Below are 275,171 nucleotides of genomic sequence, written 5' to 3'. Positions count from 1 at the left end.
TATATGAGATATTTTCTGTTCATTTGGGTGTGTGTGCCCCTGTTGCTGTAGTGTGTGCCTGATGTGTGCATCATTCTATTTAGAAATTGAGATTTTTGGACATATAAATAGCTTTAATTAAATAATGATAAAGGGATTTTATTTAATCTAAAACATACAAATTATATTAAAAATTTAAAAATTAAATTAATTGGAAAAAAATCATAAAAATAATTTTATTCTCGAATTGAATTGATTCCAAATTTAATTTTAAAATGTATCTAACTTAAATAAAATTTTTATGCAATTAAGAAAAATAAAATTTCACTTCTATAGCCATATAGTTATGAATTTATAATATTTAATCATTTTTTATGAAAATTTTATCAGAATACATCTTAATATTATTTTATTCTTTTTAGATTAATTTAAATTTTTTATATTTAATTTCTTATCGTATGAATTTTATACTTGAATAGCAAAATAAAATTTTATCAAAAATAAAGTGAAATGGATAGTGAAATAAGGTTTATTATGCATTACTTTTTAAGTCTACTAAAAACAAATTTTAAATCATTTAATTTTTTCTTTTTTAGTTAAATTTAATTAAAACATATTTATTTCTCATTAGAATCAATTAAATAAAATCACAGTATATTTGTATATTTTTTTAATGGATGTGTTTTTATAATTAAATTATATGACTTTATCTGAAATTCGGTAAATTGAACCGAACGTTCTCTGACACAAACTCTCTCCGCCATGCAACGTGACTCTCGTTTTTTTTTTTTACCTCCATGCAGTTGGTATTTTTTAGTTTATTTTTCAATTTAATTCCATATAATTTAGGAGTAAAAATTTTATACTCTTATTGTACCAATTTTCTCACAGTTGATATTTTCATTTCAATTTAAAAAATTGACAAATGAAAAACAGTCATGGAGGTGTACCACTAGTAAATGTAGACCTTAAGGCTGGCAAACAAAAGTGTTTATTAAAATTGATTAATTTTAATTAAAATAAATATTTTATTATTTTTAGTTTAATTATTTTATGTAAAACATGAAAAATTATTAATGATTAATTATAAATAGTTTATTTTATTAAAAAAATTAAATTTTTAGTTTTAACAATATTTAATAATATTTTTATTAGTTAAAATATTAAACTGTGTATCATTTCATATAATGATATAAAAATAAAAATTTATTTGTACTTAATTGTATTTTATTTAATAGATAAATAAAAAAATTTAATTTGCCTATTTTAATTTTTTATTTAATCAAACAATTCAAAATTCGATTTTCTTTACTTTTAATTTGATTTTTTTTCACATTCAAATCTTCCTATGAAAGAGTGTCAGAGTTAAAGTCTTGATTGAAATGCCATAAGATATGTGTTAGACCAATCATGGCTCAGTCCAATAGAAAATCAAATGCAATTTACTCTGGCCACTTTTGGACAAACATGCAAGCACAAACTATAATATTTTCACAATGGCCGAATGCAAGTTTATCTTGACCCTAAACGCATTATTTTTCTAATAAAAATGAAGATGACCCTTAAGATTAATATCTCAATTTTTTAGTAATATATTTTTTAACTTAACTTTTTAATATATTATTTATTATCACTTAAAATTTATAAAAATTATGTAATTTTTACTCATTCATATTTTTAAATTAGTGTTTCTCTCTTAATTTTTTAATTTTTAATGAATTATAATAAAAAAATAAAAAGTTTGGTAGATGATAGTTCTTATCATTTTTTTTAACTGAACTTTATTATTTTTATGTCAAAATAATAATGTATTTTTATCATTTATTAACAACTTTTTTATTTTTAATTATTCATAATATTATTTTTTATATAGTACAAGTAATATATATATATATATATATATATTTAAATGGTTCTCGAAATTTATGTTGATGTAAAAATTATTATTTTTTCATTAAATCTACTTAACTTCGTCACAAATGTTTATAAAGTTATATTAAAAAATAATATTTTTTAATTTTAAATTAAAAATATATTATTTATAATAATAAATATTTTAAATTTATATTAATATATATATTTTATCATAAAAAATATTAATTTTAAATATATTAATTTAAATACAAAATTTGCTTTTTCTTCCATCTTCTTTCAAAACTCGTCCCAAATAATTCATAAGATGCTTTCTTAATTAGCTTGCAAACTATCAGTTTATTTAAATGTGCTTTTTTATGTTTTTATTTGTAGAAAGCGCCAAAGTTACCATTTTATCATGGATTACAGAGATCTATATACATTATGAGTCGATTGCGATGACAGAGGATAAATTGACATTGCCAGTTACAAGTGAATAGACAATATTGTAGTAAACAAGATTGTTCAAGGAGGTTAATGAATCTAATTTCTTACTGATGTAGATTAGTAAAGAAATTTTTTAATTCAAGCTAAGTTTAGGCTACATTGAATAAGATTGTTTTAGTTTGATGGAGTTGGTGATGAAGTGTGTTAGAGCTTTGATTGATTTATCTGAGTGTGATTATTGATATTTTAACAAAGGTGCTTTACGAAGGTAGGTGGAAACATCACATTGTTTTGGATTTTATAAGAGTTTTAGCATGTTGAATTGAATGTTTGGACATTTGGAATGGAAAATTTAGAAAGTGGACATTATGATGATCACTGCAATAATATTTATGGAAAGATGTTTGTTTAATTGGGATTTGACTTTTAAAAGTAAAAAAGTTATGTAAAATAAGAAAATAAAAAATATTTAATATTATTTTAAAATTATATATAAATTAATTTAATTTAAGTTAACAATAAATTAATTATTTATTTTTACATTCTACACATTTTTTACTGGAAGAACTAAATCCCATCTAAACTAAAGGCAGAGGTTCAATCAAGTTGAACACAAAAGGCCATTTAGGTCACACCATGGAAAAGCATGTTGCAATTTTATTGGAAGGGGCACTCGAAGGCAAAGAAGATAGAAACAGTTATGAAAAGATAGCCACGAGAGAGGAGGAAAGAGGGGCACGTTGAGGGAAAAAAACAAGGATGAGCTAAATGTTGAGGCTTTCATTCTTTCTTTCTCTTTTTTCATGAGAATTTGTTCTAACAATATGAAGGCAAATAGAAAAAAAGTTAGTATCATAATTATCATTGTTAACTAAGTTGAATGAAGATAATAGCAACGACTAATTAGTTAGACGATACAAAGTTAAAAGATAAAAATGCAGAAAAAAGCAAATAAAAAATAAATTTATTAATTTTGCATAAAAAATATAAAGAATAATAAAGTTCAAATTTTAAGTTAAAACAATATCTATTTAACATCTTAAAAAATATTCAACGTTAAAAAATTTACTATAGAAGATTATTTAATGTTAATTTAGAAAAAAAAGTTAAAAAAATTAAATACTAAATAGATAGCAAATTTATTATTACATAATATATATATATATATATATATATATATAATTGACTACACCTACTTTATTACTGAGTGTATTAAATTTTGAAACGTAACTTCATCTACTTATTACTTTATACATTAAAATTCAGAACATATAAAATCGTTCCCATTGACTTCACTTAATTACTTTGTATATTAAAATTTAAAACATATAATTGATGAATTAAAATAATATTTTATTCACACTTATTATGTTTGAATTGTATTTAAATAATATTTATTAGTATTGATGGTTATATTACGTTACAAACGTCATCATTTTACATACATACTATTTATTAGTATAAATAGTTTGAATTGTATTTAAAGAATATTTATTAGTATTGATGGTTATATTATGTTACAAACGGCAACATAAATATTTATACTATAAATTAGCTTAAATTATAGTTATTAAAATTAATTATAATATTTTTCATAATTTACAAATTAAAATTATTATTATATTTCAATATAATCTATATTTCATTATGTATTTCAAACACTAAAATATATTTTAAATTAAAAAAATTAAACTTACAAAATTATTAGTTTATAATAGATGTTATTAAATTAAATTTATAATAAAAGGCAAATTTACATATTTAAATTATTTTATTAATTAGTTTAATATAATTTTTTATTGTAATAGAAAATACTCAATTAGCTAAAAAATGAACGAATGCTTAAAAAAAATTATTAAGTAATGTCACAAGAATTAGTTTTTTTAATTATTAATTTATAATATATATTGTTAAATTAAATTTATAATAAAAGACAAGTATGAGTTGAATTAAATAAAAAAAGATCATAATACTAAAGTTTCAAATAATTTACAATTGTCTTTTTCATAATTATAATAATAGAAAATTATTATTTTTTAAATAATTATAATATTTTTCATAATTTATGATTTAAAATTATATCTGATTCGTAAGTTTGAAATAATTTATAATTTAATATATACTTCAAACACTAAAGTATGAGTTGAATTAAAAAAATACACTTATAAGATTATTACTTTTATTATAAATTGTTAAATTAAATTTATAATAAAAGATAAATTTACATATTAAATTATTTTATTAATTAGTTTATCATAATCTATATTTTAACATGTATTTCAAATATTAAAATATAATTTAAATAAAAAACATATTTATAAAAGTATTTATTTATATTATATATTGTTAAATTAAATTTCTAATCAAAATACAATTTTACATATTTAAATTATTTTATTAGATATTTCAATATAATCTATTTTTTAATATTTATTAACAATACTAAATTGTAATTTCAATTAAAAATACTACATTTATCAAATTATTAGTTTATAATATATATTGTTAAATTAAATTTCTAATAAAAAGACAAGTTTACAAATTTAAATTATTCTATTAATTGTGTTAATATAATATATAGTTTAATATATATTTAAAAAATTAAAACTTACTTTAAAATAAAAAAAATTATACTTACATAATTATTAGTTTATATTAGATCATACAACTTTTGAAAACTGCTCACATTTTTTTCTATTGTCATCTTTTTTTTTTGTATTTTACAATAATGTTACCTGTAAAAAATTATCTACCCATGTAAGTACATGTATTTTTGAGTTTGATATTTTTAGTTTGTTTCACTAAATTGTGTTATATATTTTAATTTAATTTTTTGAGCAAGCATAAAGCTGTATTTTTTTTAAATAATATTATGTATTGAATTTTATTTTTAACAGATTAATTTGTATCAAATCTGTTACTATTATTCATGCTTTTGTAAGAGAACAACAAGTTGCAATAAAGATAAATAAACTTTTCTTAACGATTTAAATTCAACAACAAATAATTATATCAAATCTATATCTCCAATTGTGGAAACACCAAACTAAAAAGAAGGAGAAAATTAATGTATAAATTATAAATTTGTAATGTATTGTTTAAATTTTTTAGATCATACAATAATTTATATTTGATATTTTCTTTTAGGTCGTAACTTGATGAAGATGAAGCATAAAATGGTGAATAAAAGACAATAACAAAAGATTTAGAAGATTAAATTATTTTTATTGTAATATTATATAAATACTTTTAACATCATGCAGACTTTAAAAAGTAAAATATAATCAAACATTTAAGTTTTTTATAAAATAATTTTGTTATCTTATTATATATATATATATATATATATCTTATTTTATTATTATATATATTATGTATTAACTTTGTTCTTAACATAAAATTTGTTTAAATTTTATATGTGACTCATAAATTTTATATTATATCAACATCTGTAATTTTAATTGATATAAAGATTAATTTGTATATTAAATAAAATTATTATTTTCTTTTAGTTTCTACCTAAATCTTAAATAATTTTTTTTTAACTACTATTTTTTTCTCTACTGCTATTATTTTATTTTTTTAAATAATTTAGTAGGAATTGACTTATCATAATTATATATAACTTATTAATGTAGATAATATTTTATTTATATTTTATATTATAATCATTACAATAACAAATTTATTTTTTTTAAATTATAAAATTAACAATATTTTTACTTAATAATTTTGTTGTAATTTTTTTTATAAAATGTTATAATGATGATAATGTTATATTGTAATTTTTTTAGTGTTATAATATATAGATAACCATGTTTTTTAATGGAAAAATTCTGTCAGTTTGTGGATTTAAAGTTAGTTTTCAGGATATAAATCAAAATACAGATATTATACGTAAAAATATTAATTTAATACAAATATTTTTTATTAATATAATTATTTATTATGTTATATTTTTAAAATTGTTATTTTTATTTTTAAAAAATATTTAAATTAAGTTTACTAAATATTAATTTTTTTATAAAATTATATGATATATCAAATATTAAATTACAAAGATAGACATATAAATATCACAAAAAAAATTATATTTAAAAGTAATTATCAAATCTTAAATATACTATATTTATATAAAAAATATATAAAAAATATTATATATAAAAAAGTATTTTATAATTTTCTTTAAGATAATTATATTTAATATAATAATTTTTTTATTATATTTATATTTTTTATATTTTAAAATAAATAAATTTAATAAAAATAAAATAAACCCGTGAAATGCATAAACATATTTACTAGTATTAGTAATACTAAATTACTTACACAGTCAAAGAATTTAATAGACAATATTAAATATTCAAACGAATAACTTCACTATAGTTGTTAAACTATTTTAATATTATAATTTATGTCCGTGGTGGCTTGAGTTGTCATGGTTGTTTAAATTAAGAAAATGAAGCAGAATTCACGCGCGAGGCACGTGGAGTGAGGCAGAAAAGGAATAAAAGGAGAGAGTAGCGACCAATTGTTTTCACTTAACTAATACACTTCCTCCTCCTCAGTCCTAACTAGTTTAACCCCACTGAGAGTGAAGCGCTTCTCAATGGACTCACTCTCTCTTCTCTGCACCGGAGCCCTACTAGCCGGCGGCCTCTACTGGTTTGTCTGCGTCCTCGGCCCCGCCGAGCAAAAGGGCAAACGGGCCACCGATCTGTCCGGCGGTTCAATCTCCGCCGAGAAAGTCCGCGACAACTACAAGCAGTACTGGTCCTTCTTCCGCCGCCCAAAGGAGATCGAAACCGCAGAGAAAGTCCCAGACTTTGTCGACACCTTCTACAATTTGGTAACTGACATTTACGAGTGGGGTTGGGGCCAGTCCTTCCATTTTTCACCCTCCATCCCAGGGAAATCCCACCGTGACGCCACGCGCCTCCACGAGGAGATGGCCGTCGATCTCATCGAAGTGAAACCCGGCGACAGAATCCTGGACGTGGGTTGTGGCGTGGGTGGGCCAATGCGTGCCATCGCGGCCCACTCGCGCGCCAACGTTGTTGGCATCACAATCAACGAGTACCAGGTGAACCGTGCGAGGTTGCACAACAGGAAAGCGGGTCTGGATTCGCTCTGCGAGGTCGTGTGCGGCAATTTCCTCCAGATGCCCTTCCCCGCTAACAGCTTCGACGGTGCGTACTCCATCGAGGCCACGTGTCACGCGCCAAAGCTCGAGGAAGTGTATGCGGAAATCTTTCGTGTTCTCAAGCCTGGGGCTCTCTACGTTTCCTACGAGTGGGTCACGACGGAAAAATATAGGCCCGAAAACCCTGAACACGTGGAGATTATTCAGGGGATTGAGAGAGGGGATGCGTTGCCTGGGCTCAGGAGCTACGCTGACATAGCCCAGACGGCTCGGAAGGTGGGCTTTGAGGTCGTTAAGGAGCGGGATCTGGCTAAGCCGCCGGCTCAGCCGTGGTGGAGCCGCTTGAAGATGGGTAGGATCGCCTACTGGCGGAACCACGTTGTTGTCACTGTTCTCGCCGCTTTAGGAATAGCGCCCAAAGGTACCGTCGATGTTCATGAGATGCTATTCAAGACCGCTGACTATTTGACTAGAGGGGGTGACACCGGCATTTTCACTCCGATGCATATGATCCTCTGCAGAAAACCCTATGACACTTGAGGTCGAGGAGCTTCGGGTACCATTGCAATAACCTAGCACCCTGTTTCCAGTATCTCTCTCTTTTTTTTTTTTTTATAATTTTTATTTTCTCTTGGATTTAACTTATTGTTATTACTATGAACTTGAAGTAATTTGGTTTTTGATATTTCTAATTTAGTTTTCTTTTTTAAAATTTTAATTCCTCTGCTGGGACGGTGGCCGTATTGATTGAACACTGAGAATGTCTCCTGATATATTTTGTTTCAATGGCATTTATTGAGTAGTAGCATAGAGTGAGCTTTTGATTGGAATGAATTGTCTGGTATAAGTATTTATTATGGTTATGGTGGGGGAATGAGATATGAATGAGGGTTTCTGGTGGTTGCATTAAAACCGAGAAAGAACGAAAGTACCTGACCTCCTTTATTTTTGGCGAATTGATTGATCCGCGAATCTCACGGATCAAAGTATCTGAAAATTTTCCGATTTATGGTGCTGGTTGTTAAGGACATTTTATTTTATTAGTGAATGAAATTATTAATTTAATTAATTTATGAATGGGTGTTGTCGTGGAACTGGACGAAGATCCGGACTCTGTAAAGTTGAAAAGGAGATGTTGAAAGTTTGCATACAAAGAGCACATGTTAGATGGATACATTAGCGTGTGATTAGGTGGCGACCACTAATGCTAGCTTTAGCCTGGTTGTACCGTAACGTGGTTATGTTCGAGCTTTCAGAGTCTGAATCTGGCTGGCCTTGAGGTGTGCTTCGCTGCTTTATTGGTTTTACTCTTGTCACTTTGTGCGTGGATTTTTACTCCAGAAGGCGACGGGCCACACGTACCGCGACATCTGTCCCCACTTGCTTTAGATCTGGCTATCGTTTTTAGTCACTCGTATCCTCTTCCCGTGACGCCAACAAACCACCCCCCTTCTCTTTTTCCTCTCCAGAATTGACTGGCACAACTTGTTAACATTGTGAATGGTCATAGTTCCTGGACCGCCCAAACGCAATCCTCTTTCGCAGCTTCAAAGCTTCGGTTTTAGCCGGTCGATTTATTTTTATAAAATAAAAATTATTTATGGTTAACTTTTTTATTTTAAAAGTGATTTAATACTACCCTTTTGTGGTACTTTTTGTTTCAAAAATTATTCTTTTATCCAGTGTAAGATAGAGTAGTCTTTCATACGATCAGTATTATCAAACTCATTTTAGTGGTTTTTTATTTAAAATGTCTTCTTTTCTCTTAATATAGTAAGAATATTTTATATATTATTTAAAATAGAAATAATAATAGACATACAAGAGTCACAATATATATTCTTCCAGTTAACCTTTTAAACCAGTATAGCATTAGAAGTGAACAAATTTTTATTGAACATTGTGTTTATCTGCATAAAAAAAATGATACATTTATTATATTTATTTTTTAAAAAATAATAATTCTTTAACCGGTCAGCTTCTTTCATTCCAATTAATACATGTTGGTTTTACACTTTGGAATCCTAAACATGGCTTTGCGGCTCCCAAAACACCATTTCAAACAAAACAATCAGCCACAGTTACTGTGGGCGGAATATGTAAGAAAGTATAGTTTTTCACACTCTTTTTACCAGTTACGTGTTGCTTTCCAGGTTTTAACCATGTAAGACTGAAAGACATTATTTATCATTAATTATAATCGTTTATACTTCTCCTATGCGTAAAACAGGACGATATAAAAACTTAAAATCTCAATGCATATAGATCATATTCAACTCATTAGTCTAGATTTATATGAAATAATTAGTTTAAAACTCTTCATTCGTAAGATTTATATTTACCCAGCCAATTATTCTATTATAAATTTTTTTTTTGAAATATTTAATTAAATTTAATTCATAAATTGTTAAATTAATTTATACATGATACGTATAAAATTTAATATTAGAGGCCACGGCTTTTCAAGTATAATAATACGCCATAACAAAAATATATACTTGCTATTATTTATTTGTTTTAAATTAAACTAAAATAAAAATAGTAATTACTTCCCTTTTTGATGGATTTTACAGAAAAAAATATGTAATTGCATAAAAATACTTATTTTAAATAGAAATTTAACCTTAAAGTAGTCATAAACTGCCTTTTATGTTTCTATATAATAAATAAACTTTGCCTTAGAAATAGTAACCTTTTAAATATAGTAACATATATTCACAATTAATTATTTGATTTTTTAATTATATTAAAAATATCACATTAAATTAATATACAGTTTTATTTAAATGTTCAATCGACTACAATAAAATAAATGTAAATCACAAACATTTCCCTTTTTTTTTGTCATGCACATATTAGACTTCAAAATATTCTGAGCCATGCCCCGAGATGGGCCGATTGCGTTTCACAGCGGCAAGTCATACAAGCCCATTTAAATGAAACAAACTTTTTTTATGACAAAAAAAAAAACTTTTTCTTTTCAATGTATTGTTGAAGTGGTGAAACAATATAATTATTAAAAATGAAATACAAGCAGTTTACTTGTTCCTTTTGGTGAAACGGGTCGCCGGAAAGAGCTTAATTCATCACGACAAAAAAACAAAAACAAAAAAAAAGCTTCATTCGGTGGTTTTTATAATTTAATTTCTAAAAAATATATATTTGACAATAAAAAACGATTATATTTTGAAAAACAATCTTTCACAAATGTGTACCAAACCTTTGCTTGGTGCTTTAAGACTCAAGAAAAATACCATTTTTATTAGCATTGAATATTATAGGGAATCTTTCATTTTCGAGTTTCACAGGTAGATGTCCGGTCTAGTTAATTAAAGTGTTAGAAATGCATGTTTTAACGCACTTTTAAATCCACGATTACGCTATAATATATATGTGTGCGTGTGAATCCTGTTTTAATAGGAGTTAATTTTTATAGAAAAATTAATCATAGCTTAAATTTAATACTTAAGTATAACATAAAAAATAAAATTATCTCTTAAAAATTGTTAAAAATAATTTTTTAAATATATTATGAACCCATCATAAGTCTATTTTATATAAAAATGTTTTTTTTAATCTACTTCACAATTTTTTTAATTATTTAATTTAGTTTATAAAAAAAATAATCTTATTTTAGCATTTTTGGAGATACTATTTTAAATAACATTTAAAAGCTGAAATTATCGACCACTTGCTTAAGTTTTAAGAAACTGATTTAAAAAATGTATAAAAAAATTTCTTTTGTTTGTCTATAATTATATGAAACACTTTTATTTTAAAAAGTAATTGTGATTTTAATTTTTCTAAAATCTATTCAAAATAACTTTTCAAAATAATCATAATTTTTTTTTCAAAAGCTTAAGCAAACTAACTGAAAAATTTTAAAAGTAAAGCAAATTTTCTTTTAAAAAGATTAAAATAAAAGGGTTTTTTTTTTTTTATAAGAAAGGGTTAAAAAACCCAAAACAAATAAACAAATCACAAGCTGTTAGCATCCATACTTGAAAAAGGGACAAGAAGATGGAAGAGTATCAAAATGAGATATAGGAGATAAATTAAGTCCTATCTTAGCTAGGCAATCAACACAATGATTAGCCTCTTTGTATACATGAATAAATTTAATAGACTTTAAAACTTTTATAATATTCCAAATTAAATGAAACAAAAGGTGAGAAAGTTGTTAGACATTCAAGATAAGGCTAATAGCCTTTTTAGAATCACTTTCTATTCAAATGATTGCCACCTTATGATTAATCACCAGCTGAATACCTTGAAGAATGCCCCATAGCTCAGTTGCATTAGGAGAACAAAACTCCATGCTACTATAAAAACTTGAAATGAATCTATCACAATTATCACGAAGCAAGCCCCCACAAGCAATAGCCCTATTGCCTTTAGATACAACTCCATCAACATTTAATTTCAGTTAGTCTAAAGGAGGATGAACCCATATCACTTTACCATAATCAAAGGCTAACTTAGATAAAGATTTGGCTTCGTCATTGCAGCAACAAAAGAAAAAATCAGTATCGTAAATATTTTTTTAAGCTAAATTGTTAAGAGGAACAACGAAGTTCTAGAATATAAATTCATTTCTATCATTCCAGAAGTTTGGACAGTGACAGCGAACAACATATTCTAGTTCTGAAAATTCATAATAGAAATACATGAAAAAATTGACAAAATCCAATCATACAAATCTTTACTAAGAAATTAAACCCATTGATTAGATAAAATAAAATAATACCAAAGTTTTTGAGCATAGAAGCAATCTCTCAAGATATGCATAATAGTTTCAAGACCTTCCCCACACCTAGAGCAAGTTAGAAAACCAGTCATACCACATCTAAATCTCTTATAATTAGTGAGTAATTTTTTATAGGCAAAGTTTCCAATGCAGAAAAGCAATTTTAAAAGAATCTTTTCATGTCCACACATTTTAAAACAAAATATGACCTTTCCAGGCCCATAGAGTTGTAAACAAAACAAAATAAACGGGCTTTGTACGTGTCAATGTAGACCAACCACATATCCTTGTTGCATCTAAATCAGTTACCTAATTCGACCAAATCTGCAACTGTTGATGGCACGTTGGATCTTCCAAGTTCAAAGAAGGGAGAGAGAGATAATTTCCTGAATGTCATTTATACATCAACTTTTGTTTGAACTTGGATACAGATCGTAATTTTGATGCCATATATTTTACACATAACATAACGTACATGCCTATCACGCCATGTGGCCAATTACATTTGTTTGCCGTACCTAATTAAAATGTAGCTGTAGTTCTGCACAGAACATGTTTCAAAACCAAGACAAAACCATTAAAAAAAATCTAACGAACAAATTTTCATTGCAATGAACAAATAATCAATTTGCTCAAACAATTATTGGATCCAATTGAAGAGGCCTTGGTGGAGCCATGGTTCTTCTCTTCCATAGATTAATCTCTTTTCGTGGCTTCAAATTAACCACACCCCCATGACAAACATCACCACCACCACCAACCAAAATTGGTGCAGAGAAAGGGATCATAACCTCTTCCTCTTCAGTATCACTCTCCACTCTATCTTCATCCGAATAGTAATCATTTTCCTCTTTTTCTGGCGCCACCTTCCAATCAAAATTAGCAAAAGCTTCACGTCCACTTGAAAACCGCCTCATCTGACTCACGTGCGGTGCATCCTTACTATACTGATGAGGCGCAGAAGTATCAGATTTTCTCCCCTCAGATTTCGGCTTCGCTCCATGGAACAACATCCTTTGAAACGTGGACACGCGCTTCTTTACCTCTCTGTCTTTGGTATTGTTGGCAACCTTCTTCGTCTCTTTTGGGATGGACATGCTCATGGCCCTTGCTTTTTTCATATGTTTCTTCTTGTGCTTGATCTGACCCATGCAGGAGATTTTTGGTGAAGTGGGTTCTTGATAATAAATTTCATCAATGCCATTGGTTCCTCTATCATGAGACTTTCTTCTAGCTTCGTCAGGAATCATGGATACAATAGGGCCTGAAAATCCCTTGCCGCCATGTGGTCTGAGCCACTTGATTGTGTTCTCTGGTCGTGATTTGTTATCCCTGCCAGGGCTGAATGGAGGGTTTTGAAACGTCACAGTGACTGCTGCCACTGCTTTTGGTAGTGCCTTCAAGAGTTTGTTCTTCAGCTTATGCTGTTTCTCCATGACGCAAGCGAGTTGTGAAAGATAAAGGGTTGGAATTTGGATATTATGTAGTTATAATGGGGTGGACTCGCTATATATATCTTGGATTGTTGAGGAAGGTTTAAGGGTGGAACTAGTACCTCTTATGAAAGGTTATGCTATTGGTGTTATTAAATGATTGATTTTGTCAAGAAAGGTGGGAAACGGAGAAAGGGTTTGGTCAAATAAAAACGTTGCGTGCCTTGGCCTTAAAAAGAAAAGGTTACTGGCTTCGGCCAATAAACGTAAGTCACATAGTAATAACTACCATTATTATTAATATTTTTAAGGTGCAAGATAACTACAATTATTTATTGTGAATGCGAAACAGCTTGTGGAATTCTTTTGGGTCATAATTGGAAAAAAACAGGTTGCAGTTAATGTAGCAGGGGGTCGTTTTGTCGTCAATTTGAGAGTAAGAAATAGGCTTTTATGGTTTAACAAAAATGTTTTTTTAATTTATTTATGAATGAGAAATTTTTATCTAATTATATAAAAATTGTAAGAACGCCAACATGGTTTTATATTTCTTACGTTTTAAAATAATTGTTCATTTTAAGATAATGTACAAGGTTAAGAAGTTTTTGAATACTCTTAATTTTAAAAATGTAACTGTAGTTTACTAAAATATTTTTGCTTCATTAATCTTTTAATTTTTTTTTCACTTAGTGGAGATATAGAGAAGTGTACAACAAAATGAAATTTTATAGATCTGTTCCAATTTGCGGAGTAAATTTTGTGGTGTCGTTTGGGCAATTGATTTCGCCTATTTCTGACTTGTTAAGTTTTGATCTAATCACTGAACGCGGCGTGTGGTTTTTAAATTATAAAATAAGATAGAAGAAGACAATGTTCAAGTAAAATAGGACAACTAGAGTCACTACATAAACGTGGATTTTATTATAAAATTGTTCGAAATCAGATTTCAAATTATTGGTTGTTGAAACTTGAAACGCGTTTAAACTTTTTATGCATAGTTTAAAATATGTAGTTAAAGTTAAAAAATATATTGTTAAAAAATTTATTATAATAACTTTTTATGCATACTTTAAAATATATTATAATAAAAAAATTTAAATGCTTATGAAATAAATATATCGATAAAAACAACAAACTAATAATTAATGTTATATGCGAAATTATCTTCTACTGTTTTACTACGACCTTTTTGGTGATTTAAATTATGGTTAGAATGGCATTATGTGTTTTGAGATTATTTCGCACCAGAATAATTACTCTAAGTGATACTTAATGTTGAACGTGGTGTGTTTTTAATGAATTTTCAATTCTTACGTCGTACGAAAAGTCAAATTAAAACAGACTCATTCAACTAGGGCATTATTTCGTTTTTCAGCCAATATTATTTTAACTGCTGCACTAGAGTTTTGTCACACACTAAACTCAGTCGCACTTCAGCTACATGTCCAAGATTGAAGAAAAGAACATTTGTACCAAGTACACATACATTGTATGTCTGGCTGTCAAATATCACGTTCACCGTACTTGAATCACAGGCTGTCACTTGGTATATAAAATGCATAACCTAAGTAAGCTAATTAATCAATAAATGATGCATTATCATTTTTAGAATATAATTACAAAAATCTTTGTCATACAATTTTTTATTTTAAAATAATGATATATCAGTTATTATTTAGTTTAGTTTAAACAACCGATATAAATAAGGTCAGAACAAATCTCTTGGCAAAAGGTAGGCTTTATCTTCAACTTCATTTATTTGGGGTTCATCTGAGAACTTATTTTGTATCGATTCTGAATTGCGTTAATAAATACATTTTTCTAATGTAGCTAAACAACACTTCAATACCACAAAAATAGTATTGTAGCTTGGCGCTCTAGTAGGAACAATGAAGTCACATTTTTTCAAAACAAAAAGAAAGGAATAATCCTGTTTTAATAAGGGTGACTTGTAGCGAAATTGTATTATTTTAATGTGAGGAGATATGCTTTTATTCATTTAGAATTTTCTTTATTGATATTCCTTAATGTAATACACGTAGACTTTATATGTACTAAAATCTGATTTACTGAGTGCATAGTTCAATTGACGGAGATTTTTTTAATTTTAATTTTTTTAGTCAAGGAATTCTTTTTAATTTAACTGGGCATTTCAATTCCGAATAAATTTCTGGCTGGGGTTTGTTACATGTAGTGATCCTATCCCAGCTCAACCCAAATTAATCGGAGGTTTAACGAGTAAATGACAACAGTGGTCGTAGAAAAAAAAAATAAAAATCCCAAATCAAAATGAGTTACAGATTTCCTTGTCTTGTTCGCGTCCACCTACAGGCTTTGAGTTCTCATTTTCTCTACTGTGATAAGATTTTACACTTTATACAATGACAGCTAATTGAGCACGTGCATATCCTTGTAAATCAGCAAATCATATAAGGTGAATTTGAACATTCTTATCTCCACGTGTGAATAATTGATATCCACGTCGTTCGTGGAACTTTATCCTGGAACAGTGTGAATAACGAGTCTGTGACAAGTAACTGCAAAATCATATTTTCAACGAAAAAGAAAAAGAATCTGCCAATAATATAAATATTTGATTGCTGCCTGATGGGTTTCTGAGTTTTGTGTTGTTGACTCTTATGGCAAATGTTGTTCGCTAACTCGATCTAGATTGCTTTATGTAGATAAAAAAAAAAGGTGGTTCCCTCTTCTTTCTAAACAAACCAAAATCTTTCGGCTGCACGAACCCAAACTCTGCTGAGAAGAAACAAGACACTAAACGAATTGACAGGACCCTAATCATAACTTACTCAAAATAATGATCAGGTGATGCATAATGCATTATTATGGCACAGAACTTATCCAATTTGGCATCAGATAACGTGCATACCATACCATGTACTGTTTCTTTTAGCCGAACCAGTCCATGACTTCTAAAGCAAAATTTAGCGGTTGAGAAAAAATAAATGGCCTCAGTAGTTTTAGTTATAATGATGAGTCAAGAAAGAAATTTGAAACCTTCAGACTCTGTCTCAGTCTCAGTTATGAATGCCCAAGATTGACCTTTTTTTTTTTATACAACCCCATATTGACTTCACACCTTACAAGTGTGACAAACTTGCAATTAGATAATAAGTACTCAATTGAATACCCTGTCCAGTAACATGAACAGGACCTATGCGCCTTTTCATTAATGAACATAAAATGTCTCCCATAAACTAAATTAACCATCATAGGATTCATGTTAATCAAATTGAAAAGAACTCCATCCAAGATCTTAACCCACTAAACCAAACATTCTACACCAGGACATAAATATGAATTAGAGCCTCTAAATTTAAAAAAAAATGACACGTGAATGATGTAAATGACACATTGGAAGTTGTCTTATTTAGCCCACACATTTGAATGATGAAGGTATTTCTACAAAGGGCGAGTGATAAATCCCCTGGCAACCATCTTATCCACCAATTCTTCGTGCTTTTTCAACTGTCCAGCCTTCCTCAGCTGCTCTAAGACCATTTCATAAACCGATAGATTTGGTTTTAGGCATTTTTCCTCAATCATCTCCTTCATTAGCTTGTAGGCGTTGTTCCAGTGTTTCATTTCACAAAACATCAAAATCAAAATCCGGTAAGTATTCACATTAGGTTCAACTTGATTCTCATCCATTTCCTTCTTCATTTTCAGAACCATATCTGTAGATTTTGAGGCAGCAAACATTCTCATCAATATATTATAAGTCAACGTGTTGGGCTGACACTTCAGTTCCTTCATTTTAGCATACATCCGATGCGCACCATTTACATCGTGTAACTTAGCAATGCACCCAAAAATCGAATTGAAAGTGGACGCATTAGGGGAAACCCCTTTCTTAACCATTAAATTGAGAGCCTTCACAGCTTCATCAAGATTTTCATCTCTACAATGACTCTCTATTATGAAATTATAGCTAATTGTATCAGCAGGACAACCGAGCCTCTTCATTTGATTGTAAACCTGCAAGACCTTCTCAGTCCGTCCAGCCTTGACATGAACCCGCATCAAACTATTAAAAGTAACAGCATTAGGATCACAACCTGCATCAATCATCTCTGAGAAAACATCATGCGCACGAGTGATTTGTCCGCACCGGCACAACGAGTCAATTACAATGCTATAAGAATAAACATTAGGCTTGATTCCAGCCATCTTCATGTCCCTGAACACCTCCTCAGCCTTCGATATATCACCGGCGCGGCACCACCCATGAACTAAGCTAGTGTACACCACAACATCAGGCTCAAACCTATTCTTAAGACTATCAAAAAACGATTGTGCTTCACTTGCTCTTCTCTTCCTACATAAACTACTAATCACAATTGAAAATGCAACCTTATCAGGCGTGCAACCATAGTCCTCCATACGATTAAAAGCGTGCACCGCCTCCGCAGCCAATCCGGCCCTCACGTATCTTCGGATGAGAACAGAGAACGTCTCAACGGTTATTTCAACGCCGCGAGCTTTCATCGAATCGATCAAGTGCCACGCTAAGTCGAAATGCCTAAGTTTTCCGGCGAGGTCGAGCATTTCGTTGTAGGGTTCAGGAGAAGAGGGGAAACCGTCGAGGGCTGTGGCCCAGTTGAAGAACGCCAGCGATTGGAGGAAAGGGATGCCGTGACGGACACCGCCGCATTTCTCGATGACTCGACGCGCGATGGAAGGAGAAAGCGCGTGGGTGGCGGAGATTCTAGAAAGATCGAAGGAGAGATCGGGTATAGTTAGGTTGGGAGAGGGGGGAGGGGCGTTAGGGTTAGAAATGGGGTTTCTGCAGTAGTGGTCTTTAATCGCGGCATGGAATTCGTCGACTATGAGGGTTTCTTCGGGAGTGGGATTATTAATGCTTTCACTGGTTTGGGAAGTCTCGCTTGTATCGTGTTGAAGAGGAGGTTCGGGAACTGAGGCTGAAGAAGAACAATATGGTCTGCAAGTACGGGGTAAGAGGGGTGAGAGAGTGCGGCGCAAGCGTGCTCTTGATATGCTGAAGGCCATGGATGGTGCTGTTCGGTAATGCAAGGTTCAAGGGAATCACTCGGGCTTCAGTTCAGCAACGCCGTGGTGCAGAGCTCACTTCGTGTCTGAACGTGACTTTGGTTATTGACAACGGCGGCGAATCAGAATGCCAATACACTGGCCCCGCCGGATTACTGATGTACCGCTCGTTTTTTTGTTAACGCGGGCCGTTTGTTAACTTAGGGAGAAGAATGTAATTGTGGACCAGGGCCGATACAAATGCATATTGGGCTTCCATAAAGAACGGAAGTTACTTTATGAAAACGAAAGGGAAGCTTGTCCACCAAAAAGAAAGTAAGAAAGAAAAACTTTTGCAATATTTTAAAAATATATATTTTCTTAATAAATAAATATTCAGGTAATTTTTAGTATACTCTTTTTTCAATGTTCGTAAAATTATTATGAATAAATTTATAAAAAAATATAAAATATATTTTGTTATTCACGTTTACTGAAAATAATTTATTTATTATCATGGTCTTGAAAAAAAATTATAAATTTTTCAATTAGTCACTCTAAAAGTTTTATAAAGATGTAATTTTTTTTATTTATGCATAAATTAATATTTCGAAACTTTATTTATTTTATTAATCATTAGAATTTATTCTTTTTAGCCTCAGGCTGCATACCATGGGCGTGGTCTGTGTCAGGAAGGTCAAAGTCAAAAGCAAAGGCAGGTGTCTTACAAGATACGAGCTCTACCTCTAAGAATAATGCTATGTATTTCTACCTTTTATTTTTTAATGAAAATATTTTTAAAATAATAAATATATGTATTTTAATTGAATTAAGAAAATATATAGGAACATATAGAAAACTAAAGTACATAACGTTCCAGCACATTCTTCAACACCCACAAATCTCCTTACTCTTTTCTATTGTTTTTTGGGACAGCTGAAAGAAAAGAACACCGTAACATTCCACTTTTTAAATTAAAGTAAAAAATGTTACTGTACTTTTATTAGAAAAGCACGTTACTGGTACTACAGTATGCACAACCACGAGGCGACAACGGCACAGCGCTACTGCATCCTGATTTTATATTTTAAATTTATTTACAAAACAAATAAAACAGAAGGTGCCGTGATATTAGCCCCGGGAAATATTTTATTAAGTAGAAGTAGGCACTGGAGTCAATGAAGTCGTGACAACATGATTCTGAGGACTTGTTTGTTTAACTTAACTCCGACTGGGTAAATCGTTGGTTAATCGTTTAGGGTTTTGGAGCGAATTCAATTCATCGATCTTTCAAGCAACAAGCATATGGCGAAAGGAAAGCATTCGCACGCACGGGCACAGGGGAAGAGATGGTCGATGTTCACGCTGGTTTTGTGGATGCTTCTCTTGCTCACACTTATCCTCGTCGTGCTCCTTGCTCTCGGGATCATTTATCTTCCAACTACCGATGACGATTCTCCAACCACGGATCTCAGTGCCTTCAGGCGCAAGACCTCTCAAAGGTGCTATGATATACATTTACTCTGTTCTGTTTGATTTCGATTTGCGTGCAAATTTGTTTAATCTTTCATGATTATTGCTTTGGGAAGTGGTGAGAGTTTGGTAGAAAAGCAGGAACAGTGGACGGAAATTCTCTCCTGGGAGCCGAGAGCTTTCGTCTATCACAATTTCCTGGTCAGTTTTCGTCATCTGCTTATGGATCTGCTTCTCCTCGTTTATTTATTCATTTATTATTTTTTTTACAAATTTTGTTGGAGATTGTTAGAAGTTAGTTTCTGCGAGTATTTTAAACTTTTGTTTGATGCGACACGGTGTTCTTGGCTCGTGAAATTTTGTTGAACCGTTGAGATCGGGCATATTTTGTTCCATTAATGTATGATTAAGTTGTTCAAGTATAGAATAGAGTTATGCATCTCTAATGCTGCGTCTGTGGCAAGGAAAATCGTAGAATTGCACTCGAAACTTCTGTAAGCAAGAGACTAGGCTCCGGGAAGACTCAATTATATTAAGATAGAGGTTCTTGTGGATAATTTATGATAACAGAAAATTCATGTGTTCATAGGTGGAACAAACTTTGCTATATCCTCCTCCTACTCTTTCTAATAATCCTCCTATTAATTTATAAAGTAAGTATTAAATGAAAAAATACATGTATTTATTATCTTGAAGACAAAATATATTTAATATTTTCTTTATTTAGTAATTAGGAGGATTTGTATGAAATATTGATTCTGCCTATTTTTGGAACAGTCCAAAGAAGAATGTGAATACTTGATTGAACTTGCCAAGCCTTATATGGTAAAATCAAGTGTTGTTGATAGCAAGACTGGAAAGAGTACAGAAAGCAGGTTTGACTTTGTATTATTTTGTTGTAAAGGATTCAATAATTGTTGATTGCATTTTTGTTCATATACTTTTTATGAGAATATTGGCAATGCATTATTCTAGATATCTCCTTCTTGTAGGGTTCGAACTAGTTCAGGAATGTTTCTGAAGAGAGGAAGGGACAAAATTGTCCAAAATATAGAAAAAAGAATTGCTGACTTTACCTTCATACCTGTAGGTATGAACTGTATCTCTTTCCTTTTATCTGATATTTTAATTAGTTTGATATGTTCAACAGTGCCACAAAAGGTATATATATGAATCGCTTGCATTTAACATTAAGCAGAACCATAATTTTTTATTAAATTACTTCAAAAGATTTGCATATAACATAATACCTAAAAATCATACTTAAGACGAACTTTCATGTTAACTGACGTGTTGGCCCATGGACCTATTGCCTGCATTTCCCTATTCAGAATGAGGGTTAAGGTTGGGAGGATGGATTTTGATAGGACTCGTGAAGTCAGGAAGTTATAGAGTTAGTTACAAACAGTTATAGAATTAATTAGATATAATTGGAGGGAGACGGACTTTCCTTAAAAAGTAAACGAGTAAGTGACCTGTGATAGGAGGAAATGTATTCAGATTTGTTAGCATTTTGGAACTAAGTTGTAGAAAGGGGAAACCCTTAGAGGAGAATTCTCTCCTCTTTGTTGTAATCTTCATCTCTCTCTCCAGATTCTTATACTCGATTTCTAGCTTCATAACAGATTATAACTGTTTTCAGCTCCATATATTATTATAGGCTATAGCAATAAAATAAAATTTTAAAGAATAGCATGATGATATTGTACCAGAAGGCAATTGATCAGTTCATAGGAGATAGAGAGAAACAGAGTACTTTAAAATGTTAGAAATTGCTGGTATTCTTCTTACATGGTCATGAGCCAGTTCATAATAAAATTTATTATTTAAATTAATGCAAGTGCTCTGAGAAACTGATTCCTGGCCTGTATTAGCACATTTATTTTTGGCTACAATCAGAGATCTATGACTTGTGGGAGGTCCTTGAAGGGAATGGAAAATGCAAGTGGTCCTGTTGGGGTTAGAACACAGGATTCTGCAGAACCCCATGGCTAGTTTTTATGGATACATTATGCTTCAATTCCTAAGTTGCTTTCAATACTTTGTATTTGTCAACATATTCTCTGTTTTCTAATAGCACTTCCTATCCATGGGTATGCTTGAGTGCTCAAAATTTGTACTCATTTACTTTCAATTAACTTAAAAATATTCAGAGAATGGAGAAGGACTTCAGATTCTTCACTATGAAGTAGGGCAAAAATATGAGCCTCACTATGATTACTTCCTTGATGAGTTCAACACTAAGAATGGAGGCCAACGTATTGCTACAGTTCTTATGTACCTGTAAGCTCTCATTCTCTTTCCAAATTATGGTCTTGCATTGTGCTTTCCAACGTTTTTTGGGTAGAAACCTTATGTTTCCCTTCATTTTTTTTTCTGCTACTTATGCAGTTCAGATGTTGAAGAAGGTGGTGAGACTATATTTCCTGCTGCCAAGGCAAATTTTAGTTCTGTGTCATGGTGGAATGATTTATCTGAATGTGGAAGAAAGGGTCTATCTGTGAAACCAAAAAGGGGTGATGCGCTGCTATTTTGGAGCATGAGGCCAGATGCTACTCTTGATCCATCTAGTTTACATGGTTAGAAACGGTTCAAAATTGTTACCGGATGTAATTGCAGACTTTGTCACTATAACATGTCAAGTTCACATTTATCCTTTTTTACCGCATTTAATCAAGAGCCATCTTTCTACATTTAGTCCATATATTTACTGCTTCTGTTATCCGCTGCATGCTTGCTCTATTTAGCCCTCTGGGAAAATTATAATAAGTATGGAGTGTGGACCATATGTTGAGAATATTCTTGCCAGGTCATTCCATCCTTTTTCCTTACCGCTGGAAATTAAAAGCCTCCTGACATTTTATTTTATATTCAATTTCGTTTGGTTCCAAGAAATCCTTGATTACTAAAGTTAATTAATTTATCTTTGCTTGCAGGTGGTTGCCCAGTAATTAGAGGAAATAAATGGTCTTCAACAAAGTGGATGCATCTTCATGAGTACAAGGTTTAGGCCATCAACTTTGCAGGTACTTTTAGAGACTAAGGACAAACCTCTTGTTCTGTTAAAATAGGGGTAAATAATTTAAAGATGAAAAATTCAAAGAGAAATTCATTTGTAAAATTTCCATTGCCAGCTAAGTTTGAATTCATGTCAAATATCTTAGTACGCATTTCTGTTATTAATGAAATTTTCTTTTGTTATCCAAAATTAAAATTTCAATGTATTAGTTTGAAAAATAATATTTTGAAGTGACCATTTTATTGGTTTTCTGTTGCTGTGATTAATCTGAAGTGCCCTGTTTTGTTTCACTAAAAACTTTACTATCCTTTTATTGTAAGCATATGCCTCACATCATCATATATACGAATGTGTCACACACTAGCCACGGGAGCACCTTACTGTGATTGGTGGACCATTGAACCTACTCAGTTAACATATTTACGTCAGATATATTGAGCACCTGATGGTTTTATATTTACAGGATTAATGTGGTACATGGTTTGTATTTCATTGCATCTTGAATTGAAGAAACACAGGTTCCATGCATTCCTATTCACACCTTATGCTACTTAGTGATGTTTTCCATTGCTCAGGTATGCCAGCATTTTCTTCATATGTTGAATAAACACATCGGCTTCCCTTGCTAATGGATAGTTAATTTGGCATTGCCATGGGAAAAAGGAGTACCTTCAGGTAATGATCCGAATTGATATATCTGTTGGTCTTATAGAGTTTTTATGTCTTTAGGAAAGAGGCTTACTCGGAAAAGATGTGTTAGAGTACAGGTAGAGATACATTTGTAATTTAACATACTGAAAGGCTAGTATATTGATCATAATTAACTTTTTGAGAATGCGCTATGTTTCACAAAAGAAAGTAAAACACATTTGGAGAAGTAATCAAATTTAGTTTGTGCAAAATCCTCTTTTTTCCTACGTTCTTGGTGTATTTTTTTTTTATCATAAATCATGTGTTGTTTCTTCCTTTGAAAAGTGTCTTTCAGTCATTATTATTATTGTTGTAAATGCCATTTGCTAATAAGACCGTGTGATTTATAACAATGATTAAAATTAAATTTATGATGTTTTAAAGTTATAGCATTTATTTAAGCATATTCCCTTACTTTCATTTTTATTATGGAATTTATTTTTTAAAGTTGATATTATTTTAAGTATGATTAAATCGTAGGGTGTCTTGCTGTTATCAATCCTTTTCTGTTTTTTATGCCCTTTGGTTCCCTGGATTTCACTTTTGGTTTATTTGCATGAGAAAATAAAGGTAGGGTTAGGCTTAAGGCAACGGGTTAGATAATGAGCTTCAGCCATTCCATTTTGATTCTTATCAGTCTCAGCAACTGAAAATAAGTGTAAAGAGGGCAACCTGGAAAGATATCATCTCAAAAATTGAGGGATTATAAAGGAGATATTGTACAAATTCGTTTCGGTTTTGATAAGCAATCACCCAATATCATGGGCTGATAGTAGGAGACTTCAACCATTGGACAGACCAAAAATTTTTTTCTCTAGTGGATAATCTTCATTTATCCCCTGATAAACTTGATTAGTCATTGATCGATATTACAAATGCCAATTTTTTTAGGGGCATAGCAAAAAAAAAATAAAAAAATAAAAAAAAATAAATAAATAAATATATATATATATATAATTTTTATTAAAAATCACGTTGAAATGCGTTGAAAATCATCAAGAGGTGCATAAATAACATTTGTTTTAAATTATTCTATTTTTAATACTTTAACTAGTGTCTTAATGGCTATTATTGTGATTAAATGTATACATGCATGATATTTATAGTAAATTTCTTATTTTAGAAGAATTAAATCTAAAATTTTTGGCCAGGACGAAACATGAGGGAAATGAAATGATATTGTTTTGTTGTTAAAAAATTCGAGAAAAAAAATGGAATAAAATGAAATTAATGAAGAAAAGGAAAAAATTTATTTTATTTATATTTTATAGAATTTCTAATAAATGAAATGAAATTGATTGTTTATTCAAACTATTGCGATAGTTTTGCTACACTATTTTATATTTACGTAACATTCCATCCGCTTAGCATTTCTAATCCTGGAACATGTTTATTTTTAATAAAAGTGATACAGTTTTAAAAGGCGTGGAAATAGAAGTTTCAGAAAATTTGTTCATAGATTAAATAGGGACAGTTGGACGTAGCATCAACAATTTTATTCTTGAATTTAATTATAAAGCCTCAAAATTAATCATATATTTTAAGGATTAATTCGAATAGGTAAACGGTAACCTAAACTGGGTGTAAATATTTTTAAAAGTAAGTTGCTTATTTACTTACTTTTAAAAAGTAAATATGATGTCAAAAATTCAAAATATGATGGCAACTACGTATCTTAAGGATTTCAAAATCAATATTTTGAAATCCTTAAGTATACAATGTAAACACCCTCAGACCAAAGTATACTCTTCTACGCGCCATATCATTACTTGTATAGAGAGCCATTACTGAATTAATTTTAGCTTGTCTCTTTTAAAGTATCCGATTATGCTACAAAATGGAAATTGGTAGTTCAAACAATTTTCAATCGAAATGAATGTGCAGTTATGTCAACTAAAAATTTTACAGTAAAACTCCATAGTAAAATATTAATATTTGGACCAAATGATGGAATGGCTAACCAAGGGTTTTATAATGTGAAATGGTCGACACGGCAAGCAAACTTTTCTTTTATTTTTTCACCCGAGCTGCGAACCAAAATTTGTAAAACGATTAAGACAGGAGCGGGGTAACAGAACAGCCATTACTTTGATTGGTGTTTTTCAGGCTTTTATATTCCTAATGCTCAATATTGATAAAAATTTGTCTTTTGGTCTAAAGGTTGCCCTTTTTTTCATTTCAAAAGGCTATGACCCAAAATTAGATTATATTGCTTACACCTGAAAAGTATGAAGTTCTTTTCTGGACCTTGTTAGAATAGTATAGAATGTTTTAATATAACATCTATAAATAATATTAAAAATACACCAAACTGAAGAAAGTTTTCTTTGTATAGTTAGACTAGCTAGTTCAACCGATTACACTGAAAATTGATTTGGTCATCGGTCTAGACTACCCATGAAATTGGGACAGTAAAACCCCGGTCAAGAACCAGCTTAAATTGGTCGTTTTAGAAGAGAAAAAAAAAAAACCACTTTTCTCTCTTTTATTTTTTAAAATATTTTAATTTTGAAACAATTTTTAAAAAATAAATAAAGATTTGTATATGAGATCTATTTATAGATTATTATTATTATTATTATATTTTTTATCTTATAGGACATATAATATAACTCTGTTAATTTGAAATTTAATTAAATTTTATATAACTTTATATTAATTTATTACTGTTATATTATATTAAAAATATATAATTAATTATCACCCGTTCATCCTTGGTTTAACTATAAATCAATGAAATATGAACTAATGCTTTTACTGATTGAATCCGCAATCTAATTTTAAAAACAATACTCCGATTGTATTGATCAAAATTGTAATCAACATAAAAGTTATTATTATTATTTTATTTTTTCTACATATGTCATTGTTTTTAAAAAATAATGCGAAAAAGAAAAATCAGATAAAATGCAAATTAAGAAATTGTATAGATGAACAATGGCAGCACAGTGCTACAGGTAGTCCCGTGGAACTTCCATATTTGTAAAATGTATAGATGAATAGATATAGATTTTTATTTAAACAAATTGGCAAGGAATAATATTATATATCTAAAAATAGTAAGATTTTATTAAAAAAAAGTATTTATTGTATTAATAATAAATACTTTTATAATTAAAATCAACCCTCAAATGTTAACATTTTACTTTATTTGATAATAGGTATGGAAAAAAGATGCATAGCGAATTAATTTGAAAAGAAATCGAAACCTGCTAACTAAATATGAATATCACTCCCTCGTCATAAATTCGAACGGTTGGAAAAAGAAACCTTCTCACTACCAATTTCCCGTAGCTGGCTCAAAATTTCGTCGAAGTCTGCAGGGGGTTCGCATGAAAAGTGAACCTGCTCCCCTGTATGGGGATGCTGAAACCTATCAAACAATAGGCAAAACCTTATCAAGTTTCATGAATTATGCATTTAGAAGAGAACCAAGGTTTAACAAGTAGGCTGTTATCCTCTCACCCAAGAGTCAAAGCATGAAGGCAAGGCCTATCTAGCCTAGAAATCATTTTCACAATTTTGCTATGCGAACTCAGGGTTGTTCGAGGTCGTAGCAGTGACAAGACCATGCTTTTCGTCCCTCCGTACACCTCATCACCAAGCAGAGGAACCCCCAAATACCTAGCATGCGCACGGATCTGCAGAACAAGAAATATTGATTTTTTTGGGAGGTAATTATTACCAAAATCTAGTGGAATATTCTTCAAAAATTACACGTGATGAGGTTTTCTTTCTTAAAATTATTGGCAACTATCCCATCCATCTAAAAATGGTGTATAATTTTAAATTTTTTGGGGTGATACCTCCCAGATCTCCCCAAGCTGCCACTTATTGGCAAATCACTTTTTGGGATGATTTGTGCTCGGAGTAAAATTCTCAATTTGTTGAAAGTGTATTTCACCTATTTTAATCAGAAAACAAAAGGTTAAAAATGTATGATTATGGCTTTGTTTATAGCTCAAACGTGTATTTCGACTCAAATCTTGTAATAATGACCTTGGTAAGGTTTTCTCACTTTTTGAGAAGTTTTATGAAAAAGTGATGACCAAAAGAAACATTGATTTTTAGTTGAAAATAAAGTGACTTTTTTGATAATTTTTTTTTATTAAATTAGTGCCAAGGAAAAAACATGACTTTTTATCGAAATATTTCTATATTTCAAAATAAGGTGACACTTCAATGAATTTTCAAAACATGACTTTTGAAAAAGATGATTGTTCACAAAAGGTACAAGAAATAAAACATTGGTGGAAGATCACTTTGATAAAAGAACTCGATCAAGTTATTAAAACGTTGATTTTTGCTTTACTTTAAGGATTACAATTCTTTTGGCACTCTTTCTATTTTTATTTTGCTCTTTGCACAATGTTAGTTGAACCATTTCATTAAGAACACATTATAAAAAGCTTATAAAGAAGATCTAAAATTCAATCTTAAATTATTCTTAAATTTTTTTATTTGCTAAAAAATTCATCATAAACAATACTATATGCATAATATATCTAGTTTACTATCTTTAGTATATATAAAAAACATAAAATAAGAATTTATTACACTTTTATTGTTTCTTATTTTTATTCAAATATCATGTTCTATTATTTCTTATTTCATCAAATGAATTCTTGAAAATAGAAAGTTTTAATAAAAAAAATATTTATTCTATTTTTATATTTTTAACATAATAAATTTTTTTTTATAAAACTTTACTAGTTATAGTTATTTAAAATCAGTTTTAAGGACTGGTATTATAATTTTTTACATAATAAATTCAAATTACAAACCCTACCTCCAAATTTTCAATTGCAGTATAACCTAATATAAGAATCATATTTATCGTCTCCTCATACTGCATTAAGAGCACACGAGACTTACCCCCACTCCTCTGTTTTCTCCAATTTACCTCACACAGCCTCTCCCAGTAATATGTTCTGTCCACTTTACCCACAAAACAAACTTTCCTTTTCGTTTTCTTCAGCTTAAAAGACAGTTAATTATAAGTTCACTGACAGTTGTCTGGCCAACCATAAGGTTTCAAACAAGGTAAATTAATGTTGAATTTATGAGACCATCCGAGAAATAAAATGTAATTCTCTCATAATCTTTTTAAAAGAAAAAATGCATAAGGAAGTAGATCAGCAAATAAATCTTCAGATGCTTGTATCCAAACAGGGAAAAGCTATCATTTCAATTGCTCCAAAAATCTGATTCACACATTAGTGAGATATGAAATCGTAACATGTATGTACCATTTCTCCAAAGTTATGTATCATGAAGTACCTGATGTGTGCGTCCAGTTTCCAACTTCCACTCAACCAATGAACAACTGCCCCCAGCAAGTATCTCAATTACTTTGTACCTGACAGATGGTAAGAAATCAAATTTTAGATGAATACATGCCCCTAGTGTGGTACTTGTTATGAAACCTTAAATATACCTCATGGGCATTCTGCCATATGGAAGAAAGTAAAACTACCGTAATGTGATGTAAGGGGTTCATATTATGTGTACATAAACCCGTTTAAAATTATCCAGTTATTTATATCAATATTTTAATTGATACATTCCAATTTTCACAATAGTCAAATATGACCAGAAGCATATAATATAATTCACATTATTTAGTAAACAACTAAATATAAATGAAGTGTAGAAGGACCAAAAATCACCTACTAGCAGCATGGCGGGCCTTTCTAGAATTAACTGGTCCAGCTACAGCAGTCATGCGAATCCGGTTATTAAGATCACGGCCAACTGGAACCTCTACACGCCCAGCGACAGGAGTGGGTACCCCAGCAGTAAGACTAACATAGACCCTCTTGATGGTACGCTGCTTGAATTGTTCTGACAATTTCATATGTGAATGTTCATCCTGACATCAAAGCATACAAATAAGAGGTATGAAATCAGATGTCAATCTTTTCAAGTATGAATTCCCATTCATTGCTGTAGTTGGGCACTAGTGGTAGGGTAGAAGATGCAAGAAATACCTTTGCAACAACGAGTAACCCGCTAGTGCCTTTGTCCAATCTGTGTACAATTCCTGGGCGAACTGATGCCACAGAAAGTCTAGAATGTAACTGTTCACTAGAACTTGCCTCAGAGCAGTGGCCAACAAAATCATCATCAGAATCTTCTCTATCTGAAAGAGCTTCCTCTTTAGAAAGTTCAAAATTTGGAAGGTTGCAATGGTGAAGAATGCCATTGACAAGCGTCCCAGATGTATTGCCAGGTGCTGGATGCACAACCTAGGTAAGAGGCCAAATAATGAAAATGTCAATGTCAGTATTAGCTATTCCATTAACAAAGCCTTGTGAACATTTCTCGCATGATCGGAACACTCGAGTTAAAAAGATAGATGAGTTTTACAATTCAAGCTCAAAATTACCATGTGTGCAGGTTTATTTATGACTAGCACGTGATCATCTTCATAAACTATATCCAAAGGGATATTTTCTGGCACTGCCCTCAACTTCTGCAACTCTGCGATTGTGCACTTGATCTCATCCCCAACTTTGACATTGAAAGAAACCTGCTCAACCGTCACCAATTAAAAGATGTCACTGATCCATGCAGCTCAAACACAAACTAATAGAGGAAGAGTGGACACTGTTAAAAGCTACCAAAAGATAAAACAGATCAAAGTTACTTCAAATCAGTATAAAAGTCATGATTACTTATTCAAGAATTAATATCCTCACAACAGTTCACCAAAATTAATAATCATCCCTCCCCATACCTACACATATCGTTTAATAATAACAACAACAACCAAGTCTTTTCTCCCTAAGTGAATATCGTTTAATATATTAAACTAAAATTAAAAAATATTATACAATAAGACAATTAAGTTGATGACATATCACAATTGTTAGAGAGTGTATGCTTCTCATTTTAAAACACTTAATCCTGTTGTACTAATTGTTTTGTCTAATGTCATTGTGATTTCACCTTCACTAGTTTCAAGGGCAGTCGATCATTCTTTAATCCAACACGTTGTAACATTTTTAATTAATGATATTTGTTTTGTTGACCTTTCACAGTTTATTTTAGTATTAAATGGCATTTTGTTTTATTAGTTTGTCAAAAATCTGGTACAATAAAAGAAAAGCACATTTCATTTAAATAAAAGGCAGGTAATGAATGCAAGTATGGATACATGTATTCATAGGATAGAAGGATAAACTCTAAAGTTGCTACCCGTGCGAATATGACTTTGAGAACGAGTATTATTTTTTGTTTATTCATGTAATACCACCCGGTCGTGTATTATATATGATACAATACTCAAATATTACTCGTTGTCATCCTTATTTAGGTCAGTATTACAGACTTAGTTTCACGAAACTACACGTTGTCATGTTAAAGAAAGGCAGAAAGCCAGTATTACAAACGTAGTTTCAAGGTCAACAAGGAAACACCTCCAATTTGTGAGCATTATCTATATAATAGAAATATTTTCTAAATTATAAACACAAAGCACATTTCACATTCATCAATAAACGAAGCATAAGCAGGGGATCTTCCAGGACTGAAAGAAGCAAGTTCATAGCAGCGTTCAAATAGTTAAATGCAAATTAACTTGGAAATTCCTTTTAGGAGAAACCACACATACTTGCACACACAAACCGATATAGTCGCATAAACATAATCGCAATTTCTCGCAGTACTATATTAATGCAGCTTCAGAATCTAATGCATGAACTCGCCCTTGAGATTACCTTATCAACCACACGGCCATTGACATGAACGAGTCCCGCTTTGATACTTGATTGCACACGCGCCCTACTGATGCCGTTGATGCGAGAAGAGATCCAATTATCGAGTCTAACTTTTCCAGATCCGATTCTACTATCGACAGTCTCCTCCAATCGCACACCGGAGAAATTCAATTTTTGCTCTTCATCGGAGTCTGAGTCGCCAGCGAAACCAGAACAAGCGTTCGCGGTGCCAAAACGAGATTTATAGTTTGTAGGAGCAGAGAGAAAGAGTGAAGGAGAAGGTGAGGTTTGTAATCGGAATGCTATCGATGTTAAAACACGGCAACATCCGCAAGAGTGAAGGGAAAGCATTTCTTTTCTTTCTATTTGACTACTACTTGTTCGCTTTTCATTTAACAGATGGATAAATTAACGACTTCTTAATTGGGTTGGGTCAAGTCCAAAGAAAAGATTAAAAAGACAGTACAGTCCTTGCCATTGTCAATGAGCGCGAAAAATGGCCCATTAACCCCCTAGAATCGTGACACAAAAACTCTCTCTATCCTTGGGGAGCTATACTCGAAATTCACATGGCAATAAAAAATAAAAGAAAAAGAACTTACCGCCTTAGCGACAATGAAAAAAGGTATGTTAATGGCAACAAATAAAACTTGGCAATAAAAGGTGTATGGTTGGCTCAATATATTTTAAGGAAATAATCTCTTATTTTTATTAACTTTTTGAGAGAGTCTTAAAAACACATGAATTATTTCTAAAGTATAATTTGTTACTAAACATTTAAGTCAAATAAATTTATTTGTTTGAAAACAAATGCATAGCAAAATTTACCGCAATATTTTTGGTATAATAATACTTCGGTGAAATTTTCTCAAGATGCTCAAGGTCACAATCCTTAGCAACCTGAATATCACAACGAACCAGAAGAAAAAAAAGTAAATAAAAAAGACAAAATAAAAAATATGAAATTAGTCAATGTTTTGTAAAGTGATAAAGTTAATGAGATGAAGGGTTATATGACAAAAGAAAAAAGGGTGTGACCATAGCCAAGTCATGACATACCTCAAAAATCAATTCATTGTTCAGGCCAAAGAACATTACTTTGAAATCAATTGCTATTACCGCAAAGATAGCAAGGTATTATTAAGAAAACGATATTCATCCCTTGATTTGATGGAAAGCCACGACTGGTTACATTTACATTCTTTGAGGAAACTGCAACTGTGCATAAGTTGTCTGTTAACAATAATCTATACCTACGGTGTCCAATCAACTAAAATCTGTTGGGACAATTAAAACTTCCAACAAAAAAAAATCTTTCAAGTAAAGAATTTTTGTTTATTCTGTTCATTATTGGATCCGGATTATCTCGAGATTGCATGGGACGTCTTCAGCGAACACTCACGATGGCTTGAAGGAAAGTCTCAGCATGCAAAACCCAAAAACTGTCCCTTTAATGCAAACCACAAACTTCTCTTTCCATTGTTGTAGTTAGGTTTGTTCACACGATGGAAAATAGCTTTGGGCTAAAGACATCGCTCTACCTAGAATTTAAGCCACATCATATTGTGGCAGGTGCCATTTGCCTTGCTACAAAGTTCTTGAAAGTGAAGCTTTCATCAGATGGTGAGAAGGTTTGGTGGCAAGGGATTAATGTCACACCACGCCAATTGGAGGGTTGGTGTCATCCCCTCAATTCATTTGCATGCTAAGAAAATTTATTTGATTGGATTGCCTTGTGTTTGCTTTGTTTAATGCTTTAAGATAATTTCTGCCATTGTTGCTAATCTAGATATTTTTTCCCTGTTTCCTAATCAAGTTGGGCATTTTCTTGGATCTCTTGTTGAGCATCAAATGTACTGTCACCTTCTCTGTGGCCTTAGGAATCGTGACTATATAAATGGAATTACAACCCCTTATGCCATAGATTTTATCAAAGCATTTGGTCCTCTGAAGTCCAAGTGGGAGCAGCTATGCGATGATCTTGGACGTGGATTTTTGAGTGATGAAATCTCAGAGGTGCCAATTAGGGAAGCTGTATCTAAGTTACTTGGTGGACCTCATCCAGAATTGGCTGATAAAATAAGGTTAATCTACGAAGGTGAACTGAGGTGGAATTGTGTATAGATTGTGGCCAAATATTCGTTATATAAAGTGTGTTACCACCACTGGAAGCATGAAGCAGTACTACCAAAAGCTCAAGCATTATACAGGAGAGGTGCCTATTTTAGGAGGAGATTACTTTGCTTCAGAGTTGTGTGGATATAAATTTAGATACAAATTTCAAATTTGTATTATATTTTATTTTTAAAAATAGAAAACTATTTTTAAAAGACAAATTAAACATGCTCTTAATTTCAGCTTGCACTTAATGGTGCTACGAGAATTGAGATGGTTGAGTTTGAAAGTTTCTTGGACCATGAGTCAAGGCCAAAGCAGTTGAAGGTATATGTAGAATTTCGTGAGGAATCTAGTTTTTTGGAGGATAAACTGGAGGAATCATTTATAACTTTTAGAAATTGAATTTCATCTCTCAAGAGTGGCATGGGAGCTTTGTACAGGTGAACTCTGGAGTTACTAATATTCATCCTAAGGCATTTGAACTTCAAGAACACCAGCAAATGTTTGCATCATCTTGAAAAAGATTCATATTTTAGACCCAAAAATCAAGAAACATTGTTATTTAAAAATTCATTATAAATAAAAGAAACTCACAATTTATTTAACAATTTCAATTCCCTCTCACCATCGCAAAGTGATTTCAACACATGCATTTGAGCACAATGCGAATTCGAAATTGCTCAACCAACGTCAACCCGATTCGGTCAAGGCTCATTTGATCCATTTCTTCTGTATCCCAGAACCAAAACAGAGAATAGGCGAGATATCTCCAAAACAATTTATATGGTATTTCTCGGAAGTGAAAATGCAAGATCAATCGCATCAATGGTGAAACCATACGTCAGAAATCAAGAAGCCAGTTATAGGAGGGAATACTTTAGAAGTCGAGTAAAGGTGAGAGCTAAATATATAGCCAAATAATAATCTCCCTTGTACCAATTCAAATTGCCTCACCGACTTATTTCATACCGACTTTCTTCTTTCTTTTTATTTTATTATTTTTATTGTATGTCATTAAATATATAATAAAAATTAATAGAAAAACTATACATAATAAAATTTTCTATATACTATTATTTTAAAAAATATAGAATTTAATATAACCATATTAAATATTATAACATTTAAAAATACTATTTATTATTTATTAATATATCTATAAATATATTAAAAAATAAGTTTTATTTTTATCGACACCAATATTTATGATTAATGATTATTTATAATTAATAAAGAGAAGCGACCAACTTACGGCTGCATGGGTTATATTATTCTTACACTGTTTAATATTTTTTATTGAATATTATTCTATATTAAAACTAATTATTGAATTAAAATTTAAAAATTATTAGATAATTTAAATACATTAAAATTAACAAGATATAAAATTTAAAAAATAGAAAAAATAAAATTTACTTATATTTTCATAATTATTTAATTTTAACAAAATTTAATATCAATAATTTATATAATATTTAAATACAATTCAATAATTGAATAGATAATAATTATATTTTATATAAAATGATTTATAATATAAAAGTTAACGTAACTCCTAACAATGAAAATTAATCTCAACATTTTTTAAAATACAATGTTATGATTCAATTTTATTGTGTATGAATGATATTTTATCAGAAAATACTATTTTAACACTTGATTTGAGTGTTTATACTAAATATTTTATATAAATTAAAAAATAGATATATTATAATTATATAGAGTGTCTGCTATAAATATTAATCCAAATATTAAAATAAAATTACTTACTTTAGTATTAAACGTCTCTTTATAAAAATTTACAATAAAAAATATTAAATAAAATGTACAATATCTAATGAACTTTTTTGCTTTAAAATAATTAAATAATTAAAGTTTCTTTTAATTAATCATTTAAAGACAATTCTTAGCTAGCAACATTTTATTCCTTTTTCAAACGTGATAGTAAATAAATAGCATATTCTTCTTCAAATCCAGGGAAGTATAAAACTCCGGTTGTTGTGTCTAAAATTGAAATTTCCTTAACGACAGAAAAACATATTACCTTTGCCATATTGTTGGATAACCTTTTTCTCCAACAAATAGTAATGTTAGTTTAATTTTAAGTTAAATTGAAATAAATTTAGATTATTAAATACAATTAAACACAAGTATAAACTAATTTAAATTTCATATTTTTAATAGATACTATACTTTTCGTTAATAAAACCTTAATAGACAACCAATGACTCACTCTTAAACAAAATTAATTCTAAATTAAAATCTCTTTCTTTACTGTGTTTATCAAATTTCCACACATCAATGACATCATAAAGGAGCTCACAAGTAATTTCCGTGTCTCCTTTCCCTTTATCACTGTCCTTTTCTTTCAGTCACATAATAGCAACAAGAAGATATTCAACCACAAAGTTATGTAATTAATCTAATTAATTCCAAACAGCATTCCAGCCCCCGCCGAGTCTTAGATTAGGATAAACAACTCAAGGGCTACTAACATTCAATTAATTGGCATAGGAAGCTAATCCCCATAAGTAGAGTTTAACGGGAAAAGCCAGAAACGTCATCACCTAGCCACCGAGATATTGTCACGTTCCACAGTTCTGACACACTTTGGGTGCACTTCATAGCCACACTGGAGACACTGGTAGGCCCAACTGGACCCTTGTTCATCACAAACACAACATATAAAGGGACCTCCTCCGTTGCCATCTGACACCAAATTAAGATGATGGCGATGCCCTTCATGATACACCAATGTAGGAAGGCCCTTAGCCTCCTCTTCTAGTTGTTTCTCTAATTGCTCCACTTTGGCATCGGTAAAAGGGTAGGCATTTTCTTGGTACAGGTTTATTAAGTTCCTACCATGTATGGTTATTGTTTTACCATCAGGGCCTATAATTACCAGGCAAGGAATTCCTTGTACATTAAAGTGTCTAGCAAGGTTTTTGATCTCTGGGTCACCAAAAGGCAATGCTAACCAAGGCATGCTATTGTAGTAGGAGTCAAAAGAAGCTTGGTCCCGGTCACTGGATATCAACACAATCTCAAAGTCCTCCTCTCCTTTTTCAGCTAGCTCTTGCCTTATCTTTTGATAAACGGAAATCAGTTTGGGAGTGAACTTGCCGCATGGGCCACACCATTCGGCTGAGAAGTAGAGTCCAATAGTTTTACCCACTAGGGAAGCAACAGGCACCTGTAACGGAGCAACACCGGTCACTACAAGAAAACTTGTTGATTATGAAGATAATGATCAATTATCGCAATAACTATCATAAGATGCATTGTGACATTTCTGTAACGAAATTTTAAACTTTGACATCTTGTCATTATAACTCAAGTCCTATTATATTAATGACCGGTGACTCATCTTGCTAAAAAACACTTAATAATGACAAAATAAATCATCGTTAAACCAATCAATAAAGATTATTCATTCCTCTCTTTTATAGCTTCTAAACATAAAAAAAAAACTTCATTTTTTAGTATAAATTGATTTATTTGTTTTATAGCATCTCATTAATGACACAGTTAAACTGATTATCTTAATTAATCAACATATTCTACGTAGTCATTCACTTATTCTACGAATAGTACTTTCTAAATTATTTACGGTGTGTATGAAATAGTTTATAAAAATAACAGAGGTTATGAAAATAACAATTTTTAAGTTTTTTATACTTATATTAATAAATATTATGATCAAATTTATAGCATAAATTCCTTCTGCAAATAGAATAAGCATTAAACTAGATTACCATCCAAATAAACCCTTGTTAAATTATATTTACATAAATATAATGACGTCCATAAAGAATTTTTTTTATGTTATCTATGTTAAAAAAAATTAGACTGTCAATTAATTAAAATAATTTCTAAAAATAACTTTTAAAGTAATTATTATAAAAATAAAATATTTTCAACTGCAAAACAATTTGTGATTATACGACATATAATACAAAAATTTAATTACAATAGCATTCTATTTCAATTAATTTATATAAAATACATTAAGTAACACAACAATTTACTTTTCCGCAATTGTATATATATTAAAAAAAAATTTGCACAAAAATATTATAATGACTTTTGCATTTGATTAATTATTTGTATGTATTGAATGATTCAAATATTTAATTTTTATTTATTAATAATTTTTCATATTCATGAAGAAATGCTTATGAAAAAAAATATGTATTTTGCATAAGGATGCATATATTAAAATTTATTTAATATTTAGCAATAATTAATAAAGATATTAATTATTGAATATTATTTAATGAGAATTATTTTTAAAATATTTAATGATGATATATAGTAAATGTGGAATATAAATCGATAAAAATGTTTCGCTCGAAAGAATTTATGAAAATAAATTGTGATTTTTATAAATTCTATAATTTATTCTTATAAATTTATATATTAAATGTATCATATAAATTATCTGAAAAAAAAAATACTAAACAAGCATTTTAAATCATATATCCAAACTCATCATTAATCAATAATCACTACCATCTTTATTTTACAAAACGCATTCTCTTAAATTTAATAATATTTTACCGCTGAATAACAAATCATTGCTGTAACAATTAGCAAACGTGGAAAACAGTAGCATGCAAGCGAATGAGACAAAGGTCGAGCGATTTACCTGTTTGAGTGGCGCGTGACTTAAAACATAATCACGGTCGCGGTTTGCTAATAAATTAGTGAGGTTCTGATTTTCAAGCTTTGCTTTGTCTTCCTTTTGCAGCTGCTCCAACCTCTCTTTACTGAATGGATAGGCTTGGATTCCATAGCGATAAATAAGTTCGACCCCATCACGAACTGTTCCGTCCTCTTTATTGTCGTCAGGTTGCAAAAAAATTAAGCACGGAATGCCTTCCACGTCATACTTTCTGTTCAATGCTTTCTTTGTTTCCAAATCAGAGAACGGAATTGCAAGCCACGGCATGTTTCCATAGAAGCTATTAAAGGCATTTAAGTCCTCATCCGAAGACACATAGACAATCTCAATTTGAGGGACACTGTTTCTGAGCTCCTCGTAGATTCCAACTAATAGTTGGGTGAATCCACGGCATGGGGGGTACCAGTTAGCAGCGAATAAGAGACCAACTACTTTCCCTCGAAGATCAGAAACATGAACCTGCATCCCCGAATTACAACTACTACTCAATAGCATAGCAATTATCACAATAAGAAGCTTAACTTTTACCGCTATTATTATCCCATAGAATCCTGTTTTTTTCTACTCTCGTCTATATCTGTATTTGTCATTGCAAACTAATTGTTTTGAATATTTTATCAAGCCAAGCTGCCATTCAGCAGAGTAAAATATTAACTATCTGTCAAAATGATATTCTTAAAAAAATCTTAAATGTCTAATTTTGATAACCTTCGAACAATTAAATTCCTAAAAATTAATATCTTTGGTCAATTTAACTTATACATTTATTTTATAAAATAATAAGAAAATAATTAAAAAGATGCATAATAAGAAGACATAACAAAGTTCAAGTAAAGAAACTATTTTTTTTTTATAAACTTGATAATCAAATTAATTGATAATGTCAATTTCAAAAAAGAAATTAATATTTCACGCTACAAAATATTGTATTTATGAGCAAAATAGAGTTATCAATACGAAGAAAAACACGGACACAACACACAAGATATAGATATATTATTTATGAGCAATTTTAATTTAAGTCTAAGTCGATATTATGAAAAATCTCACTTTTGATCGGCAAAATTTTAAAAAAATTAATATTAATCCTTATTACTGATAACAATATGTTAAAGCATGTGTCCAACAAGGTAAAATAATTTCCACCAGTCTCTAATATATTAGAAAGACCAAAAACTAAACAAAAAAATGAGAATCAATATCAAAAGAAAATCGATGGACCAAATCTTAAACTTACAAAATTATAATGATAAAAATCAAAACTATAAATTTGTAATTCTTTAAATAATATTATCCACTTTTGCAATATCGTCTGCGAAAAATTTCACCTCTACCATTTGATTAACAAAAGCAGCAAAATATCTCGAGGCATTTCTGCACAGGCAATACCCGCATCGCAGTCCCGAGCGTGGTTCAAGTTGCTCTTGTAGCTAGATGTGGCACACAGTTAGGGTAAAAATGGGTCGTACCATGTTAAAGTTCACAAATTTGTCCTATTTACTTAAATATTTTTAAGACATTTATTGAATATTTCACCTAAATTTTGTTAAAAAAAAATATTCTGTATTATAAAATCTTTTAAACAAGACTCATCTCATCTTTATATAGATTCATGAACCTAAACTTTATATATGTGAACGGACCTAAAACCTTAAATAAGATAACAAATATACAATTTTAAGATATCACAGTAAAAATCCAACAATAATAATGTATTGACTTGAACTACCATGTAAAATCCAAAGGTGTTTTTAAGTAGCGCTTATATCACTGAACATTTCTCTGAAAAACTTGAGTCAAACACACTAAATTTTATATTAAATACGCCTAAACCCCGCCATATGCCTCGGACGAAAATTCTTTGAAAGAACAAACAAATAAGGACATCACGTGGATACGAATTCGTACGTGTCACTGGCATACCAGAGTCATAACCGTGCCAAACACCGGTAAGGTGCCTTTCCAGCAGATGTCCATGCTTCTCAAGGGTCAAATTACAAAATTGCAAATAATAATGATGGCTTCATACGGGGGAAAAACGTCAAGACCCATAGAGTAAAGGTGACATGCGGGTTGGGGGAGAGGGGGGATGATATATATATATATATAGAGAGAGAGAGAGAGACAGAGACAGAGAGACAGAGAGAGAGAGACTCGTTTCTCCCTTAAAAATGAGATACATTTAAGTTCAAGATTCAGTACTACTTAGAAGAAGGTTCGTAACACATTTCCCTTGACTCATTCATCAAAACACCTTTAATTATTGATAAAATTTAGGCGAATTTTACTAAATAATTTGAAATTGATCTTAGTCAAATCCACATAAAATTTATCCAATAATAAAATATATATTAAAAATTGTGTTACCTCCTCTTATTCAGAATTCAGGCATACTCAAAAGAAGTTGGACGAGTTGAATCACACAGACAAAGAAGCACATAATGATATAAAAGTAGGGGTACTAAGAACAGAAGAGAATCCAGTGCTATCCGAAATCGTGAAAGTGATGGGCCACCGAAATGGCCCACTGGTTTTTTTTGTGGGAAATAATGGGCCACCTGTACAACTCAAAGCGTCATAGCTAGGACTAAGCTATAGGAAATTGTTTAGGTGACACTTGTCCTTCGATTAGAATGCTTGGTCCTCCACGACACACTGAATGGGACTACAAAAATTGGGCATGTGTAGCTCGTGAATGCTCGGCATCTATGATCTTACTAATCAAGTAACTACATGGCTAACAATAATATCATCACCCTTCATCTTCATCCTCAATCCAGTATTCACTTTTAAAATAAGCGAAATGGTTTTGTACAATCATGTAGGTGTCTAAAGAGTATAGACCAGTACATTATCTTAAATGCTGGGCAATTAACCACCTTTCTTCATCAACAAAATTAATGAAGGCAATTATGTTCAGTACATGGGGTGGTTCACTAATTAGTCTAAACGTTTGTTTCGATAAAAACTTAAAAATATATATATATTTTTTGCAATAAAAATACATATTTCAGATTAATTTATATAGTAATTTTAATTATATTTAATTACACAACTATTTTATTAAAATGATTTTTATTCGACTTTAGATCAAATAATAAATGACTAATCAAAATCGTAAGCTTAGTTTGTCCGGAATGGTTTCACAAAACTAAAGAGTAAAGGAATATATCACTGCCTAAAAAGCATGTAGAGGACAAGCCCCCATTAGACAGCACAGCATAACCTTGCTTCTCTCACAGTTTACTTATACCCTACCTTGCTAGCTAGTAGCTCCCCCGTTTATTTGGGTGATAAAGGATTCAGACGGGTCGGATTCTCATCTGCTGTTAGGTAATTTTATCCATCCAATTAAGATACGAAAGCATAAAATATATACATATTTTACATGCACGTTTGCTGTTGACTAGAGATCATAACCAGAGCTAGTTTTTCTGAAATTGGGGAGTCGAATTCTTTAAATAAGTTTAAACTGATGGTTTTTAAACCCTAGAATATAATTTTTAAGGTGGAAGATAGGCTGCGCTAGAGTTAGCTTCAATCCTCATCATAAATTTTGGCGTTGCAAATGCTTCTAATACATATAACGGATAAATTCATAAATCTAGAAATTTGGTACCCAAAATCTCTCCGGGAAACCCAACTGACAAAATTATGGGTATTCACTCCGACCAAGATTGGCTCAACAAAACATCTGCCTAAAGATATATGAAAATGATGAAAAATTGAGGACAAGAACAATTAATAATGACATTCTCTTTTTTTTTTGGAATTTACCAAACGCGATTGAACATGATAAGGTCACCTGCTACCGGCTACTGCACAGCAACCAACCAAACAAGGTTTTTTCTTTTTCTTTTTCTTTTTAAAGAAAAATAATAATTCCAAACAAAAAAAACTGCAAGACGTTACCGAACCAAAACTACACCAGAAGCCACAGCAAAGAGCTTCAAACAAAGGAGAGCTGAAGGGTAATTAAACAAACTAAGATTCATATCAATCATACATCATCTGCAAATTGTTTCCTGGTCATCATCGCTTACTTTCTAAGGAAGCTATTGTTGTTTTTCCGGCTAAATACAAAAAATTTGGACGGCCATAAGCAAGTCTGACCAAGATATACCAAGCACAAAAATTTGGAATCATATAAAGATCAAAATAATATATATAGGATGAAAGAGGGGTCGGACCAGTGACCACAATCTAAGACAAAACACGAACTAAACAATAGAAATAGAACCGTAGGAGCATACTTCATACTTTTTGTTTTCAGCTACTAATTAACCAAAGATAGATGAGACAGTAGGGAGAGAGAGATAAGGAACCTGAACCCCCGTGGGAGAGAGTAGGTAATCACGATCTTTGGAAGCTAAAAGGTGTGAGAACTTAGAGATTGAGACTTCCCCAGAATTACCATTACCCCTCACCATAACACGAGTACTTCCATCCTTCATCTCCGTCCTCATCACTCACTCTCTCTCTCTCTCTCCCTCTCTCTCTCTCCCTCCTTTGTACCAGTCTATTGATGAAAGCACCGCGAGGAGAGTGGAAACTCCCCATACACAAACACCCGACACTTATATTCATGAGAAGTCGAATCGTATTCTTTCCACATCATTACATCCTATGCATCCACAAATCACACATCAACACCTTCGCACGTAGCATTCATCCGCACCCCAAGATAATGCTAACCTACACCGCATATACATGGAGAATGATGATGCAGCCTTTCTGATTGCCACGATCTCATTCATGTGCGGCTTGACTTACTTAAATTGAGTCAAGCTGAAGCGCCACGTGTATGGTGGTGATTCCCGAAAGGAGTGTTATTATTATTAGTGGCTATCTAGCAGCGGTGATATAGAAGGTCCGTGCTGTCATAAAAGACTTTTGAATTTGAATTTATTGATGATGCTTGATACGGCAAAATCCTTCTTCCAACACCTGTCACTACTTTAATTTCTTTTCCTTACTTTTCTATCGCCTCCCATCTTTCTGCCAAAGCCTTCATAGCTTAGCCGTTGCCGTACTAAGCAGTTTCTAATGTCCAAACAACTTCATACTATATCTCAGTATACAATTTTATTAATATTTTTCAGAATGAGTATGAAAAATTATCCAATCTAAACTGAAACAACTCCATCTAAAATTAATTTATTTCATTTAGAAAATTTTAAAGTAATTTTTATCCCTATTTTCATTTCTAATTTTAATTTTAACTTTTTTCTTTTTTTCTTCAATTATTGCTAAATTATCATAAATGTAACTATAAAAATTATTATAAAATTACACTGTAGTTATAACATTATAAAATAAATTAATAAAATAATTATTATGATATAAAAATGTTTTATTAAGTCAATAATCAAAATAATATTTCATTATATATATAATGATAATAATAATAATTATTATTATATTATAGAATATAAAAATTTAATAATTTATTTTTAAAAATTTCTCTATAACCAATTAATAATTATATGTTGGTATGGATTTATAATATGTAAAATAATTTAATTATTAGCAATACCAACTATATATTCTTTTAATATGATATATGTATATTAAAAATTTATATTACTTTGATCTTAAATTATAAAATTGGTTCATAATTTTGGTCATAATTTTATTTTCATCATCACATCCTTCTCTCTTCAACTACTATATACATAAATATAATCAAAATAATATAGGTATATGTATGGGGTATAATGTAATAAAATATTATAATTATTTTATGTAACTTTTGATAACATTTAATTATCATAATCGTAATAATTGTTTACATTATGTAAGTATAGTTATATCCTTATTTTATAATTACAAACTTGAATTTTATTTTATTTTTACTGTTATAGTGATTTGTGAGTAGATGATAATCTTAAAAATTATTTTATCATTATATTTTAATTAAATTTACAATTAAATAAATATTTTTAAATGACTATATATATATACATATATATATATATATATATTGAAAAGTATGTTATTAATTTTTATAAATATAATTATTTTTTTCTGCACGATAATTAAATATTGTATTTTTAAAAAAGAACAGACGTTTAGATCCACTAGTTCAAATAATCATCCACTTAAACAAAATAATGTTGTATTGTATATAAGAACGAGATAGACAGAGAGAGTTTCGGATTGATTAGTTTGAAAACCGGTAAACTTAAACTTATAGATGTACGAATCAAAATTAATCAAATTTAATAACTTAATTAAATCTTCTTGATCATGTTTAATTACTAAATTTTTCTTAACTTGTTTGGTGACAATTTTAAAGGATTGTAATTATAACGCGCAAATGCATCAAATGAATACTGGTTTATCACTGCTTAAATATAAGCAAACTTTTTCGCTGACGTGTTTTTGCCAGGGAGTGTTTGACTATTTTTCAAAATTATTTTTCATAACACGATTGCTTGGTTTAATTGTTACTTATGGATGACAATAGGTAAAGTACTCGATGTGCACCCGTAAAATTTACCTACAATGGGTAGTGTATTTACCTGCTATACGGGTACGGTATGAGTGTGGGTAAAAACTCACAAATTTTAATGGGGATAGATGCAGGTATGGGTATCTAAGTATCCACCCGGCTCCATACCTGCATACATATATATATATATATATGTTTGAATTTTATTCTACAATTATGAATTGAATTTTTGTATTATTATATTACTTATGTGAAGTTATATAAGATTAATATAAAAATATATTTAACAATAAAGTAAACCAAAAAATTTATTTTGGTTTATATTTTTAATAGAAAAATTTATTTACTATTTTATATCATTTAATTAGGTTAACACAATTTAATTATTACATAGTTAATATGAGATTGACTTTTTTTAAAATATTATTTATATATGACACACATAAAATATTTTTTACATAAATATTTTTGTTAATAAAATCATATTGATGTTTAAATCATAAAGTGAATGATAAATAATAAATACATTATAAATATTTTATAAATTTTACAATCACCTACTATTACCGTAAACTTATTATTTATTAATAATATTTAAATTTTATTTTTATATTTTAATTTAAAATAATATTTTTCTATGCAACATATGTATTACAAGCACAACTATAATCTATTGAATCTAAATAATATTATTCTTACTATTTATTCACATTCAAATAAGTTTTTGAAAAGATATAAATATAATAAATTATTGTTAATTTTTATTTGTTAATTTTTTAAGATAAAAAAGTATATTTTTTTAATATACACGTATATTTCTTTATTATAAAATTTTATTGTAACTATTTATCTTTTATTTAAATTCTTTTTTTTTAATTTATATACATTATAAATATTTAATTCACTAAAATAATTTTTCAAAAATTTATATTTTTGATAAAATACTTTCGTATAGTATATGAGTTAAAAAATATTAGTATTAATTTATATATATATATATATATATATTATGTTATTTTAATTAAATCTATTATTTTTCTTACAATTTCAAATTCAAAAGTTAAAAAAAATATTTTATGTATCAACTTTCTATTGTTAGTATTGACTTCTCTACTTTAACTTTATTCTCATTCTTAATGTTTGTCTCACTAAAACTTAATAACTATGAAATGTTATTCATTAGAGTTAGTTATTAATGCCGTCACAAAATGTTACTAAGTAATCCTACACGAAGGGACAACCATTGTACAGATCTATTTCGTTGTCGTTCTGACATTACCAATCAATCAAATCTCACACAAAATAGGATTATCACTGACAAATAACTTGTGTGTTTAATTTTGCTTATTGTTTCTAAGAATTTTAGTTTAGAAAATTATCATATTGAGATACATTTAACATTTATGATCTTTGAATATTTAGTTTTTATCTATATTTGTACCTTATTCGACAACTACATATTAAATTTTTGTATTATTATGCTACTTATGTGAAATTATATAAACATATTTTTCTTTATAAATATTTTTTTCTCAAACAAACGCGAGTAATGGGTACAAGACGGGTATGCGGGTACCCAGAGGGTACGAGTACGGGGATTAATGTTCATACCCACTCAGGTATGGGGCCGGGTACGGGTATTTTTTTAAAACGTGGGTATGGGAATGGGTACTGTAGTACCCTACCCACTGCCATCCCTAATGTTACTTAGTAATATACATGTGCTACTAACAAATAATTTTTACGTAAAAAATGTAGAGGAGAAAATACTTAATTTACTTGCATTACAATGGAATGCAATAAAATAAGAGGCAATTTAATTAAATTTCACTAACTTGATTAGAATTCCGTCTGTAATTTTAAGGTCTTGAAAGATATTTGTCCCGGAAAAGTTGGAAAACATTCTTATGTGTTTAACGAGAAATGATAAAATTGTTGTTTAGCAATAAAAACTATTTTTAAAATATTCATCACAGTAAACTTATGTTTTTTCAGCTTGTTTGTTGAAATAAATTAATATATTTTATACATTTCAAATATTTTAATTCTATTCTATTTATATATGAGTCGAGATTTAAAAATTGAATTATCTTATTATACTTAGCCATTACCTGTCTGAAAAGTGTAAAAAATTAAATAAATTTAGTAACGTAGAGATTCCAAGGCATGTTAGATTATTATGATTTTCGTTTAACTAATATTTATAATATTTCATTTATACATGTGTGTATATATATATAATAATCTAAATATATTTATACACTAACATTATTTAATATATTGTATATAATACAAAACTGATAAATCTATTCCTATTTCATTTTATATAATATTTATAATTATACATATATTAAATTTTATATAATTTACATATTTATAATTATGTGATCTTAAATTTGATAAAATATAAAATAACCCATTTATTAAAATAAAATAGAATAATAAACTACTTATTAACTTTATTTTTTATAAAGTATTATAAAACTAACTTACACAATAAAAATGTTCAAATCGACAATTCAATTGATTAATTTTGCATTTACAAAAACTATTAAATAGAGTCAAGTATGCAAAGCTATTACCATATCCTAACTTATTATTAAAAAGCGGGTAAACATTTGTCTATTTATATATGTTTTCAAGCGTTTAACTTTTATGAATCTTATACTGACTGACCAGTGATGATGAATATTCAATTCTATATATAGACCTTGAAAACTATATATATATATATAACGTATCTGAATAAATACATGTAATATAAAAATAAATATAAATGAAAATATACGATTTTAAGTTTAATTTAGATAATGTTTTATCATTATATTTTTAAAAAATTAAAATAAAAATTTTTGAATATAAAATATAAACGACTGTAAAATATTACATTTTAAATATATTTAAATTAAATTGTAATACAAAACGGAAGCAATAATAAATTAAAATTATATAATTATATTTCAAATAAAATAAAATAATCATACTGAAGTGATAAAGACAGTTTATCAAACAAGAACAGAGTTTATTAATTTAATTTAATAAAATCATATTTTTCAGCTTAATATGACATTATCATATTACTCATTATCATTAAAAAAAAACTTAATAAATATATGAATGTTGCTAATCAGTGTCGCAAGAACTCTGGTTAAAGATTAAAAGCGTTTTTAATTAAAAATAACAAAAGTAACACATTAATATTGTTTTTTAATATATTTTATTTTTTATTAAGATCGTCTTAAAATTGCGAATCGATGTTTATTAAAAATCACAATTAAATAACAGTAAAATGAAATTCTTATTTAATAAACTCTTTTTGTATAAAAAAATTTATATAATAAATCGCATCTTGGATCCTTTTTGCTGATGTATATACTTTTCTGGACTTGTATTTACGCTCTGTAACATTTGGGTTGAAGTGTTCCTTGCATTTTGTTTTTAATATTATTATTTTGCGCATAAGAAATTAGATTTGACAGAAAAATTATTGACGTAAATTAAAAAACATATTTTAATAAAATATATAAAAAAATTACTAAAATTATTGAGAATATATAAAATTATGAACTATTTTATTATTATTTTAATTCCAAGAGCATTATATATATATTTAAAATTTTCCAATTCTCAGTCCGCACGTCAAACTAACGGTATTGGCTGGTTAAAGAGTGCTACATCCGCAAGGAGGCATGGAATGTAAAGAAACTAAGGTCTGATTCTTCAACAATGAAACCATGGAAAGTTATACTTGTAAAATAAGGAAATTTAGAGCAATAGGGGAAAGGGGATATGCGTACGGACGATAACACGTATCATAGCAGTGGGACAAGTGTCACATGCTGCTCAGTGGAAGTTCTTGTCTTTCCCCAATAATTCGGATGATGGGACCCACACCATAATAGTTGAAGCTCACGTGTCCTTCGAAACCCGAAAAAGCCGAACCCATTTTTTGCTAGATGTCCGTAAACTGCAATGCAAGTCACAAGAGGAAGACTCGTGTAAGTTGTTTGCGGCACGGAAGGCCTCGGGTATGTATGATTGGGCAAGAAATTCGGTTCGGTTCCCAACTTCCAATATTAGTTAAGCTGTCACGCATTATCTATTTGGTTTCGCTTCATCCATGCTTAAAGCCAAACTATTCTAATTAATTATACTACACAAAAACGTCTGAATATCAACTTTCAAGACTAGTTTTAAATTTTTTTAAATATCCATTGAATAAAAAATAGTAAATAACGATTCTTTTTCAATAATAAACATGAGAAAAAGTTATTCTATATACCGATTATTCAATTAATTAGTTGATAATAAATTATTTGTTTAATTGATTGAAACAAAAAATATAAACATTTAATTACTTAGTTAAATAGTTGGTAACAAATAAAAAGTATAAAACAAGGAAAACTTAACTTAATATTCTACTAATGTAAAATTACTTATTTTAGTTATTTAATATATCTCAACTAAAATTTTATCAAATATATCTTATTCAATCAATTAATTTTGTAACTATAAAAACTTTCAGTTACAAATTATAATTTTTTAACTAAATTCATAATTACAATTTTAAAACATTTAAACTAATTTTATCAAATTATTTTAGATTTAACTAAGGACATAAATACATTATTTTCTTTTACTACATGTATTAATCTGCGCAATAAAATTATTTAGAACTATCAAATAATTCATATATAGCATCCGTAGTCATGCTTTTATATACATTCACCAGTTTCATATCGTGCTTTATACCTGAAAGCCCAGCTAGCTTATTGTTAAAAAAAAAAACTAGCTAGCTACAGGGATTAGAACACACAAAGGACAACCGCAAAAATGCGTATACTTCCAGCTGTTCAGCAAATTCAAAATCGAAAAAGTTGGTCCCCCAACAAAACTTTAAATTGTATCTTACTACCGAAAAATGGTAACTCTTACTATGCCAATCAACTTTTAGTCCATCGTTGTTAACCTGTCACTTCCCTAAGATAGTGGACCTTCCATTTCTGGTACTCAATATGTACTAGTTTTTACTGGTATAAGCATAGGTAAAACACTCTAGTTGAAATGTTGGTAAATTGGAGTTGAAGTTCAGTATTTTGCCTATGAAGAGAATTGCGTTTGCTTGTCGAACTTAAGCAGGTAATCCTGGTGAGGAAATCAAACACGCACATAAAGACACAAAGTTTGACTTAACAAACTTTAGTTTAGTTGAAAAATACGAATATATCATAAAATTTATATAACATGATAAATCTTTAAAATTATTACTTGATTGTAATATAACATGAAAAATTAATTTTAAAATTAGTATAAATTAAACAAATTAAGTCAAGAGGACACATTTTAAAATTTTAGTCATTGTAGATATAATAAAATGCTAAAACTTACTTAATTATTTTGACATTCTAATTTGTATTAATTAGTGTAAGAGTTTAAAACAATATTTGGAAATGCTAAAAATACCGCTTTAATGTGTTTTTGAGGTGTCATTCTTTACATTTTCGCTCTTGTAGCAATGTTGGAGCATGATGTATAATATCCAGCTTGTTTGCAGGTTAAAATTTCATATTTTATTAACTCTAGCTCTCAATTTATTAAATATATTCTTTCAATTAATATCATTTGAACAACTTTTTAAGAGTTCAAGAATAATCTTTACTAGTTTGTGACTACTTTGAAAAATAAAATAAATTATTTGTACAGGTGAGATTTAAATACAATCCCTCTTATTAATTGATCAACTTTATACATATGGACTTAATAAAATCTTACACTATTGTCATATTTTTGAATTAATATTTTTAAATAATTATAGTATCAATTAAATTACCGGTGATACTGTTTGTTAAAATAAACGATATGCCGACATATATATTTACATAATATAAAATAAAATATTTTTGGATTTTATTAATATATACCTTAAAAAAGTTGATTAGTGAATGATTAATAAATATTTTTTTATAAAAAAAATGTGATAATATATATTGTAGATTATGAAAAAGTGTATTAGTATAATTTTTTTTAGTTTTTATTTTTCTAATCAGTATTTTAAAGTTGTTATCAACATTGATAAAAAAAAAAAAGGTACTTGTCGACACCCTAAACATTTTTATGGTAACATTGTATCTAAATTAAACTCTTGACACATCTTATACATGTGTCAGCATGACATATTCAAAACATATACTCCGTAAGGTTAATTTAGCTGAAAGCCCAATCCAGAACCAATATATTCAAGTTGTCTAGAGTCACGTCCAATAAGTAATTTCAATCTATAGGCAAGATGATTCTCTAAGATTGTTAGTAATGACAAATTATAATCATAAAAAATAATTACAGAGATCTCAATATCCAAAGGTTTAAAGTTACGAAAAAACCAAGCTTCAATCTGGTATGGTAGACTTAAATGTATGTTTGTTGCAATTACAAGAATCGAAAACCGAACGAATTGCAGTTTGTAAATAAAAGCATACAGCACTGTTGCTTATTACACTTAATCTAATGCAAAAGTTACAATTTATCATATTAATTTTAAAGTAAAATTAATTTTAATAAAAATAAACTAATATTATCTTTTAAAATATAGCCTGCTATTATATATTACACCATTTTTTATATACGTTAAAACTAACGTGATATATATTTTTTAAAATATATTAAAATAGTTTATTATATTTTATAATTTTGAAAAAATTTAATACAAATAATTAATGTAATAGTAATTATAATTAAATCTTTTTATATTGCATGAATATTATTAAATTAAATTAAATTAAAATTTAAGAAAATAGTTTAAAATATATTACTTGACTATTTTATATTTAATAAAAATTCAAAATAAATATATAATTATTAATAATAAAGTTTTATTTTATTAAATAAAATTAAAAATAAATTATGAAAGTTTTAAATTTAAATTAATATTGATTTTTAAAATAAACACATATTTTAAATAAAATACTTAGTGTGATAAATAAAATAATCCTTCAAAATGCTCTCATTTGATAATACTGCTGCTAAAGATATTCCTATTTAAAATTCTCTGAGAAATATTTTTGTTCAATGATTAAATTGTCATACATAAAATTATTAATATAATTATTGATGTGTATTTTTGTTAACCTGAATCTTTAAGACTGGGTTTAAATATTTATAAATAAAAAAATTATAAAAAATACACATTTATTATATTGAAGTTATAAAAATATAATAAATATTTTTTTATTATTAATTTTTAATCTCTACTGTTGGTATAAATATATATAACTAAGGAGCTGCAATCTCTTCCGTCTGTTTAAAAACAGGGCCGGGGTGCACAAAAAGTCCTAATTCATGCATACTTCTTACGCATCCTAATAAGATGTTGTTTATAAAAAGTAAAATTAATCAATTAATTCACTTAGAAGTTAGAATAGTTTAAACAAATTTCATTAAATATTATAATTTTTAATAAAAATGTTATTTATTATTTTCTGATTGTGTATTCTTAAATTATGAAAAAATTATTTATTATTCTTATTTTTCATATTTATTTTATTTTACATCTATTTTTTTTTAAATCTTATTCTCCTTTTTATCTTTCTATCTTCATTTTATTTTATCACATCAACCATCACATTTTTTTCCCTTTCCATCCGACTCTCTCTCTACACATCTAACATCCAAATCAGCGTCAAACAATATTTTTGTCCTATTTTGCTGTGTTAGTTGAATTTTTATTTATAAATTTTATTAACCCTAATGTTTAAGATTAAGTTTAAATATTTATAAATAATTTTTTTTATAAAAAATATACAATTATTATGTTAGAATTATAAAAATATAATAAATAATTTTGTAATAAAATTTTATTATTATTAATTGTTTATCCTTAATTTTTAGAGTTGAATTTAATAAAAAATTTATTTATTTATAAAATATAAATAGTAGACAACGGGACAGAATTGTTTCTTATATTGAAAAATAATTTTGTTAAAAATGGAATTTGAAGTAACATATCAAAAGCATGTAATAAATACTGATACTTAATTTGGATACAGCAGAAACCTCGTGTAGTCAAAATGACATGAAGTAACAGAATTTAATACAAAGCCAGACGGGAGTAAAGTCTGTAGATATTTATTTCAAATACCATGGCCTTTGACTGTTATTAGTAGGTTCAAAAGGTTTTTTTTTTCTTCGGTCCAAGATCGTGTCTGAAAGAAGTTGAAGAAGAAAACCGCAATTAGAACTGATACGAAAGTGTTTATTAAAATATGTGATGAATTGGCACGAGTTATTAGAATCCATTTGTGAATCGTGAATACTATTGAATCAAGGATAGCTAACCAGTGGCCTAAGTGAAGTATAAAAAATCATTAGCTCTCCTGAAAAGTACCAGAGGCTAATATCGGATTTCGACCGATTTTAGCTTGAAGATGCATAAGTTGGTGCCAAGCATTTTGTCTTATCAGAATATAAATGGGTCGTTAGTAATGGTTCAATAATTGAACTTCATAATAATGGTTACCTGCTAACCCTTGTTTCAAAGGATGGTTCCCCTAAAAATTATAGCTTATAATGCTACAGGGGATGCGCTTATAGATGTTGACCTTAAAGCATGGGAACATGGCCTGATAGAAGAAACGCGATGCAAAAGTATTGTTAATCTCACATAAATGTCCTCTATGTAGCTCTCGGAAGAAGAACCTTTGGAGCCTCTATTTTTAAGTTTTTTTCTTGTGCTCAAATGGATAGATAGAGATTTTCCATTGTTTAACATTATGGGTTTGGCGAATTGGAGAGGAAAGATGAGGTAATGTTCAAATATCTTCCCTCCTGTGCAGAGTATATAGTTGCACTCTGTAATGACACAATTTAAACAATTTCATGAGCGCTCAAGACAACTTACTAATCTCACGAAATAGCGTATTAGTAGAGCCCTGGTTACCCTCTTAACAAGGTCATTTAAAACGTGATATTTTTAAACAACACATTTATCCAACAAATTTTATATATGATTAATTTCAGATATTTTTCTTTATAATATTTTTATATATTATTTATTTATTATTTTTTGTATTTATTATTTTATGTTTTTTAATGTAATTTCAGCATTTTATGAACAATTAATTATTTTCTTAATATTTTGGATGAATTTGTTTATTTTATTTTATTTTGTGTACAATGATGAATTGTATTCATCAAACAAATTGAAATATGTCCAGGAATAGAAAATAAGTATTCAAGTTTTTTATTTTGAAATTAGAGAAAAGTGATTTTAATGATATTAAATGTTTAGACAAATATTGAAATCTGGCGTCCCAGTTATGTTATTGAAACGCATAGATAAATCTATTAGTTTATGTAATAAAAGTAAGGGCGCTAGTTAATGAGTTAGTATAACAACAATTATAGGAATAAACGTTGAAGACAATATTTACATTCTAAAAATAATATGATTTTATCGTATCTAAGATTTTTATTTATATTTTAAATATTAATTTCCTATATTGTTGTGCTTTGCAACAACTATTGACAAAAAAAAAACTGACAAACGTTGTATTTTGTTGGCCTCTTCCTTCTAAGATTAATTTTTATTCGTAAACAACTTTATTTTACACTTCTCAACGATAAGTTTTAAAAAATGTCTAAAATTATTGATTTTGAAAAATTATTCAAATAAATCTAAAATAAACTTTGATATACTTTTATGATCAAATAAGATATTTTTTATGTAAATATTATTTCAAAACAAACTGTACATACCCCTGATTTCATGCCTATTAAGTTACCAGCGGGAATTGAAGAAAGAAATGACAAAATTCAAATCTTGGTTTCATCTTTAAATATTTCAATATTATTTTCTAATTAAAATTAAAATTAAAATTTAATTTCAACAATCAACGTTCCTCATTAACGTTAATTTTCGTTTTATGAATTACGAAAACAAATTGTAATTTTTACTAAAAATATACAAAATATTGAGATTATTATACCTAAATTTTACCTCTGACTAAAATGTTGCAACTTCTAAGCAAACTTCGCAAAATCCATATCTAATCAATTTAACTTTGCCAAGTTGAAATGAAAACCCACGTACACTTACATGCATCCCTTAATCGTTAAAAAGTAAAAGTTAATTGACCAAACATACCTTTTAAAAATTTATATATATAACCCATTAAAGAATTAAGACGATATTAACCGTTTCAAATAATTTTAAGTATTTATAAACAATTTTTTATTAAAATATATTTATTTATAATTATATTTGTATGAAATAAATACTTTTTAATTTTTTTAAATAAATACTTTTAGTGACTTACCTTAAAGACTGACGTTGTATGATAAAAATTAGTTTTTTTATCTCAAATTATTTGAATATTTCTTCTATTTTGTACTTTTTACATATATAAATTTATTCTATTTTTAAAACTTACACAAGAATACCTTATATTTTAAAAATATATGGTTCTTTTATCTAATTTTTTTCCAAAAAATTTAAATGTAATTATAAATTTTGATTCACCATACAATCTTTTTACATATATTATATTTAAAGTTTATAATTCTATGATAATAAAAAAATTATTAAATATTAAAATAATAAAAAATAATAATAATTACAAAAATTATGTCTTATCCCGTTAAATGAAGTAAATTATATGAATCACATTATTAAACTACATTAAAATTAACTTTTTTGTGATATTAATAAAATAATTAAAAATAAAATAAATTGTAAATCTATGCAAAATGAAATGAATAAATATTTTTTTGTTGTTCGTTATTTAATTCAGAAAATATTTTAAATTAAATTCTATCAACAATTCATGTATTATTTTTTGTATTGAATATATTATTTTAAATTTTATTTTAATGAAAATTAATATAGAATTTTTAAAAAATACATGTTATCTAAATTCATAAGAATAATAATATTTTTATATTTCGTAAGAAATAAAAATTAAGAATCATATTTAAAAAGAATTGACAGGATTTTATGTGAGTTTTAAATGTAGAATTAATTTGCTACTTTATTCAATCCTTTAAAGATACAGGCTTCATTTAATGAAAAAAAAAAACTAGGCAGTCAAAACCCACAAATTACACATGAAATGGTTGATTAAAATTAATTTAAAGAACTTTTTTTTGACATTTTAATATAAAATAAAATATATTTTAATAAAATGTATCATGTATATATATATATTACAATTTAAATTTATTTTTATTATTTTTAAATCGAATGATCACATAAACGACTTTATAAAAATTAAGAACCAGGCTAGTTGACCCACTGACTCAAATTCATTTTATCAATTTTCGTGAGAACATATTTTTTTTAATCATAACAAGGAACATATTTCAATGAAGTGAATCTCCTATTTTGTCATTTTCTGTTTGCTTTTGTTTATTGCTGGACGTCATCATGCTTATCCACATAAAGTAATAACCACTAATCCTTTGGTAGCACATAAAATGGAAGCTAATTGCCTCACTTTGCATTGTGGGGGTCACTGATTAATGATTTTTCTTTTAAAGACAAAATATTTTTTAAATAACACCATCATTGATGGGACCGACAAATAAATAAATAAATAATATACCACTTTTTCTTAGCCAATAAAATCCCAAAAAGACAAATCTTCGGTACTCAATTGAGATAACCTCATAAAACATTTTAGGAGAGCGTGGCAAGTATATTACATTATTACTTTTTCCCTGAATTACAAGTTTTTTTATACATTTTTTTTAATTAAGAACATTTATAATATAATAAAATTAGTTGCTCAAATAAAAAAAATATTATATACAAAATTTGATATATAAAAAATAAACACGCATTACTTAAAATGGCCTTCATTGATTAGTTAAAAAATATACGTTAACATTTTATTGATAACAATTCATAAATTTATGAAAAACAAGTATAAATGTAAATATTATATACATTTTAAATTTAATGTTTATTTATTAATTCTTTAACCTTTTTGCCCAAGAGTGTTGAAAAAGATATTTATTACTCATTGTTAAGGTTTTATAATGTACCTCTTTGGAATCTTGTCAAACCATACACAGCTTTAGGGGGTCATGTTATCGTGAATTATTTTTATAATAGCTTTTTTTAAATTTAAATAAGGATATGTGCACCAAAGGATAATTTTGTTCTATTCGTAGTTTCTTTCCACCTGTCCCATATATAGGGGAGGGGATTACTGAAAATAAAATATAAGAAGGCCAGACTTTTTAAGTAATAAAAATTAGAAAGCAACCTTAATAGTGATGTGAGATATTTGCAAATGTTCATTTAGTCATACCAAATAAAATCTTTTAGTTATGGCAAGTCATAAGTGTGCAGGATTTTTATTTAATTTTTTTTTTTGGTCAGTTAATCTAGCGTGCCTGAATGTAAGTATTGGCTAAGAATTATTAAACATATTAAATTAAATATTTATAAATTATTATTAAAAATGAATATTAATGAAAATCTATTTTTAGATATCAAGTATTTTTAACATATTTAATCAACACGTATGTATTTTTTTTATCATATGATGGGAAAATTTTTTTAGTACTCCCATTTTAAATATCTACTTAAATTCCAAACTCAAGTACTTAGAGAAAAAAATCCCCATTTTTGTGCAAAAAATAAAATAAAGATAATTCTTCACTAGAAATTACCTTAACATGCATTTGCACATATTTAGATTGGAAATTATGTACCAACAAGCCTGGAAAATTTGGGAGATAATTACTTTGCAAAAAAAAAAAAGGTATCCTTTCATTTTCTTAATTATGATTTTGATTCTCAATTGTGTGCGTATAGAAATATTTTATTAAAATAATTAAATCTATTTTGATAATTTTTATACTTCAAATCTGCATATTTAAATAGATCGGATATTTACTAATGTCACAGTGGAGTACATATCAGCTTGGACTAAGTAACTACTATCTATTTAGTTGCTGTGACAATTAATTTTTATTTTTACTTTCGTTGAAAAGAAAATGAAGAATGATGAATTTTTTAAAACAAAGAATGATAATAAAAAAATTAAAAGCATTTGAAATTCATTTCAATTAAAGAAGACAAAGTATTAAAAAGTTCACCTGTTCTGTCCTTAAATGAAGAAAATACAATTTTTTATTCACATTTTTAATAGTAGTAATTTATTAAATATTTAAGACTAGAGTGAAAAATCCCATAAAACCTCGGCTTCATACAAATTAAGGCAGTCTGATTTGACAATTTAGTTAGTTTTTATATAAAAGATAAATCACTTTTTTCTTTCTTTATTTAAAGATTTATGAAGAAAGATAAAAATATTATTTTATCTTTTTTATTATTTCCTGTGCCATTTTAACATAATGAAATAGTTATTTTCCTCCAGTAGAGTTATTATTGATAAATAAGTGAAAATTGAATTTATGTATTTCCAGTTGGAAATGAATCATAACTGGGTAAATTGGAAGATATTTTTTAGTGGAAAAATTAAAGATCTTTAAAACGTGAATGACTGGCAGGTTGGTAACGAGCTTATGATTCTAAAACCACAGGTGGAAGTGCAGCAACATTACAACATCTTCACCAATGAATCAACCAACCATCCACTCTTCGTCCGTGGGGCTCCTTATGATACATCTACCAAGCTTACCATATGACAACGATGGGCTTTCAAAACCTAAAAGTCAAAAAGTCGATGTGCCACCGATGCATCTTAGGAAGGGAGGGACCCATTTGGTCATTTCTCACACAAGTCACAACCTATTAACTCATTAAATAAACCGCTCGCGCCCATTAATTCTCGTTGGGACATACCATGCAAATAATGCAACTAGAAAAATTATTTTGTAAATATTCATTGATGTCCTTACACTATTGAAAAAGGAAATAAAAAATATATCATCAATTTAACAATTAATATACTACGATAAAAATTTAAAATAAAATAATGTTAAACAAAAGCTATCGATATTTAGGTGTTTGTAAGTTGTAGATCATGATCTAGAACTTAATCAACCATTCCCATGACCAACAACAACTATAGTACTCCTGTTTTATTTGAAATGTTATTTTCTTGTTTTGCTGTGGTTCTAATTCTAGTTTTTAACAGCGTCGTAACCAAATTGTGCAAAGAAGAGATGTAAAAATCATATCACACAGACCTAGCTGGCATTTAGCTGTAGTCGTATGGGTGGGATAAGATCAAAATCAAATTCGCCCTGCGTATTCTCTGTGACTGCAATGGATAAAAGCACAAGAAAACCGTTCAGTTCACGGTCCGTTCATCTACGTGTCTTGGATTTAGTGATAGCGTGAGTTGGCCGCTCTTTTGTCTTCCCTCGGCTCTCCATTAGTGTCGTTTACGCCTTATTTACGTGCAGCAATACTTTTTGGGAAACAAAACCATCAAAGTAGAAAAATTCTAAAATGCTTCACAAACACATGTCCTCCAAACCACAGCAACATCGCCAACCACAAGTCCCTCTTATTAGCAACTACTAATAGTAACTAACAATTAAACAAGAAAACATCTAAATTCAACCAGTCCATGACACATGAGACATACATTTAAGTACTAAGCTAACAAAGAAAACATTACTATAATAATAAAGCTAATTAATTAAGAAATTAAAAATATTTGACTTCCCTAATTCTTTCATTTGATTTATCTTGATTGATTTCAGCATGGGCTTTGGGAAATGAAAATTTGAGGGTCGAGCTTGGTTCTACAAACGGGACAAAGGGGGTGCTTGGAGAGCCAGGTGTCAGCGCAATGGACATGGAAGCCGTGGTTGCAACCAGGGACCAGTCGAGCTGGTTGGTCGTTCTCGATCTCGTCGAGGCAGACGGCGCATTCGGTGCCCAAAATAAGTTCTTTGCCGGTGATTGTGGGGAGTTTTTCCAACTCCAATGAGGATAAACCCTTGTCAGAGACGGGTTTGACCGGTTGCCCGAGGCTGGGGTGGTGATGCGTAGTGGCGTACCAGAGAAGGCACATGTAGACGATGAAAACAGCACTCATGCCAAGGCAGGGCAAGAAAAGTGCCAGAAGAACCGAATCGAGCATTTGGGTTCACACCTTTGTTCGATTCAGAGGGAAATTAATGGAGGGGGTGGTTGGTAAAGGAGTACCCAAGGGATTGGGTAAGTGCACCAGCAACCCACCATATCGCACAATAACACACAGGGACAAGCTTTGTTCAGTGTTGTGAAAGGGAACCCGAAAAATTGTGGTTAAATAGCCAAACCTGATAGAATGAAAAGGGATATCTATGGGTAATGGGGGGACTGGGTAGGTTGAGAAATGGAGTGAGAGAGAATTGTGTAGCTTCCTCTTATGTGAATCAGTGAATATTTGTGGGTGGGGAGGGAGAGAGACTAGCACTGCTTTATCACAGAACGCTAGTTTATACTGAAGATTTTATTTTATAGCCCGATGCACAGCTAGATATCTTTGAGTGAATATTTAAACCTAGGTTTATTATATGTTAAAAATATCTATTTTTATAATTTTTAAATGAAAACTTTCATGTTAATTTTTTAATTATTTTCTCTTTCTGATATCAATTTTTTTTGTACTTTAAATTAATTATTTCTAAATTTGTATATTGAATTAGAGTATATTCTTTCAATAATAATTTAATATGTACTTTCATCTACAATGACACATTTCAGCCTTGATTTTATTTTAACTTTATATACTCACACATGTTTTTATAATTTTAATCTTTCTATTTCAATTTAATTTCTTTAAAATTTTCATTAAAATGTTATATATATATATATATATATATATATATATATGTATATTATTCAATAGTTTTTAAAAGCAATGTTTTTTTTTATTCTACAGTTACTACTTCATTTATTAATTGTCTTTATATTCAATTGGATTAAATGGAAATTTTATATAACCTTAGTGTATTATTATTATTCACTCAAAAGTTTATCATCACAGTTACTATGTGTAAAAAATATAATAAATGATTATTATACAAAATAACTTCACATTTTAATCAAAATTAAACATAATGGCTATCAAGGGTTGCGGTGGAAATAGTCCATAGTTTTCAGTTAGTTTGCATAGTCTTTGGGTTCAATTGTAAGATCAATCACTTGACAGAGAACATGGCATAAAAAAATGAGTTCCAATATTTTAATGACAAATTTTTATTATAAATAAATAAATTATTTATAATATTAAATTTTATTATAAATCACATATCATTCTAAATTGTAGATTATAACTTCAAATAATATAAAGTCCTTAAAAAAGAAAATACATCGAATCAAATAAGCTTTAGGTGAATAGTACAAAACAAAAAACAATTATTACAAACATTTTGTGTCTTTGTGATGCATGATTAAAAATAAAATTGTTTTTATTAAATATTATTAATTACAACTATTTATATGTATCTATTTATATATAATATTTTTTTATTAAAGTTGTGAATTTTTTTTTTATATTTGGATTTATACATATCTATGCATGTTTGTGCATAACAAAAACAGGAGTTTTAATAACTTATTTAAAATTATATTTTTAATCAATATTGATTTATTATTTTTTTAAATGGATATAAAAAATTAGAATTAAAAGGTTAATAATAAATCATGAGTAAAAAAATTAGATTAAGAAGATTTAAAAAGTAAAAATTATGTAAAAATTTATTAAAAATTTCAATATAGGATTATAAAAAAATTTAAATATTAGAAATATAAAAGGTTAAAAAGTATAATGAAATAAATAAAATAAAACTAAATAATTAACTATATATATACATATATAAAAAATTAATGACAAATTTGTTGATTTTTTTTATAATTTTATATAGGTAATAACCAAAATATATTTTAATTATTATAGATACGGTTGTTTTCTGTGTCTTATTATTTAATTTGATAATTAATAATACTAATCATTTAAAAAAAATATTTTATTTTTAATTTATTTATTAAATGTATCTAATTATGTTATATTTTGTCCTTAACAAATTTTTACTCGACACGTGTTAATAACATAATTGATGCATTAAAAAATTAATGTGTTATTTCTTTGAGCATCTAGATAAACATGTAATTGATAAATTACGATGCAAAATTAGATATATTATGATAACAATAAATATTTAAAAATATATTTTGTTAAAAAAAGTCAAACAAAAACTTAGAGAATAAAAACTAAATTTAATTATATCTTATATCTACTAAAAACATATTTTACCGTGCCCACACTGCTCTAGGATGGTGAGTCGGGATAGCCATGTACGGAAAAATGCAACCATTGGTCTGCGGGCAACGATGGATTTGTCGAAACAGTGGAGTGGGGGTTGTTTTGTTTACCCCTTACACACACAATAGGGTAAAGAAAGATCTGCATATGATATTTCCTTTTATTAAAATTGAAATGAAGAGGAAGCTTAAAGTGGGGTCACCAAAGAAACAGTTTGGTCCCTCCTGAAAAGCAAAGGTCCTTTCATTTGTATCTCTACCACGACCACCATCGGTGCTTCGGACCCTGCTTGTCCCATTTAATTCCTTTTCCAGTTAAGATAGGTTAATGGCTCAACCTATCCACCAAAGACAATCAAAAGATAACTTAGGGCCCTTCAACTTGACCAAAATAGGAGAGGTTGCGTATTTGAAGTTTGTTCATTTATTGGTTGTACAACTAGAGTAAATATACAAAACATATTAAAACCTTATCATATGATTTTAGTCTTTGTATTTTAGTGAAAAATTTCTTTCTGTTTCTATTTAGTAATAATTTTTTTACAAGTTTTTTGCTTTTAATCTTTATTGTCAACTTAGTCTATTAAAAAGACGACACTTAATAATCTTTAATAAACAAATATTAAAATAAAAAAAGATAAATAAAATATTAAAAAAAGTAAAATAAACAAATTGTTTAAATGTAGAGATAAAAAATATATATTTAACCGTATAAGACGTGATTTAAGTTTTTAATCTTATAAATATGACAAAATTTATTAAAATAAGTTATTTTTTGTTTTTTTCCTAGAATTTTTTTTACATGTTTAGGTAAATTTATACGTATATTTTTATTGTTACTATCTGAAAAAGCTTTTAAAAATAAATGATTATTTGGTAAAAACAATTTCATTCAATCATGCTATAAGAATGAAAAATATTATAGATAAATAAAAGAGATGTGATTCCTTAAAAGCATGCTTAACGCCAGGGGGAAATCGCAGACGATGACAAGGAAACCCAACAACAGCAATTGTCTGTTTGAAAATTGAAACACTGCGACTTGAAGCATTGGGTAGAGTGGAGAATAATAAAGTCGCGACTTTACGGGGAAGAGACTATCATTCCTTGAGCATCTGAACCTGAAGGTATGCGGTGTGAGTCAGCATGGAGTGTCATAGTTCTTGACTTTGCTTTCACTTTTTTTTATCTATTTCTATTACGATAACATCCTCCAAAGTAAATTCATTTATAAAATAAAAAGAGATTATTTATTTTTAAATTTTATGAATTAATATAATCATGAATTTTAAATTAAATAAAAATAAATAATTATGTACTTTCTTATTTAGAAACAAATTCATTTTTAAGGATTTTTATTCATACAAATTATTTAGGTGAGCAGTTAATAGTACTAAATGCCTTTTTCACTCGCTCAATATTATATTCTTATCAAATGAAATAAATCATTTATATAACTGTGTCTTTATTTAAAGAAACTAAATCTAACAGATGATGAAATTTTATAAAATTATGATTTTTTATCAGATATTTATTATACAATGGTTTAAAAGAATGTTTAAAAGAATAGACCTATTTCGTTGTGAGCTCCATGTTTGAATCATTGACAAAACATGACCCATGCTAGAACACGTCTCGCTTACAGAAAAATAGGAAGAAAAGGGGGAACCAGCAGCTATATTGTCAACTAAATCCGCAATGCAAGCAAATACAAATGTGGGGACAAAATACAATTGGCTTTGAGTGGGTGCATATCATTTGGTAACTAAACCAAAGCAAATCCAGCTAATGTACTTGCCATTGTGAACCAGAAACACTTGATATGACACTTTCGTGGCGGCTTTTACCCTTTCTGAAAATTAGATATTTTATTGGTTACGCGATTCTCAATTCATGCCTCTGAGGTAAATGGCATACTTGCAGCGTGGCTGTACAAGCTAAAAATAGATACTCAAATTGATTAATTTGGCCATTCTTAATTTTCAAATCATAAAGATTGACTGCTTAATAGCATCTCAATTCCCAAATTCTAAGATGGGTGATAAATCTGTCCCGCGTTTTTTTCTTTTAATCTTAAATTAGAGAGTTGTAATCACGCGGCTTGACTTACTTTATAGTGAGAGAGGAGCAGCTAAACAAAAAAAAAAATCATTTTCCACAACACTCTTCATTTACACCTTCTTATTATTATTATTAAACTTGAGAAAAATTGGAGACAATAGGATCAAAGTGAAAGGTACCTAAACAAATTAAGGTTTTGATAAAAAAAAAATTTTTAAATTAGTCAATAAATATAAAGTGACGTAAAAACATGTTTATATTATTCCTTGTATAATGTTTTACAGTGTGAAAAAATATTTTAGATGATTATATATAAATTTTAAGATTAAAATAATAGCTGCAACACATAGTCCCTGGTATCTTTGTACAGTAGCTTATTCAATATTGTATGCATCCTGCGTTAACGATGGCGCGTGAGTGATAACAATGTCTCTATTTCAACTTCAAACTCGTACTTTACACATTGTGGAATAAGAAAGCAATTCATATTCCTTAATTTCTTATGATGTTTCTTGAATAAGACATTAAACATGGGGCTGTGTTTTCTTTAAAGTTTTGGTATATTATTCTCCAGCCGTTAAATTGTCCTCAATTCACTTTTCTGTCAACTTTCAATGGGTGTTAGACATTGATGCTTAAGCCTTTCCCACTAGCAAGGCAACACAAGATTCAGATCATTTTTACAAGTTGTAAGAGTCACTAACCCACTGTCTTAAGATATTATGCTTTTTGAAAACCATCTTTATTATGTTCACGTATTAGTACATTTTAACCAATTGCAACAGAATAAGTAATGGCTTAGGTACACAGTCGTAATTTTAACTACTGACAATTATCATTTACCATCGGTTTGGTTTTCCATTAACATCTGTCAATATATTTTTTTTTATAAAAAAATATTGGTCTAAATAATATGAATTTATACACCTTTTAAAAATGAATTTATACTAATAATATATGACATATAATATTTAATAAATATTTTTATTGTTATAAAATATTAATATATGTCATCGTTATCAATATAACAAATATAATGTTCAATATTTAAACTAAAAAATTATTTTTCTAAATTGAAGTTTATATTAACAAAAACAATTATGGTAATATCGGGGTACTTTCACCTTTTTTTTTGGGTCATGAAAGAGTACAATTTTCAAACAACCCATTATAATCAGCTCCATGATTAATGTCTCAGTCCCCGTTTACTCCTTGTCTTGGGTTGAGTGGGCCTTTGTAAAAAGGTGATCCTTTCAACGCAGATGCAGGGAACAGTATTAGACCTAACTGTTATTTAATGATGTTCTGATCATTTCATATAAGTTGAAAAAAAAATATCATTTCATATATAAATATTATAATAAAAAACTATATTGTTTCCACATGAAAGCAACAGAATAATTAAATAGTAGATTTCATTTATATATATTTTTTTCACTCCACTTGTAATTAGATACGCAATATGAAACATTTCCCTTGCCAACAGTAGATAAAAAAATAATTTAAACCACTCACACATAATAACACATTATCTTCTTACTGAGTTAATTTTTCGTCTATTTCGGTGGTTATTTAAAATATTCTTTAGTTCTTGATTGATGGCAGGGATAAAGCATGTTTACGAAAATTTATATATTAAGGATAGATTACACATTTTATAATTTGAGAGAGCTACTTTTGCTATGTTATGAATATTTTTAATTTAAAGAGAATTGTCATCTATATATAAAATATGAATGGTAATTGCGGTTTAAATAACAAAATTAATGTTTCATTAAAAAGTTTCATAACTAAATGAGATTAATTTTTTAAAATATATGTTCATCTAAAAATAAAATTTTAAATTTATAATAGAAAAATAGAGATATATTGTAATTATTAGTCCAAAATATCCCGAGCGATAGTACCAATGCAGACGTGTCACTGCCCAGTATATTGCCTTTCGCATTCTGTTCATTAAATCCCATTAATGAAGTGCCAAGAACTGGCCAGGTTCAATGTACCTCCAGTTCATTAAATCCAATGTACTTACCTTGAATACTGATTATTTTAAACTATAAAACGAAATATTTTTCGCGTGCAACATGTAACTTTTGCAAACACCTCGTATAGATCATTTCGACTCTAAGCAAATGCTGTATTAAATATTCCGATGGAAAATATATTGGTAACATAAGCTACTGAAAATATTATTAAAATAATTTTTTCCTCTATAATTTTATTCCTAAATATATTATTGAAAAATATATTTTCATCTGAAAATAATATTCAAATAAAATCGATAATGACAGAATCGTTTAAAAACACTTTTTTATATAAATAATTTCTTATTTTTGAAATACTTGTTTAAAAATAACAAAAGAAGCATATTAAATGTTTAGTGTAGAAGTCAACTTGTAAAATTCATTAGAATTGGAGTTTTATTTTATTTTATTGTCTTATAAGGACATGTAATTACGTAAAAGAGGGAAATAAAAAATTCATCACGAACAAAATAATTTAATTAAATGAGATATGTGGCTTTCTCCCCCTAATACGGATTGGCTCATAGGTTTGCGGAGACTGAGAGTGAAGATGTTGCGACCAGCGATACTGCAGTTGGTTGCGTTACTGGTTTTGGTTGTCTTCTTCAGTGCGAGTGGCGATTACATACCGCCTTCAAAATTGGATGGTTTCGTCTACGAGAATCACTCTTTCGATTTCGATTCCATTTTGATCGAAGCGTTTTACGATCCCGTTTGCCCAGACAGCAGGGATTCATGGCCCCCACTCAAACAAGCTCTTCACCACTACGGTTCTCGAGTTTCGCTTGTCGTTCACCTCCTCCCGTTACCGTTAGTCCTTACTTTCTCATATTTTTATTTTATGTAATACCTCGGGTTTAAATTTTATCATTAATCATAAATTCATTTTCAAATCTGAAATTCGGCAAAGATAAAAGACTCTGCTACATTGCGTTTTTAACATTATTTGTACCATTGCTTCAATTTCTTTTCCTTGCCTGCGGGGTGTTGAGATTTTGTTTTTCTTGACATCGCAGTTACCATGACAATGCTTTTGTTGCGTCTCGTGCTTTGCACATTGTGAACACCTTGAATGCATCTGCGACTTTTCCCTTTTTGGAGTGGCTCTTCAAGCATCAGGTTGATTTGTACTGTTCCGTAATCGATTTTGGTTGTGGTGTATTGATTGAATATGTGATACGTGTTGACTTGAAGCTTTAACTGTTGTGAATTTGGATGTTGAATTTGTTTCAGATAGATTGAGAGAAAAATGTGTTTTCCATTTTTATTTTAGTGATTCGTATTTAAAATGGACTTCGAAGGTTATTTGGCAGAGAAGTTTCAGCTTTTCTCAGTTTTTTTTAGCTTCTTTTGTTTCATATGTGGCTTTGCTCAACAATCGTACACGGCAGCAAGGCATGTATGTTGTTAGTATTAGCCATAACTGTTACTGTATAAGTAATTTAGAAAGAGCCACATGGCTACTTGTAAAATCATATTTCTGTGACTTAAAATTGTTTAGGTTAATGGCACTGTGATTTGTATCTTCTGTATTGTGATTAAGAAAGGGATCTAGGATGCAATCTTTCTAAATGAAAAGTTATTTAAGTATCTTGCTCACCATACCTGGTGCATACCATTTAACAGGAGAAATTCTATGGGGCTCAAACGCGGAACTTAACTAGGGTTTCTATTGTAGAGGAGATAGTGAAGTCTGCAGCAAAAGTACTTGGGAGCTCTTATTATAATTCCATACAGAATGGCTTCAATGACACAAAAACTGATTATCTGACCAGGGTTTCTTTTAAGGTAAGACTAAATGTTTGCGTTCAGGTTAATTACTAAGGTTATTAGAAGATATTTTGATTTGAAATTTTGTATTCAAAATTAATGTCTGGCTCACTTCTCTATCAAAACCAATTATCATGTTTGATTAATTGAGTTTCTTTGAAAATGCAGTATGCTGCTTCGAGAGGGGTGTATGGAACACCCTTTTTCTATGTCAATGGATTCTTGTTGCCCGATACTGGAGCTGCCGTTGACTATAACACCTGGAGGAAGGTCATTGACCCATTGGTTGGTGCGAAGAAGAGTTCAAAAAGTGAAGAATCCCTTCATTTCTTCCTGTGAGGATTGTAAGTATCTTTAGTTATTAGCACTTGACCAGTGAGGAAATGTAAAGAATGTATTTGCTGAATGATAGTGCTAATGCCAAGAATGCAATAAAGGAAATTAAACGTTATAAATATTCCTTAGTCCTTAGATATACATATGTAGCGTGGGTGGGGAATACGAGACACAGGGTACGGTGGCATTCAAGGCCGGCTTCGAAGTCTGCCTTAGATCTATGTTTATTTGATTTTCAACGTTTCTGGGAATATTGGATACATTTCCAAGGAATCTGGTAGTATTTTTATTTTATGTTTGGTTGGTTGACAATGACAATATTCCCAGAAATGAACAAAAATATAAATTATAAATAATAATCAATTTAGATTATAAATATCAGACTATTTAAGGTCTGTTTGGTTAAGTAGGCTAATGGAATCTAAGCATTAATTGAGATAAACAACCATGTTTCAGCGACATTTTTCTTAAAAGGGATTTTTTTTTCAATTCCAACGAAATATCCTTTGACAATACACAAACAAGCACTTAGTCTTTCAATCCATTAAAAAATCTTGCATTTATAATATTGAGGAATTATTTTATATATCTTTTTCAAAACCAAAACTGGATCGACTGGGTTTTTCAGGGGGGATTTGGGTGTTTAATAAAATAGAGAAATCATGGTCAATCGGGGATGAATTGCAGAGTGGAGAATCACAATCGGACTATGGTACACTTCCTGAACAATAATTTTTGGGTCTTGTGATTGATGCGAAGCATTGGTTTGTCACAACTCATCGAGTGTTTATTTTTTCATGGCACAAAAGACCAATAAGATGGAAAGAAATCTAGTAAGTGATTATTTCTATAAAATGCCATTGGGTTTGATTTTATTTTTTTAAACATTTTTCCTTCCAAAAGAACAAAGTTGGATCAAATAAAAGGTAACTTGTTTTATCGGCCATTAGTGCCCGTCGAAATAGATTAGATGGTCCATAGTTTCGAACATGGAAGTTAGTGTGTATTGATTTTTTAATTATATCATTGGATCAAGTACAGATTTATTTGAAAGAGGTCGCTTATTTTATCCTCCATAAGTCTGAGTCGAAATAGGTTAGGATTGTACACAGTCTCGTAACTTGGAAATTAATGTACATTGAATTCTAAATTGTATTCACTTCAATTTTTTTTTTCACTTTAACGTAGATCCCACGATGCAGGGTGGAACTTTTGTTTTTGGATGTCCTATGTATACCAAACATGAAATGTTTCGTCCCCATCCTAACATCCCAAGGAATGTAAAATTAACTCCTGCTTTAAACTATCCTTTTATTACCAAAAGCCGTCGGCCGATCATGAAAGTCTTATTAAAGGTGGTAATAATGGATGAACATTATAATTAGCGAGAGACATGGTATACTATTGTATTTACCATTTAAGAAGTATTTAATATATATTTTTGTAATGTTTTCATAGAAATTAAAAAGAGAATATCTTATACTTGTTGAATTTACAATACTATAAGAGCTTTCTTAGATTGGCTAGGCTAATACATAGAACAACAATATAACGAAGTTGCGTATCAATCCAAGTTATGGTCTTCATCTTTGATATATGCTCTGTCTGATCTTATTTTTATTCTTTCAGCATTTAATGGGAGACAACTATAGTGTCGAAGTTTTATTACAGAAAAATAACTCAGTTTATTTTTAAATTTCTATAGAAAAAAAATCTCTCTGTTTATCTTTTCTTTCCTCTAAGGGACGTGGACAACAACATTTGTCATTGATTTATTCGGCGAGGAGGAGTGTGATATAGTTAACTCAATGGACAATGCTAAAAAATGGTAATATTATTATCGTAAGCGCAATAAATAAAAAGTAAAAATTGCTTCATGAAGAAAAAAATTCTATCTTCTATATTCTATATTTATATGTAAAATTGACTATCACTATTTATTACTGTATATATTTACAACAAAATTTATGATTATTAAACTTTAAAATGCTTATAATTATTTATAATATTGATAATTACAATTACTTATTATTACTTTGTATATTTATATTAGATTTTATGATTATAAAAATTTAAAATATTTAGTATCAGTTACATTATTAGTGATACGAATGTTGCATTATTAGAAATAAAATATTAGCTATCATCTACTTATTACTATACATATTTATAACAAAAATTATAATTGTTAATATTTAAAATATTTAAATTTATTCACATGATTAATGATATGGATTGTCAAAAATAAATGTTGGTAATGTCAGGAACAAAAATAACATATTGACTATAAATTATATTTAATAACTATTTATTAAAATTAATTATAATATTTTGCATCTTATGAATTAAAATTATCATTGATTCATAATTATTATCTTTAAATTGTATTTAAAGAAGTTATATTAGAATTAATTTTATATAAATTATATTTAATAAAATATTATTAAAATTAATTACAATATTTCACATATCTTAATAATTTAAATTATAATTGATTCATAATTATTATATTTAAATTGTATTTTAAAAAAATTTATTGCAATTAATTATATATAAAAAATTTACATTAATAGTTATACAGTCTTAAGAATAAAAATAATATATTACTGTAATATATAAATTTGTAATTAAAATCTTACTATAATTGCTAGATTTGTAAATTTAATATTTTTATACTATAATAAATAAATATATATATATTATAATATTTTAAATATAAATTAAGTTTAAATATTATATTTATTTTTATATATATAATTTATTTTAACAGTAAATCGGAGGTTTAAATATTTTTTTTACAATTATGAAAAAAATTTACAATCAAGTAAAGACATGAATTAATATTTAAAATGTTATAAAAATATTTGTTAATATTTTTAGTATTAACATTTCAAACTATATTTATTTATTAATATTTTATATTCTAATTATGTAATTGTTGAAATCTTTTTAGATTAAAATTAAATTTTTAATACTTTTAATTTTTTTTTAAGTATTTAATCATGTAATGGACTTACAATTTATTCTTTAATTATAAATTAAATTATATGTAGAATATAAAGTACGATAAATATATTTTTTTGTATTGGTATAATTATTTATGATATTATATTCTTTAAATTAATACTAATTTAAAAGTTAAAAAATATTTTAAATTAAAATAATTAATCATTAGTATATATTTACTTATTATAAGTTAAATTTAAATATTTTATTTTAAAATCATAAATTAATAATTTTACACATAATTTATCAACTAAAGTTATGTTAATATTTATTTCAAATATTAAAAAATAAAAATTAAACTTCATTCAAATAGATCTTACTTAATAATTAAGTATAATACTAAACCTTATTGTTTATTATTTTTTTTTTTATATTTCTACTCATTAGTATATACATTTTTATGTATTTTTATTTTCATTTTTATGTTTTTTGAATTTATTTTTAAATAATTATTTTTTATGTTTACATCAACTCAAGAAAATAATAATTTTTATTATTGAAAAGGATGAAAAATATATAAAATATACAAAATAATTTATATATAAAAATATATTTATTATATTTTTTAATATAATTGTATTTGATATTATTTAATATAATAAAATTTTGTTATTAGATATTTTTACATTTAAATTATAATTTTTTGTTTATTTTAAAATAAGATAATTTAATAAAAATATAAATAAATTTGTATAACACACAAATATATTTTTATTAATTCATAATTAAATTATTATTAATAAAATTTATAATGTTTAACATTACATAGAAATTAAATTTAACTTTTATAATTATTTTTTATAAATCATTTTTTTTAAAATAATTAAAATTTTATTTTTATTTTTCAAACACATTAAAAATAATTATTATTTAAATTAAATTAACTAATAAAAAATATGAATATATTTATACAAATTTGTGCACTGCACGGATATATATTCTAGTTATACTGATATATTAATTTTGAATCAGTCAATTTCTTAATTTTGTTAAAAAAGTCTATTGGTCTTAATACATTGTTTTATTTTCCTCGGTAGAGGCTTCTTTCCCATTTTTTGGGTCATGTATATCTTTTATATATATATATATATATATTTATTTATTTATTTATTTTTGGGGTCAATATCATGTATTTCTCTTAATCACCACGATTTCTTGTTGGTCAACAATAAACACAGTTTAAAAAGCGGAACTATTTGTTGGATTGTAAATAGGCCTATACTTTTAGTTGGCCCATCACCAAGGCCCATTTTGGTTTGCTAGCTTGGGTAACAAGTGTAGTGTAGCGAGTGTGCAGAGGACATATGCCAGCTGTGCGACCAATACCATATTGCTTCTCCTTTGGTTTTCTTCATCACTTGTTCATCGTGTTAGGGTTTGCACCAGATTCTCCCAATTCCTTAATCGATTGCGCGGTTTCAGTAGATTCTTTTCACGATGACTCAAGATCTTGAGATGAAGGATCGCTCAACACCTTCTAACTCTGTTTCTTTACCTGCTCCATCTACTTTGCAGCGTAACTATATTTCTCTAACTCTTCTACTGTCATGATTTCGCACTTCTATTAAACCTTCCAATGTTTTTTTTTTTTTTTTGTGCTTTTGAAATTCGGATTCACAGATTTGAAGGAGATAGCTTCTCTTATCGAGACCGGTTCGTACTCGAAGGAAGTTCGTAGAATTGCTCGCGCTGTTCGCCTTACAATTGCACTGAGGCGTAAATTAACAGCATCCGTTATCTCATCCTTTCTCGATTATGTTCTTACCCCTGGTGCTGAAGCTCACACCAAATTGTCTGCTTATCTTCCCAAGGTAAACTTCTATGGTAGATTCAGGGTTTGATCCAAGTAAAAAAGGGTTTGTATTTTAAATTTTATTTTATTTTTATCATACTTTTGAATTATGATGTGGACGAAGATAGGTAGTTGTCTAGGGCCTATTTAATTCTAAATCATAATTATGAAGTGAATGAATTTTAGTAAATTGATGATCCCTCTAATAAACTTAGTTCTGTTTAGTTACTCGTGGAAAATTTGCATAGTTTTACTGCTGTTTAAGGCTTAATATTAATAGTGTGAGCTGGATGAGCGCCAATTAATGCATTAATTTGGTGTTCTCTCTCTCTGCTTTGTCTTCCCCGGGAAATATTGGGGTGATTCCTTCCTATGTTTTTATGGTGCAATGGTCATTCAAGTCATAATTTTGTTACTGTTACTGATTCTATAGGAGGATGATCATGAGATGGAAGTGGATGCAGCAACATCTGCTAGTCAAACCCCAGTTAAACACTTGTTACCTGAGCTAGAAATCTATTGTTACCTGCTGGTACTACTTTTTCTGATTGATCAAAAGAAATACAATGAGGTCAGTTTCCCTCTTGCTTACATTTTTTTGACCATGCAAGCTCATAAGTAACAACTGGTACAATGCCAATGTTGCTTTTACCTTTTAGGCCAAAGCTTGTTCCTCAGCTAGCATTGTTTGGCTGAAGAACACAAACAGAAGAACTGTTGATGTTATTGCATCCAGACTGTATTTTTACTACTCATATAGCTATGAGCTTACAGGAGATCTTGCTGAAATTCGGGGGTGAGTTAGGTGCTTATCTATGTAATACATCAATTTAGGAGGTTCAAAACTAAATTATATTTAAGTAGCTTATTTTAAACTAATTTTGCAAATTTTGTTTTCAGCAACCTCCTTGCGTTGCACCGGATTGCCACCCTGCGCCATGATGAGTTGGGTCAGGTTTGTTTCAACTCTCAACTGACTTAGAGGTTTTTTGCACAAGGGCTTTTGATCTTTGCTAGAATTCAGCACGTTGTTAGAACCAAGTGCATGTTTGCTAGCTGTTAACAGATTCTCAATTATTTAGCATTACTGATTTAAAAGTAATTAGGGCTTTGATTAAGGATCACATTTCTACTGTGTTCAATTATTCAAATAGTATAAATATACACTGTGGAGACTGGCTAGTCACTCAATTCATACAAACTCGTAATTTTGAACTTATCTGTTGATGCAATGCAGGAAACGCTTCTTAATCTTTTACTTCGTAACTACCTTCACTACAACCTATATGATCAGGCGGAGAAGTTGAGGTCTAAGGCTCCTCGATTTGAAGCACATTCAAACCAGCAGGTATGGTAGTACTGTTATCCTGAGTGCCAAAGTTCTGTTTTTTACTGTGGGTAGATCATCTGTACCTTTTATTCCAGTGGTCAGAGATATTGAGTTAAAGCCTCTGTGTTGAACTTTTTAATGTTTGTGTTAAAAGTAGTTTATCTAGTGTAGTTTATTGTTGTTAAAATTATCATATTTTGATTCTTTTTCCTCTCACGTCCACATTTGTTGCGTTTATTTTTCAGTTTTGTCGTTATCTCTTCTACCTTGGGAAAATCCGTACAATTCAGTTGGAGTATACAGATGCAAAAGAGTCTCTGCTGCAAGCTGCTCGGAAAGCTCCAATTGCTGCGCGAGGCTTTCGAATTCAATGTAACAAGTGGGCTGTGATAGTGCGTTTACTGTTGGGAGAAATACCAGAGCGAACTGTCTTTATGCAGAAAGGAATGGAGAAAGCTTTAAGACCTTACTTTGAGCTTACAAACGTAAGTCAACATTATGATCCAAAGTATCAAAGCTAGTTCTGATATCATTATGCTTATTTCAGTCTCTCTCTATCTCTGTTAATCATGCCTAGTAGACTTTCCCTTCTTGGTTTAATTATACATTCACTACCTATGTGCTTTGTGTCAGATGTACAATTTGAAATTTTTAAAAAAGTTTTCCTTTTCATCAGTATGTGAACTTTTTTTACTATTTGTTTCAACATTCAATGCTTCATACCACACAGCTCTGAAGAATTATTTCCTACAAGAGGTACACATAAGAGACACTATTAAAATTTGTTAACTATATATGAATTTGACATTTTCTATGGATCTCTGTGTTGAGTAGTAAAAAGGAAACACCAAAATAAACTCAACCAAGCTGAGGTGAGAATGTTACATTGGATGTGTTGATATACTATAGACAAGATATGATTAGGAATAAATGCATTAAAAAGAAAGATAACTCCCATTGCTGAAAGAATGGTAGAATCTTGCCTTAGGTTGTTTGGCATGTTTGAACTGTGGTGAGGACTTGTAGAGACCCTTGTAAGGAGAGTAAATTAGATGGAGAGTAATCCATCTCTAGAGGTAGAGAGAGACTGAGGAAAACTATAGGCAAAATCATTATGAAGGATTTAGAGGTTAATGATTTGCCTATAGACATGATTGAATTCACAATAGAACTTTATGACATTAATTAATCCATGTTGCTAACCAATCTAATAGGAAAAGACTTGGTTATTGTTGTTGTATAGAAAAACATTAAAACCTAGGCAGTTCTGGAATCGGGTACCTAGATTAGGAACATATGACCACTTTACTAGTAAACAGTGTTCAAAATGATGTTTAATAAGTAACCACTGGAGCGATCATTGTTTCTCAACCAAAAAATGTTTTCGGCAAATTTCCGTTGTATTCCGTGATTTTTTCACTTTTGCTCAAGGCAATGGCTTAGTGATCAACTGTCAACACCTCCTGCAAAACTGATGTCCTGAGTTAGTTATCATCATATCTAAACACAATTTATGTATCTATTGGGCCATTTTCCATCTTTAATGCTATCTTGGAAGTTTTTTTTTATTTCCTTTTACATCTAAATCATAGACCACTACATAGACATTTTGACATTCATAGAAATGCTTTATTACTATGTACTTCTTTATGGTAGTGTTAGCTGATGATGTGGAAATTTCAGGCTGTTCGGATTGGAGACTTGGAACTTTTTAGGAATATTGCAGACAAGTTTTCCACTGTCTTCCATGCAGATAGAACTCATAATTTGATTGTTCGTCTGCGGCATAATGTCATCAGGACTGGTTTACGCAACATCAGCATCTCTTATTCTCGCATCTCTCTAGCTGATGTTGCCAAAAAACTGAGGCTGAACTCTGCAAATCCTGTTGCTGATGCTGAGAGCATTGTAGCAAAGGCTATTCGTGATGGTGCAATTGATGCTACATTGGATCATGCCAATGGGTGGATGGTGTCTAAGGAAACTGGAGATATTTATTCCACAAATGAGCCTCAGTTGGCCTTCAATTCTCGGATTGCCTTCTGTCTTAACATGCATAACGAGGCAGTTCGAGCTCTTCGTTTTCCACCAAACACGCACAAAGAAAAGGAAAGTGCTGAAAAAAGAAGAGAGAGACAACAGCAAGAGCAAGAACTGGCTAAGCATATTGCTGAGGAGGATGATGATGATTTCTGATATTTTCACCGTACCAGTTGCAGTCAGGATATCTTCATTTCCAATCTTTGCTCATATTTACCTTTTGAAGAACTTCCATTATCATTTTCTTTTCACAAGGTGAATTTTTCATTCTAAGTGGAAGATCTCTGAAAGTCAGTTTACCACATTAAAATATTTACTGTTTTTCATCCTTGATGACTGCTATGGTTTGTTGACTTGTTCGGAGATTATGTTAGGATCTGAGAAGAAAAAGTTAAATATCTAGGACCGTACTAATTCTGTTCAAAAAGTTCTATTATTAGATGCTGTTGCTCTGAAGGATTTATTGAATTATAGTGTGATAATCAATTTTTCTATCGTGAATGATTCATTTTCTGAGTCCCCGGATGAAATCCTTACTTTCACATTTGGTTGGAGATTGGATTAAGACCACAGCTTGCAGCATGATTCAGTTTGTTTACCATGTTGGTTTTATGAAAATAGGGTTTTTTGGGTGTTACAAGGGAGGTCTAAAATCTGGTGTGGAAGAGGGGAAGGGTAGAAACAGGTAATGTGGTTTAGACACAGTTGTTCAAGTGCTGACATTAAGCACCCATTGTAGGGCTGCCTTTCGAACTGAGTCTTGTTTTATTTGTGAACATGTCTCTGAAGGTTCTCTCCCTCCCGTTGACGTTCCCAATCAATTGGGCTTATTTGTGAAGATGCATTTTCCCATCACTGATGAGGTCGTGGGATTTATTTGTAGTTGAGAAAATAAGTAAACGTGCCGCGGTTTACATCCCGCGGTTATTAAAGCTTAATTAGAAATGCTTTGGTTTTTCTTTTTACTTAATTTGTGACAAGTTCTATATGCGTATGAAAATAATGATAATTGAATTATGATTTATACACACTGCATAAAATGGATCCTCACGTTGAACCTGAACATGAAAATTGAAAGGTCGTGTTTCATCCTCACGTATAACACATTTTATAATTTTTTAAATTCTGTTTATACTTAAATAGGTCTCTTTCATTGAAAGAATATCGCTTAGATAATTTAATAAAATATTCTAATTTTTCTCGAAATGCTTTTATTATTAAAGAAGAAAATCTGAACGTTAGGGTATTTTACACAAACTTAGCTTTATAGTATTTTATTGTATTTCAAATAACTGATCATCACAAAAAGTATAATAGTTAATATTATCAGATATACTTTTATCATACTTTTTATAAATTATTTATTAATTCCTAAACTATTATAACAATATTCATCTAAGAGCAACGATTAGCAAAAATCAATTTATCAATATTCACCTAACCGGTCCAAGAAAAAGAGTTCAAGATTTATAAGTTTTTCTTACAAAATCAATTTGCTACTTTTAAGCGTCTTTTTACTTTTATTTCTTATAAGCATATTGGAATCGAATAATTCAATTTTTGCGACATACTCTCACATTTACTTTCGCAATAAGGAAAGAGATGAGAAGAAAAATATCAAATAAATAAATAACGTGGCAAATTTTTTCAAAAACATAAAATAAAGATAACATACTCTTTAAATTAGCAAGGAAGATTCAGAAATAAACAGGAAAAAGGTAAAAGAGGGAGAAAATTTGGTACAACAGGTGAATATGTCGACATGGGGAAATGTAGAATCTTGATTGCAGTTGGGTACGGGTCCCATCTTGAACTTAATCGTCGCTTTGCTTGCCGGTGTTGGCCTGTCACAACTCACAACTCACAACTCACAACTCACAACTAGACGAGATCAAGTATAGATCAGTCCAATAGGTTTCCAATATTTTATTTCACAATTATCCAACCCCCATTTGCCTCTGATTTTGTACTCTATTCCCATCATTTTAGTCTCCACATGGGCCATTCTCTGATTGAATCGACGGTGATATTGTAGAGGTGCTTGCCAACACTCCCTATGCCTCGTAGCACCATATCACCGCCGTGATTATCTGTTTTAGTCAAAATGGGACATGTGGATATAGCTCCCTAATTATGACATTGTCAAGCATTTGCATGTGACCATCGGTGACATTTGCTTCCATTGCATAAAAATATTGCCTGTCATTTTATCCACAAATACTACAAACCAAGGTATCAGTTGTGACAATAAAACCAAAAATTGGGGAAAAAGTACAGAATGGAAAAAGAAAAGACACGATCAACTGGGGTTGTGTAATTAATCTTGGGTTTTTTCGATACATTCACGACTCCCTGTGTTGAGAGCGCATGTGAGTGAGAAGGGAAGTGTAAGATAAGAGAACGTGGGAATAATTGAATGACATTAAGAACACTGCCGATTTGCACAAAAAAAGTTAGTCAATAAATAATATTCTTTTGCTAAAAAAAATATTTTTCCTAACAAATTACATAATAAGAAATTATATTTAATAAATTTTAATTAAAAATTTTAGAATTTAATATATTAATACTATAAATGCTTCAGTTTTGAATAAAAATCTTACTCAAATAACTTCTTATCTGGCCAACAATTCAGATTAAAAAAATAATAATAAAATAATAATAGTTCTTTCTTTGTTGCAGCCCAAGCATGTGCCATGGTTGCCTTAGAGACTCTGGTCCTTTATTTAAAGACTATCTTGGTGCTTAGAAATGTCGATATAAGTTAATACGATTCTATTATTGCATCCTTCATTTTCAGTTCAGTGCGTAAAGCTAGATACTAATGGCCAAAATCATGCTTATTTTGGTCAGCTTCCTCGTATTATGCTGTTTCACTATAATTACTTGCGCCTTCTCACCCTCTGGATGGACCAGTGCTCATGCCACTTTTTATGGTGGTAGCGATGCCTCGGGGACAATGGGTGAGTCGTTCTACTTTTTCACATATCCAAGAATGTTTTTTTTTAGAATTGAAGTGTTGTAAGAACATTGGTTAGAATAAATAAAAAAGTAATGGTAAAATTATATTAAAGATCACAATTAGAGTATTGGGAACTTTTCTTTTATAAAAATATTTTCACTTCTAATTGGAGTGTGCGAGTAATTGCAGGAGGAGCTTGTGGGTATGGGAATCTGTATTCAACAGGGTATGGGACTAGTACTGCAGCATTAAGTACTGCGTTATTTAATGATGGAGCTTCGTGTGGAGAATGCTACAAAATCATGTGTGATTATCAAGCAGACTCCAAATGGTGCTTAAAAGGAACATCCATAACCATAACTGCCACAAACTTCTGCCCTCCTAATTTTGCTCTACCCAACAACAATGGTGGATGGTGCAACCCACCTCTCAAACATTTTGACATGGCTCAACCCGCTTGGGAAAAGATAGGTATCTATAGAGGAGGGATCCGTGTTGTTCCAAAGGTTTGAACTTTATTCTATATCTTTTGTGTAGCAATATTACCCTTTAAAATTAGATATCGGCATCAATATGAGATGAGCATATTTGTTTCGAGGCCAATTAAGGAAATTGTTGTGTACAACTTTTGGGGACAATTTTAATTGTCTCTTTGTATTTTAATTGTATTTGTGGGATGTACGTATTACAGAAAAAGATAAAAATAAGTAAACATAAAAATAGTTATATGCAGTATGCATATACATAGCCAATGTTTATTCTAATAATAGATATAGATATGATTATTTAACATTGCAGGGTTCCATGTATGAAGAAGGGAGGGGTTAGGTTCAGTGTGAATGGGAGAGACTACTTTGAACTTGTGTTGATCAGCAATGTGGGAGGGGCTGGATCTATTCAATCCGTGTCTATTAAAGGCTCAAAAACTGGATGGCTGATTATGTCAAGAAACTGGGGTGCTAATTGGCAATCCAATGCATATTTAAATGGTCAATCTTTGTCCTTCAAGGTCACAACAACAGATGGAGTAACTAAACTTTTCCAAGATGTTGTTCCCGAAAATTGGGCCTTTGGCCAGACTTTGTCTACCAATTTCCAGTTCTAAGGCAACAACCACAGGCTATAGAGTTCTTGGTCTAATTTGGAGTTTCTCATAAACTAAATGGCAGAGGCGTGCTTATTATTTTACTGGAGCAGCCCGCCACCCTTCTCATAGTTTTTGGATTTGGTAATAAAGTGGACCGAACCCATGAACTCGAAGACCTTGATGAAGAGCCCATGCATTTGTTCTATGAAGAATTATATGTCAGCTGTAAACCATGCAGAAATAAGAACCTTCAAAGTTTATATCATTCTGTAAGTTTTTGTTATGGTTGTATTGCGGGTATTGGAAACACTAATTCACTGAAATTCTATATATGAGTTATTGCAAGTCTAAAACTAGAGTTCTGTTTTTTGCCTATTACTTTCATCAGCTGAATCACACGCTTTAGAAAGTGGAAGAATACACTCGATTCAGATCGTCTACAGTACATGTTATAGTTCTGTCAAAGAAAAATAAAATTATGAAAATTTTATTTTCTATTTAATTAAATATTTAAGTGTTACAAGAGACATGTCAAAGAATATAGTGTAAGAAATAAAGCTTACAACGAATCGAGCAAATCTTTGTTTTTTTATATAAAATTATGTATTTTTCTCTGGGAGATAATCATATGTTGACCAATGAAATTTTTTTTAAAAATTGTCAAATTCATAACGCACACCTGTCTCGCATCATTCTAAAACAGAAGAACAATTTTTCACATGCTTTCAATATTTTTTTAATTATTTGTAAATCACTTAGACTTATCTTTTATTTAAGAGGATTCCCATTACCATGTTTTAAATTTTCTCTCTGACGTGTTTCACGTAAGTTGCACACATCCAAACAGGGAAACACGTGTTTTCGTTCACCCGTTTGGGAGGAATGCTTGTATTTTCTTCTTTTTCTTTTGGTAAATACAGGTTATTTTCATTCTATGGCAATTTTTATCGTCATCATCGACAAGGGATTAATTGGTTTAGGATTTTTAAAAAAAAAATTAAGTAAAAAAATCTATTAATATTTAATCAAGATTTTATATTACTTAAAAAAAATGCAATAGTATTTAATATGAATTTTCAAAATTTTTTAAAGAGTCCATTAAAATCTATTGATATTCATCCGAGATGTTTATCAACTTAAAAAGAATTCATCGGTATTAAAAAATTTAATAATTTTAAAGAATTGTTGTATTAAAGGGATTCTGAAAAAATTTTTAGTAGTATTTATAAATATCAAATTCATAAAATAATCTCATCCAAAATTAGATTTTGGACAATTGTTTGAAGTGACTTTTCAAGTGTTTCAAAAATTTTTAAGCAAGTTTTTTATTTTTTTTTCTATGCTCCTGCCTTTTTTTTTTTTCTGCTAATAATGTTGTACTGTTGTTCATATATAATATTGTACTATTATTTCAATTCCATTCTTCTATTTAGTGAAAATGTAAATGACAATGCCATTGACTGTTCCTCAAATATATAACACAAAAAAACTTAAAGTTTTAACTTTTAAGTAATAAATTTTTTATAACACGCGCTAAGAAAAGAAAAAAGTAAATATTAAAATTGATATCATGATCTCTACAATCAACTATAAATTTTCAAATAGTTAATAAAAATCATAATTTTGAGCCTATTATTCAAACTTAAGAGCAAACTAATGTTTGGAGGATTAGTATAACTATGAATATGTGAGTGAATGCTATTTAAAAAGATATAATATTATAAAAAATTATTATTATTATTTGTTCAGACATTATTATTTTTTTATTATTTTTGTCTTTAACTTTTTTTAAATTTAAATGTATAAAAAAAATCTTGAACTTTATATGAAAAATCTATTAAATTATGCAAAATCCACGAAGTTTCACATAATTTATTAAAATTCTAATTTAAAAGTCTTGCAAAATTCACTAAATCTTAATTTTAAAGTCTTATAGAATCCTGCAAAGTCTTTTAAAATCTGTAGGAATTGCTTCAACTAAAAAAATCTATTAAATCTTAATCCAATACACCTTCCTAAGAGTCAATCTATTTTTACTCTCTAAAACGAGCGTGAATAAGAAAAGTATATAAAAAAATGTAAAATAATCAAAGTTATTTTCCTTTTACTTAAAATTTTTTAAAATAAGAAGAATAAATGAAATATTGTATTTACACTCATTTTTTTTTTCATAAATAAATTTTTTGGTCCATGTTTTGTTTTTGGGGCCGGAGATGGGCTATTTGATTTAAGCCAATGGATAAGTAGAAACATGGAGCCCGTGGAGTGAAGCTAGTTAGTTGGACTTGGTAAAGCCCAATTAGATATACCAGAACAAAAACACAGAGAAAGAGAATCCTTCATTGCAGTCACTCCTGGTCCTAAGCACTAACTGAACTAATTAGGTGGTTCTCTTATGTGACATGCGAGTGTTACCCTATTTGAAGAAGACCGTTTGTTGCAGTTTCTTTCTGATTAAGAATAGAATGTCGACCATAAACAAGGACGAGACCGTCAATGAATCGAACTGTTCAGAAAGCAAACAACATGAAGAGGAAGAGTTACAGAAGCTTCTAATCCCTGATGTACAGAATCTTCCCCTCACTCCTCCTTCCGCGGTTGAATCCAACTTTGCCATTTACTTCGCTCTAGGTTATTTCATTCACGCTCATTTAACTCCAATTCAATTGACAACCTTTTTTTTATAAACCCTAAACCTCAATTCCAGTTTGTTAAGTATTGATGAAAATAATTGATTAAATATTTTGATGTCCAGATTTTATGAAGCCGGCTCATGATCAGTACGTTTACCGCCATGCCAATGGGTATACTATTGTATAGTCGATGCAGCTTTTTCTTTCTTTTGATGTTTTCCTTTAAACTAAGTTGTGTAGGTAACTATTATTATTTGTTTTTAATTCTCTGTAACTGTTTTTGTGACCTTTAAGCTTGTGCGTGATTGGCTTGGCTCCTTCTCACGTTGCTTTCAAGGATGAAGGTGGAATCACAGCAGTTGATTTCAATGTTGGAAAGTCTGATCGCAGCGGGGTGAAGGTCACTGGAAAGCGCAAGAAGGTGTGTTTTCTCAATTTAAGACTAGAATGGATGGCTTTGTTGTTGTGCAATGGACTTAGAGGTGAATGATATTGTACAATGTTTTTGCAAGTGGATTGAATTGCGAGCTTTTATCTTGTATATAGGGTGTGTTCATGAAAGTGCAGAGCTTGCAATATCTGTTTATGATCTCATTGAGGCGTGTGTCATAATGGTATTTTTTGGTGAATCTTTGTGCGTTTTAAAATGTTATACTATCTGAAAATAGCATCTTCTCCTCATTATTACTAAAATAGGATGTGGTTTTGTGCAGAATGCCCAGCACTTTGAGTCCAACACGGCTTTGTGTAAAGTTTCTACCAAAAATGATACTTATATTGTGAGGTAAGTTCTCTATTGTAATACATCAATATGATTGTCTAAGGCTTATTTATGTGTTTGTCTGTGTTTGTGTACTTTGTCAACCTCTCTTCTTCCTGGATGTCCTTTTAAACTCTGATAGCTTAATTTGTGACTTTTCATAGATGTTGTGTCAAGGGCTCCCTTTTGGAAGTGAATCAACAATTAATCAAGCAGCCAGATCTGCTTAATGTTTCGGTAAGAATAACTAAATTCTTTATCCATCTTTATTTTTTCATGCTGGGATAACATACATAACCCTTTCTTATTACAATAATAATCGTGATGTTCATGATATTTGCAGCGATTGCCGGGGTATATGGTTGGTGTAGAAGTCCATTCGTCAGGGTGAATGTGTTTGACCCTTAGTATGTGCTAGAAGAGGAAAATGAGGGAGTAGTAGGTCTCTATGGTGGCCCACTCCTAATGGTTAAAATGTGGTTTAAGATTTTTTTAATGAGAGTCTGTTAGTTGGTAAACTGTTAGTTGCAGTTGGGGTAATTGAGAATATGATAGATTGGAATGGGACACTGTATATAAAAGGGAGTTGGGTAGAGTTGTGGTGCAGATTGGGAGTAATCAGGAAATATGAGGGAGAGTTCATCTTCATTCTGATCCATTCCCATCAAAATGATTGCTGCAACTGCTAAATACTTGATGTTTACTTGAGATAATCCATGAGTTTTCTGTACCTGTCTTCATCCTAATGCCGTGCATTTATGCTATGTAGTATCTCTAACTTTTTTCTATCTCCTTTTGTTTACTCCTTACAAATTTCTTTTCATCAACCCTTCAGGCTGACAGAGAAGGGTACATTGCTATTATCATGCCAAAACCTGCTGATTGGCTCAAGGTCAAAGCTTCCTTTGTTAGTCATCAGGAGTACAAGAAATTGAGGGAAGTCAGTTGAATCAGTAGCGTCCGGTGCCCTATGATGGCATCATAGAGATTCTGTAAGAAGAATGGTACCATGTTGAAAGTGCTTACACGATTTCCGCGGATGATGCTTCATTTTGTGAGGTCCCAAACGCATCAAGATGGATGAAATTGATAATTTTTAGGTGCAGCAGATGGTGAGAAACTTCATACTCCGTGAGATTGCTGCTTGCCAAGTGACGGGTCATGTTAGATTAAGATAAATCTAGCTCCATAAGCAACCATGAATCTCATGATGAGCTAGTGGGCGACCATTCTTTAGGATTCTCTCTTTTTTTGTGCTATTTTATTTATTACTGTTGTTATCATTATTCAAAACTTGAATCATTTGAACGATTTAAGTTAATAAGAAATGATGATGATGAGTTTTGGCCACTTTCATCACCTTTTAAGATAATTACTGACTAGATTCTTGGAAACAATATTCTAAATAGCCATTTTATGCTTCATCTCATCGCCAACAAAAAACAATGTGATATGTTTGCTTTGTTGTGTACATTCATTTTTTAAAAAGAAATATAAAATAAAATCAGGTTGGACGCTTTTCCATTCTAATTTGTATGACGGGCATACCTGTAAAAGAAGCATGACTTATTAATAATTTATATAAAAAGAATAAAAGTACAGTACAGGAGGACTTACGATTGTGTGTGTTAGAAACGTTGCACCTACAAACAACGATTCTAATGCGAAAGCATGAGTCTCATCACACTTTTAATTATTTTTTCATATAATAATTTATTGAATGAAATACGCAACTATTTTTATTTTATGAAACTCTAACAATTGCCTGATACAGTAAATTCAAAGAATTACACAGACCTTTGGAAAATTGAAACCATGGGCACTCGCCAAGCCACTAGCGGAACTTTCCTCTCCGAACGGTGGATGTGACCGCGCAGAAGTTTCTCATTGCTGAAAGGAAAAGATCATGGGGTGCCGATTTTATTTATTTTTTCTTTTAACATTGTGTCTCCGTAATTTCTTGCATAAGTAGCCTTCTAGATCTGTTCACAGTAAGAAAACACAAGTAAACATGCTCTTCAAGCTCTTCCAACATATCCAAAAAGTTATATTGATTATCATCAAACTCCTTGACGACCCTCTTCAATGTTTCACACTTGCCATTGGTCTTCAAACATATATCAGCAACCTCTCTCCAGTGTTCAACCTCATCGTCTAATCTCTTAACCATACGGCTCATAGTATCCAAGTCATTGATCAATATATAAACCCCTTTGGCTGCAACATCAAGTTGCTCACACAATCTTCTAGAAGAGCTTGTGTTATTGTTAAGCCTCTCATGAATCCCCTTAAATCTCTTCCTTACCAAACCAAATAGGCTTAGACTACCCACTACACAAGGTGCAACCGCTAACCCAATTGTGCTATGAAACGCAAACACCAATAAAGCCACCACAAGAGCGCTTTGTGCAATCACTAATCCAATTCCTCCAACCTTCATGCAAACTCGCTTTATTGCCAACATTCTTCGAATTTTCGTTCTCTTTGACATTAATCTACGAAGGAGGATCATGTATCTATCGTGAATGTCACGGAACATAATAATGGACAAAGGGTTACTTTGTATTACGAAGGAAGAAAGTCCGGTGCAATTGGCCTTTTGGGATTGGTCCTTGACAAAAGTGGCGACTCTTGCATAAGAACATCGAGTTTGATGGATGGCTTGAAGGATTGTGTCGCAACAACGGCATGCTTCTAAGCTGGCCTCAAAGTAGTCCACCAGAAGAGGGTGCAACTTCATGTTAGTTATAATTTCTTGCCGAGGTTCTAGCAAATATTCAGTGAGGTGCATGAAAGAAGGTGTGGGAGAGAGTGGTCTTGTGCTTGGATTTCTTAGCTGCCCGTGTGCTTTGTTGCATATTTCAACGTATGATTTCGTTCTGAATGCTTCAAGGTATTCTCCATTCACGTTTGGCGTGCCACATAAGCTACCTTCTTCGCGTTCTTTCCTTGATCTACCTGGTTATTTTGCATCAAATGAATTTCATTATTTAGTTAAATAGCTAATTATTGGACCATGAAGAAGAAGAAATAATTAAACTCACCCGTTCTTCGCAAGGGCGTTAGCCACCTAGAGTTTGTCATCTCCTAAATAAAATGTGTTTATTAGAGATCGATTAATTTTATTATGATGATTTTATATATATATAAATCTGTGTATTTGTACATACACGAAGAGGAAGAGATATATAGAGATCAAGAAATGTTGTGGGTTTCTGACTTGCGGAGAAATTAAGAAGAAACCATTTGGCAATAGGCACCACCACAAAATGTGTGTTATGTTGTGTTATGGCTTTGAGTACAAGTAATTAGCTTACTTCACACGGTGTGTTTTCCTACGTGGACAGACATGGACAACTCTCCCATTTCAATTCATCTACGGTAAACTAGACGACTTCTTTGGTATCATAGTCACTATTTAAGTCAAATAAAGAAAAGTTTACTAATTAAGCTTTAACATCAATTTTTTTTTTCAATAAAAATTTGTTAACTTCAATCCTTAATGTTAAAGATAAATAACTAATAATAGTAAAATTTTATTAAAAAAATATTTATTATATTTTTATATCTTTAATATAATAACTATGTTTTTTATAAAAAAAAATATATTTATAAATATTTAAATTCAGCTTTAAGAGTTAAAAAAAAAAAAAACCTTTACAATATGTTGATATTGGACATGGATATGTCCTACTTCATGATGGTTCGGCCAATTAAGTTGTAGAAGTGATATGACTTGAAGGATCTTGCTGGTACCACCGTCTCCATCCTTGTGTGTTCTCTTATGCGCGTTCTGAATTGGAGGATTAAATCTCTCTGCCTCATCTCAAATTTTTGAATGATTAATTAAGTCTTAATTATTAGTTGATGAGATGTATAGATTGATTAATGTGTTTTGAATCTTAGACGACACGGAGGATTAACTTTTGTATATTAAACTATTACTTGGTTAAGTAATCTGTGCACAATTTATTAACAAAGTTAATTATAGCACAGATAATAGAAATTACGTAAATATAAAATCACACATATGAAATGATCTTCATTCCAATTAAGTCTGCAAAAATTTGCCCATAGAGGCTCTGTATTTTTCCATAAAGTTATGAATGATTTTGGAAAATTAAAGTTTGTTTCCGAAATCCTGACCTGAGATAACTATTGATAACGAAGGCGTAGTGAGTAAGATAGGAAGCACATATGGCATTATAGAAACATATTAACGTGGGGTCTTGCAACTCTCGTTCAATCTTTATCTGTTTGCCACGTTATTTGAGAATATCCCTACGGACTTTGCAATGTCATTATTTCAACATTTTTAGAACTAAGAAAGTAAGGATTACAGGTTATCTCTTCACCTATTCAGAAATTCGTTTCTTGCAGAAGCAACAGATGATATTTGAGTGATTAATTACGTCAGCTCGTCCCTCGAGTAGCAAGATTGAAATTAGGGAACACAAAATACTCCTATCAGGACATATTTGCAAATAACAATTTGTTTTATATGAGTAAAATTACTTTCATAGACTTAATTAAACAATATTTTTTTACTTGTTTATTAATGTGACAGGTGAAAATATTATTATTATGAGCTTTTTATATTTTAAAAAATCAATTTTCAAAATCACGTGTTTACATTCTCATAAACTAAATTTTAGAACTGTTAACATTTTTAAAAATAAATTTTTAGAACTATAATTCTATAATTTTAAAAATTAATTTTTAAAATTAAAATTCTACACTTACTTTTGAAAGTTAATATTTAAAAGTATAACATACTAATTCTAAAAAATTATTTTTGAAATGGTTAATAATTTCAAAAGATAATTTTGAAATTATACAACTCTAATTCTAAAAATTAATTTATAAAAATTTAGAATCTTGATATTAAAAATTCAGTTCTAAAAGTGGAATTTTTTTTATAAATAGTTAGTTATTTAAAAAAATTCAAAAGATCATCGACATTAAAAGGATAATATGAACACTAATTTATTGAAAAAAATTAAAAAACAGTAACAATGGTTGGAATACATTTAAAGAAAGTGACAATAAAAAATGGTTAAATTTTTTTTTAATAATTTAAATTACAGTTATAAATATTTAAAATATAATTTTTACACAAATTATTAATGAGAGTGTGAAAAAGAAAAAAAATCCCCTTTTTTGAAATGCGAATGTGTCTTAGTTGCTAACGACAGATTTGTGATTATTTGTCTTTTAGTTCATGTAAAATAAATTAAAAAACAAATTTTTTTTAACTATTAATTTAAATAAAATAGTTTATAAATATATTTACTTTTAAATTAATGATAATACTTTTTTTAACATGTTTCTTTCACTTTAAAAAAGTAATCGGAATGTTTATTCAACAATATTGCTTAGATGAAATATTATATGTGTTTTTTTAATAGAATTTTACTTTAACGTGGATGTGTAATGTTAACTTTTATTATATAAATTACTAAAATAAATATTCAATTTACTTAACGAATAATACTAAACATCTATAATATTGTCTAAATTTTCCTCTTTTTTTTTTTATTAGAATTATTCCTTTGTATCAGCTTATTACTAAAGTGCATAGTGCTATTCGTGAGCTCTGTTGAAGTTGTTTGGGACTTGCGTTTTTCTCATGCTTTTTTTTAATCCTTTATTGATTTATTTTTTTATAATAATTATAATATTGCTTATTATTGTTATTATTATTATATTTTTAAATATGATATTATTGAGTATTATTTGTATCTTTTATGATATTGTTTTATCAACATGTTTGTTTTACAATAATAATATAGCATAGACATAATAATATTTTTGCATTATCTTTATCATGTGATGCAAATATTTTAGTATTGAATATTTGATTGTTTAAGATATTATTTTTTAAAATTTTAAATCTTGATATATCACATAAAATTGAAGATACTTTTTAAATAAACTAAAATTCAATATTATTATAATCTTAATCAATCTTAATTTAAATTTTAAAATTTTTATAGTTTTTCTTAATTTCAATTCCTTTAATATTAAACAAAATAATAAAATATATTATTAATTATTAATTATGTAGATTAGACTGCTTGCATTGGAAAAAGGCCCAGGCTTGTGCAAGGCAGAGGGTAACAGAGTAAACGAATTACTTTTATTATTAAAGTGGGCTTAACAATAAAAGTAGAAGAGGGGAAAAAAAAAATAAAAAGGCCCCGAAGAAGACGTGCAAATTTAGGTTTGATAACAGGTAGGCAATAGCTGCTACAACACTGTTTCTGTTTGAGTCGTAAAACAGAACGAGGAGAGGAGAGAGAGAGGAGAAGAGAAGAGAAGAGAAGAGAAAAGGGGAAGAACAGATCGCAGGTTTCGAGAGGACAGTGAGAGTGAGAGCAAAGCGCAATAGCCAGAGGAAGAGGGAGAGGGTTGTGCCACTGCAATCTCTCTTTGTCACAGTTTTCTTCGTTGCCCCCTTCTACCATCACAAACCCTAACTCATTCTTTCTTCTTCTTCTTCTTCTTCTTCTTCTTCTTTCATTTATTTATTTATTTTTTGAAACAATTTTCATCGGTTACCATCATCGATTCGTTAATTTGTCCATCGATTTATTTATCCATGTTTTGGTTCATACACTGATCAATCAAAAACCCATCCATCAATCTTTCTGCGCGGAACCAGAAACCCTAATTGGCAATGGTTACCACCACAGTTGATTCTTCTTCTAACCATCACTCGCCCACTAGTGCCGCTGCTAGCCCTAAGTTCCCGCGAAAAAACCTACCCTCTCCCTGGGCTCAGGTCGTTCGCGGCCCAGACACCGAGCCCAACCGTCAATCGCCGCCGTCTTCTTCTTCCTCTTCATCATCCCTTGATTCCGTTAATTCTAACGGTGCCGTCATAGATATCCCTACGAAACCTGCTTGGAAGAGACCCTCCAATGTCAACGCCGAGGTTGGTCCCGTAATGGGTGCTGTCTCATGGCCCCCTTTATCTGAATCCACCAAGCCTTCGGCTAAATCGACACCTGATTCTACTTCTCCCAAGACTCCCACTGATGATGGGTCACTCTCCACTCCTCAGGTTCCGTTTGTTATCTCGAAATTCTGTTAATTCGACAAAAGAACGAATTTAATTTATTAATCTGAGGGGTCTATAGGTTCGTAATGTGGTAATGTAGTTTTTTAATGATGGCATATGTTCGCATTATCAAAGAGTTGAGTGGGTGTATTAGATTGTGTGTTTACAGAAAATAGTGGTGGTGAGTGGTGACCTTTCTGTTGTTTTGTAGGTGCCTGTTATTTCAGACTCCTCTCAGAAACAAGCTAGTAGTAACGTGAAACCTAATCCTGTGATGAACTATAATAGACAAAGATCGATGAAGCGGGGAGGTGCCAATGGCAATGGCGTTGGGCCTGGTCCTGCACAGAACATCTACTCCAACCCTTCCCCAAATCTTCCACCGCCGTCACCACCCTTTCCTGTGCTTCAGATCCCGCCAAGTACGTTTGCGAATGGGGTACCTGTGGTTCCAGTTCCTTCTCCGAGAGATCCTTACAGGAATAACTGGGATGCAAGACCTCCGGTTGGGGGTTTTACGCCACCCATGAATGGACAACGGAGTCCCTCTCGCAGGGGTAATGTTGGGCATCATCCACGTGGGGATGGTACCTATCATAACAGTTATGGCAACAGGCGTGATCAGGATCGTGGAGGTTATACAAATTCTCGAGATGCTCATGTACATCAGCAGAGGATGCCACCAAGGGGATTAATGAGGCCTCCACCACCTAATCCTGCTTCGTTTATGGGGCCTCAGCCTTTGCGACCCTTTGCAAATCCTGCTGGGTTTCCTGGTCAGTTTAGTTATTCTTTTATTTGATTGGTTGCTACATCAAAACAAAACTAATGCCCCCGTCTCCTTCTTTTTAGAATTCTATTATTTTCCAACACTACAGTTTGAACCCTTTGGGGGCATGCCATTCTTCACACATGCACCTCCTCCTGCAATGTTCTTCCCTGTTGCAGAAACTCCCCTGACCAATACGATTGCCAACCAAATTGACTATTACTTTAGGTAATTTTGTTTGTTCTCTGTTATTTAGTTTGCTGTCAAATCCTTGGCTGTTGAATTTTCTATTCATTATTGATTTGTTTTTGACAGTGATGTTAATTTAGTGAAAGATGAGTTTTTAAGGTCCAACATGGATGAACAGGGTTGGGTTCCAATTTCTTTGATTGCAAGCTTCCCACGTGTAAGTTAATTGTGCTTGATTAAGCAATACTTTCAACACTTTCTCTGCTAAGCACTTGAATTATGATGCGTGTGTGGCATGTTGGAGACTTGGAGCCAAAATTTTGCAGCTAGAATTTATGTATATTGGTGATATTTGATACACTTCCTGATATTATGGTTGGTTGATTTTAAGCTTGTAATAGTCATTTGTTCGTTGTGGACAGCTAAACAATAGATTCTTGTTCACCTTATAAGAAGCAGATAATGAATTTTATTAGATTTCATTTCGTTCATCCTATTGTAAATGATACAAACAATGACAGCTAATATCATTCCTTTCTATGCCTCTCCATTTGATCCAAACGTAGCCTGGGACATCTCTTAAACTCCTCAAGCAGCACAACAATTGCATTGGGCTTGTGTTTTGAGGGGTTTAAACTTTAGAAAAGACATTGATCCTAGTATTGTAAGAAAATTTCTGAAAGTGGAAAGTGTATATCGCTGGTCAAATTTTCTCCTGAATATTTCTTTTTGAAGCATTAATTTTCTTTTAAAAGTTCAGATGTTTGATACTTATTTTTCATAGAAAAATAAGTTAAAATTATTTTTTAGAATGCAAACAATTTGGAGACGTAAGAAAGACTTACATGCAGATATGAAAAGGTTGAACAAAGAAATTAATGGTTATAAGTAAACATTAGTATGTGGAAATTCAATGTAATATTGGTATAGCTTTTGAATTTGCTTGAGATATTATTTACTGAAATAAGTGGTCATTGAAGTTTGCATTTTGAATTGAGTGTATCCAGTGCAAAAGTCAAGTTGCGACATTAAACTTTCATAATGCGAAGTATTTTTGCTCTAAAGAAAATTCCATTTTTTGCAGGTTAGAAGTTTGACAAGCAACATTAAATTGATATTGGATTCATTGAGAACTTCCACTGTTGTGGAAGTGCAGGTAAGTTCTTATTTTTATATTATTTGGTGTCATTCTACTTTCACTGCACACTTCAGTTCATCGCCATGTTAGTGATGTAATAGAGGTGTTTGAAGTATATTTAATAGTCCTGAAGCGATTCAATTTATTATATTTTCTAATTAGTTAATTGTCCCTCTACTTTGCCACAGGGTGACAAGTTGAGGAGGCGTAATGAGTGGATGAAGTGGCTGCCCTCTACTCAGCTTCGGGCCAATTCTGATTCAATGTCTCCTGGCGAATCAAGTGGCAATAACCTAGCAGCTGATTTTGAAAAGATCACAGTGCACGAAGAAACTACAGATAAAGTTAATTCTGAACCTACCACCAACGGTGATGCTGCAGGAGAGTCCTCCACTCAGTCTAAACTCCCCAATGGTGATGCTACAGGGAGCAGGAGTTAAAACAACTCATTGTGTCTACTCCATCCCAAAATACCTGGGCCATTCTAGTCTGGCCCCGATTGCAAAAGTATTTGCTTTGGAAGGGATGGTCGGTAGGTTGTTTGGAAGTTTGATTCCTTTCTACAGTGACTGAGGTCGATTTTGGTAGCAATTTTGAGTCAAATAGGGAAAGAAATAAGAATTCTTCGGAATTATTATGGTCTAAAGAAAGAAAAGATTAACGAGACATAGAAGAAATTTAGAATTTTGATTGAGGCAAATTTAATGAGTTTTTGGTTTTGTATAGCTTTATATTTGCCACAGCTGATTTATTCTTTATTTTCGGGTGGTTTATGGTGGTATGTGTGGGTAAAGTATTATTTATCAATGGAACTGAGTTGGGATCGTGCTAAGTTGCCTTGCTATTTTGATGATTTAGGCTCTTGATGATTGTTCTGTGTGAGCGCATAACTAGGTACATATTAATAGATAGTTTTCCTATTTTATGCTTCTGGCTTAATTATACTTTGTGATTTCTTGTTTCAATTTTTTTTCTCCAAATTTTTCCATCACCATTTTTTCCACCATTTTGATGTAGATATTTCATTTGCCCGAGTTGTTTTCCTGATAGGGACTTGAGGCTCATTGCTAGTAGTTTTGACTAGATTATGCTTGGTTTTTCTGATTATTTTATTAAAAATAGCAGTAAAAATGTATTATGGAAGCTTTTTTCATTCACCGATAGGCTTAGTTTATTTTGGGGTAAATTATTCGTAGAAGTCAATCGAGACGACTGTATGAGTATCTGTATTTGTTTATACGTTTTAAAATATATAAAATTAAAATTATTTTAATTAGTTTGGTGCTACAAATAAATGAGTATTTAATCAAATATTATAGCTAGCAAAAGCTGGTCCAGTTGATAAGAATTTGATTCGGATCAAGATTTTTTCCGTTTTGGTGCGGCGCAAATAGGATAGTACAGTAAAGCAAAATTTTTTATTTTCGCTTAAGTAGAAAATAAAATCAATGTACCAGGAGAGAATCCGAATTCAATTTGATTCATGTTCTACAAGAATGTAAATTTAAATCTTACTGCCTGTATGCCATAACCCACCTAAAATTTTTGTAAAAAAAATAAATAATAATATATGAAATTTTGACAGATTTTGAAGAGGATAAACTTTAAAAGTGTTTTGAGAATGTAAGTCACCAAAATAGTTATTTCTTAAAATTTGTTATATTATATTTAAACATTTTAAAATTACTTTAGTTGTTTCAATAACATGATGTACATTCTGTAATTCTGTTATGTAATTGAATTGTTTAATTGTGCTTGAAGTTTGATTTAAAAATAATTAAATAATTTGTTTTGTACAGTTTATAATTAAGATATGAAGTAGTATTTTTATTTAACTCAATAGCAGTTAATGAATTCAGATGAGTATCGAAGTACTTGCAAAGTACTTAAACATAAAAAAATTTTAAAAAATAAATATCACAGTATCCCCACCCAAATGTGTGCAGGTACGATCCCTGCATAGAATCGTCATCGTAGGGAATAAGAAAAAGGTTTGATAGGCCTAAACTACGAAAAGCCTAAGACTTGTTCTAAATTAAATGCTAGTGCCAATTGGTCACGTTCTCGGATTATTAATAATTTTAAAATCAAAATAATTTATAAATAACTTTAATAGAAAAATTTAAATAAAATAATTTCCTAGAATTTGTTGTTTCTACTCTACGAAATATGAGATGTATTTTCAAAGCCAAAATCTCATGTTAGACGGGCTTCTGTGGCAAGGTGACAATTGATTGTTAAGAGAATTCCCAGGGGTGACAATTAGTAATTAAAATAAAAATGATATTTTTAGCAATAGAAAATATAATTAATCCATCCATATATATATATATATATATCTGAATATAATTCTTATGTTTTAGAAGACATATGTTAATAAGTTATAATCTTGAATTTGTTAACATATTTTTAAGAATGTAACATACAAAATCCCTCTAAAAAAATTAAATAAAAGTATATTAAAAATTGAGGATGTTAATATAGCCTCACCTGTCCTTTAGGAATATTCATAAATTACAAATTAAATTCGATAAAATACTCGTAAAAGTGTAACTTATTAATACAATTTAAAAAAAGAAGTAAATATGAGTGTATTATTAACCTTATATATATATATATATATATTTTTGGAAGTTCAAAATAACGTTTTGATTAAAGGTACATTTAAAGGATAAAAAGTATGACTAAGCATACACTAATTCATACTACAATAGAGATTTACAGTTCCAATAAAAGGGGGAAAAAAGAGAGATAGTAGTACTTTGATTAGTTTAATTGTGGGGGTTGGGGGAGATGGGACCCTCTTGCCTACCCCAAATGTAGCAATACCACTCTTGTTACCAAAGACAGTAAAAAAGGTACACGAGTATGTATCCATGGCCTCATCACCCATCTGAATCTTCAGCCACTCTGTGATGTCTAACTCAGAGACAGCGATGGCCTCACTCTTCCCCACTTCTCCATCTCCTTCTTCACTTCGACAAACACCTTCAACCAACGCTAAATCCATTGAACATGTCTGGAACGACATTAAACTTTCCTCTCTCTCTAACTGCTCCTTAGACCTCAACCTCAACAATCCCACATCGCTTGCTGCTGATTCTTCTTTTCTTAAACGACATACTCCACCCACCTTTCTTTCCGCTCCTAACCCTTCCTTTGATGCTAATTGCGACCCCAATATCAACAAAATGGTTCAACGAGATATCTATGATAAACGACATAAACGCATGATCAAGAATCGAGAATCTGCAGTTCGCTCTAGAGCCAGAAAACAGGAAACTCTCTTTCTTCACTCTCTACTTAATTAATGCTAATAACTGAATTATTAAACCCCTTTTAATTTTTTCCCTCCTTTCTTAATTATTTTTTTTATAACTCCTAGAAATCAATTTGTGCAGGCTTATAGAAAAGAGTTGGAAATTAAAATTGCCCGTTTAACGGAAGAGAATTCCAGACTAAGAAAACAACTGGAAGAGGTCAGCTTCAGTTATTTTTAATGTTTACTTTGTAAGTTTGAACTGAACGGGAATTAATTAAGGAAAGCACTTCTTGATCCTTATTCAGTACTGAGAGTGAAAGAAAATGAAGAGTTTTTGTGGCGTTTGTTTTGTTACAGTTGCAGATTCGCGTGGCTATGCCTCCCAGAATGGGAACACTGTATAGAACCTCAACATCTCCATTTTGAGAAGGAAACATGGAACTCTTTTTCTTGTATGTTTTCACGTTCCAAAAGTTTGAGATAAGAAAGATAATGAGGCTTTCGGGTGTAAAGGGCATGCTAAAAAGTGAGTTTTGGTACTTTCTGTGATATTTCTTCGTCCTGCAGATTGCAGATCCTTGTAAGCACATTGCTGTTTGACCAGAATTAGGGTTGTTCCTACTTGTAAGTTGCAATTTTATTTTTTCTAATTGCTGTAGATTATTGGAAGCTACTTTCTAACGATGCTTAATGTATAATTAAAATACGTTTTCTTGGATTAAAGTAACATATTATAAGATAGTGAAGATGTATTAATTATTTGTACCACTAAATGATGTAAGTTACTTTCTTTAGATGCCTAAGAGTGTTTTGAATGTATTTATTAAAAAAGAATTACGGTTCAGTTTGTACTAATTTTTGTTTTTTTGGTAATTTAGATTGAAACGGTTATGTTAAAATTTATTTTTCTTAAGAAATGATATTTTTTAGTTAATAAAAAATTAAATTTTATTAATTAAGCTAATAATATAATCTTTTATATATATATATATATATATATATGTGTGTGTGTGTGTTCAGGTCAGGGTTTATTTGAAAATAAAATATAAAAATAATATAGATTAGTCATTTATAATTTAATTTAATTTTTAAATGAAAATTAAAAATTGAATTGAACTAAGTAAAAAATAAAATTAAGTTCTAGGTTTTTAAAATTTTTAATTAACATTTTGTTTTTTTTTTCATAATTAAGTTAGTTTGGAGGTTTAGAATGGTTTAGGATGATTCTTCAACACTCATTTATCTGTCTACAAGTAAAATAAAGCAAAATTACATAAGATCAAATAGAATAGTTTTAATATTTTATAATGGGTTCATTCTGCTACATTTCACTTCATTTTAAACAAATAATACAGAGAATCCAACTAATGATTTACACTGTTCCTTCAGTTGCATTCATATATTTATTTTCCTACTATCAGTCTCTGTCTCTCGACAAGCGCCAAGATATCAACATAAAGACAAAATTTGTGGTTGTATATTTTTTACATTTTTTAATAACAATTAGGAGAGAAATATATATAAATTAAGTGAAATAAAATGAAAAATTCGATTGAAAAGTATATTAAAAAATGTTACAAAAAGTGAAGTAATGCCCACACATATTTAAGGAAATAGTTTATGTATCTTTGTGGGATTGTCCTATATTTAACACGCTTAGTGGATTTCTTGGGGTCGCTATCACTTTCCTAGATTTTTCTCAACGTTAACTTTGATACTTAATTGGTTGTCGTCTTGCGAATTAGAAGATATCTCATTGGGATATTGCCTATGTACGTTTATAAAAATAGTTGGCAGATATTCTTTGGCTGTCTTCTAATTAGAAAGAAAAAAGAAATAAAAAGGATGTAATAGATAAGGTGAATGATGTGCTAAGATATGAAAAGATAAAAAGACATACCTTTAATTATTGTAAATATGATTAGTTTTTTTTTTATTTAACTTTTTACATTAATTTTAGTTTTTATAAATTTTAAATTGTTTTTATTATTGTTTATTGATAATGGGACACACATTTTAGATATATTATCTCGCTTATTAACACGAAAGGATTGTTTACATGACATCAATCACATCATAACATACATAACACCGCATATAATGGGATAATATGAATTATTTAAAAATAAATGTAGTCATATTTGTTGAGAATAAACACACATTCTATTGTTTGTTTTGAGGTTAAACTGAATTTATATTAATTTTAAATTAGTAAATATAATTAAAACGAAAACTTTTAGTGGTTTTAATAATAGTTTTTATGATGAACAATATGTCATGGTGGGAGAATTGATTTTAGAAATTTGTCAAAATGGGTTTAAAAAGAATCGTGTATATTTAAAAGTTTACTATAACATTACAATTTTTGTACTGGTCGTTTTATTTATATAAAAAAATCTAATAGAATAAATAAAAATAGAAGTGTTATTATGAAATTATGAATAAATTTGATGTAAGTAAAGATAGTAACTAAAACAATAGTATTTATAATTTGTTTTCGTCCTGCAGTATGGGTTTGACTGGTGTGGTTGAATCTAAACCACAAACAGAAAAGGTAATGCCGCCATGTTGGTTCATCCTTTTCCTGCTTCAGTCAATATTAATGAAGCAAGTTGGGAGCATTTTTGGTAATTCTGTAGTTGGGTTTCCATTTGCCGAGATGGACAAGTATTGTCTTACTCTATTGTGTAGTCGCCCTTAGGGTGCCATTTTCTGGTATGTAGTTGAGCAAAGATTCTCTGTAGCCACATTCTGTCACTTTTACCAAAATCTTAAAAGAAGGAAACAGCGTGCTGTGCAGACACACTTGCTCCTTTTCTGGTAGCCTTCTCTCACCCCTCTCATCACCACTTAAATTTGCTTATACTTCAATATTATCGGTTAAGATTTTTATATTAGATCTATAAATTATAATTTTAAAGATGTTTTTAAATTACAGTATTTATTTAAAATGATTTATCAAATTAATATAATTTTAAAAATATATTACCAAATTATGGGAATGCAATGTGACGCCTGTTCTGTATATCTGAGTGATGTCATTGGATATATATAACACCTACAAAATTTTGCGTAATTTTAATTGTCGCTTATATGATATTTATATATTTAAATAATACGATGTTGTTTCTATATGTTGACTTTGTGTTATAATAATATTATACGTATTATAGTAGTGTAGTATATTTGAACACAGTACTATATTTAAAACTTGAAGTTTCATTCTAATATGAAGTAGTTATTTTTAGTGTATAACAATAGTGTTTTAAGAAATCATTGTCTTTAATTAATGATAGGGTGACTTTTCAAGAAAGTATTTTTTCAAATGATAAAATTTATTTTTAATTAACTATTTTCAAATGACAAAATTTTTCGCTTACTTATCAATGAAAATGTTTAACAAAATTGGCAAATAAAAATAATTGCACATTAAAAAACTAGTTAAAAGTAAAAAAAAAATTAAAAATTTACAAGTTAACTTGTTAAATTAAAAGTATTTAGAAAAATTATTATTAAATTAATTGTTAAATATGAAATGATATAAAAGACATACTTAATAACTTAGTCACCATATGATTTTTAATTATATATTTCTCAAATAATTATACCTTTTTATTTTATTCTCTTTTAAATTTATTACGAAATAAAACAAAATAATATTATAATTTTGGTAATTTAATATGTTAGAAAAATGATGTAGAAATTAAACATAAAGTATTTAATATTAAAAAATTATAAATCTTGAACAAAAGAACTAATGAGGGTTAATCTCATTAAGATAGAACAATATTTAAGGAGAGCTTGAAATTTACTGTGAATGCGAAGACTTGGTTAATAATTTACAGATGAAGATGAAGGAAGCGCCCATCTTGTCCTGCGATTAATGAGGTGGACCTGTTTGTCAACCCCAAAGCTGGTGAGACTAATGCGATCCAAACACAGTAATGGCATAGTCACCCCATGGCATCATCAGCAGGTAACAGTAATCGCAAGATCCATGTCCCAAATTCACCGTCATCCATTCCCCAAACCCAAACACAAACACAAACACAAACACCCTTTCGCAACCTCATCCTTCACCAGTTCTTGCCCCTATCCACTGCCTCTGCCTCTAATCCCACATCGCCCTCTCAACCCACTTTCACTTCTAACTCTCTCTCTCATCACTCTTTTTTGAAATCTTCCACCATGTGTCACTCCGAAAGGGAAACCTGCGACTCCTCTGATTCTGAACAAAGGTTTAAGCGCCTCATTAGGAACCGAGAATCTGGTGCTCGCTCCAGAGCCAGAAAACAGGAAACTCATCTCTTTCTCAATTTCTTCATATTCTCAACTCTCAGAAAAAAAATCCCTTCTCTCTCTCTCTCTCATTTTTTCAATTTTTAACGCCGACAACAACATTTTCTGCAGGCTTATAAAGACGAGTTGGAAACTAAACTTGCCCTTTTAATCGAAGAGAATTCCAGACTCAGAAAACAAATAGAAGAGGTCAGTCATTTATTTCTCTTTATAATTTTTTTTATGGGATCTTAATCAGTTTTATTGTTGAGGATCCAAGCACCAACCTTTTATGTTTTTTTTGGTTCAATTTTCATGTTATTGCAAATTGAACAGGATTAATTATGGATTCCTTAGTGCTTGCTCAGTACTCAGTGGAAGTAAATGTAAAGAATAATTCTTACAAATTCTCTTATTTATTAAATAAAAAATAAATATATTTTAGATTTTAAAGATATTAAATACATTAACTTTCATTTAATATTTAGTTAAGATAAGAGGATATAACATTACTCAATTGTGAATAGTTTCTGCGGCTTTAATTTCTGGGTTAATTTTGTTACAGTTGCAGTTGCGGCTGATGTCCCCGGGTAGTTCTAATGCTAAACCTTCCAAAATGCGCACTCTGTGTAGAACCTTAACATCTCCATTTTGAGAAGGAAGCAGAAGCACCACTTGCAACCTGCAAAAGGGGTAAAAGAATTGGTCTTGGTACTCTCTATAACAAGGGCCTTTCCCTGTGTTTTCTGTAAAGAGGGTATAGTGTTTGTCTGTGTCCTATCAGGGCTAATACCACGCGTTTCTATTTCCTTTTCACAATTTATTTTCTCCCTTTTATGGAAAGACAATCCAATCCTCCAATCTCCCATTTTTCTTCATATTACCCTCAGTTAAAAGACAATGCTTCAAAAATTGAATGGGCAGTTAAATTAGTTTAATCATAAGTTGGATTTGTTTTCTTTTATTTATTCAGTTTAATTGTAACTTGATTATAAATTCAATCACTCGAACGTATTAGAGTATGCTTTAGAAATTTTTAATTTGCTTTTTAAGGCACTTCTATCATATCGCATTTGCCATTTGATAAGATGAATTAAAGTAAAACACAATTAATTTGATATTATTATATAAAGTAAATTTTTTATAAGCTAGTATCGGATCACGTGTTATCTCTATAATTACAACAACGCTTATGGTGTCCACTAGGGTACCATTATTTCTTTTTATTATACGTATAATATTTATTAGATGACTAGTTGAAACTGGTTTTGTTTCCATTTGTAGCCCAACTCAAGCAAGCATTCCCCTTCCCACTCTCTCCCCAGGCTCCGTTTTTAATCGGCACCCATTTTCTCTTTGCCATTGAATTTGTGGATTGAAGGCAAAATTCTCCCATTGACCAAAAAGAAAAAGGAAAAATTCTTCGTCAACAACACCTGAAACAATCGAAAGAATCTTACCACTTTGATTGGCCACCTTGCTTCCATTCCCAGAGACTTCATGGGTCACTTCTCGTTTATGCAGTTTCATGTGCATTTGGTCTTTCATCAAAATCGACCAATCCCAGATTTCCTATTTGAAGGTCAATAGTTTAAAAACTTTTAAAGCCACTTTGGAAACTCTCCATTGAAATAAATATGTAAATAATCACTAAACCAAAATAAATTGAATGGCATATACAAAACATGAATACGGAAATAGAAAGAGATATTGAACACAATTTACAACTATACAGAAAAAGAACCTCACATCACGTGTCCGAAAGTTGAGTACCCGAAGACTAATGAACACGAGTTTTTATATATTGAGCACCGACAAGACGGGAAAAAAAAATCATTTCAAAGGAAAAATTTTGAAGCTAAATTCCAAACACGGGTTTGACAGTTGAGTACCCGAAGACTAATCAAACGAGAAATGAGATATATGGAAAGCAATAAATTTGGAATGCTTTTGATATATGGCACTATGTTGCTTGCAGTGACAAAAATTAATTGACTTATAAGATAAATTGAACTTTAACCTCCCATGATATAATGAAACTGAACTTATTTTTTAATTATTTTATAATTAAACTCTTGTATTTTGTAAACCTAAATCCTCATTCTCTTTGTTTTCTTTTAATTCTCTACTTTTTAAATCGATTTTGACTAAAAAGTTGGATTAAAATTAATTTTAGTTAAAATATAAATAAACTTAAAACTAATTTTAAACTGAATTGATCACAACCAAACTAGTTTTAGAAAAAGAAAAGTAAAGTAATTTTGAAATTCAATCCAAATTGAACCCAAACTCCACTTGCCTTTTCTACCATCGGTCATGATCATTTAGCAAATGAGCAACATTTACTATAATCTTCAAATAAAAACTCCTACATTAAGTTTCAATTTGACACACCTTGCATGCATATCACAAGGGTGTCTCTAGAAATAGTGGCGCACTCCAATTTGGAAACATGCATCCAATTCCATCACCAGAAAACTTGAGATTTGAAAAACCAAATTAACACATTCCTCCGTGTGAATTAACATGGCTCGATGATAAGATAATCAATTTTCCACAAATGACTAACTTCATGGCGTTCAATCCTTCAGCCACATGATTAATTTCCAGTTTTATTATAATTTTTTGCCCCGTCAGAACCCACTTACGTATATAATATATCCATTCTGGTACACACCCACAGACACAAAATGATATCAATTAGCAAAGGTCAAATGTGTGGTGCCACTTATAATTGTAAATCACTCTACCAGTAATTTACTTTTAATAATCGAATTATTATGATTGGCAAGGATAGTGAAACTTTCTAACTCAGTTGATCGCTGGGTGTTTTTGTTATGGTGTTTTATAAAGACTCCTATTAAGTAGCAAATTAGAATAATATGCCAAGGCATGCAACCAAGAGGTATTTTGTCCTCTCTTCTTTTAAATGACTGCTGTTGATAATATATATAGCCAAGACATTATATGTTAAACGTTGATAACACATTTTTTTAAATATATTTTTAATGTATTTTTTGGAATTGCTAAATTTTTTAAAATGTAAAAATAATTTTAAAAAGTGACTAATAATGTATGAGATAAATTATTTAATTTTAAAAAAAACCGATGAATCGTAAAAATAATATTGAATAATATATTTTTAAAAGTATGGCATTAACAATATTTTGAGTCACTGAGTGGTTGCTACATGGCTATACCTTTTAGTGGCGCACTTGACCTGGATCGAGTGCTTGACGTACGTACAGTGCGCATAATTAAGGAATAAGCATGCAATAATTCCACCAAGACAGAATGTAGCTTTCTTTTATTAAAACCATAATCTACTGCTGGCACAAATAAGTTTATATATGCATATATGAAGGTGCTACCGAACATGCTCCTCCATTAGCTTGTGCAATATAAGGAGGTTAACAAATTGAGCACCTACGAAGTGCAAGAAAATACGATCGAACATGAAAGACAATTCTGTTTTCTTGTTATTATTCTGCATTATCTTGCTGTTTCTAGGAGAAGGGAATGGAAGTAACGATGACACTAAACGGGGCGTTTATATCGTGTATATGGGAGCCGCGGCTTCAACAAATGTTTCACTTCGTAGTGACCATGCTTATGTTCTGAATTCAGTGCTAAGAAGGTACATTAATTACATAAAGTGTACGAACATCAATTAATTGACTTGATACGTTACTTAAGCAATATTTAAAACGAATTACGTACCAATATTGAGATGAGAAAATTTTGTTGAAAGGAATGAGAAGGCTTTAGTACGCACCTACAGACATGGTTTCTCGGGGTTCGCAGCGCGTTTATCAGAAGATGAGGCAAACTCAATTGCTCAGAAACCTGGTGTTGTGTCTGTCTTCCCCGACCCCATTCTGAAGCTCCACACAACACATTCCTGGGATTTCCTCAAGAACCAATTTCCAGTCAAAATTGACGACCCAAACACGGTCTCCAATTCTTCTTCCTCATCAGACATCGTCATTGGCGTCTTAGACACAGGTTATCAACATTCAAATTTGGGATTGAAATCACCCTCTCTTTTTTTTCATTTCTTATCTCTTTCTTCTTTTATACAAAATATGTATGTATATTAAAATCGACTGATATTAAATGTTAAATTTAATAAAACAATAACATTATTAATTTTTTATATAAAAGTGAGTTTTATTAATATAATAATTTTATAAAATAATTATAAAGGTTATGCATATAAAATTTTACAAAATTTAAATATTTGTAAATATATAATTTAATTGTAATTATTTATTTATATTTAAAATAATATATTATTTTTTAAAATATAATAAATTGACAAAATATCAATTAATAAGTACATAAATTATATAAAACTTTTACTATACCTTTTATAATTTATTAATTTTTAATGTTATTTCATGGCATCATTCATTTTATTATTTACTTTTTTTTATTTATCTTTAATTAATAAAAAAAACAAATTTATTTTACAGTTATAATTTCTCACTAACGAATGAATACAAAAGCGGAATTCAGGTATATGGCCGGAGGCGGCAAGTTTTGCCGACGAGGGTATGGGTCCTGTTCCTTCCCGTTGGAAAGGCACCTGCATGAAATCACACGACTTCAATTCATCTAACTGTAACAGGTGAAAAGCCCAGTACACAACCCTACCAATATCAAACAACTTTTTTTTTTCTTCATATTTATTTTACATTTTTAAAAAAACTCCAAGTTCTTTTTTCTTTAATTTAATCTAACATAATTAAATAATCATTATTAATAAGAAAAACATTTATAATCCTTTTTAAAAATACTATATAATGCGCCTTTAATTTTTTATTTAAAAATGTTTAAATTTAAAAAATTGAATAGTGAACTTATAACTTCTAATTTGGTGATTGTATTGATTTGGATCAGGAAGTTAATCGGAGCAAGGTATTACCCAGACCCTGATAAGGACGAAGAGTATGACACACCAAGGGACATAGAAGGGCATGGGACCCACGTGGCGTCGACGGCGGCGGGAGTGGCCGTGAGTGGTGCGTCTTACTATGGTGTTGCGGCGGGGACCGCCAAGGGTGGGTTACCGGAATCAAGATTGGCGATTTACAAAGTGTGCTTTAAATATGATTGCCCTGGCTCCGCAGTTCTTGCGGCGTTTGACGATGCCATTGCGGATGGAGTGGACGTGTTATCGGTCTCGCTGGGTCCCATCTATGTGTTTAGGTCCGAGTTGAAATCCGACCCAATTGCCATCGGAGCCTTCCATGCCGTGGAGCGTGGCATCGTCGTGGTTTGCTCCGCCGGGAACGATGGACCAAGTTCAAACACCGTTGTCAACGATGCGCCTTGGATTTTAACCGTCGGAGCCACCACCATTGACCGGGATTTTCAGTCCAACGTTGTCTTGGGTGGTAACAAAGTGATCAAGGTATATCACTAGCTACATGTTGATTCCATTTTCTCTTAATAATTCATCACTTTTTCATGTTATTGTATTAAATAGTAATTCTGTTCATTTATCTTTAGAATGAATAAGTAAAAGTATTTTTATTGTTGACTTAGTTTGAAATATTTCAATTCTGAACTTAAAAATACAACAATATTTATGCAGACATCAATATAATTTCCGTAAATTAATTATAAAATGAATAAATAGAAAGCTACGAGTGATATATCATTAGGCTAATTTTATAACTTGTTAAGAATTTCAAATTTTTATTAAAATAATTAAATAATGATCAAATATAATAAAATATATTCTCAATACTTTTTCCATTTATTTTTATATTTTTTATCACCTTAAAAAATATGTTAAATTATATTTAAAAATATATAGAAAAAATTATAAAAGAACTTATACAAATAGTTTGGTGTTTTTAAACTTTTTTCAATTTATTTTCATAAGTTTTTTTTCTCATTTTTTAAACTTATTCTAATAAATTATATGATCAAATTTATATTATTAACTGTTATAAAGTAAAAATTTATTGAATAAGTGTTTACTTAAGCTATTTATTTTAATGTAACTTAATTATGATCAGCATTTCAAGTTTAATGTTAATATTATCATTTGATATCGATAATAATAATAATAGTAAATAAATGCTAATTTTTAGAACTAATCTTTCTTAATATTATGATATTTATAGTTACAATGTATGGGATAAAACGCTAAATTTTGAATTATAATCTGAAGGTTATGTTACCAAAAAGAAATCATGAGTAAATAATTTGTTTTAAATTGGTAAGATACAATAGATGCTAGCGGTGCTAATAAATGGGGAAACTAATGAACTTCAGGGCGAAGGCATAAATTTGTCCCCCCTCTCAAACTCTCCCAAGTATCCATTGATATATAGTGAGTCGGCCAAGGCAAGTGGCGCCACCTTAGATGAAGCAAGGTACGTGCGCAAAATTTTTAGTAAGCTTGGGGATCAACATATCGTTAGTCCAAAGACCCAAAATTTTTAATTAAGAAAGGAATAACAAACATAAAGTGGATCAATTATGAAATGCAGGCAATGCTTCCCAGATTCCTTAGATGAACATAAAGTGAAAGGGAAGATTGTAATTTGCGATGGCAGAGATCATTCATATGATACTGGTTTAAAAGTTAAAGCTGTGAAACAAGCAGGAGGATTTGGTTTGGCTCATAGTACTGATCCAAAAGGAGCAGAAGCATCAATTTATGGGGGCTACCCTGCAACAGAGATAAGTTACAAAGATGCTGCCACAATGCTTCAGTATGTCAATTCAACCAGGTAAGGAACCGGAAGGAATGAGTGTGTGTTTGAATTAGTTATAATTAAAAGGTTGATTATTTTAATAACAAATTATCATTATAATTGATTGTATAAATAAATTTCTGTTTGAATATGTTAGGTGGAAAATAACTTTAAAATAATTTGTTTTGTTTGAATTGTATAGACTGATTGTTCTTTCTATATTAAAATTGTGAAAAACGAATACAAAGTTATCAGAATTAGTTGATTTTGCTTTTAAAATCATTAATTGTTGAAAATAAAATAAAAAATGAAAATTTACTACAAAAATAAGTTAATAGTTTTAATCATAAGATTTAATATTTTGCTTATTTAAATATATTGATACATTTGTAAGAACAATAATCAAAGACTTAAGATGACTTTCGAACAAAATATCAATCAACATTAGTCTTGAATGGTTTTTCTTTTTCATATATTGAAAAAAAATATTCTAAACACATTCTAAGACTAACGATGTCGTACGTGCATAATTAACTTGAAGCAATCCAGTGGCAACAATTCTACCAACAGTTACAGTGATTGATTATAAGCCTGCACCCATGGTGGCATCCTTTTCATCAAGAGGACCTTCTACATTTTCACCGAATATTATCAAGGTATATAAGCATACAAACACGCACACACAGAGCGATTGATGGGATTATAAAACATGATAAATTATTCTCATTTCTCAATATTAAATAGAACTTGTTTTCTTTGTAGCCTGATATTGCTGCGCCAGGGGTTAACATTCTTGCAGCATGGATTGGTGGCAATGGCACACAAGACGTTCCAAAAGGAAGAAAGCCTTCCCATTTCAATATCCTCTCAGGGACTTCAATGTCATGCCCACACGTTGCAGGGATTGCAGGCAGCATCAAATCTCAGAACCCCACTTGGAGTGCCTCTGCAATCAGATCAGCAATCATGACCTCAGGTCAGGCTTTTTCTTTATAATAATGGTTCTTTTAACTAACACGTGAATGATGGCACATAATAAACAATCTAGGCAAATTAAGTTTTTATTCAAATTTTAATATATTAATAACATCAAATGTTACAATTTTTTAATTTCTTAACATGTAAGATATATACGTTAAAAAAAAATTATAATATATAGAAATTATTGTCCCTAGGAAATGTAATCCTAGATATGAATCCATGTGATCTAACAATTTATCAACTCCTCCTATCTTACTAAATGCAGCAACTCAAAGCAACAGCTTGAATGCTCCTATAACAACGGATTCTGGGTCAGTAGTCACACCCTATGACTATGGATCAGGGCAAGTAACAATATATCGACCATTGCAACCTGGGCTAGTTTATGAAACCAGCACCATGGACTACTTGAACTACTTGTGTTACGTTGGACTTAATACAACCATGGTCAAGATTATCTCCAGAACTGTCCCTAAAAGCTTCAATTGCCCCAAGGATTCGAGTTCTCGTTATATTTCCAACATCAACTACCCTTCCATAGCAATCTCCAACTTCACTGGGAAAGGTGTCGTGAACGTGAGTAGAACTGTAACAAACGTTGCTAAAGAGGAAGAAACAGTGTATTCCCCGGTTGTCGATGCTCCCAGTGAGGTAAATGTCAAGTTGATTCCAAATAAACTCCAATTTACGAAAAGTAGCAAAAAACTAAGCTACCAAATTATTTTTTCCTTGACTTCGACCACGCTGAAGAATGATCTATTTGGATCCATTACTTGGAGTAATGGTAAATACACTGTTCGAAGTCCTTTTGTATTAGCTAAGTAGTTGAATTAAAAGCAACTACGAATAAATGCAAGTTAAGTTCTGAATTAATGCTTAAATATTTCACTGATAGTAAAAAAGTGTGTTGAAAAAAATATGTTAGAATACTTTTAGCATTCCTCCAATAATGATCCGGCATTTTTCTTGAAGGAAAATTGATGAGAACTTCAACAATCGTAAAAGTGTATAGTTAGTATGTATAAAGAAAGGCACGAAGTCAGTTACCTAGCCTCACCGTCACCCTCAAACCTTAATATGAATATCCACACAAGTCTACCTTTGTACATTTAGTGTACCTTTGGTTTCGCACTTTTTATACTTCGAATGCCCGTTTATTTCCACGCTATATAAAGTATATAACATTAAAAAATTGGATCCATATTTATTAGTTTATTATGCATAATCAAATGCATACTTTATGATCTTGCGTAGTTTTCTTTTTTTTGGTCAAGTAGAAATGTTTAATTAATTACTGAGGTTTGGAACTTCAATTATAGTTGGATGGGTTTCAATGTTTGTCCTGTTTTAGTTAGTAGACCGTTTTCTTCATCATAGGAATATTGATGCAGAAGTAAAAAAGACGTGGAAACGTATTGGATGCTCGTTTGGACGGTGGTTATTTGGTCCATTTGGACCCATAAAATTATAATTATTTTAAAGAGCATATGGATTTAGCATAAGCCAAGGATTATATAAAAGTTAGGTATTACCCTTGGTTACCTTCAAACTTTGAGAAGTCATTTCTCTTTTCGCAGTGATATATTAATCGCTTACAATGCATGAAGTCTTACTGTACGTCATGAAGAGCTTGTAATTTGAATTATGAGTTGAAATATTTCTTGTATTTTTTAGTAAATAATTTTTTTTGTTGATAAAAAAAATTTTGAGAAGAAAAACTCTATTAATTTATCATCTCGAGAATTCAAGACCGTCTTTTAAAACTTTAAGTTATTATATTTTCATATTTTCTTTCATTCCTTTTTTTCTTTTCTTCTGATCTCTCTTTTCTCTATTAACTTCACACTAAAAAAAATTGAATGTCGAAGTATAATTTTCCTTCAAGTTTATTATGCTGCAGTTGCATCATTATCCTCTTCATTTGTAATGTATGTGTGGAGTGAATAAGTAAAGATGTATCTATCGTTCATTTAAATTAAAATATTTTATAATTTAATCAATTTTAAATTAACGATAAATATATATATTTTTAACTTCACACACTTATTCACATTAAATAAACCAATATATATATATCCTCGAGGGTTGAATTATAACGTTCGTCCAAAATAATTGACAGATCCTTAGCCATTGTAACTTTTACACAGTGTCAAAAACACTGCAGAAAAAAAAACACTGTTTCACTGCGATTTGCTTGATAATGATTTGGTTGCTGCAAAACTAAATATTAAAATGAAAAGAAACCTAGTATATTCAGTCGGACAATAAGTCAGTTCTCAGCATTTAAAACTTATGCAATTTTTAATTCGTGACTTGGTATATTTGGTCATTGATTAAGAAACTATTAAAGAATATTATTAATAAGTTTTATAGGCTGAAAACATCCCCTAAAAGTTGTAAACACTAACAGGTTGGGCTTAATTGATAAAATGGGCTACTTCATTTATTACTTCCACATGATTGGGCACTATCAGGATATAAAAGGGACTATGTATATTTAGACCCCCCCGCCCCAAAAAAAATAAAAGGAACTACGTATAATATTACTCGCGCGATCTTGCATGTACGTCAAGGTATCTTTTCGAAATGATTTCATGACAACAATCCAATATTCAAATCTTTATAAAGATTCTTAAAGCAGATCATAACATATAGAGAACCTAACGCTATATATCTCAGAAGTTATCTGTTTCTACATTCAGATTGATCAGTTAGATACGAGAAAGAATACACTTGTTCAGAAATTTAACTATATATATATAGTAGGATTTTAAACACCCAGCCATATTTTATTTTCATTTTCATACGATTATTGTATAGTCGCGACATAAACGTCCATGTTTTCAATTTCATTACACTATTATTATTATTATTATATACCAAATGCCTCATATCCCATAAGCCTCGTAAACAGATGTGCTCTCTTTCTCCTCACATGCCCTTTCATTGTCATCATTATTATGATAGAATTCTCTTAACAGTTGAAACATTGATACGCCAACGCCGTTGATATTTGATATTATACCCAACTAGAACATTTTGTTAATTCCCCATTATTAAATTAATTAATGTGGTACTCGACCAAAGGGGTCTATCCTTTGCGGCTGTGCAGAGCAATATTGCATCCATATCGCAAGATTATATGCGGGAATAGTGGCGCACTACAATGAGTCTGATGACTCACGCATATGGAGTCAGATAACAAAAAAAAAGGGGGGAATATGCATCCAACTCCATCACCTGCGATTTCAGAAACCAGACTGACACCTTCCTATGTATGGATAAAAATACCTTGCCCTAATAAGATAACTATTTCTCTACAACCGGCGAACTTAATGGCCTGTCATTCCTCAGCCACAAGATTAATTTCCAGTTTGATTATCGATTTAATTTGCACGTCAGAACGCACTCACTTTCTCTCTCTAGTGTATATATATATATACATATATTTAGGAATATTTGTGGGGATGATGTTTTCCTTGTGGCTCTTGGAATTAGGTTTTCTATTGTATCTGCTTTTGTAGGGTTTTTTGTAAGAATCAACAGCCTTTTTTTTAGGAGCATGTTTTTTCTTACTAGAGGGACAAGGTGGAAGACCAAACTGTTCCCAGAACGAACATTGATTTCTGGAGTTTCATCACTGTCAGAAGAAGAAGCTTGGTCATCATTTTGAATTTGGTTGAAGAATTGCAGAGTTCTCTTGAGGCACACGAAATTAGGTTGAATGAAAGGAGTTCTGAGAGAGCTGATTAAGTTTTGTTTGCTGCATCTACCAAGAAATTAAATATATATATATATATATATATATATATATATATATATATATATCATAAAGTTACTGTTAGATTGAAAATCTATATTACATAGATTATATTAAAATTACTTACACTGATCCACAAATATTTAGTGTTTAATTTATATACATTAAAAAATTAAAATAACATATACTCTAGAAATATAAATAAAAAGTTACAATCATTTAATTATTTTTCTATTATTCAATAAAAAAAATGCTAACAAGTATCCTTAATATCTGTTATTTAAAATTATTAACAAATGTTTTAAAGGCACTCCTTAATATCATTAATTGTGGATGTGTGTGTCATGAATATAGTTATTAAGTAATAAAGAAATTATTGAATAAAAAATATAACATCTAAATCGGTTCAAATATAGAAAACTTTCTTTTAAAATTTTAAAAACCTTATCATGTTATCTTAGCATTTGTCGTAACATAAAGATTCTGGCACAAACCCACGGACATGACATGATAGGAAAGGTCAAATGTGTATCATAATGCTGGTTATAATTGTTAATTACTATACCTCTAATATTTATTTATAAAAAAAATGGTAATTTTCCTACTGCCGAGTGCCGAGGATAGGGAAAATTTTTCGCTCAGCTAAATCGCGTGGCGTTGATTTTGTTTATAAATATATACTGCTACAGTGATCGAGCTAGATTTGTGGAGGCATATATTGCAATTTGCAAAGCTCTAACTGCCATATACTTTGTGTGTATAATCCTCACATGTCGCATTAAATGTTACTAACTCGTAGTTGCTACCTCCACTTGAAGCTATCGTATACATGGTGGTCAGCACCAACTACAAAATTTTCCTATATCTATCTTCAAATGGCGCACTATGCGTGGATTCAGTGCTTGACGCGTATTTGCAGTGCGCACAAGGAATAAGCATGCAATAATTCCACCAAGGTAGATTATAGCTTTTTTTTAACCGTAAATCATAATCGCTTCTGAGAGCACACAATTAAGCACCGAACTAGCCCGATTGCTATATATATAACAATATTCGCGGGTTCTGCCAAGCACACTAAGTGAAACAAAGTGTGTTAAGAGAATACGAACTATCATGAAAGGGAAATCACTTCTATTGCATTTGTTCTACACTCTCTTGCTGTTTCTTGGAGCGTTTAGGTTATCATCAGCAGGGAATGATAGTATTAATGATGACACTGATAGTAAAGGAGTTTATATCGTGTATATGGGAGCCTCGGATTCAACAAATGCTTCTATTCGGAATGACCATGCACAGGTTCTGAACTCAGTGATAAAACGGTAACCAACCACTTATACATTGTGTGGAGTTTGATATGTTACTTATATCAATTATATATATTGAGATGAGATTTTTTTTTTTTGAATGAAGGAATGAAAGGGCTCTGGTACGAAACTACGAACATGGTTTCTCAGGGTTCGCAGCTCGTTTATCTAAAGAGGAGGCAAATTCCATTGCTCAGAAACCTGGTGTCGTGTCTGTCTTCCCTGACCCCGTTTTGAAGCTCCACACAACACATTCATGGGATTTCCTTAAATACCAAACTCACGTCAAAATAGACACCAACCCGAACACGGTCTCCAATTCCTCTTCCTCGTCAGACACCGTCATTGGCATCTTAGACACGGGTAATCTAGAAATATTAAAAATATAAATGTTTTATTAATATTTTTAGTGATCTCAACGAGATTTTTTAATAAAACAAATTATAATTTATTATTTATTTATTATTGATTATTGATATAATATTTCCCACATAATTACTAACCATTCTATCCTCATCGTGAATTGATGATGCATATTGAATTCAGGTATATGGCCTGAGGCGGCGAGTTTTAAGGACGAGGGCATGGGTTCTATTCCATCCCGATGGAAAGGTACCTGCATGAAATCACAAGACTTCAATTCATCAAATTGCAACAGGTAAAAGGTCACAGCCCCACCAAACAGGGAAAGGAAAAAGAAAAATTCACATATTCACTACACACATGACACAACCACCTTAATTACTTGATGAATTCTTGTTTACATTATTAAGATTTTAGATCCTAATCATATATAATGAGTGGGTCCCTCTAGAGTAACGGTTAGCATCATTTTCAATTTTTGATTAGGAAGCTAATCGGCGCAAGGTATTACGCTGATCCCGATGGGGACGAAGATGGGTCCGACAACACAGTGAGGGATTCGATTGGGCATGGGACCCACGTGGCGTCCACGGCGGCGGGAGTCACCGTCACTAACGCATCCTACTACGGTCTCGCGGCGGGGACCGCCTCCGGTGGGTCACCGGAAACTAGGTTGGCAGTTTACAGAGTGTGTTCGAACTCAGGGTGTCGCGGCTCGGCGATTCTTGCGGCGTTTGATGATGCCATAGCGGATGGGGTGGATGTGTTGTCGCTATCGCTGGGTTCGCCCTCTGTGTTTCGACCCGATTTGACATCCGACCCGATTGCGATCGGAGCGTTCCACGCGGTGGAGCGTGGCATCGTGGTGGTGTGCTCCGCAGGGAATGATGGACCGAGCTCGTCCACGGTTGTGAACGACGCGCCTTGGATTTTAACCGTTGCAGCCTCCACCATCGACCGGGATTTTCAGTCCAACGTTGTCTTGGGTGGCAACAAAGTGATCACGGTATATATTTGAGTGTAGATTCCCTCCAACTTTTTTTTTAAATAATAAATTCCTGAACAATCATAATTTTTGTTTTAAAAATGTTAAAATAAACCGTTAGTATTCATTTTATGTAATTAAAAGTAATTAAATTTCAAGTAAAAAAATATCAAATATAATTTTGTTTATATTTTTAATGTAATAAGTTTTGTTCTTTAATAAAAATATTTTTCAAGTATATAAAATTAATTTAAGAATGATATTAATAAAAATTCAATTTAAAATTCTTTAAAACTTATAGATAAAGACATTGTTACTAAGTTTAATCTTTTTTATTTTTCAGGTATAGTATAATACAAAATAAAAATATTAATTAAATGAAATAAACAAATTAATTTACCTAAATTTAATTTGTTAATAAAGTAGCTACATGGCTAAGTGTTTAACAATCATTTTTTATTTAATAATTATTACTTCTTCTCATTTTTTTTAAAAATAATTGACATTTTGTATTATAGTAATATTAAACATCAATATCTATATGAATGAAAAAGAAATAATATAAGTTAATTCTCATAAAGAACTGGTGACTATCGCCACTGTAACAACTATGGCTTTTCTAAGAAAGCAATGTTTCATCTTTCAAACATCTCGTGTGGGCCCAAAGGAAGAATATTCTTTCGTTCAGGTTTCCAATCTTTCAAACATCTAAGAAAGCAATGTACTTTTTTGTTTGTTTTTGAATTGAATAAGAAAGCATACGATAAAATATTTTATTTTAAGATTTTCCTATTATGCTAATATTTTACTATCATTTTGCAAAATTAATAGACAATTGTTTTTTTATCCTTTTTAAATAATGTGCGTTTAATTGAAGAATATGTATTTATAAAAATAATATAATGAATAAGGGGTATAATAAAGAAAATAAATAATTATTATTATTTATAATGATTAAAATATCAAATTTGTACAAGACCTTAATGCAAACAAGGGGGGGGGGGGATTAGGTGTTTTTGACTACTTTAAAATATTAGACATCTTTTATATTTTGGTCACGGTTTGCTACTTTTATTTTCTTGTTTTCATTTTAAGTTGGTAAAGTTCAACTAATGTCATCATTGATAATTATTAAACTCCAGGGCAGAGCCATAAATTTCTCTCCTCTTTCACATTCACCGGAGTATCCACTAATATACGGTGAATCTGCCAAGACAAGTAGCACTGACTTAGCTGAAGCAAGGTATGTATGCAAAATCTATTAGCTATGAAAATAACTTGTCAATAAATCAGAAGCTGAAAAACCTCAAGGATTTGGAACTGGGCTACTTAAAATCATTAAAAATATTTCAAATGTAAATTCAATGCAGCAAGTATAACTAATAGCATTGAAAGAAATGTAATTTATAGTTATTCAGACATAAATTCAAAATCTTGTAAGGAATAACAAACGTGTCATCAGTAATTTGTCAAAACTCGAAAGCTCTCAACAAAACAAATCTGTTTGTCAAATGCAGACAATGCCACCCAGATTCATTAGAAGGAAATAAAGTCAAAGGGAAGATTGTCGTCTGTGATGGCAAAGATGATGGATACTCAACCAGTGAAAAAATTAGCATAGTGAAACAGGTGGGAGGAATAGGTGTAGTTCATATTACTGAGCAAAATGGAGCAGTAGCATCCAATTTTGGGGACTTTCCAGCAACAGAGATAAGTTCAAAAGATGCTGCTACAATCCTCCAGTATATAAATTCAACAAGGTAAGGATTGACGGATGTGTCAAAATTAGTACAAGTCAGCATTGTTCATCTTAGAATTCAATTTGAATCTTGTTGGAGACTAAAGATAAAGCAAAACATCAAAACAGCTGATCGAGTTAATTTAATTGTTTGTGCATATAATATAAAGCAATCCAATGGCAACAGTTCTACCAACAGTTTCAGTCCTTGATTACAAGCCTGCTCCTGTGGTGATATACTTTTCATCAAGAGGACCTTCAACGCTTTCAAAAAATGTTCTCAAGGTATGATAGAATTAGAAATCATGATAGATTATCCTTCATGCTTAAACACTAAACAGGACCTGTTTTCTTTGTAGCCTGATATTGCAGCACCGGGAGTTAACATTCTTGCAGCATGGATTGGAAATGACGCAGAAGATGTTCCAAAAGGGAAAAAACCTTCGCTTTACAACATAATCTCAGGTACCTCTATGGCTTGCCCACATGTTTCAGGGCTTGCAGGCAGTGTCAAATCTCAGAACCCCACTTGGAGTGCCTCTGCAATCAAATCTGCCATCATGACCTCAGGTTAGACATTTGATTGTAATAAAAAATCAGTTTTCTAAACATCACCCCTTGATAACGATTCAATTTTTATAATGTGTGGTCTATAACACATGATAAATTACTGCTGTGATATATTGAGATTTTTAATAAAAAAATTATTATACATGAATTTTGTTGTGTCTTTGAATAAACATTAAAAAAATTGATAATAATTTGAAGCAACGTGAATATTTTATTGAAAATAAAAATATTTGTTAAATAAAAAATATAGAAGTGTAATATATGTTCTTCTTCTCCTCAATAAATACCCTCTGTTTCAGTTGCTTAAAATTAGCCCACATTTCCCACAACAAATATAAGTCAACGTCTCTAGGTAATGTGATTTAGCAATGTATTAACTCCTATCTTTCTATGTGCAGCAATTCAAAACAACAACTTGAAGGCTTCCTTAACAACGGATTCAGGGTCATTAGCCACACCCTATGACTATGGAGCAGGGGAAATGACAACATCTGAACCACTGCAACCAGGGCTAGTTTATGAAACCAGCACCATTGACTACTTGAACTTCTTGTGTTACATTGGACTAAATATAACCACCGTTAAGGTCATCTCAAGAACTGTTCCTGATAGTTTCAGTTGTCCCAAGGATTTGAGTTCTGATCATATCTCCAACATCAACTATCCTTCCATAGCAATCTCAAACTTCTATGGGAAAGGACCCGTGAACGTGACTAGAACTGTTACAAACGTTGGTGAAGAAGATGAAACAATATACTCCTCCGTTGTCGATGCTCCCAGTGGTGTTCATGTCACGTTAACTCCAGATAAACTTCAATTTACAAAAAGTAGTAAAAAACTAAGCTACCAAGTCATTTTCTCCTCGACTTCGACCTCGTTGAAGGAAGATCTGTTTGGATCCATTACATGGACTAATGGTAAATATAATGTTCGAAGTCCTTTTGTGCTAACTAAATAGTGAAATTAAAAGTAACGATGAATAAATGCAAGCTTAGTTCTTCATGGTGCTTAACTCTCCAAGTCTTGATTATTTACTATTTATTTGCGTCTATTTTAATTTAATTAATTGTATCTTCAGCTTCTCAAATATTCTTCTTCCTAAACTTCAAATTCGTTCCGAAGTTGTTAACAAGCCTCTTGCCCCAGCTCAACCAAAAAGGAACGTGTTTCAATTACTAATTTAATGCCAGAGTTAGATGGAATTAACCTCAGTATTCTTTCTACCCCACTTGGTAAACCAACATCGATTTCATGCTTCATATGCAAACCCCTCAAAAGTAGTTGCAGAGTAAAAGATGGAATTTTAACAAAATTTGTACAAAGGACAGTAATTATGAGTGTTTAAAACCCAAGCAAAAGTTATTAAGAAAAATCAAAATCCGATCAAACTGAAAAAATTAAAAAAACAAACTGCAAAATGTCAGTTTGGTTCAATTTTGACATTAAATTCAAATCGAACAGCATATTATCAATTTAAATGATTTTTTTATTAAAAATCAAATCAAACTGACTTACGAACACCTCTAACAGTAATCTCATAAAATTAGGAAGATATGCTATTGTATTTGTTATCGGTTTGCCCGAAATTAATCAAGTCAGAAAACATTCTAGCCATCCGGAATGCATTCAGGAGTGGAAACCAAGCATGTTTTAGACCAAACAGAACTATATAACAAAGAATGATTAGTCATATACACGTGGTGTGAAAAATGTTGAGAGCCTGAACAAACTGGAAGTACATAGCAATCAGCAGCATAAGCATCACAGGGACCAATTAGAGCGAAGCATCAAAGCAGCAATTTTAGAATTCCCATCCACTGCCAATGCAAAACCTGGCTTCAAACAAAATTTGTTACCCATGTTAAATTTTAGATAGGATTCACCCTGAAGATGACACCCATTTGCTGAATCTCCATTTATCCCACTGAAACTCAATCCCCAGCCAAATGAATCTTCGGAAATGTCAGACACAGTTACAGCCCATTGTACAGATTTGGGATTTGATTTGTTCATCTCAACCCAACCTCCAATTTTTGTAAAGCCATCAAGTTCAGACTCCACCATCACTGCAATAGACCCAGTTGAGACCAGGGTTCCTAATGCTTCAGGAGCTGCCTCGGAGGGTTCACGTTGCTTGGACAAGACTATTGGAATTGTGAAAGAACCAAAATTTCTAAGTTGCCTTGATGACAAAGGCAGATGGTAAACATCCAGAACAGACAATTTTGTTCCTCCAGGAAACTGACACATGAGTTGACCGAAAGTGCTGGATCTATTCTCCATCGTATTAGAACCGGACGGCATTCCTAGTCCAGCGACCAATTGAGCCAATGAAGCAATTACATTTGAATGTCTCACAGTTATGCCAATAGCGCTACCATAGTGCAGATTCAGAAGAGGTGGTCCAAAAGAGGAAAAGTCTGTAAGGCCCTTTCCCAGCTAAACGGGCATAACACCATGTCAGCATATCAATGGCGTAATTAATTAGCAAAGGGTACGGTAAAAAAGGGAACAGCAGACTAATAGATGACATTTTAGCATAAACATTTTTTCACGATGTCTCAACCAGCCAAACAATATGGTCCTTGCAGTTTTAAAACCTAAGCTGGTTTTAAAAGCACTAGATTTTTAACTAAGCAATATACTGTCCATTTAAACCTTAAAGCTAAGAAACTCGCGAATCCAGATAACTTGATACTAGATAAACACATCACTTGACCTGTTAATGAAATCCATATTCTTGGGACAAGCCACATTCACAACTAGCATGGGGTTTCAACACATTCCAAGTTCCAATACATTTTACTTAAACACGACAGAGAATAACAGATTACTAAATGGTTGAACCTACACTCTCTAAATCCTAGTTGGCACAAATTCTAACAGTGACCATAGACAATTAAACAGTGCCTACCTGGTGAAAAGAATTAGAAGCAATTGCAACATCTCTGCACTGGGCTCCGATTGGGATAGCCATGAGAGAGAACCACTCATTGAGATTTGCCGTGTAGCTGAGTTTGGCCAGAGAAAGTGGCATTTGATCAACATGTTCCTTCTTCCCTTTCTGAGTGGATACAAACTCTGCTGCAAGATTATCGTTTTTCCCAATAGTTGTTTCAAAAACGAGCCTGGAATCAACACCAGTTCTAATTCCGGACCTATTCACAGCATCTAAGTTATGCTGATTAAGGTTATCCAAAACCAAGAAAGCACCCAAGAAATCCACGTGTCCTCTCACGTGAGTGGTAACTTCACGGAAGGGACCGTCTTTGGAGGATTGGTAGAAAGAAAGTATTTGCTCAACCTTTTCTTGCCGGTCTCTGAGTTTCATAAGATCGGAGAAAGATTCCCTTTGCAAGCGTTTAAGGATTTCAATCTGAAATTACGATAAGGCATCATAAAGAAAGAGTAAAGAAGTATGTTGCAGTTGTGTTATGCAAAAGAAGGGAGAAAGAGACAGCGAATACCGGATTGCGACGGTGAAGAAGACCGTCGAAAAAGTCTTGGCCAGATTTGGCGAAGGATTTGAGTCGGTCCAACACTGCACCTACAGACTCCATTGTTACCTAAGTTGTTCTTGGTTGTGTAGGACATGGAGGTGAAGATGGAGATGGAGGGAGGTTTTGTTCAGTTCTTGGGGGGTTTTATCCACACTCTTTCTTGCTTCTTACACACTTCTCAAGTGGTCAAAAGGCTTTCTGTCTGTCTTTTAAATCTTGCTCGGGCTTCTACCAAAATAAGCCCGTTTTATTAAGCCTTCCATTTGGTTCTTTACTTGTTCTTGTTATGGGCTTTTGTAGACCCAAAACCCGAAAACAAGGCAAGTTTCAAGATGTGAATGTTAACTTTTTCATCAAAAAATGGAAAATCTTTCAATTTGCCCAAACATGCCCTTGTCAAGGCAGGCTACTTTCAGTGTTAATAAAGATTGGTAAATGTTATCGGAAACTAATCAATTGACATTTAATTTATTGATGTATTTTCTTTTTTTATTTAATACTATTTTACAAAGTTATATACATAAAAAAAGTAGAAAGATTTAAATTTATTTTAAATGAATTAATTTTTTAAAATATTAACTGATCTTCATTAGCATTATCTAATGAATCACAAAATAAACCAGTATAAGTTATTAGATCCAATATATACAAATGCAATTTGGTTAAAAAGAAGTTAGAGAGAGAATCAAGTGAAGAGGATCCATTTCTCTTTTAATATGAAACAATCAATAGTTGAGCGAATTTTGTATATTGTAAACCACATCTTCTATCTACTACCATAGTCATAGTGTATTTCACCTGACGATCATTCCTTTTCCTTCCCTCTTCTAGGCAAATTCATAAGGTCTCAATGCTGACCACATAAACATTAAAAGGTTCTCATCACTTATCACAAACAAAACAAAATATCTCCATTCAAATTCCAAAGATTCGATTTTTATTTTTTTAAGAAAGGGAAAAATTGGCATGGAAACAAAGATAATGAATAAATATCTCCATCCAATCATATCATTTTTCCCCCTCAACTTGGGGACAGTCGAGGTGAATTCACAGAAAGTTTAATCAAAGGCAATGAACTTGAATTCAGTGGGATCTTGTCTCAGGAGAAGCTGTTTATATATCTGTTGATGATTTCACTAACAAGAATCTGATACGTCCTCTCTGTGGGATGGTAGCTGTCCCAGAAAACATATGCAGAATCGTTTGTGCAGGTTTGTGGATCTAACTCATTACACATATAAGACACCTCTAAAGTCCCTGTGCCGCAGCATCCCCTATCAGCTACGTCAAATCCTGAAATTCAATTAAGAGATCCACTTGAGAAAGGGGAAATTAAAATAAAAAATGTAAGTAATTTATAAATTGTACGAGTTTAATTGTAATTTTCATTCTTATACTTTTATATATACGTAAATTCAATTTCTTATGTTTTAATCATTTATATGTAGTCTCTTTAATTTTTAAATGTTTATGCTAAATCTTTCATTTTAAACTTTTATTCAATAATTGATAAAAGTATGATAAAATATTTAAATAAAAATAAAAAATAATTGAGGATTATATTTGTACCATGTTTAGTTGGATTTTGAATGATATCGAGCAAAGAGTCGTAAATATGTATATACACCACCCTGGCTTGTGGCAAACTTTGTTTTAGGTTGTGCAGCTCTGCAGATAGTTTCGAATTAAACAATTTTGATGCCAAGTTTATTTCTTGGGAGCACTTTCTCTGTTCACCTCCAAACATTGTTCGCGCCAATGGCAAGCATCCCAGTGGAGGAGCACCAAACACTCCTATTCTCCTTGCCCCTAGTGCATATATATCCTTTGGATATGAAAAAAAAATTGTCACAAATTTTTTAAGTTTGTTGTCTCTTTTTTTCAATTAAGTAACAACAATTCAAGCAATACAAATTAATTTAAATTATATTACTTAATTCTTAATTATTTAACTGTAGTTATTAATTAACCCTTTAACTTATAAGTCTGCTGTATAGAATAACAAATTTATCCAATTGAAGTAAAAAAACACAAAGGGACAATTTTAATTCAAGTTTAAAATGTTGCACTACACGCAGTAAAATAATTATGTTTAATCTTTCAATTACCTTAACAAAAGAAGAGGCGAATTGTACCAACATATCAGTGTAAGAGGGAATATCATAATGCAGTCTCCTAATTCCAGCAGCATAATAAGTATTGGCAATGTCATTGCTGCTAGCTACCACAAGTACCAAACTTTTGGACAAGATGAAGTTAGTTCTTCCTTCTCCAAAATTTTCTTTCAGTTTTTCTATGTATCCTTTGAATTGCTCCAGTTGCTCAGACATCGGTATGACTGACTGTATTATCAACAATTATATATTAAAATGATTATATTTTTGAGAATTTTCTCAAGTTTTAGATGTACATTGAAAATAATTATATATTAAAATGATTGATCAGTAAAGTCAATTGTCGTTGAACAATAAAGCATGAATTCATCTTGACCTAGGAAGCTAAAGTGCAATCGTGGCTATATAGCTATCATGCTTTTTTAAGAGACATACATGATTGATGCCTTTAGTTTTCAACGAAATTGGCCTACAAAGGACAAATCATGTTAAATAATTTTTATTTTTAATAATTTAATATTTTATTTTAATATTGTTTATTTAATGTTAAAAAGAAGAATATACCATTCACTGATGAAAGAAATGAGAGGTATGAAAAAATGAAGTGCATGTACCACCAATGTTGGTGTGACTGGATCATAACCGGAGCCACCCGAAGCGAAGTTGACACCCGTAAGGAGATCCCCAGGCACTAAACTGTGACTCATATATGATGGTATGTATCGTTTTATTCCCAATTCTTCCGCTGCATTGGCAAAATGATCAATTTCCATATGATTCCATTTGATTTCTTTCCATTTTAAACATTTTTTTGTGAATCAAGAATATTAATTTTCTTTTAACATATAACGATCACCAATTAAAATAATTTTTATCTTTTTTAATATAGTATTTTTCTTACTTTTAATCAAAAAATGAACTTTATTAGTAGGTATTATAATTTTTATTTTATTCATTCTTAACTCAAATATAATTAATAAAGATAATTTTTATTTTTTAAACTTTCAAATAATAATAATAAAAAAAAACTATCAGTCCTTTCATGTCATTTAAAACATACTCCAAAAGTTTCGGATTGATATGTCAAGAAGACACTAAGATTGTAACAGAAAATTATTAGTACAATTTTTTATGCGTTAAAATTAACTTTGTATACAACAATTTTACGACCAAACACGTGCATTACCGTACAAAATTAATTTATTACATGAAAAGAGATTCAAAATCACGAGAAAGTGTTATCTAAAAACTTTCAATGAACTAAAAATGATTTAAAGTAACAGTTTAAAAACTATAAACTTACTTTTATTTTTATTCATTAATCAGTTTTATTAGTTTAGGGTGGAAGAGAATGAAATGAACAGTAACATTAATGGATGATGAGGTACGTACCTAGGAAGTCGGAAGGGACCTTGCCATTGCAGAATCTTCCCGTTGGTTTCCCGTGCTGGAAATCCCTCCCATAAGGAAGGAAATTGCTCTTAAGCACTGTAATTAACTCATTGTTACTGCCTGTGTCAACTATCGAATCTCCAAAAATAATCAATGCTGGAATTGTTTCATTCCCTCCCAACTTAACGATAGCCTCTGCAGTGTAAGAGGGACTCAGACACAACACACAACACACAAACACCACACTCCATAGCTCCATGTTTTTTGTGTTTGTTATAGCTAGCTAGCGTGCAGTCCTGTCTCATTATTATATATAGAGGTACTGCTAAGAGTTTTCAAGCTTAATTCATTTTTAGGATGCAGCTGGGGTCATTTATTGATCACACACACGCCACGAGGGTGGTACCTATATCTTATTATAAATGTAGTAAATTACGTGTATGAAAAAAAATCTGAATTAATTGCTTCGATTCACTTCCACATATCATGTCACTGAATGTACATTCCCAGTTATATATTGATTTTGTGGAATTATGATAGATGACCCCAGAATGGGTCAGTCACTCAGATAGCATTTTGTTGCTTATTTTTATGGGCTCTATAATATAAATCCAAAAGTCAAAGATAGCTGTGCTTAATTGTTCCAACCAAGAGCAGGGAGAAGAAATATTTCGTAATTGGATCAGCACATTCAAACTAAGCGTCTGTTTTGGCTGACTTTGAGATTCAATTTCTCACTGTAGGACACATCCTTATTCAATTTTTGTCAGTTTTATCTAATAAAAATTAAATAGTTAGTATGGATATCATAATCTATACAAATAATATATTGTATTATTTTGTACTAAATCTATTGATCATATATAATAACTTTCTTTACAAACAAAATTGATTAGTTCAATTAGTTAGCTTTATAAGAAAACAAGTGTTTACAAATTCATCTTTTATGTAAGTATTTCATTTCTTCTTATTGGGGCAAACTTTTTCTTTTTGTTTTTACAGTTTCTAGTCATAAATATTATCAATTTCTTATAACTTTTATTTTTAATTACCTACTATTTAGTTTTTTTTTCTGCCTTTTCAACTCATATTATATGTTAATAAGATTTTGTTTTATAATTATATTAATTAATTTAAGTATCTAATTATTACTTAATAAACATGTAATATTAATATTTGTTTTATTATTATTTATGTTATAGATGAGTAAATCAAATTTCTAGTTTTATATTATGAATATATTTAGTCATTATATAAGTTGTGATGAAAATTTTGTATAAAAATATATTCATATTTAAAATTGACAAAAAATATTATTAACTTAATTGCAAGTAATTTATTAAAAACTAAATTAATTTTTATTTTAAAATTGTTTTGCATCTGCGTAGCTTAACCCACTCTAATATCAATTAACTCTAAATAATTAATAGTGTGGGATGAGAAAGAGTCTCACCTCCAACTGATCCTTGAACTCTCATATTGTGATTGGAGCTTTTATTAACCTAGAAGCTCAATTAAATTGAAAGATATCCAATATCGATGGGGCAAAAATAAAGGAAGAAAAGTGAAAAGAAATAGTTTTAAAAGTCTGTGTATGTTGAAAATAAATTCAATTGAACATTCAATTTTTGTGTGAAGGTCAGTTGAACATTCAAATAAAGTAATATTGTGGACCATGACCCGAGATTTTTTTTCCTCAAACGAAATCAAAATTCAAAATATGGCTATGAGTTAGCAACCATTGAACAAAAACCGAAAAAAAAAGAAAAACATGTTTTTAATGATGATGTAAATTTTAAATGTTGCAAAAACATAAAAATAAAACCTCAGTACTGTACTAAAGTCTTCAATTTTTCCAAAAAGAAAAAAGCAGTACCCTCAATACATTAGTTAAAGAATTAAAATTAACATTCTTTTATTAAAAAAAATTAAAAATAGTATGTATTGATTTCTTAAATGTATTAGTTAACACGAAGAAAAAAAAAACTCTCTTAAAAAAGGATGAAAATATGACAGACTGTTTAATAAAAACTTACTAGTTCGATTTAACCTATTTAAATAATAAATTAAATTTAAACTTTTTAAAATGTTTGATTAATTAAATAAATAAAACTTAAGCTTAAAAAAAGTCTATTATAATAGAATATTTAAAATTTTTAATAATATATTAAATAATTTTATATTAAATAAATTAAATTTTAAAATAAATATAAATTATAAATTTCAATCTTTTTTATTATTGAAATTAAATCATGTCTCTGTGATATACTTGCTAATAGAGAAAGTTTTGATTGCTGAAATTCTTTATATTAGTATTGTTTGATCTATTTTCATAATGCCGATTTGCATTATTTCTAATTTTTTTATGAAATAAAAATATGTAATTTTATTATACATATTTAAGGTATTTAATTATTTTTATAACATATTTAAATATAAGACTTAAATTTAGATATATCTATTTAAATAATTTAATAGTCTATTTATATAGAATTTTAATAACATATTAAAAGTCTCAATACAAAATATATCATTAAAAATGTTAATAAATTAAAATAAATTTTTAAAAAAGTCAAGTTATGTTTAATAAAAAATTTATAACAAATAAAAAACTAAATTTTGACATCAATATTATTCAACAGATCAGGTCTATTTATACAAAGTTTAGTTTAGTTTAACCTATTTTTACTCCCCTACAAATAGCATTTTACAAACAATATTAATAAATACTTTTTTCATTTTTATTTATTTGTTAAAAAAATTTATTCTTCTCTTTAAATATAACAAATAATATTAATTATTTTTTACTAATATATTTTATTAATATAAAATATTTAAATATGATAAATAAAAATGTACATAATTCACTAATATATTGGACAAATAAATAGCAAAAGATGTAGTACCTTTTTTATACATATTCTTTTACAATAATGGCATATATATGTTAATTGTTAAATTAAAAACTGTTATTTGAAAAGTAAAATTACTAATATTTTAATAAACTTTTATTAATTTTAAAAAAGGATAAATACACCTTAACATAAAAAATAAAAAAAAAACATGATAACAAAATCCTTCTCGCTATCATATTGGGTTTTTTTCTTTTTGAAAAAAATAGTGTCACTATCTGAGACATCTATTTAATAATGTACCTTTTTTGTTGGCTAAGACAGGTATATCAAGGGACTCACGAGGAGACAAAGAAGGACAAAACTAAAAGAGTAGTTAATGTTTGTGGACACATATATATACGTAACAGGATTCAATAATTATTAATATTAAGTTTAACTCTTAGTACAACCCAGGAACTATAGCTAAATTTATTATAAAAAATGTTAAGCGATAGAATAACTGCTTATGTTAATATAAGCTTTACCTGACGAAAATTAATTTGTCAATGAAAATTTTAAAATTTGTACTAACAAATAATGTCTTATACTACTATTTATGTACTGAGATAATGTTACTTTCTATAATGATAAAATTATTTGTTAATACGATATATAAATTTATTAGTATGAACTCAAAATATCTATATTAATAGCTAATTTTTGTTAAATCAAATTATACTAATAAAAGCAAATTGAACAATAATTTGTTTGGAAACCACGAATTTCTTTTGTAGCGATTGATTTAAATAAATAGTTCTCTTAGTACAAAGAAATTAAAAAAAAATAAATCCAAGCATTATCAATGAGATATAAAGAGTGAGTATTTTGCTTACATGAAATAAAAATTTTACATGAATTTATATAATATTTAAATTATGATAACAAATATTTATACACATTAATTATTTATATTAGATTAGATATTTATTCTAATAATTTATAAATTACACTGACGAGAATTTATATCATGCAAGAGATAGAAAGCTATATAAATTTTTATATAAAACTGTTTAAATATTTAAATTAAGAAACGAATAAAGAAGAGAAAACATGTATTCATTATCGCAGAAGTCAAAATGTGAGTTAATATCTACCTATATTTTGATCGCTTATACAGATTGCATTTATGGCACTGTTTATCTGAATAATTTGAATGAAAGTATCAGCGGTACAGAATTTATTGTGAAAAATATAGGGATGATAATAAACTTTATAGTAAAATTTCATTGAAAATAATTATTTATTATATATTTTAATAGTTTAAATATAAACAAATGTGTATTATTTTTATATATAAATATTTAAACTCAGTCTTAAAGACTGAGATTAACAAAATATTATATTTATTAAATATTAAAAATAAATAAAATAATTACTCATTTAATATATTTATATATAAATATTTATATTTTCTTTTAAAATTTTAGTTATAAATATATAAACTCAGTTTTTGAGACTGATGTTAATAAAACATTCTTTTTATTAAATGTTTAAAAAATATTAAAAATAAATACTCATTTAATATATTTAAATATAAACAAATAAATATTTAGAAATATATAATCATATTGTAATTTTATATTTTTCTTAAATTATACTTTAAAAAATATTTGTTTTATAATAATATTTATATTTTACTAATTCATAAAAAATCTTACACAATCAATATTAAAAAATATTTTATTTAAACATAAATATATGAGCTTATCCAAACTTTACTCGTTTTCATTTCCATTCTATCCACCACGTAAACACATAAATGTTGAGGGAGAAATCTCCAAAATTAAATGAGAATGTTACATATTCAATGATAACAATTTTTTTAATTTAAAATTTGAATAAAATATGATTTATTTTATTTACTAAAAAATTAAATTGATTTTTTAAATTTAATTACTGTAAATATTTAAATATTTTACTAACTACCACCCTTAAAGCAATGATTAAATTTTTTTTAAAAGTGTATTAAAAACTGTGTTGAATTATATTAAAAGTTAAAAAATATTTATTATATTATATGAATTTTTTTAATTCCTTAAACAATACTCTTCATATGCTCATGAGCATTAGCAATATTTAAATTATATTAAATTTCAACTATTCAAGTGAGAATCAGAGTCAAAATTTGATTTTCTGGTAACACTTCCGTTCCACATTTATATCATGTCTACTCAGAACAGTTGGAACAATGAATTATTTTTCACGTCATGAAATATAAATAGCATTACTATGATTTTGATAGTGAAATTGCAGTTGCGATGTGCAATTGTTTGTGTGTGGGGGTAAACATAATTAATAATATGTTTTTAATAAACAATTATTGTTATGTGCTTAAATAATTAAAGTTAACAAAGATAATTTCTAATATTAAAATAATGACAAGTGAGTATGTATAAAAATAAATTTGAGAATTTAATTAGATACAAAGAAGAATACAAATTTAACTTCAATTTTAGTAATTCCATTATAAAAAAATTATCTAAAATTAGCTTCCCGATTTCCTGATGAAGTTTAAAACATATATTTTACTCCTTCCAAGGAAACAAGTAATTTGTGAAAATTTAAATTGTGACGAAAGAACCATCCTCTTAGGCATCATTTTGCATATAATGGAAAACTAAAAACTACATATATTTTTTGTTAAATTATATTTTGAGTTAGTTTAATTATAAAGCTATTTTATATTAAAAATTAGTTGATTTATTTTTAAAAAATTGAATTACTTGCATCTTTATTGACATTTGATCGATATTAGAACTTAGCTTACCGTTTTGTTTAATTAAAGAAATATCATTAAATTATTTTTATTGTCTTTTTTATGAATAAAATTATTTCACATTCTATAAAAAAATAGAAATTAGTAAAAAATAATAATAAAACAAGGAAATAACAAATACGATATATAAAACTAATATAAAATATTTTGTTCCATTTTCTTTATTTTATTTAATCTTTTTATTGATTATTTATTATTGAACTGTTCAAAAATTTATTTATATAACACTTGAGTTCACTTATATAATTGATTAAAAAATAAAAGTATGTGTCATTATTAATATCCTATACTTCATCACCATCTATACTGATACCATATCATATTATACAAGCTAAAATAAATGCAATACAAATAAATGACAAAAGAATAACAAATTACTAGCAGAAAAGTAAACCAAAAAAAATAATCAGATTTTAAAGAATCAAAATTTTTTATTTTAAAGGGTTAAAATCCTATCTTTATACTTGGTTTTGCATTAATTATTGTTTATTTTCTGTACGGTTGCCATTAGATGTGCACATACAAAGTGGGGATGTTCTGTTCTGTGTTAATGAGGTTTGGTCTAATTTGCTTCTGCAACGGGGGAACAACCCATTGACAAAGAAGGTTCATTCTATATGCTTCCCTACTTTTTCCAAACTACATAAGGCATGAGAACTCCATGGATCCTCTTTGCACATATCTAAACGGCGTGTTTATAATTGGAAAAAGAGAGAATGACTCAAAATAACATCTAAAAATTTTTACTTTTAAAAATAATATATATATAGATAATTGAATAACTATGTATTTTTTTATTATCCATATATTTTAATTAAATATGTTATTTATTTATATTTTAAAATGTAAATAAAACAATTAATTGTTCATACCTAAATCGATCATTGCGTTATTTGGAGAATATCTTAATTTGAATCCATAATCCTATCTTTCATAAATTCAACTTTATTAAAACCTATATATTATCAAATTTAGAGTCTAAAATATTAGCCTAGTTCAAATTTAGGATTAATTAAGAATAAACTATAACTTTGTTTCACAAACAACCCTACCTAATATTCAATTTCTATGCGGTCCCAAAAAAAAATAGTAATATATGTTTTTACTCATATTTTATCAAAAATATAATATTTATTATACTTTTATAATATTAAGATAATAAATATTTTTGAAAAGAAAATTTTATTACTTTTGTTGTTTATCCTCCGAAAGAGGTGAAGTTAACATTTTTTTTAATTAATTACATTATATGCTGTGGTCAAACTTCAGAAACTCAGAAGAACCGATTCAAATATTTTTGAAGGATTTGATGCACGATCACTCTGTATACTCCTTCGGTAGGATGATAACTATCCCAAAAAACGAATTCCGAAACATCGGCACAAGTGGGAACCAAAGGGTTGCATAACACTGAAACTTCTAGTTTGCCTGTGCCACAGCAACCTCTATCCGCAACTTTGTAGCCTGCAATTGACCAAGGAACTTAAGTACTTCTGGGAGAAACTTAACTAAAATACTTGAAAGTTAAATAAACAATTAGATTATTAAGTACTCAGAATTAAGTCTTGGAATGGGATTTACCATATTTTCTGTAGTTCACAATGATGTCTAATAAGGGATTGTAAATGTCAATGTAAATGATCCTACTATTAGGCAAATTATGGTCAAGAGAACCCAGCTCCCTTGACAGTTTGGAATTATATAACTTGGCCGCGTAATTGTAATTTTCAGCGCACTCTCTTTGTAAACCTCCAGCCAGAGTTCTCTGTGATGGAACGCACCCAATCGGTGGTGCACTCAGTACTCCGATTCTGCGTGCTCCGAGTTGATATAATTCCTTCACATTTTATAACTCTTGTGGTCAGGTATTTATTGCATAAAGAATTCAAGTATATATGTGCATGCATCTTTTTGTTTTTTATTATTTCTATTCTTTTCAAAATCATTTAATTAATCCTATCATTTTCTTTAGACAGTAGATTTTTTACTGTGTATGAATGTGTTTGAGCCTTTGAGGCTATGAGCTGAAGACTGTATTTTTATATAATAAATCTACCTTTACGAAAGCGGAAGCTGAGTTGACCATAAGGTCAGTGTAAGCTGGAATATCATAATGTAACTGTCTAACGCGAGCAATAAAATAGGTGTTGGCAATGTCGTCACTTCCTGCTACCACAAGGTAAAAACTGTTGGCTAGGATGAAGTTTGTTCTGTCCTCTCCAACAATGCCTTTAAGCTTCCCTATGTATTCTTTGAACATTTCTAGTTGATCCGACAATGATATCACTGACTGATTATATTATACAAATTATCAAGTCAGAAAAAGTTAATAACAATGATAAAATGATAAGTGTGTGCATATTTGTGCTTGTATATACAGGAAACATTTAGAATATTTTTATTTGATTTTCTAAATCTAAAGCAATGCATGATTTATTTTTTGAGAATAGCCAAAGCTTAATAACAATAAAATTTTGTTTAGATCATTTCAGCACTTTTTATATAAAAAAGAAGGTTTATAAAAATATATGTATAATACTTGTCCACTACATACTGTAGAAGTGAAAAGCAAAGCTAAAATATTGAAGTATACCGCTATTTTTGGCGTTAAAGGATCAAATCCAGTGGCACCGGAAGCAAAACAGACTCCCGTAACAAGGTCACTTGGTTTGAGATTTGGATCCAAATAAGCTGGTAAAAGCTCCTTAATGCCCAATTCTTCAACTGAAAGTCAAAGAAGTAAATAATTGCAAAGGAAAAAAACTTATTTTGGATATGAGTGAAAAGCGAATAATAGTTCTAACTGAATTTATAATACATAGTCAACAATGATAAAAAAAAATGATATAGGTAATATTTACATGAAATATTCTTTATTTAAATACATATCATGTTGTCACTATGACAACATGATTAAATTAAAATAAAAAAAATTCTCAAACAATAATACTTATTGCATAACTTTTCCCTTTTTTTTGGAATTAATTTTTAAATAAAGTTATAAAATATATTTAAAAGAATTATGTTCCGGTTCGGTAGTAAAGATAGAGGATTCAAACTTCTACTACACATGCAAAAATCATAATTATATCTTCCTCCTATGAGCTCTACCCTACTTTGAAAAAAAAAAAAAAACTATCTTTTAATCTTACAAATCAAATTAATTTTTTACTTCGACATACATAAATAAGGAGTCCTTTTTTTTTTTCTCCAAGAGCAAAAAGTCAACAGGTTCTAATATTTTGAGTATTTCTTTTTATCAACCTTATCAAGTACAAGTCTGTAAATATTGTTTAAATTATCCAGTTATATATATATATATATTGAAAAATTCTTATTAACAGTATAAATATTATCAATACTAAAAGGATAAAAATTATAAAATATTTTTTAAATATTATTTATCAATTAAAAAATCAAATTTCATTTTTAATAAATTTTGTATATTTAATGTTATAATAAATTATTAAAATAAAATTCTAATATTATTTGATAAACAACACCGCAACTTATAACTTATAAGTATTACAATAAGTTTTGTTCACATTAAAAATATATCAATATATATATGATAGTGATGCATCACCCTCAACTTGCTCGTTTAACCACAAAAACAAATTATGTTAGAGACAAAAAAAAAAAAAATACAAACAACAATTTTGAATACTGTAATTGTTACATTAATAAATGAAATTACGAACATATATAATTAAGTGAGGATTTTGTTTTGAAATTTCAAATTAAAATTTGACATCTTGGCAAATTTTCATTAGACAAAATTTTCATAGACCATGGCTCCTAGGTCGTAAGGCCCTTCCTTCTCTTGTATGAGTACACGCGTGCATACTAATTTTGATCAAATAATATTGTTTTAAATTAATTCAAATAATATAATTAATATTTTTTATTAAAAATAAATTTTATCAATTCAATCGTTAATTTTTATTAAAAAAAATTTGTTATGTTTTTTTTATATATAATTAACAAAAAATTATCATTTTAATTAAAATAAGCTCAAAGTTAACATATATTGCAAATTATGAATTGAAGTTAATCTATAATGTAAGAATTAAGCAAGCACAGGCGACAGAAAAGAGAGGAGAAAAGTAGTACCTATCATGTCCGTTGGAATTTTGCCATTGCAAAACCGACCGGTGGGGTTCCCTCCCTCAAAATCTCTTCCGTAAGGAGGGAAATTGCACTTCACCAGTGTTTTAATCTTGTTGTTGTTTCCTGGGTCCACGATCGAATCTCCGAAAGCTATCACTGCAGGAATTGAAATATTCGGTGGTAATCTCACCGCAGCTTTTGTTATTCTGAAAGATAAAATGAACAATAACATGAAGCTGAGCATTAAGCTAGTTGAAGAAGAACTAGAGAGCCTCATAAACAGAGCCATAGTTATAGTGCTGCTACTTTTTAAGGGCTATTATTCTTCACTGGTTAACTCCAGTGAATCAGGAAAGAACTTACAATCTGCTTCGTCTCAGCGTCTATTTATACACACACACTTGCACAAACTACACCACGTCCTTGTAGTCATTTATTGCAAAAGCAAAACTGATAATGAAATGACCTCCATACTTTTAAGACTGGAAATAGAATAACTCGAATATTTAGTGGATAAGAACGGACCAATACTTGCAGGAAAAATATTTTTTAACAACTCTGAGGTCCATTAGTTTTTAGGTATGTTTTTTAAATATGCATATATAAAAAATAAATAAGAAATAAGAGAATAAAATAGGTATATAAGCCTTTAAATTCAATGTTAACTTTTAGTTATTGTTTCAACAATAATATTGATATTGATCAAAATAACAAAAGAGGAATTTAGTATTTTGAGAAGGACTCAATTATTTAAGTATGCATTAGAGGGTTGCTTTTCGATAGTTATATATATATATATATTGGAAAAATAATAAAAAATGACCTCTTTTATTTTTTGAACTCTGATGTCCATTAAGTTTTCAGGTATATATGTATAAAAAGTAAAAGATAAAGATAGTTGGACTTAATGTTACACATTATATTAGTTTTTAGATTTTATTAATAAGTTAAATTTAAGTATTTATAAATAAAAATTATTTATTATATTAGTTATCAAAATATAATAAATAGTTTTAATAAATTATTATTATTATTAGTTCTTTATTAAAGTTGAGGTTAACAAAATTCATAATTTTTAGTTGCTTAAATATCATTTAAATATTTATCAAATTACAGAAGCCCAGTTTTGGTACGTAGGGAGGGACACAAATTATTTAAGCGTAATTGGAGGGTTGTTTTTGGTATCTACATATACATTTAAAAATAGTTTCAACCGGAATGGTCTTGGAAGATTAATAATCTCTCAATTATCAACTGCGAAAATACTCAGTAAAAATACAGAAAAAGATATGTAGGAATGATAAATTTGGAAAGTATATGTGATGTGTTAAGAGATTGAAGTGGTAAAATTAGTAGCAGCGTGTTAGTTGGCGCATCATACACCGTACGACAGATTTGAATCCTTCCCGTATACCTGCACTACTTAACGAAGACCATTGGATTTCTCTTCCTGTTTCTTTGGTAAGATGAACAGTTTATGTGTTTCTTAGTTGAGTAGGTGTGCTCTTGACCTAAGTCATGAGCCAGAGTGCGAATAATGACTTGTGGGGATCGAAATAAATGTTAATATTGCTGCATATCAAGGACCCGAGCATGCATTTGAGAGTGTATGATCAACATGCACTGCTAATTTCATCACTTTTTTAGTAAGGGAAGATCTTAGAAAAAATGAGGAGAAAATATGCTGACCTGGCTTACTGCATTAATTTGTCGTTTTCACCCTTTTTTTACCTGGCTTGTTAATTGGTGCAAGTGTTATTATAACTCATTAACTTGTACTAACTTCGTTTTCATATAGCATTTAGTTTAATTCTGAAAATGATAAAATATTTTGTAAAATCAAATTAAGAATACAATGTTATCAATATACATATTAACTTTTTATATAAAAAATGTGACATGCTTAATTCTAACAATCCATGTCACTTCCATTCATGGTCCAAGACACATGGTAAATATATCATTATTTATACTTTTTATAGGTGAAAAGTATTAATGTAATAAAACAAGGACGCATTTATAAAATATTGTAAAAACTTCATTACAATCTCTAAATCTAAATTTATTTTTAATTTTGTTTCTATTTAATAGATCCTTTATTGTAGTCAAATATATTTTATTAAAATTGTATTTATAATTGGTTTATATAAATAAGAACTAAAAAAATTGTTTACTTAACGCTAATTTTTAACTTAATTTTTTAAAAATTACATAACTCTTGAAAAAATTATTATTAAAATTCACTTTCAATTTTATTCCCTTTCATAAAAATTTTAAATGGACATATTTTACCTCATTTATCTAAAATATTTTTATTGTCTATTGTCTAATATTTAAGATATATTTAAAAAATATAAATAATTTATATAAACAATTTATAACTTTTATAATTTTTTATTTTATTTTAATAAATTACTATTGAATTTATGATATCAATTATTATTTTAAAAATTATTTAATAAATACTCAAATAAGTAATTAATTAATATTAATTCCAATAAATATTAACATATTAAGTTAATATTTATCTTCAAACAAAAAAATTAACTGACAAAATTATTTTAACTTAATTTGTAATTTTTAAATATTATTCTCGATTACTAATAAAAGTAATTAATATGATAACATTTTAAATAATTTTGAAATTAAAGTAATTTTTTATTAATTAAAAATAAAATTACAAATGTACAAAATTAAATCTAAAGTGGTGATTTATTTCTTTCATAATGCAAAGTAATAAAGTACACAGTCAGACGGGTTTCAACCGTCAAAAGTATCTTTTTCCTTTTTTCAATTAATCATCGTTGCATGCAACGTAAGGAAAGGTTGATTTTCGCCGCAAGCATGGCGACACGTTGCAGCTTGATCAGCAAGTTTTTGGTGACGCCTTGTCATTCAAATGATGTGAAATGCGTCATACAAAACGCACCTTTTTATTTCCAAAAAAATTGAATCTTTGTATAATTCAAAATTAATATAATAAGTCATTTAACTAAACAACTAATAATATGTTTTTCCAATAAAATATAATATTTTTAATTGATAATTATTTTTATATTATCAATGCATAAAAATAAAATTGTTTTCTTTACAACATATTTTGTAAATATTAAGAAACATTATTTTAAAAATTACCATAAAAAAATTAATTAATGTTTTTAATTAAAAAATTAATAACTTAGTGTTTTTTTTATTTGATGCCGACAATGTGTATATTAATTTTTTTTTTCACACATCCATTTTACATATATCTATATATTTTTTTGGAGATAAACATTAACTTGGTCAGTAAAAAAAAGTATCTTTAAATAACTCTTAAAAAGTTAGTCCATTAATTAATCTTTTAAAATTTAAATTATTAGTACATTAATTCTTTAAAATTTTTATTGATAAATTGGTCTCAAAATGTTTAATTTCTCATTAAATTTTAAAAAAATTTACTTAATCATACTTTCTTTTTTAAACCGTTAAATTAATATTTTTCTTATCTCTTTTTTTTTTATCATTTATATTAGTATTTTTTTTTTCGCATCTTTCTAACACTTTATTTTAGTGCATAAGAAATCATAGGAAAAGACAAAATAATATTTCTATGCATTTTTGTTGATTTAGAATAACGTAAAAATGAAAGAGACCCAAATTGAAGAGAGTTTAAAATAGAAGGGAAATATTTTTTTACCCCTTGTCATATGTCACTTGTTCTTCCCACTTCATCACAGTAGTTTTTGTTTTTAACAAAAATATTTTGAAATCACAAGAGCGTCGAAGGTAAGCAATGCCACCCACAAGTTATTTGGTATTTACAAAGAGAGGGATTTGGTCCTTAATTCAAGAATAATGATACACGCACATTTGAATTGTAGGTAGAATGGAAGAAAGAGATATGATTGATGAAGTGATAGAAAAGATAAATAAATAAATATAAGAGTGTCTAAAAGTATAAATTTTGTTAATTTAATTTCCTATCTTATGGTTAAAAAAAACTGTCATGATTATGATCATTAAGGACATTAGTGTTTTTTAGTGAGTAGTGGTGCAAAATGGAGCTGAAAAACTTCATATCCTATGGCGATACCAATAATTGGAATGCATCGTATCCATACTGCTTGGGGTAGTTGCCCCCCACCACGATCAACCTACTATCCAAATTTAGGTAGGCATGCGTATTCCAGAGAACATGTACAATAATGATTGTGAGAATATGTCAACAACAATTGTTTAATTACTAGGGCATGCATGAGACAACGATAATGAACAATCAATATAAATAATTCATTCTTATATTGCAATTTAGAAGTTGAATTCCAAATTTAGTTGATGCACCAAATGACCCCTAAATATTATTTTCAAAAAAAGCTCCCCCACCCCAACTCCCTCGAGTAAAAAAGTGAGGTAGGTGCATCATGTTCTCGTGAAGAAATGTCTAAGAGTGATTCATATTTGATACATGTGGACTACCTCATGGATACGCCACTTCAGTATGATTTTGAAATTCATTAATTGAAGGTTCAAAATGAACTCCAAAATGTACAGGCCCAGTCGCATACTTCCCTTCTTTAGTGATATATATGCTCTGTTCGGTCAACTACCACAGATCTGCATCCAATTTAAAAGAAACTCTATTGTTGGAAAATAAAACAAGTACTAAATCCATGGGATTCATGTGTTAAGAGCAAATAAAAATATATACACGTAGAAGATGTAAATGTCTTAAAGTGCATTAGGCATTGAGATTAAACAAGAATCTCAAGTACAAATAAAAAGATATATAAATAAAAAGTGTATAAATCTTAAATTTCTTAAAACATTTCAGACAAACAAACATCACAGAGCTCTTTTTTTATTGACCCAAAAACTCAAATCTAAACGAGGTATATGATGCACTCTCCCACATCAAAGCTCGATCCAACCGTTTATAAAATTCAGAAAGTATCATATATAATAAATTAAACCTGAATACATGAATCTATTAAAAGTTTTTTCCATACATAAAAATTTAGACTTAAAATATAACTTAAACGATATTAAGTCGTTTATTACTTTATCAACTTTTGTTAATTTCTGAATAGTACTTTTATATTTACAAAAGATAACAAATTTAATTAGGAGGGCAAATCTTACGTTTAAAAACTTTAACTTACTTGTTATTAAATAAACAACTCCATTCGTGAGCGTATGGAATAAACGTTTTCATTAAGTGGACAAAGGTTATATTGATTGTAAAAAAATCTCATACCACACATTTAACACTCATTTTAAATTAAAAATCTTGTAGACGTAGTTGCATTATGGATATGTTCAATTCAAGCAAACAATTATTAACCACAACAATTAGGATCTAGGAGTAGTCATTTTCTACTTTTTTTTTCGCCACCTGTTTTTAGCAGTACGGTGCCCCTTTCAGTCCTTAACACACAAGGTCCCACTAACTAGGAAAGAACCTAATTAGCTTTGTCTCTGGCTTAATTTTACTTCAAATTATTTGTTTGGTGTGTAATCTATGTTCAGTGAACCCAAGGCATTCTGTAACTGTGAAGACTGAGGAGTATGTGTGGTTTTGGTTTACAATAGCAAGCACAAAAGGACAGATATCAAAGAATTTAAGAAAGCAAAACAAACAGATATCCATCTGCTTATATATAGTCATGTCAGCAATTAAGTCGTAAATGCAATACAACCAGTGTGAAGCGACCCATGTTAGTAAGTGCATTCGGTCAATAACGTCAATAATGTATATATGGTAACAAGAAGTCGGCACCAGTAAGAATAATATTTAATCACAAACATGTGATATATATATATATATATATATATATATATATATATATATATTATATGTCTGATTTTGATCCTTTAATTTTTTAATTAATTATATTCTTCTAATTTTAAAATTATATAAATTTAAGGTCTTATCAATTTTCTTACTTAAAACTTTTAGATCCTTTCATTTATTTATCTTTTACAAATTAAATTGATTAAAATATTATAAAATAAATTTTTAAGTAAAAAAAATCGACAAAGAACTAAATTTGTATAATTTTAAAAATAAAATAACTTAATTAACTTTAAAAAATAAAAGGCTAAAAATAGACATAAAACAGACTAAATTTTTAAGTAAAAGACAATTGACAATAAACTAAATTTATATAATTTTAAAAATAAAATATTTTAATTAACTTGAAAAAAATAAAAGACCAAAAATGGACATAACGCAGACATAAATTAAAAGTCAAAACTACAATTATGTTTTCTTTTTTTTTTTTTATCTGAAAGCAGCACAGATATGTTAAATACTCGTGTTTTTTCACTGTATACAAGAGGAGTGTATGCTTGTGTATTTTCGGGAATATAAAAGAGATGGATCGGTATTTTTAAAGATAAATCTGTAGCCTGTGTGACCACGTCGACCATGCCACAACATATATAAGCAGAGACTTATAGAGAGTGAGTGATCTCATGCATGTTCAAAGATACAAAAGCATTTTTTTAGAAACATAAAGGTATATTTAATTCTGAAAATTTGTATTCATGAATATTATTTTTTATTCTCGTATAAATTTGTATTAATAATTTTGCAATGCTGTATATATGTTTAATTTGATTAAATGTAGTTGATTAGTAAAAATACATCAACTCTCTTTAATTTGCATTTATTTTTTTATTCTTTATATTATTTAATTAAGTTAGTTATTTCTTTAAAAAAAATTATTAGTTATTGTTGATGTTCGCTGGAAAACTTGAGATATAATTAAATTGTCTCCAAATTTAAACCAATGGTTCTATGAAACTATTAAGAGACTCGTGCAAAAGAACAGTTCAAAAATTAAGCTTAAAGTAATTTGAAATGTTATCATTATTTTTATTTTATTTTTTTAAAAGAGCATAAGAAATATATTTTATTTATTTATTTTTTTATAAAATTTAAAAACAATATTAGTTATTATTCTTGTGCTAATATATTTTAATTCACATAAAATATTTATATTATTTAAGTAGTATAAGACTTGAAAGAAGATCAACTAATAAAATATAAATTACATGATTAAATAATTAAAATTTATAAATTATATATTTTTTAAAATACATGGATAAGAAAAAAAAATAAGTTACGAGATGTTATATCTTATTGAATAGTAAATTTTTTAATTAATATCTTGGACTTAACATAGTTAACTTAAGTTTGAATAGGATTTACTTCTCTCCCAAAATTTAAATGCTATAGTAATAGGTTTTAAGGATTTTGTATAAATATTATAATTTGACTAATGAATACTTTAAATTTGTTTTGGTAATGGGCTTATCATATTAGGTTTGGAAGTGATATTAAAATCACGTGCGTTGGAGGCCACATTTAATAAGGGCAGAACCCAAATGCCAACTAACATATTAGATGACAGCCAATAAGTGGTGAATAGTGATAAGCCGAAGAATACATCACAAACCATGTGATGTCGCCACTGGTTCCCACTGACCTCTGCAAGTTGCAAGATTGCACATCTTGTTATTTAAGTTTTTCATTTAAGTAACATACTATTTTGTCCTAATTTAATTATTAATATTTTTAAATTATAAAAATAAAATTTATTTTTAGTTATATTACTTTTTTATATTTTTATTTATTGTAAATTTTATATTAATAAAATATTCATCTATTATTATTATATATGTATATATACACACATTTAACCTTTTGTGATTAATTTGAATTTAAAATTAAGTTTTAAATTGATATAAAATTGCTATAATGATAATTTGTTGAAATTATAAAATTTTTAATTGAGCATGAGAATTTTGATGAGCTATCCATTTTCTCATCAAATCATTAAGTCAGGAAAGTTATTGTGCATTAAGTGTGCATGTATACACTATATTTTGTGTTAAATAAATTATATTTAAAGATTATTTTAATTTCAGTCAAAATAATTTAAATTATTTTCTGAAATTTTGATATACTATCAATAAAAAATGTGTATTAATTTAATTTTTAGTTTTAAAACTTTTATCTGATTGAAGTTTGTCTGTTTAATAGAATTATACATATATCCATTAAAAAATCATTAATGATAATTTGATTATATTCATAAATTTTAATTAAATATTAAAGCATATATGTAATGTACAAAATTATTATTAGTTTTGTTTAAAAATTGTAATTAAAAATTATCCATGTAATGCATGAAAGATTTATTAATCTTTTACCAAGTCTAGTCCCATGCCATGACCGTGGCTCTCTAGTCAAAGAACAAATTTTTTCATGCATTCCCAAACCATATTTCACTGAACCCTTTTTCATGCATGGCGTAGGACAACTGCAACATGTTGTTGTTCTCATTAGTAAGACAGCTTAGAGCATGCTATAGATTGAAGCTGGATAAGAGGTTTGTATCGTTCTATTTGAAAATGCCTACTGCTAGAGTTAGACAACTTTAGGCCAATTACAGCATGCACCTACATGTACTGGCCAAGTGCAATCTTAACTCCAATTGAAGGGTATAATTAAATGACTATTATAGAATAATGATATGGCAGATAATGCTTATAAATCTCGTTGAGCATAAACAAAGTGTTTTCTTAATTAATTCATTAAAAAGACAATTGAATATTTGTTTGGAAATGGGGAGGATAATCACATCCATATTCAATGAATTCTTATAAAAATTATTTATAATAAATAAAGATATGGGTGTACAAAGTAAAACACCTAATCTTACTTATACCAACATAAAATGTTTATTATATTCAAATATTAAAATCTAAAATATTTAATTTAAGATTACTAGAATACTAGTAATGGGGTCTAGATACAGGTATTTAGATGCGTAATGAATAATAATATAGATATTAAAATTGTTATCCATAACAGGTTTGGGAATGGAAAAATGATAATATTAAAAATAAAAAAAAAACATAAGTTCGAAGATGAGTAATGTATCTTACAAAAATATTACCTTGTCATTCTTACTTGTAAAAACCCAAGATTCTCAATCATATCTGCGAAGCTTTTTATAGTTGGAGGGGAAAAACGAAAGGAAAAAGGTTTCGCAGTAAAACCAACTTGGGGTGGAAGAACTTTTGGAGGCAAAAGGCACAGCACAAAGATGTGTTCTTTTGCCATAAGAACAGACATAGCGTGAGGACATGCCACAAAAAATAGAACCTCGGGACTTCACAACAAACAGAACAATGTGATTAATAATTGCACAACTAATTGCATTGATGAAAAGTTTGATGATGACTATAGCAACATTGCTTCACTAAGAAATACCAAAACTAGTTCAGCCCTAATATTCACTCCCAAGCAGCATAAAGTTCTATTAACACTGTTTTAGCTTTTAATACTATGGACACAATTCAATTACAACATCCAATGATCTCCACTTGCATGCGAAAGTACTTTGTGCATTGACTAATAATTATGAGAATTCTATAATCAATTGATTATTGATATTGGGGTCACAAATCATATCTTCTATTCCATATGATTCAGAGTTTCAGTGTTACAAACAATCGAGCCCATCTCAACTCATGTGCCCGACGGTAGTCAAATCTCTATAAATATATGTTGAAAATAATTGGTTTTTCTACTTAACTCTGTCTCTCTCTCTCTTGATATTTTGTGTATATCAAGTTTCAGTTTTAATTAGATATAGGAATCCAAATTGTCCTCAACACTACACTGCAACTTTCCTTCTCAAGGTTGAACTATTTTATACAGGAACCACCTACTTTAACAACAATTGGCTAAACTAAATATTCAAGAAAGTGCATGATCCTAACTTATGGCACATGACTTTTCCATCCTTCAATTGACATACCTTGAATATATTTTTTTTCTTTTTTAGTTTACGAGTTAGTCTCATTTTCCTTGCTATGTATGCCACTTAGAAAATCTTCCTTTTTTTAACAGCAATTACAAATTGGTTTGTTAATCTTAATTTTTAGGCCTGAATTTAAGTACCTATGAGTAATAAATTTTTATTAAAAAAATAAACATCTATTTTGCCTTTATATTCTTAAGATACCAAAGAATTTGATTTCTAATAAAAATTTATTCTTTATATTTGCTTATCCTTAATTTTAGAGGCTAAAGTTAACATTTTTATTATAGATTTATTTGATATTTTTCATCTATTATTGATGACAAAAACAGACATACTTGAATCTTTTTTATCAAACAAAATCACGAGTACCATCCCTCGTCAAATCCTTTTCCCTAAAAATCATTCACCATGTCAAATATTACATGACAGACTTCTTTTGAACTTGGTTTTGATGAGTTATTTTCTTTCAATCGAGTACACGTGACGCAAATCAATTCCTATTTGTAATTATAATAGCTCAATAAGTGTCAAACTTATTTTATGTCTACAGTATATTTAAATTCAATTTAATATATATATATATATATATATATATATATAATCTTATGACATTAATTTAACTTTTATAATTTTTTACTTTATTGATTTAAATTAAATAAAAAGTTTAAATTGAATTTAAAAATATTTTAGCTTAAATTAAACTAGTGTAAAAATATTCTGCGCGCATATATATATATAGCAAGAAAAGTGTCAAACTCTACGCTTAGAAGTTGTATATATAACTAACTGTTTTTTAATGTGTTAAGGATATACATTAAATTTTTATTAAAAGTAAAATATTACAGAATTCAATACATTGATAATATTAAATGGTAATTTTTAACGTGAAGCTTTAAACACACCGTAGAAATCCGCATGAATGATTCATAAGAAACTCAGAAGAACTTGTGCATATATTTTTGAAGAATAGGACCTACGAGCTTTCTGTAAGTGTTTTCGGAGGGATGAAAACTATCCCAAAAAACGTAGTCTTGCTCATCAGAACACGTGGGAGCCAAATGGTTGCAGAACACTGCGGACTCTATTGTGCCTGTACCACAGCATCCTTTGTCTCCAACTTTAAAACCTGCAATTATAAAGCCAAGACAAAAATATGAATGTTCAGGATGTTTTTTGTTTTGGTAAATAGTTTTATCCAGAATATTCACTTTCAAGGGTAGTAGAGCCAATTAGACATGTGGGTCCCAACTCAATGGTGAGTTCGATTCAGTTATCTGTCACAATTAGTCTATAAATTTGATTATGCAATAATAACTGCCCTTTGTGCAATGAAACATTTGCTATTTCCTTGTCCCAAATAATTTTCATCTCAATTTATTTCTATCACTCACTACAGTGCCCTGATATGTTAGAAGGTAGCAACTTTATGATACTTGATTTTGACAAAATAGTAATGAATAAATAGCATGTAATAAAAGTGAAAGTTCATATTACCATAATTTCGGTAATTTACAATCATATCAAGTAGAGGGGTGTAAACATCAAGGTAAACCATCCTGGCATTTGGCAAGTTCCGGTTAAGGGAATCCAGCTCCCTTGACAGTTTAGTGTTAAATAACTCGGACAAGTAGTTGCTTTTTTCTGCACATTCTCTAACTATTCCTCCCATCATTGTTCTCTGAAATGGCACGCACCCAATTGGTGGAGCACTGAATACTCCTATCCTCCGAACCCCTAGTTGATATATTTCCTTCCAATTATATTGAGAATAATTAATGCATGTACACGGTGAGGTAATTAATTAATCAAATTAAAAACAGTATGCAAATTGCAATCTATACATGAGTATGTGCATTTCTTGATCCTTAAGCAAACTTTGCTTAGACTTGAGCATACCTTTAAGAATTTAGAAGCTGACCTGACCATTAGGTCAGCGTAACTAGGAATATCATACTGCACTTCTCTGGCATGACTCAAAACGTATGTGTTGGAAATGTCATTGCTACCTTCCACCACAAGAACAACACTATTGGCTAGTATGAAGTTTGTTCTGTTCGCTCCAACAATTCTTTTAAGCTTTCCTATGTATTCTTTGAACAGATCTATTTGACCGGACAAGGATATAGCTGCCTGAGTATAAAAGAGTAACCAAGTTTAGAAAGGAATAGGAAAATAAATAACATTTTTTGTTTCTATTAACCAAAAATTTTCAGGAGAGAGAATAATGAAACAGAAAATATCCCTACCGCTATTTTAGATGTGAGAGGATCGAATCCGGAACCACCGGATGCAAAGCAAACACCAGTGATTAGATCGCTGGGTTGGAGATTTGGATCTAAATATGCTGGTAGAAGTTCCTTAATGCCCAATTCTTCAACTGTGATCATATTATAAGAAATTAATTTACAACAGATTATTATTATTAAGGTCTGCCCCAACACAACACGGTAGATTGCATAGATAATTGTAATCTCATATGTTTCAAAGTAAGCTTGACAACACAAAATCAGTATAATACAATTGAACACAGTACAAGACTTATAAGGCGCCCTTGTCTCGGAATGAAGCTAGGGATTCTCTCATAAATTTAGTGGGAGCAAAAAGCACTTGAAATAGGTGAAATTTATGTTTTTTCTTGCATTTTACGCCTCAGTTATACTCTCTCTAATCTTTTTTATAAGAAATAAAATAGTGTATTTTTTTAGTTTTTATTATAAAAAATAAATGATAGATTCAAGATATATTAATTGTTAAAAAATTTTTATTAGTATTATTAAATATAAATATTACTCTTTAATATTATAGATATTCTTAAAATAAAATTTATATAGAAAATATAACTGATTTAATTGCTTTACTTGGTCTAATGATTTAGTCTTTTATTTTTTATAAAAAAATTAAAAATAATAGTATATATCTTTTACTTGACGCAATCTGTTTAAATACTTATTTTTTAACAAATAAAAAATCATGATGAAGATTATTATAGTTTCATCATAATGAGATATAATCGTAACAGAAATTATAATTGTTTTTGTAAATTGATAATTAATTCATGTTTTGATAAGTATTTTTACAAAAGTAATTTTATTTAATTGTAAGATTATGATTAAAATTAATATTTTATTTTCTAATGTTTAATAACACATCTTATTCTCTTTAATGTTTCTAAACAAATTAATATATTTTTAATAATTTATTTAGATGAAGAAATAAATAAATAAAAATAATTGTTTGGATTAAAAAATAATTAATAGAAGAAAAAATATAAATTGAAAATTCAGGAAAAATATTTTTTAAAAGTTATTTTTCCCTTATTTTTAATTTTTCAAATTAATAAATAAATAGATGATGACATGACATGAAATATATCTGGTTAACTATAAAATTAATCAAAAGAGACTAACATAAAATAATTATCAACTAATATAATATTTATACCATACATTACTAAATATAGAAAATTGTATGTTACTTTTGTTTTCATTAATGAACGAGATTTCGATAATCACTTTTTTTATTCTTACTTTCCAACGTGGCAAAATTAAGATGTAAAACAATACAAACCAACGCGTATATATACTAATTCTTTACATTTCAGTTATGAAAAAATGGTTTATTAAAAATAATACAAATTGAATTCTTACTAAATAGCAATACTATAAATATCTAAAGAGCTTTATCTTTTCTCATGAAAATATTCACGTGTCGTCAAATTTTCACTTTCTTATAATCTTTTCAAAATCATTTCACGTAAGTCCTGTGTGTTTAGGTTTTGGCTGTTTTAATACAAACCTTAAATATTTAATATCGTGGCCCTGTCTTTGAATAGTAAACTTGTCTTTAGGTTTTTTATGAATAAAAAGAAACTTGTCTTAGGTATGTATATGCATACATATGCTATCACAAGCATGAAGGTCAAAAGATAGCGTACCTATAAAATCAGATGGAACCTTTCCATTGCCAAATCGACCAGTTGGAATGCCACCCTTGAAATCTTTCCCATATGGAGGAAAATTGCACCTAGCAAATGTTTGCATGTTGTTGTTATTGTTGCCCGTATCCATTATTGAATCTCCGAACACTAACACTGCTGGAACCGACACATTTGGTGGAAATTTCACCACAGCCTTGGTTTTGCACGAAACAACTAACAACAATATGAAACGGAGCATCATAGTACAAATTGAAGAAGGAAGGGATGGACGAGAAGGTAATGTGGTTAAAGGGTCCATGGAGACTAGTTTAAACTAGTTCTTGCTAGTGTTCCTTCCCTTCTTCAGCTGAATTTATTTAATATGTTGGAATATTATTTGAATTTTTTCAGATCTGCAAGGTACAGTTATACGTCATGCAATTGTGTCCATTTAGTTTTAACTCATTCATTGCACTCATGAAATGATTTCATCTAACTTCTGACTGTACGGGCAATTTTATTTATGTTTTTCTTATCAATTTATCCATTTATTCTGCAAAGACCATAAAAATATCAAGGAAGCAGACCATGGCAAGTTGATATTTTAGGTACCTATGCTTTTATTACATTGCTGATTTTGAATTTTGTGGCTTCCAAAGCTGCGTGTACAAGTCAAGTGGATCTGTCAAACGACTCATCTTAGCAAAACAAAGTCTCATCAACTAATTGTTAATGTTGTGTTTATTAACCAGGAATGGAAATGAATGAATGAAATTAATAAGACCAGAAATAAAATTTGTTTATTTTACAGAAATAAAAACGTATTTAAATCTCCATTTTAGCTTGATGTTTTGTTAATTCATCTTTTATATAATTTTGTGAGTCCTAATTCTTAAATTAAAATGATTTTAAATATTATCTTAAATGAAATTGTTTATAAATATTATTTTTCTTTCCATTTTTTTGATTTAATGTTAATTTAAATTTAAAATATATATTTTATTTACTCTTATTTAATTACACAGAAATGTACCATGTTAATGCCGTACCATCACTTAATGATACACATACTTTGACACCAATGACCTATTTTCAAAGTATTGAATCAATGGAGACTAAACTCGTGTAAAAAAATTATTAGTGACTAAATGAAAATTTGAAAAATTTATAGAAACAAATAACACTTTAACCAATATTTGGCCATATTAATAAATTGATATTCGTAATACTAACTTTAGAGTTAATTTTGAATATTTGCAATTAGTTAATTTTTATTTTAAAAATATTTATTATACTTTTAAATCTAATATAATAAATGTTTTTTTTATTTTTAAATGCTGAATTTTAGCTTTAATAATTGATGTTAACATCTTTTTAACAAGTTAATACATTGTTGGACCAAAAATACTAACACATTTAGAATATTTTAACAAGTTCTTTTTCTTCACTACAACTATATAATTAAAACTTTTTAGATATAAATAATTCAAATATAATCCTGCTCTTATGAAATATTATGGATACATTCACATTTTAGAATTATATAAATTAGTTTGTTTACGTGTATCATTACTTGGTTAGAGATTTTTTTAAATAGTTATAGTTCGTTTAAAAAGATACGAAATAGAAAAAAAAAAAAAAAAAAAAAGGAAGAAAATGGTATACGTTCATATCTTATATAGTTAATAACAAGCTTTATATATATATATATATATATATATATATATATATATATATATATATATATAATTTATATTTAAAAAATCACATATATGTTAAAATTTCCCCAATAAATTAATACAAAAAAATTAAACACTAGTTGGGCGCTGTTGTTACATATATGAAAATGCTGCATTAATTCTACTGTGCAACCTTAACATAATCATTAGGTTCTGTCAGTTTCACTTATTTTAAAAAGGAATAAATAATTTCAAATTATTTAATGTGTTTTTTTAATATGTGTGTTTAAGAATATCTGGTAAAAAAAGTGAAATTAAATTAAGTAATAACAATAAAAATTTATTGAAAAATATTAAATTAATTTTTTTATAAATTTTGGATACTTAAAATTAATAAAATTATAATATTTAATATTATCAGTATATTAAATTTTATTATTTTATTTATACCCATCCTTTTTTGTTGGGTCTGAGTTCGTGGGCACGGTGCGCCGCCCTATTCCTCAGGGCACTGTTACTGACTTACTGTATGGTAACATTTTCAGAATTCTAATACTGCCATACACATTTAAGCGATGCTGCGGAACATCACGTTCATTTACTGCTTTGTTATAAAGCAGAATAAGTTAAAAAATTAAAATAAGTTAAATATAATCTAAAAATTTAATAGATAATATATTGTTTAACCTATACAACTATTAATAATTATCAATTAGTTATTTAAAAAATTAAGTTATATGATGCGCGTGCGCACACACAAATTATGAGTAATTTGTCTACCCACATCTGTGATAAATGTGGAAGAACATTTTTTAACCTAATAAAGTAGAATATTGATTATGTTAAAAGATATTACTAAATTATAATTACAGAGACTGCTTTACTCTGCAAGAAGTTATTAAAAAATAACATGTAAGAATTACAAATTTTAAAGCTACTAATAAATCATAAAATCAAATTTAATTTACAGTAATTAGAATCATTCTTCTGATAATAGAATGTAATAGTATATTGCGTTTGTGTTGATAACGTCGATTATTACATTTTTTAAGCTACAGTTTTACCTAATGGCTTACACTTTACTTTAGTTAAAGGATATAAGAAAAATTATTGTAGATGTAATTCAATTGTTTAGCTAAATTTTGTTTACAAACTTTAACACATGAGATATTGTGTCAAATATTTTGGTGTACAACTAAATTAATAAAAAAAGAAAAGAAGAGAGTATAAGTGACAAATCTATTTCTATTTCTCTTCTTATAAGATAAGCAATCTCACATTTATCACCACTCGAAGATATATTAATTTCTTTGTCTATACCATTCAACTGTGAGTGATGTATTGCATTTGCATTATCATTTGTTAATAAAGTGAAGGGTCATTTTCTTTGGGACTATGAAATGGCAGTGAGGTGAGTAAAGACATCCAAAGACAAAGGACCACTTGTGTCTTCTTCGTTCATCCACAATTCTGCTGTTAAAATATAAAATTCAACAATTATATATCAAATACAAAAAAAGAGACATAGGCTTTGGTTGTAAGTAACTATCACATAGGTTTCAGTTGTAAGTAACCATCGTATGGCTGGAAATACAATTTTTTAAATATATTTTTAGTTATTATTGAAAATTTTTAAAAAAATATATAAGTTTTTTTAATTCAATATTTTTTTCATATTTTTATAATTTTAATAAATTTTAATTAATAATTAAAAATATATATTTTAATGCTCTTCTAAAAAATGTTTATTTAAGAAAGTTTGTTCATTTACGACAAAAAAATTACATGCCACGCAGAGCTTTCCACAGCACACTCAATTTAATTTTAGCACAATGATTATCTCAAATTTTGCGTGAGATAAGTGGGCAGAATAGCAAAGGACAAAAAAGAGATATATAAAAAGTATATTGATAAAAAAAAAGTAAATATAAATAGGATTCTTGTTAATCAAAATTTCAAAAGTGTTTATCAAAGAATTACTAAATAAACAGGTTATTAAAACTTATGTAGAAATTGAATTTCAAATTATGCAAATAATAATATTATGTATTTTATGTAGTTTAAATAATATTAATTATTACTATTTCTATTCATATAAAATTTTCAAGTGCAATAAATTGAGAAAATTATTAAATAATCTATAAAAAAACAATTAAATTGTGTAGTGTTTATATATATATATATATATATATATATATATATTCTTTTGAAATAAATAAATAGAAGAAAAACAATATTTTAAACAACTTTTAATGTTTAAGTTTTTAATTAATATATTTAAAAATAGTGAGTAACATTTAATTACAAATAAATTGCAGGGAAATTTGTTTAAGAATCTGAATATTATTTTCATGAATGATGGGGCTTTTTGTCCATCAATAAATTCTTTTGCACTAAAAATACAAAGTATGAATGTTAGGGTCCTTAAATGTGTCTACGTAGTGCCTGTCATACATCTGATGGTTGCGGCAATTACATTTCCGACAATATACTCAAAAGTCAGCAGAGTAGGCAAATGCATTGATTTTTCAAAAGTTAATTTGCAATAAATTTTGTTCAAAATATTATATTATGAAAAAGAATGAACGTAGAAAATAAAAATATCAATGCAATAAAAAAACAAAAACAAAAAAATCTATAAAAGTCATTTGCTACTCATTTGGTTATGTGAAAAATAGAAAATATTTTTAATAGACAATTATACTTTAAAAAAATTATATTTATGAAACGTCATTATTTTATCTTTTTTTCATTTTTTTAATAAATCTTATCAAACAATGTAAATATCATAATTTTTTAATAAAAATTATAAAATAACATTAAATGAAGATGTTGTCCAATTGTCAAGTGAAGAGTTTAACCAGTTAATATCTGACAACAAAGTGAACAAAACACATTGAAAAACTATGATGTACGGGATAAAATGAGAAATTAAAAATTTATAAAAATAATTTAACTTAATTACACTAGCCTATGAGTGTATTATTAATGTTTCTCTTTTTAAGAGATAGATTGTCTTACAAACTCTCAACAATTTTTTTTTAGCTTTTAACAATTTAGTCCAAATGTACTTATCAAAGATAAGAGAGAAATAATGTTACATTTTTTTTAATATAGTAATTTAAAGTACATAAAATTTTAATATTTTTTGTTAAGAGGCTTATATTATAAAATTTTATATATTTATTGATTTAATATCTTCTTTCGACCAAACTCTTTCAATTTAATAAATCGGTAATCGTAGACACCCTGGGTTTAAACAATTAGCAGTAATTAAATTTTATTTAAACAAATATTTATTTTATTTTATAATTATAATATAATTAATATATTTTATTTGATTAAAATTTATAAATTTTACGTCCTTAAATTCAGACTTAAAAACTGATATTAACAAAAAATATTCAAAAAATAAACATATAATAAATTTTTATCAATGTATTTCATCCTCTGATATATGTTTCAGTAAAAACTCACTAATAAGTTTTCATCGCGTCCTTTGGCACATTAGAAAATAATTTTTAATATATTTTTCTTTAAACTCTTTAGACTACTAGTATAAGAGCGAAAAATTATCAAAGGAAGAATACCAATTAATATTTTCTTAAATTTCATATTAACAAATAAATAACTTTTTTCCTTTTCTTTCTCAACAAATAAATAGGAATAAAATAGTATGTATAATTTCTAAAGCAATATTTTGTTATTTGGTTTAATTTTTTATGGTTTAAATGTATTTTATTTTAAAAATATAAATACAGCATGATCCTGACTTGAACTGACCCAAAACAAAACAAAAAATCATATCTACCAATACTAAATGTTACAGGTTTTGATTTAATTTTCTGGCAAACCTAACATAATTATACCCTAACTTGAGAACTTATAGCCCTCCCAAACATTTCCTTAATGTTTTATTATTCCACTTTCAGGGAGATATAAACGATAAAGATAAAAGTTAGAAACAAATGATATTCTGCTATAAATTATAAAACATCACGTAATGTCTCATAAATGCAGCCCAGTTGGCCTAGTGATTTAAAAGTTACCAAATCTCAGAGCTGACGAGCCATCGAATCATCTTAAACCAAAATGAATTTTAACATAGCTATACATGTACAAGTTCAGCATCTATTTTATACAAGCGGACCAACGAATTTGAGGGGGTGAAAAAGAGAAGTAAACAACTAACAAAGCACACCAAGCTCAAAGCACGAAAACGAGAAAAATAAAATGCTGCAGATGAAAATTGGTCATCAAACAAGCCCATAGGTATAATAAACATAAGGCAATCCCCATCATTAATTATCAATGTGCAAGACAGAGATCAGTAAAACAATTGAGTTTTAAACTTGGGAAACATATAGACACCTTCCGTATTAATGCTATCTGAACTCAATGAGCACTCACGAGAAATGGGTGCTGGCAAACTCCACACTCAATGGTCTCTGAACCTGAGCTAGGCACCTGAACCTGCAATAATCACAACAAAGCACCAAATGAAGATGGTGACGGTGATGTAATGATTCTGTGTGGGAGAGAAGCGGGGACAATGGTCATCACTATATCAAACCTGCAGGTGGACTGTGCAAATAGGGCATGCAACTTCCTTCATCCGTCTTCCAGATCCCTCAGGCTTGTAAACTACAAAAATAACAACTTCACTGAGCTGCAGAGATAATTTTCCAAATTTTAACAAAAAATCCAGTTGTTTCACTCATAATCCACACAACAGATTGCTTGAAACCTGCATCCCTTGAGAATTTATGAATCAAAGTCTATATGGGCCCAATTTAGGTAAACTTCTGGATAAGTACTTAGATGAGGTAAAAATCAATATAAAAAATAAAGCATAAAAGCAACTTAAACTCCTAAAATTTAAGAAAGTTAAGTATAACTTCTAAGAAAAGTTTGATTCATTTACTATTTAATTTTTTACCCTTACACGTACTTACTAAGAAGTTTTACAATTAACTAACACAGATGACATTACCTGATAACTTTCGATTTCTCTCCAGCTCCTCCTACCAAGAAATTTACCCGTAAGTAAGATTAACCAAGTAACTAAATAAAGTAGTTATAACCTTCCATGGCCAATAAAAACAACACAGAAACAAACGGTCCCACAGGTTCCAACCATTTACCTGAAGTTTCCTGGCAAGATCCTCATGACTCTGCAATGCAGGTTTACTCGATGACTCTTTAGCACTGTTAAGCCGCTGAGTCACTTCTGCCTATACAGCAACAAAAAACATGGTTTCCAAATTTAGTTTTTCACTATTGACACACTAATTCATTGCCAGTAGGGGAGAAAAGGCCTATACTTGGATATCACATTTAATAGCACTACAACAGTAACGAAGCACAAGCATATTCTACAACACAGTTTTCATTATCTCCAATGTGATTGAGAGAAAGCCAACAAATATTAAACATACCATGCACCGGTCACAAACTCGAACTGGTTGAGCATTCTCATCAGAAGTTAGAGCAATTCTACCATGCGTACATTTGTCACAGAAAATATCACCACAGTTCCTACAGTGATGCTGTGAGAAGCATGAAGAGGACTATGTCATTAGAAACAGAGCACACACAACAGAAAATATTGCTTGAAAAAGGAAACAGCCACAGGGGGATCAACCTTACGAACAAAAGCCCCAAAGTCAGTGCCACATGCTGTACATTTTGAGACAGCTTCATCTGGGACCTATACACAAACAGAACCAGGTAAGAATTTTAATTTTGTACAAGAAACAATGAACACGTAACATAGCTGAACTGAAGCAGGTTAGTACAGTTAGTCAATTAATTTCCTTTAAGATAAACTATTATTCAGAAACATTCCATGAGTCAAAAGGGGGAAAACATAAACATTGATATTTAAATCAACAAAAATACCAACTTCAACAACAATATATGTTCAAACAACCACAATCCACTACAACAGTGCATCCTAGAAAAAAAAAATGGCTTCAAATGAAAAAACAAAATTCATAAAACCCAAATGCATTAGTGTCCTTTAATGAGACAAGGGGAAGAGAAGACAGCTACAGAGCAAGATTGCATCTAATATTACCCAATGATCCTTCTCTTCATTGGCAGGTTTAATCAGATTCATCCAATCGCCAAACCCTTTCTTTCTTTCTGCAGGCTGTTCATTTATTTTCACTGATTCAACAGGCCTCTTGCTTCCACCCATTTCCTTGAACTGCATTAAGGAAATAAGGGTAATTAAGACCATATATAACAAGATTCCCAGTATTGAAAACAATTTAGTAGATGATAAGTAGCCAAAAAAGCCCAGAAAAAGATAGACTGCAAGCTGTTTAATAAGAAAACCTTTAGTGGCCAGGAATAATGTTAAGTTTTTATATCATTGCAAGAGGGATGGTAGAAACTATATGACAGCTTTTAAAGAATATGAACTATAGTAATTGAACATTATGTCCCATTTCATGCATACTGATTCAGTTATTCAACTCTTATATTTAAGGATTAATATGAAAATAATTTAACGACATTGAACTTTCACATGTACTAAAATTGCAACTAGTTAAGGATTTTAGGTATAAATCTTTGTTTGCCAGTGTCAACAGCCAAAATCATCAATTCATGATTACAGATTACAGATCGTATGTCAATAACAAAAGTAAATTTGACATCACTCCAAAAAAGTACAGATAAAGTGCACTCAAGCACCAAATTGATTGGATTTTTGGGTAACCCATATTTATTGCTAGTTCAGAGGGCTAAGCATGCATTGCATTTTCATGAAGTCAATTAGTGAGAAAAAGTTGAGACAGACATGTAACAGAAAATATAACAGAAAGACCATATCCAATGGTAATGAAATCTTAAGAAAATAATTTAAATGTCATGGGCAAAAAGATGATCTTCTATGTAGCTTTTCAAAGAGATAGACCCTCACCACAGTATAAGGTATATTTCAGGAAGAGATTCAAGAGAGAAACGGGATCCAAGCCCAAGACAGTACGGTACACATTAAGACTTAAGCTAACTAACTACCTACGTGGCAAGGAATGCTGATTGTGGGAAAGAAATTCAGATAGATCATAGCCATGTATAGGGAAGAGACTAAGCAAGGGGAATGGAGAGTATGACAAGGTTTTGGGAGAGAATCAGGCGCTCTTGAAACTGCTTGAGTTATCCATATTTGTCTGATATTGTCATCTATCATTCAAATTAAAGCCCCACTGTTACTGGATTTTTTTTTTCTGACATCAATACAATAGAGAAGATATAATTAATAATTCAGCTAGTTCTCTATTTTCCTTTACTTCTGGTCTTGTTATCTATCAGATTGTAACTCAAACAAGCCAAGAAATTACAACTAGATCTTGTCCCAGTGTAACCTTGAAAAATAAAAAAGCCAAATCTTCCAACAGATTTTTAAATAAACATGCTCTAACGTAATTTATCAGAAAAACAAGAACTATTGTTATAAAATAAAGTTGAAAATTCTGAATACCTGTATGGTTGCAGCAGTCACAGTATCCAAAAGTGTGTTAGTAGTGTAGCTATTGGATTGCAATCTGATTCGTCTTGGCTCAATGTCCACCGGGCTCTTTGACCAAAATGCAAAGGTAGATGAATCCATTCTCTGCACAATTCAACAAGAAAAATATTAGATCTAGATAAAGACTATCAGAAAAATAATTAGATTGATATAGTGAAGTTTAGTAAAGGAAATCAAGAAGCTCACATCACATCTTGTTACATTCTCAAGAGGATATATTCTCAAAGTCCGACTGGTATATGGATCCAACATACGAATTCCATCCAAACCAATCTGAGAGAACAAATATTAACAAAGTTACAAAGCCAGATCAGTAGCAATGAATGCAAATCAGACAATATTCTGAGCATCTTTGTGTGGACAAAATTTCCGGATTTCCTGTGTAAGCCCTTAGTCTCCCATAAAATTTACTGTAACAGTTAGTAGAAAAAAGAGTGATATATGAACAAAGGCATGACAGAGCTTTGTTCATTTCTTTACACGAATATGTAGTATCATATTCAAAAGAAGAGAGTAATCCATTAGTTTTAGAATAATTATTAAAAGTTCTAAATATCAGCAAACTTGTCTGGACTGAAATTACTACTATTTTGGCTCAAGGTCACAAACCAGATCCAGCATTGACCTACTTATACGAAAGATCACTCAGCCATTCAATAGTCATCCAATATCCCAACAGCTAGGAAGCAAAGGCTGGTTTAAATAATTGTCGTACCTATGTCAAACACATCCGTATTCATAGATACTTTGGAAACTCTTGACTGCATTTTGCTTCTTTTTTTAAAAGATTTTATGGATATAAATGAAAATACAATAACAATTGGATAAATGATAGTATTTTATCAGCGAATACTTGCTTAACACTAATAATCATTATGTTAGTGTCCCCGTGCCATATTAGCTATGCCGCCAAGCCTGACTAACTATAGTAATTACAACAACAGAGTAAACGAAACAACTCAACTCCACTGAATTGCTGTGATCCGATTCAAAAACAAGTGAAATTGAAGCCTAAACCAGTAGAATAAAATACACAGCCATAACAAATAAACAGCTCTCGTTGCTATCCTCTTCATACCTGACAGAGAACATCCATAGTGCTCTGACCACCACTCTCTGCCAACAGCTTCACCCGAAATTTCTGCACGCCACCTTTCACGTCTTCTTGGGTATCAGCCTTTGGCACTGCCTTCACAATCTTCCCCCCAACAGAAGTTTCCTTCTGAGAGGGGAAACTGATTGACCTCCCATAATCATCAAACGCTGACCACGTCGACGATTTCGGCGCAGTGCCTCGCGCCCCATATGGTTCCACTTTGCCCCCTTCATAAGCATACACACCATCTCCATAACCTTCTTCACCGCCACCTTCGTACCTCGAAACGCTGCCATCGTGACGCTTCCCATAATAATCGGATCCCAAATCGGAACGGCTCCGATTAAAACCACCATATCTATCATCGAAAAAGCCACTCCCATGATCGGGCTTCACCGGATTATCGTATGAGGCTTCGTATGCTGGAACCGGAGGAACGGAGGATCCAGCTGTGTGGCCGTAAGGAGCGGAATTATATAAGGAAGAGTACGAAGCAGTGGAATTGGGGGTGGAAGGAATTGATGAAGGGGGCGGGGCGTAATTGGGAGGCGTTTGCTGCTGATCATAGGGTGGGAAATAGGGTTGAGAGGGTGGTGGTTGGTAAGAAGGGTTGGATTCGAAGTTGGAATTGAAGGGAGGCAAATTAGGGTTGGAGGAAGACGGAGGGTAGGAAGGAGCGGTGGGTGGAGTAGGATCGGGGTTCTGCGAGTAGGAAGGGGGATAGGATGAGGGGTAAGGGGTGTAATCGGAAGGAACGTAATTGGGAGTGAAGGGAGGTGCAGAAGCGTAGGGATTGTTGGGGAGAGGATCGGAAGGCACAGGGTTGGGGTTAGGGTTAGGGTTTTGAAGATGAGGGAATTGGTAATATGGAGCGGAACTGTAATCTCCTTGTTGCATCGCGGATTGCAGGGTAGGGTTTTGATGTTGTTCTTCAGAAAGCTGTTTTGGAAACAGGTGATGATTGATGATGATCAAGCCTCAGGATTTGAGGGAGAAAGGAATAAGAAGTGGTTTGTGAGGTGTGTTTCGCGGGACACGCAAGCTGTAGAAGAAGCGATGAAGGTGTCGTTGCGCAATGTCGTTGGAATTTACTCACTGGGAATCAGGTGCCAAATAAACAAATCCGGTAAATATTATGAATCATTCGCCCTCATAACTTCCTTTTTATTGGGTCAGTCGGTTACACAATGAGAAACCATAGTGCTACAGATAATACAATAATTACTAATCTAATTATTTAAAAAATTTATCTTTATCTATTAGATTTTAAATTTTTATAAGTAGTTTTGAGCGTAATACAAGTTTAGCAAATTTAATATATTTTAACCTTGAGTGTACCGTTAGTATAAACATTAATAGAAGCCTCTACTATCTACTATCTATTGACTGAAACTATTGAGAATTCTAAATTTATTTTAAATTATCTCATTTATAAATCTTACTCATAACTTTTAATAAGTTTTAATTTTTAATAATAAAATTATTTAAAATACTGTGTTAAAGAGTACAAAAAATCTTTTATAAATGTCATTTGAGTTGTTTTTTTTTTTTAATTATTCTTCGAGTGTATGATACCATTGTGCAACATAATAGTAAATTGTTCATTGTTGCACAATTGTTCATGTTAATATTCCACTGCATTTTTCCTATTTGTTATACTAATATTTATTAATATTTTGTATATATTTTGTATCAATATTATTACTATGTAAATATAAATACATCATCAATAAAATATACATTAGTTAAATGCAGTTATAATATTATCTAAAACTTTAGTTTAATCTATTTAATGAAGCATCTATAGATGTTTGAATAATCCGTAGGAAGGAGAAATGACATCAAAAGGGACCAAATAGATTGTAAAGTTTGAAAATTGCGTACCCTCGTTACATTTTTTTCATCTATAAGATTTTCTTTATTAAATATTATAAATAAAGAAAATACATCTATATTTAGATACTTTCTTTATATAGAATTATCCACAGAAAGTTATAAAAGGTTATAGCAAAAGCTCGAAAAACATGTAGAAAGACAAACCAAATGCAAAAATAATAATGATAAACTAAAAATTATCCATGTTCAAGTACATACTAGTTCGGTAGTTCCTAATGAAATATTTTTCGTCTAAGCCATGTATACAACTGCAAGGCAAGCTTAAAATTCCAAGAATAATTGTATCGTGTACTGCTTGAATTTACATGTGCTAGCCTTTTAAGAGACATCCCTGATCCTTGTGTACTCGAGCGTGTTCCTTTTGTCTCTCTCCAAGAAAACTTGAGCGTGAATATTACTAGTGATTTCATATCTAAATCAGCATGGCCCTCACTCCCTATGCTTAAAAACTGAATAGGACAGAAAATGTTAAAACAGTTAAAGCAAGAGAAAATTATTGTGATCGTTCCAGAGTCAGAGAAATCTTTTATTGAATGCATGCCAGAATTTGCCAGAACAGTATGCGATCGCAAATCACCACTATGGCCGCAAGATAAATTACTAGAGCAAAGCATTTATCATTTACTAAGACTCATCAAACTTGAAGAATAAAACTTATTTCACCTCCCCATATAACATTGCTCATCAATTCATAGATTTCACTCATTATAGCTATGCTCGCTCGCCCTAGAAGACGGTCCTATTGCACCTTCCATATCACAAAACCATTTCCCAATCCGTGTGTGCTCTACCATATCTCTACCCGACTTGAGGTGGCGAATTGGTCTTAAAACACCAAAGACAGCAAGATCTGCTAAATTAGGATCCGACCCACCTGCCAAAACCAACAATATAAGCACTTACAAGTGTTCATGGTAATAATGTACGCACCTAACTTATTGTAGCAAATGTGAATCATGTTAGTTGAACATACCAAGAAATTTTCGGCCCTTCAAAGCATCAACCCATTGTTCAGCCGCTCCATATAATGCTGCACGCTCATCACTGATGTTGTGTTTCTTCCTCAATTTCTTTGACACAAAATACATAGCTGCAGCCCCACCATACTTTGCTACCAACCTCTCAGATAAAGTGAAATTGCCTGCATATTTTGAGGGAAACTTCTAAAATTGTTTACACACCATAACATGCTAGACTGCAGGATAAAAAGCAAATAAGGTTAAGAGAGAGGAAAGTAGCAAAGAGTGAAGGGGAGTGATTAAATTAATCTGGCATGTATGTATTGCCTTATAAAAGGCATACAATTAATATAGTTTTCAATGGTTGGATTAAAGCTTCCTCTCTGTCTCTCTTTTGGTGTGCCTCAAGTTCAAGATATACAATCATTACAGACATGGAGCGGTGGTGATACAGTCGTACAGGGTTACATAAATCTGAAGAAGCAAAACAGTTTGATGAATCATGTCTGTTTAGCATTATGCATCCAGAGGGACAGGTTACTTGTTAGTACTTAATATCCATTCCAGTATGCATATTTTACGGTCACTACAGAATAATCAACTTTGCATGAAGTAATTGAAAATAACAAAGAATTATCAGATCTAATAACGAATTCTCTCCATATTCAGAAAATGACAGAGTAAAACACTGATTAGGAGAAAATTAATATGCTTCAAACTTTCAAAGTGTTTCAAAACTGTATGAGGTCAGTCAGAAACACATAATCTGCTTACAATTCATATATTAGCTGCAACCTACAATCAACAACACAGCATCATCTGTGCTTATACGTTAAACAATCTTTTTGTTTTCCATTCTGAAAGTAAAAAAAAAATTACAGTTTACAACAGAAAAACTTTTATTCAAAACTTACCGTGAGTGGTGATATATTCAAATGATTCAAGAGCTTCCGGAACAGTTCGATATATGTTTGGCGACAAGATATGCACCAAGTGATTATCCACCCACCTATACAACAAGTCACACCCATCATATGCTCACATGATACACAAATAGGCAGTGTTTAGAAGAACTTATGAAAACTTTATAGAAATAATTCATTATTCTATTAGCTCTTTCCAACTTATTTTAACAAGCTTCTTTGTATAGCTTATAAGAATAAGCACTTTATAGCTTATTTAAAAAAAAATTATGGTCAAATTTATAGGAGAAATTATAAAAAGAACTTATTAAATAAACACTTTCCAAACACACCCTAATCTTGCATCCAATGTTACAAAAAGACCACCAACAGTTGCAACGTAACCACGCTTTACCAAAGAAGAGAGAAAATGTTAAGCAACCAAGTAGCCCAAAAATTTATTAAAAAAAAAAAAAGATAAAGAAGAAAAATCATTAGAAAACGATAATAACCAACATACTCACGCCACTTTTTCTCTTCGTCTGCATTTAGGTCATAATCTGGACGTATCCTTTTAATCAACTTATCAATTATGTCTGCAAAATAAAAATAAATAAATAATAGGCACCTGAAAAATACACACAAATGAAAGCATTAAAAAGAGAGTTATGAACCTGAAGAATCAACCATTTGTTCCCCATCAACGGTCACAATAGGCACCTTCTTGTACTCAGACCACTTAATCTCCTTCTTGTTGATCGGATTTACCTCCACAATTTTGTACGGAACATCATAATAGTCTAGAAACGCTGGGAAAATCAATAAAATAAATTAAGAAATTTAATCTTTAATTAAGATAAAATTCCGATTAATTAACTATAATTTGTAACAGAATTTCACCTTTAACCTTGTTGCAGAATGGACAAGCCTCGTATTGGAAGAGGACGACTTGTTTGGGTTTGAAGCCCACTTCGGAACCCTTGGCATGGTGGTCTTGGGCCAGCGACGTAGCAGCAGAAGAAGTATATGTAAAGCCTGTGACGCTGCGAGAAACAAAGGGACTTGACAGGCCCAAAGGATGAAAGATCTTGCGAGGGTTAGGACTAAGGCATGTGGTGGCATAGGGAGCCACTCGCGGTTGTCGGTGGAGGGTGGCAACGGCGGTGGAATTGCTGCTTAAGGCTCTGCCTATAAATATGGTTCTGTTCACCCCTCTCATCCTCGCTATTCGGTAATCTGCCAAACGCACTCTGCAAAATCACTGTAAGAAGAGGGACCGTTTGGCAATCAGGATTATATACTACAGGGTTTAGGGTTTTTCTTCTTAATTTAAATAAATAAATAGGACCCATCCCATTACCCAACTTAGGCTGTTTTTTTTTTTTTTAATGTGCTTTTTGGGTCAGGTTAACGTATGGTTTGTGGACAAAAAACTAAAACAAAGGTTTATATCACTATGTCAATATGGGAAATCATACTCATTCGTGTGTTGTTTTTATTTTTAATAATACTGATAATGTTCTTAGTAATGTAAGTTTATAATTTATTTAAATTTTCTTAACTTGTTTTATTAATACGTTGATAGAGTTATTTGGTGAAAAAAAGAGAGGATAATTGACAGTTTTTAAAAACTAATTTATAAAAAAAACACTATAAATGACATTTATATTTTATTTTATGAAAGTAGTTAAAAGTTTATAACTTAATTAATTGATTAATTTAAATTTATTCAGTAAAGTCAGTTATGCAACTAGTTAAAATGTTTCAAATAACTCAATAAAAGTTAAGACGAATTTGTATGAGTACACGTTATTTAGAAAGTCAAGAATGGAAAAATAGTTTGGTTATTAGCTTTCAATATGATAAATGCTAATTCTAGTAATTTTTACAAACTAACTTTAAAAAAACACATTTCTTTACTTTTTATTTATCAAGCACATTAGTTTATTAAAAAATTACAAGTTTTTAAATAAATTATAATTTTCTATTGTTGAACTCACTTTTAACTTATTCAAAGTAGATACTGTTGTTTTATTCATTTTCACTCTTGACCTTTAAATTTTTTTTTATTATGAAAGTGCTCGCAACTTAATTCATCAACGATTTAATAATTTGATAATTTTAGAAAAAAATGTTTACCTCACTTTCAAGACCGGAGTTAAAGCAGTTAATAATAATATTTTAATAAAAAAATATATTAACACTAATTCTTAAAAGTTGAGTTTAAGCAATTACTAAATTTAATTTTTAATAAAAAAAACATTTTTTTCTTTCTTATAACTTTAATATAATATTTTTTTTAAGAATTTTTTATTCTTTCAATTACTTAAACTTAACTTTAAAAATTGTAGTTAATAAATTTCTTTAAGTGTTAACACTAGCCCTTATATATGAGTTTAAACTTAATAATAATACATTTAAATTATTAAAAAAACATTTATCACCTTTTAAAAACTTTAATGTGATAATTGTCTTAATTTTTAATAAAAATCTATTACTTTTAAGGACTTAAGCTTACTCATAAAAATTTAAGTTAAGAATTTAAAAAATATTAATTTTAGTCTTTAGAATTAAACTTAAGCAATTAATAACATTTATTATTATAAATTTATTATTATAAACGAACAGTTATTACTTTTTTATAGTTTTACTATAGCAAATGTATTTAAGATAATGCAGAGACACAAACGTGTTACCAAGACAGCGTTTAGTTACCGTCCTGGATACTGGATACTGGAGATAGAGACATTGAGACAATAAAAATAGAGACACTAGTGTTTTTTTTTTTTTATATATAAATTTACCTTTTGTGTCTCTAGAGCTGACACATTAGTGTCTTTTTTTTTAGAAAGTACACTGATATCCTTTAAATTTATGTCTTCTGTCTCTCTAGCAAGAGACTAGTCAAACATAATATGCATACCTCCGTCTCAGTGTCTCCATCCCGCAACCAAACCTTGCCAAAGAGACACTTGGTTTGGATCTGGATCTCCTGCCGCTGACTGAACTGCACAGGATGCAGTTTTCCATCTACGGCAAGTAAATTTTTACAAGCATCTTTCATCTTTGATTTAATACAAATAAAATCAAGTAGGAGTTTTTTTTTTATGTACAAATCAAGCAATTTTAAAAGGTTAGGGAAGCATTTAACTGCAGGAGATCGAGATGGACAGATACAAGAACACACCTGTACAATACAACAACGTAAATATTTTAATGGAACATCCCTTGGTCCAAAATGGAATTTATCCTTCAATCAGAAACAACATCCAGTAAGTGTCAAACTTAAATGTGCGACAATTGGCCAAAACCATTAAAGAAATTCATAGATGACATCACAAGTAAGGGCCATGAATATGACCGCACTCACAAAGCAAGCAGTATTTTTGTAAGCTGCTAACATATATAATAACAAAAGGAAATAGATCGACACTGAGCATATGTAATTGACCTAGTAGTAATTACAGAGTATGAAATAAGACAAGGCTGTAATCAAGTGATTATAAGGCCCTAAGATGTCAGTCCAAACTATACACGGCTTCCTGCTCTCGCTACAGAGGATAGAGAACAAAACAAGACAAACTGATGGAGAGGCAGCATTAAAGGTTGGCTGGAATGTCACTACCTCCTATTAATTTCCGATTCTTAATCACAATATTGAGCAAGCCTTCTGGGCCTTTCTCTTCTTTCTCTTTTGCTTTGGTGGTTGAAGAACCACTTTGATGGCAGCATCAAAAACAGCTTTCACATTCTGTTATTCCAGAAGCACATGAAAACCCATAATACAAACATAAGGAAAAATAACCACTGCATAAATGTCAAGGAAGAGAACTGCACCTGCTGCGTTTTTGAACTACACTCAATATAGGCAGGAGCACCAATCAGCTTTTTTAAATCTTCTCCCTTCAACCAAAGTAAAGACAAATATCAATCAATGTGTAGATCAACATAATTTCCAAATCAAGAACTCATGCCTCCCTCTCTACCAAAAGAAAGGGGATATAACAAGAAAATCTATGGTATTTCATACCTGTGCCGTAATAATCGGTACTGCACCAGGGTGGTCCATAAGAAATTGCTTATCATCCCGAAGATCTGCATGCCAAATTAAGCATTTACAGTTGTTAAATCATTCAGCATTGGAGAAGATGAATTGGCTGAAAATTTTTTAACCAGTATTCACCACAGAAATGAATTTAATAGTGAACTAGTATCCTGGTAAGAAAAAGAAATTGCCACTTTTCTCATGCACAATCAGAACCTACATATACAAGTCTTGTGAACTTTGTCCAGCATCTATTTCCTTCAAACAAAAACAAATCAAACTAGAATTCCCACAACTCCACTACATTGATGCTAAACCAATTTATTTTTTCATCATTTCTGAAATAAGCAATGAGAAATGTTAAGTCTTCAAATTACTGTTTGTCTGTTTAACCATTTCATACTCTAGGTTGGGGTGTGCATAAAAGAAACTATGAAGCAACTGACCTCGAAGAAAAAAACAAAGGCAAGATTAGAAAAAATTTGATGGGATAAGGCAATAAACTGATGTGAACAACTGAACTTTGAAGTCAAGAAAACCCTTATGGCCTTTTAAATTACCAAAGCTATGCAGGTAGCTCTAACAAGATCATCTGAATTGTTTACGCAACAATGATATGCCAATCCATTCAATGAAGGAAAGGGGTAAAAGGCTTACCTAACTTTGTTCCAACTAGAATAATTGGAACACCAGGGGCATAATGCCTTAGCTCAGGGATCCACTGAAGGAAAAACCAAAAATAATAATAAAATGTCCTTTATCAGTTACATTTAAGTACAGAAATTAATTTAAACGATCATCATCCTAATTAAATTCTCCATATTCAAGGAATAAACCTTCTTTGCAATATTTTCATAGCTAGCCTTGCTTATGAGAGAAAAGGCAAGTATAAAGACATCAGCTCCTCGATAGCTCAAGGGTCTTAGTCTATTATAATCCTCCTGACCTGTTAATCAAACAACATGTTAAACCGCCAGAAATTAATAATATGCTGAAAATAATAGTTGATTCTATACAATTGAATCGGTTGCAATGTTACCAGCAGTATCCCATAACCCCAGATTTACGGTGCTTCCATCCACAACAACATTAGCACTGAAATTGTCAAATACGGTGGGCACGTAGTCCTGAGACAGATGATGACAAACATAAACGAAAAAGGGTGAAACCACGGAGTTATAATTTTTCGGAAGAACAAAACCAAGAAGAATTGGAAAGGTGACAAAATAAAATAAAATAAAGTAGTAGCAGTACAGCCCTACTCCGCTCCAGCGCTCTAAGTGAAAATACAAGCAAATTCTCAAACTCAAAGCACATAATATAACCGCTTAAAAAAGATACATCAAGGTTAGAACCATATAACAGTATCAGTCAATGAGGCTAAAAAGAGATATAAAGTTTAATTTATTCCAAAACACGGGAATAATAATAATAACGATCATAATAATAACGTTAACTCGAATCTCCAAATTTTAAACGTTCTAGACCAAGTCAAACATCACTTCGAAACTCCAAATTCAACAGAAGGTGATAACACGCACTTTAACTCCTCCGCATATATCTCCAATTTCAGCTGCAAATCCTTAAAGTTAACAAAAAGGAAAATATTCGTCCGATTTCAACCTAAGCGGAATAATTTCCAGCAACAGAAGAAGAACAAGAGTGAAGCATTAATAGCGAACAAGGGTGAAGCAGAAACGAACCGTGGGGAAAGTGTTGCTGGTGTAGGAAATCAACAAGCAGGTCTTGCCGACAGCACCGTCACCGACGGTGACGCACTTTATGAACCTGGAAGCACTCATTTTCAGATCAGGGATCTAAAAATGCCTCCAACTTCAAACACCGAAACCAAGTTCAGGGTAAGCACGAAACGAACCCTAATTATTATTTTCAGTTGCAGGTAGAAAAGCGAAGGAGTAAATGGGGGAAATTAAATTGAATTTGAATTGAATTTCGCAAATCAAATTCAAAAAGAGAGAGAGAGAGAGTAAGGGGAAAAGAAGAGAAAAGAAAAAGGTTGTGAGACACTTGGCTGACTGTGACTGACCCAGAGACAACCTTTTGCCAGCTATCTAAAATTCATGTGACTATTAGGTCCTCCTCGTCCTACCCTCAACCTAATAATCATTCATTCCAGTTAATTAATTAAATATTTTTTCTTGTCCTTTTAATTTCTTGTTGTGTTTCTTTTTGTTTATTATCTATTTTAAATTCTTAAAGTATAATTTCAAATCAACAAAAAGGCACAAAACAGAACGTTAGTTGGACACACCTCATTAAAAAAGAAAAAACATTAGTTGGACAGACGAATGATTGTCTTGATCCTGCGTGGTTGATTGAGAATATATTCAGACCCCTAAATTAATCTCACAATAGAACAATTGCCTTAATTTTATCAATTATTATGTAACTATGCATTACAGAAAAGTGTTCCGAAAACTTTTACGCAAGTGATCAAGGACAATTTACGTCTGTGAACGATTTTTATGGGTCTACTAATTTCGAAAATATTAAATCGTAACGTGATATGGTGAAAAAAACATGTTGATATAGCTAACAAAATAATACACTATGCTTACGTATATGCAAATACAACACCAATGTAACCAAGAGAAAATATATATACCATGATATAACAGTTGCAAAGGAAGTGAAAATCACATATTTGAATTGGGACTCATTAGTAATTGGAAGCAATAGGTTTGTTTGCATATTTGTGAAAAGCAAGTTGCGGTTGATTTGTTTAATTATTTGCACAAAATTGTTTGGAAGATGAAGATAACATGGCGTTGACTGCGTACCAAACTTGTGTACATGCATGAGATGTTTGTTGGTGCAAAGGTGTGAGGACGTTGAAGGAACATGGGAAGGGTAAAGTACGACCTCCATGTGTTGTTGCCAACTCCTAACTTTCCCTTCCACGACTCTTGCTCCTTATTTGCCAAGTTTGAGATCACAATGTTACCATCTTCACTCCGTCGTCTCTTCGTAATTGGAGGAGAATAAAAGGGGATTTTTTGGTCCTCATGTTAGAACAAACCACCATTTTCGACAAGATAAAAACATAGTATAAAAAATTAATAAAATTATTACATAAATTACAAATAGTTTATGCTTATTGTTCATTTTTTATATTTTTTGCAGAACTTGTCTAAAAGTTCTTTATTTAAGGATATAAGATATTTCTTTAATACTTGAAGTAGATAGATGTGCCATCATTTATTCATCAGCACGTAATCTATGCATAAACGGACGCTGATCATGCTGAGATATCTTTATATTACGAGGCTTTTGAAGATTTCATGGGAGCTAATTATTGTGGGGTTTGAACGTTGGTGGTTTCTCAATATTGTTTGAAAATTTCTTTTTAAGTTGTTTGGGATTTGTTGAGTAATGATTGTGTGCCCAGAAATTTTTTCTTTCTCGACATGTTTGTTTCGTAGCCCGTTGCCCCTTATTCTTATGCATTTTTTCAACTGTACTTGATTATTCTTAGGCATTGTTCCATCTAAACTTGTTTCGTATTCCTACCTCGCGGGAATTGTCATCCTATTCTGCATAAAAAAAACTGAAAAGGAGAAGGAAACCAGGAAAAATTTGCAAAATAAGGGAGAACGAACCTGTTTACACACGAATCTCAATGCATGCACTCTTTTGTTTATTTGACCATAATTTGATCCTTAATTAGTATTAATTACGGTAATATGTAAACGGTAATTAAGAAATTCTATCACCGCGATTTCAAATATTAGGTTCACAAATTTGATCCATTTTTCAAAGGTAAAATTTCTAGTAGTTTCAAAATTGAGAATGTCTTTATATATGCCACTGTTTATTATTTTAATGTTTAGATGACATGTGTCATTAATTAATCTACGTCAAATATAAGCTTAGTTCATTTTAATATAGTTTTTATTTATTTCAAATGACATCAAAAGATTAATCTAAAATTTTTACTGCATTTTATTTAATATTTTTTTTTCTTAAATGAGAATGACCATAATTGAGTGATCCATTTGCATTAGCGCCATAAGCACAGATAATTTAGGTATGTTAGCAAAATGAAGAATCATTCAACTTAATAGCTAAAAGAACTTATAAGCTTCGCTGTTAACGAAAGAATAAAAGATAGATGCACCCCAATGAAAAAAAATGTAAGAAGGGGAGAGGGTAAGGGCTCAAATATTAATAAATGGTTGTGATGGGTGATAAGGTGTGACAATGCATATAAAATTTATCTATCAATTATATAGTTATATTGAAGCATGTTATCTTCTGTTCTATTATCACTGTTTAGTGTCATGTATGCTCTCATCTCCATCTTCGTCTTCGTCAGTAGTTTCTTCTCCTTTCTTTCCAAAAAAACCTGAACTTTATTCCATCTTCTAAGTGTTGCAATTGTTTGCAATTATATTAAAAAAAATACCAAGTATAAAAACTTATTTATATTAATATTATGTTCTAGATTTAACATATAGTTTATTAAAGCAATAAATGTTTAATTTCTCTTAAATAAGATGTAAAACTTAAATATTATATGGGTATTAAAAAAGTTGAATAAAAAGGTTAGTCTTAACATATTATAAATAAGTTTAGCTCAAAAAATGTAATTAAAAACTCAATATACTGCACTTAAAAATTATATATACAAAAATATGATTTTTTTTAAATTACAAAAATATAGTGTTTAAAAATCGTTAATGACGATTTTATATATAAATAAAAAAATTGAAAATTGAAAAAGTGATGAAGACTAAAAAATAATCTTTATAATTTTTTTAAAAAAGTGATTAAAAATAATAAAAATTGCCAATAACGATTTTAAAAAAATCATATTTTGATAATTTTACCACAAATCTCATATTTTGATATTAAAAAAAAACCATAATAAAAAAAATTCCAGATTATTACACGCAACGTGAGTTCTTTATGACCGTAACAGTTTAGTTAATATATTGTACTATTACTTTTTTTTCCCATCAACTAAAAATATTACACAGGTATTTTTCAAAATAAGAAAAAATAAAAAATTATTTATTAATAATAAATTCTCTACTGCATTAAAACAAAACAAATTAAAAGGATATCTTTTAAAATGTTTTTATTTTATTTTATTCAGGAAGTAGGTCAAAAATTTAAATTAATTTAAATAAGATTTAAAAAATAAAATTAAAAACACCATCAGTGTATCTTAGGGTCAACTCCATGCAAAAACTAAAAAGTTATGTCTCATCTTGTTTTTTCTTTGTGTGTAAAAAACATGATTTAGATAATAATAATAATAATAATAATGGTTTAGTTACACCTTTCATTCTTATACTTTAATTTATGTGTGATTTTAGTATTTTTTAATTTAAATTATTTATATTCAGCTATTTTAATATCTAATATTTAAATTTAAGTTTTTCATCCTAAAATGTTATCAACTAATTAATAAAAATACAATAGAAGTGTAATAATTCACTAATTTATACATATACAATATTTAAATAATATATATATATATATTATTTTTATAAATTTTCATAATACAATGATATAATATTTAAAAAAATACAATTACATTATTAATTTATGAAAATTTATAAAGAAAGATATATAAAATAATTAAATAAAATAAATACAAATTTTATTATATTTTATAAACTTTAAGTTTAAATATTATATAGGTATGTTTTATTTGTTTATATCAATAAGATGTTATACTTTATTATATTTTTATTATTTATTAAATAAATTTTAGAATAATATTCAGCAAAAATTAGAAAATACTTTTTTATATTTTTATTTGAATATTTTTTATTTTTTTATATCAACAATACATCTATTATATTTTTATTAATTATTGGATACAATTTTAGAGTGAAAGATTTAATTTAAACATTTTAAAATTTTGATAAATAAAATATAATTAATTAAAACTAAAAAAATATTGTTTAAAATATAAAGACCAAAAAGTGCAATTGAATCTAAAAATAACAATGTAAGTTTTTTTTATCATATTTTATTTTTAAAATTCATGTAATTAGCAAAATATAATACATCTATTTTTAGGCTTATCCTAGTTAATTTTGGAAGCTTTTATGTAATAATTGTCATACTTTTTATTGTATTCTATTTATTTATTTTGTATATCTTATCATTTTGTATTCTGCCGAATCCATGAAGAAGCACTAACTTTCAAAATGAACACTGCATATTTTGTGAAGGATCGATGAATTCTAAACAGCGGCCAAAAAATGGAGAGCTAATTAATCCTATTTATTTTTTGCTGTTTGTTTCAAAGGAAAGATGAAAATCTTTTCAGTACAAATTTGAGATCATAATTATAAATAACACAAGGAGAAAATACACACACAGATTAAGGAACTGATATACCCAACTGATAAAACACATAATTTTGCGTGCACCCCAATTCAAAAAACACAGGTGGCACGCGAAATCAGCAAACGAAACAAGGCACTCCCTTTTTTCAAAAAAGAAAAAGGGGAGTCAAAGAAAGATATTCATCAACATCAACCACCCCCAATCAGCAATTTACCCTCGCCGATCCTTTTATTTACACACTAAACATAATAAACTAATAATAATAAGTATTAAGTAACGTGGCCCAACGAAGCATCATATTTCATGCTAGCTAATTAAGCTATACACGATCACGCAACGTGGAGAGAGATTTATTTAACAACTTCAGTCATCATCAGAGGCGTAGAAGTCGCCGGAGATTGTTGGTTGCTCCGGCATCCACACCTCTAGCAGCTTCAGCGTTGCAACTGAGTTTCGACCTAATAGAAAACTTTGGCAACGGCAAGCTGCTAGGTGGCGGAGACAGATTGAAAACCCACCCTGAAACCATCTCCTCCACGTTATTCCCCTTCCCCGGCACCACCTTCGACGTTAAAAGATGCCTGGGTAGGTCTTTCGGGTCGGGTCCCCAACGATTATCAGAAGCCACGATCAGAATAGATTGTGTTCCTGATCTTTTCTTCACTTCCTCTCGCTTCGTGGGTTTCGATTTCTTTGGCGTCAGAGACATGTCTTTGGTTCTGTTTTTTCGACTCGGTGGTGGGAGAGAGAGACCTTGACGTAACAGAGGTTGATGCTGGTGATGTTGAATTGGGGAAACGTGGGGCAGAGGAAGCAGAGGTGGTTGCTGGTTGAAGACTGAAGCTGAGAGAGGGTAGGGGTGAGAGAAAGACGCGGCGCGTGAGGGAGGATTCAAGAGACCTGCATACGTGTCAAAATTCTCAGACGGGTTATTAGAAATGAAATTACCTTGTACGTTTTTCTTCGGGGTTTTCATTCTGATTTGCTTGTTGGGTGCAATTGATTGTTCCATTGAAGATAAGACTGCGTTTGGATCGAACAGTGAAAAAAAAAGAAGGAAAAAACTAGCAAACAGGCGATGATCTTCTTTAAAACAAACGGATCAGTAGCCTGTGAATTAGTGTACACAAATATATACTATATGGCGAAAGCACGATCAAACCCTTGATCTCATAAAACCAGATCAGAAGAAAAACCCTCTATCTATGTATGATATATATATGGTAACAACGAAAACATATGAACATGAAATCTTTTGTCCAAGGGACCCTGATGATTTATTTTAGAGAAGATGGGTCTTCCTTTATTAAGCGAATGGCTCTCTATGCTCGTACACCTTTTAATACATGCCAAAATCGAATGCTCAGCGGCTTTTTTTTTTATTAGTTAAAATGTTATATTTGCACTTATTTTAATACAAATTATTATCTTAGGTCACGATTTCTCCTAAATTACCGACAACCGTTGCGGTCGGCAACCTTACATTTGAGTCCAATAGACGAATACTACCGTGGGGAATACTGTAGGGCGGCAACCGCCGAAACGTTGAAGACCGTTGGATTTTGTCTTTATAAATAGCCGTTGAGAAGAAAGTGACCGTTGATATGTTCATCGGGTTCCTCGAAATTAGTCTGAGTCAGACAAGGTGGGAAATATCCCAGCCATACACGTCTTCGTTGTGGTGGGTCCCACCTTTTGATATTTGTTTATTGCCCCGTGACCTCATGTGCCGGGAATAACTCTCCACTTCCCATTTTTTAAATATTATAAATAAATAACACAGCTTGGGTGACGTTATATTTAGTGTGAGAACGACTGTCGTTATATTTCATTTTCTTTAAATATAATTTCGAGTTTAAATTTTAAGTATGATTTTTCTGTTGTGAGAGTTAACTTCAACATATTAAAAAGTTTTAAAATATGTTTAGTTCTATTGTTTTTTAATAAATTGGTAATATTAGGTTTTATATTGGTATAAATTTAATTCCTTCTTGTACGTGCATTATTTCTCACGTGAATGTAAAGCGAGAACATCATTAAATAAGGTTTGGTGGATTTTATAACCTAATAAAGACAATAAACAAAATTAAGAAAAATAAGTATCGCGGGCTGAGGAATCCCAAGGAATAAACTTGCAACAAAAAATTGCAAACTATGACGCTGAGCAGAAAAAATATCTTCCATGGTTGTGTCATTGTAGAATATAAATGGCAAAAGACTTCTTCACAATAAAGTTAAGTTTTATTTATTTTTTTTGTATATGATAGCTCACGATTTATTTGATGTACGTGAAAAGCTTATTTTAAGTGAATTGTGAGTTCGAGCATAACGTGAAAAGTTTCGTTGAACTTCAATTGTTTGTGAGCTTCGAGATAGGCCAAGCTTCGTTAATCAATTAAGTATTTTTACTTCCCCGGAAAAATAAGATTAATTTAGTTATGTGTATGAACTTGATCCAATCTTGGATCGATGTCATGAGTTATCGTTAGGCTGTTGATTGAGTAAATTGCTATTTTTTTGCTTTGTATTTTTTTTTTTACTTGTCCATGTGTCAAATAAATACTCTCTTTCAGTTTATGATCTATTATCAAATATACCGTATTAATATCTGTTATTAATAAATGTCAATAAGTCCCAATAAAATAACTCTATATTAGAAAGTATATAATCTAAGAAATTTTATCAGTAATACACTTTTTGCACTTTTTATTATTAGTTAAAATTATAAAAAATAATTTAAAAGCGACAAAAGTAAAATTTATATAATTTTTTATTTTTTACATTTTGTATTAAAATCATATTTAATTTATTACATGTTGATGAATAATTTTGTTTTGATTGAAAATAATATAAAAATTATTCTTAGATTCTATCGTTCTTAAAATGAGTGGATAGAGCAATTTGCGAAGAGTGCGACACAGAAGGATGACGCGGGTCCACCGACCACCGATTTGATTTTCCAAGGTTACCTAACAGAAAAGAACAGAAAAGACTCAATTTGTACGTTTTTCTTAATACTTAATAAAGATTGAAAGTGAACTATAATAGTATTTGATAAAAAATAATAATTTTTTATTTCGCATGTTTATAAATTGTTTTAATTGGTAAATAAAAAATTCAATAATTTTTATATTTTAAAATTATATATATATATATATAGAGAGAGAATAGTATTAAAAAAAAATAACGAAGTCCATTCCATAATTGTAAATTTAGAATGGTTAAACTTAATTATTGTTAAAAGTGTGATATTTTATTTATTTTGATCAATGATTTTTTTTTTAAATAATATACTTTAATCCTTGAAAAAAGAGTAAATGTTATAAAGTTTATAAAGTATATATTAATTAAAAAAAAACTGATTATTTTCTATAAGAACTAAAATAAAACTGAATATCTTTAATCTAAGATGTTTTATAATCTAATGTTTTCACGATAAAAGAAGGTAAAAATATTATACAAATTTATAAGTGAATAGAAAATAAAGTAAAAAAAGCAGGTTGCTATAAGTTCCATGTACGTTGTTGAATATATATTGATAAAAAGACCTATAAATTTTGTTGTTTTTGATTTTTAAAATAAACATTGTAGATTTTAGTGACTGTAAGATGATAATATAATGAAATAAGAATTTGTCAGGAATTAATGTTTTACATAAATAGCTTTAGTGAACGAGTGTAAAGTAATTTCCTTTATAAAGGTATAAAAACTAATATTAAAAAATTAACGAAGATATATTTAAGCGGGAAAATGAAATCCCTACGGGCTATAGCCTAGGGGTAATGTGGGATCGTGGTTTTCTCATAGGTCGGTTCCTTGGCTGGTGGCGTCGCTGTCACATGTCAGGCACTTTCAATTCAGACCAAGCTACGTAAAATTTACTCCTCCAATGAACAACGTTCGTTATATTATATATTATATTTATATTAAAGCCAATGGATAAAATTTAAGTGTAATATTATAATATTATTTTTAATTTAATTAAGATCATATTTAAATTAAATAAAAATGCATCATGACTACTGTTATCTGTTTTATTTTATTTTTATTATAATAAGTTATTAGATGAAATGTGACTCAACAGTAAATTAATTAAAAGGAATTATCTCAGTTTAACTGTCGAATGAAAAAAGAGTTATGTGATTGTTATCTATCAACATTGAACTAATTTGCATCCGCTTGTAATAAATAAGATATTAATAACTTTACAACCTTCACTTGCATTCGTGCAAATTTTCAAAAACTCATTAACTAAAATAATTTAGAGATTTATGCGAGTTTATTCGTGTTTGAATTTACGTCGAAAAAAATAAGCATAGATTTAATGTCATAATTATAACAATAACGTTGAAATAAACCTAAATTTATGATTAGTCAGTCATTATGTCAGCTTTTTATCAATGGGTCGAATTAATAAGTATAGTCTTCTACACAACTAAAACATTTAAACTGTGATACTGAAACAAGTTCAATTCCATGTACCAAACGGATGATTCAAGGAATGGCAATTTAATCTAACAAACGAAGGTGAATAATTTAAAAAAATAAAAATAAAAAGAAGACATGTTTTTTGTTTAATACTACTATACACAAAATTAAATAATTTAGGAAAATATAACTTCACGAATCGCCTTACTTTTTATTATCTGTTTCTCAAATAAAAAAAGGAAAGTATATTAGATTCCGAGTTTTATCATAATTTACATACCTCTCTTTGTTACATATAGAAACAAAAATATAGGAAACGAAACAGACACACACACCCTACTGGTTACACTCTACTCGATGCTGCTAATATGTTTGTTTAAAAGTGGGTTTACGGTGCATGATAAAAAAAAGGAGAATACCTCTTCTATTTAATTTATTTGTTTTATAGTTAAATAAATCTTATTTTTTAAATTAATGTTTTAAATTTGAGTCAATAAATAAAGTTTATTAAATATTTAAAGAAAAAAAGTTTTTTTCTAACTCTGAGTAAATAGATAATTTAGATTATTAAAAATTTCCATTGAAATAACTTTGACAAACAACTTTTTTTTGTAAAATAAAAACTTAAATTATTCAAAATGTTAAATCACTTAACTATAAATAAACAATTTAGATATTTTTAAGGTGTATTTAGATAAATAGTTTAATTAAATATTTAGATAAATTCCAATTATGTAAAGACTTGTGCTGTAAATTTATTAAAATAATTTAAATAAAAATATCAAAATCAATTAATTTTCTTAAAAAAGGTTTTTTACAAGCTCATGTATTTTTTTTAATAAACTATTTGAAACAACCTAATGATGTGTGCCGCGATTGATAGATAAATTGTAAGAACTATGATTTTTTTTTTTACTTAAACAAAAATAGTTTAGTTCAAATAAAATAGACAAAACAATAATTTTGTTTATACAAATTGTATTTTTTTTAGATAAATTTTGTATAATATTTTATTACTTTTTTATTTTCATTTAGGTGAATCGTTTTATTAAGTAAAAATAGACTGAAGATCCCATTTTTAACACAAAGGTATATCATGAAAGTAATTTCAAAATTCTTTTGAGAAATATACATTGGAAAGCAAAGTTTTTATCTTGTAAACTTTTTGACAAGAAAATTCTAAACCAAACATGCTGATATCTGTTAATGCTTCGTGATAGTACCATTTCTCCAATTGCCTGTTTATTTATTTTTTATTATTGTTATTACATTTCGTCATTTTCTTTATCAGTCAAGAAGATGCAAAATAAAAGCGAAGGAACGGGACTTGCCATTTTTTTAGGATGAATGGGCCTTAAAAAATCGAAACATCATAACATTTACACAAGGCGCCAAAATTTCAAACGCCACGTGTTTTTTTTGTCTTTTTAGTAAATTGACGAACGATCGGTGTTTTGAAATCCCAAACTTCCGCTCTTTCGAGTTCACCGGACGGAGACAATGGACCCCAACACTTCCCCGCCGTGCCCTACCACCGCCACCGTTCGTCGGAACCCTCACCGAAGAGCTCGCGCCACTCCCAAAACGACTCCGCAAAGCTTCGACTTACGTGAAATCCCGCCATTCCCCCACGACGACGTTTTGTCTGCACAAACACCAGAGAGCAAGTCAACGTCTCTCCCAAAATTGGATAACCAAAACTTAAAGGTTTTCCTCAGAATCCGACCCCTCCCATCCTCGCCTATTCAAGCACCGCGCGTGAGAACCAAAAGCGCGTGGCCTCAGAACCCAATCAAGAAGAACACAGCCGCAGGGACTAAAATTTCGAAGAAAAAGAGCTCCGGCACGTGCATATTGGTCAACGATTCACAGTCGGTGACATTATCAACCGCTTTGAGCTTGCAAGAGTCGAAGCGAATAAAATCAGAGACTTATGGAGGCTTCTCACACGTTTTTTCTTCCGATTCTTCCCAGGTAACGATAAATTGATAACGGTATTCTCTCGTTTCTTAGTTTCTCGTTGTTGGCGGTTTTCATTAGTTAACAATGATAATGTGATGTAAATTATAGTTTCAAGTGTATGAGAGAATGGTGAAACCTATGGTGGAGGAGTTTCTGAAGGGTAGGAGTGGAATGTTTGCTGCACTTGGGCCCAGTGGGTCAGGGAAGACTCATACAGTGTTTGGATGCGCAAGGGATCCTGGAATGGTACCTCTTATACTACGCCATATTTTCAAGGAGACTGAGCCAGATGCCAAACAAGAATCCAGGTATTCTTGTGCTTTAATTCCAAATAAATATATAAGCTGTAGGTTAAGCTGCACAAGGGTTCAGTCTTCGGTTAGTACTTAGTATGCGTTGTACTTGGTTATGTTTTGATGACCAAAAGTGACATTTTGAGTGTAAGAAATTTAAGCTTTATGTAGTTTGTATTGAAGAAAACTTAAGTGCAGTAAGCACTTTTGGCGTTGTTCTCTTATCAAATTCAAAGTTTTACTTTGTTAATCTGACATTTATTATGCAGGTTACTGAGCTAAAGCTATAATTGTACTTAGAAAACAATAGCAGAATTATCTGATATACTTTATCTTAGTTTTGGCTATTAGAAAATGCGACAACACAAACATGACAGCACAGCCACATCGACAAGTTTTGGATAATCATATGCAGCTATGCTTGAACTTTTTTTATGTTTAACTAAAATGCCAATTTTGTCCTGTGGTGCAAGTCGCAGGTCCTTTTACATGTCGATATTTGAGATTTATTCTGAACGGAGTAAAGCAGAGAAAGTGTTTGATTTATTACCGGATGGTGGTGAACTAAGCATGCAGCAATCAACTGTGAAAGGACTGAAAGAGGTTTGTAGTTACATTTGTTTATTTGCGCAGATGTGGATAATATGGTTAGTGATGTTTTCATAATTCTTGTATTTGTGTGAACAGGTTCTTATCTCTAATGTTGAGCAGACAGAATCCTTAATAGCACAGGCAGTGCTAAAGCGTGCGACTGCGATGACAAACACTAACAGTCAGTCCAGGTAGGATTAAGATGGGAATTTTATAAATGTTACATACTTCACTAAAAAACAAACGGCTTTGTTGTTTGCTAGGTGTTTTATTTTGTGTGGAATGCCAAATGTTTTGATAATAGGCAGAGGTTGTTTGTAATATTCAGTGGGTTTAGTGAGTAGAAGAAGGTCTAAATTTTCTGCCAAATTTTGACCGGTGCTGTTTTAGGATGTTATATTGTATTTGGTTTCATCAAAAACCAAAAGAAAAGAAAAATATTGACCATGAATAAATCTCAGGAAGTAATTGCCATTCCATTTAAGTTTTTGTTGGAAGGATCACAAGTTTATGATTATACAACTATTCATTATATGATTATATAGAACTTTTCAGCAGCTTTAAGTTTATACAACCAATCATTTTATGATTATTAACGTTTGAGTTGTTTATTTGGTACTTGCAGCCGATCGCAATGCATCATTAACATATGTGATGTTCCCCAAAAATGTAAAGGAGTGGTCAATCCTAAGTCAAATGGTGCTGTTTTGACTATCGTTGACTTTGCTGGAGCTGAAAGAGAAAAAAGAACAGGGAATCAGGTCCATTACATTTTTTTCATATGTTATGAGCATTTTATACATAGGTTTGATTTTAGCAGTGTGACGCTGAACTTTAGGATATGATCTAAATCTCATAAATGTCTTATCATTTACCCTCTTTGTTGTCTTTTATAGAAAAGATATATTCATCTTGTGTAGCTAAAAAGCTTGGACAAATATATGGACCTGCTTATAGTGTGAACATTGATTTTAGGCTTAAATCAGACATTATTCTTGATGTTTGTTGATTATGCTTCAAAGTCTTAAAAATATAACCCTTTACTAGTTATAGAGTAAAATTCTCTGGTGTCTGGATAAATATATAATAAAAAATGTAAACCTTCTTAATAATCTTAACTATAAGAGAATAATATACAAACTTCAGATAATTGGGGTGACATCATTTCTTTAACCTCATTTGCAAGTTTGGCTACAATTTCTATACTTAAGGTTGGTCGATTCATGCTGTAGACCAACCTAGAGGGATAATGTTTGGTTATTGAAAATGTTTTGCTTTTATCTTCATCTTAACTACTGGTTTTTCCCTTTTGTGATATTGTAGGGGACAAGATTGCTTGAAAGCAATTTTATCAACAACACCTTAATGGTGTTTGGCTTATGCTTAAGAGTATGTAGCCTACACTTCAAATTTTGAACCCAAATTATTGGACTTTTGGTAGCTAGAATTTTATTAATTTTTACCACTTCTACGGTTATTTGTGAACTTTTAATATATTTTTTTCTTCTGCAGTTCTGCCTTTCCTTTGCCTCATATTATGTATGAATTTGTTGATTTCAGTCATTATTGGAGCATCAAAAAAACCCCAAGAAGCCATTGCAGAAGCACTTCCAGAACTCAATGGTGATGTTTTTAATAATTCATTGTTTTATTGCATCTTGATGAGCTTTTGTAGTGATATTTGTTACTATCTCTTTCTTGATGACTAATGTATCAACAAACATAAGCTAAAAGCTTATTTGTTTTCTCTGCTTAGGAATATCTTATTGACAATGAAATGGGGAAGGGTTACAGCTTAACAGATTTGACTTTGTTGATCACTGCTGCAGTTAACCAGGTACCTGCGAGATTATCTGGAGGGCAAGAAGCGCATGACCTTGGTATGTAGATATTACTTTCAAACTTTGTTTTCTCCTTGCTGATCACAATTAAACTTAGCTATATGGTGGTTCTCTTTTAATGAGAATAATGCTTTTCTGATATAAATTTGGTTTTTTTTTTCATTTCATGCTCATCAATCTTATCCATTCCTATTATTAACTTTTATTTATTGTTGTGTTCATAGATTTTAACAGCAAAGTCAGGAGAGGAAGATTACCTTGATACTTCTTACTTATTGAGACAAGCTTCTCCTTACATGCAAATCAAGTGAATATTGTCATTTGTGTCGGATGATCTCACTTGACTTTTATATTTACCTCTGATTGGTTTCTAAGTATCTCTGTTCATTTTTGCTAGGTATAATGAAGTTGAAACATCAAACATGGTTCCCAGAAAAAGGCATTATCAAACTTTATCCATAATGGATAATGCAAAACTGTCACCTTTATCAGAACATTTAAAGAAAATGAGACTTGTTAGTGAACATACCGAGCAGGTTTTCTTCTACTTCCTTGCTTGCCTAAAATTGCATTTAAATATTTTGTACACATTTTCTATTGTGGATATGCTAAAGCATAAATAAAAGAAATGGTGCACAAATAGCACAAACGTTATGTTGTCATTGATCTTTCAAGATTACTTATTAATCCATTATATTTTCTTTGTTTGTCTTCAGAATGATGAAAAGAATGTTGAAGAAAGGAATTCTTTTAAGGAGGGTAAGAGGACATTTAAAAATTGTGTTAAATTTATCCCCCCAACCCAACCAACAACAGGATGGTACACAATAAGGGATAGCATATTCTCTTCCCATAGATCCCAATTGAACATTGGACCTTCATGAGGGAGTAACAAGTGTTCAACATTGTGTGTCCCATTGTGAATTTAATTTTTGTATTCTAATGCTAGGCAATTCTTGTATTATTCTTAAAGTTCAGTCCCTTGGACCTATAACTATCATCCTGACTTTGGTTTTGTACAGACGCTTCAACAATCTGCAAATTGGGTGCTAATAGTTCTGTCTCTTTCAAGTCAGAGTGTGATAGCCAGCTCCAGACTGAGAGAAGCCATATTATTATGCAGAATTTTGCTAAAGTTATATGGAATGTTTTGAAGCAATATAATTCCAAACTGAAGGTAATAAGAAAAGAAAAAGTTTGTCTGCTGAAATTATCAATCTCATGCATCTGGGTGCTCTAACAATGATGTGTGTAGATAATCCAATTATCTGTGCTTAATATTTTACTCTATTCATAATCAGGTTGCAGAAATGGAAATAGAAAGTCGCAAAGAAAGCATTGGATTTGAAAAGAAAAAATTCTTGGAGCTGGAAAGACAGTTCAATGAGTTTAAGGCCTGTTGTACTTGCTGCAAAGGAGGAAAAGTAAAAACAGAACCAGTATATTGTTCGTCAGTGGATGTTGATCAACCCAATAACTGGAAGCAAGAGGTTGAGTACTGTTTTACTAGATTCCTGCTTTCTTGTCTAATGATTATTTAAGTTTTCATGAAGAACTGACATTCCATGGGGAATTAATGGTCATTATATCAAATAATTAATTGGGCATTAGGAATATGAGGCTGTTGGCTCAAGCAATTAGTTGTTTTTTTGACTTTCCTACGACGATGAATCTCTGGTCTTAGGATTTGGTAACATTGGATAGGTTGGTGCATATGTCAATCTGCCCGAACTTGTTGGTTCATTCCAGGAGAGATCTAGCCCTAATTGAGTTCAGACCATGGCAGTTGAATAATAAATTAAGCTTGAGAATGACTGTTTATGTTGAGTAAATCATGTTGACATGAAATAATATCAACAAGTGGCCAACTAAGTAAGCTTGAACCTGTTAATTGGCCAACCTGTTTTGCTAACTTCCACTTTCCTCTGACAGGTAGTTATTGCTGGTTTTAGGTTTATGTCTTCCTAGTAGGTAAAATTAGGCTTTAATAGATTAAAATAAAACAGTGATACTCCCAAAACCACCCTGTCTAAAGTATGAACTGACAAAACTGTGCTTTCTGGCATGTTTCATAAGAAATTATTCAAGCACCAGTACTCTTTCTTTCCCCATATATGTGAGCATCAGATTGCATTGTTATATGTATGTTACTTGGTTATCTGTTCTTTCCAGGAAAAATTTCATGCACATTCATCATCTGAGCTTAGAGTTAACCAGTCGGATGAAGAGGAACCCATGCTTGCTACTAAGTTAGATTCTGAAAACTTAGACAGGTTAGTCTTATGACTAATGATCTTCACATGTGGTTCCTGCTTGTCTTTATTGAATTTGAACTAATGTGCTTGTTGTAAATTCCTGCTTGGTGCAACAATATAGGGAAGTTTTGGCTTCATCAAAACCTGAACATCATAATGATTTGGAGGTTGATGCTGGGAGCAAGATACCAAGTGTGAGTTGACCTTTTAATTTGTTTAATGTGCACGAGTCAGTTTGCTTGATTTAATTCATTGAAGGAGAAAGATGTCTCCATTGAGTTTGGATCTTGCTTGTTCAATAATTAACCACCTTTGAGATTGTGAGTGTTCAAGTAGTGGTTAGCCAAATTAGCTTGAGCGTATTAATTGGCTAATCAACCTGTTCCCCCAACTACCACTTTCCTCTAACATATAGTTATTGATGGGTTTTGGATTTAATGTCATATTAGTGGGTAAGTTAGGCATCAGCAGATCAAAATAAGAGTTATACCACTAGAGGCTTCCCATCTAATGTGTAAATTAACTTAACTATGCTTTGTGTGTGTATGTCATGGGAAAGTTCACTCCAATTCTGTCCTGAAAATATATGAGCTTCAGCTTTCAATATTATTAAATGTTATTTGGTGATCCATTTCCATTCTATCTAGGAATCATTTCATACACAGAAATTGCTTGAGCCTAGACCTGACCAGTCAGATGAACAGCCTACACTTGGTACTTCCTCTACACAGTTAGATTCTGAAAAATCAGATAGGTTAGTATTATGAAGAATGATCTTTTGCATGTGCTCATGCTTGTTTTTCTTGGATTTGAACTAATATACCTGCTCCTAACTCTTCCTTGTAACAATAATATAGCGAAGTTTCAACCTCCTTGTCAAAACACGAGGATCACAATACTTTGGAGGTTGGGAGTGTGAGCATGATACCAAGTGTAAGTTGAATTTCCGTATGTTAATGTCTATACAAGTCAATTTGCTTGTACTTGTTTCATTGAAGGATAAATTGTACCTTAATTGAGTTCAGATCTTGCCAGTTAAAGAAAAATTAAGCTTCAAAATGAGTGTGTATGTAGTTCTGGGAATCCAGACAACATGAAATAAACTCAGCAACTGGCAAGCTAAGTTAACTTGATCCTGTGTTGGCTTACCTGTTTCCTTAACAACTTCTTGGGCATAGTTATTACTTGGTTTTGAGTTTATTGTCTTGTTTCGTTAGAAGTGGTTCTCCTAGTTTTTTTCTTCAAAATATTTGCTATTTTACTATGTTAGATATTTGGTCGTCCATTCTTTGCAGGGAACATTTCAGTCATCATCTGAGCCTAGACTTGACCAGTCAGACGAAGAGCCTATGCTCAGTCCTTCCTGTACAGAGTTGGATTCTGAGAAGCCTGAGAGGTTAGTTTTGTACTGATAATCTTTCATGTGCGATTTTTGCTTGTTTTTCTTGGCCTTGAACAAATATGCTTATTCCTTAATTCCTGCTCGGTGTAATGTAGGAAAATTTTGGCATCCTCGTCAAAACAAACACATCATAATCCTTTGGAGGTTGAGGCTGAGAGCGAGATGCCAATTGTGAGTTGAATTTCCATTTGTTAGTTTACACATGCTGTTTGTTGTATTTCTTTAATTGATACATAGAAGGTGATTTAAGATAATTTAGGATTAAAAGATATAAAGCATTATGTTAACCAACTGTTCAGAAATCTGAAGGATCGGAATTTGACGATCTTTTCTTAATAAATCTTAAACCTTATGCTCGAATTCGACAAGGTTAAAACACCTAATCAGTGGGTCACAGGTTTGGTTTCCATGTTTATAACTACCGATTCTAAAAGCTTAAATTATTAATTACAGCTTCATAAATGATTTTATATATTTATCTCTAGCAAAGAGAGAAAATAAATATTGATGTTGCAATTGTTCAACTTGTCATTTTACTTGATAATACCAAATGATAGTCATTTTAGTCCTTGAAATTACTAAGATATAGACTAAAATGATCCCCCTTTGGTAGTTTTAGAGATGAAATTGAGCAATTGTTTATAACCGTAGATCCAGTAAGAGATTTCTACCATATAATTATAAAAGTAAGTCAAATAGTCATTGAAGATATGGACAAATGCTGCATAAAATAACTGCTGTCATATTGACTTACTAAGCTAAGGTTACAAGAAATTTATTACATCTCTCCTATTGTTTGGTTTACCTTTCAGAACTCGTTCGTCTCTTCGTCATTGACAAAAGATGACATTTTGCATCCTTTGTCGCTCAAAGATGTTTTATCTACTGAAACCCATAACCTTGTGAGTGATTCACGTGACGAGATAGGTATCAATGACTCTCGCAAACCTGCTAAGCCAAAAAGGTTCGTGGTTTACGTATAGTAGAAAAGTATTGAAGCGGTGTCTAACCTAGTCCCCGTACAGTTTTTCCTTTAAATTTACTGATAGCAATTTTTATGTTTGTGGTTGTTGAAATCAGGACACTTATGCCTTCCTCATCCATGTTATCAAGGGACTTGAGTGCCTTTGATCTTTGCAACGAATCCGAGAAAATAAAGGTAGTGTATCAAATTTAATGTTTAAATTTTGATTGGTGCAGTTCAAATGGAGCTCACCTGCACGAAATCACACGTCTTCCTACGCTTCAATAGCTAAATATATTTCTTGTTTTTTATGTTTAATGCTGTACTATTATGTTAAATTTGACAAAGGATAGTGAATTAGTAGTGAACACAAGTGTCTGGTTTGCAGGGAAATAGGAGCACAAGGAAGTTAGCCGCACATGATCCTATAAGATCGAAGGGAAGGATCTCTTTGCTCCACATGTTGCAAGGGAGAAAAAGCAATCTTCATCTATAGCTTAGCCGTTGAATCTTCGGAAGGGATAGCCACTGAACTTTTTTTTGTGCAGTGTGTTGATTTGCCATTTTGGAACGTACCTTCTGCCTTGTAGTTGGTTAATTTGAGTTCGCTGGTTACCGTTCTCAAGTTTTTTTGTGAAAGTTAACAACATAGTTGTTTGCTGGTAAATAGTTATTTTTCAGTTGCACTCCACAGGAAAAATGTACAAATTGTGTATGAATATATACGTCCTAAATAAATGAGTATCATTGTTTTGCCATATATTTCATTTCTCCCTTTCAACATGGAATCATAATTACTCATGCATCCGCGTTCACTTTCGTTCTCTTATGCGTTCACGGGCTTCTTTTTTTTTATCTAAATATTATTTTTTTTCAAATAAATTATGAAAATATAACTTTTTTAAAACTATTTTTCTGTTTAATTAGCAAAAATTTTATTTATTTAGCAAAAATTTAACTTTTTTTTTATCTAAATTTCTGTTTTTTAAAACTAACTTTTTGTCATTATAATTAGCAAAAACTTTATTTATTTATTTTTAAAAATAAATTTTGCTAAAAAAAATACAAAACTTATAAAATTTTAATAACCCTCAAATCATTTTAAGTTTCATAGTTGTGATGTGAAACTTAATATTTAAAAAAGTTAAATTTTGCCGCCGGGAAGATTGCGAAATTTGCTGGGTAGACGTATGGATTTTGTTGCAATTCTCCAGACATTTTTTTCAGAAAATTGAGAAAAGTTATTATTTCTTGTCTTGTCATTTAACACTTGGCATGTGAGTAAGAAAAACACTTTTTTATTTAACAAACATGTTAAAATTTTATAAGTTTCACAATTTTTGTAATAAAATTTATTTTTAAAATTAAAAATATAAAAATTTCACTAATTATGATGAAAAAATTTATGATACGTGGCAAAAAACAGTAAGAGAATTAGTTTTAAAAAAATTATATTTTGATCATTTGTTTTCTAAAAAATATTTACATGAAAAAGCCTGATTCACATTATTTATTATCTATATTTTTTGCGAACAAATAGCTTATTTATGAAAACTTATGTTTGTGGGATTTGAAACTATATTTAAAAAACAATTTTTTATACTTTTTTTTGGGTACAGTTACCAGAAAATTCTTATAGAAGATTTTTTTTTTTTTTTTTTTCTATTTGCGGTGGGATCAATTGGTATACAAGAACTTTTGTTTTGGTCGATCTTATACAAGTTTTTATTTTTTATTTTTAGCCAGAAGCTTATACAAGCACTTGAATCATTTTCTTTTGGATCGAGTACTATATATATATATACACGGTCAACGAGTACTTGAATGATTTGTTCATCCACTGTAAAACATTATTTTTGTCAAATAAGCCAATAGTTTTTGTAAGCAATTTTTGGGTCTGCTTGTAAGCCTGACGTAGGCCGATAACAAAATCACCTATTAAACCAAAAGCTGGCGCCGACCTTAGATCGTAAATGTTCTTTTTTATTTGGGCTAGAGGAAACTAAGAAAAAGGCCCAGACCCAATGAAAACCCAAACTAGCGCAACTAGTCTAATCCTGTAAATGTATGGCCGAGATGATATTTAAATCCAATACTTTTCATTAATATTTAATTATTTGTAATTGTGCGTTTTGACTTGCAAGCTAAATTTTGTAGTCTGTATCTTTTCTTTGTGTTGAGAGTTTTTACATCATGATCGAACTACTTCTTTCAATAAATATTCTTTTTATTATACACACGATTTGAATTCGAGTCTTTACTTAAGAAAATTTGAAGATATATATCAATTGAACAACTTCAGCTGTTTTAAAAATGAAAAATGAGGTGTAACAATACTGTTCTGGAAGTATGTTGCAAAATTCATTGTATAATCCACTGGAACTTGCGAGTTGCGAGCGAAACACAAGGAGACAAAGCAATAGTTGTGTAATTACTGAAAGAGACATTAGAAAAGGCACAAATTGTCTCATCAAAGCTTTATTTGCAGTGGTTCATGCTGAACACGTTTCCTTCAGCTGTCAATGTTAGGGACTCAAAATAATTGATTCAGAATCTGGATTATTATACTAAATAAATTCCATTAGAATCCAAGTTAATATTTTAACCTTCTAGACAATAACTAAGTAGCATGCCCTTTTATTAAAAACTGAGCAAATTTCTCAAGAGATAAAGTTAGAGAGATTGAACCTGGTAGACAATAACATGTACATTTATTTATGGATAAAAATAAATTATACTCGTCCTAAAGCATTCTTCACATAATTACTTTTCCTTCTTAAACTTGTGGTGTGAATTGGCACCAGAAGCATGATGTGATGCATAGAATCCATGACAAAGACATCAAGGGGACGTTTCCTTTTCAGCTTAGACAACGTCTATATATCCTTTGTTTTCTGCTTCTTTTCGAAAACTTGTTCATATGAACATAATCCTTGAGATAAAAGCCGCACAAGAGACAAATGAACCAAGACATCCTCAAACTCCTAGTTGTTGGAGATATTTCAGCAATGCGTCCTTCTATGGCCTTTCTTTACCCTCGCAATTAATTAATAAATGGCTAATCACGAGACATATAGTCCCTCTTTGTCTAACTTCAATAAGATAAATTTTGTTTTTTATGTTATGTTTTACGTTTATTGATATAACTTTCGCATGATATCTTGTCTTGCAAATTCCCTTGGACGGAAGAAGCACGTAAAAGTGTTTTTTGTGATTAGTTAAATTTATTCAAAAGCATTCTATTATTATATTTATTAAATAGAGAATAAAACTCACAACAAGTTGTTTTAAGGCTTTATTTTAGAAAATTTTGCTTCCATGCAAAATTCAGGTGTTGAAAAAAAAATAAAAAACTTCTTTTGCACATCTATACTCTTCTATCTTCAATTTTATTTGCTAAATATGACCTTACAACAAGTAATTTTTCTATTTTCTAAATTAATAATTCATATTAATCCATATTTTTAAAGCCCGTTTGATAGCATTCATAAAAAAATTGTAAAAATTTATTATTTTATTTCATGTTTATACTAGAATAACAAATTATGTGTATTTATTATTTTATTTTTAACCAAAATTTTATTAATTAAGTAAATATTAAAAATACATTTTTTTTTATCGATTCCACAAACAAAATTTTTACCTGGAGATTACCGAGTCATTGATTAAGTATCTTAAAATTTGAGAAAAAGACAATAAAAGAGAAAGAGAATATTTGAATTCAAATATCACAGTCAATGTCTCATTAATTTTAATTTGAACATAGATTAAATATGGATTCGGGGAGAGTAAATTTACTTAATTTATTTTGACCGAATATTTAAGAGGGGAATGAATATAGTTTCATTATGCATGAACAGGAAACATTCAAAGATAAATATTTATGGGAAATCAATATATAATGAAATAAATAAATCATATTATAATAATTCAATTGTCGTAATTTAATTAATACTACACTAATAAATATCAATGAAAATCTTACGATTTAAGATTTGGTGAGATGTAAATATTCATCCTCCATAAGAATAGAAAACAAATAAAGGAGAGACAGACATTGGAGTAGCTAGGATTATAAATTGTCGGGGTAAAAATGAGAAAGGGCAGGGTAATACCAACAAAAAGAAATGCATTCAGCTGTTTCATGAACTATTGGAGATTGAGGACTTAACTTAGCATTTCAGCTTTTTTTTCTTTCACTGTGTTCATCTTTAGAACATTTTAATAATTCATGTGATTAATCGTTGATTAACTAATTTACACCGTGTGATTCGTTGTTGAGTTTATTTTTTTTCATAAAATTAAAACGCAAAGGGATATATATTTAGTAATAGACGAGTTTCAATCCAACTTTAAAGCTTGAATTATTTAGTGAAAACAAAGTTGCACGGTACAACAAATTTCTAGCAAACTCGTTATTTTTTTAGTTTTTAGTTTAACTTTTATACAATTGAATACCGACATGTAATTTCATGATAACTTAGTGCAATTTATATATATTTTTTTTTGCTAAACGTATATTCTTTATATACACATGTTTATATAATTATAAAAACATGATGCTTTTCTAGTAATAAGATATTTTATAATATTATCATGTATTCTTTTTTCATAAATAAATTATTTATTTGTTACTAAAATTTTAAAGTATATTTCTTTTTCTAAATTTAGAAGAAAAATTTTCTACCGCGTTAAGAATACAATATTTTGTTAAAGTCATTAATGATGAATTTAACACCTTATCTTGTTACCTCATAGAAATTCTATATTACAGTTTATTTTTATATGTCTTAAATGAATAAAATAAAATAATAAAAAAACAAATGAATAATCATTATATGTAATAAATTGGATAAGAAATGCATTTGATTTACATTCCTTACTTAAGAGAGAAAGTAAATCGGGTCGGGTTAGGGAGGAGGAGCGGATATGGATATGGATATGGATATGGATATGGGAGTGGAACCCAGAAGAAGGGATTGAAATTGAAGAGTATGAATGTTGGGGTGTGGTGGGGGGTGGCCCCATTAACTCGGAACAGCGTCTTGCGTCGCACGTGTTGATGCCCAACCTACGAACTAAAGTCGACCAGAAAATTCAGAAATCTGCAAAACAAAAACCAAATAAAAATCCCAACGTTGTTGCTCTCTTCCCTTCAACTGTGCTTTCAACTACTATACAAAGAAACATACCCACAACGCACCACAAACGCAAGCACAAGAAGAACTTACTAAGACTATACCCACAACAACTCTAACCCTTCTCTCTCTCTCTCACACACACACATAACCTCACACCATTCTACAATTCACCAAAGCTTCTGAAGCTTAGCCTCAGTTAGGGTTTTCGTTTCACTCAACCAGGTTAACTCTTCTCTTCCCATTCTATACTTTCACTTCCCTTCCATCTCTGGCTTTCAATTTTTTCTTTCTTTTCTCTTAATTCATTATCCTTTGTTAGAATGTGTCCGAGTTTTAATTGTGATTAACTGTGTTTTAAGTTTTGATTCCTCTTTTTTGTTTCTCATTTTGATACATCTCTGTTCTGGCTAAGGAGCTCTGTTATTTTTTTAATAGTTTTTTAGGGTTTTTCTATTTCTTATATCAACCTTCCAGTTTTAGGGTTTTGGTTATTTGTAGTAGTTGCGTTTGTGACTCTTTTTTTTAATTAAAAAAATTAGCTACTGTTGTTAAGAATTAAGGATTCATGTTCAGTTATGTGCTTGCTCTGGGTTTTTCTTTAATCATTAATTTCCGTGTTGTTTATTTAATTTACTTGCATTTTGTGTGTGGGATTCTGATTTTATTTCTGAATTGGTCGTTTCAGGGATGGAGTAGTATCTGCTCGGTGATCGAAATTGGAGAGTTACAATTTGGTTTTACTGATACTGTAACTTCGAACCAGCCGGCTAATTGACTGGTAACCTTATTAGAGTTTGGTATTATTTATTTATTTTATTTTTTTTGTCAATGATCAGCATAGGACTTAAATCTAACCGCAGCATGTAAGTAATAACTGACAGACTTGCTTGATCGTTTTAAAATGCTTCTCAGAATTTCTACCCGGCCCAACATTTTCTAAAACTGTTCCTAAAAGGAAGGGGCTGAGTTAGGGGCTGATGCGGGAGGAGAAGGAAAAAGGGAGAAAGAAAAGTTTGAAAACATGAATTGAAGTTTTATATTGTAAAATATTGAATACAGTGCACTTCCTGTTATGATTTACCATAATAATAAATTGTGAAGTTGATCTAATGCATTAATTTGGGAAGCGATACGCAGCTGTGAATTATCATTTTGTATTAATTTAGAAAGCGACAAGCGTGGCAGCGAATCATCATTTGTTTTAAAAGCATTATTTGTTTGTGAAGGTAGTACTGGGCATAGTAGAGTTGTAAATCGTGGACGTTACATTTAATTTCCTCTGGCTTGTATTCCTGCATGTCACGGATGGCAGTTTATTCTGGCTTAAGTTAGTTCCTTTCAAGTTGGCCCTTAAATTGATAAATCCTACCTGCTGTTTTTTCTTGAAGAAATAAAAAAATTATAATGATTGTGGTAATCCTGTATTGAGTGAGTCAGTGACATGGAATCATTAAGAAGTTGTTTACTAGAGTGGTTTTGGGCTAAGCTAGAACCAAGTTTTTTGATTTTGTCTTAATAGATATGCAAATGCATTATTTCCTATATTTTAACTGATGGCCATATGAGAATTTTCTATTAGTAATATATTATTTGAATTAGAAGTTGCTGCATTCTTACATTTTCTTGTCTAAACTGCTAAATTTCATATATCATTATAAATTAGTAATAAAAGTTACTCTACTCTGTTGATTATTTATGTTTTAGATAGTGATATCTTCATTGATCTTAATTTTCTCTTTAATTAATTACTATATTCCACATGGTAGCCAATCACTTGACTGTGGTTGTTGTATGGCAAATTTGCGAGCTTGTGTAAATCTTAATTAATTAATAAAAGCTAAGTTGATATCTCTTTATTTGGGATAAAGAAAGGCATTAATGCCGGTGTAGGTATATGATGGTTCAAAATGCTTGAATTTGTGCGGTGTTTTGTGCATGATAGAGCTGTCTTAATTTTTTGGCTCGGAAACTCAATACCTCTAAAGATAGCTCTTATTCTGTACAGTCTTCTTTTATTCCGAATGAATTGTCAAAACAGTCTGGTTTGTTGGTCTAGATTGATAACTTTGTTCATTTTCTTAATCCAGATCAATCCTTAGAGTATAGCAGAGTGGTCATTATTCTCCGATCTTTCTTTTAGGGTAGAAGAAAATTTAGGTTCAGTGGTGACTGCACCATCATAGGGTCAGGAATGGGCAGGCCTCTAAGCATAATAAGTGCTTACAGAGGTCCTTAAAATAACCTTATCACAATTCCAACCCTTGACAACTAAGTCGACACGGTCTCCTCTACCAAAATGTTCATGTTATATTGATTTTCTGTAACTTTTTCTAATGATATTCTGTTGAAGACTTTAATTAAGGGTATTTTATAAGTGCATCAGTTATGATATATCCTACATTCTGCAAAAATGTTTTTTCATTTATTTATGGTAACAGTGGTCTAAAATCTGTCAAATGATTTGGTCAGTTGAGAATTTAGTCTTTAAGACTGAAAAGGTCAGGTGCATTTCTTATTTTTAATGATGTTATACCTGATTGCTGCTGTAAGCTTGGGGCTTGATTTGTGTGTGATCTGTTTCTTGGTAGGAATCTATTTGCCTCTAATGACCTTGTGTGTGGAAGTGGAAATATCTGAATACTGTCCCCTAAAATGAATATTTTCTTTGTCATTGTTTTTGCAGTGCATGTTTGTGAACTTTTTCCCAGAAATTTTATTGAGATTCTTAATGGGAGAGAAAGTTCTTGCATGCCAAAAGGATGGCCTCAATGCTCTGAGAAAGATTATGTGAAGCAGTATGACTCTGGAAGATTTCTTTACCTTGACCGAGATGAAAGATGGGCTCATCGCACCTTCTCGGGTGCAGGAGCTGGTCTCTGTAATGCAGAACGAGAAAGATTGTGAGGTTAAAAATGCTGGTGATGCAACAAGGCAGTGGGCTGCTGTTGCAAGCACTATTGCTGCTACAGAGAATAAAGATTGTCTTGATCTTTTTATTCAGTTAGATGGACTTTGCTTCATTAATATGTGGTTAAAGGATGCTCAAAATTTGGGGGTTGATTCAAATGACAGTTTTATTGAAGAATCGATCACTGCAATGCTACGAGCAGTTGAAAAGCTGCATCTAGACAGTGAGAAGTCGATTTCATCTGGAATTCGCATCACTGTCAGCAATCTTCTTGACCATCATAGTGCTAGGGTTCAGGATAGAGCCAGAGTGTTATTTGACAGCTGGAAGGGAGGTGGAAATGGTGATACTGATTCTCATGATGTGGAGCTTGCTAAAGTCGACAATGCAAGTGGCAAAATTGGCAGGGAGGAAGGCCATCCATCTGCTGTGAATGAAGCTGGCAATGATAATGGTCATTTATCAGGACTAATTGGAAACGATAAATCACTATTGAGAAGCTCAGATAATTTCCCGATACAGAGTTCTGATAATGTGCTCCAGTCATCTGCCTGTGTGGAGTCTGAAGACATCAAAGAGGGATCCACAAACCATGTTCTTTCCTCTGCTCAAGTTGTTGCTCCCATACACGAAGGATTTCCTTTATGCAGTGCAGGTGAGACCACTTCAGTACGAACCTGTAACTTTCCTATTCCAAATGATGGACAGCCGGATGCAGTACAGTTAAGTGACATGGACAAAAAGGAGAAGCAGGAGTTAAATGATAATGGCGCTCCAGAAAATTCAGGAGCACCATCTGTGTCATCTATGCTAGAGCCTGAGCCTGCTTCCATCGGTGCTAGCGTAATAAAGGCACCAGAATATGTGAAACAACAAGCTTTAGAGCAAAATGTTGGAAACAATGAGGATGATGTTTGTCATAAAATAACTACTACTTGTAGTTTGAGGACACCTGCATCTGATGGGATTGGGGCTGCTGATGATATCAGAGCTGTAACTAGCATTACACAACTTTGCAAAGCTGCAGAAAATGATGACAACTGTTGTCCTAATGCTTTGCAGATCACAGCAGTCAGTGACAGTAACTTGGAAAAGAGTGAGGTGTTAGCCATGTCTGTATCTGAAACAGAATATGTCAGAGCATCAAAGGAAGGCAAGGAGTGGGTTTATAATGATGGTGAGGATACATCAAAAGGTTCTGATTCTAGTAAACCTGTAAAAGAAGATTTTAGAGGCCCTAACATAATTGACAAGAGAGTTTCTGATAATGAACTTGACTGTGGCATTGTGGATGCTTTAGAAGTTGCTCACAAAGTTAGGAGAGAAGTCTGCAGCTCCTCAGAAAAAATCTCCGAAGGTGGAATCAGGCAACCAGGCAGCCCAGATTCTGTAAGAAAAGAGGAAGAGCTCACTCCTGTTCCACCCAAGGAGGTTTCCTCCAGACAAAGCAACTCTACTGGAGCATGTTTTGAGGACGGGCATGAGAGTATGTCAGACAATACCAAGGCTGAGCCTGAATGCAGGCCTGATGTGAAGTCCATGCAGGTGACTGAAGCAGCTCAAGATTCAGGAGATAACTCAGAGAAACGTCTCTGCGCCTTTGATCTCAATGAAATTGGTTCTGATGATGATATGGATGCTTCTGTAAATACTACATCTACTCCAATACCTGTTGTCTCTGCTTCAATGCCTACACCAACTCTAGGGTTGCTTGGGGTCCCTGTGCAGTTCGAGGGGACGCTTGGATGGAAAGGATCAGCTGCCACCAGTGCCTTTCGACCTGCATCACCTCGTAAAAATTGGGACAATGAGAGAAATCTCCCTGTTGATCAGAACTCTGACACTTCCAAGCAGAGGCAGGATTGGCTTGATATTGATCTAAATGTGGCTGAGGATGAAGAGGATACAATAAAACCTATTGCTGAATCTTCAGGCCTTCCTTCTGGGCAATCATCAGTTGAACTTAGTCCTAAAAGATCAAGCAGGATTGAATTGGATTTGAACAGTATTGGTGATGATGGTGACGCCCAACCTTCAGGTCACAGGATGGAGGGACAACTCTTTCTTGGAAGAAATGGCTATTGGAGCCCCTCTCCAGCATCATCGTCATCGTCAATGCAACCATCAGTCAGAAACATTGATTTGAATGACAGGCCATGCCTTCAAACTGATTTGGTGTACCAGGGGCCTGGTAAGTCTTCTCATATTATTGATGCACATGGGCATTCTAAATCATCCGATGCCCCTGTTATCTCTATTTTGGGGGCCAAGGTAGAAGTTGGTAAAAAAGAATGTGTTCCTCAAACTGTGTCTTTGCCGAATGGCAAGGCTATTAAAGCTGCAATAGATCTCGCAAATTCTAGACCAGGTGGAGTTATAGGGATAACCCCGGCAGTATCCTTCAATTCATCTGCTTTGGGGTATAATGGAGTTGCATCAGCACCTGCATTGTCTTTTTCGTCAGCCATATACGGGTCAGGTGGCACAATTCCATACACAGTGGACTCAAGAGGAGCTCCAGTTGTTCCTCAAGTTGGCGGATCTTCATCAACTGTCCTTTCATCTTACTCTCAGCCACCAATCATAATGAATGTGACTGGTACACAACTTGGTTTGAATGGATTTGGACCTTCACGTCCTAACTTTGACCTGAACTCTGGCTTCATGATTGAAGGTGGGAATAGAGATGCATTGGCAGCAAGGCAATTTTTCTTTCCTGGGGGAAGGACTGGGGAGGAGCATGTAAGAACCATGACGCAACCCTCAAGTTCTGGGGTTGGTGGGAAAAGAAAGGAACCAGACAGTGGTTGGGAATCCTACCCATTTAGCTACAAACATCCGCAACCTCCATGGAAGTAGCTTCCAGTTTATGATTTTACCTCTCTTCTGAAATGTTCATAACCACACCTTTCCAATTGATGCTTTATTACCCGAAAAGATCTTTAAGATTAGGTCAGTGCACTGGCATCCTTTAGTAACAGAAGTTCTAGAACTCAATAAATGCCAGGGGAAGATGGATGTAATATGATTCAAATGATTGATTGTTAACGGGGGGAAATTGGGTTTTCTTATTCTTCTTTTTTCTTTTCTCTTCTTTCGTTGTTTTTCCTTTCCCGTAGCTTCATAGAAAGGCAGTACAAGCACAGAAAGTCTTGTGTGCGTCTAGCTGTAATTTCTCTTTCATATGTCAAAGAAATTTATAGGCATAGTATGATGTTTCTCGCTGTCACAGTGGCACTAGTACGTTGCCACTGTTTAGTTAGTTTTCATTGTTGAAGTTAATAACCTGTAAAAAGAGAAAGAAATATGTGACCGACTAAGAAAGGTTCTTGTTCCAAATTTTTCTGCTCACACTTCCTTCCTAATTCTATAGAAGCTTTTTATTTTTTATTCTCCGCATTTATGGTGCAAGTCTCCTTATGCTACCGGTCATCGCAGCCTTATTTTAATCATGCTTTTATTTTATTATGCCTTTTGTTTTCTTTCTCCAATGACTTTTGCCAGCGTAGGCTTTGTCATGTTACCCTTAAAATTTAAATTTTCATTTATGCACCCAATTTAAATAAACTAAAACAAATTAGTGTTAGTTAATGTTTTTCTTGTCATAAAAAATCGTCCGATGCTGCTGTCCAAATATTCGAAATTTACATTGAGTTTTTCGCATCAGTTGGGTGTCCTTTTCAAATGGCTAACTGATGATCAGTGACATTTACACTTTCATTATATTCATAATATAAATTTCTCTCTCTCATTTCCCATCGATTCATTGTAGCATAGAGCGCGACCTTTCTTGATGTTGCTGCATATAAAGGGGATAAGCAATTTCAATTCAATTCATGTATTTGTTGCACCATAGCTTTTAGGAGAAGCTTATCATTCGTATCGATTTACATCCATGCCTACTAGTGAATTTTATACCAATTTAATACAAGACTTATTTATTGTTGTATGAAAGAACCCAAGCAATGGGGCAGCTTACCGGGACAATAAAGGGACCGAGTGAGTTATTCTGCCCTGCCAGCTTACATAGTGGACTTTGTAGTCAATCTATTTAATACTATTAACGAACAAAATTGAAATGATTCGAAAACGCTATAAGGATGCATGGTCCTCCACTCCTCCCAGCCACGGACCAATTCAATACCTAACAATGCACAAATTACATGTCAACTCTCTCTCTCTCTCTCTCTCTCTATATATATATATATATATATATATATATATATCCATTGCGTGCAAATGGTTGCAATGCAGTGTCAACCGCTAGCGAGTCAATTGTAAGTTTTGGGTCAATCTTTCATCATTAATTTTTAAAACATCTCATTTATTAAGATAAAACATTGAAATAATACGTCTTTCCGCAAAGGGCATATACCTTAATCAACCCCTACCCTTAGTCCTCCTCGTTTTGTCATTACATTTTCTGCGTGTAAGCGAAGCCAAAAGCCTAGAATTTCAAAGATCATACAGAAACCAAAGTACACTTTTTTCTATCAAACAAAAGTACCCATTTTGTTATTTATTCACATAATGTTCCCATATCCATTTAACATATTATATTACAAGGAATACGCATAAGCATATATTTATATATACAAATACCACTCTCAATCAGACCCAAGACACACAGACAACCCAAGAGAAGAATTTTGTATAACTTACAAATGGGGAAAATAAGAATAAGAAAAAAGAAAGAAAAATAAAATAATTAAACCGTCCTTTTCATTTCTCTTTTTTTTTCTCTCTCTCTCTATTTTTACCAATTAATTTATTACAAAGGCGCTAAGGGAAGCTGGCGAGGAAGCCTAAAACGGACCTGAGAAGCAGGGGATCGCGGCGCAACGCCGTGCCAACAGATTCCTCCCTTACACACCTCTTGGTTATCATCGTGGTCGCTGGTGAAAGCACACGTGGCTTTACGTGAGACGTCCCACGTCAGGGTCGCCACCAGGATGAGAACCACCACGGTGGCAGACACAATCACAACGTAGCCGCTGCTAAACCTTCGACCAGAGACAAGACCATAGCCCTGAAGACACGCCATAAGCGCCACGTAGATTGTGGTCAGGTTCCTCGCCACCACATCAGATATCGCCATAGAGTGAGAGAGTGTAGTGTTGTGGATCTGAACGCTATTGCAAATTCCCTTTATTGCAATGCTTCGTCGTGCGAATGTTCACCTACGTGTCCTTCACCTCGCACATTTCTTCAAAACCAATCACTTTGCTCCACGTGTCTTCCTATACCACTTTTTACTACGTGGCTCCTCCTCAATAGCCTTGTCTTGCTCTTCCTCTTCACTGTCCCGTGACCTTTTTAAAACCCTTTTCTTTGTCGTCTATTTATCTTGTCAATACCATGATTTAAAAAAAAAAAGGTTAATAAAGAAACTCAAAATTTTAAAATAACATAAAATAAAATAAAAATGACGGTAGGCCATGCTAGAATTTAAGTTTTTCACCTTTAGTCATGGGCATGCTTGTTGGCAAGCTCATAAGTGACGTTTCACTTCTTCAATGTTTGACTATAACCAAAACCAAAATATCTTTGTGTGTGTGATTCTGCGTTAAATTTATTTAAATATAAAATTAGTTTAATGTTATAAGTTATAATTTTCTCATTAAAATGTTATTCACTATGTTGAGGGTGGTTTAATTGATCATTTTTATTAAAACTTAGGCGAAAGATATGGTCACGTGTCCAATGTTTCCAAATATTCGTTTGTAGAATCTAGAAGCATAATGTGGATTGATGAAGAATCATTTGGCGCACTATCTTTCCTTTGCACACAAATTGGTAGCATCATTAGGTGAATATTAATTGGGTGGTTGGGGCCATGTTATACAAAGTTTATTAGAAACTTTAGATTAGGATGCCCTACCTTGTTTTTTTTGTTCATGAAAGTAATAGATACGTATAATAAGGAGGAATTGGAGGGTGTTTCGTTGTCGCTTCTCTTTTTAACATTTCTCCTGGGTTTGGTTTCCACTTCCCAATCTGGGGGCGTGCATCTGTAACGTTTTGAGAAGCCATGGAAAAGTTTTTGACACTTTCTTAGACTTTTTTAAAAGAGGATTCACAATTCACAATTCAGGGCATTGTTACCAGGTTAAAGGTTTTTTTACTGAGGCTGTTAAAGTGCACGCACCTGCATCTGTCCACGAATCTGACCCACGACGCGTGAAACCTACTGTTACTAAGGCATCACTTCTACAACGACAAAGATATAAATAATAATAACCTTTAAACTTTTTTTTTACTACGGGAAAATATCAGAATTGAATTTGATTTTTCAAAATTTATCGAGTTAAGCTAATTTTCTCAGAGAAACCTGTATATAGTTGATCTGCCAGATTCATTGAACTTGCATGAAAACTACATAAAATTAGAAGATATTTGAAAAAAAATATGAAACGTTAATCAACTGTTGTGAGTTTTTTTAAAATTATAATATCTTTGATATCTTTAAAAGATATTATATTTAAAATTTTTTACTTTTTTATTTTACTCGTATCTTTACGCTAAATTGAGGAGTTGAACCCCTTCTAAAATATAATAATACATAAAAGAACAAACGTCTCGTAATGGTACTTTTGTTGGTCCACAGTAGCTTAGTGTTTAATAGAAAAAATAAATTGAAAATACTTGGGCTCAAGGGTGATTCAAGAGCAATGTTATCTGTATGTGTGTGTAGTGTCAAACATTTTCATGTCTTGATAAGAACTAATGGATCTAATTCAATTATGAGATTTTGGGCTTAGGTTGGAAGCCCGAAACCGAGGAAGCCCAAAAAGAGAGAAATGGAACAACGCAAACAGTTTTTGGTAAAAAAATCGTAATCCTTTACTCTTCTCGTTTTGTTTTTGGTCCAATCCTCTACTCTTCTTTAAATCAAACATTGACCACTTGACAAAAAAAAGCAATCATATTTCTTTTGGCAAAGAAATTCATAACATTTGATATTCATGATTATTTTATATTTTTTTAAAAATAACAAAAATAAGACACAATTATCAAATAAAATATATCCAGTATCCAAGGAATAGATATTATTGAAAAATATTGGTTGTTGGTTGTGAAAATGTAGACAACTAATCCCAGGCTCGAGATATGAATTCCCAAAATTTAAGAAAAAATTAATTCTTTGTCACTAAACTCACCAAATTTATTTTTCCATAACGGATTACGTATTTTTGTTTATTTTCATATTCTAACATTTCTCTTTTTTTTTTATTATATTTCAATTTAAATTTTTAGTTTTTTTTATTTCTATCGCTTAACCTTCCTTTGTATTAAATTTACAAAATATTTTAATTTATATAGTGATAGACACCACTCAATATATATATATATAAAAGAAAATTTTAAAAATTTTAAAAATCGTAAATAGTTTTTTTTAGTACTTTATGTTTTCAATTATTTTTAGAAAAATTTTCATTAACAAGTTTTGACTTTTTAAAATTTTTAATATCTTTTTAAAAAATCAACATTGACAATTTTGGATACTTTATAACTTTTTGTTATTTTATCTTTGAATCTTTATATCTATACTAAATCATTGACAATTTGTAAACTCTATATTTTTGTATTTTTTTAAAAGATTTATATTTTAATATATTAAATACCATGTATAAAAAATAATCCGATAAATACAATTTTTTTTATTTACGTGCATTTTTATTTTAACGTAATAAAATCTTGAATAAAAATGTCATGCAAAAAGCTTAGTTCTAAAATTTGATGGGCAAAACAACTGTAATAATTGAAGGGAATCTTAGATATAAGGTCAGGATGGCCGAGTGGTCTAAGGCGCCAGACTCAAGTTCTGGTCCTCGTGAGAGGGCGTGGGTTCAAATCCCACTTCTGACAAAATTGTTCGCTATCTCTTATCTCTTAATTTTTGTCTTATAAAATTTCTATGGGGCTAACAATTGCCTAGCTGATATTAGTGTGTGTGTGGACTCTATTTTTATTTGAGATTATGAAAGCGACCATAGCTTACTTCGTTTTGGGAGTGGAAATGCCCCCTCATGATTTTGTTTCACAATTTCTCATTAGAACACCAAATTAATCATTTGTGCTGTGACAACGATTTATTAAAAGCTGAACAGCAGGTTAGCAGACGTAATTCTCGCCCATCATTGTCTACTTTAATTTAGTGGCATCTGTCCAGTGTTGCAACCTTCATTATTCAATCTTATTTCGTATATTCATATTTTTTTAACATAACTCTGTTCATCAAAAAATGTGAAAACCATTCACTAGGACTAGGCGGCTTTTTCCGGCGCGTCTTCCTTCTGTAGTTTTTACATTATTGATTGTGATGCCATGTTGTTAACATGTTATTGGGACTTCTTTTTAATGTCAAATTGTCGCACCACCAAAGGCCACAATTTTCAGCTCATGGGCCCTTCCAAACTTCATGCTCGTGTGACACATTCTAAAAGTTTTTTTTTTTTTTAATTCTTACTGTCGTTGAGTAACAAAAAAAATGCTTATGACCAGTAAGGAGAAGATGCATTAGAACTCTTGTAGGGATACAATTTTTAATATATATTTACACACCAATGTAATAGGTATCGTCTGAACACTGAAGCGTGCAAATGTTGAATATATCTCAGTAGTGGCATGAATGACTACGAGACCACGCCGATGACGAAAGCAAACAAGCGAAGAGTGTACACTACACAAACACTATCTGATTAATAATAAAGTGATTTCCGCTAGTCCCAAACCAATGTATTGTCTGAGAGGCAAATTCAGTTGAGAATTGACTCGTTAATGCACCCAACAAATAATGATATAATCGAAAAACAGAAGCAACAATTTCAGCAGCAATATTTGACTTTAAAATTTGAGCTTCGACGTTCTTCTTCATATTGTTCTTCTTTAGAATGTGCCTGCATGGGTGGGTTACATCAGTTAAAGGGGAAGTGCCTCCCAACAATAGGATATTAGAATGCACCATTTTAGTAAAAAAACTGATAAATGGCCGTCTATATATATTCCCTACGGGTAGATGATATGTGAACTTCAACTACTCATAAATCAATTTATTTATTTATCATGAATCCTCATAAACTATTCGTAAATCATTTTTTTTTTTTGGTATGCGAATCCAATTAGTGGCTTTCTCCATTGACATTGGATAGCAGGTGTAAAATTTCAATACAAATAAATAATTTTGTAGTCCGGATAAAGAGGAAATTAGAATAAGATGAAGGATAAGATGTAGAAGAAATACCAACCACATGACAATGAAAGGATGATCCGAAAATAAAGATAATAGAGTCAATTTGCCTTCCAAAATTTGGATTAATAAACGCTTGGTTGTTAGACGATTGCAATATTGCACAAACACTTTATTATTGCCAAATTAAATTGTGGCAAGCAGCACACCAGTGTCTTTTTGTAAAAAAAAATTCATATGGGTTTCACTAATTGCAATTGCAATCAGAGAGGTCCCCGAAGGAAATGTAGACGCATGCATGCATCATGCATACATACATAACTATGTTATGTATATTTTATTTTGATTGATTTAAAGTTTGACAATTTTAGTTAAATAAAAGTAAGGAAAATCTTACCTTGTTTAATAAATAATTCCAAGTCAAATTATACTGAAAGAAATTTATGGCATAAACTCACGCTAAAACACTAATTTCCTTTAAAAAAAACTGTCTGATTTTTAATAGAAGTTTAAAAATAATAAAAATGGGTGATTATTAAGAAAAAAAATACTTATTACCACTTTCATTTCTAATGACGTCCTGGCAAGACCAACCGAGTCATAAAAATATAAGCATTAATCAACAAGAGACAATTCTTTTAAATTGACAAATATCATGAGCATCACACGGAAACATTTCAGACAGGAGCTTAGGTTATGTTATCCGATTTTATACTTTTTTATGGCTATTGGTACCTTTAGCGTTTGAATAATATTAGGTTTATATTACTTTTGTCCTATATACTCCTTTACACCCTATTTAAAATGTCATTATTTGAGAGGAAAAAGAATAGTTATTTTATGACAATGTTAAAAGAAAATGTAGCCAAAAGTGACGATGAACTCAGTGCTCCGTTTGGTTTGAAAGAAAAAATAAATAAATATTTTTCTATTTAGTTGAAAGAAAACAAGAGAAAACAAAAAACAGTTTTTTTTAATTTAGATTTTAATTAAGGGTAAGTGATTAAAGGTATGTTTGATTTTTCTTTTAAAAAATTTATTTTTTTCTAAATATAATATAAATTTATATTATATTTAAAAACAAAAATAAAAAACTCTTTTTAAAAGAGAAATCAAAATTAATCTAACTTAACGATTTTTATATTATGCATTATCCTTCTTATTGTCACGTCAGTGTATCGAGAACAGAGGGCAGTAAAATACTCTAATGCTTATCCATTTGGTTTTTGTGGCCACGTTACTTGATTACAATTCCGAACCAATAAGTGAATACCATCGCTCACAATACAAAGAATTATACAGTATAACCATCTAAAAGAGAAAATTGTAGTAAAAAACTCATTTTAGTTGCCCCAATGCCTTTCCTCCGTGTGGTATAATCAGTATAATTTCGGGGGATCTTCACCATTTAGAGCCACAGTAACAGTTTTAACATCCAATTATGGGTTTTTGAATCCATGACAGAAACATAACGACACTTGTAGGTGGTGGACTTCCATCGAAAGATGCATTTCTTCCCCACTCGCATGCTTGTGGACGTGGGTGAACCTGTGGCCCCTACTCAAACTCACATGGCCTCGTAAATTAGAGAAACGATGATATATACAGGGTCCCATGCATATTTTTAGGCCTATAAACGTGATTCATGGGCCTAGTTCTGAGAAAAATGCTGAAGGGAGAACTAGTTAGTAGAGCTGGCACAACAGCCAAATAGCCACGGTAATGCTGACAATGCTGGCAATGGCATTGGATTCCCACACATGCGTACCCGCGGACCATGGTATCCCACTTTCATCCATGGCGCCTACATACACCATTGTGCCATTGTTAAGCTGCGGCGATGCTGAGGCAGAAGAAGAACCACTCCCACTACCATCTGGTTTTGGATTTTGCCCCTGCCACGATTTCTGACTGCAAATCCAAAATCACGATGCTATAATAAGAACAATAAATATGTCAACACTATTTCCGACGAAAATATAAATTGAAATATAAGCAAAAATGGAACACGGGACGTGTCGAGATGTGATTGTATAACTGTTCAGAAATCCAAATAAAAAAAACTCTCTTAAAAATAGTTAATCAACAAAAAAAAAAGTTAGAGAGTATGTCAATGTTCTTTCTTATCCCAACATCACTAACTAGTGGTAGTTTCTTTAAAATTCCATACTATGCCTACTAGATAATAGAGCTGCCTCCTTTTGCGTATTTTTACCCAAAGATGAGTGAATCTCGTGCTGTAGTAATTAATACTATATTCTGCTAAATTCAAGTTTTTGAGATTCGGTAGCACAAAACACTATGACGGTAGTTAGTATTAGCGACTTTCCTTCGCGTTGCGTCAAAATATGGTCCCCTCATATGGAGACCACATGTGGAATTCTGAACTAGCTTAGCTTACATAGGATGTGCAATACAGCATTATCGTCCATTATTCTCGACACCCACTTTGCGCTTAGTGGTGAGTTCTGAGTAGATGGTCAGCAAATATCATTTAGTTTGACATTCATCTTCAACTAAAATACTCCTACTATTAAGCTCAACTTTGACTTTTAGACCCAAGAACTGAAATTTCATCAAAATGTTAATCTCGAACGGATAATAATATTGAACTGCTATTTTTTAGAGCAAATTTCATTTGTTATTTTTTCATTTAGATTTTCCTTGGTAAGAATATGTACTCAAACTTTTTATTCACTCTCAATTATTTTAGTTACAATTAGTTGGCTACAAGTTGCTTTAATTTTCTAATTAAAATATAATCTAAACAACACTTACTATGCGAATGAACATGTGACAAAGTAATATAAAAAGTAAACAATGAAAAAGATATAGCAAAAAATCATAGCTACCCCCGATAGTATACTGTATTGAAAAAAAATTATGTAATCAGCATTTTTTTTGGGGTTAAAATTATAGAGATTAACCGTTAGTATTTGAGTGTATAACTTAATTTTAGGTTTTCTTAATTTTATTAAGCATTCACAAACAAAAAAAATTTATGAAAAAAATATAAAGTTATTGTATTAGATTAAAATTATAAAAATATAATAAATAGTCCTAATTCTAATAAAATAACTAGAGTTTTTCGGGCATTAGTATGTATATACATAAAGAATGTCAGGGATAAAAAGGCATGCAAAAGTTAATCCCATGTGATTATTAAAAGTAAATAAATATATGTTATTGAAGCATTTCAGTAAAACACCTTAAAACAACAAGTTGTTTAATAATAGTAAAGATAAAATTTTTAAAAAAAAGTTTCTTTCTAAAAATGACAAATAAGAAAACAATGAAAATTCTAAAAAGACAGATAATTGATTGAAGAAAAAAAAAACAACAGGGGCTACTATTTTGTTTCTTCCTCTGCGCCACATAAACAACATAGGAGGTATGTTTCGAGTCCATTTCCATTTACCGAAATGCCCATCTATATTGCCTTTACAACTAAACAAAACGTCGTTATGTTGTCGCTATCGAAGTGAAAAGTCGTAACGTAGAAAATAATTAATTTCAAAAAAAAAAAAAAACAGAGCAGAAAATGCGTGAGGCTTTAATCCCAGTTACCCCACACCCAACCCAACGTTCATATTTTATTTTATTTTATTATTATAAACCAAATTACCGTTTTAATTGTTATAGTAAAACTGAAGCAAGTAGAGAAATTTAGGAATCTTACCTGGGATTACTGTTAGCTGAAGGACAAAAAGTGATGGCATAAGCGGCATCAGAACCGCACGTAAACGTGCTCGTCTTATCATCGTACGCGTAGCTATAGGCGCGTGGGCAAGCGTTCTTGAACATGAGCGAGTAAGCCGAAGGCTTGCAAGTGTTGGGTGAGCCATACGCACCGCTGCAACAATACTGAGGCGACCCAAAAGCCTCGCACGCGCTCTTGCACGCCACGCTCTGTTTCCCATCCACGCTCGTAACCCTGAGCTCCGAAGGACACGGGCCGTTGAGATCCCCAACGCAACCCGTGGCGGTGCAGTTGTCGCCGGAGCCACCTTGGGGAACCACCAGCATCGGCACGTTGTAGCCGTCGACCAAGCTGACGTCAAAGAAATCGAGTCCTCCCGCGCCGTTGAGAGTGAACTCGGCTAAGGTGGCCGGCGGCGTGGCTCCATTGCCGGCGCATTCGAGCTTGCCGGAGGCACAATCACCAGTGACACAGGAGAATCTTCCGGTGGAGACGTTTTGGGTGCAGAGGGTGCGGCCCCAGAAGCGGCCCCCCCAAGAAGTGGGTGCGGTTATGGTTTTGGATTCACCGCTTTGCAGAACGAAACCGGTGGTTGAAAGTGACGCAACTCCTGCGTTGGAGAGAATGCCTGGCCACACTGTGTAGTCGCATTTGTTAACTAATGTGAACGTTGTTGATGCCACCCCTGCAACAATGTTACTATTCATATGTCAGCGAATTCTTCATTTTTGTTTTGTTTTTTTTTAATTACCTGTAACTTTGTTTAGTGTTAACTATATTACCTGATGCTAATAGGTGAAGTGTTAGTAGGAATCGAAATGAAAGTGTGAGCTGATCCATGTGAAAAGGGTTGTAGTTATACTTTCGGAAATACAGAAGAATGGGAACGAAGAAGAAGCAGAAGAAACGAGTTATCGAATAAGTAAGGACGAGAGGTTTGTGAAAAGGAACTTGGAACTAAGCAGGGATCCATGGGTATTTATAGGGGAATGTGGCTGAATGTACAAAAACGAAATTACTTTCACGTTCTCACTGAAAAATAGTATTTTAAGATTGAAACATAAAAATTAAGAAATATATTTAATTGTTTTATTTTTATTAAAAATATTACAAAAATATATATTATATTTAAAAAAAATTATTTATACAATAAATAAATTTTTAAGAAAATGAATATTTTTAAAAAGTAAAATTAATAAAGTAGTTTTACTTTGAAATTATAAAATAGTTATTATTTAAAAAATAAAATTAATTAATGAAACTATTTTACGCGATCCTTTCAAAAAGAAAAATTTTATTTGGACAACAACAAAATGAAAATTAAAGATGTCATTTTCATTTATTTTATTTGAAGTATATTTTTAAACACTAATCGAAATAAATTTCAGAAGTCTGATAAACATTTCTAGGAATCCTAGAAGAAGTGTCTAAACCTTGAAGATTTAGAGAGGGGTCATGATTAACAGACCTAGGAATATCAGGTCTAACATAAGATCTAGAAGAAAAAGATCTCCTAGCAGAGACAAAATCAGATCGATTACTATAAGCATCGATCCTAGAGGAGAAAGAATTTCTCCTATCAAAGGTTATTTCACCAGAGGCGGCAAAGTCAGATTAGCTCTGACTCTAAATAAACCAAGACCACAATCTGCTTCAGCAGATTCAAAAACCTCTTCTTCTGGGTCATCGACCCCCATTGAGTCATCGACTCAAAAGGCAATCCAAATTGCTGAGTTGATGACTCAACAACTTGGATTGCCTTTTGAGTCGATGACTCAATGGGGGTCGATGACCCAGAAGAAGAGGTTTTTGAATCTGCTGAAGCAGATTGTGGTCTTGGTTTATTTAGAGTCAGAGCTAATCTGACTTTGCCGCCTCTGGTGGTTCCTCCCCTAGAAGGGGTAACTGCCTTTCTAGGCATCTTACTTATCCTGTAAATATTCACGGGTAAGATAATCAGGAAGGGAGTTTGAAGTGCCTTTGAGATATTCTATGTCAAAATCAAAAACACTTAAAATTGCTTGCCATCTTGCAAAAATTTGTTTTGAGGCAAGATTTTTAACATCTTTTTGTAAGATTTCTTTGGCAGACTTGCAGTCTACCCTAATTAAAAATTTTTGGTTTAATAAATCAGATTGGAATTTTGAAACGCATAAAACAATTGCCAAAACTTCCTTTTTAACAGTAGAATAATTCTGTTGTGCAGAATTCCAATGTTTTGAAGTGTATGCAATGATATGCTCATGAGACTTGATTTTTTGTTTAAGAATACCTCCATAACCTATGTCTGAGGCATCAGTTTCAACGATTTTGAAGGCTTGGGGGATGGGAAGATATAGGCAATTTATCTTCCTGACTTTGTTTTTGATTTCTTTAACGACATTAGTATGGACATCAGTCCAAGGGGGAGGATTTTTCCTAAGCCTATCATGTAAAGGCTTGATGATGTTATTTAGGTGGGGGATGAAATCCCCAACGTAATTGAGACATCCCAAAAATCTCTGTAATTGGGTTTTATCAAGGATCCTGTCAGGAAATTTATCAGCAAATTCAATGGACCTACTGATAGGGATAATGGTACCTTGGTGGATATTATGTCCAAGGAATCTGATATTGGTTTGAAAGAGACTAATTTTTGATTTTGAAACGGCAAGACCGTTTTGTTTAATAACATTGATAAAAACATTTATATGTTTAAAATGTTGATCAATGGATTGAGAAAAAATTAAAACATCGTCAATGTAGACAATGACAAATTTTGAATAAGGATTGAAAATGTCATTCATGATTTTTTGAAATTCAGAAGGAGCATTTTTTAGACCAAAGGGCATAACATTCCATTCGTAATGCCCAAAGGGAACAGTAAAGGCAGTCTTGTACCTATCATTTTCGCAAATTTGGATTTGCCAAAATCCCGATTTCATATCGAATTTTGAAAAGATCTTAGCAGAATTGAGTCTGTTAAGAAGATCTTTTTTATTGGGGATAGGATGCCTAATCCATTGAAGGGCTTGATTGAGGGGTTTGTAATTGATAACAAGTCTGGGAGTACCTCTTTCAATCTCAGCAGGTTTATTAACATAAAAAGCAGAGCAAGACCAAGGACTCTTGCTTTTCCTGATAAGATTTTTGTCTAAGAGATCTGTAATCTCTTTCTGACAATAATGGAGGAGTTCTTCATTCATCTGAATTGGTCTGGCTTTAGTGGGAATTTGGGTATCTTTGAATCCTGATTCATAAGGGAGACTGACAATATGTTAAGGGAGAAATTCTTTGAACCACTAGTCAGCAATTTGGAACTCCAAAAGAATCCTCCAAAAAGACTGATTCTGTTGTCAAAACCACCAAACAAACCAAAACAGACTATGCTCTCCCAATTAGTACGCTTTTAGCTATCCAACAAGGAAGCTTGAGTAGCCTACCAAATAAATCTTGGGTAGACATTGCCTCTGAAGAAGATATGGAATTAGATTTAGCAAGCCTAAACACTATACTCCAGACCTTCAACCAAACCCAAAAAACAATAACCAATAAAACAGAAGGGACCCTTGACCTTCAAAAGGGAAAACAAAAAACTTCAAACCCAAGCCATTATGTAGCCAAAGGAAAATTCTCCTCAGTCATACAAATGGAACCTGAATTTTGGGACAAAAACCCATACAAGGCAATTACTAAAGTCTTCCCACCAGGATTTCATTTCAGACCATATCAGGCTAATAAAACCAGACAGTTTTATGAGTTTATCTTAGTGGATTCAGATTCTGTTTCCATTAAGCATTACAAGGACCACAAGGATCCGTCAGTTACAACCCATTCAACAATACAAATCCTGAAAGTCTTAACTCCAAAGGCTTTTGGAAAAAATTTAAATTCTTATAAAAAGTTTTCCCAACCATTTGATCCAGTAGGATATAATTATTGGGACTACATTGACGCATGGACAAGAACTTTCTGGTTCCAAAATAAACTTAACCGACATTCTTGGTTAATATATTTTAAAAAGAATCAGAATTATAACTTTCCAAATTGGTTCCTCCAATGGTGGGATTATTTTGGACCAATAGAAGAAATCCTTCCCACTCCTGTCAAAGAAGGATACAAAATTTACAAAGGCAGATATCTGCGAGAATCAAGAATTCCAGCAGATCTTAAATACTTCTCTGATTTTGCCCTGGCATGGGTATTCTCATGGCAATACAGATATGGCAAGACAGAAAATGAAGACACTCTCCCATTGTTACACAGGTATTCCTTCGTAAAATGGTGGAATCAATTCAATGCGGAACATGCCGGACCAGAAGGAGTTGCTGAATATTTTGGGAAAAATCCCAAATTATTAAATCTTGCTGACCCAGCAACATTCCAATTCCTTAATCAGAAATCCAAAATTGCAGCATTCTTATCAGGATGCGATACCAAAGAGAAAATGAAGAAAAATCTTCAAGATGTTCTCCTGTTATTGCAAAACCAAGAAGAAGGAGAATCTTCTAACCAAAATGCCAATATTGAAGAAAATCAAAATGAAGATGATTGTTTCGGTATTGACATTCAGGATCTTTAGAAACCGGTACTATAGTTAATAGTTCCAGTCACCAACCGGAACTGTAGAAATAGTACTTTAAGATTTTCTATATAAGGAGGCCTCGACTATATTGTGAGGTACCCTTTCATTTTAGCAAGAGAAGAGAGATTTAAGAGAGAGAAGCTCTGAGAGAAAAACTTCTTGTAAGCCTTCTTCTTCTTTGAGATCTTTCAATAAAATTTGCTGTTTCAAATTATTTTCCTCTCTTCTCCCTCTTAGCCGGTCCTGTTCGGACTACCGTCGCTCCGGCTTTCTTCTCTTCTCCCTTCACTAGATCTGTGTTGGTTATACCACCGTTCTAGTTTCTTTATGAGCTAACTGTTTTACATACTGCACTTTTAATTTCTGCACATCATTTAGTAGTCCTGCTACTGCCTACTTTCCTTTCAGTCTTTTAATCTACATATTTTTGTTTCCTTGATCCACTCTTGATATATATATATATATATATATATATATATATATATATATATATATTCAAAGGTATTTCATAAGAATTATAATATCCATTGTTATTTTAATTTTTCCAATATATTTATTTTACCTCTTATTTTTCTTCAAGTGAAGCTATGGAGCCTGACATGGTTAGTAGGGTTATAATTAAATCAAGTTTACTTGAGTTCAAAGGAAAAATATGTCTAATGGAATTCACTAAATTAAACCTAAAAAATGATTATTTGATCCGTAATTTTTTTAATTCGGATTTTATTAAGAATAATAAATGTTTAATTAAAAAATACCTCTTATTTTATAATTTGATTCCCCTGAAATAAAAAATTATAACCATATTATATAGTATTGATTAAATTTTTCAAAGATAACTTGAAAATATTTTACTAAAGATAACAAATTTGTACCAAAAATAACAAATTTAAGGATGTTTTCAAAATAAATATGAAATAATCTAATTAAATATTGATTTAATTATTTATTGGTAAATTAATTGATAAGTAATTGTTTCAGCTTAATTGGTACTTTTAAATTTAAGTGTTAAATATGACACTGCATTAATGAATTTTTGTAAAATAATTTATAAAATAGCTCAAGTAAATTATTTTTTTAAACATGTTCTCGAGTTTTTCTAGATAATCTTTAAATGTACTGATGTTATTAACAATTAGAAAAGGTGTTAAACAAAAATAAAATAAAGATTTAAAAAAATATAATAATAGAATAAATATTATTTTAAAAAAATCATATTGACCTCGCTCTTAGCTAAAAATTTACTTCAAGTCTTCTTGACATGTAATGCTTAAATTATCTTAGCATTCTCTAACTACAACCTTTATGCCACACTCATCTTCGGCTATGAAACGCGTCAATTTTCAATTTAGCACTAGAACCAAGATCAATGGGTTTTATTTGAGTTTAAAATAAGATATTTTATTTTTAAGTTTACTGATATATTCGAAATTGAGATGTACTTTTTAAAGCACAAATTTTTTAAGATCAAAGTTCATTATTATTATTTTATTTTTATATTAAATTCTTATCCAACCCTAACATTATATTATTTATTATTCTAATTCTGCCATCATATAAATATTATTTCAACTTTTTATATTAAAATGTCACTTTTATTATTAAAAAAATGCTTTAAATTATTTTTAGAATTAGAAAACTTGTTTTTAATTTTCTGGGTATTTTATATATCCGTCGCATGTATCTTTCTTATTTATCACATGTATTTTTGAATCTAGTAACCATAAATCTACATGTATCAGATAAAATTAAAAGAAAAAACAACTTTTGATTGCAAGGTCTTAACTCATTACAGCAAAAGAAAAAGAAAATATCAGCTGTTCTGTTTTTCAAGATCTCACGCAGAAATTGAAGGGAAATTTCAAAACCATTACCTCTCGAGCTTCTCGAATGACTGAATAATTTAGTAGGGGTAGACGAAGTTGCTGTTTCAAAAGGGTTTGTTTTTGTTGCCCCGAAGAATGCACTTTGGTTCTGATCCTGCTTGTGAAACTCTCCAGCAAAGACTACGTGATGGGGCATTCTTGCAGAACAGCTTGATAATTTCGTTTAAAGAGCCTGTAAATTTATGTTTAAAGTTTTATTGAAGGGATCAAATTCATTTTAATAACTACAAAATTTCCATTTAGAAGGGCATTGATACTAGCAACAGGAAATATAGAATACCCCAATTTAAAGTTCCTGCCGGAGAATAACCCACCTTAAATTAATAATAGTAAAATTTTATTAAAATTATAAAAAATTACATTTATTATATTTTTTTAATAAAATATTATTCAGTCAAAATACTGGCTAGCATTTACCTTTACTTAAAAGGATAATAGTCAACTAAAATTGGTCCACGATACAATTTTTTATTAATTATTCTTATTGATAGCCCAACATTAAATACTATGAACAGAATTTAATCATTGAAGCTTTTCAAATAAAATAGCCATAATATATATTAGAGTATCAACTTTCCTTCTATTTTATATTTTTTATTATGTTTATACAAATATTTAAAAAATAAATAAAACCATCTCATTCTAAGACAGAGAAGATCGTTGAACTCAAACAGTATTTACAGAAAATTTATATTTACTTTACTATATATTTTAAGATTCTCTACATATATTTTTTCTATTTTGAAAATACACTACAGTTTAATCTAATTTTAATATTTCATTTAATGAAACCGTTTACCAATGATCAAATGTTACTTTTTATGTTGAAATAACAAAAATACCCTTAATTTACTTCCAAACTCATTGCACATAATTCCTTGTGTATCTTAAGCATTATTAAAAACTTCCTCATAATTAGTAAATGTTTTACAATTAAACTCACGAGTTTATAAAAAAATAGAATAATTCAATGCTTAAATGTTTTTTTTAAGTATTAAAGTAATATAAGAAACTACAGAACAAAAACAATTAATTGTATATCTTCAAAATAATCAAAATATTTTAAAAATTAGTTACGTACTCTCAACTATTTTATAGGTGCTTCTAAAATAGATTTTAAAGAATAATCCTGATAGTAAATAATTTGAAAAATTTTAATTATTCAAAAGATATAAGAATGATTAATCGTTCTAAAATTCAATTATAGCATGAGTTTAATTGTAAATTATTTATAAAATATGAAAAAATTAAAAATTCTTAAAAAATACAGAAAAATCTGTCCTATTAGTCAAAATTTAAATTAAGCGTACTTTTATCACTTTAACACAAACAAAAAAAAATATTGATCGTTGAGTAATAATTTTGTTAATACAATATTAAAATTATATTAAAGTGTAATATATTTTATAAATAAAAGAATTACATAACTTTTTAAAAAAATTTGAATATATTTAAGAAATAAAAAATTGTAAAAAATGCAAAATAAAAGAGATTAAAATATTTAAATCTATAGATTTTCAAAAACTATGTTCCTTATTGTTGCAACTGATTTACTCCTCTTATAAGTTATCAAATGAATCGTATAAATTTAATCGTGACAACCACTTCTATCAATAATGCCTTGTATTTGCAGCATACACACTAATTAATAATTATCGAGTGATAAAGAATTTGGCTCCTGACGGGGCCAAAATTTAGGCATGAGCCATCCGTTCACAATCTGTTTTTTAGTATGTCTAACTATTTATGAGAAAAATAATTTTATTTCAGGTGAATTAATAAGTTTTTGTTCATAAATAATATAATTTTCAATATAATATTTCAGCTTCATTAATTTACTTAAAATGAAATCATTTATCCAGTAAATAAATTTTTAAAAAACCATTTTCTCCTATCAAAAGTGTCATTCATTTAGAACGAATGGCCTTAGCCATAATAAGGATTTGTGTGTTTGCCACGCCTCCGATTGAGTTTGGTGAAAAGGACCACATTTCTCAGCTTCTCATTGCCAATGTAAGGACCTCATTATTTCCTGCGAACGATCAACTTGTTCTAATATGGATTACTAATTAATATGGTCCTCCATGGTATTGGTCTTCACAAATTGCTATGTGCCAAACTATGAAACACGCCTAACTCAGAACGCGTCTGCAAAATATTGGAACATTGTTGTATTACGAAATGAAACATTACACAAGTGTAATTTCGTTTTAAATAATTATTCGAAATATTGAAGGTTTAACTCATTTTTTTTCTTTTAAAAAACAAGGTTAAATTCTATTTAGGCCTAAGGCTTTTCTCTTTTCCCCAGAATATATGTATAACAATGAAATTCAAAATAGAGACGAAAAGGAAACACGAACTGCTTTTATATCAGTTGATTCATTCTAGATGGATAAAAAAAACACACAAAGGCGAACGAAAGAAAAGAAAAAGAAAAAAAGAGGAGAATAAACGAAAAGAGGTCCCACGGAATTTCAAAATCTCTGAAGAAAATAAAAATTTGTCACAAAACACTTTTAACTCACTCTTTTTTTTGGCGGGATGATAAAAAGCAACCCACCTTTTTAATCAATTGCATCATTACCCATGAAGAAAGTTTAAAAGACTAAACAACCATACTGTCCTTCCCAATTAAAGAGAAAATGACCTCACCTTATCATATTCAACATCAAATTAGCACCACCAACTTCATTATGTTTTAGTGGCTATTGTTTTAGGAAGGATCATGGTCGAGTTGATGCGATTTTCATAATTCTAAAAGCACACATGATCTTTTACAGCTTGCATTTAATTTCATCTATACTCTTCTGATGATTAGTAGAGGGAACGTAGATGCACTTTTTAATTTCTAGTATAATATCGCCGACTCAACGAAATGTTTTTTTATGATTTGAAGTGAAGGAGAGCGTCTCATGTTAAAAGGATTTATTTTACTTCTTAAAACATAAATATATAATTTTTTCATTTGATCCCTTACCCCATCTTTCTTAATTAGCTCCGTCTTTGGAGATACATTATATCGTCATGACATATTGGCAAGAACATTTCAATTAATGATAAATATGATGTCAAAGTAAGGTTATGAGTTTCATATATGAGAAGCTAGCCAACCCACTACAAAATTTTGGCTTTGTATCGGACCAAACTAACCCATTACTATTCATTAGAGCCAGTACTTGAACTTGCACCTATATATATCTTGGTTTATGTAGATCACGTTTTGGTGACAAAAGCTCTCCTAAGTTCATTCAAGGTCTGATTGAATTTTGCTCTCAATAATTTATTTGCACTGAAATACCCTAGTGATTTTCAATATTTCTTTAAGAAAATGAGTGATGGAAGCTTACGACAGAAATTTATCATAGATTTGCTCTTTGAAGTGAAAATGCACCTAGGCAATGCTACCAACACTCCTATGATATCAGTTGTGAAACTTCCATTGGTGCCTTGCCTAATCTCAAAGTTTAAACATGTTTAAACTTTGAGTTCAAGTGAACGCAATAATAGATTTTCTTATATTATTGATACGGCCAGTAAAAATAAAACTGCAAAAGACTCCAAATAAGTCAAATATTATAGAATGAGCTGGAAACCCAAGCTGAGAGTGACTCTGTAAATAAGCGAATTTTGCTCAACAAGCTTTCGTCATAGATTCTGATATACCATAATATTTCGTGCATCTTCATAATAATCCAAATAAAATGGCCACATTTGGTGTGTAATCTTCTATCATGAATTGATCGAAGAGAAATTGAAGTGATAACAATGTTTAAGCAACCACTCAATGTTCCGAATGCTTCCAATGTTGTAGATAACATCAAGATGATGCAAAAAGCAGGCAGGCCAATTTAGAGTTGGTATTTATACTAATATTAATTTGTTTCAAGATTGCTATTTCCCAACAGCAAGCATTTGTAGTTTCCAATCGTGACAAATTCTTTACTTACGTATATCTTGTATAAACGTTATCTGCCAGCCCTACTAGCATGGCTCATGCTAGGGTACAGATATGATTGATTGGTAGGCTAAACAAATGGCATGATCATTTCTTACTTCTTAATTTAAGGGAGATGATATGAAAAATGCCGTAATATGACATACGATTTACAATAGAAAATCGTAGATCATTACCCAACTTGTAACTTTAATACGAACGACACAGCTGATTGAAATTTAATTATCATTTAGACGGATTTCCAATTTGATTCCTCGATCAACAACTTGTTTCAAGATAACTAGGTTTGACAGACAATTTAGAAAAAAGGGAGAAGGGGGAGGGGGGGGGGGGGAGGTGCCAAAGTTCAACTATTTAATTTTAAACCTATACGGATTGCTAGGCCCATTGTGTTGTGAAATGGATTGCTCTTAGTAATGATTAGTGAGTCGAGCTTTGTTTTGTTTATTGTGTCCACCAAAGTCCATTCTAGGGCGAATTAGGATAAACAATTAAATTAAATATTTATTATAAATAAGAACATAATAATGAATATAAAATTTCCCTCAATGAGATTGTTTTCCATTTTAATGAATATTTCATTTGAGATTTTAAAGAAAGGTGGATGTTAATAAATACTTTTAGAATATTAGTTTAAAATAGAAAATATTCAATTACAGTTTAAAATAGAAAATATTCAATTACAATAAAAATTAAAACGCTTGTTATGTTAAAAACGAAAAATAATAATAATACCTTTTATTAAGTTAACAAGTTTTTCATGCGTACAAGTAAAATACGAGTTAGTGTTTAGCGTTTACTTACGCGTCCCACATCGTGTGAAACTATTAACAATAACTAATTTGGCTTGTATAAGGGATTAGGTATTTCACATTCACGATCATGATCCTTCAGGCAGTAACGGGGATATGAGGAGTGGATGGATCTCGCGAATTTAATGCGAGTGGAGTGTCCTCCCTAAAGCCTGGTTACGACAACCTGGGCACTCTTCGAACTTCCAATCTGATCCCTATTGTGAAGGATCAACCTCAAATGGAACGAAATATTATGTTTCGTCGTATGTTAAGATGTTTCTCCCTTTTTAATTCACTATTTGATTTATGTTTATTGCCCTTGTCATATTCGCATAATCGCTGGGAAATATTTCGTTAATTTCCTCCAAAAGAATATAGTATATAAAATTAGGAAATTAGTGGGTAAATCTGTTTTTTGAAAAACATGATAGTTTCAGCATATCTATAATTTGTCATGAAATATTTTATTTGGAAGAAAGTATTTTGTACTTAATGCATTGGTAGTAGTTTAGTAGAGTGTGTAATTTCTATGCTTCTTATTAAAAAAAATTAACTGTTTGTCAGTACAAAAATTACTTTATGTCAAAAGAATGAGCGTTAGTTAAGAGCGCAAAAATAAAATTAAAAGTTAAGCGGAATACACGACTAAAATTTTAAAGAAATTAACGTGTCATCGGCCTTGAAAGAATATATAAGCTTATAATTTTAGTGATAGGAATTCAACTATTTCCCTGTACAAAATTAATTGTAAAGTTAAAAGAATAGGCTACATATATCGATATATACATGCTAAAAGGTTTAAAGAAATGAAGGATGAGTGTCGTCGGGAAGCAAGAACTTTAAATGAAAAACATAGAGCGAGAAGCGAGGACCCAAGACAAGTGTAGGTGAAGGAAGCCTTTAGTATCTTTATCTTAACCCATCCATTATATCCCAAACGTTGTAGTTTTGGTGGTTAAAAACGTGTCTTGAACTGAAGAACTCCTTAGCAGGTGAACTCCCAGCACTTTTGGTCCCATGCAATTCCCTGGCTTCTCTTTTCTTGGCCAAACCAAGATCCTCGCTCTTGCTAATTCCTGGGTTCCTTCTTCTTGCAATGACCTCTTCCAACAACCTCCTATCCTCTTGAGAAAGAGTTCCCAACGGCTTCTTGTTATTTTCCACAGATAGAATTAAAAACTGTCGCATCTTGGACTGAAGTTCAAGTCCCTTTGGAGGAGACCATGAAGGCATTGGCCTCAAGGCATTTTGTCTTGACCTTACAGAGCTAACCAAATGGTGAAGCCATGCCAACAATTCAATAATGTGAAGATCTATCTTCTGCTTATCAGCATAATAAAGTGTCTGGATGCGAATCGGGTTACTTTCTTTGGCTGTGTTGTCACCTAAGTCGTTACTGAAATATCACAACAAAAGTTATCAGACTTTCCTTGGCAACTCATCTTGTTATTTGTTTATGTTGCACATTTAAACATAATTATATATCAACTGAGATCCAAGTTTATAACTAACCTTGTGTTTGCCCATTCACCAACCCATCCAAAACCTTGATGTGCTCTGTCAACAATATCAATAGAAAAAACGCATAAGAAATTGTGGGACTTTTAACGTATTTTGATTTAAGGAAATAAGGGTAGCATGGGGAGAAAAAAATGAGCAGGTATAGACAAAATTCAAATGAATATATTGCATATCTTACTTGATTGTATTTGTGGCAAATGGTAAAAGCCACTGAAGAGTCTTATCCATTTCCGCTTTGAGTTGTGTGATGGATAGCTACAGAAAATAGCCATTACATTTAGCATAATAAAAAGTGCAATACAACCAAACATTCAAGATGCCGGTGTGACTAACCCAAAATGAATGACACTACAAATAGGACTAGAAAATGCAATGCAATGGATATCAAGAGGTGGAAGGGTATACCTCTTTCATGTCAGCAATGGTTTGCAACCGGGATGGAAGAGCACTCTTAACACTGTTAGGCAAACTGTGATATAATGTGTCCCGTGTATTTGTAGGAAGAGAGGTTGGGCGAGATGCCTGATTGAGACAAAGTAACCCATTGTTATTTAAACGAAAATAATTATTTGGTAAGGTCATTGCAAATCTTACTAGCATGGATGCATGATACAAACTTACAATCATATTTATCTGGTTAATGATGTTAGCATAGTGTAGTGCAAGACCAGCTTCACCTATTCTTTGGGAACCTTGACTGTACTCGGTAGCAGTTTTACCTGCCAAGAATCCACAATTCAAATGTTCTATAACTTGTCAATGAGATCTACATGATAGATAGCCCACACACACATCACACAAAGTAGATTTTCATACATGACTGGAACATTAACATAAATAATATCATTAAGGAATTCACTTAATAATAATCTTGCACTTCCCCAAAGTAAGCCAACCCAAGCAGAAAAGATAATTTAGCAAAAGAACAGTTGTAATATCATTCAGCTAATTAGATCTAAAGCTTAATAGATGTGATGAGTTCCTAGTGCATGCACACACTAGATCGATTAGATACAGGATTGGTTTTTAATTAATAAGTGATATGATCTCATACCATGATTTCCAAGGAGCTCATAAATTGCTTGATGCATATAGGTAACAATATCAACAAGCTTTTCAACAATCTGCAATAAGTAAATCAAATTCAAATAGAATAAATCCATTTTTGGAAATCTGCAGCCATAAAAATGAACTTCTACACTAATATCTAAAATTCCATTCAAATAAGGAAACATACCTCCTCCAAACTTCTGGACCAAAGAGACTTCTTTTTCAAGCTCCTCACAAGCTTTCTCTGATGCTTTAGCTCACTTTGAAAAATCGTGATACTCTCCCCTACAATTGTAAAGAGAGTATGTCTGACAATCATTAGTAACTTCTGCAGTTTAAATTTGTAGATGTCCTACTACAGTCAATATATGTCATACTGAAAATCCAAACTGCATCTGAAACTACTTCTCAGGCCAATGATAATGAGAATATATTTAGGCAGAAAAGGGTATACTTGCTTATAAAAGTGAGTAACAAATATCATAAACCGGTAACATTTTTTGTGAGATTACATACACCATCTCAAGTAATAAGATGCGATAGCAAACTGAGCAAATTAAAAAAATAAACTAAAATCATCAGTAGAATACCAGGTACTATTTGGAAAAATTTTAGGGAAAACTATTTATGTTTCAAACCTTTTAGAGGAAGATTTAAGGACTCCATTTCCTTAATCTTATGCAGATAATCTTGTTCAAAACGTTCATAAGCACTTAATTCATGGTATAATTCCTACACAAAAAAAAGGAGAAAATTAGTTGCTTAAAGAAGGAACTAGTGAACTACTATAAAACATGCAACTGGAGACCCTAATTTAAACCAGTAAAACAAAAGTCATAGAGCATATCAGAAGTAGGAAACATAAATAAAAGAACTAATATAACTAAACCTGGCATCGTACTTAAAAAATGCATATTAGTAAACCCAAAGAAATAAGAATCAAAATCATGCCACACACATGCAAGAAACTAAGATGATGACAAATGTTTTGCTAAGCCATCAGTTCACTGAGGAGATAAAAATATGTGCAAAACTTGATTTGAAATGACAGTGTGCTTACAGCAGTATGTTGAACTAGATTGGTAAACTCCTGCATTGTCTTCTCTGCCTCTACCCGATATTGTTTGTCACCCAGGACATCCAAGTGTAATCTGATATATGGACAAAAATTTTAAATTAAAGTGAAACGTTTGTGATTGTAATCACCTAATAATTCAATCATGATAAGTTAGCATAATCTTGTCATAAGCAATGTATAAGGAAACTCGCCTTGAGAAATATCGATCTAGGTTATGCCACTGTGGGTCTTTACACATATTTCCAAATCTAGCTACTTCCCGTGCAAAGGCATTGAATTCTTCCCTATTAGCCACCAAAAAATCAGAGACAAAGAACATAAAACAAATTCAAAAGGCAGGCTATTCTTTGAACAAGCTAAAACCTTTTGTCAGCCTCTGCAAGACTTAATAACTCCTTGGTCTCAGTGGAGACTAATTGTTGAACCCCTTCAGATTGTAAAATTTCCTTTTTAAGAAGCTGAATGTTTTCTTCAGAAAGTGATTGAAACAAACTTGCTCCTTTGGTTATTGTATTAGCTACTTCAAATGCCAATATTGATATTTTATTCCCTCTAGAAGCCGTTACAGAGACAAACCCAGTACTCGTGTTTAACTTTGACATCCCACTTCCAAGTGTGTCAAGAACTTCCACTGCCCTCTCGCCAGCTTTTCCCAGAAAAGAACCCTTCTGAGAGACCTATGAGAAACAAAATATATCAATCATGAAACATTATAATTCAAACGCGTAAGTACCAGAAGCTCAAATTACTCTCTTAATTATTGAATCATGTCATTAATTTATTCATAACTGGCCATTCAGACGTTGCAAGCATCAATGTACTGTTCCTTATTACCAAGTGCTTGTTCAATGGCAAACTCTACGCCCTATGATTCCTCTTAAACATGCAATTCTAGAATAACACGAAAGCCCTGAGCACCAATTTCAACAAAGCCAATCCAAATGAATCCACCCACAAAAATGTGACAATTTCTCTGCATTCAAGAAAAATACCTGTTTTCCCCCCATTGAAGCAGGAGTCGATAAACCAAGTTCAGTGGAAAAACGAGTTTCGTGCTTCATTTGTTTTTTGCCTTGACCATTATTACTATCTCTCCGATTCATAAAGCTATTTTCCTTCTTAAGCTTCCCAGAAAACCCCAAACTCTTCCCTCCAAGCTCTGCATTCTTCTCCACCATCCCAGCAGAACAAACCGCTCCCATTATTCTTCAAAATATTACGAACGAGCACAAAAAAATTAAAACCAAACACCTGCAGAAAAGTAAATAAAGAGTTTCGAGTTTCAACAAAACACGGTGATTCGATTGAAGAATTTTTATAAGTGAACAAACGCAAAATGGTTTCAGAGCTTACCTGTTTGCAGATAATATAGGAATTGGAGAATGAAATTGCAATTGAGAAATGAGAATGGAAGATTAGGAAAGGAGGAGCGTTGGATTAGTAAGGAGATAGATATGAAAAAGGAAAAGTCGCTGAGAATTTACGACTCTGGGGTTTGACTAAAACCTTGAAAGATAGAGATGACATGTTGATGACATTCATAAGGTTGAATATTTTGAAGGAAAAAATAAAATTAGTAAAAGTGAGCAATTAATGAAAAGGGGAAACGCGCAAAAGGAATGTAGTATTTGACCAGCAATGAAGAGAAACGACAACGCTCCCTGCGTTCCTTCTCTATCGTTTACTGCGTATAAAACATGAGAACGTGAAAACACAGCAAATCCAAGTCGCGCCCGCCATCTGTACCAAACCGCGGTAATTAACATTCCCATCACCGTTTAATTATGCATTCAACTTTTTTAGATTCATAATACTCACATTAGTTTCAAATTTTATGATATATGTTAGACTTTTAGTCTCCGTTTACTTTATTTAGTTTTTAGAAAAAAGGTACAAACTTGTTCATCTATTCACTTTCTGATTTTTTTAAAGAGAGATTAAATGAGTTGATTTGTCTTCGATCGGTATAGAAATTTTTTTTATATTCTTTTTGTGTAACTTAATTTTTATTTCAGAATTTTTCAAATTAAATATTTAATATATTTTTTTATTTTTACTATACTAGATTTTATTAAAATATAAAGCATTTATAAAACATTAAGAATAAAATAATTTTGCCTTCTAAATGTTATCATTGTTTTTAAGTAAACAGTTGACATTTAATTAATTAATACGTTTTCACGAACGTATCCATGCGATGCTTTTGACAAAGTAATACCTTAACGAATTATTGGCATGTCTTTGATTCTTTACAAAGACTGTTCATCAAGTCTATGATCATATATACAAGATTCTATCTGTCTTATTAACTTAGTAATTTGTTTTGACTTCTTATTGATTTTGATATGTTTGAATTTATAAGATTAGACTTGCTATATTTCAAAATCAAATTTTTTTATTTGACTTAATATTTTTTTAAAGTTATACTTTTTAAAATAATTGTGAATTAATAATGAAACTTTAAAATTTAATAAATTATATTTTATATATTATAATATCATATTGATACTGATGTTATTTATTTTAATACATGATAATATATTTTAAATTTTATACTTTATAAGCATTATATTCTAAATATATATTATTGAATTTTAATCATACTAGAGAAAAAATAGCTCCATTTAATTTTTAATAAAATAAGAACAAAAATAGTAATAAACTCATTCCAGTCTGTCCTCAATTTAGCCCTTTCGTTTCCCACTCAACTTTCAATCAAAAACTTGAGAAGATCAAATTCTTTCCTCCTTGCCCGTCAACAATCATTGCGTGACTCGCTGTATTTGTGGATACGCATCATATAATGCATAAAATGTACGTCCAAAAAGGTTGCAGCGTTAAGATAACGTGCGTGTAAAATAAAGTGATGTAAGATTAAATATAGCATTAAGTTTTTTTATAGACAGAGTTAACAATATATTAAGTTAAAAAAATTAGTCTCCAGTTAAAATTCATTTAAATCATTTATTAATGAAATTAATTATCAATAAATATAAAAATTGACTTAACAAAGGCATAATTAAATTTCGTTTCATAAATTTCAAGGTTAAACAACTGAGTTATAAGGAGGTTTATATTATATTGTTGTCTTTATATTTGAGTAACATTTATAATCCTTATATATAAAAAAGATATATAAATCAATCTTTCCAGGTATATTTATTTTTTATTTAACTCGTATAGTTACGTTTAAATTAAACGACCTTAGTTGTCTTCACTTTTTTACTTAACTCCATTTTGCAGCCGCATTTGACGATATCATCCTCAAACAATCTTTTTTTTTACTCGACTCCTTTGCTTTCTCACGGTCGCCGCCGTAAAGTACCATAGCGAAATGATTGAAACGAATACTCCGACTGAAAATTTAATTATCTAGTTATTGACGTCGTTCTAGCCGAGCCTCACCGGACGACATTTTTTGCAGATGATTTTGCCGCAGAAGTCAAGGTTGAAAGTGAAGAAAAATGCTTAAAAATGGAACAGTGCGGGAGTAACCGGAACGGTGCTGAAGAAGGTAAAACATTCGGAGAGAAAACTATTCAAGAAGCAATACAGTGAGAATTATTCGTTGAAAGTTTTTCTGTGTAATTTTGCATATATCTTTATATATATATATAAAAGTATATGGAAAAGTTGTAATGAGTTTTGGAAAAAAAATTGCCATCACTTTTTAATACAATAATTTTTATATAATAATTAATAATTATTATTTAAGATCATCTTAAATGCTTTAATTTAAATCAATTAAATCTATTTATTTTTAATTAATAGTTTTGATATATCTTTATTTTTAAGGTCGTTTTAAATAATTTAATTTAAATTAATTAAATGTATTTATTTTTAATTAGCAGTATTTATATATTCAAAAAGTGCATCTTTTGTGACAAATTTAAACCTTAATATTAATGTTTATTTTAAATTTTATTATTAGAAATTAATAACTGATAAAATTATATAAAACTCTTGAACTTTAAATTAAGTTTATTATAAAATTAAAAAAATAAGTAAAAAAAAGACATAGAAAAAAGTGAAAAGAAAATCAAATATATTGATTTGATTCTCAATGACTTGAACTGAGTATTATTTTATAACATATTTTAATGGCTAAAATATTTGTTTAATATTTTTTCTCTTTCATTACTTTATACTAATTAAGATTATATTATATTGAATTTGTTTCGTAAGAATTAGAGAATTGTTTGCACTTTATGGGAGGAGTTTGATGATCAAATGGTTGTTTTTTAAAGAATGAAAATTCTAATGATTTACCTATTATGATTATTCAATTATGTAAAGTGAAAACATTTGGTGGTATGATTCTTTATCTATATTGAACTCTTTTTAATTGTGTAATAGTTATTATTATCAATAAATTATATTTCATAGTTGTTTCAGGAACTTTAGGCGTATCAAATGTTTATAATGAGACAATGTTGTATATCAATCTTAACATAAAAGAGGCTATTGATTACAAGAATAAGTAAGTATTTTAATTATTTTTTATTTATAGAGACATCATTATGTTTTTCATGATGTTTCCTGTTTTTGTTAACTTATAAGCTATCCAATTTGTCGTATAAGATGAATATGAATGATGCAGGTATAAGTCAAGTATTAAGTTCGATGGGTACTCTTCTGTTTCAATAGAAGATGATTTGCTCCAAGCTCAAAGCATGACCATATATACATGGAATAATTGAGACAAATTATGTATGTTTTGTATTGAAATAATGAAGTGAAATGCATATAATTAGCAGTTAAATATAATTTTAAATTTTAATATAAATGATTTACTTTAAATTTTATTCTTGAAAACTGATAATTTGTATATAATTAACGAGGAATAATGGAATAAATGAATAAGAATTGATGAGTATATATATATATATATATATATATATATATATATATATATAGAGAGAGAGAGAGAGAGAGTTAAAAATTTCTTTCAGCTTATTTGATTGTAGAAACAGACGCCTCAGATCTAGGATATGGGAGAATTCTTAAACAAAAATTACCAGAGTCTAAAACAGAACAAGTTATAAGATATTATTCAGGAATATGGCATCCTGCACAACAAAAATATTCTACTGTTAAGAAAGAAATTTTAAGCATTGTTTTATGCATTCAAAAATTTCAAGATGATTTATTTAACAAAAGATTTTTAGTAAGAACTGATTGCAAAGCAGCACCTTCTGTTTTACAAAAAGATGTTTAAAACTTAGTTTCAAAACATATTTTTGCCACATGGCAAGCATTATTATCTATTTTTTATTTCAAAATACAACATATTAAAGGAGAAAAGAACTTTTTATCAGATTATTTAACAAGAGAATTTTTACAAGAAAAATGTTGAAAATGACTAGTGCCAACTATGCCCTACCAAAAAAGAGTGAACCATAAATACCAAAAACCCCCCACCAGAGATAAAGGTAAAAAGCCAATAACTTGCTTACAAGTATTATAAAATAAAACTCAAATCCAAGCACAAGAATTAACCAAACAATATACAGTTTTAGCCAAACCAGGACAAAATTCCCAAACAGCCACTACCCTAACTAGAAAATTACCATCATGGGCAGAATCTGCTTATAAAAGACCCACAATAACTGATAAGACTCCAAAGTACTTTGAAAAACCATATGGCCTTCCTATAATGGAAATAGAAGCATAATGGTTTAAATTAAATCGTTCTGAAATAGCAAAAAGAGTTTTTCCTCAAGATTGTCATGTAGTTCCATCATCATCAGAACAAAAAAGAGAATTTTATGAGCTAATCCTTATTGATTCAAAATCAATAAAATTAACTCATAAGAAAAATGGGAAAAAAGAAATTATTTTTTCAAAATTTGTCAGATACTCACTCCAAAAGAGTGGGGACAACACCTATACTATTATCGAAAGTTTACAATAGAATATCAGCCTCCACAATATAATTACTTTGATTATATGAAAGCATGGGAGAAATTTCTATTTTTTCGACCAGACACCCATTCCTGGTTCATTTGGTTCAGGAAAGGGATTTCTTTATATTTTTCAAAATAGTTTTCAGCTTGGTGCAATTAAACAAATTCTACCAGAAAGAGCTCAAATTGCCTTAGCTCATTTCCAAGAAAAAACCAATTTTCAAGAACCATATAAATTCATTTCTTTCATAGCCTCATAAGGTATTTCATGAATAATAATGTGACAGTATGATTCTGCCAAGCTAGAATATGATTCTTCAATACAGTTACTAATAAGAACCATAAAAGTTAAGTGGTGGGTTAATTTTGATATAGATTTACTCACTACCGAGAAAATTATACAATGGGTACATAACAATGTTCAACATCCTTCTTTAAATGAGACCGTGATCAAGGATAAACAAAAACAAGCCTTTCTTCAACAAAAAGCAAGATTTCTGGCTAGTTTAAGCACAGTTGGAAGCGAAGAGGAGTTCAAGAAAATCATTGAAACCATATCTTCAGAAGTTACCAGCATAACCTTTGATCAAGACAACAGAAGAAGCCTTAGTCCAGCAGGTGACAATGACTATGGCTATTTTGATAATGAAGATGATTGCTATGAAATCTCTCTGTAGCCACAAAAGACAATAGACTTGACAAAAGCAAAAGAAGACTCGACATAAAAAAAAAGAAGATTTAACACAAGAAAAACATAAAGAAAAAGAAGATTTGACAAAAAAATAAATAATTACACTAGAAGACAAATGACTTGACAAAAAAAGATAAGAGAGAATCTTAGAATAGTAAAATTTTATACTATAAATTATAAGCTCAAACTTATTTGAAAGCACGAGCAAACATCCTACCCTCAATAGTTATAAGAAAACCTTCCCTTGTAAAGATTATCAATTTCTTTCTGGGTTTACAAGAAGTTTGTACTACAATATTGTAAGTTTTATTAAAATTTCAATATATTATCATTCATAATGTCGTATTATATTGATGAGTTTGGCAATGTTACTTTAATAGTGCATCCACATGATTTTAGGATTCTTTTAAAAAAATGTCAAAAAGAATTTTATAGATCAAACAATACCTTTGAAAAGTTTTTAATATTAAGAGACATGAGAAGAGTCTCAAAAGATTTAATTAAACTTCCTTTTTAATTCATTATGTTTACATTAAAATCAGAACTGCATCGATCCTCATAAAACTGGTATAAGAGCCTAAACGGGTTCTGATTTCAGGAGGGGAGAGAGAGAGGTTAGAACTGATCATCATATGCACATCATTACTCTCGTAGTCTTCTTTTTGCCATATCTTGAGTTGTTTATAATTTGTTCAAAATAAGTTTGTTATTTAGAATCCAAATGGGTAGCAATGAGAGCTGTGTGTACGTTGGTAAACCTAGAGGGTGTTCTCGATAGTAAGTCCTTAGTGTGGGCAGTAAAACCGTTGGTAAGCCTTGGTGTTCCCGTAGCCTTTAGAATTCAAGATGGCGAATTTATTAAGAACAATGAGTAATCTAGCTCTAGGTAAAAACAAAGAGATAATTACAAGAGTAATGAGAGCAGAAGATGAAAATTCTTCCTCTTCACAAATAGTTTCCTCTTCCTCAACAACACCTCAACAAATTACCATAGATGATATAGAAAAATCTTTACATGATTGGTCAATTCCTATAGTTGAAGAAAAATATGTTTACAAAGATAGATCTGTTTGGTCGTTCAGAAATAATCATGAACAAATTCACAAAATATAATATTCTTATCCTGGAACAAAATTAAATAATGCAATACAACTTCTAGAAGATAAACTTATACAAAATCATAGACAAGAATGTTTTAAATTTATCCATATAGGATTAATACAATTAGCAGTTAAACCAAACTTCAAGATAGGAGTAGATCTTCCTATACTTGTACTATTAAGAGATATGAAGTTACAAAATAAAAGTGAATCAATAATAGCAGCTTTAGAAAGTAATTTACATGATGGGCCAGTTTTCTTTAATTGTTACCCCAATATATTAATGTCTTTAGACAATAAGAAGACATTTAAAGCTATAAAAATATTTACAAAAATAAAAGAAAATATAGTAGATGGCTCGTTTGATCCATTTCATGTAATCTATAGAGTCTATTACAAAATTACCAGAATCCCTTATGGATTTAAAGCAAATAGGCAAATTAATAGAGATGAAACTGTAGTCATACAAGCCAATCTCAACAGAAGTTTAGTACAGGTATCTAAAAGATTAAGACATTATCAATTAACCATACCAGAAGAATGGGTTTTTTATGAACCCTCTTCTATTAAACAAGAAAATACAGAGATAAGAGATATAATAGAAGAATCAGAAAGGTTTAGACTAAGAATGAATAGGTCTAGATCGATTCGTATAACACAACCATCCACTATTAAAGAACTCTCAAGACATTCTATTAGTGAATCAACAGTAGATATAGACCTAACTAAAATAGACAATATAACTAGACCGAGAGTTTCTATTTCAATCTATGACCAAAATTATGAAATAAATTATAGTCCAACAGCTTTCCAAGTTTTAAATACTATAGAAAAAACTGAACCTTTTACTATAGATAAAAAATAGATTAAAAAAGACATAAATAGAGAACACAACATAGATAGAAAAACTTGGTTAATAGAAACATTTAGTCAACAACAAAGGGCAGAAATTAGAGAAAAATTTTATAAATATTTAGAAAAATATAAATAAATACTTATTTTTTCTCATGGATGAAAAAATATTGTATTCAAAATAATATAAATTATCCATTTAATAAGGAGATAAATCCTTTACAAAAAATTAAAAATATATGAAAAACCACCACAGGAAAAATAATAGAGGTTGAGTATCCTCCTTTAGAACAAATAAAGATACAAGTAGAAAATGAAGAAGTAGAAGCAAGTCCTTACAAGAAGACTAATGACAATAGTGAACCAATAAATAAAAAAGATATAAATAAAATACATCAACAATTAAATTATTCTAATACAATAATAAACTTAATGACTAATCAATTAAATAGAATAGAAAATAATAAAGAAAATTATAGTAGTAATAATAATATTAAAAAATTACATTATTTAGATAAACTAATATATCCAATTACTACTATGTCCGCACAAGCCATGAAAGAATTAAGAAAGAAACCTGGACTTGAATTAGATATAGAAGAAATAAAAACAAAAATAGCTAAGTTAAGTATAGATAAACAAACAATAAATACTCTAGAAATAAATAAAATTTATGAACATCCAAAGATAAAACATTATTACAATAGGCCTACTCTACTATATGTTGCCTTAGAAAATAGGCCATATTTTGTACAAAATTCCTATGGAGGTAATGATATTGTTGAATGGAATTTTGATGGTGCTTTTGAACAACAAATTTTTGATATTACACAATAAATGGCTATGTCGGCCACTGCTTACAAAATGAGAAACGCCTCTGATAGAGTAACAGCTGAAGCCATTGTACAAGGTTTCACAAGACAACTTAGAGGCTGGTGGGATAATTATGTAACCCCTGCCGATAAAGAATTTATATTAGGACACATTAAACAAGAAAATAATAAACAAGATGTTGTTGTAACACTTATTTATACAATATTATTACACTTTACAGGAAATCCTATAGTATTCAGAGAAAGAGTAAGAGAACAATTACATAAACTTAGCTGCCCAACTATGACTGATTATACTTGGTATAGGGATATGTTTATGTCAAAAGTAATGATGTTAGAAGACGCTAATGAACCATATTGGAAAGAAAGATTTATATGTGGAATTTCTCTTTATTCGCAGCAAAAGTCATAGAAAACATAAAAAATAGATTAGGAGAACATATTGATTATAGAACATTAACTTTAGGACAACTACATGGTTTTGTAATAGATACAGGAATAAAAATATGTGGAGACATAAAATTATAAAATCAAATTAGAAAACAATAAATAATAGAAAAAACTGAGTTAGAAAGCTTTTGTACACAATATGGAATAGGGCCCATACAAACTTCTAGTAGAATAATTAGGAAAGCTAATAAAAGAAAACAAAATCAAAATCCTCCACGGTTGGGGATTCTTCCTGAGATGCTTATATAAAGGAGCGCATATTATTTTAATATTTGATAAAAAGTCTGCCATATAATTTAAATACCCTAAAAACCTTTGTAATTGAGTTTTCTCTCTTAATTGATCTGAAAACTTATCAGCAAATTTTATAAATCTTTGTATAGGTGTTATGGTTCCTTGATAAATATTGAATCCTAAAAATATAACTTTTTCTTGAAAAATTTTTATTTTCTTAGCAGATACACATAACCCGTTTTGTTTTATTAAGTCTATAAATTTATTTAAGTGTTGTATATGTCGGTTGATTCCTTTTGAAAAAATTAATACATCATCTACATAAACTATATATATATATATATATATATATATATATATATATTCTAATGGTCATTTATGTTACATTTGAATCTGTTATAAATAATCAAATGAGAGCTATATGAACAAACATAAAATATTTAATAAAGATAAAAAAATTTATTTTATTTAGCGTGTATATATATTAACATATTTGTACTTTCTTTTTAACCTTAATATTAACATATAGGATCATTCATGAAGAATAATAAAATGAATAAATTATAATTAATTGATTTGTATATTTAAAAGGTCATACAACAATAGAATAATAAAAATTAATATTAATTTAGTATTTGTAATTTAAATATTATATGAAAAAAGTACAAAAACTGTTAAAAAGTTTGTATACAAGGAAATCTTTCAAAATATAAATTAGATTTATTATAAAAATTATAACTTTCCTTTTTAATTAATGTCAATAGAAAAGAAAATTACTTTATAAAGTTTTATATTATATTTCTTTATTTCAAATAACTAATATTTTTATTAATAATAATATTAACATATGCTAATTAATTTTAAACTTTCAAATAGTTTAAATTTTATTATAAAGTTTTTCTTATCATAATATTTATCTATATTTTATATGTGACTCATAAATTTTATATTATATCAACATGTGTAATTTTAATTAATATAAAGATTCATTTTTGTTTTCAATAAAATTATTCTTCTCTTTTACTTTCTATTTAAATCTTAATTCAAAAATTTAAAATATATAAAGTATATAAAATTTGCATATGAAAATTTATTTATCTTATTTTTCAATCTATTTATATTTGATATTATTCAATATAATATAATTTTATTATTATATTTTATATATTTAAATTATAATTTTATAATATTAATATATACTAATTATAATATAAACAAATTTTTGTGACATATAAATATATTTACTAATCTATAATTAAATTTTTTATAATAATATTTATAATATTTAAAGTCACATATATTTATTTTCATTTAATATTTTTTATCTTTCTGTTATATTATAAATAATTAATTTAATATTTAAAGTATAATTATTTTAAAACTAAATCATATATATATATATATATATTTAATTAATAAATATACGATTCAATAATAAGAGATTAAATTATGATACTTGATATATAATAATAGTTTCAGAAATACAAAATAGGTTTATTTAATAAAAAAATTATTTATTTTTATCCTTAAATTGTGTGCTATATAATTTTATAAGATAAAATAAAATATATAATTTTATTTCTTCAATAATTTTTACCTTAAAATATTTTAAATATATTTAAATTTATTTTTTTATTAAGAATTCTTATGTTGTGATATGTATATATACATGTTAAATTATTACAAATTAATTATAAGAGTATTTTAAAACTTTATAAAATTAAATTTATAATTTATAAATTCAATTATATTTGAGTTTAAACCTTTTACTTTTAAAGTTAATTTATAAATATTTAAAATTATATTATAAATCTTTATATAACATATGAAATTATTTTATTAGTAATAATATTAATATATACTAATTAATTTTAAAATTTAAAATAATTTAAAAGTATTTTAAAACTTTATAGAATTAAATCTATAATCTTATAAATTTAAATTTTATTTGAGTTTAATCTTTTTACTTTTAAAATTAATTTAAAAATATTTAAAAATATATTATAAATCTTTATATAATATATGAAATCATTTTATTAGTAATAATATTAATATATATTAATTAATTTTAAAATTTAAAATAAATTAAATATTATCATAAATATTTTATAGAATTATTTTTTATTTTATAATTATTAATTATAATATTATACTATAACATAATAATTTATTCGTGTATCGCAGGGATCACTTTCCTAATAAATAAAAATAGTCATTTGGTATAAATAAATTCCTTACATTATAGCATCGTGAAATGAAATATCATGTATATCAGCCAATGAAATTATCTAAATGTTAAATAACTTAATATCTCTTAAATAAGATAAATAAATAAAAAATTATCTTTCCCATATAATATAAGCAATTGAATTTCGGTTTAAATTCAATTTAAACTTTTGGAAGGGTAGTCTGAGGAAATTTTTGCAATATTATTATTTATATTCAGTATATAAATTTGTACAAAATGAACTAGATATATTACTTTTAATATACTGATAGTTAAAGTTTATAAAAAAATATTCTAGCAAAAAAAAAGTTTATAAAAATATATATATTTTATTTTATTTTACTCTTAAATCAATATTTTTTATTTATATTTTTGTAGTTTTTAATAAATTTATATATTCTATTAAATTTTTTTTTTATTAACACTATTCTACTGTCTAATTAGAGGAGGAAGTAAGATAGAAAACGTCTTCTTAACATTTTTATAAATATTAATTAGAAATATAACGTGGGCTTAAAAGAAATTAAAATTTTATGTGTGTTTTGAAGTTTTCAAACTCTTTTATAGAATTTATCCTGCTTGGTTATTTAATTAGCAGTTTTTTTTTTTCGTAATTGGCAAATGAGTTGTTTTTGGGTCAAGGCAAATGAGTTTAAGAAGGAAAAAGTTTTTCTTTTGTCAAACGAAAGAAAATATAAGACAACGTCTCAGCTTTTGATGTTGGGCCATCTACGCGTTTTAAGGTTGAGGCCTTTTCTAAACTTTTTTTTTTCTTTCAACAATCACAATAACAAGTTAAAGTATCCTGAAAACATAATTTTTAAATCAATTATTGTAAAAACTAAAATCTCTTACACACTCATACAATAATTCATGATCAAATAATAATATAAAGAATTGTTAAAATATCGATACGTTATTATTAAATAAAAAAAAGTAAATGTTACATTATTTCCTCGCGGCCTTATTATTTCCACCACGGCTCTCCCAAAGCTTTTCTTCAATTTTATAAAAGTTTTTTTTTTTTTTTTTGTCAACGAGTATTTATTCGTGTGCACTTTAACATAGCTAAAATTCAATCTACATTAGTATATGGATCGAGGATTGCGTGTAGGAACATTAGATACATCAATTCATCAATAAAATAATAAAGCATTAATGCATCATTAATATTTATTAAATGTATTACGCACTTTACAATAGTTAAGACTGCATCAGAAGTATGGAGAGTTGCGCGTATGGTGAACATAAGATACATTAATTTAGTAAAACATCAATGCACATTAAATTTTATTAAATAAATGATATTATTATAATCTCCACAATAAAGAGGATGCCAACATTGCCATTTAAGATTAATCTCGCGCATCCAAAAACAATAGTAAAATCTTATTGAGGATGAAAATCTACTATACTTTATATTTTTAATACAATACAAAATATAATAAAAATATATTTAAACGTGTTAAAATTAATCTTATATTTTAATATAATAAAACTTGTTTAATAATAATGTATTAATATTAACAGATATTGATCTAAATAATAAGCGACTCAATATCGTTTAAACAAAATTTTAAGTTCAAATTTTTATATATATAAAAAAATTTTAATAATTAACTCACTTACTCCATTTATCCATAAAAATAGATAAAATATTTTTTATTTTTCAACCAACATTATTAACAATCTACCCCATTTTTGTTGACTTTATATAGAAAACCAAATTATGCGGGTTAAATTATTAAAAATAATACTCTCATAAACTTGTCATAATACCTTTTTTTTTGTTCGAAAGTACGATACAGATGACATGGATAACTTTCTTTTAGTGGGCTGGGCCGTTTCATTTTTTGTCAAACAGTATATAAATTGACAATAACATTTTGAGGTGCTGAAAAACGAGCATGACTTCCATTGGAAATTTATTTTGCACTCTTTATAAATTTTTAAAACTACTCTTACATACATCTCAATAATTTTAATTCCCATAGTTTTAACAATTAATCAATTATTATTTTATTTTTCAACATATATAATCACCAATTAATTTAATTATTAATGTATACAATTATTAATAATCTTTTGTTGTTAACATCACTTAAATATTAATTTATAAGTTTTTTTAAATGTGTTAAATTGACTTGTAAATAACTTTCATATTTAAAATTTTATAAAAACTAGATTAATTGATTAATTACTCTACAAGTCATTATTAAATGCTACATATCATGTCATTGAACCGTCTGAATTCGGTTTGGGTCACATGCAATAATAGAAGCAATTGATGAACGGAATTTTAAAATGGATTGAGTCGTTGTGAATGGCTGATAAATGCTTCCGGCACCTGTTATTTCTGTATCGCCTTGATTTTTAAACATAATTTCCAAAAATAAATTTCTGAAAAATGTAAAGTAACTTTCATTGCCTTTCTCACAAAACAATAAAACCGAAAATGTCATTTTTTTTCTTCCAATGTTTACAAAAAATTGCTTAAATAAGTAGCCAATTTGTTCGTACAGGTAAAGAATTTGATAATTAATGTTGGTAGCGACAAGATTAGATTGAAAGATATATATTTTTAAAGAAGTGTAAAAGAGACAAGAGTAATTTCTAAAAAAAACAAAACAAACGAAGAACGTGTATCTAAAAAATGAAGATGTAGAAAAGAATGACCCTTTGATTACTGCATATCACTTTTGGAATTAGTCTCAATATAGTACAAGTCACAGTGAAATTAACATGTAATTTCACCCAAAACAAATATCAATCAAATAACTCGTTCAATAATAACAATTATCTGTATTATTGTTGTAAATTATGACCGTACACTGTTGTTAATGTGGGTTTTAAAAGGTTTTAGACGAGGTAGACATATTCAGTGAAGATAATTACCTGTTTATACGTATAAATATTGGTGCATAACGAGTATTTTTGTTGACACTTTGGCATAAACAACGCATAGAATATATGAAGTTGTTTTTCCCCGCTCCATTCAATTACAACACTTATTTACTTTTACATCGCCTTACATGCACATTTTATATCTTCATCTTTAATTTGTGTTTTTATTTGTCTATAAACTTGAAAAGTAACTTTAATAACCACATGCCAAGCATTTTAGAACTCACGACATTAATGGTTTTGTGGCACATTGTCAATTTAGTTTACGACATTTTTCTAACACCAAGGACCAAAATCATTGACGTTGCTTCTTTAATCATTTTAGGACTAAATTGATAATACTAATTAAATTTAGAGACTTAATGTTATTGATGTTATTTGTGATAAAATCTTGATGTCACTGATGTTAACTTTATAATATTTTGAGACTAAATTGACATTTTTCTAATATTGATGTTATTCGTCTGCCCGGGTCAAATTTACGGGCTGAAATGATTAATGGTCGACAAAAAAAAATAATTTTTTTATAATACAGACAATTATTTTATTTACAGAATTAATGATATTTAAATTTTAAAAACTGAATTGATGTTTTACTTAATGTGATTTTGTCATCCGAATTATCTAATTGGGATTAATATCAATTCATGCATATTGGATTCTGTATTTTATCTTTAATATAAGTCCCCTAAATGAAGTTATTTAGGCTCGTATCATCCACGTAAGCAAACACAAAAATATATATGGTCCATAGGAAAAAAAAGGTAAACAAAGGAAATACAAAAAAAAAAAAAAAAAGACCTCGGGTGAGCATAGAGGAATCAGATTTTAAAAAGAATGTAATAATTTTATACCCCTAAAGAACTAACTTATTTAGATGACATAAGAAGATTAGTTAATTGAATTTTTAAAAATTAAAGGTACGAATAAATAAAACATTTAAAATAAGAAAAAACAGAAAAACACGTGGTAAAGTTGAAAATATTTAAACTAAAAATAAGAATTATTATTGACGATCTGAATGCATTTAAAAAATAGGAATGCACCGAATAGAAGCAATCATGGAATGGGTGGAAATGTAATTTGGGAAAGGAGGTTGAGAAAGGTGGGGCCTGAGAGATAACGTGAGGGAAGTTATGCGCTGGTACAGTTGGTGGCGGTAACATGGCTGTCACCCTTGAAGAATGAACGGCACAGGACACCGCACTCGAAAACAAAATATCCCGCCATTCGTTATTACCATCCTAACCTCCGAATATCCCTCTTCTCTCTCCTTCCATAAATGACTGCACTCTCCTCACCCTTAACGTAACCCCTCGCATTTCATTTCATTTTGTCGCATTTCATTTCATTTCCCTCCCTCTTCCAAATAAATACCAAACCCTAAATCTCTCCTTCTTCGTCGCAACCATGAGAGAGATCTTGCACGTACAAGGAGGCCAATGCGGCAACCAAATCGGTTCCAAGTTCTGGGAGGTAATCTGCGATGAGCACGGCATCGATCCCACCGGAAAGTACAGCGGCGAAGGCAATTCCGATATCCAACTCGAGAGGATCAATGTGTATTACAATGAGGCTTCTGGTGGAAGGTATGTTCCCAGGGCGGTGCTCATGGATCTTGAACCTGGCACAATGGACAGCATCAGATCTGGCCCTTACGGCAAGATCTTTCGCCCCGATAACTTCGTATTCGGCCAGTCCGGTGCCGGTAATAACTGGGCCAAAGGTCATTATACCGAAGGCGCCGAGTTGATCGACTCTGTTCTCGATGTCGTTCGAAAGGAGGCTGAAAACTGCGATTGCTTGCAAGGTATATATTCACATTCTACGATGCCAGCGAGTTGTCTTTGTTTTTTCTATTTTCGAATGCAATAATGCTTGCGCGACGTTGCACCTGCAGATCCGTTAAAATTTTGTGTTTACTTTTCTCTGTTTTTGTGTCGTTGATATTTGTGGTTCTTTCGCGGTTATTCTATTTTTTAAAAACTGTCTTATTCAAACGGTGATTTGTCAGTATAATAGATCTACAAATTTCTCTGAATCCAATGGACGATGACGACTTAGATCTTAGCCACTGGATTCAGTGTTTAGTGATAAACACAGTATAAGTTGAACCCTACATTTTAATTAAATCCGAACTGGAGAATGCGCACACTGAGATCGCTGATATAGTTATGTTCCTGGGAGATCCAATGCCAAGCTCAATTCAATCCGCATAAAAACTTTGCTGTTAAAGAGTTCCATTTCACTTTATGATGACTAATTTTTATGGATCAATCGTGTATGGTGTCGTTGTCTTGATAACCGAACTCTAAATACGTTGAATGTGGGAAATAACCATTGAGAAATATTTTTCGCCATTCTATCAAGTTCCTGATATGCAAAGGAAGGGGGGAATATTTGTATGACATTAACGCCTCTTATTTGCTATCTGCAGATCTATAATAAATAAAGGAATAATAGTAGATCTGAAGTAGTATCGGGATTTTCTTTATGTCATCTTTCTGCTGTAATAATTGCTTTCTCAATTTCTTTTACTTGTTGACATTTGGCAAACAGATTGCTTGTTTTTGGGAGAAAATGACAGGGCTGAGCTGTTAACATGGTCCCTGTTGTCAATAGTGAAGACATGCAGGGACCACGTTATCTTTTTATAATGCGTAATTAATTAAACTAAACTATATAAAATCTGCTCTTTCCTGCTATGGTGGCCTGATATTTGACTACTGTTTTACACTAGTACCCCTCTGCCCCCATCACCGGAAAAAAACATTCTAACAGGTCAACTATCTATCTTTACTTTCTCAGGTAAGTAATGTTTAAATTGATTGTCAAAACAGGGTGAGATATGAAGCAATAATTAAAATAAAATGGTCCTATTACAATGCACCTACGTTGTGCGTTTACTTGTAGCAACTTTACCAAAGTAAATTTAAGGTATGTTATGTTCTTATGACTAATAGTCAATAAAACACTGGAGTTAAGCTTGTAATTGGTATTAGCAATGTACGCAATACATGGAATTGTGTATTCAACTTGGATCTCTAGGTACATGGAGCAAGTCGCTGTAGTATATTAATTTACCATTTACCACCTGGATCTGATTTCATAGATTGAATTGGAATGCCGCCTGCAGAATAAAGCAACGCAGATTCATGAAGCAAAGTTTTGTTTCTTTTTGCCACATTATGATTTATTAATTAGATAGCAGCTTGTATTAGTGGTCTATAGCTACTGTGAGCATGATTCCTTACCCTACCAAGACTCTGAACAGAACAGGATTGCTATGCTCCATGGCCTAAAAATGTTGCTTCTTTGAGATTGTGAAATTTATTAAAATGCTTCCATATGTGATGTGGCTCATAATTGGTACCTGCTTCTGGAAATATTGTTTTTAACGGTTTAATAATTGTCTCAGGATTACACTAATTTGTGAACTTGCAAGTTTTGTCATCATTTATTCATTCTTAACTCTGAAATTTAAATTCATTTTTTGTCAGGTTTTCAAGTTTGCCACTCGCTTGGAGGTGGCACAGGTTCTGGCATGGGAACACTCTTGATATCAAAGATTAGGGAGGAATACCCAGACAGAATGATGCTCACTTTCTCTGTTTTCCCATCTCCGAAGGTTTCTGACACAGTTGTGGAGCCATACAATGCCACTTTATCTGTACACCAACTGGTTGAAAATGCAGATGAGTGCATGGTTCTGGACAATGAAGCACTTTATGACATTTGTTTTAGGACATTAAAACTCAGCACCCCTAGCTGTAAGTATTATATTCTCTGTCCTAGGCCCCGAATCAATCTCAAGAGTAGGCATACAAGAAAATAATAACGATTGTGTATTTCTCTCCTATGGTTTGCTTGCAGTTGGTGATTTGAACCATCTGATTTCTGCTACCATGAGTGGAGTTACCTGTTGTCTGAGGTTTCCTGGACAACTGAACTCTGACCTCAGGAAGCTGGCTGTCAATCTGATCCCATTCCCCCGTCTTCACTTCTTTATGGTGGGGTTTGCGCCTCTCACTTCCCGTGGATCACAGCAATATGTCTCCCTTACTGTCCCAGAACTGACTCAGCAAATGTGGGATGCCAAAAATATGATGTGTGCTGCTGATCCCCGACATGGCCGATACTTGACTGCATCTGCTATGTTCAGGGGAAAGATGAGCACCAAAGAGGTGGATGAACAGATGATCAATGTGCAGAACAAGAATTCGTCATACTTTGTCGAATGGATTCCCAACAACGTAAAGTCCAGTGTGTGTGATATTCCACCCAAGAATTTGAAGATGTCATCCACTTTCATTGGGAACTCAACATCAATTCAAGAGATGTTTAGGAGGGTGAGTGAGCAGTTCACTGCAATGTTCCGGCGCAAAGCCTTCTTGCACTGGTACACTGGGGAAGGAATGGATGAGATGGAGTTCACTGAGGCAGAGAGTAACATGAATGATTTGGTAGCAGAGTACCAGCAATACCAGGATGCAACTGCAGACGAGGATGATGAGTACGAAGAGGAGGAGCCTGAGCATTACGACGAGTAGTAGTTGGATTAAACTTGAGCAATGCCCTAATGGTAACTACTGGCACCGATCTAGTTTTGCTGCTATTCGTGTATCTACAGCCATATGAACTCTCTTTTATTCTCTTTTCTCTCTGCTGCCTTATATTTTGCCGATTTCGCTTTTAAATGTACTACTTTTCAATTGTTTGGAATGTACCCCGTGAGACAATAGTTGATTATTCTATACTCCAATTCCTATGCATGCAAGTGTATGGATGTGTTTTGTTTTTTTTTCGGTCAAGTATGAATAAGTTTGTTTCCTCCCAATTCGCGTTGCACTAAAAAACTGGACCTTTTCTTTTTTTCCTATTTTCCTTTACATACCCTGAAGCCCTGCCATTGTCCTGAGGGGCTTAAAAGTGGGGCGGGCGTGTCAGATCATCGCCGTTCTCGTCCTTTTGTATTTCAATACTGCGGGTAAATATTTTTTACCTAAATTATAAAAGTAATTAATCAGAGCATAACTTACTAAGTTAATTCATTTTGAGTTAGGGTAAATAAATGAACAAGAAACGATAATCTTAATTTTTATCCGCAATCTGATTTTATGAAAATGATTATAGTTATTTTATTTTTTCATCCGACACTTAAAAAAATCCTTAATTGTAAAAGTAATAAATTAGAGCACAACTGACGAGATTATTTCATAACGAGTTAAGGTAAGTAAATCAATTCTAGCCTACTCTATTTGTATCCATAATCTTATTTTCATATATAAATGAATTCTAACCTACTATATTCTTAACTCTAACATGTAATTATTTCCTCCCCTGTTCTAATGAAGTTAGTACGCAAGTAGAAATCGGTCAATCAAAAAAATTTGAACCCACTGGTCAATATGCATCTCAAATCATGAACATATTTCCCAGTATAAATCGTAAATAAAATGAATATAAATAACTTGACCATTCTGCAATAACGTGATATTTGCAACTCCACAGCATTTGGTAGAGCAATATCAAATTTGGGTCATCAAGGGAATCAATCAATTTATTTATCTAAAGCCTAACACAGCTGCATTTCATGTCGAGTGTGGCCGACACAACGAAACCTAATCATATATTTGGTTTTGAAGGATAATTAAAAAAATAAACAGTAAAATAAATGTATAAAATGGGTATACAATTGAAGTTTTGTTAAAGATACAATCGATGTTTTAATCATTTTTTTAAAAAATTAAAAAATTGCAGATAATAATTAATAATTTCTCAACCGCGAGAACAAATTTAATGACAGTCGTTACCAACAAATAATTTAAGATGAGTCATAAAACAAAAGAATTGCAATAAAACTTTACGATTCTAACTATTTGAATTATTAAATGACACAGGGAGAGGGATCTGAAATTCGATAAAGCTGAATAATGGAAGCGCATCAGAGTCATGGAAGTATGAGGATAAACATCGCTCGCAAATAGACGAGCTTCTCATAATCCCGAAATAAATTCTCATCATTTGCTTCCTTAACAATCAAAATTCATCCACTTGTGTACACAATAGTAAATATAATAATATGCTAATTACACAGAGACCGAATACGATATTATTTCGATCATCAAGACGAAGCGAATATAGAATACATAGAGATATGCAGCATGAGATGGAGATACTGTTGCAGCCCTCATTCTTCATTTATCGATCATTATAAATAATGGAGACGATGGAAGCTCTAGAAGTTTCCTTATTCAGCCACGGTGGGCTATGGACTTGACTCATTGCCCATCAATGCTTTTATGGGCCTCCACTCTTTTGGGTCTTATTTACACATGTTGAGGTGCTGTTTAGCTTTCTCCCTGTTTAAGAACAGACTAGGCATGGCTTTAGGCCTATCCGTTTATAATACAAATGCTCTTAACAAAAACAAAAGTTGGAAAATATATAATAACCCCACAACTTTTTGGTGCAAAAATATAATACAAGGAAAGAAACAGAAAGTCTGAAGGTATATTACAATTTTTTTCTCTATATTTAAAATATAAATATATAGTATAATGTAACATAATTTATCATGAACTATAATTATGTTTACAAAAAAGCTTCGCATATTGCAAGTATGTTTAATGTTGACTAGTTATGTGCACTGAATAAATTAATGATGCTAGAAATTTATTTAAATTTCACTTGTAGCTATAGTTGTTGGGTACAATTTAAAGATTTCCACAAACGGAAAACATCTTTTTCGCTTACAATTTTGGTTTGAGACTATTCCATGCTGAAACACTTTTCCTAGAGTCACGCTCCTAAAGTTGCGAAAATCCTTCAACTGCTTTACTCAATTTATCCTGCTTGAGGATAATATTCAAATCTTACTTCTATCAATAGAATAACGTTAACAACTTTTTTTAAACACAATTTTAAGTATTAATTAAAATTTATTAAAAATTATATAAATTTTACTTTTTCTCAAATTTAGTTTAATATTTTTTTTCTTGTAATTTTATAATTTTTTAAAAATTTGTAACAAATAATTTAAGATGTGTTAAAAAAAAAAAGTATTACTAACCAGTCTCTTTCCGCATGCTGCGTGATAACTGATAAGCAAAGAAGGCAATCAAACTTCAAATATTGTTAGATGAGCTTCCTAATTCAGAACTAGTTATGACCACATCTTACTTGAGGCTTTTCCTTTCGGTACAGAGAAAACTAATCCTGGTGGTTTCTATTTTAAACAACCCTTCCAAAAATTAATTTTTAGAAGTTATTAAAATATAGTACATAATTTTGTTTTAAAAATGGAGTGGTGCGATTAAAAAAAAAAAGGCGTTGCCTAGCCTAAAAACAGGCCCAATCCAGTACAAGAAAATAAACAAAGTACAACTCAGCATGCTATTGAATTTGGATTCTACTAAACTGCAGCCCCTAACCCTCACGTGTGCACGGCACAGGTGCAACAAGCCTAAACAAACCCTAACTCAAACACAAAACACAGGCGGCGCTCCTTAGCCTATTTTTTAAAAAAATTGAATCTTTTTTTTGGGGTCTATATTTAGAAACAAAAAATACTACCTTTTTTTTTTAATAATTTAATATTTTCTTTTCTGAGTCAAGAGATATTGCAGTGTGTCAACCTTAGCTCCATGTGCGTTGAAAATAGTTAAATGGGCTGTTAAAACAATTCATCTCACGATAATTCCCAACTGCATAAAATAATATTTGATTTATTTTTTCCAATGTTCCATTTGCGAAATATATTGAAACTCATCCTAGTCCCAAGGTAAGATTAAAAGCAACAATATTTCAATCAGAATATTCACAATAAAATTACGCGGCAATACAATGAACGGAAAAAATATAAATAATATTTTCTACTATCTTAATTTTTTTTTGTTATTGTTAATTTTATTATTATTTTCTCTCCTATTATTATCTTAAAAATTCCTTTAAAATTGAAAAGAATAATAATAAACAAAAACGGAATGAGTAGTGAATAGGGGATGTTAATATACCATTGCACGAGCTTTTAAATTGCCATTAAAACTCGGAATCAGAAGCGCTGTTATTATCATCATGATTCATGAAAGATTCAAAATCACCAGAGCGCTTCCCTGATATACATTCTGTGAAACAGTAACACATTAAATTCCCTCGCGGAGGAAAAACAAATAGCAGTTAGTAACGAGATTGAAGATAATGGCTTAAAAGGAATCGGGAAGAAAAAAAGGTAGAAGAATTATGTGGATGTATATATAGCAATAAATATAACACATCATCTACAAGAAAAACGGGTTTTACTATTTCCGAATGGATTCTTCAACCTATAAATCTGAAGCCTATTCTTTCGAGCTTGAGCTGCCACAGCCCTACTCAGATCTTTCTTCACATTCACATCCGACGCTTCACAACACTCCATTGTCATCGACTCATCAAGTGGTAAATTCAGATCAGGAATTCCATTTGGGCCCACCTCGTTATTACTGTTGCAGTGGCCCAGGCCCATTGCACCGCCACTGTTGGACGGCGCTCCCGACGACGTCGTTGCGTGTCCGCATGGTTGCCGAACAACGCGCTCAGCCTCTGTGATTAAGGGTGCCCCAGCCGTGTGATTCCCCATGAAGGGCGGAAGGTGCGGCATGGCGGTGAATTGCAATTGCTGTTGTAAGAGATGAGTTTGATTTGGGCCAAGACATAGCTGTAAAAAGAAATGGTAATTCAGTAAATCAAAATAAAGGAGTGGACCCAGCATCAGGAAAGAGATAAAGCAACATAAATACAACCCAGAAGGAGAAATCTTCAAATAATTAAAAAAAGAGAGGATAAGCACGAAAATTGTCATGCAAATGGTAGTAGAGCAATAGTACCTCTTGCTTCCTTGCTTTCAACTTCAAATTGAACTCCTTCAGCTTGTCAAAATAACACTTCACATTCTTCACCTCCTGTTAAGGATTTTCACAGATCAACCAGAACCCATGAGCAATAATTTTCTCTCTCTTTTTTTAAATAGTTTTATTTAAGAGGGTCCAAAAATTGAGGAAAACAGCCCAATTACTTGCTAACCGAGAAAACAGAAAAGAAAGAAAAGAGAGAGATTTACCCGACAGAGCAAAGCGTTGTCTTTAGTGAGTTGTTCTATAATCCTGAGATAGTGTTCTCGCTTCTAAACAAGCAGAAATAAAAGAAAATCCAATAATTAGATAACGGGGGATGGAAGAAAGAAGAAAAAAACAGAGAAACGTAAATCTTATAAAAAACGTTTGAAGAATACCGTTTTGAGTGAAAGGTTAGCTGTGAAGAGTGTAGTGGGGTTGTCATCGGACTCACTGGGAGAGAAGGAGAACGGGGTTGCAGGACTCGAAGCTTCTCTTTTGATGGTAACTGCAATCGTAGATCTCTTCCTCTTCCCACCCCACTTTAGTGGAAGGATTCCATGGCCACACTCCGATTCCCATATAAGATTTGGGAGCTTAATAAGGATTTGAGCAACTTCACTCTCGTGTTGGTGTTGGTGTTGGTGTTCATGTTCATGTTCCTGTTTCATCCTCTGTTCTCTACCAAATCTCACTCTTCCTTTGGAAGGAAGAGCCTCTCGCTCTTTAATAAAAACACAGAATTTGGAAATCCATGCCCACCCTCACCACCTCCTGACACGTGTCGCGTGTCCACCCATTGAGGTCACTAGGGTTTATGCTTGCTTCAACTTATTTTCTTCTTCTTTTTCTGTCTTTTTTTTTGTCCTCCTGTTTTTTTTGTAATCACATTGGATTGCTCGTGGGAGTTATTTTGGCCAAGTATCAGTATAATGGATGGGATTTATAATATTTATATTTATTTCCAAATAACAAATAAAAGTATAAATAATATATAATAAGGTATTAAATAATAACATATAGTATTAAATGTTTAGTAAAAGAAAGAATAAAAACAGTTAAAACTCTCTCTCTCACTATATATATATATATATATATATATGTTAAAGATGAATGAATATTATAATATTTTCATTCATTAATAACAAATGTAAAATTTAATCTTAAAAAGATAATCTAAGACATTTTTGGATATTTTCATAAGTTTTAACAACAGTTATTACAAATAAGAGGGTAAATGTCAAATAAATTAAAACTAATTTGAATATAGAAAATATTAATTACATTTTTTAATACATGTATTGTTTTTAAAAATAGAGGAGAAGAAAAATAGAGGGAGTAAAAAGATAAAAAAGAAGAAAAAATTTCCATACATCTCATTAACTTCAGATTTAAATTTTGATTTTAATTAAAATATATTGATAGTGTTATTTCTTTCACTATTACCCAATATTAATGTTGCTGCTCTCCATTGGTTGTCGTGTGGGTATTTACAAAGAAACTCCGAAACTTGAATTGACAAAAACGTTTTGTAGGTGTGAAGGGTATGAGATTGTGTGATTTGTTATGATAAAATTGGAAAAATAAAATTTCACATAAATACAAAATTAAGAGTATGCTTGATTATTTTTTAAAAATAAAATTCAATAAAAATTTGTATTTTTTTAAAAACAGAAAACTATTTTTTTTATAAAAAAAAACAAACACTCCCTTAATCTCTATTTTGATAAAATCGTTATTCATGTCTTCCACTAATTTTTGGACAACAAGGTGAGTTAGTTAAATTATAATATTTACAGGTATGGGAGATACGCTATAATTTTAGTCCGGAACAATAGTGTATTAGTCCAGTTACTTGTACTTTATTTGTTTTTTCTATGTTGTTTTGTTTTCATTGTGTCGTTCTTCATGGTGGATTAAACATATTATAAGAAAACACCAAGTAAAATAATCATTGGTCTGTTACTTGTTAGGTTCTGGATCCAGTATAACATTAAAATAGCACAAATAATACAATGAAATTGAATTACACCTTTTAACAACAAAAGATACTTAGATAGTCTAAAATGAAAAGTATATTTTAAAAGAAAGAACAATGAAATCACAACTATTGATTAAAATAGTAAAGGAAAACATTACGACTCTGTGTGTGTGAAAAAAAAAACCTTACTGTCATATATTACAATTTCTCTTAAACACTCATTGAGAGTTTAAAAGCCAGAGTTACTGTATTATTAACAATTCCAATAATAAAATTACACATAGTTGGAGATCATGTCACCTTCGATACACTTAGAGCAATGGTCACACCGGTGTTTAATGGCATGTGACAGCATGCCTAAAAAAACCCACAAAACCACGGTAGATGGTGTTGCACCCATGATGGCTATAATAAAAATATGATATAAATAAAAAAATGGAAAAAAGAAGAGAACTGAAATTATTATTCAAAATAGAAAGATATATTACAAAAAAAATCAAAATATAAAAATATTGAAAAGAGATAAAACATGCAAAATAAAACCAGAGCAAAGAAAGGTAAGAACGAAAAGTAGAAAGACAAAAACTACAGTTATACAACAAAACTAAAAAGTGATTGGAAAAAATAAGAAAAATATATACAGAAAGAGGGGGTAAACAGAAGAGAGAGATTCAAAGAGGGACCGTCGCCGCCGAAGATCAACATGAAAAGAACTTAAAGTGATAAATGGGGCTTATGGAATGAGAAAATTAGAGAGGATGGGTCCTAATGTTTGCTTTAAGGTTTTCTTTATTATAATTCATGGATTATCCTATTAAAATGGATTGGGTCAACTGGACTCAACTCTTTTGCTTTTGGGCTGATTTTATCCATATGCACATTGGGCACCGTATGAAACTCGACACACCATAACCTCTGTGTTGCACCTTGCTAAACTTTCATCATACCATAATACCATGGCCCATCATTGAACAGCACAAGCTACTACAAGTAGCAACTCCATCGTTTTCACTCTTGATGGATCCCAGCAATGTTTTAATTGTATTCTTATAAAACTGTCACACAAATGAGAAAAATTAGTGTAAGTTAAGTTGGAGGATCTATTCAACAAACTGTGTAGAGTTTTTCAGTTGAAATAGAAAGTTGATTAATTACTTAAAATAGCAAAAATGCTGTGACAGTGTGAAAAATTATATAAAATAATTTTCAGCAACTCATGAGAGTAGCTTAAATGGAGCTTCCCAAAGGAGGCATGCAAGCGAAAAAATTTGGGATATGAGCGTTGGATCATATATATATATAGATTGTAAACCATGTGCAATATATTAAGGAAGTGTTTTGCGAGAAGATTGTTTTCAATTTCCTAAGAATCTTAACTAAGAAATCTTAAATTCTTATATTTGGTATGTATTTTTTAAAAGACGTTCCCCAAAATAATTTTTTGATCGTGTTTTCGTACAAAATATTTTCATAAGAGGAGGTAAGAATTCAAGATTCTTATGAAAGGAGAAAGTTTTAAGTATACTTGTCTAAAATTCCCAGAAATGTCATAGACATTTAGGCATACTAGGTACATTTATCACATTCTTAAAAATCACGATTACTAGGAAACATAATTCTTAAGAATGAAAATGGACTGCATATCAAATGCCTCCTAAAAGTCATATAATATTCATGCCTTACAAGTTGTGTCACCAGCAATAAATGGTAGTAAAAAAATGCAACAATTTATCACTGTCATAAAGAGCGTGATTAAGCAAGCTTTCTCCTCTTTGCTGCTGATAAAATAACTTCATCATCAGAGTCATCGTCCTCATCATCTTCAGAGCTTAGATCCTTAGATTTCCGCTTCTTGGAGAGTTTTGAAGTGGAGTTCGTTGTCTTCTTTTTAGCAGAAGAAACAGGGGAGATCGGGCCATTTTTCTTAACTGTGACAGACTTGGTACTGCTCTTAATAGCAGCTATAGCCTTAACTGGAGAAGTGAGCTTCTGTTGCAGACCTCTTTTTTGCTTTTTCTCATATACTTTCATGGCGATCTCCTTAGTAAGCAAGCCCGATTCCATCAACCTGCAATTGCATTCATTAATGGAAATAAACAATCTTCTATTCTTTATTAACTACAGGAAGTATTTTTATTGCTTGGAAGATAGCAGATAGACAGCTGCTCTTTTCTGCCAGTTTCAAACAGGCATTGTATCTTGTTTAATATCTTCCATTTTTTTCTTTTAGATAAATGATCTGATAGCTTTTACACCTCCATTCCACAGGATATAAAAGATATGGGAGAAATTTCAATCTGCAGAGAAGATTGTCTTGTTTAAATAAGGGCTTTTACATTTGATAAATGGTTACTGTAAAATTCAATAGCGCAAGTGTCACTCGTTGCAGTAAATAAATAAGGTTTGTCACAAAAGTTTACAAGTGTTTGTTGACATATGGCACTGCAAGGTTCACAGGTAGTGTAAAACAATTTACATTGCAGGTGAATCAAAATTAAACCCGAGAAGACATTGCATTGCAATTTCAAGGAACAAGGGAGAGAGAAAGAGTGGGAGAAGGTAAGGCGAAATAATTTCTACAAATGACATTAAAAGCAAGAAAAGTATAATTGCTTGATGCTTGCAACGGTGATAAAGACTATGATACAGAAACTGATGGCACACAAAAGACAGCAAAATGAGTACAACACAAATCCAATATAGACAGGAAGGGTGGATGGAGTCTTATGAAAAGGTTCAAGAAAGAATTTACCGTGCATTAAGTTAAACCAACGAGTACAAAATACACTATTTCCATTTAGTTTCCCCATAAATCCACAGAGGCAGGTATGCTTAGCTCTTTTGGGGTTTAGGTCTTTTGAGCTAACAAACGCTCCTTTGAGAGGGATGGAAGATTGATCAATCACAAGGTAAATTACTCGTGCAAGAGGGGTCAAAAAACCTTGTCAGGAAACTAATAGCAATCATAACCCTCACTTTAGCGCAGACAATTTGATATTCTTGTGTGTTATAAAAGCTGGGAAAGTACTATTGAGCTTAATGCTGACATCTAAATGAAAGGGTTTTATTCAATCAAGTTTAAGGATACGTGTGAAACATTAAGAGCATTCTATTACTGTACAAAGTCCACTTGATTGCCAAGGATATGATATTTAGCCTTCTTGTGTATCCTTGACACCAAATTTACTCTATATAGGGCATTTAGCTTCTTACTTAGACCCTGATAAATTTCACTGTTCTTCCGTCTCTACTCTCATTATTTACTCAAAAGCATATTTTACGGTGTTTCACAGGCTCTAACAATTGGTAACAGTGCTCTTGCTGGGAAGCATAGTCAAGTATTTAAGCTAGAAGAACTAACGAAATTAAAAGGAGGAGGACAACATTAAGAAAACAAAATCACAATTGATGAATCATAATGCTGTTCCTTCCTTCACTATATCAGCTGGTAAATGAAGAACTCACCAGATTTGAGACATTTCGCTAGTGGGAACTTGCTCTAATAAACTCTCGTAGAAAATCCTGAGAGGGTCTTTCTGAAAAATGGGAAGAGTTAGAAACTGATTACTCAAAAGTAAGAAAAGAACAACAGAGAAGAGAAGCAAAATGCACACCTCTTCAGGTGGGTCTCGTTTCTGGCCAGGTAAATCATAAACCTTCTTTTCTTTTTTCTTCTTCTTTTCCTCCTCTTTTACCTTCTTCTTCTTCTTCACTTCCTTAGAATTGGAGGTTCTTTTAGTGAGGGGCATGTCGTCATCGTCGTCATTGTCTTCTTCCTTCTTCACTTTAGGTTCCTTCTTAACTTTTGAAACCTTAACGTTGGAGGTAGCGAGCTTTTTCGAACCGGAACTCTTGCTGTTATTTTCCTCCTCTTTTTTCACCGCCTTCAAGTCTTCCGAAGCCATTTTCTCACAAAATTCAATTTTAATCTGCAATGCAAAATGGTAGAAGAAGAATTGCAGTGTTGCCCTTTCCCTTTCGTTTCACCAAGTAGGACTTCGGGGTGTATGGAAGTTAACGGTCCAAAATTCGGATCAGAGAATATTGGGCCTGGCCCCAAACAAAGCCCTTTTTGACATCGTGTGACCCATCACTTTTACACGGCTGTTGACAGAAAATTACTCTTGTTCGTTGACAAAAAATAAAATAAAATTACTCTTGTTCTAGGTTCCTTTCATTGACCCAAAAGACTCCTTTCAAAATCTTATACACGTAAAACGAAAATAAAAAATAAAAATCATTGCCTGAACCAAAAATGAAAAAAAGTCAAAAAAACCATTTAATGGATTTCTTTCTTGTTCCAAAATTTATAAACAGCCCTGTTGCATTATGAACTGGCCAGTTGCAAAATTCGAGTACAGATCCCTATTAAATAACTTTATATGTAAAGAGCTATCTAAAGAAGGGGGGGGGGTGTATTTTGAATAAAGATAAAGATAAAAATTTGATTTATAATTCTTCTACCCAGGTAGCTTAATACTAATTTTGAAGGGAATAATAAATTGGGGGCCACTTATGTTTTATGACTCGAACACATAAATCTAATTTTTCGTATAGTAATTTGTTACCCATTTTCTTACTTATTAAATAAAACAATAAATATTTTTTTAATCAATAACCATGGATTTAGTGGTACCTAAAAAATTATTATCCCTGGCTTCAGACGTGAGAATTTCTCCTTCCAAACAAAAGCTTTGCATGAAAGCAATTGAGAATATATTCTGCTAGTTCTCCATTGGACAAAGGCCACGCATGCTTCTCCTTTGGTATCAATCCCAATTCCCAAACCGAAACTCAATGGGCCAAAAAGCTCAAAGACAAGGAAATAAAGGTTTATATACCCTGTATAATTGTAAACACCTAAAGAAAGATAAGAACAGAACAGAAAAAAAAAAAAAAGAAAAAAAAGAAGAAGCTGAAAGTACAATATAGATGTATACAAATCAAAACACAAGAAAAGGTGGTTCAGTTGGAGATATAATCCACACCTCGTCAACCTCAGAATTTATGCTAAAGCGAACAGAAATCACAAAATGGCACACGAATTGGGTTGGATCCCATTAGATTTGCTGTATGGTATCACTATTGTTCTCTCATCATGTATTATAAATTGTCTAACAAGCAGAGAGTGAATACAAGTTAATAGAAGCTGAGAGAAAAATGGTGTGGCCTATGAAGGAGAGAAGGGGTCCAGCATGGAAACAAGGGTGGACCAAAAACACACTGTCATCCATATCTGCACCTCCTTTGCAACTGGTGGCCATAGTTTGCATAGTTATGTTTCTGTTATTTGTTCCATCTTACATAAACTTGAAGTCAACGGTGCAAACAGCCACCATCAGCTTCCACGTGTTCCTCTTGGTTTTGCCCCTTTTCCTCATTTTCATTGCCTACACCATCTCTAGATGTGGACCATGCCTTGTGCTTCCAGTGCCACCGTCACTCTTTGGTCGCTTAAGAGTGCGAACCGAATCAGGGGGGTTTCCTTGGGGTGTAGCGGCGTTGGTGGTGTTGCTTTTGGTTTTGGCCTCTTACCTCTCCAATTTCAGGTCCATGTGGTCGCCACTCATTTGGAGACCCAACTAGTTCCTACAATCATCATATATATGTAAGTCATAATGAATCTGAAAATCAAAATGCTAGTTTCTAAGGCCCCATCCAGTTTTTGTGTATGGCATCACATCTTAATCAGAGTTTAATAAATGTATTAGTTTAATTTGCTCCATGACTAATTTCTCCCCATAAATTTTTTTACTCTTGTTTAACCGGGCCTTCTGAGATTAATTTAATTTTTTTCTTTGGTCCAATGAGATTAATTTAGTTGAATTATCATTAGTTACCACCGTGTTGGATACCTTAAAGCATAGCTTTGGTGGAATCATACATAGAATGAACGGCCCAGGTTATGAACCATAGCCGAATCTAAATCAATCCAGTATCACATATAGCGCGAAAGAAAAGGAGATCATAATAATTTCTTGCCTAGTGAAACCATTGCTTTATCAACCATGGCCTGATTGATTTTTTATTATTTTTTTAAGTATAAAATCATTACTTTTTTTATTCTATTTTTTAAAGATTTATATAAAAAAGTAAAAATATAAAAATAAATATTTCCTCAAATTAAACAACAGCTTAAATTTATTATTTTTCAGTTAGGTAATCTTGCATATGCAAAGTGACACAGCATATAAGCCAGATATGGATTTCAACTCATTCCATGAAATCCATATTGAAAGTGGTGTCTAAGATTTATAAATAGGCATTAACTTCAAAATTAGGAGAACAGTGTCGAGATCCCAGCCAGTTTACTGTACAATGAATCATTTATTAAGAGAGTTTATATTTTTTTTATAAGTTATTTTTAGTTTATTTTCTTTTAATTTTGATAGTTTATTAAAATAAAATATTTCAGTTATTTTAATTAATTTGATGATCAAATTTATAATATGAAATTTCAATATAATAAATAAATATTTAATTAAATTATAATTCAAACACATCTTAAGACTATTATCGATATCAACCCAAAAGAGTATTTATCATTTATTGTTCATTTATTCTTTAAAAAAATTTATTGTCATAAAAAAAAAAAATCATTTGAAATACATTGCGAAGAAAAAGGTTGTTGGAGTTGAGGTTAAAGAAGAAAGTGAATATTAATTTTTGGTCAACACATTTATTATCCTTGTAGTCATTAATACGAAATTAGAATGGGGCATTTGGGAGTGTGGGGCGTGAGATGTACGATCCTAAATGCAAGATAAACGGAGGAGATAATGGCGAAACAGGGTCGTTGAGCAAACCCACCCGTCGCATAACTAATATAAACACGCACCGCTAAAATTTTTGACACGTGTCCCACAATCTGACATTGGAAAGTTGGAACACGTTTTAGATTAGTAAGATTGATAGAGATTTATCTTACGGAAGGAGAGAACAGAAGAGAAGAGAAGAAATAATCGGAGAAAATGAAGGGAAGCAAGAGGGCGATCCACACCATGACGACATGGGTTCGCCGACAACCACCCAAAATGAAGGCCTTTCTGGCGGTGCTATCGTGCCTCGCAGCCTTACTCTTCCTCAGAATGGTCGTTCACGACCACGACACCCTCTTCGTCGTAGCCGAGCTTGTCCATGCTTTAGGAATTTCCGTCCTCATTTACAAACTCACCAAGGAAAAAACATGTGCCGGTACCAATCCCTTCCTTCAATGCCCACCTTTTTTTTAATTTTGGAAAATATATAATATATAAATAATATTATAATTCGTAACTTTTACCAAATTGACATTCTCAATAATGATTAATTTTGCTCTACATTTTCCTTTTTGGATGAAAGTAGATAACGAGTTGCTTGATGTGATTTTTTTTTATATGATTTTGACAAAATTTGGTTTCTTGGCTTCATGCATGAAAGGAAAATGAAATGAGGAGAAAATAATCTTCGATGCTTTTCTAATATATCTGCATGTAACGGGCAATTTTAAATCTTTGCAGGACTTTCGCTTAAATCGCAGGAGATGACAGCTTTGTTTCTAGCTGTTAGACTATACTGCAGTTTTGTGATGGAATATGATATACACACCATACTGGATATGGCTACCTTGGTGACGACCCTCTGGGTCATTTATATGATACGCCTCAAACTCAAAGCTAGTTATATGGATGATAAGGACAACCTTGCAATTTACTATGTGGTAAGTCTATAGGCTATATTTCTTCCCTCTTCTTTTGCTTTCATTTAGCAATATTGCTTATGATGGGGCTTCCTGTTAAGCATCTGTCAAATTCTAGTGTTGAATTTTTCCAACCATCTACTGCCTGATAAACACTTAAATAGATATTTTTTTTGTTCAGATTGGCATTATTTACAAAACTGTAGTTGGTCGAAAATGTGGTTTCTTCTGCATACTTTTCTGCATGGATACGACATCTCTAGTTAAAAATTAGTATGTAGTGTTTGTTGATGATTCCTTGTGTGTGCATTCCCTTTCCATTGAAAGGAACATTGTTTTCAAGAAAAAGAGGAGGTAGGGGAAATGCTTGAATATGTTTTCCGTTATTTCTGCTGTTCAAAAACAGAGATTATGCCTGATTGTGAAGATGATATTGGAGGAGTGCTTAGTTCAATTGTTTGTTTTATAAATCTTTATTGATGAATCACATTTTTAAATTTTAAAATGGGTTCAAGGGAACAGAAATTTCATCTTAATATTTTTTACTATTTTTGTCAGTTTTCCCTTTACCCGTATGTAACTATCTCTAAAATGAAAGTATTTGTCATAAGAACTTGGGATATTTATCTTTCACTTGACTAAATGAATGGAAGATTCAATTGCTTGTAGTATGGTATGGAGTGTTTTAATTTTCTTTTGCCAAAATGCAGGTGATACCTTGCGCAGTGCTGTCCTTGTTTATTCACCCAACAACCCGGCATCATACAATTAATAGGATTCTCTGGGCATTTTGTGTTTATCTTGAAGCTGTGTCTGTTCTCCCTCAGCTGCGGGTCATGCAGAACACAAAGGTATTTTAGATATATGTTTCTGCCTGTCATCTTTTCTTTAGTATATTACCTTTTAATTGTTTGAAACGGTGATTATGATGTATTTGTTACGGCTTCCCTTGCCAGTTAATCTTTCTAAATACAGTTGTTGCTAACTCTTAATTCAACTTTCAGATTGTTGAACCATTCACAGCACACTATGTTTTTGCCCTTGGAGTTGCAAGGTTCTTGAGTTGTGCACATTGGGTCCTTCAGGTTTGTCAGAATTTGAATTGCTAAGATGTTTTTATATTAGCTAATTCTGAAAATATGTAAATGAGTTGTTCATAATATCCCACAGATTTAGTGGTATAGAGAATTTTCATATTTAATTTTGGCATCAATACCTCTGGCTTGCCAGTTATGTCTTTTGCCTGTGTCAACCTTCAATATCCAGTGAAAGATAGGACCGACCATATACTTTGGCCTCTTATCTATTAGTTTTTCTACCTTCAATTTTCAATTGTACAATCTACCATAGATTTTTCTTATGCAATTATGTTGAGCTCTATTAAGTTTACACGTACTGGTGGAAAAGTTAGATAAAGTGACTTTTAAAGAAAGTTAGTTTAAGTGCATAAGTTGATTTTAATTCGTGTGAAAAACTTGATTCATTTTACCTCATTCATTCAATTTATTTTCTTCTCCTGTGCTTGCTTGATGAGAAGCCTATCCACACTAACTTATTATCTAAGAGAGTATGGTTGGGTTGTGTTCCTTAGGTGTTAGATACTCGTGGACGTCTACTAACTGCTTTGGGTTACGGATTGTGGCCTTCAATGGTTCTTCTATCAGAAATTGTCCAAACTTTCATCCTGGCAGATTTTTGCTACTACTACGTCAAGAGGTGGATAATGAATTCTGAGAATATGCAACATAAATCTTAACATACTCTTTAAAACTTTCTGACTTAATTTTGTTTTTCCTTGGCTGCAGTCTTGTTGGGGGACAGCTTGTTCTTCGACTTCCTTCAGGAGTGGTGTAACACTGTAACTTCAACATGCAGCATTCAGGAAATCACCATAGCTTGAGGATCTTGATATGTTATCTATCTGCGGTCATTAAGTGAACAAAGTTGAGAATGTAATATAACATATGTAACTTTGTGGAATTTTAATTTATCTTTGATCAGTTCAGGTTAGTATTGGTAGTTAACAGCAGGGACGGACGAATGCTTTTGGGGACAATTGTCCCTACCAATAAAAAAAAAAAAAAAAAAACTTTTTCTTTATATTTTAGTATTATGTGTATATATATGTATTTGCTTTGTCCTCACATATTTAAATACTGGGTATTGTCTTTAAAATTTAAAAATTTCCAATCCATTACTAATTAAAAGTTATCAAAATATCAAATACATTAAGTACTCGTTTGGATACGAGCAAACGTAAGTTGGTTTTAAAAGAAATCAATTTTAACAAACGGAGGAGCCTAGGGTATATGCCAGAGCTCTACTCGGACAAAACCTTGTCTTACTAAGTTACACATATCATATCAATGCAGCCCAAGAGCTCACGTGTATGTTTAGTAGAAGTTTACTTAAACACCATTAATTTTAATTTTTGCGTTAAATTTGTAAATGTTTATAAATTTTGTTAACATATATTTAAACATACACTGTAACATGCAATTCACGTTTAGAATTGGCTTTACTATTTGAAGAATTTATAATTTTTTTCATCTTAGAAGTTATTTTAACTGCATATAAAATGCATTTTTATTGGTAAAAAGTTAGACAAATAACTCAAACTTAATTTTAAATATTTTTATTAAAAGTGAATTTAAAATGAACTGATTATATTTTAAAATTTTATCTTTTAATAATATTTATAGTAAATTTTAATGAATCACGATGTGGTAATGATGCTACCTTGAATATCGTCTTCCCTAATTGGTCAGTCTAGGAAGTAGTCATTTCTCTTATGTCAACCAACAAACACTTGAGTTTCACTTATATATATATTTTTTCATTTTATGAGATGTTATTTTATATTAAATCATAGGAAAAACTAGCAAACTCTTTTCTAAGTGAAAGCAAATTGAATCTTACCTCTTATAAATTTAGAAAAAGATTTTCATATTGCTCGTAATTTTCATGAGTCATTTTTGTCATGACCTTGAAGATGTTCATGTCGCATGATTCTCATTGTTTTAATACATATTTCTAAAAATTTTGTCTCATTTGATGCACCAGCTTTATTTAACTAAAATATAGGTACTAAATGCATAATAAATCAATATATGATATCAACCCTAGCTTAGTTCAGAGTAGTTGGATGGATAAGCTTGGACAATTTCTAATTTGTCGTAACATGGACTAATAATTTTTTTATGTTGGTCCTTCTGGGGATTAGTCCTTCCCCTTATTTCAATCCACAAGCACTTGAATCTTGCAATTTTTGCCTTCAAAGCAGTATGACCCTGCATAGACGCAACACAAACTTTCTTTTCTGGGCAGTGTGAAAGCAACAAGCGAGAGGGTTATTGAGTGAAGGATTTTATTAGTGTTGATGGAACTAAGGGTATTGTTTTGGAAAGGGGAGGAGGAACATGAAATTCGGAATGATGAGAATTTGAGTCTAGAACGTAAATGAAATTGAAGAGCAATGAGTGAAATTAAAGGTAAAGTTAATTTTTCACGGTTGAAAGAGAGAAATTGACGGTGAAGAAGAGAAAAACGGATACAAAAATATAATTTAGATTAGTTATTAAATCTTTAAAATGATATAAAAGTTTAAGAAACTGTTTTGTAAAAATTAATTTTAGAATAATAAAATATAAAAAAATAATTATTACGAACTAAATTTTTGTTATTATCTCATCTTTTAACATAAGATAGTTGATTTTGTCGACTAAATTTTTATAATTTAAAAAACTAAAAACTAAATTTTAATAATAATTTTTAGAAAAACTTATCTTGAAAAATATTACTTTTATAAGAAAAAAAAAGTAAACCAAAAAATTAAATTCGTATCCGTAAAAATACTGGCTCAAATTTCATTATTAACGTGAGAATCGCGTTGACAGACACTGATGGATCTTCGGGACCGAGTCATGAAAACCTTTTTGTTACCAAAAAAATTGAAGGTATCCGACAGCAAATCTATAGCTCGAAACATATTCTAAGATTCGTGAGTTCTACCCCACCAATATATATACAACTGTTCGTTTAGAAGAGAGATGAAGACATGACCCAAAATAAAATAAAATAAAAGATGGATGAAGATTAATTTTACGCACCAGCGGTCCAATTATTTCCCAAAAATGCAATAAAATTGTATCACTGAATTAGTGAAACGAAAAAAAAATGTTAAGTATGTATTTTTCGGAAACAATGCACGGCGGTTGCCTATAATTAATCACTAATTAATTTTATACGCTGTTTATTCCTAAATTATGATATCAATAAAAATTATTAATTTATATGATAATTAATATAAATTAAATTTATAATATACTTTAATTAGTCGAGAGAATAAAAACTTTGATTTTATTTTTTTATTTTTCATTGAAATATATTCAAACAAATATTCACAACGAGAAAAAAACATTACTCATCAATAGTTTTAAAAAAAAATTTACATCAACTTTAAGATTAAAGACAAATAACTAAAAGTGACAAATTTTTATAAAAAAAATATTATTATTTTAAAAATACGAATATTATATTTTATTAATAAAAGTACTATTTATAGGTGTTTAAATTCAGCTTAAAATTGATAATTTAATATTAAATCAACTTTTACTAGTATAAGTTTTGATAGTATGTGAAAAATTGTTCAGTTAGCAAAACGAGCTTATCTAACAAACATTTTATTTTGATCGAACAAAGTTATAAGCTAATTAACAAATGATGTTTATTGATTTTTTTATAATTTTAACAAAACAAAAAATAGCTTCAGTTTTGTACAAATTTATTTAAAAAATCATTTTTGTACATAATTTTTTTAAAATGTCTCAAAAATATTTTTATTTTACAATAAACGTTGTTTTCAATTAAAGAATAAGAAAAAAAAAGCACCGTTAATTTAAACTCTTCTTGGTTCTAGTCCTTAGGTCCAACTTGGTTTGGTATATAAGGCATTGAACAGAATAGACAAAAGATAATCCTTCAGAGTTCATATTACCGTAATACAGCTGTAGCACCAAAGCATACAGCTGGCAGGATTGGCCTGTGTATCTCTTTTCCTATTTTTCAGCTTACTTTAGTAGCTAGTTTCTCTTCCCTATTTCGCACCCACTTTGCTTCATCCAAATTCATACATCACCATCTCCCAAAGCCTAAGTTGGCGGCAAGCCACTTAACAATTTCTTGGCTCTTATAATAATAATTCAGCACTTGTAGTTTTCCGTGCATGCATTTCAAAAAATCGAACCCTTTCTTCCTTATATTCGTCCACTATTCCCCCTTCCCCAATAATGCAACCCAGTCTCACAAAATTACCCCCTTCAGTGGGCCTCATTCATATAATCAACTTCAATTCGCTAGGTTTAGGTAATACTACGTTTAGAACCTATGATATGATGTTATATATACGACTTGACCAAGAAAATACGTAGCCACTAACGTTGAGTCCTTAAAATGGCATAGCATGCGCTCACGCTTCAGTTCCAGCCAAAAGCGTAGCTGCGTAGTTAAATCAAATGTAGCTTCAAGCTTTTCTATTATCCCATTATTATTAAGTTATTTTTGTTGAGTTGATTGGCCAATCGTACTTGTAAGCAAACAAATATGCTTAGCGTTATCCCTGAAGAAGATTACTGTGTTAATAGTGTTTAAAATGTTGAGGGTCGCGCTTTGACTCGTTAATCATTATTAAATAATATTATATATGCAGTCTAAAAATATACGATTGGCTTAGAGACAAAATTAAGATAAGACACGTAGGTTTGTGGCTTAATGAAGGGCTGCTGGTCCCTTTTAAAGACTTTGGAATGGTTTACCACCAAGCCAAAGCACTTTATCACCATTTTCTTTTTATTTATTTCTTCCCATCGATGCTTCCAAAAGCACTTCTCACTCCCAAATGTCCTCGTCAGTCACTGATAACTTTCAATTTCGGGTCTCTTCCGTGTCGCATCAGAACAATACTTGTGATTATATATTATTAATTCGTATTCATTTATCTTATCCATAATTATTATCGTGATAATAATTATTTTAAATAAATTAAATTCACAATATTTTTTAATAGCAATTCCAAAAATGAATAAATAGATTAGAACGGTTATTTTTAAAAAAATTGTTATATGTTATGAATTTTAATTATTTTATATAACAATCTTTTTTACACGCACACTGAAGAGTTTAAGCAAGCTAGCACCCATTGTTTGTAGTGTTATCGTTTAACTATAAATAAAGGCTCCTAGTTTCTCATTCCGTGCACTTTTCATTGTCAAAGTACAATATTACTTCTTCAAGCTTCTCTTTGCTATAGCTATAAGCCATGGTTCTCTCTAAGCTTCTATTTGCATCCCTTCTTATTTCCTTTGTTCTCTTCCATTTCGTTGATGCTGATGATCAAACGGTAATTTAATTAAGGATGCTGCTTCTTCATTTCAATACCAGTGATTCATGACCTGTATAGAATAATTAGTCACGAGCTCCAATTTTTTGAAATATAAATATAATCTAATTAACTTATTTTATACGTGCTTTTGAGAACCCGCAGGTACACGCACAGACTCAGGGTTCGCTTCTTCAGCAAATAGGTATATGATTTTTTTATCATGATCAACAATATAACATATTAATTAATTATATAATTTATCAAACAGTCTAAGCACGGTTTTTTTGAAATATAAATTAAATTGAGCATGAACTTTTTTTGTGTGTTGATTCTATTTAATTAAATTGGATTATGGACGAAACGTAGTTAATGGGTTAATAACTTTGATTAATTAATTGGTTTCAGATTGTAATGCAGCATGTACTGCGAGGTGCCGTTTAGCATCTCGTCAGCGCATGTGCCATAGAGCCTGTGGAACTTGCTGCAGCCGGTGCAACTGTGTGCCACCGGGTACTTCCGGTAACCAAGAAGTGTGCCCCTGCTATGCCAGCCTCACCACTCACGGTGGCCGACGCAAGTGCCCTTAGAGTTCCATCTTTCATATACCCAATACCAATAATTATAAATATCCTTTGCAATTTCGTGATATATGTTACAAAGAAATACAACAATAAGATGCCAACCGTAAATGTCTTGGAAAATAAACTGCGTTTTCAATGCATGTTGTTGAATCGCTGCGAGCGTTTGTGAGTGTGATAATATACTATATGATATGATGATTAAATTAAAAAAAAAAAGAAGGTAATTTTCTTGTATTACTCTTGTTTTTTTCTGGTCTGTAGTGTGATGTTCTTCTTATGCCTCCTTTTTATCTGTTTTTGTATCATCAAACTTATATATAAGAAAAAAGTTCAATGACTTATGATTTTTATTATTTTACTTTTTTGGGTATTTATCAAGTTACGAAAAGACAAAAGACCACAAATTTAGTGGCCTACAGTACTGCTGAAAATCGAATATCAAAACAAAATCTAAATTCTTAACCATTAAGTGTTTTGATTATAACACATTATATTTAATAGAGTAAATTTCTTTTACCTTTAATTTATTTAAAAATACGTTATAAATAAATGAGAAATATTACGAGTTTGGAATACGGTTAAGAACTGGTTCAGGATATAAAAATAAAAAAACATTTCTTAAAATAATTATAATAAAAAAATCTAAAACTATTTAATCTTTTAAAATTATTAGTAATATTTAATTATCAAGTATTAAAATATTTAATGACAGGATTTAATTAATACATCATTATTAGTTTATTTACTTGGTAAAACTCCTTCTGAGAAATATTAGAAACATATATTTTTTAAACATTGTTTTAAAAATATTATTTAAATTTTTGCTTAAAATCCTAAAATAATAAATAAAATAAAATAAAATAAAGAGAGACTGTTTCTCAGAAGGGAAAAGGAGCGTAGTTTACTTTTATATAATTAACAAAACCGATATATAATTGGGTATTTGGGTTGTATCCGCACCCCGGCTAATTAAAGAAGTGTAGTAACATGCTTGTCCTTTTATTTAAATTTATTATAATATTAATATAAAAATTAGTTCAAAACATAATTTATAAATTAGAATAATATTTTAATAATAAATATAGTTTTTTATTTAAATGATTAAATAATTTCGTTTTAAAATATTTAGTGGGATATGAGGTTAGAATTATATATGTTTACCAAAATAGATTTAAAACCTTAGTATTCTTCAAATTAATTTGTATTAAAAACGTAAACACCTTTCACCGTAAAACTCAAAATCAAATCAAGCATAAGGATGTCATTTTCCAAACAATCATCATGTCCGAAAGAATAATTTTTTCAAATTTTATGTCAACTATGTGAATGTTAAATTTCTAAAATCATTTTCGTGATAATAACGTTCCAATCACTGAAACAGCCTAAACTATGGTTTTTAGGACAATAAATTCAATAATTTCATAGCAATTATTCTAACTTGATTTAAGTATTTTAAAATGAAAACATTTTTATGAAAAAAACGTATTTGAGTTTAAATTTGTTTTATTAATGTCTAAGAATATAATGAATTTCAGTTCTAGTATTTTAATTTTTATAATTTTTTAAAAATTGTCCCCGCTAGTACCTTATGATTATGTATTAACATGGATATAAACGTGTTTCACCAAAAGACTATGATAAGTTGGCAAGTGGTATAATACCGTTAATAAAAAATCAAGATAAACTACTTTTAAAATTTTAAATAAAAAAAGTCATATTTAAAAAAATTAAAACTAAATTTAATCGTATTTACAAAAATTGTAAATATATTTTACAATTTTTAAGTTAAAAATATAAAACATTTTTTTAATAAAAACATTATTTTATATATTTAAAATTAATTCTGATGACTGGCATTTTAAAAAATATTTAATTAATATATCTAATGGCCAATAATCATGATTCTCCCTCGAACCATATACGTTCCATTTCCTACCTGGACGACACTACTCTTAGCATTTTTATTTTTTGGGTCAATACTATTAGCGCTTATCTCTCATCTTCCTGCAGTTATCTAGGTTCTCAACTCAAGGTTGTGCAAAACTTTGTGCTTGAGCCCAAAACATGGTCACTCAATTTACAATTTGGATCCTTTATTGCCCATTTTCCTTTGGGCTTGAGCTACAACAATGTCACGTTGGTGAAAAAAATGTAACAGTACACCTTTTCATGCACTTTTTTTTTATTCATCATTTTAATTAAATAAAAATTCATTTTAAACTGTTTGATTGATTCGTGTAAAATTAATAGAATAATGAAAAGTGTGTTGGGAAGTTCGTTGACATGTTTACCCTGGTATTTTCCCGACAGAAATAATTTTTTGACGGTTAGTTAAATAAAATAATTCTGAGTTAATAAGAAAAAAAATAAAAAATACACTCATTTAAGTAAGGATCCGTTAAGTAAAATAGGGTAAGAGTTTTATAATTTTTTTTTTCTATATTAACCTAAAAAAATACAAATGAGACATAATAACTTATTAACAAATAAAAAAATAAATTTAGAAATACTTAAAATGAATTTAAGGCAATAAAAACGTTAAAAGTGAATTAGAGCTCTTGAACTTAATAACATAGTGAAAGTAGGTGGTCTAAAAGGGTGGAGCTTAAAGGGCACATGGATGCAGTAATTAGCAATAAGAAGTTGAAGGGTGGATTAAAATTGAGAAGAGTGAAGAATGAAGAAAGGAGAGATGGGGCAGTCACGCAAGAAACATGATCCCTGCCGCTGAGAATGAATCATAAATGCCAATGCGAATGGCAATTTCAACGCTCTCCAATTCCGATCCCTCACATCCCGCCAATACCAACCCTCCCTTCCGCACGTGTACCATAAAACTTGAAACTTGTGTTCATACTCGCACGTGCTTCTCACACACTCCCACTGGTGCTTGTGGCATGACAATAGCTGGAAAGACAAACATAACGAACATGCAATGAGAACAACCAACAAGCTCTTCTTTAATGCCATGGAAGAAGGAAGAGTGAGTAGCTATAACTGAACAGAGGGAGACTCTGTGGTTGTTTCGCGTTGCATTCAATTCAAGGCGCGCACCAACACAACCCAACCCAACCCATAACTTGATAATATAATAATTTATATTTGACTTTCTCAATCTAACTTTGCTTCATCCCTCCTTCCGTTCGGACCCAGCGATTCAATTCCACACCATTCCCATCTTATTATGTTAATTAATTGTGGGATTCGGAATTCCTTTCACCCTGCAAAAATTTCAACCTAAATTTAAGAATGCAAAAACAAATTGTAAAATTATTGTGTGAAAATAAATAAATAAATAAATAAATAAATAAATAATATCCATCCTACAAATACAAATTTCACGGACATGACATTTGAGAGGCCTCCTTTTTCTTTTTCTTTCCGTTGCCTTTCTTTTCTCGTGAGTAGCAGTATTTATTTACCTCTCTCTATCCCTTTCTCTCTGCAGTTTTTGCCTCAACTCAATCTGTTTACTTTATTTCACAAAGAACCTGATTCTCTGAACACAAGGCACGAATTACTTTTCTTCTTTGCTTTTTCATTTTCATTTTTTCTTTTCGTAGACACCAGAGTGCCACAGTCTCATTCTCATTGCTGCCTAGCTTTTTGTCTCAGTCTTTCACAGTTTCACTTCTTCTAACCTTAAACACTTCACAGCGGTTTTCTCGGCGGCGTGATTATAACGGTTCCGATGAAGTGAGTGGGAAATATGGAAATGGACAAAAGCGAAGAGGCGATGCGTGGAGGCAGTGGGTTCTCAACCACCAAAAGACACATCAACAAACAACAATCTCAATCTCCTTCTTCCGGGGGTAACTAATTTACCACACATTTTTATGCTCTAACTATTTATTTTATTTCTTTTTGTCGCTTCCGATAATGCCTCTCTCTTTGTTCTCTTCTCATTCTTCGCCAAAATAAATAAATAAATATCTACTCCTCTCTCTCCCCTCGGAGAGATACAATAGGTTTCAATGCTATTCAATTTTCGGAGAAATCAAAGAAAGAGAAGGTGAGAAGCTTGAGTGCTGTTGCCAAAGCTTTATCTAGTCACCAAATGCGTTGCCGTGTCTCCGACTCTCAAAAACCGAATGCCTCTGCTATCGCTGCTACCAAGAAATTTAAGCTTCCTAGAAAGGTAGTAATAGTAGTTAGTTATGCGCTCGTTTCAATTCCTCTATTTTTATTTCTTAAAAATATTTAATGTAATCGTTTTGCAGTTTATTAATGACTGCAATGGCGTTGATCATGCCTCTGTCCCACGGAAGATACGTTCAGGTGCCCTTTTTTTTTGGATTCAGACTCAAATATGTCGCGTTTTTTTTTCGCAATTATTTATCGTTGCCGATTTCGGATAAGAATGACGGGACTCACGATTCCCTCTATTCTCTAATTTAAATTAGAGAGTGTTGTGCTTATTCAATATAGTGTGCGATACGTTCTGAAGATAACGATGATTTTTTTTTTTAATGAATTACCGGGAGATATTTAATTGTTAGTATTCATTTATTTTGCTGAAATAAAAAGGTGTAGATTTTCTCTCTCGTGAAATTACAGCCATGAAGAAGCGGAGTCGCGAATCCATGCTAACTGATTCAGAAAAGGTGAACCGTAAGGTGAATGGAATAGAATCTCCCGAAAAAGATAGCATAAAGAAATCCAGAGTGAGTGTTGTAAGGCGTGTTTGGGTTTCAAAACTTAACCTTTGCTTCGTTTTCTAACCGTTTCAAGTTCACTTTTCCTCGTGGTTTTGCTTTTGTAGAAACGAAGAAGCAAGGACTGGTCCACGAGGGAAGTTTTATCGGGGCCCATCACAAAAGATGAGGAAGAGGTTGTGGAGACTCTGTATGCCTTGGCTGGAATGTTCCCTGATAATGGCTCCAGTTCTAGGACTGAACAAGACGGCGAATCTTTACCAGTGAACTCCACGGTTTTGCCGGACCAAGTGGAGAATCATAGTGCTAATGCTACTATTACTATCGAAGGTTTATTTCACTTCCTCACAGCACTTTTAGTAGCTTTTAATTTATGTACTCCTAAGTTTCTAATTTTATATTTTTATTCTTTTGGGATATGTATTCTAGCCTCGGTATCTACTACAGGCGCTGGGGAAAGATGTGAAAAAATCAGTTCTTTGAATGAAACCATTGGTGATGAAAAGACTGTTTTTTCTGGGAGTGAAAAGTTCTTGGTGGCAACTCACAGTAGTGTTCCAAAAATAAATCTGCAGGCAGTGCCTATAATGGTTAGCAGTGAAAATGTTGGAAAAGTTGCGTTGCATGACCCTGAGTTGTCTCTGGAGATGGGGTGGGTAGTTTTTTCAGCTATACTCGGAAAACTTTATAGTATACCCCCGTCCAATTCAGGCTCCATTTACCTGCTTCTGATCATATTGCAGATTAAATGTGCCCACACAATCACAGATTTCACTGATTGGGAGGCAATCGGATGTGGAGTTTCAGACGGTAATCATTTTTACTTGTACAGTTTCACTAAAATTCTTGTCTCACCGGCTAGTGCTAGTATTATTGGTGATATCGGCTTACATTTCAGGCCGGAGGCAGTGATTGTAAGCAAGAACAACATATAATCAAGTACCAACAAGAAATTGGTATGCTCGAGAACAGAGTGTGCTTGTTACTAGCAATGAATTTTCTTATTTTGATGACTAAAGTATAGGCTTAAGTATTTCATCAGATGGCTAACACCTAGACATCTGTGGTTGTTTTGCCAGAAGGTCCCGCATTGTGGCTAGGCTTGTCTCCAAGGCCGTTTTCGGGGACTAGTGCCTCTGTTTTGCAGTAAATTTCTTTTATTCCACTTTATTTTTGACCTTATTAGGCAGCCTTATCCCTCATTCCCTCTCTTCTTTTGTCCTAATATGGATTTTTCTTCTGAAGGTCTTCCGTTGCTAAAGCTCCAGAATGGCTGAAGACTGCTTTTTGTGCCTCTAAACAGGATTTGATGGAAAGTTATTCATCTGATGGAAAGGTAAGGAACTACAAATTTATGCGTACTGCTGTTTTGCTTAGTTCACCTATATAGTAATAAAAAAATTTCATCCTAATCAATGTGCTTCATTCAAACGCCTATTAGTTATTTCCAATTGCAGATTTCCGAAATTGTTATTCATAAAAAGTCACGCAAGAGGTGTGCAGCTCATGTTCACATCAGTCATCTCATCCGGAGTTTAGAAATGCCAAAAGGACACGTAGGCAAAGAACCTGAGCTTTATGAATGTCATCAAAGTAGAGTACAACAAGGATCAAAATGTGAAGTTCTAATGGAACCACAAAACTTGAATTGGATGAGAACTGGGAATAGTTCTGCTGCTGAAACAGCTCAATCGAATAACCATGAAACTAAGAATGGTATTCTTCAGCAGCAGGGTCATTATCATGACATAACTCAGACTCCTGCAACACCTTTAGTTTATGGTCCTCACAAGCAAGTAAGCTTATGAATAATTTTGATAATGGTGCCTCCCCTTGCCCCTCTTTACCTCAGGCCCTTATGACCATTCATATTCTGCAGAGTTTCAACTTCTTGTCCTTGTCGACTGGAGGTAATGAGTTAAAAGTCAACGAAAGTTTTAACAAATGCGAAAGTAAGTTGGAACCATTGTCAAAATCGCAAGTGCCTTATTTTCAGTCACTACAACAGCAGCATGGCCTCATTCCCATTCAAAGTCAGTACACCTCCACTTCTTTCCCTGATCAGCTTCCTGTTGGACCACAGGTATTATTTGCTATAATCCTAACAATCTTATATTAATTAGTGCAATTCAAAGTCTATGGTCAAGTTTTAGAAAGATTGCTTAAAGTAATTGATTATATTGTTCAACATGATATTAATGAGGCGGCTAAAGTTCGTTGTCAACTTGGAATAACCTGCCCCACTAACACAACACTAATTAAAGAATTAAGACTAAAAAAATTATTAAAAAATATTCATAATATTAATGAAGCATCCGATTTTTAACAAAAAAGCTTTCTAATCTATTTATCAATTCCTTATCCAGCATCTTAATTTGAAAAATAGGCTGGAGTCTATATCCTTCATATAACGGCACCCTTTGTCTTGTTATCACATCAAGCCGTGTTCAGTATTGCTTTAATTGACTGCAGGTTCGGTTGCAGCAACCACATTATTACGGTACTCCATTACGTGGAACACATTATAGTTCGACAGTTCCATATAAACAACAGCACCAAAGCTTTTGGGCGGTTCAGGTAGCAGCTCAAGGTGGGTCTGCTGTAAATTGCAGTATTGGGAGGGCCCAATATCCTAGTTGGCAAAGTGGGAGACATAACAGTTGTACTCAACTCATCCTTCCACATTCCACTGGATCGCTAGAAGCATTTGGATCCAAGATCACTTCAATATCTGGGCAACAGCTCTTTACCCTTGCTTCATCGTTGACACCCCCATCCAGATCCAGGGCAAATGGGGTTGACATTCATCTTCCTTCTCTATGTGAAGAAGGTAAAGGTAGGTTCCGTAGTAGTGGTGCCCCATCGCTGCAATTGTTATGTGATGAGCGTATGTGAATTCTGAAATTCAACGTAAAAAGACAAGGCACGTCGGAAACATTTGTCATTGTTGTATTTTACATGCACTCGGTTTTTGTGCTACTGCTACACCTGTCACGTTATTTGACGTGGCGCATAACTTGGAATATCTTGTCTGTAGAGCATGAAACCCAAATAGCGGTAGAGTGGCTGGGTAGCTAAATCTGAAGCCGACGGGACCATCCCTGTATAAAGTAAGAAAATTCCGTGATTTTTTAAAAAAATTACTTATTTTTTCTCAACCTAAATAGATCAAAGTTATTACTAATTAATTTTTAAGAAATATTAAAAATAAGAACATTAGAAATAACTATTTTATTGACAAAAAAAGAAATAGTTTTTTTTTCTTAGAAACAAGTCTTTAATTTTATTTTCTCTCTTAAGGTCTAATTAATTTTTTAAGTTGTCTTTTTTATATTATTAATATTAATTAAATAGTTTATTTTTCTTAAATATTTTAAACAATAAACTCAAAAAATTTGATGTTCTCGTGAGATCAGAGAAATTGTTGAAATGGTTGTAGAACTTAAATTTTACAAAAATTCTATTCATAGAAAGGTTTACGAATTGTAATATTTCTTATGAATCAGAGTTAATTACATTTTAGATACAGCATGTCATACTATTTTCGTACACTAAAGAATATTTCAACAATTTTAAATGTTATAACTTGAAATTATTAGATAGTGTAATTTTAAAAAAGTCTAGACTTCGAATTTCTTTCAGATATAATATTACTCAAATTGATGAATTAGAATTGTTTTGAGAAATATATTTTTATATTTATATAGGTTGAAAGTAATAATAAATTTAAATATTCAATTATATAAGATTTCATTTATATCTAATGTAAGGAAGAGAGGAGGGGAGAGGGAGAAAGAAAAAAGAAATAGAGATGTAAATAAAAAAGTGTAAAAGAGAGTGGATATACAAAAAATTATTGTCCAAAATTTCAAGTTCTATATCTAGTTCTCCATTTGATAAGAAAGCATGTGAGTGGGATATGTTTCTTGGTGAGTTCGCAATGGGACAACAGTGTATATTAAAAATCTTCAGCTAATAAAACAAATTGTAAATGCCTATTGAGTCTTTCCCTTATATGCATGCTTCTTCAAGACAAGTCCTAGTGGGGCTCTTGAAGTTGGCTATCAGTGAAGAGTCCTTCTCTCAGAGTTGTGCTAAAAATATATAAAATTTCGGGCCATTTTTAGGTCCAACATCCACAGGAACAAGACCCAAGAGCATCCACTCTACCCACCGCTTCGCCCCCAAACATAACAGAATTCTAGTGAAGTGGACGCGAAGAAACGAAGCTTCCAATCTTCCTATGATATATGCCAACCCTCTCCTCTGTCCAATCCTAGTACTTCGTTATTAGCTCCTACTAACCAACCCTTCCCATTGTTCTCTCTTTTTTGCCTCGGCCTCTACATGCATTCACTACCCAAATAAATAGCCACCCTTGTTTGTTCTGTCAAATTAACTACACCATCTTCTTTCCGTTATAGTGCAAGCAAACACAAACATGAATACGGAAAATGGTGTCATGCTAGCAAGAAAGGCAGAGATAGACACAAGAGCTCCATTCCGGTCCGTCAAAGAGGCCGTTTCATTGTTCGGTGAGAAAGTTTTGGCTGGAGAGGTTTATGCTACTGCAAACAAGCTCAAAAAGGTTCCTATAGATTACTTAATCATCAAATACTATATATTGCTTACTTCAATTATCTATATGATATGCGACAAATAAAGCTATACTCCACTTAGAACATTTGTTTGGTTACCCTTAGTCATCAAATGTTTGAGCCTTAAATAAAAATTTCTGAACTAATAGTAACATTTTTTTTTCCCATTTAATGCACAAGTCTGTGTCGACTGGAAACTAGACTACACATAAATTTCCATTGCCGATCAACGTAGAACTAGTGATTAAGAAATGTTAGTAGCATATCGTCCCAAACCCACGATTATTATTAGTTAAAAATTATTATAAATTATGTGTTTTATTTTTAATATAATAATTTTTATTCTTTTTTTTAGAATTTTTAATACATTTTAAAAAATAAATAAGAATGAGTTAAAAGAAGTGTTATTCCCTAAACTTCACAACAAGAGGAATTCAGAACATATATTTCTTGAAAGTTCACCGACCCATACGTTGCTCCAATCTTATGCTTGCTTGCAACAGGGTGAAACTATACAGATGGTTATTCAGTTGCAGACTGTGTCATGTGCTTTCTTTTATTTGTGTGTTTTGTTTTCTTTGTCGTGTCACGGAATAAAGGCCGAGAAAAATAATATTAATTCATGCTTTTATTTTTGCTTTTCCACGGACGATACCTTAATTACAGTCTATTATTGTGTACATCTCAAGCTTTCATGTGGTATATCAAAATGAACAATCTAATTTTCGCCTCACCCACTTTTTTTATGGAGTAAATTTTACACTTTGTTACGATCATTATTTTATTGCTCAAGGTATACATATACATAAAAAAACACAAAAAAAATTATAAATAAATACGATTTTACTTATTATTTATATTAGGTTAATTGGCTGTTAAGTGTATGTGTATTTGTAGATACAGAGTGGAGCAATGGAAAATGGAGTTGAGTGTTCGAGAATTGAGAACGTTGAAGCTGAGCTAGAGGAGACGCGAGAAAGCTTGCAGAGGGCGAGGGAGGAAAGCATGTTGATGGCGCATTGTCTGTCTTCTCTTCAAGAAGAGCTTGAACGCACGAAGCAAGAGCTTCAACAACTGAAGAAAGGGGAAACAGAGAAACATGCGGTGGAAACGGAAATTGAGGATGTTAAGTTCGTTGAGAATTTGACAACGTTTGAAGTGAAGAGTTCGAGATTCGACGAAGAAAAGATGGAGTTTCAAAAGAAGAGGTACGTGACGTTCGCGAATCCTCCATCAGTGTCGCACGTGACATTACCGCAACACGGGGTTGAAAAGTTGGAAAGGCACCCTTCTCTGAGGAAGAAGAAGAAGTCATTGATTCCACTGATAGGAGGCATTTTCTCAAGGAAAAAGGGAAGCCAAGAAGTTGCATGATCCATTTTATTATGCTTTCAAATACCACAATAATTGCAAATTGCATTTTGTTTAGAAGTTTCGTTTTTCTCACTTGTGTTTTTTTGCCTCAATAGATGTATTTTCATGTCCTCTGTAAGCACAATGACAAATGGCCCGTAAAATATAGCACGCTAGCGGAATTTGGATGCATTCATGTTCAGTGTGATTCGTGTAATAAAGCATACAATTTCAAGCTCGTTTTCTTTTACACACGAGCCCAAAAGAATCAATAGCAGAGCGATTATTCTTCCACTTCATGACATGAGAGCAAAACTCAGGCCTAGTATACAAGTTAGAAGAGAAATGAGCATCATACTCCTGTATGCACACTTTTTAATATATTCTAGTGATAAGTTAATTTTTTAAACTACTATAATACTTTTTAAAAATTATTTGAACAATTTTAAAAATTTAATTAATTATAAAAAATGTATTCCTGACATTATTTTTTCACCAATAATTATCAGCTCTGCAGAGGACTAAAATATATTTGTTCTGTACGATCCCGAAAATTCGAATGAATAAAATTTCATTACAACACTATATTTAATTTTTTTTATTAAAATTTTTTTTATATATAATTTAGGTAATAAAAGCTATCATTAAAAGTTAATATTTATGGGTAAGATTTTATCAAAGAAAATTTATTATTATTAACATAAAAATTTAAATTTAATTAAACAATAACGCTAAAAATAATTTCGTGATATTTAATAAATGGAAAATGAAAAAAAAAAGATAAAAATAATACTTTTTTATTTGGTTTAATATTTTGAAATAGAAAAGAAAAGCGTAGATGAAGACAATTTTTTCTCACTCAATTTTTTTTCTCGAAATTGAGAGATTTGAAAAAGAATTATACTAATTAGACTAAATTATCTTTAACTTATTAGTTTTGTTTAATCATCCTATTATCCTAGTCATAAATAATACATTTATTTATACTTTTTATTTCTTCTTCTCTCTTCTTGTTAATCAATGAATTTTTTTTTCTCTTTAATTCAATTTTCTCCTCCTTTTTAAAATTAAACAATACATTAATGTATAACACTACTGTAATTAAATGTGTGTGTAGATGTGCATAAGCATGGGGTATATTTTAGAAATATTCCAAAATTCAAGAAAAAAAAAGGTAAAACCGTTTTTAAAAATATTCGTGTTGAAAAGTAAAAGCTCACATTTACAATTACAACGTAAAAATAGACAGACTAAGGTATTAAGCCACTCTAAACGAATGTATTCTACATTATTATACAGAGATAATGAGCCAATAAAATGATTATATTTATGAAAAAAATAATTCTAAAATTTCAAATATTTTTTAGTATTATTTTTCATAACATTTTAATGTAATAAATATGTTGTAAAATAATTATTTTAAAGAGTTCAATTATGCATATCTTAGACTTTTTTTGTTCATAATTCAATTCAAATTGATTGGATTTTGTTTGATTTTAGTTTTTAATGTCTTAATTTGGTAATAATTTTACCATATTTGATATTATTTAAAGGTATTCCAAAGATTGATTTACCTATCAATTTGAATATTATTTTTTACGTCCTACCTCTGTTCTAGCGAATGGTTGGCACATAACTTGGACACGTCAGAATACTCCAACGTCAGTTAGCCAAAGCCAAGAAATATTCAAAGAAAAATTAGAGAGAAAAACATAAGATACCCAGAAAGTGGCCCCTTAAGATACATACTGCTGGCTCCATTTAATGTGGTACTTCTCTTGGAGATGCATAATATAACCCCTTTTTATCATTTATTGATGATGGGATATTTAGATTATGTTGCTTGTTCCTCTTATCTGGGCGTGACATGTTATGCTTGTCAGGGAAATATCTATCTGGCTGAAATTTGGGATAGGTAGATCCAAGTTCTCTTAGTCTTATGTGGACCCTAATCCTTTGTTCTTATGATTTTGAACACAACCCACCGTCAGTAATTTAACCCCATCCAAGAACCACCAAGCATTTTGACATTATTCTCCCTCATTTACATTGTATAACCAAGGTTGAAGTATAATTGAAAAATTAATTTAGACATAAAAAAGAAGGCGGTGAATTGAAGTAACTTCAAAATGCAAAATGCAAAATGCAATGCTCCCATATCCATATACACCCATCAGTACTATAGCATGAGGAAAAAAATACAAAAGTAATGAACCACATACAATGGCAACCAAAGTAGGCACATGATATTAATCAAAGGTTGTAAGACTCAAACAACGTCAGATTTTCGACCATCCAAGATACCATCTTGTGCTGACTTGTTGAAAAACTCAATACAATCTGCAATGGCCTCGTTGTAATGCGAGTAAGAGGAGTAATAGGAGCTACATGATGTCTTGGGTGGTTCAAACCGGTCAGAGAATTTGTGTTTTGAATCCGAGGAACGACGAGAAGGTACCGAGAATATGAG

The 275,171-nt window shown here is 30.5% G+C and overlaps 36 protein-coding genes, 2 non-coding genes and 1 pseudogene across 49 annotated transcripts; 20 read left to right on the top strand and 19 right to left on the bottom strand.

The window, feature by feature from the left end:
- Positions 1-6,825: 6,825 nt before the first annotated feature.
- On the top strand, positions 6,826-8,288 carry LOC113864936 (24-methylenesterol C-methyltransferase 2). The gene has a single exon (XM_027499188.1). The coding sequence runs from the start codon at positions 6,890-6,892 to the stop codon at positions 7,961-7,963; it is 1,074 nt and encodes a 357-aa protein (XP_027354989.1). The 5' UTR covers positions 6,826-6,889; the 3' UTR covers positions 7,964-8,288.
- A 4,056-nt stretch (positions 8,289-12,344) lies between these two features.
- LOC113865832 (uncharacterized protein At1g76070-like) lies at positions 12,345-13,649 on the bottom strand. Its single transcript, XM_027500606.1, has one exon. It carries the CDS (start codon positions 13,604-13,606, stop codon positions 12,803-12,805), a length of 804 nt encoding a protein of 267 aa, XP_027356407.1. The 5' UTR covers positions 13,607-13,649; the 3' UTR covers positions 12,345-12,802.
- A 3,179-nt stretch (positions 13,650-16,828) lies between these two features.
- LOC113865521 (pentatricopeptide repeat-containing protein At1g20300, mitochondrial) lies at positions 16,829-18,857 on the bottom strand. Its single transcript, XM_027500126.1, has one exon. It carries the CDS (start codon positions 18,632-18,634, stop codon positions 17,027-17,029), a length of 1,608 nt encoding a protein of 535 aa, XP_027355927.1. The 5' UTR covers positions 18,635-18,857; the 3' UTR covers positions 16,829-17,026.
- Positions 18,858-19,652: 795 nt separating this feature from the next.
- On the top strand, positions 19,653-24,688 carry LOC113864664 (probable prolyl 4-hydroxylase 3). 2 transcript variants are annotated; one of them, XR_003504896.1, is made up of 11 exons: positions 19,653-19,799; positions 19,873-20,115; positions 20,203-20,287; positions 20,864-20,961; positions 21,079-21,176; positions 22,240-22,369; positions 22,478-22,665; positions 23,023-23,112; positions 23,569-23,680; positions 23,835-23,872; positions 24,366-24,547. XR_003504896.1 is itself a non-coding variant. In XM_027498642.1 (9 exons), the coding sequence occupies exons 1-8, from the start codon at positions 19,792-19,794 to the stop codon at positions 23,094-23,096; spliced, it is 924 nt and encodes a 307-aa protein (XP_027354443.1). In that variant the 5' UTR covers positions 19,653-19,791; the 3' UTR covers positions 23,097-23,112; positions 23,569-24,688. The 2 variants fall into 2 exon arrangements, 1 of the variants encoding a protein (XP_027354443.1); XM_027498642.1 differs by having other exon boundaries at positions 23,569-24,688.
- Positions 24,689-26,906: 2,218 nt separating this feature from the next.
- LOC113865384 (RNA pseudouridine synthase 2, chloroplastic) lies at positions 26,907-31,872 on the bottom strand. The gene is made up of 7 exons (XM_027499883.1): positions 31,517-31,872; positions 30,184-30,327; positions 29,786-30,043; positions 29,465-29,667; positions 29,076-29,154; positions 27,261-27,436; positions 26,907-27,168 (listed from the first exon to the last, which is right to left on the bottom strand). The coding sequence occupies exons 1-7, from the start codon at positions 31,865-31,867 to the stop codon at positions 27,036-27,038; spliced, it is 1,344 nt and encodes a 447-aa protein (XP_027355684.1). The 5' UTR covers positions 31,868-31,872; the 3' UTR covers positions 26,907-27,035.
- Positions 31,873-35,793: 3,921 nt separating this feature from the next.
- Positions 35,794-42,905, bottom strand: LOC113865153 (probable nucleoredoxin 2). The gene is made up of 3 exons (XM_027499537.1): positions 42,644-42,905; positions 38,283-38,777; positions 35,794-36,827 (listed from the first exon to the last, which is right to left on the bottom strand). The coding sequence occupies exons 1-3, from the start codon at positions 42,782-42,784 to the stop codon at positions 36,198-36,200; spliced, it is 1,266 nt and encodes a 421-aa protein (XP_027355338.1). The 5' UTR covers positions 42,785-42,905; the 3' UTR covers positions 35,794-36,197.
- Positions 42,906-59,089: 16,184 nt separating this feature from the next.
- Positions 59,090-60,154, bottom strand: LOC113865721 (E3 ubiquitin-protein ligase ATL23-like). Its single transcript, XM_027500446.1, has one exon. The coding sequence runs from the start codon at positions 59,829-59,831 to the stop codon at positions 59,445-59,447; it is 387 nt and encodes a 128-aa protein (XP_027356247.1). The 5' UTR covers positions 59,832-60,154; the 3' UTR covers positions 59,090-59,444.
- A 6,388-nt stretch (positions 60,155-66,542) lies between these two features.
- On the top strand, positions 66,543-68,363 carry LOC113865392. The gene is made up of 4 exons (XM_027499896.1): positions 66,543-66,894; positions 67,101-67,203; positions 67,711-67,872; positions 68,023-68,363. Exons 1-4 carry the CDS (start codon positions 66,575-66,577, stop codon positions 68,191-68,193), a joined length of 756 nt encoding a protein of 251 aa, XP_027355697.1. The 5' UTR covers positions 66,543-66,574; the 3' UTR covers positions 68,194-68,363.
- A 4,135-nt stretch (positions 68,364-72,498) lies between these two features.
- LOC113864734 (probable 26S proteasome non-ATPase regulatory subunit 3) lies at positions 72,499-77,320 on the top strand. The gene is made up of 8 exons (XM_027498792.1): positions 72,499-72,712; positions 72,817-73,007; positions 73,422-73,559; positions 73,648-73,784; positions 73,889-73,943; positions 74,226-74,336; positions 74,564-74,803; positions 76,002-77,320. Exons 1-8 carry the CDS (start codon positions 72,634-72,636, stop codon positions 76,512-76,514), a joined length of 1,464 nt encoding a protein of 487 aa, XP_027354593.1. The 5' UTR covers positions 72,499-72,633; the 3' UTR covers positions 76,515-77,320.
- A 1,815-nt stretch (positions 77,321-79,135) lies between these two features.
- LOC113864563 lies at positions 79,136-80,628 on the top strand (annotated as a pseudogene).
- A 2,149-nt stretch (positions 80,629-82,777) lies between these two features.
- On the top strand, positions 82,778-85,195 carry LOC113865751 (FAM206 family protein). The gene is made up of 6 exons (XM_027500488.1): positions 82,778-83,038; positions 83,163-83,211; positions 83,335-83,461; positions 83,754-83,824; positions 83,965-84,037; positions 84,636-85,195. The coding sequence occupies exons 1-6, from the start codon at positions 82,810-82,812 to the stop codon at positions 84,747-84,749; spliced, it is 663 nt and encodes a 220-aa protein (XP_027356289.1). The 5' UTR covers positions 82,778-82,809; the 3' UTR covers positions 84,750-85,195.
- A 325-nt stretch (positions 85,196-85,520) lies between these two features.
- LOC113866406 (UPF0496 protein At1g20180-like) lies at positions 85,521-86,958 on the bottom strand. The gene is made up of 2 exons (XM_027501321.1): positions 86,845-86,958; positions 85,521-86,758 (listed from the first exon to the last, which is right to left on the bottom strand). The coding sequence occupies exons 1-2, from the start codon at positions 86,882-86,884 to the stop codon at positions 85,737-85,739; spliced, it is 1,062 nt and encodes a 353-aa protein (XP_027357122.1). The 5' UTR covers positions 86,885-86,958; the 3' UTR covers positions 85,521-85,736.
- A 3,098-nt stretch (positions 86,959-90,056) lies between these two features.
- Positions 90,057-93,959, top strand: LOC113865074 (la-related protein 1C-like). The gene is made up of 6 exons (XM_027499432.1): positions 90,057-90,866; positions 91,075-91,639; positions 91,716-91,860; positions 91,948-92,038; positions 92,906-92,977; positions 93,148-93,959. Exons 1-6 carry the CDS (start codon positions 90,480-90,482, stop codon positions 93,397-93,399), a joined length of 1,512 nt encoding a protein of 503 aa, XP_027355233.1. The 5' UTR covers positions 90,057-90,479; the 3' UTR covers positions 93,400-93,959.
- A 1,936-nt stretch (positions 93,960-95,895) lies between these two features.
- Positions 95,896-96,647, top strand: LOC113866309 (protein FD-like). Its single transcript, XM_027501192.1, has 3 exons — positions 95,896-96,213; positions 96,361-96,438; positions 96,579-96,647. The coding sequence occupies exons 1-3, from the start codon at positions 95,896-95,898 to the stop codon at positions 96,645-96,647; spliced, it is 465 nt and encodes a 154-aa protein (XP_027356993.1).
- A 3,513-nt stretch (positions 96,648-100,160) lies between these two features.
- LOC113865801 (protein FD-like) lies at positions 100,161-101,250 on the top strand. The gene is made up of 3 exons (XM_027500565.1): positions 100,161-100,517; positions 100,632-100,709; positions 101,065-101,250. Exons 1-3 carry the CDS (start codon positions 100,182-100,184, stop codon positions 101,152-101,154), a joined length of 504 nt encoding a protein of 167 aa, XP_027356366.1. The 5' UTR covers positions 100,161-100,181; the 3' UTR covers positions 101,155-101,250.
- Positions 101,251-103,954: 2,704 nt separating this feature from the next.
- On the top strand, positions 103,955-109,018 carry LOC113864838 (CO(2)-response secreted protease-like). The gene is made up of 9 exons (XM_027499012.1): positions 103,955-104,136; positions 104,251-104,504; positions 105,018-105,129; positions 105,402-105,915; positions 106,788-106,888; positions 107,006-107,248; positions 107,754-107,868; positions 107,975-108,188; positions 108,459-109,018. The coding sequence occupies exons 1-9, from the start codon at positions 103,955-103,957 to the stop codon at positions 109,016-109,018; spliced, it is 2,295 nt and encodes a 764-aa protein (XP_027354813.1).
- Positions 109,019-112,879: 3,861 nt separating this feature from the next.
- On the top strand, positions 112,880-117,896 carry LOC113864837 (CO(2)-response secreted protease-like). Its single transcript, XM_027499011.1, has 9 exons — positions 112,880-113,272; positions 113,364-113,620; positions 113,804-113,915; positions 114,107-114,626; positions 115,748-115,848; positions 116,123-116,365; positions 116,514-116,628; positions 116,703-116,913; positions 117,312-117,896. Exons 1-9 carry the CDS (start codon positions 113,067-113,069, stop codon positions 117,869-117,871), a joined length of 2,325 nt encoding a protein of 774 aa, XP_027354812.1. The 5' UTR covers positions 112,880-113,066; the 3' UTR covers positions 117,872-117,896.
- A 627-nt stretch (positions 117,897-118,523) lies between these two features.
- On the bottom strand, positions 118,524-120,659 carry LOC113865651. The gene is made up of 3 exons (XM_027500351.1): positions 120,381-120,659; positions 119,828-120,289; positions 118,524-119,352 (listed from the first exon to the last, which is right to left on the bottom strand). The coding sequence occupies exons 1-3, from the start codon at positions 120,471-120,473 to the stop codon at positions 118,675-118,677; spliced, it is 1,233 nt and encodes a 410-aa protein (XP_027356152.1). The 5' UTR covers positions 120,474-120,659; the 3' UTR covers positions 118,524-118,674.
- Positions 120,660-121,512: 853 nt separating this feature from the next.
- On the bottom strand, positions 121,513-124,178 carry LOC113866308 (GDSL esterase/lipase EXL3-like). The gene is made up of 5 exons (XM_027501191.1): positions 123,920-124,178; positions 123,142-123,272; positions 122,522-122,755; positions 121,983-122,238; positions 121,513-121,706 (listed from the first exon to the last, which is right to left on the bottom strand). Exons 1-5 carry the CDS (start codon positions 124,176-124,178, stop codon positions 121,513-121,515), a joined length of 1,074 nt encoding a protein of 357 aa, XP_027356992.1.
- Positions 124,179-130,808: 6,630 nt separating this feature from the next.
- LOC113864745 (GDSL esterase/lipase EXL3-like) lies at positions 130,809-134,045 on the bottom strand. Its single transcript, XM_027498809.1, has 5 exons — positions 133,703-134,045; positions 132,183-132,313; positions 131,646-131,879; positions 131,171-131,426; positions 130,809-131,053 (listed from the first exon to the last, which is right to left on the bottom strand). The coding sequence occupies exons 1-5, from the start codon at positions 133,986-133,988 to the stop codon at positions 130,863-130,865; spliced, it is 1,098 nt and encodes a 365-aa protein (XP_027354610.1). The 5' UTR covers positions 133,989-134,045; the 3' UTR covers positions 130,809-130,862.
- A 10,279-nt stretch (positions 134,046-144,324) lies between these two features.
- Positions 144,325-147,709, bottom strand: LOC113864747 (GDSL esterase/lipase EXL3-like). Its single transcript, XM_027498810.1, has 5 exons — positions 147,455-147,709; positions 145,767-145,897; positions 145,417-145,650; positions 145,015-145,270; positions 144,325-144,646 (listed from the first exon to the last, which is right to left on the bottom strand). The coding sequence occupies exons 1-5, from the start codon at positions 147,696-147,698 to the stop codon at positions 144,456-144,458; spliced, it is 1,056 nt and encodes a 351-aa protein (XP_027354611.1). The 5' UTR covers positions 147,699-147,709; the 3' UTR covers positions 144,325-144,455.
- Positions 147,710-153,077: 5,368 nt separating this feature from the next.
- Positions 153,078-158,888, bottom strand: LOC113864429 (protein FREE1). 2 transcript variants are annotated; one of them, XM_027498114.1, is made up of 10 exons: positions 157,734-158,888; positions 156,842-156,928; positions 156,608-156,739; positions 155,195-155,326; positions 154,760-154,825; positions 154,554-154,664; positions 154,260-154,349; positions 154,109-154,139; positions 153,689-153,759; positions 153,078-153,588 (listed from the first exon to the last, which is right to left on the bottom strand). In XM_027498114.1, exons 1-10 carry the CDS (start codon positions 158,646-158,648, stop codon positions 153,511-153,513), a joined length of 1,713 nt encoding a protein of 570 aa, XP_027353915.1. In that variant the 5' UTR covers positions 158,649-158,888; the 3' UTR covers positions 153,078-153,510. The 2 variants fall into 2 exon arrangements, with proteins under 2 accessions (XP_027353915.1, XP_027353917.1); XM_027498116.1 differs by having other exon boundaries at positions 153,123-153,588; positions 154,109-154,136; positions 157,734-158,862.
- A 910-nt stretch (positions 158,889-159,798) lies between these two features.
- On the bottom strand, positions 159,799-162,817 carry LOC113865015 (prostaglandin E synthase 2-like). 3 transcript variants are annotated; one of them, XR_003504947.1, is made up of 7 exons: positions 162,409-162,817; positions 162,183-162,317; positions 162,029-162,104; positions 161,521-161,615; positions 160,621-160,788; positions 160,258-160,521; positions 159,837-160,220 (listed from the first exon to the last, which is right to left on the bottom strand). XR_003504947.1 is itself a non-coding variant. In XM_027499324.1 (6 exons), exons 1-6 carry the CDS (start codon positions 162,725-162,727, stop codon positions 160,346-160,348), a joined length of 969 nt encoding a protein of 322 aa, XP_027355125.1. In that variant the 5' UTR covers positions 162,728-162,817; the 3' UTR covers positions 159,799-160,345. The 3 variants fall into 3 exon arrangements, 1 of the variants encoding a protein (XP_027355125.1); XM_027499324.1 differs by having other exon boundaries at positions 159,799-160,521; XR_003504948.1 differs by lacking the exon at positions 161,521-161,615 and having other exon boundaries at positions 162,033-162,104.
- A 1,443-nt stretch (positions 162,818-164,260) lies between these two features.
- On the bottom strand, positions 164,261-167,615 carry LOC113865439 (rac-like GTP-binding protein RAC1). 2 transcript variants are annotated; one of them, XM_027499985.1, is made up of 8 exons: positions 167,257-167,615; positions 166,593-166,680; positions 166,390-166,499; positions 166,211-166,274; positions 165,539-165,603; positions 165,346-165,411; positions 165,134-165,259; positions 164,261-164,695 (listed from the first exon to the last, which is right to left on the bottom strand). In XM_027499985.1, the coding sequence occupies exons 1-7, from the start codon at positions 167,353-167,355 to the stop codon at positions 165,158-165,160; spliced, it is 594 nt and encodes a 197-aa protein (XP_027355786.1). In that variant the 5' UTR covers positions 167,356-167,615; the 3' UTR covers positions 164,261-164,695; positions 165,134-165,157. The 2 variants fall into 2 exon arrangements, with proteins under 2 accessions (XP_027355786.1, XP_027355785.1); XM_027499984.1 differs by lacking the exon at positions 164,261-164,695 and having other exon boundaries at positions 164,746-165,259.
- A 4,189-nt stretch (positions 167,616-171,804) lies between these two features.
- Positions 171,805-173,245, bottom strand: LOC113864733. The gene has a single exon (XM_027498791.1). It carries the CDS (start codon positions 172,890-172,892, stop codon positions 172,254-172,256), a length of 639 nt encoding a protein of 212 aa, XP_027354592.1. The 5' UTR covers positions 172,893-173,245; the 3' UTR covers positions 171,805-172,253.
- A 4,403-nt stretch (positions 173,246-177,648) lies between these two features.
- LOC113864731 (kinesin-like protein KIN-6) lies at positions 177,649-186,371 on the top strand. The gene is made up of 22 exons (XM_027498790.1): positions 177,649-178,282; positions 178,379-178,578; positions 179,043-179,166; positions 179,251-179,345; positions 179,780-179,915; positions 180,478-180,543; positions 180,715-180,777; positions 180,984-181,034; positions 181,220-181,302; positions 181,393-181,531; positions 181,712-181,754; positions 182,018-182,172; positions 182,297-182,485; positions 183,168-183,268; positions 183,372-183,444; positions 183,898-184,004; positions 184,108-184,183; positions 184,546-184,646; positions 184,748-184,823; positions 185,465-185,616; positions 185,733-185,811; positions 186,005-186,371. Exons 1-22 carry the CDS (start codon positions 177,809-177,811, stop codon positions 186,110-186,112), a joined length of 2,691 nt encoding a protein of 896 aa, XP_027354591.1. The 5' UTR covers positions 177,649-177,808; the 3' UTR covers positions 186,113-186,371.
- A 4,226-nt stretch (positions 186,372-190,597) lies between these two features.
- LOC113864792 lies at positions 190,598-197,054 on the top strand. Of its 3 annotated transcripts, none has more exons than XM_027498903.1 (3): positions 190,598-190,979; positions 191,443-191,535; positions 193,441-197,054. In XM_027498903.1, exon 3 carries the CDS (start codon positions 193,555-193,557, stop codon positions 196,522-196,524), a length of 2,970 nt encoding a protein of 989 aa, XP_027354704.1. In that variant the 5' UTR covers positions 190,598-190,979; positions 191,443-191,535; positions 193,441-193,554; the 3' UTR covers positions 196,525-197,054. The 3 variants fall into 3 exon arrangements, with proteins under 3 accessions (XP_027354704.1, XP_027354706.1, XP_027354705.1); XM_027498905.1 differs by having other exon boundaries at positions 190,645-190,979; positions 191,443-191,549; XM_027498904.1 differs by lacking the exon at positions 191,443-191,535 and having other exon boundaries at positions 190,645-190,979.
- Positions 197,055-198,382: 1,328 nt separating this feature from the next.
- LOC113865982 lies at positions 198,383-198,774 on the bottom strand. Its single transcript, XM_027500828.1, has one exon. The coding sequence runs from the start codon at positions 198,761-198,763 to the stop codon at positions 198,437-198,439; it is 327 nt and encodes a 108-aa protein (XP_027356629.1). The 5' UTR covers positions 198,764-198,774; the 3' UTR covers positions 198,383-198,436.
- Positions 198,775-201,450: 2,676 nt separating this feature from the next.
- On the top strand, positions 201,451-201,534 carry TRNAL-CAA. The gene has a single exon. It is a non-coding gene; the product is annotated as a tRNA-Leu (tRNA).
- A 2,555-nt stretch (positions 201,535-204,089) lies between these two features.
- LOC113864687 (thaumatin-like protein 1) lies at positions 204,090-207,395 on the bottom strand. The gene is made up of 3 exons (XM_027498689.1): positions 207,338-207,395; positions 206,535-207,240; positions 204,090-204,766 (listed from the first exon to the last, which is right to left on the bottom strand). Exons 1-3 carry the CDS (start codon positions 207,393-207,395, stop codon positions 204,541-204,543), a joined length of 990 nt encoding a protein of 329 aa, XP_027354490.1. The 3' UTR covers positions 204,090-204,540.
- A 10,471-nt stretch (positions 207,396-217,866) lies between these two features.
- On the top strand, positions 217,867-217,973 carry LOC113866417. The gene has a single exon (XR_003505056.1). It is a non-coding gene; the product is annotated as a small nucleolar RNA Z279/snoR105/snoR108 (small nucleolar RNA).
- Positions 217,974-218,414: 441 nt separating this feature from the next.
- LOC113864981 lies at positions 218,415-223,001 on the bottom strand. 3 transcript variants are annotated; one of them, XM_027499267.1, is made up of 13 exons: positions 222,760-223,001; positions 222,399-222,657; positions 221,770-222,083; positions 221,598-221,690; positions 221,389-221,479; positions 220,967-221,060; positions 220,516-220,613; positions 220,333-220,402; positions 219,900-219,997; positions 219,684-219,800; positions 219,457-219,533; positions 219,270-219,314; positions 218,415-219,153 (listed from the first exon to the last, which is right to left on the bottom strand). In XM_027499267.1, exons 2-13 carry the CDS (start codon positions 222,606-222,608, stop codon positions 218,667-218,669), a joined length of 1,794 nt encoding a protein of 597 aa, XP_027355068.1. In that variant the 5' UTR covers positions 222,609-222,657; positions 222,760-223,001; the 3' UTR covers positions 218,415-218,666. The 3 variants fall into 3 exon arrangements, with proteins under 3 accessions (XP_027355068.1, XP_027355069.1, XP_027355067.1); XM_027499268.1 differs by having other exon boundaries at positions 218,435-219,153; positions 222,399-222,612; XM_027499266.1 differs by having other exon boundaries at positions 218,435-219,153; positions 219,684-219,997.
- Positions 223,002-237,916: 14,915 nt separating this feature from the next.
- LOC113865507 (tubulin beta chain) lies at positions 237,917-241,426 on the top strand. Its single transcript, XM_027500108.1, has 3 exons — positions 237,917-238,413; positions 240,104-240,373; positions 240,477-241,426. The coding sequence occupies exons 1-3, from the start codon at positions 238,014-238,016 to the stop codon at positions 241,151-241,153; spliced, it is 1,347 nt and encodes a 448-aa protein (XP_027355909.1). The 5' UTR covers positions 237,917-238,013; the 3' UTR covers positions 241,154-241,426.
- A 3,192-nt stretch (positions 241,427-244,618) lies between these two features.
- LOC113865508 lies at positions 244,619-246,379 on the bottom strand. Its single transcript, XM_027500109.1, has 4 exons — positions 245,875-246,379; positions 245,704-245,766; positions 245,471-245,545; positions 244,619-245,301 (listed from the first exon to the last, which is right to left on the bottom strand). The coding sequence occupies exons 1-4, from the start codon at positions 246,145-246,147 to the stop codon at positions 244,879-244,881; spliced, it is 834 nt and encodes a 277-aa protein (XP_027355910.1). The 5' UTR covers positions 246,148-246,379; the 3' UTR covers positions 244,619-244,878.
- Positions 246,380-249,063: 2,684 nt separating this feature from the next.
- LOC113865509 (transcription initiation factor TFIID subunit 11) lies at positions 249,064-251,432 on the bottom strand. Its single transcript, XM_027500110.1, has 3 exons — positions 251,072-251,432; positions 250,923-250,993; positions 249,064-249,525 (listed from the first exon to the last, which is right to left on the bottom strand). Exons 1-3 carry the CDS (start codon positions 251,360-251,362, stop codon positions 249,210-249,212), a joined length of 678 nt encoding a protein of 225 aa, XP_027355911.1. The 5' UTR covers positions 251,363-251,432; the 3' UTR covers positions 249,064-249,209.
- Positions 251,433-254,303: 2,871 nt separating this feature from the next.
- Positions 254,304-257,167, top strand: LOC113864464 (putative ER lumen protein-retaining receptor C28H8.4). The gene is made up of 6 exons (XM_027498199.1): positions 254,304-254,651; positions 254,957-255,156; positions 255,846-255,986; positions 256,140-256,220; positions 256,727-256,851; positions 256,941-257,167. The coding sequence occupies exons 1-6, from the start codon at positions 254,429-254,431 to the stop codon at positions 256,987-256,989; spliced, it is 819 nt and encodes a 272-aa protein (XP_027354000.1). The 5' UTR covers positions 254,304-254,428; the 3' UTR covers positions 256,990-257,167.
- Positions 257,168-261,364: 4,197 nt separating this feature from the next.
- LOC113864465 (gibberellin-regulated protein 1-like) lies at positions 261,365-262,394 on the top strand. Its single transcript, XM_027498200.1, has 3 exons — positions 261,365-261,532; positions 261,677-261,716; positions 261,920-262,394. The coding sequence occupies exons 1-3, from the start codon at positions 261,452-261,454 to the stop codon at positions 262,099-262,101; spliced, it is 303 nt and encodes a 100-aa protein (XP_027354001.1). The 5' UTR covers positions 261,365-261,451; the 3' UTR covers positions 262,102-262,394.
- A 3,059-nt stretch (positions 262,395-265,453) lies between these two features.
- On the top strand, positions 265,454-269,848 carry LOC113864389. Of its 3 annotated transcripts, none has more exons than XM_027498027.1 (14): positions 265,454-265,605; positions 265,753-265,907; positions 266,064-266,233; positions 266,316-266,373; positions 266,653-266,759; positions 266,858-267,080; positions 267,180-267,402; positions 267,494-267,560; positions 267,649-267,706; positions 267,830-267,896; positions 267,996-268,086; positions 268,208-268,546; positions 268,630-268,833; positions 269,223-269,848. In XM_027498027.1, exons 2-14 carry the CDS (start codon positions 265,805-265,807, stop codon positions 269,643-269,645), a joined length of 2,133 nt encoding a protein of 710 aa, XP_027353828.1. In that variant the 5' UTR covers positions 265,454-265,605; positions 265,753-265,804; the 3' UTR covers positions 269,646-269,848. The 3 variants fall into 3 exon arrangements, with proteins under 3 accessions (XP_027353828.1, XP_027353827.1, XP_027353829.1); XM_027498026.1 differs by having other exon boundaries at positions 265,455-265,605; positions 268,202-268,546; XM_027498028.1 differs by lacking the exons at positions 265,454-265,605; positions 265,753-265,907 and having other exon boundaries at positions 266,000-266,233; positions 266,623-266,759.
- Positions 269,849-271,191: 1,343 nt separating this feature from the next.
- Positions 271,192-272,722, top strand: LOC113866307 (WEB family protein At1g75720-like). The gene is made up of 2 exons (XM_027501190.1): positions 271,192-271,338; positions 272,246-272,722. The coding sequence occupies exons 1-2, from the start codon at positions 271,192-271,194 to the stop codon at positions 272,720-272,722; spliced, it is 624 nt and encodes a 207-aa protein (XP_027356991.1).
- The last annotated feature ends 2,449 nt before the right edge of the window (positions 272,723-275,171 follow it).

This window comes from Abrus precatorius, unplaced genomic scaffold (genome assembly GCF_003935025.1).
Source record: "Abrus precatorius isolate BTA unplaced genomic scaffold, Abrus_2018 Scaffold4, whole genome shotgun sequence".
NCBI classification, from domain to species: Eukaryota; Viridiplantae; Streptophyta; class Magnoliopsida; order Fabales; family Fabaceae; genus Abrus; species Abrus precatorius.
The sequence above is the reverse complement of the archived record's forward strand: the minus strand, read 5'-3'. Positions and strand labels throughout refer to the sequence as shown.

Excerpts from the sequence above, each read along its gene's own strand:
- LOC113864936 (XM_027499188.1), top strand. The coding sequence starts at position 6,890 with ATGGACTCACTCTCTCTTCTCTGCACCGGAGCCCTACTAGCCGGCGGC.
- LOC113865832 (XM_027500606.1), bottom strand. The coding sequence starts at position 13,606 with ATGGAGAAACAGCATAAGCTGAAGAACAAACTCTTGAAGGCACTACCA.
- LOC113865521 (XM_027500126.1), bottom strand. The coding sequence starts at position 18,634 with ATGGCCTTCAGCATATCAAGAGCACGCTTGCGCCGCACTCTCTCACCC.
- LOC113864664 (XM_027498642.1), top strand. Across the intron at positions 21,177-22,239 it reads CTTTACCTTCATACCTGTAG|AGAATGGAGAAGGACTTCAG; the intron begins GTATGAACTGTA and ends AAAAATATTCAG. Across the intron at positions 22,666-23,022 it reads TGATCCATCTAGTTTACATG|GTGGTTGCCCAGTAATTAGA; the intron begins GTTAGAAACGGT and ends CTTTGCTTGCAG.
- LOC113865384 (XM_027499883.1), bottom strand. The coding sequence starts at position 31,867 with ATGCTTTCCCTTCACTCTTGCGGATGTTGCCGTGTTTTAACATCGATA. Across the intron at positions 30,044-30,183 it reads TAAATAAACCTGCACACATG|GTTGTGCATCCAGCACCTGG; the intron begins GTAATTTTGAGC and ends CCTCTTACCTAG. Across the intron at positions 27,169-27,260 it reads CTTCATGCTTTGACTCTTGG|GTTTCAGCATCCCCATACAG; the intron begins GTGAGAGGATAA and ends ATTGTTTGATAG.
- LOC113865153 (XM_027499537.1), bottom strand. The coding sequence starts at position 42,784 with ATGAGGACGGAGATGAAGGATGGAAGTACTCGTGTTATGGTGAGGGGT. Across the intron at positions 38,778-42,643 it reads TCTCTCCCACGGGGGTTCAG|GTTCATGTTTCTGATCTTCG; the intron begins GTTCCTTATCTC and ends TCGGGGATGCAG. Across the intron at positions 36,828-38,282 it reads GTCACGCGCCACTCAAACAG|GTGCCTGTTGCTTCCCTAGT; the intron begins GTAAATCGCTCG and ends GCTCCGTTACAG.
- LOC113865721 (XM_027500446.1), bottom strand. The coding sequence starts at position 59,831 with ATGCTCGATTCGGTTCTTCTGGCACTTTTCTTGCCCTGCCTTGGCATG.
- LOC113865392 (XM_027499896.1), top strand. The coding sequence starts at position 66,575 with ATGTGGCTTTCTCCCCCTAATACGGATTGGCTCATAGGTTTGCGGAGA. Across the intron at positions 66,895-67,100 it reads GTTCACCTCCTCCCGTTACC|TTACCATGACAATGCTTTTG; the intron begins GTTAGTCCTTAC and ends TTGACATCGCAG. Across the intron at positions 67,204-67,710 it reads AGTGGCTCTTCAAGCATCAG|GAGAAATTCTATGGGGCTCA; the intron begins GTTGATTTGTAC and ends ACCATTTAACAG.
- LOC113864734 (XM_027498792.1), top strand. The coding sequence starts at position 72,634 with ATGACTCAAGATCTTGAGATGAAGGATCGCTCAACACCTTCTAACTCT. Across the intron at positions 73,008-73,421 it reads TGTCTGCTTATCTTCCCAAG|GAGGATGATCATGAGATGGA; the intron begins GTAAACTTCTAT and ends CTGATTCTATAG. Across the intron at positions 73,944-74,225 it reads GCCATGATGAGTTGGGTCAG|GAAACGCTTCTTAATCTTTT; the intron begins GTTTGTTTCAAC and ends GATGCAATGCAG.
- LOC113865751 (XM_027500488.1), top strand. The coding sequence starts at position 82,810 with ATGCGAGTGTTACCCTATTTGAAGAAGACCGTTTGTTGCAGTTTCTTT. Across the intron at positions 83,039-83,162 it reads TGCCATTTACTTCGCTCTAG|ATTTTATGAAGCCGGCTCAT; the intron begins GTTATTTCATTC and ends TTTGATGTCCAG. Across the intron at positions 83,825-83,964 it reads AATGATACTTATATTGTGAG|ATGTTGTGTCAAGGGCTCCC; the intron begins GTAAGTTCTCTA and ends GACTTTTCATAG.
- LOC113866406 (XM_027501321.1), bottom strand. The coding sequence starts at position 86,884 with ATGACAAACTCTAGGTGGCTAACGCCCTTGCGAAGAACGG. Across the intron at positions 86,759-86,844 it reads AACGCCCTTGCGAAGAACGG|GTAGATCAAGGAAAGAACGC; the intron begins GTGAGTTTAATT and ends CAAAATAACCAG.
- LOC113865074 (XM_027499432.1), top strand. The coding sequence starts at position 90,480 with ATGGTTACCACCACAGTTGATTCTTCTTCTAACCATCACTCGCCCACT. Across the intron at positions 91,640-91,715 it reads AAATCCTGCTGGGTTTCCTG|AATTCTATTATTTTCCAACA; the intron begins GTCAGTTTAGTT and ends CCTTCTTTTTAG. Across the intron at positions 92,039-92,905 it reads TGATTGCAAGCTTCCCACGT|GTTAGAAGTTTGACAAGCAA; the intron begins GTAAGTTAATTG and ends CATTTTTTGCAG.
- LOC113866309 (XM_027501192.1), top strand. The coding sequence starts at position 95,896 with ATGGCCTCACTCTTCCCCACTTCTCCATCTCCTTCTTCACTTCGACAA. Across the intron at positions 96,214-96,360 it reads TCAAGAATCGAGAATCTGCA|GCTTATAGAAAAGAGTTGGA; the intron begins GTTCGCTCTAGA and ends CAATTTGTGCAG. Across the intron at positions 96,439-96,578 it reads TAAGAAAACAACTGGAAGAG|TTGCAGATTCGCGTGGCTAT; the intron begins GTCAGCTTCAGT and ends GTTTTGTTACAG.
- LOC113865801 (XM_027500565.1), top strand. The coding sequence starts at position 100,182 with ATGGCATCATCAGCAGGTAACAGTAATCGCAAGATCCATGTCCCAAAT. Across the intron at positions 100,518-100,631 it reads GCTCCAGAGCCAGAAAACAG|GCTTATAAAGACGAGTTGGA; the intron begins GAAACTCATCTC and ends CATTTTCTGCAG. Across the intron at positions 100,710-101,064 it reads TCAGAAAACAAATAGAAGAG|TTGCAGTTGCGGCTGATGTC; the intron begins GTCAGTCATTTA and ends ATTTTGTTACAG.
- LOC113864838 (XM_027499012.1), top strand. The coding sequence starts at position 103,955 with ATGAAAGACAATTCTGTTTTCTTGTTATTATTCTGCATTATCTTGCTG. Across the intron at positions 104,137-104,250 it reads CTGAATTCAGTGCTAAGAAG|GAATGAGAAGGCTTTAGTAC; the intron begins GTACATTAATTA and ends TTTTGTTGAAAG. Across the intron at positions 105,130-105,401 it reads AATTCATCTAACTGTAACAG|GAAGTTAATCGGAGCAAGGT; the intron begins GTGAAAAGCCCA and ends GATTTGGATCAG.
- LOC113864837 (XM_027499011.1), top strand. The coding sequence starts at position 113,067 with ATGAAAGGGAAATCACTTCTATTGCATTTGTTCTACACTCTCTTGCTG. Across the intron at positions 113,621-113,803 it reads CATTGGCATCTTAGACACGG|GTATATGGCCTGAGGCGGCG; the intron begins GTAATCTAGAAA and ends TATTGAATTCAG. Across the intron at positions 114,627-115,747 it reads GTGGCAACAAAGTGATCACG|GGCAGAGCCATAAATTTCTC; the intron begins GTATATATTTGA and ends ATTAAACTCCAG.
- LOC113865651 (XM_027500351.1), bottom strand. The coding sequence starts at position 120,473 with ATGGAGTCTGTAGGTGCAGTGTTGGACCGACTCAAATCCTTCGCCAAA. Across the intron at positions 120,290-120,380 it reads TTCTTCACCGTCGCAATCCG|ATTGAAATCCTTAAACGCTT; the intron begins GTATTCGCTGTC and ends TCGTAATTTCAG. Across the intron at positions 119,353-119,827 it reads CTTCTAATTCTTTTCACCAG|CTGGGAAAGGGCCTTACAGA; the intron begins GTAGGCACTGTT and ends ATGCCCGTTTAG.
- LOC113866308 (XM_027501191.1), bottom strand. The coding sequence starts at position 124,178 with ATGGAGCTATGGAGTGTGGTGTTTGTGTGTTGTGTGTTGTGTCTGAGT. Across the intron at positions 123,273-123,919 it reads GGTCCCTTCCGACTTCCTAG|CGGAAGAATTGGGAATAAAA; the intron begins GTACGTACCTCA and ends TTGCCAATGCAG. Across the intron at positions 122,239-122,521 it reads TCGCCTCTTCTTTTGTTAAG|GATATATATGCACTAGGGGC; the intron begins GTAATTGAAAGA and ends TCATATCCAAAG.
- LOC113864745 (XM_027498809.1), bottom strand. The coding sequence starts at position 133,988 with ATGGCTCTGTTTATGAGGCTCTCTAGTTCTTCTTCAACTAGCTTAATG. Across the intron at positions 132,314-133,702 it reads AATTCCAACGGACATGATAG|TTGAAGAATTGGGCATTAAG; the intron begins GTACTACTTTTC and ends TTTGACTTTCAG. Across the intron at positions 131,427-131,645 it reads CAGCTTCCGCTTTCGTAAAG|GAATTATATCAACTCGGAGC; the intron begins GTAGATTTATTA and ends TAAAATGTGAAG.
- LOC113864747 (XM_027498810.1), bottom strand. The coding sequence starts at position 147,698 with ATGATGCTCCGTTTCATATTGTTGTTAGTTGTTTCGTGCAAAACCAAG. Across the intron at positions 145,898-147,454 it reads GGTTCCATCTGATTTTATAG|TTGAAGAATTGGGCATTAAG; the intron begins GTACGCTATCTT and ends ATATGATCACAG. Across the intron at positions 145,271-145,416 it reads CAGCTTCTAAATTCTTAAAG|GAAATATATCAACTAGGGGT; the intron begins GTATGCTCAAGT and ends TATAATTGGAAG.
- LOC113864429 (XM_027498114.1), bottom strand. The coding sequence starts at position 158,648 with ATGCAACAAGGAGATTACAGTTCCGCTCCATATTACCAATTCCCTCAT. Across the intron at positions 156,740-156,841 it reads AGAATGTAACAAGATGTGAT|AGAATGGATTCATCTACCTT; the intron begins GTGAGCTTCTTG and ends TGAATTGTGCAG. Across the intron at positions 153,760-154,108 it reads GAGAAATCGAAAGTTATCAG|TTTACAAGCCTGAGGGATCT; the intron begins GTAATGTCATCT and ends TTATTTTTGTAG.
- LOC113865015 (XM_027499324.1), bottom strand. The coding sequence starts at position 162,727 with ATGAGAGGGGTGAACAGAACCATATTTATAGGCAGAGCCTTAAGCAGC. Across the intron at positions 162,318-162,408 it reads ATTCTGCAACAAGGTTAAAG|CGTTTCTAGACTATTATGAT; the intron begins GTGAAATTCTGT and ends TGATTTTCCCAG. Across the intron at positions 160,789-161,520 it reads TGAATATATCACCACTCACG|GCAATTTCACTTTATCTGAG; the intron begins GTAAGTTTTGAA and ends CAAAATATGCAG.
- LOC113865439 (XM_027499985.1), bottom strand. The coding sequence starts at position 167,355 with ATGAGTGCTTCCAGGTTCATAAAGTGCGTCACCGTCGGTGACGGTGCT. Across the intron at positions 166,500-166,592 it reads GGGGTTATGGGATACTGCTG|GTCAGGAGGATTATAATAGA; the intron begins GTAACATTGCAA and ends TTTGATTAACAG. Across the intron at positions 165,604-166,210 it reads TCTAGTTGGAACAAAGTTAG|ATCTTCGGGATGATAAGCAA; the intron begins GTAAGCCTTTTA and ends TTTGGCATGCAG.
- LOC113864733 (XM_027498791.1), bottom strand. The coding sequence starts at position 172,892 with ATGGAACAATCAATTGCACCCAACAAGCAAATCAGAATGAAAACCCCG.
- LOC113864731 (XM_027498790.1), top strand. The coding sequence starts at position 177,809 with ATGGACCCCAACACTTCCCCGCCGTGCCCTACCACCGCCACCGTTCGT. Across the intron at positions 180,544-180,714 it reads TGTTTGGCTTATGCTTAAGA|TCATTATTGGAGCATCAAAA; the intron begins GTATGTAGCCTA and ends TGTTGATTTCAG. Across the intron at positions 181,035-181,219 it reads GCAAGAAGCGCATGACCTTG|ATTTTAACAGCAAAGTCAGG; the intron begins GTATGTAGATAT and ends TTGTGTTCATAG.
- LOC113864792 (XM_027498903.1), top strand. The coding sequence starts at position 193,555 with ATGACTCTGGAAGATTTCTTTACCTTGACCGAGATGAAAGATGGGCTC.
- LOC113865982 (XM_027500828.1), bottom strand. The coding sequence starts at position 198,763 with ATGGCGATATCTGATGTGGTGGCGAGGAACCTGACCACAATCTACGTG.
- LOC113864687 (XM_027498689.1), bottom strand. The coding sequence starts at position 207,395 with ATGGATCAGCTCACACTTTCATTTCGATTCCTACTAACACTTCACCTA. Across the intron at positions 207,241-207,337 it reads ACTTCACCTATTAGCATCAG|GGGTGGCATCAACAACGTTC; the intron begins GTAATATAGTTA and ends ACATTGTTGCAG. Across the intron at positions 204,767-206,534 it reads TCAGCTAACAGTAATCCCAG|TCAGAAATCGTGGCAGGGGC; the intron begins GTAAGATTCCTA and ends TTGGATTTGCAG.
- LOC113864981 (XM_027499266.1), bottom strand. The coding sequence starts at position 222,608 with ATGGGAGCGGTTTGTTCTGCTGGGATGGTGGAGAAGAATGCAGAGCTT. Across the intron at positions 219,534-219,683 it reads CCATTGCTGACATGAAAGAG|CTATCCATCACACAACTCAA; the intron begins GTATACCCTTCC and ends TATTTTCTGTAG. Across the intron at positions 219,315-219,456 it reads TTTGCCACAAATACAATCAA|AGCACATCAAGGTTTTGGAT; the intron begins GTAAGATATGCA and ends TATTGTTGACAG.
- LOC113865507 (XM_027500108.1), top strand. The coding sequence starts at position 238,014 with ATGAGAGAGATCTTGCACGTACAAGGAGGCCAATGCGGCAACCAAATC. Across the intron at positions 238,414-240,103 it reads AAACTGCGATTGCTTGCAAG|GTTTTCAAGTTTGCCACTCG; the intron begins GTATATATTCAC and ends ATTTTTTGTCAG. Across the intron at positions 240,374-240,476 it reads AAAACTCAGCACCCCTAGCT|TTGGTGATTTGAACCATCTG; the intron begins GTAAGTATTATA and ends GTTTGCTTGCAG.
- LOC113865508 (XM_027500109.1), bottom strand. The coding sequence starts at position 246,147 with ATGAAACAGGAACATGAACATGAACACCAACACCAACACCAACACGAG. Across the intron at positions 245,767-245,874 it reads CTAACCTTTCACTCAAAACG|AAGCGAGAACACTATCTCAG; the intron begins GTATTCTTCAAA and ends CTGCTTGTTTAG. Across the intron at positions 245,302-245,470 it reads TGAAAGCAAGGAAGCAAGAG|CTATGTCTTGGCCCAAATCA; the intron begins GTACTATTGCTC and ends TTCTTTTTACAG.
- LOC113865509 (XM_027500110.1), bottom strand. The coding sequence starts at position 251,362 with ATGGCTTCGGAAGACTTGAAGGCGGTGAAAAAAGAGGAGGAAAATAAC. Across the intron at positions 250,994-251,071 it reads AACGAGACCCACCTGAAGAG|AAAGACCCTCTCAGGATTTT; the intron begins GTGTGCATTTTG and ends CCCATTTTTCAG. Across the intron at positions 249,526-250,922 it reads AGCGAAATGTCTCAAATCTG|GTTGATGGAATCGGGCTTGC; the intron begins GTGAGTTCTTCA and ends ATGCAATTGCAG.
- LOC113864464 (XM_027498199.1), top strand. The coding sequence starts at position 254,429 with ATGAAGGGAAGCAAGAGGGCGATCCACACCATGACGACATGGGTTCGC. Across the intron at positions 254,652-254,956 it reads CAAGGAAAAAACATGTGCCG|GACTTTCGCTTAAATCGCAG; the intron begins GTACCAATCCCT and ends AAATCTTTGCAG. Across the intron at positions 256,852-256,940 it reads TGCTACTACTACGTCAAGAG|TCTTGTTGGGGGACAGCTTG; the intron begins GTGGATAATGAA and ends CCTTGGCTGCAG.
- LOC113864465 (XM_027498200.1), top strand. The coding sequence starts at position 261,452 with ATGGTTCTCTCTAAGCTTCTATTTGCATCCCTTCTTATTTCCTTTGTT. Across the intron at positions 261,533-261,676 it reads TTGATGCTGATGATCAAACG|GTACACGCACAGACTCAGGG; the intron begins GTAATTTAATTA and ends GAGAACCCGCAG. Across the intron at positions 261,717-261,919 it reads TTCGCTTCTTCAGCAAATAG|ATTGTAATGCAGCATGTACT; the intron begins GTATATGATTTT and ends AATTGGTTTCAG.
- LOC113864389 (XM_027498026.1), top strand. The coding sequence starts at position 265,805 with ATGGAAATGGACAAAAGCGAAGAGGCGATGCGTGGAGGCAGTGGGTTC. Across the intron at positions 266,374-266,652 it reads CCCACGGAAGATACGTTCAG|CCATGAAGAAGCGGAGTCGC; the intron begins GTGCCCTTTTTT and ends GTGAAATTACAG. Across the intron at positions 267,561-267,648 it reads CGGATGTGGAGTTTCAGACG|GCCGGAGGCAGTGATTGTAA; the intron begins GTAATCATTTTT and ends CTTACATTTCAG.
- LOC113866307 (XM_027501190.1), top strand. The coding sequence starts at position 271,192 with ATGAATACGGAAAATGGTGTCATGCTAGCAAGAAAGGCAGAGATAGAC. Across the intron at positions 271,339-272,245 it reads CTGCAAACAAGCTCAAAAAG|ATACAGAGTGGAGCAATGGA; the intron begins GTTCCTATAGAT and ends GTGTATTTGTAG.